Below are 275000 nucleotides of genomic sequence, written 5' to 3' on the forward strand. Positions count from 1 at the left end.
AATAAAACTTAACAAGGCAGCCTGTAAAGGAAGTTCAGAGGTTAGCCCTAAGTAATAACTCCCTGACAAAAAAATAAAAACAACTAAGATGCTCAGTTGATAAAACATTAAGGCAGAATTTCACCTTCTCCCACCAAACCTTGCACGAAACTTACACGAAGTTCACGAAACTCCACTTAGGATCTTTGCTCCCTGAGACAATCGTTAAGGACGGCTCTGTTTACACATGCAACATAGTCCCTTTTGGACTCCAAGGGGCGGTTATTTCACGCGTAAGAAGGCAAAGGACTCGGCAACATTTACTCGATGCAGAGAAACATCAGAGAGGAGATCTTATTTCATCCTTTGTATTATTAGTTTACTTTCTCGACTATCACGAAAATTATTGCATGAAGTCTAAGGTTTTATGTATTCCGCGGAGTTAATCGGCGAACATTAGCCACAATTAAAAGAAGCGAGCGCTAGCTATGAAGCCTTTGGGCTTCAGACCTTACGCAGTACTCAAAGACGACAAATTATTTACCTTGCCATAGGGCACCCAGGTCACTCCATCGTTACTGCAGCTGAGGGTGAATTTGCTAACGGCATTCGGGTAATAATACTGTCCCTGAGTTTCCACCATTCCGATCGTAGTTGTTGCGTAGAGATCCAACTGGAGGTATTGGTTTTTGTCTTTAGCAACTGCTTTATCATGATCAGCACACCAAGCACCTGGTAATTAAAGAGGTAATATAGTAATAATTTATTCATAGTCCTTCACGGTATTCTTCTATGCGGAGGAGTGGGTGTTCCTTATGAATGATGTTCAACGCTGTCTAAGCCAAGGTTTTTTAAACTGATTAAAATGAAAGAAAAATGGCAAAATATTAACATGATGATGATGGACTTTCTTTTATTGTTGCTTATGTTGTTGATTTGAGACTTGCGTTCGGTTTTACGATACAATATATTCACTTATAAAGATGAGTAAATGTTCAAAGTTGTAAGACCGTTCTCCTAAGTTTATTTTAAAAGCAAAAAGCACAGTCCAATGAGCGTGTGAATCGTTTATTATATGCACTCCCAATGGTGCCAAAGTAACTTGTACCTCCTAATTTCAGTTACCATGGTTAACCTTACGCTGGGTCAACGTTGTCAAGAGAACATGAGAGCATGAAGTGCGCTAATCGTCCTTGGGTAACGAGGTCTTTGCAGCATCGGCTATTTATTCCATATGATCCTGCCCTCTTAAAAGGGACCGAGTCTTAACTTTCTCTGGGCGCAGTGGTTTGAACATAAATTAATTAGAAGATTGAACGCACAGCGGTTTAATATGTACCTCGTCCAGCGGTGTTGTTGACTTTGCCCATAGAAGGCATGTGATCAATCCTGGACTGTTGTATCACTTGTTCATTTGGCCCATGAGCGTAAGACGAAGAGGCATCGTACTGGGCATCATTAAGGGATAAGAGTTCATATCCATTACCGCAGTCTATCAAAAACAAGAGGCAAAATAATACTTTGAACGTGATGCGAGAGTCCAGTGCTACGTGCAGTCAGATTGTCGGAACTCACTCCAACACATGCCATTACGTTGAGCTAGATGTATGTCAAACAAAACACTTGCGTCTGCGCCCACTCCCTTTGACACTAAAAACAGTTCAGATTCTAATCTCCCAACTGTATTATACCCATGTTATATAATGTTGGGAAAAAAGAGTTTTATTATTTGTCTTCTATTATATATCTTAAAAGTATATTAAAAAAAACACTTACCCTTTGGGTCAGGGGTGCCATGTACGACAAGTCCGCTCTGTTGTGGTGGTACTTGCGGTTGTACAGGTTTCGGTTGTGGTTGTGGTTGAGGTTGGGGTTCGGGTTTCGGTTGTGGTTGTGGTTGTGGTTGGGGTTGGGGTTGGGGTTGGGGTTGGGGTTGGGGTTGAGGTTGAGGTTTGGGTGGGATTGGATTTGCGGTGGATGCCGGTTTTGGTGTTGATTGTGGTTGGGGTGGAGGTTTAGTTGTGGCAGGTTTTGGTTGTGGTTGTGGTTGTGGTTGTGGTTTAAGTTGTTGTTGAGGAGCGGGAGTTGTACCGGGTTTTCCTACAGGAATTAATGTGTCTTAGCATCAGTATAGAATTGACGCAAAAAATATTCAATAATGAGGATTTCCCCACGATTGAAATAAAATTTAGTAGGATCATGAAACATTATTTCTACCTAAAAATAAGGGTTTGGTGAGACCCTTACAAAAACCAGAATATCTAAAATGATAAATACATGGAGAACCTTCTTGACTGAAAAATCCGAAGCCCGTTAGTGAGCATCGCGTGTGTTAGTACGATATTTAAAGTGTGAAACAATAGAAAGCTACTTTAGTTTTTTTTTCTTTTTGCAGCTAAAGGAAGAAAAAGATAAAATCTCGTATTAACAAAAAAATGCCCTTTGTGTGTAATTGTTTATGTCTGCGAAATCAATGACTTAAAGTAAATACTTTTGCGACAAGGACTTATGATAGCCACCCTCAAGCTCTCAGCTAAGGATACCTGAGATATGACACTCATCTTCCTACCCCACCCTTAGAAGGCACGTTATCCACATTATTAATAAACAGAGAAAGGATAGTTTAGAATCGAGTTGCTGGGTATCTTAAATAATTGGACATTTTTGCAGTTTCACATTTATGGGCTTCGTAGTCATTTGAGTCCAACAAACATTTTTTAATGTATTTCTGACTGACTTCCATTTCAAGTGACCAATTAAGGGAGAAAAGGGGAGCGGAGGTCTAAACGCCCACGCTTGAGTTCATAACGCCTTTACGTCTGGTTCAAGTTGCCTGATCAGTTAATAAGAACAACGTCCAAATCTTAATCTCACTTTTATGTCAAGTGGTCTCATATCTAACAAAAGAGAAAGAAGCGGTAAGGAATTCATAAATTAAAAAGAGCTGTTCTTCTTTCAGGAACCTAATGTCAAGACGTACTCACACGGTCAAATGCAGTTGAACCTCGCTACTAAGGCCACCCCGGGGACAGAGTATATTGGAGGTTGTAGAGAGGCGGCAGTTATGGGCAGGCAGGCGCGAAGTATGTTACCATTCGAATTAAGGGTTTCTTTTGACTAACCAAAGGCAATTCGCGAAGTTACTAAGGGTACGACTGCATTACTAGTTTTAGTCTTAGCTTATAGGCTCAGGGCAAATAAAATGTTGGTATTCAGTGGGTAAGTAACAATTGCAGGCATGTCATCCTAAAAGCTTTTTTTTCCCTTTTATTACATTTTATTGAACTCTTGAATAAAATAAAATAAAATAAAATAAATAAATACACCAAACAATCAGTCTTTACTTATCAAAATGAGTTCAACGCGTTTTTCGTACTTATACGTAAAATCAGTGTAAATTCTTTGAACGAGTTCACGAATTCCGTTGGCTTCATTTAACATTTAGTTAATCAACATGTTGGAGATGACATATTATCGGCAATTTGCACATTCTTTCAAGCATGTCAACACTGCGGTCTTTTGGATTACGTGCTACATTTCGAAGCAATGTGTTTTCTTCTAAACTAAACGCCTTGCAATGAGAACAGTTTGTTAACGATTGGAACGGTTATGGTGTTTAATTATGAGGAATAAATGATCGTAGGACTTACCGTGAGAAGATGACATGTTCCAGAGGAAGGGAAAAAAAGTTCGTTAGTTTGTTAGCGAGGCATTGAGATCCTTAAAACTAGTATAAACATTATATCCCACAATTATTTTAATATATAGTTATTTAATAGCTGTTTATCCTTGTTAGCTGTGTTAAAGCCAGAAAAGGCTGCATGCAATATTACATTAGTTAATTAAACTTACTTAATTTAATACTTGTGTTTTACATTATTACGAGTTAATTGCAATTTAATTTAATTTAATTAGAAGTTATTGGATTAATAGAATATAAATGATGGGTTTTGACTAGCGACCCCGCACAATGGCAAGGAAACTTGTAAGCGCGAGAGTCCTTATGGGATCTTTGAAACTTAAGCTCATTCACAAGAAGGGAAACATCTTGTTTCTTCTGCTTGTGTCGTTCTGTTTTTGCAAGGAAACTTGGGCTTGGCTAATGCTTGCGCTTGTTCTTATAACTTAAGGGGGCTGCAAGGAATTTTTACGGATGGCATTTCGTTGTACGCTATTTTACAGGGTTCTTTGCTGCTAGATTTGTAAAATATATGACGTTGAACATTTGAATTTTAAGATTTTGGAATTGAGGTAACGTTGAACATTTGAATTTTAAGATTTGGAATTGAGGTAACGTGGGTAGTGCCAGTCAAAACTCGGGGTAAGGAAATGGGGCTAAAAGTTGCAAAAAGTGAAAAGTGGAGATAACTGACCTAGCCTTCGATTGACCCTAGGCAATTCTCATGTATACACAAAAATATAATAATAAAATGTTACTGAAGAAAATTTTGAAATAAATGTGTTTATGATTTCATAACTGTTATGATGAATTCGAAAGATCCCATAAATAACGTTTTCCTTCCTGGTTTTGTTATAATCACTACTATTTTGAAGAGTACGTTTTTTTGTCAAACCTATCCCAAATTCATTCCAGAGGGTACGTTTAAAATATTGCAGACAGAAAACAGCAACATGAAAATTAGATTTTAAATTGAAATGACCTGTCAGAAAAGCTTTTTTTTTTTAAGTCGTGATAAGGAGCTTTACATAAAGTTAAATTTAAGTTAAGTGCTTCTTTCCCCACTTTGATTTCAGTTGTTGAGGTTTAAAGGCAACATAAACTCTTGTATTGTAATGACAATACACATTAGATTCATGAAAAAATCTATTTAAACGACTACCCAAACCTGATTGACAAACATGTTAAAAACTTACCTGGCTGTGGAGTTGCTGTTAAGGTTTGCAAAATTGGGACAAGGAGAAAGAAAGAAAGAAAATACGAATTAGAGAATATCACAATAGAAATTATCCTGACATCATTAAAGAACGAATTAAATTGATAATTTCTGCCTTGAGCTGATTCTTTTTTCTGTTTCCAATCTCGATAAAATCATTTCAACTGGCTACCTGGCTCCAGCAAGGCAGGAATTTTATATTAATTAATTAATAGATTTTATTTAGGATTGCCCGAAATTAGGACTGTACAAAATAATGAAGGTTGCATGACTTTCAGTGAGCGTTTTATGTTAACTCCAAGCTTTTAACAAGGTATTTCAACACTTTTTCGCGCAAGTAAACGTTTCCACGGTTTTCGAATTTTGTGGTCTGCGTTTTATCTTTATTAGAAGATACTATGATTTCAAAGCAGTTTCTCATAGTGCAGGTTTGCCTATAAGCCGTTCTCATTTTCGAACTTTAAAATTAGTCCGCAAAATCAACAGTGACCTATCGTACTTGTACTTATGCATGCATTTACCACGAAGTTTGCGAAAACTTTTGGTAGCGTGACCTTTGAAGACTTGATCGAATTTCGACCAAAGCCGTCTACCCAAAATGGTGATGACATCATGGTTTTCTGGCACATGCAACATAAGGTCAGTCGTTACGAAGAAAACTTAAGAAAAAAAGCTGGCATTCTTACTGTTGCCCCGTCCTGTTTTTCGAGGTTCTTTGAATAATTAAAAGCAACAGAAATCATTCTTACATTGGCATTCCGCTGCTGATCCGCACGGGTATTGCTCGACCTTCGCACCGGTGCAGTTGAGACCTCCGCTCTCTGGTGCTGGATTGTTGCATTCCCTTGTTCGCATCTTCACCATACAGGGATGCCTACATTCGGACCAAGCTGACCATGCACTCCAGCCTCCGTTCACTGCAAGACACAAGCTGAGCTTCATTTAATATGCCCCATTAATTTGGCTCCTTTCGGTAAATGGTACCCTCATCCAAGCTATGGAGAATTGGTCATGATAGACTATAAAAGATCCATTTATAGGTAATCGAGCTGACAAGATGAAAACTGGAAAGAGCGAAGGAGAAAAACAATCTAAGCGAGACTGATGCCTTGAAAAAGCAATCTCAGTTCTTTTCTTCGCTGGTTCACTTATATATCATTCCCGAGTTGCTTTGAACCTCGTGATCAAAGCGAGGCTTGAATCCCGTATAGTTTTTATTATGGAAATTAGACTTCATTCATTTCGTAGCAAAACTAATTTTCACATGAAACACCTCGCTTACGTAATGAGATTCAAATAAACTCGAAAATGGCAAATTATATCCTTGTAAGTCGAGCTTTATCGAGTTCTCACTCGACCACATCGCTAGCTAGCTTGCAGGACGTTCCAGAGCATGGTGGAAGCAACTCTGGTTGCGATATGTTTGTTTCTGAATCCACCGTTTCCCACGAAGAGTATTATGCACTGTACATTGTCCCTTAAGTCTCAAATCTTACCATCCGAAATTCTAAAGAGTTTTTTACAAGATAAATGCAAATCCATTAACTAAGTAAGATATTAATTAGGAAATTGTTTTTTTCCTATGGTAGAGCTGTGCACATTTTTTTTATCGTTGTCCTGCGTGTGAGCATTTTCTGCTAAAAAACGTACCCACGCACGATTTGTTGGCTATTTTAGAAGCCGTATCCCCCAGTTTGGCATAATCAGCCACTTCAAATACGTGATCTGCTGCAGGTTCACTGGCGATGAGCTTCAACTGATCCGAGAAAGTTGTCTTTTCTTCTGCAGAAAGACCATCCTGGACGCCTACAGCGTACACAGCTACCTCCGCGTTGTGTAGATTATCAGTCGGCAATTGCAGAAGGTCGGCTCCTGTTATAGGTGGTTTTGCAGCATCTATGTACACATCCGCCGAAGGACCTCCGGTTATAAGGATTACCACCTTGAAAAATGAAAAGAATACAGTTACTTAGTTGTTTCCCAAATAAATTTCATGGAATAATCGGCATCTCATTTAAATGATTATACTTTCAGTAACATGTCATCCACTAACTCTGAAGTGGCGACTACCTCATCACAGAAATACGATTTTTAACTCCGAGAGAGAAACCGTTAGTAACAAATATTGGCTTCTATCTTAGCAATATTGGCTTCTATCTTAGACAGGTTCTATAAATAGATTCGTTCATGATTCTGATAGACAACTCATCCTATGAGAAATTATGACCGCCCAACGGCAGATATATATATTTTGTGATGATACTTGGGGGACATCCAGATTAGAGGCCGAGTAGATCAATTGCGATATACCCAATGTTTTAATTAACATTGCCCTTCCAAATATCGTCAAAACCCGTGAACTCCACATATCCAACTTAGTTTGCATCCTTTGGATCTTTTTGTCGAAGTTAAGCTCGTTATTCTCCTTAACATTATATGAAAAATATATCCCAAGTATCTTAACAGGGCTATGGAACCATTTTAAATCTAGAGGTTCATTTCCATTGCTTTCCCATCTTCCCAACCAAAGCGCATTCGTTTTCTTTACATTAAGAGATAGACTAGAAATTTTTCCGAAATCCCCAACAATTTTCAAAGCCAGTTCTAGAGATTCTAAGTCAGCATTAAACAGAGTAGTATCATCAGCGAATTGAGACAACTTGATTTCCCTACCAAAGATTTTGATTCCTCTCACGTTGGCGTCTTGACGAATCTTAATTAAGAGAACCTCCGCAGACAGAATAAACAAATAAGGGGAGAGGGGGCAATCTTGTCGCGCTCCTTTTGACGGTTTAAACCAATTGGTTATAAAACCAAACCGCACTCTCTATGTTCGTGCAGAATATCTTGACCCAGCACTTTCTAAGGTTACATTAAGGACAGTGCCTACTAATACAGATGTTTTTACACAGTTTGTTAATATGCGGGGAAAGTAGATCTTTACACAAGTGCTATTGAAATCCAAAAAAAAAAAATTGGGGGTAACCACGCATTTTTTAGAGATAATTAAGAAACAATAATTCTAAAAAGTGCTAAACTGCAAAGTAATGTATGGCATTTTTTATCAAATTAAAGCTTTATTTTCTCTGAAAAATGCATGGTTACGCCCAATTTTCTTTCCAAATACCAGGAGTACTTGCTAAGTTCTGCTTTCTCTGCATAGTTTTAAACCGCGCAAAAATATCCCTGTGTTAGTAGGCACCGCCCATAAGAAACCCGAGTATCTCGAGATGTGCAGAACGTATGCGCAGTAACACTAAAGTGGGCACCGTCCTTAAAAGAAAGAACATTGTTATACTAATACTAAAAACGCACCTTACTCCCACTGCGTACTGATGCAGCCTTGAACACATCCAATGTTGAGTTAAGGGCAAGATCCGTTCTTTTGCCACCAGCTTTGAAAAATATTTTCTTCAAGGTGGTCGCCAAACTTTTGTCGTCATTGAATTTCATGAGTTTTATGGTGGTTTCTGGGTAGGACTGGTACTGGATCACTCCAAATCGTGTATACTTAACATCAAATTCGGAAGCAATGTCAATTGTGGCGTTCAGGATTTTCTCCCAGTTTTCTTTGCCAACCTTCTCAGAGCTGTCGAGGACGAAGACAACGTCCAATGATTTTTCACACTTTTTCTCTGGAATGATATATGCATGGAGTTATAATTGGTTACGTTTCCGATATAGCGTGATTTTCTGGAAATAATTACCGGTTATTCTGCTACTGACATTCTTTTGAAGCTAGGTAAACTTATACACCTAGATCTTTTATTTTTCTTTGATGCTATTTCGACCGTCTTCGCGAAAATATGGTACGAATTATAGAGTTGTGAGCCTGCAAATTTCAATAAAAGGACATGGCATAATTCGCTTCGTTTTAGGTAAAGCGGTAAAGCATTAAAATAGTCGCATAAAATACAGGCAATGACTTGTGTGTTCTCGTATGGTGTTAAGTAAGCTGTATTTTGTTTGCGTGTAATATGGCAGTACCAGCTGATAACATACCTTCTTTTTTCGCCGGTGCTGCTGCGGGAGATGCCGCTGGTGCGGCTGCCTGCCTTTTAAATATTTTTGGTGCTTCATAACCTGCATCACAAGCAATGATTGAGCCATATGGGGACGTTTGCAAATGTTTGCCCTAATACTTAAAACTTTGCTACCGTTAGCCAATCACGGCCCTCTGGCACAATTTGAATCGGAAAGTCCAATACGTGCGGTCAGTAAATGGCCACCCTATGAAAGTTTACCCAAAGGAACAATCATTTGTTGTTTCACAACCTTCATGGAAAGGAATAATTAACTGACACAGAGAGGTTTAAATACTTTGCCCTAATAATAACTAAGACGTTATTACCCCTAGCAAATCACGGCACTTACAACTTGAACCCGAAAGTGCAACATTGAGATGCGGTCGGTAAATATGGTCATCCTTATGAAAGTTTAACAAAAGGAGCAAAGTTACAAGATTACAGCCAAAGCAGGAACCCACAAAAAAATAGCCTCATTTACTTCTCACCTTTAAGGTTGTTCTGCACACACTCATACAAGCAATAATAATAATAATAATAATAATAATAATAATAATAATAATAATAGCACCACTGCCAGGTTGCAGGCAACAGAAATTTTGGAGATACGTTGCATGACTGAACAGCTTACTAAATAGATTTAGACATATAGTATTCGATTCGGATTATTATTCGAGGACAAAAAAGCACATTGTAGACATGGTCCCACACCATAAAAGGAACCTTGGCGTAGTCAAATCGCAAGTCAGTCATTTGGTTATAGACGTTCGACAACGAGTTTTCAACATCGTTGTTCCTTTATGCGCCAAGATTAAGTAAAATACCGACACAGTAAATTTGATTTTGAATCGATACAAAAAGCTGGAGATTTACTAAAAAATAAAGCAGGCGTTGTTCCGGTAGAATTGCAAAATTTTTCGTCAAAATCTTCTTTTAACCTTAAATGCTTTTGAAAGACATGTTTGTCTTTATTCTTGAAATCATCCATATCGTCCACATCCCTCTTTCTCACTTCGTCCGCCATCGCTAATGAGGCGTTAAAGTAGTAATTTTGTGGGAAGAAGATATCCTTTGCTTCATGTTGCGTGTCCTTGTTTAAAATTGCAGACCTAGACGTTTCGCTAAAGGCTGAATACAATAAATACGAAAAAGTTCCCTGATACTTGGGTATTGCGAGGTGTTAGCCTAACTCTGGAATACTTTTTTGTGTGTTTAGTTGTTAACTTTTGATTGTCTCCTAAATTGGAGGCTCCAAAAAAAAAAAGGCGGTTCATTTGTGTTACGGATATTGAATTTTATGAATGGCCACTGAACAAAATCACAACAAGTACCTGTTGTCCGATTAAAGTAGACGTAGAATTCTGGCAGAAACGTGTGATCTTTAAACACAACTGACAGTTGCTTGTTTTTCTGCTGCAAAATTTCTCCTCACCCAAATAGAGGCCTAGAAAAATTTCGTTCAAGATCTACTTCTAAGGTCTAACATGTATAACACAGGTTCTGGTTTCTCGAGGTAGCTTTTTAACGCTTGGCTATGTCTTGAATTTATGATAACAACATTAAAATATTTGCCTTGAAGGTCCATGATTTAAAGACTGCACAATATCAGTGAAATAACTTAATATTTTCCCTACGTAACGTCGAAGCATAAATCCTTTAAAATGTTTTCTTTTCTTTTAAATCAAGCGCAGGTTGCGAAAGTCAATTGATGCAGTTTCAGTTCATCCGCTGTCCAATTGCTTTCTTAGAGCGTAAGGAGCTCCTCTGTGATTTCCGCATTTCGCTACAGTTTTCACTTCCTTTCTTTTTGTTTTCTTTTTAACACTGTGTTGACAGGGCAGAGTCTGAGCTGTTCTTGAGCTGTTGTATTATTGAAACTAGCTCCGAACGTCTGATATTTACCGAGTTCTCAGATTGTGATTGAAGTCTGCTAAATGGTAATCAAGAGACAACTTCAAATCATTCCAGCATCACTTCAAGCCATACTGTGAAAACACGTTCACTTATTTTAACACTACTGGCTAGTAACGCAAATTGATCCCGTTCTTACCACCAGAATAAATGAATAACAACAATAATAAAACCTCATAAAGCCAAGCTTATGGCTTGCTCCCCACAAACTATGGCGATTTACCCGATCCCTGGAAATTTGATTTATAACATTTCCCATTCGAAAGTGCAATTTTACACTGAATTATTCCACGGCATTCATTTGGGCTGAACTTTACCGTAAGCAAAGTTAAGGTGAAGCACCCTAGACATGTTTTCCCTCCTCAAGGTTACGTCTCGAAGTAGTTCGGAAGTGTTCCCCCTGCTATAATAATCTATCACTGGCTATTTAACTTACCAAACTTTTGTGCCCCATGACATAATGTCAAGCTCACTGCGACAACCGATAACCAGGTTAATATAATCCTTCTAATCGCCATTTTTTCCGTCTCCTTTAACGAGAAAGTGCTTAACACAAAGTATGTAACCCTTGACTCATCGAGTCTAAAAACAATGACATATTTCATACATAATTTAGAAGCCCCTAATCGTATTTCACGCTTGCTATCAGCAAACAGCGAATAATGGAGCGGGACACAGGCACCACCTGTAGATGTTGTCAGGAAAACCAAATCGCACGGAACGCACTCTATAGCCTTCGTTGAAACTAATTTCAACTTCAGCTCCTACAGGCCATATATAGCTATTTCGTTCAGTAAGGTGGTAAAATTTCCTATTCACGCGCAGAGATCTAAGGCCTTAATTTTTTTTAAGCTGTGCGATTTAGTTCTATTTTATCAGCAACCTTGCCTTAACTATTTACGGCTTCACGGACACTGAAGTCATTGTTTTGATATTTACTGTGTTAATAAATGGAGTAAATAAGTATCACTTTTAAACTGACGAAGTCAATTGTTCATTAACACTAGTAATTTTAAGGCTTAACTTTAACTATATAACACAGAGCGATGCACTGCACGAATTTCACCATACTATCCGCAAAACTGATGTCACGTTCGTTAAGAAATTGTACACAGAGTTGCTACTGTTACAAAATATAAGTATAATTTAACTAACGTCTAAGGTTTAGCTGTTTATTCGGAGGTTTTATTCACTGGTACACTATCGATTTTCTTACTTCATCGGTCAAGGCAAACTAAAGACATGAACTTTGTCAACAACCCAACCCACTGAACAATGAAGTGACCGACGGCAAATTTTCTTTCATGTATTTTGACTTTATCATGACCATTTTGCAGCATTCCCTTTCGGACACATGTCACTGTTTCAGAAAGGCAAGCTCGCTTGTCGTCCACTACGTTTCTCGATTCCTCTCGCCCCATCAGAGGTGTCTGGAGATTACAAACAATTCTCTAGAAAAAAAAGCAACAAACTTCATACCATGCACGACTCTTCAATAATCGTAGCGGGCTCAGTTGATTTAATATTTACAAGCAACATGCAGTTCCTTATTTTCTTTTTTCTTTTTTCTTTTTTTTTTTTTACAAAACAGCATTCTAATTAACAATTTACTTTCTTGCATTAGCTTACACGATTTTACTGATGATGCCAGATAACGAGATTCCACCTAATGTTAAAACGTTTGCTGTCGCGAATTAAGGCAGTCGACGCCTAGTTGCTCAACCGCCAACCTAACTACGACTTTTTGATCGTATCTTATTTAACTTTCCAATTATCGCCAAATTGGATAATATCTGGACTAGTTGCATAGAGACGTAAGGCACTAACTTGAATAAGCGCCCCAGGACGTTCATCTTTAAAGCTGGGTTTACTGATTAAGACCTGTGTATGTTTACAAACATAAACTCACTAATCCTTTCGGGCATTATTTTTTTACTATTTTTTAATAATTATTTTTTTTTTTTGTTTTGAGGAAGTCAAATTAGAGATAAGGACTTGAAGAGGATGTTCGGGCCTTAAGTCTAGGCGTTTATAGAGTAAAAACGGTATGCTTAAATAGCCTTTAAGATGAATATGGGTGATCTTGAAATCCAAGATAAAGTTGCCAAATCACTTCATGGGGCACTGGTTGGTTGACTTCCTGTAAACAAAATAGGTTCCAACATTAGTACGCACAACGTACGGTTGATGTCCAAACAGTGACACTTCAACGTTTATGTGATCCGACATTCAACATACAAGATACAAGTAAAGAAATGAAATCGAGTTTTGACCAAATATACAACGATCACAATTTTGCAGGACAAAACGAACTGCGATACTATAGATCTGACATGCCAACATTTTTTTTTTCATTTAACAGTGGATGCAAAGTGTTAAAATTAGGATGCATTGGGTTGGTAGCCGTCTGATTGAAGGACTTTTAATCTGTTTTCAAAGAGTTTAGTCATACACTATTCAAGAACAAGCCCGAATCAAGTTCGGTTCCAGTTCAAATATTTATTTGCCACATTAGTAAAGGTGTTGATAATACTTAAATACAATTCATCACTTTACCATTTGGCTTCAATGTAGTTCTCGTGACTGTCACACGCGCAAAAACCTTCGGGTGACAGGAACTCGCTGGGGCCAAAGCAGATCGAAAACTTGGCCAAGGATAAACGTGAATGGAGAAAGTTTATGGCCGCCTGTACTAACACGTAACCGGATTGATTTTGATTGTCAATGTTTTTGTAAAGATAAATTCCCCGACTAGAGTCTTTATAACGATCAGCGGTTTCTCCTGACAATGCATGAATATTTTTAAGGAGTTCTACGTTTGTTTTCGCAAAATCGTGAGAGTCATCATGTCACATTGACAGGATAACCAAAATAATTGTTCAGCGAGATAGTTAGTGAAAGGTAGATTTCATTCCCTTATGTAATTTCCTGTTGCCTGCATTCTTTTGGTGGAAACATATGTTAATAGCTTTCCGTCGTCTGTCTCATTTTCTTCTTGTGATGGTGGTTCCATTCAACTCCAACCATCAGCAACGGCGAACTGTACGGACACTGAATCACTGAATCAGTGACTCATCACTGACATGTTTTTTGAAGACAAAAATCACAAACCATGAAAACAATAATAAAAAAAAGAGATTACGAACAGCAATAGTTTTCTTTGACTTGAACTTGGCTCCTGACCTCAAATTTGTCTCGGGCTTGGGATGTGTAAAATCTTACTCCTTTTTGCAAATTGATGCTTAATTTTTCACTCTACTTGGCATTGTCCACATAAAAAACGACATTTACTTGGTTCGTAAATAATCCAGGTCACGTACAACCTTTAGGTACTGGTATTAACACAGTACTTTAATCAGATTCGTAACCCGTTCCCTTTCCTAAAGTAAAACTGATATTGGTTTTGCCCTCTGCTTACCCTATCTAAGCGCGGGTGTGTTAGATACCGCTGGAAGAGTGGCTGAAGGTGAAGGTTGTTGGCAATTGTTTGATGGACTTGTGGGAGCAACAGCACCTGGATCAAAAAAGGAAGAAGATAGGTTAGGCCATTTGTTTTGCTGCCCTGTGTCAAGAATTAAGTGTCTGGGAATGAGGGCTTCAGAGAAAAAAAGATGCATTTCTGAAGATTTCATGAAGTTTTATGCCTTTTGCTCCAATACAAAAACGTTATTCAGGCTCAAAGTCACCACGGGTAGCATCCGCTCTAACCTCTCCCCACCAGCCTAGGTAGGGTTAAAGCAAGTCCAATTTCTACCACTTTGAGGAAAATTAATTCATCTGAAGGACATCACCGAAGTGATTCAACTGGTGCTGCCTTTAAACTAACTTGGCACTAAAATCACTTATTGGTGCTAATTGTTTACCTGGAATGCTAGCCGGTATGTTGGGTGGTATGCAAGGAGCAGTTGAAGACGAAACTTGCTGGATTGACGAGCTTGCGGCGGCGGTGGCTGATCCATGAACTAAAGTACCGAATAAATAAAACATATGAAACACTTTCCTCAAGAGTATATTCCATTCCCAGATTCATTGCCCAGCCGTGTATACACATCCAGAGTGACTAATAGTCTACATTTTCATGTTTTCTTATTGGACTTTTTGGCTTGAGTACCCTATGCGTCCGTGCATTTGATGCTTGGTACTAGCTCCACACCACCCTTCCTCTTTCAAAAACAAGTTGATCCCCTCATTTCGTTTACATAATGAGTGCACCTGTGGCCGTAGGACTGGCTGAGTTGGTAATCTGGAGTACGATGGAGGAACATGTTCAGGATGTTAAAACAGTTGGAGTAGCCGTAGTAGCCTCACCGGCCTAGATAGGGTAAAAGTAAGTCCAATTTCTATCACCTTGAGGAGAATTAATTCATCTGAAGGACATTACCGAAGTGTTTCAACTGGTGCTGCCTTTAAACTAGCTAGGCAATAAAATTACTTATTTGCGCCTTGTTTACCTGGAATGCTAGACGGTATGTTGGGTGGTATGCAAGGAGCAGTTGAAGACGAAACTTGCTGGATTGACGAGCTTGCGGCGGCGGTGGCTGATCCAGAAACTAAAGTACCGGATAAATTCATCATATGAAACACTTTCCTCAAGAATATATTCCATTCCCGGATTTACTGCCCAGCTGATACACATCCAGAGTGACTTATAGTCTACATTTTCATGTTTTTTGATTGGACAATTCGGCTTGAGTTCCCTACGCGTTCGTGCATTTGATTCTTGGTACTTGCCCCACACCACCCTTACTCCTTCAAAAACAAAGTGATCCCCTCATTTCTTTTACATAATGAGTGTACCTGTGGTCGTAGGACTGACTGAGTTGGTAATCTGGGGTACGATGGAGGAACATGTTGAGGATGTTAAAACAGTTGGAGTAGCCGTAGCAGAGCAGTGACTACAGGAGGGTGGTGTCCCTACTGACTGGGTCGATGACGTGGCATAACTAGGCCCTGGAACAGAACCGGTTTGCGAAGGTTTGGTTGTTGATACCAGAGGAACAGTCGCGTTTCCATTTGGGGTTGGGGGTTGCACAGCTGTGGAAGGTTTAAATTGGGGTGGTAACGGGCTAACGCAAAGGCATATACAAAGAGAAGGACACTGCTGCGGGTTGTTACCACTGTTGGGAAGCGGACGCAAAGTGGAAGGCTGCCCAGCTGAGGAAGGTTGCGGGCATGGACACGGACATGGGGAAGGTGAAGGACATGGCGCTAAAAGAGATTTTAAAAAAATGCCGAAATTGAGATCGGGTGTATTCCGTTTACACTTCCAAACCTAAGATTAGCAACTGTAGAATTTATCAAGACCGGGGTGGGTGCATATCATCTAACAGACGAAATGAGTCTTGTTTACAACTGTGTTAATTACGTGACATTTTGCATTGAATAAAATGAAGCCGAAGTATAATCCCACTGAGACGGGAAATCTGGTTTGCCTGCTATTCATATTTTAGATCCTCTATGTACTGCAGGAAAGTTACGTTAGTCTTAACTCAAGGTGAATTATAATTATCACAGGCTGAAGTTTTCATAATAGTTCAATTCAATAGGCCATTTCCGAGTTGCTGTGAACCTTATTATGAAAGCAAGGCTAAGTGCAAAGTTTTTATTATGAAAATTAGTGTACATTCATATGCAAACAAAGCTAATTTTCACATGAAAAGCTTTTGCACTTAGCCTCGCCTTTATAATGAGGTTCACAGCAACTCGGAAATGGCCTATTACGCAATTACCTGGCTTTGGTGAATGTACAGTTGAGGCTGTTTGGATTGAAACACCTGTCGGAGTTATTGGGCCTTGTACTGGAGTTTTCCCATTGTTCTTGTCGATTTGGTCAATTACTGAGGAAGGTAGAGGCGTCTCCGAGATCTCATATTGACCTAAAACACAAACTCCTCATTGCATGAACACTGCGCAACAATCAGTTCAAAAATGTCAATTAGTTTCCATATCAACTCTGCGGAGGCTATTCTTAGAAGTTTGACTCAGAAAAACGATATACCACAGTGCAAGATAGGCACATGCGGTACCTTGATGGCAAAGGAATGGATAATTTTTGCAAATTTAAAGTATCCAAATTTGAACTCATTGAAAATTATTCTAAGCGTCTCATAAGGAGGAAGGACTGAAATTTAAGTGACTCATCGTGGCAACTATGCCGTTAATCCAAGCGCTAATAATGTGTTTCTTGCAGATTTAATACATTCAAGTTATGTCAAGCTCACTACTCAAAAAAAAAAAAAATGCCAAATAGCACATTTTGATTAGCTCCTTTATATCTAACCAAGGTTACTTTCTTTCTTTTGGGATCATCCAAGCGTAAACTTAAACAGAAAGCTGAGAAGCAGCCGTATGACCGCTAAATGCAACCAACTATAGATAACGCTGTCGTAACTACAGTTAGTAGCCCTCATGCCGTGACCACAACCAATCCATGGTTTATAAATGTCACCCATTTTTAAGAGACTTCCATTCGAACTTATCACTTCATTTCACGCAAAATATGAGCCAATTATCCTTAATAAGTAGTTTTACTTTGAGTGTTTGACCTGTTCGAACTCTTTTTATCATTATTCTTTTTTTTTAAATTCGGAACATTTCTTTGTGTACTACTCGAAGATCGCCTTGCAACACTGTTAGTTATTCCCGGATTCACAGTGTAATATAAATATTTAGAAACCCGAATACGTTGCAATTTACCCGCGAAACAGAATACGTCCTCTAGTGTGAATGAAGCACGAAGGTGGGGTGACTTTTTTCCTTTGAGCCACGCCCGAGTGAATCAGTAAGTTTTCAATCGAGGCTTCCGTGCCTTGCCAATCACGTCACTCTGCGCGTCAGGGTAAATTCCAGCCGACGTCTTTAAGGCTTGAGTTTCGAAGCGTTTAACTGCTCTTCAGAATCCTGGTAGTTCAGTGAATGAAGAATATGATTTTTTTGTCAAAAATTCACTATAATTTGTGGCAAAGAAAAAACGCTGGATTTATTAAAATTCAAGCGATTAATTGAACTTCAATTGATGAAATCCTTAACAAAGTAATTTAGAAAATCTACGTGATCTTGGCCACTGTTGGAGTTACAGGGTTAAATTTGCTGTTGCACTTGTCACGTAAGTCAACATCAACGGTTAATTAATTGAGGCCTGGTACATGAAGAGGTCTCTGCAGGATGTATAACAAATACAGCTCATCGACTTGTCTTAAAAGACCTAAACAGTTACTTTCTTGTTTGTCGTCCTTACAAAATATATACTAAGGACCGTAGCTTTCTTCTTAACTGAACTGCTCCTATTTGAAAGTAACGTAAGAGGAAACTATTTATTTCTCTCTCCGTTCAGCAGGTTGTTTATCCAAGTTCACGCCTTGACGATCGTAGTTTTCTGTTCTTTGCTTGTAGTTCTGATCTGTCACAGAAATTAAATTAACGCTTACCTGATGGATCCACATAATATGTTCCCTTTACGAGCCAAAGAGCAGAGTGTAGGACACAAAAATGGCAGATCAACTGAAAATTGTATTGCATTTAGTCAATAAATCTTGGGAGAAGACGCTAAAAGGTTGATAAAACGGACAAATCTGTTGCAGGTTACTCTCTGTGAATTAACTCACCAGACAGACCGTTAACGCTTTAAATGGTAGTCTTTTCTACGCTTATTACATTAGGTTACGTCAGACGTTGTGCATCCAGAACTAGATCATTCTGTGGTTTAGCTTAAGACTCTTAAATGAAATAAAAGTCATGCGGCCTAACTGAATCAAATATATTGTGAAGTATCTTTAATATTAAGCTTTTTCTTAAGAAAATATTTGTGTTTACTGGTAAAGCTGGTTTGTTTACATATATTTTCAGCAGGTGTTAAGCTATGTTAATGATAAACCCAGCCGTAGCCCCTAGCCAAAACAAGCGGCCCGCCCACAAAATTTCCGGATCATTCTATAGTTAGCTAAATATATACTCTCAAGTGTAATAAAAGTCACAAGGTCTAACTGAGTGAAATATATTGAATAGTTGCTTTAAAATTAAACTTTTGCTTAAGAAAATACTTACGTTTACTGGTTTTGTTTACTTTTTTCTCAGCAGGTGTTAAGTCTGTTAAGCTTTGCTATTGATGCAGCCAGCCGTAGCCCCTAGCCAAAACAACCTCTCCGCCCACAACATTTCCAACAATAGGACCACTTGCTTCGACCACCCACTTAGTATGTGGCCTGAGTATTCTGGCAGAATTAGGTAACGTAGATCACATCTATCTAATTTCTAGCAAATAATGACTCTTAGCATTCGAATGCAGTTTCGAAAACCAAGCTATTAATACTAAAGGTGTTCGTTACATCGTGCAGCAATAGATTACAGCTAGTGTTTCTAAAATTTACTGGATGCTGGTGACGCGATGATTAGCTGACCCTTGTGTCCTGTGAAAGTCAAAAAAGCGGATCTAATACTTGTCAACCAATTACAAGTTACCATTGATAGACTTCAAAATTCTGAAAGCTCATGCAGTCACCCTGCTCAGTGTCAGTAGTTCGCTTTAGAGCCGAGAGGCTAAAGCCCCGTTTAAACGGTTTCAACATTTGCCTCAACATGCGTTCAGCACGCTGATTGAACCAAATGTCGGGGGCGTTTGAACAGGTTGTTCAACATTGTTGAAAGCGTAAAACAATGTTGAAAGCGTGCTGAAAGTGTGTTGAATCAAATTTAAATTGGTGTAAACTTTCATTTAACATCGATTCAACATTTTCTTTGTTCTTAAAAAATGTTGAATGAAGTTGAGACCGTTTGAATATTCCGTCATTGATTCTTTTATGTTATATTTCCGCGCGCTATGTTCTATCTTTCTCTTCCTTGTGTGGCGTCTGCAGTGGTGATTTTCGCTCAATTTGTTGTCGGCGTTCTCTGCCAAATTTTCGAGATGAACAGAAGTGTTTCCTGTGTGTTTTATTTCCGGTTCGAGCAATAATACGCCACATTTCCACTCCGGCGTACTGCGCACGTGACTTTTGCTAGAAATAAAACGCTGATTCATTTAGCTGACGCTTGTACTTTACCTATGGCGTGGGTGGTTTACGTACGCAGGCGGAGATAAAAACCATTAGTGCTGAACGTTATGTATCTCTTGGGGAAAATCAATTTTATGTTTACATGTGGCTTTCGTTTACAGCTGAGTAGTGTCAAACAAATTAAACTGCTCAATCTATTTTCCGTTCTTTTCTTTTCAATCTAATTTGTCGATTTTTTTCTTTTTTTTTTAATATGAAATGCTGTAATCCACTGAATGCCACAAGTTAAAAACTGAGAAAGGCAAGCCATATGATTCTCACTATACCGACTAAAACTCGTGATGTTATTTTTTTCCTAACGTAACTGCAATATTAACTTTTCTCCGAAATAACCTCTTTATCGTGAGTGCAGATTGTTTCAACTACGTTTGAGAGGAAATTGTGTTTTAAACAAATCATTTATCATTGGATTTTGCAAGTCTTACGCGCGGGGATACATTTTGTAAAAGAGGAGATAAAAATGTATTAGCACTAAGTTTATCTTTTACAAGACAGGCAGTTTATTTTTCTTCTACGCCGACAAAGTTACAACATTTTATAATAAAGGAAAACGACAGGAATATGAACCCCAAACACGTCATTATCTGAGTACATGTATTCTTTCTAAATGCTAAATTATCTTCAACCCTTTGGTTACCAAGAGCTAGGGTGGTATCTATTTTAAACAAAAATGAACATATTTACAAAGATGCTTCTCGTTCTTATTCTTTACGACATAATCTCACAAACCCATAAATAATTAAATAGTGCAGAAAATGTACTTCGATATACCATATCAGGAATTTATGGGCTATGTCCAAATTTTCACGTCGTGAACCGTAAAAATCTTAGGAAAACAGAAGAACCTCTTCATGTGAAATACAGCAGAAGGAAACAGCGTCCGGGCTCTAGGTGTAATTAGATGACTCATATATGGTCACGGCTTGGTTAACAGATGTAATACTTTTGGGTTGAGGAACAAGTAATAATTTGATAACTTTCTACACAAATATACGTTCCTTTACTGTGCATGTGGTAAAGTCTGTAAAATGTATGTGCATGTGTATATATCTTTAACTTGCATGTATCTTTAACTAGCGACTAATTTAATAGGATCTATTGAGCAGTACTTTCCTGCGTTACCGTCTATTGTGTTGCAGAAGGTGGCTCTAGCTCCCCGTTCACGCATGTCGTGCTATCTATAGCGTGAAAATTAAAATACCAATGTCGTTTTGTTGTACCGCATGTACAAGGTGGCTCTAACTCATTATCTGTATATCACGCTACTCGTATGCAGTTAACTGAAAACTTTCAAATAGTTCCTTCTTGTAATAACCTATACTTTCGTAAACGATAGTTTTAACTCGCTGTCTATGGACATAACAGTCCCACAAGTTTTCAGATTTTTGTCATTCACGGAATTGCTCTAATCTGTAGTGGAGTTGTTACTTTGCCCTGTTCGCTCTTCATCTCTCTTGGGCAGTCCTCGTGTTTTCTTCAAACGGAAAAGATCCATCAGCCCACGACGATAACTTTGAACAAAAACGAAGCAAATTATTGGGTTGGTTATCAAGGAAAGGGCCATCAAGACGTAGCACCAAAAGTAAAGCTCTCTGTAAAGCGAGCAAGACAGTGGAATGCCAAGTTCCCATAAAAGAAGTAGCAATGGCATCGGAAGGTTACAGATGTAAAAGGCAGCCATGATACTGAAGCTCATTTTAACGGCTTGTTGCTTTCTTTGATTCTGATGCCCTGTGGAAGGGGAAAGAGCTTTGTCTTGTCGACGTAGAGTCACTGCTATTAAACTATATGAAACCGTGATCAAAATTAATGGTACAGCGACAAGAACGGCAACGCGCACTCCATCGAAAAGTTCAGTTGCAAGCGTTGTATTAAGTGCACTTGTGCAAATTATCTCATCATCGATTTTGACCAAATCATTCGCAACAAGATTGTTTGCGTTTATTATCACCGCCACTATCCAAGTAGACGCGATAGCGAAGGCGCGAATCTTTGAGGAAATAAGGTTTACTCTCAATGGCAAGACCACGGCGACAAACCGATCCAGTCCAATCCAAACAAGGCTTTGTGAAGAGACAGCAAACGAAACAGTCTGGATATACCATTTCAGTTTGCATATTATTAATCCTGGAGTTTCACTGATGGGCCATTGACGAGAACTTGAAACTATCGCAATCAAGGAAAATGGAATGCTTGTCAAGGATGAGACGAAATCTGAAATCGCCATGTTGACGATGAAGAAATTCACCGTCTTCTTCAACTCTTTATCCTTGTAAACAATAGTAACTATAAGAGCGTTTCCAGTCAAGCCAGCTAACATTATTATGGCCAACACTACAAATTTGCAGATTTGAACTGCAAGGGTGTTCTCAACAAAGTCGCATCCCGAAGATGAGGCATTGCTGAAGTTTGCCGAAGAACTAAGGGAATCGATTTCCTCTTTGGTCAGAAAATACATTGAGACTGATGGAAACCTGTCTTCTGTATTTGTTTTTTGTTTTTTTTTTTTGTTTTGAAATATGTTTAGCGATTGAAGAGTTCAAGGTTACTAAAGTGGTTTTACGTTCGTGAGAGTGTTGTTTTGGTGAATTTGCCGACTCATTTTCACAGGCAAGCAATACTGTCATGTTTCTTCAGCTGGAGAATATTGTAAATAGAATATTCCAGAATATTAGAAGGTTTAAAGGGAAGTTTACTTTACGTAAAATTGACCATGACGATTGCAATCTGTGATGGAGCTTTCACAACAAAAAATAATATGTTTTCTGTAAGTTGTGCTTGGCGGAATTGGAATCTCCTATTAGCATACATGTGCAAACTAAAAAATTGAGAACACGGTTATGCGATGTGTTTTATTACCCCTGTAGCTCAAAGTTTACATTTTGAAATGAAAATAATTAATATATACGGAGTGCCCTAACAAAGTGTCATTTATGTCTAGCATTTGATTTGTCCTCACAGAATCTGATCAAGCATACATAAATGATTAGATTTCCTTGATATTTTATTTATTTATTTATTTTTTTAATTTTTAGATTTTAGATTGTTAGCTAATTTTTATCTTTCTTCAGTTTTGTTTTTGTAATTTTATGTGTTTATTAGTGGGCCTCCTGTAAAGTAGCTTTTGGCTAAGTGGAGTGCCACGTAAAATAAAGTTCCAAGCATATACGCTATGAGAATAAAGAAACCGATCACCAAAGATTAATGCAAGATCATCACGTTTCAAGACAACAACATTGCATTGCGCAGTGTCATTATTATAAACAACATTGCATTGCGCAGTGTCATTATTATAAGGTATTCGGCGGAAACCTCGCCAATTTCCAAAAATCTTCGTTCGCGTCATTTTGAAGTTACGAACAAATCGACAGCCCAGAAACATTTCCACACTTGGTAATCGGTGAGAATTTCAGGGTATATGTTGAATACAGTCTCGAAGAAATGAGGTTTCAAGAGCTGTGCAAAGAATTTATGGATGGATGGCAAGAATTGCCGCACAGCCATAATTCTTTGTAAAATATTGAAACTTTTAAAGTTCATTACTCAAAAATTAAACTATTGAACTCACCACCACCTCAATTTCAGAGAGCACTGAGTTTGCCGAGTCTTTTCAATTTGTAGAGTGCATTTTTTTGTAGCTAGTTTTGTTATTCATGTTAATACGGCTTAAGATGTAAACAAAGATCCACCTGTCCACAATATTCGCTTAACATTTATAATGCTATTTTACAAGGCTAAAAAAAATCAGTTCCTTTTTCTTTTAACTTTTTTAGCTTCTTAAAATAGTATTTTAAAGATCCTCGTATTACTCTGTTTTGCAACACCTTTCTAACGTTTCCGTCTGTAAACGGAATCCTAAAATATCAACCCAACTGATTTCATGGAGTTTCTGTGATTTTCGGTCCGCTTTTCTCAGTTTTCCCGACAGTAAACATTCTAAATACGTTCCACTGAGCAATCTTATAATAAACAAAGAATATTAGCCACTATCATTTTTTATCAGTGAAGGTTTCCTTAGACGCACTTTACTAGGATAGGTTCTTCTTGTTGCTTGCTCTTGCTTTATACCAACTATTTGGTAAACGTAGTTCGAGCCTTCCATGCCAACGCAATCTTGCTGGTTCCCATTGTGTCCGTGCCTGATGGTAGGACATTCCTTGAAGTCTCTTGTAACGCACTGATTTGATGGTCCATCTTTGTTATAGGCTATGTGAGCATCTGGGCCCGAGTAACACTCGCCTGTGGAACGAAAATAAATAACGGGATCGATAAGAAAAAATTCCAATACAGTGCGTAAACTAGATATTATAGTGATATAGCTTTCTTATACCGGAAACTGGGGTATGAATTAACTAAATTACAAGAGAAAATTATCAAGAATACAAACAGCTGCTTTAATCGATCGGTCAACTCCCCCCGCCCCTCCTCCGACCCCTCCAACGGGAAACCCTGGTCGTTTGACTTCTAGAACTACTTCTGAAAAGCTCCACATAGTGGGGACCGGACAGGCATCTATGCGCGTCAATGACTTGACAATTAGTATTATTATTTTAAAAGTTTTATTAATTAAGGCAAGAAAAAAATCTTCAGATTGATGATGAGGTTGGTGCATTGGTCAGATTAGTAGTACTAACTCGGTTTTCGCTGTTTGATTTTCCCAATTTACAAAAAAAAATATCGTACGTGTTACTGAGCGGCTTATTTTCTGAGGCCCCGAATACATGTATACGCTTTAAACTGAGAAAGTGTCGTGAATTAATATAGAATATCAATGTAGAGCCGGTCCAAGAGCTTCATGTAATGTCACGCGACGTCACGTCACGTCAAATCACGCCATGTCATGCCTTGTCACGTTACGTTACGCTAGGTTTTTATGTTATGCATGTTATGGCTTAAAGCCTTACCGTGATTTTGCACTGCAAAGTGCTGGTAACCAAGCTCCTGGGCTTGCTCGGCGCATCTGCATAGCACATCACCGAGGTATGTGTCCAGTTCCCCGAGATTTGCTTCATTACCGCTGTATTTTGGAGAATCCTTATCCATGTCGGTAAATATAAGGTCTGGTATCGGACGAGGGGAAAGCTGTTTATCTGCATAGCATCCCACATTCTCGAATTGGGTGAAGCAAGGCACCCCTGTCGACCAGAAACCAGAAAGATTTCAAGGCTCAGAATATATTTCACTTCTAGTAACATTACGGTTATTGAAAATCTTTTTTTGTTTAATAGGGTAGTAATAACGCAGTAAATCCAAAATTCTTTGTAAATTACGTTTAGTCGTTATTTTATTGACGGTAAAATAATAAGACAATTACATTTATTTTTAATCAAACTGTTGCATGTGTGAAAAAAAGCTTTTGGTCTTATGTTCCAGAGATAAAACTAGACCTCGTATAAATACCGATCTGGTCCTCAAACTTCTTATGAATGTTGTAGACAAAGGTGGTTGTTGTGTTTCCGCAGCAAGCATTCCTGTCATTTATAATGCACTGAGCAAATTCTTTAGTGATGCAAAAATCGGAGGAGCCGTCTCTATTGTATGTTTTGCCTGCATCCTTTCCTGACCAACACTCACCTGTGAATTGAAGATATTTGTCAATGATACGATCAGATTTTTAGCCAATTTGAAGAGGTTTCAAAGAATTGATGGTAATTAAAAGACTTCAAAAGGCTGGAAATGAAGAATGTTACATCTTACATTTTGGGAAAGGAAAGAAAAATTGTATCATAAAGCCCTAAATAATAAGAAATCAGAAAAAAAGCATAGCTGATTAAGGTCAAGCAACAAAATAACAAATTTGGAAAAATTATTAGCGACCTTTGGCTTTTACAACTCCTAGTGAAGATACTTATAGAAATTTTTGACCAGTAGAGGTTCAAAGCAATATAGTTGTTTTCAAATCCATTTCTTATTTCAGAAGTAATCAGAAAAACCATAAGCAACAGCTATCAATTACGTTGACACCTGTAAGGTGTCTGTCCTTGAGAATAAAAGAGTTCTTACGACATTATGGTAAGTTTCTGGCGTTAGAGGAAAATTCTATTTCCTAAGAGCAAGGAGCAAACAACGGTAGTTCAACTGAGTATCTAGAGCGCTCACGTATTACACTCTCTTTTGGTAAGCTTCTAATACTACCACCTACAACCAGTGAGACTGTTCTCTGTACTTACCAAAGTTTTCTATCCCAAAATGAGTAAATCCCTTGGCCTTTGAGACCTGTGCACAACGACATGCCACATTCTCTAAGTAACCGTCAAAGTTTCCCCAGTCAACAGGGAAACCACTGAACTTGGAAGCCTTCTTATCGAGGTCCGTAAACATCAGTTGTGTTAAAGGTCTTGGATTTCGTAAATCATTGAAACAGCCTTTCTTAATGAAATGAATTGGACAGCTACCTGAAAACATAGAGAAAATGGCATACCCTAACTCTAAGTGCTTCTCCTAGTTTTACCCATTCCGACATCAACTCAATATAAAACCATGAGCATAGAACATCTCAACAAAAAATCGTACAAATACGCTTCACTTAAAATGCCAAATTGTTCAAGAGTGTTTGAATGCATTTGACTGCCATCATGATCCATCATACTGTGCATAATATGTGGCCACATTATATCGACAAAATAAGTGATTCATGCAAAGACTCCTTGTTTTTAAGGTAAAATGCAAATCAATGCTTACCATACAACTCGTCCTGTGATGATCCTGCTCCTGTTGGCAGCAAAGAGCAGTGCCATTTTACTTATAAAATAACAATGATTCGTTGATTGGAAATTATAAGCCAATTTATAAATAAATAAGAATCTAAGTTAATTTGATGACCAATTAGACTCGCTTTATCATATTGGCGGAGAGATAATAATTATCCAATTCACTTCCGGCCACGGGCCACTTCCTCGTCGAACAATTTGGCTCAGCTTATTACTGAGGTACACGCTCCCACATGCACTACTGATCCTCAAAATCACATGCTCAGCCTGGCTGAACGACATTTCAAGCATTTGCCGATGGCGGAAAGAAATATTTTGTGCTTTTATATAACGATGTTTATAAAAACATGGCATGCAACATCAGACTCTGGAAAGTTCCATTTGAAGACTCTAGATAGAGAGATATTGAAGCTGATTGAAAATTTATTTTAAAATGCCTGTCACTGCTATTTAGCGAAAAAGTGCTTCAAAAGGGAAACTTATGGGAAATTGTAGCTTCTCTCCTCTGTTTTAACAGAATAACCACTCTTTTTCAGCTTAGATTTGTTTTTGGTTCTTTTTTGTTAATTATCAGTTTAATTGATCCTTGGCTTATTTATTGTTCGTTACTTCGTTGAATTATTATTATTATTATTATTATTATTATTATTATTATTATTAAGAAAGGTTAAAGAAGCCATAACCTCGTCCTCCTGGTGTTGATGTGGATGAACCTGCGGGCGTGCTAGAAGGAATTGGTGTAGCTTCTGAAAATAACAATAACCGCAACAAAATAAAGCTACAACTTTTTAAAAAGTTAAAAGTATTCTGTCCACCCGGATTTGAGCCTTCATATGTAGTAAATCATTCACGGAGATTTGCTTTCATTTCAAAAGTCATTTCACAATCAACAGAAACCTAAATATAATAGACCGGTTTGGTTATTAAATTAATAGAAATTACTTAATTCGCTTTGGAGGAACGGCTAGAAGACGGTATTTAATATCCCATGGCAGAACTGTGTTATTCAATGAATCAGTTTCTAATGATATGCGTCGCAATGTTGGGCAGAAGAATTACTGATGTAAACAAATGAATATATTAGGGGCTTGTACGCAGTATACATAACATGTCGCATAATGCTGTACCATAAATGAGGAATTTAACAAATTAAATGTACGACGCTACATTATCTATCTAGGGAAAGCTGGCGTGAAAGAGTTGGCGTCCAACCTGCCCTTAATTTCGATACTCCAAACTCGATTAAATCATAGGAAATCCTAAACGTACCTATCTTGATGCTAGTAGACGTTGCTGTAACGATTTCAGTTTGGGTCAAGGTTTGGCTGAGAGTGTTAGTCACAGTTTCAGTCTGAACTGCAGTACTGGTGGCAGTTACAGTCTCGGTAGCCTCTGCAGTACTTGTTGCTGTTAAAACAGCAGTGCTTGTGGCTGTGGCCGTAGCTGTCTCTGTGACAGTTGTTTTGTTGGTAGCTGTGGTAGTTAAAGTCTCAGTGGCCAACTTACTGTTAGTCGTGCTAATAATGTTTGCTTGCGTTACTGTAGCAACTGGGGTGCTCGTTACTACTACTGCTTCTGCACTCGTAACTAATAACGTCGACGTTGCATTTTGCGTGGCAATAGTGGTTGACAATGCTGTCGCAGTACTAGTCTCGGCAGCTGTGTTTGTCGTCGTATCACAATGCGTGGTGGTTACAGCTTCAGAGCTTGTGGTGGTCGTGACACCTGTTTGGGTTTGATTAGAACACGCTGTTGAGATTTCGTAGGAATATTGACTTTTCATTGTAATAAATATTTATTGTAACATGAATATTTATTGTAATGTTTATAAAACGAGCAGCAGTGCTTTTATCGGGTTTAAAAACACGAAGCGTAGCCGAGTGTTTTTAGACCCGATAAAACACGTGCTGCAAGCTTTTTGAACAGCTACAAAAATCCATCCCTCTCGAGGAATTTAGATAAAAGAGATATCAATGCATTAAATGTTAATTATATTCAGATGAAAAAGTACTCTTTGTTTAATTGCTGTCAAAGGTTTGCTTGAAATGCCGCCCAAACGTGTGTTTCGAGAACCAAAAAAATGCTAAGGAAGAAGAAAGATTACTTGGATAGTTGTATTCCGAAAACTACGCGGTAAGTCTCGACGTGGGCTTACAAAATATTTGGCAAGTGGAAAAGTTCAAGAAGAAATAAAGACGCCAACTTTGAGGAAAGAGGATTCGAAGTCGAAGTGGACAGTATTCAAAGTTTAGAAACGAACATGGTAGACATGAGCGCTGAATCCTTGAATTTTTGGCCGACAAAGTTTGTCACGGAGGTGTGTAAAGAAAATGGAGAGCGGTATCCGCTAAGAAGTTTGTACAGTATCTGCTGTGGATTGCAGCGTCATTTGGAAAACAGCAATGGAAGCGACGCCATTAAATTTTTTGAGCAAGGGTGAGCCAAGGTAAGGAGAAAGAACTTTGGGATTAAATATGGTGTAGGGAACGTGTTAACTGCACTATTAATTTTGTAAACAATGCGTGAGAAATTGCAAGTCGACGAAGTTTTAGTGTAACAGGAAATATGATCTTCTTTGTTTACCCCAGTTAATGTTATTTATATACTGTCTTTCTTTTTCGGGGGAGGGGGCGGGGAATAATTTTGCAATATGATTACCGTGATCTTTATGCAATATATCAAACACGAGACGCAGTGTTTCATTACCGTCAAACACCGAGAAGAGAGTTGGAAATACGACGCGTAGCGGAGTATTTTTGACGAACTTCGGTCGAGGTTTTTGATATTGTGATGAAGCACTGCGACGAATGTTCGATATAACTTCTCAAACAAACTGAATTTGAATGCAAAAACAAGGAATTGTTCATCAGATATCCAAGCATGATTTCCTTTGTCTTTTGAATTATTAATGAGTTTGAGAAATAAAGTTCTCAAACTCATTAATAATTCATGCAGTCAAAAGCCAATAAATGACCTCCATTCGGTCAGGTGGATGAATCTTGATACCCCAATGAAACACCAGATGAAACACCACCAGGTTTTCATCTGAGATGAAACATGTTTTTCATCTGAGATCAAACATTTGCATTTTAATGAGATTAATTTCTTATTGTTTCATTTGAGAAGACATGTCAAAAACTCGGGCTTCGTGCTTTATCACGGGTTCCAAATACCTCGAAACAGATGAAAGCACTCGGCCTGCGGCCTCGTGCTTTCATCTGTTTCTCGGTATTTGGAACCCGTGATAAAGCACTCGCCCTCGTTTTTGACATATTACGTCACTGGTGTCATTTATATAAAGATCGCGGTAATCATATTTTCATTAATAGTTCGATGATATTTTAATTGTTTCCGTGTTTAACCTCGATTTCCCGCGATACCGAAATCAAAACCTTCTCCGGGCTTTACAGGATGATCATTCTATACCGGCTGTAAAGATGCATGCACCTGGCTGATTTTTGTTTTCTGATAGGGTAATAGGGGCATTAGAGTAAAATGTAAAAGCCGAACCAAAACATTTAAATTCACAAAAACAGCGTGGACAATAACTTGTGGCGCAAACATTTCCTCGACGTTTAAGAAGTTGTAAATGATTAAATCTGCAATGGTTGGCATTGAACCTTTAAGACCATGAAAATCTCGGTTGAGGCCGGTCACAAAGTTCAGTGCCTCTTATAAGGCATTCATGATCGAATCGTTTTGCAGTCACATTCGTTTAAACTGACCACACCTACTCACCAGATTGATCGGCAAGAGTAGAAATGGGTACCATTGCATGACATGGAGGTTTAACGCTGAGCGGCTGTACAGGAGGACCTAGAGGTTGGACAGGTGCAGTCGAAGCATTCAGCGATGGGTTAATTGGTGCTACACCGCCAGTAATGACAATTTGAAGATGTACTGGAAGTGGTTTTTTGGACACATAGGATTTGTTCACAATTGGCTGGTATTCGATGTCTGAATAAAAGAAAGAGTGAATAAATATCAATGTATTCAACAATGGATATCTTGGCTTTTTGTAGGGCCAAGCCTGTACTGAAAGAAAAAAGCCGTCACTAAACCAACATCAGCTCCTTCTAGTTGCTACTATTTGAATTTAAAAAATTAATGGCATGGGTTGTTAATGGTTAACAACTACAGCTAAAATGGAAGCACTTGATGGCGTGTAGACAAAAGTGCACATAGGCAATAAATATAGACACAGTCAAGTAAGAGAGATTAAAATCAACGTCCATTCTTCCAGTTTATGTCGTCTGTCGATACAGTGTTCTCTTTCTACGAGGTAATTTTTTCGTGATAAAACATTTCTGAACCTTTAGCCAATCCCTTTATAAAAAAAGGGCCGGATGTTTTCAGAGTTATGCTTAGTGATTTTTCAAGGACAGTTCAATGCTAAAAGAGAGGTTTTGGCTGTCTCACATTAATGAAACGGATCAACTAACCTTAACACAAAAAAAGATCTAGAAAACTATTGTGGCTCCACGAAATCAGCTGTGGAGTCACTGGGGTGAATATGTCCGCAGCTTTTCCCATTCGACTTCTCACTTGTACGCATTTGAGGCTTTAACTTATCTGAAGTGACAGAGGACTTCCTTTATATATTGTAAAGCGATTTGACATTATATGGTTTGTTTTGACAAGATTCTTCCTACCACGACAATGGACCACCATACAACCGGTGTGTTAGCTCAAACAGCTTTGACCGTACAATGTCGTATTCATATATAATCGACGTTAATCATGACTTGGTCAGACACGGTTTAAGTTCAGAGGAGAGCTCGAAAAACACAGACGTATTAGTATACGAAATTTAATAACGAAAAGGTAAATTCTCTCAGTCAGGTAACAACTAAGGTAGTCTGAAGGAATGCAATGCTTGGCCAAGCTAATAATTTTCCACGTCTTATTTATTTATTTATGATTTTTTTTAAATTCAATTTGCCATCTTAACCAAAACCTGCCAAGTAGTTTTGTATCGTTATTTCTATTGATCTTGATAAAGAGCGTCATCGTTCTAGCTTTTTATGAGATACACTTACGGTCAATGTGAGAAATTATAGTAAATGTCTAAGAAATTAATCCTTAAAAAAATGGAATTACTCATAATTAATTGAGCGTGATCGTCTGGCGCGCGTTTTTTAAATGTTTGAGTGATGAAGGAGGAAAGTCACATGACACTTGGGAAAACTTTTCATGGCGGTGTCATGAATCTTGTATTGCCGTGTATGTTATCTTATCACTCGAGAATTGAAAGCCTTTGAAATATTTGTTGTGTTTTCTAGAGGATAGATAGGCAAGCCTTTAACCTCTTGAGGTTTATATTCACTATCAGTACTTATCAATAACCAGTGTCTGTGTTAAATTTAGTGATAACAAACTGTATTAAAATAAGTCAATAAAAAAGTCACCATAACATTGTCGGGAAAGGAGATTATTTTCCGTAAGAAATCAGAGAGGCAATCGCGATAGTAAATTTATCCTTCCTTTCGTGGAGATGCGGAAACCATGACTCCAACTCGACGGTTACGGTCAACAGCGTGAAGAGTGGTCATTTAAGGAGAAGTTTAAATCCTCTCTAGCCGTTACTAAATCGTAATCTTTTTACCAGTGTTATTTATGGTGCGATTTGTCGTTCTGAAAGTAACAAAAAAGAGCAATTGACCCTCGAACCTAAATCGGAGATATCTTCGAGGGCGAAATATGGGAGCTTTCCAGTCAAGATGAATTATCTTTTGTTTAAGTAGTTAAACCTCCCTTACTCTCGGCAGGTTTTGGGCATCTGCGGCTACTACTCATCTAAGAATTTCCAGGATTTTGCCTTGGCTTCGAAGGGCACACTTTACGCTCTGGCCCTTTCAAATAAACCGTAAGGACAATCGAAAGCGAACTCATTCCCAGGAAAACTATGCAGCCCGCAAAGAATTCCAAAAAACAGCTGGGATGAAGCAGCGCATTAAAGACGAACTTGTACTTTAGTCAAAAGTATTAATCAAAATTTCAATCAAACGCGACAGATCTTGTCAACAGAAAATTAGTAATAATTACATAAAGAAATATTTCCAACATAATAGCACTTTCTTCCTAATTTAAATATATATTTTCTCTTAAGGGGAACATCTAAAAATCTCAAATTATGCGAAATGGTCAATGCTTTAATGGCTGATACCATATCAACTTCATTTTCAGGTTAAATCAATTTCTCATCCACTCGATGCGCGCGAAATGTTTTTCAATCTTTTGGGACTATGTAATATGCGACAATGCAAACGCTGAATTACTCTAATTTCTCGTGTATTTAAGTTATGTAGTGATTCCAGGTTTAATGTAAATGGATTCAAAGGTTCTTAAGTTTCAAGGTTAACTGAGAAATGTTTTTGTTAAACCGTATATAATTGAGAATTTATCTGACTACTGATTCAAAACCAACGAAGCCAACGAGGTCAAGGGGATTTTTGGTCTTCTATTTATTCCTGGCTAAACCTAGCATATGCTTTTAACTAATCACATATCTAAGATCTTACCTTCAGTGAATTGCATGTCAGTGTTTACAGGACCTAAGGAAAGGATCACAAATACCGCTTGGAAGTAAACGAGCATTTCCATGACTGCTGGCTGTAGTTGTGTCTACAGAAACATAAATATGTTAAGTGAGTGGTTATCGACCATTTCCTTCTGTGTAAGCAGCTAAGGTTAAAAAAATTACTGTCGTATGAAGTAAACTTTGTTTATCATGCAACGCAAACAAAGGCCGAAATAATTTGCCTCAGACAACCTTAAATGAATCACGTCACAACGTCGGTTACCATGCTATTTTTTTCCAGTAGAAAATAAACTCAAAAAGCTTTTCAGTACCGATGATTTGAAAAATATATATATATCGAAAGCTGATCAAGATGAACTCTTAACACCTTTTTTCTCAACGATTTTCTGTTAATTGTATATTTAAGTTGATCGACAGATAAATGGAGCGTAGCCGCCTAACATGGTCTCCGAATTTAGAGGGGTATGTTTTTACAGGGTACGGTAAGACATAACAATGGAGCACCAGTTTACCACCTAATGTCAAGAGAACAAACCGCTGTGTCTTGCAATAACCTGGTATCCGCTCTCACCGCTCCCAACTAGGTTGAAATTGTAAATTAATCTTAAAATTTATTTTGTTCGGCTAATACTGTTGGCAGGACTAACAGTACTTACTTATACAAAAAGGTACTGATCGAAATTTTCATTTGATTGGACAACACAGTTGAGATGTAAGTCCATAGAATAAAAGTCTGAAACAATCAAATTGTCCACTTGAGGTTTGATTTGAGGCAGAAAAGTTAAATGAGTAGCTTTTTTCACAGAATACACATTAGGATATTTTCAGTTGATGATGTCATACAGTGACATTCTTACACATTGAGTTGTTTAACTGAATATGAAGACATTTCCCAAGCGTTCGCAGGTATTTTCAATCGATGGTGTGATAACTTTCTCCTCCTAACCAGTTAGCATGAATTTTGAGTCGATGATGTCATACCTTTACCTTCTTTCACCGTTATTTGCATTTGAAGAGTTTGCAGGTATTTTCAGTTGATGACGTCATAACCTCATCTCCCTGTTCAGTATTTAATGATTTATGCTACATGCTGACAAATTTCTGTTTTGTGATTGGCTGAGAGAAGCTGATTTCAATTTACCTGAAATATTTTCAAGTAGAAATGACAGTTTCCACAGTAACTTACAAGGTGGCCAAACTTCAAACAATGGAGGAAAGATGTCCTGAAACTCAACAGCTTAACTGAAAACAGGACACAAAGATGAACAGCTAGCTTCACTTTGGACAGGTAGGCCCGAAAATAGGAAGAATGAACGCGATTTGTTTTAGAAGCTAAGAGTTGTTTTGGTTCTTTTTTTGCCTCGCCGCAACGGAACAAGTAAACGAAGACAAATGTAGGAAAATTATGGTTACAAGAAACAGTGTATGCATGTTAGAAATGTTAATTTTTTCACCTAAACCATGATTCGCCAGGAGAACATTCAAAGACTACATGAGGTATCCTTGACAAGAAACAAATTTTGTTCAACTTACATTTGTCTAGCAAGCATGTGGTGGAATTAAAAAAATATGCGGAAAGCTAAATAATAATCTTTTATTTGTGCTTTTTTTCAATGTACATGGTTGATTCTTACAATCTTGTAGTGGTGATATATAGAATTAAATTAATTATTAGTTAAAATAATGTGCAAGCAAGGAAGCTAAATGAACCATTTGGTTATCTTGTTAGCTCCCTGGCTAATTTATGAAAAAGCAAAAGGAAGGAAGAACTTATTAATTGTAAACTGTTAACGTATGTTACGAGGTCAGCATAGAAGAAAATTAGTTCATTCGTTGTTCTGACAGTAAATAACGTATAATTTATTTCGGAAAAGCAAACATACTTTGTATGAGTTTTTTTTTAAAGGAGGAAGGTCTTTCCAAATATCGGTTGCCATGAAGGAGATTAATTGTTTACCTACATTAGTTCGTACGTTCGACTTTTAAAGATTATGCTTAGCTGCACATCTTGTGTCTTAGCCATATATATTACTAGCATATTGAAACATGTTGTCGAACACTTCAGGCAGGAGGCCTTTATGCCATGAATGCAAGAATGTCAACACTTGTAGGGGATAAATATTATTAACTGTTAAAAGGCCTAGTAGATTTAGCAAAGGTTTGGCTTTCTCTGTTTCGCTGCCAAATGATTTAGCAAAAAATATTAATCTTACAATGTGATTTTGTTTCACTTGAATTTTTCTTATATGTGTTTTGTATACACTTCCCCAAGGTAATATGCCATAAGAAATACAAGGAGAGATTAGATTATAGCATATTTGTCTTAGTTGTTTAATTGAGAGGTAATACCTTAATTTCGATATTATTCCAGTGTTTCGAAATATACGGGAACAGACAAAAGAGATGTGGTGTTTCCAGCTTAAAGACTCGTCAATCTTAACACCTAGGTATTTTATACATTGCATTTGTACTAACGAATAAGAAGAGCCGTCGGTATTTATTGTGTTAAGATTTATTGGGGTATACTTTTTTGTGGATTTGTAAATACTTTTAAGTACTTGTATGGCTGACATATCAGAATAAGGTGCAGATATAAAACAGAAATTTGCTCGAGCAACCTTTGATGGATTTCCTATAATTTAGAAGATTCGAACAAAAATCTTATTTGAAGATTTGTTGTAAATACTCAACCAATATAAATAGACCGCGAGGTGTTCCAGCAATCTCAGCTATGTAGCACAGACAGCTGGTTCGATGAATCCTGCGGGTCATTTGAGATAAATACCTCTCGTTATATTTCAAAATTGGTTACCCATAACAAGAATAAACCTCATGCCGGATAATATCAAAGACAAATTCAACATGTTGACATTGATATTAAGTAATATATTTTAGAATGGAAAAACAAGAAAGAATATTATTTGAACGTGGTTAAAATTTGTTAATATTTGGTGTTATCGACAGAGTTGATAAGATAGTTAGGCAACCGTAAAGATATTCGAGCTTTAGACCCTTTTCTTCTTCTTCTTCTTCTTCTTCTTCTTCTTCTTCTTCTTCTTCTTCTTCTTCTTCTTCTTCTTCTTCTTCTTCTTCTTCTTCTTCTTCTTCTTCTTCTTCTTCTTCTTTCCACTGTCACTAACCTGTTTTGGATCCGCTCTGGAGAAGGGCTAACGATGGTAATGTCATCACTCGAGGCTTTTAGGGTGGCCAGAATACCTCATCAATTCCGCTGATAACACCAAACATTCATTTCCACACCACCAGAGATGCAGCAACACAGTTTCTTTAGAAGCCAACCCCCTTGTCAAATTTTATTAACCCTTTATAGATCGGGAGAGGGCATTCTTCCCGTACCGACTTTACACCTAACCTTATATTTTAGCAAGCGACATGAAACTTCGTGGCTTATTCCGAAAACCATTTAGCAATATTTTAGTTTTGTAGTTTATTGTTCATTGAATTTTCTGTTACCATGGTAATCAGTTTGACGTACATGGTACGCTTTTTTTTTTTTTTTTCAGAAAATAATTTTTTCCCTTTTAATAATAATAACTTTACTTCCAGTGATTTTTACGTTTTCAGTTCATTTTATGTTTTTCTACTAGTTTTCATTACTTTTCGGCCAATTTTGGTTAATTATTGAAGTTTTGGGAGGAAATCCATAAATCCAAGATGGACGCTGATGTGACACGACGGCATCACTTCCCGTTGTAGACATCAAAGGAAACATCTTTGCAGTTACTGTGTACCGTCCCAGTGTATTAGCTTTAATAATGTCCGCGTACAGGAACGGGTGGGGATTATCCCGGCCACAGAAAGTGAAAAAGGGCCAGTCCTAGATAGGGATAAACGATAAGTATGACCTCCTAGTTTGATCTACACACACCATTGAAAAGTATTGTTGGAAAGAATGCTACTCGAGTTAAATATAATTATATATAAGTTTGTATTTTCGCTGAGAAATACGTCCAAAACATTTTGATTGTTTACCATTTAAAAAAATTCCGGAAATTTTGGTTGGAATGTAAATGGCACACGACTTCTTAGTTGTCCCAATGGAGAATTTCCAAGAGCAATGGAACTTTTGAAAAGTCAGTCCTGTTTATCTGGTTGGGACGTTCTGAATGGAAATTCGTGTTCCATTTACATGTCTCGCATCTTTGATACCAGTTTCAGGTCTTTGAGTTTCAAAGGCGTCACAAATTTGTCTCAACTGAAATTACAGTTAAAAGTTTTTTGACTTGTAAAATGGAACATGTTCTATCCGGAGGAGAATTCTCAACAGAAATTTCCGGATTTCTGTAGCAAATGGTAAACAACCCGTACCTCTACAGTTATCACACAGGCAAGTTTTCTTTTTCTATCACCTGCCACATCACAAGCACAGGAGTATGCAAACTCAAACCACGAACTCTTTAAATAACATACAATGGCTCTGTTCCAAAATGTCAATTTTATTGATATTCAGTTTATTTTATTAGTGTAGTATCAACCGGTTGCTTTGATTAGTGCAATCCACCCGGAATTTTGAGCTAACGGTTTTCGTCTGTGCGAAATTGTCTATCTCTAACAGTATCTTAAGCCTGTAGATTTGAAATTCAAAAACTTTAGTTTCAATAAGGAACACATTGACAATCGCATTGATGAGGTGGAGTAAGTCATAAATTATCTCCACCCACTCAAGATTTACAGCAATGACGTTATCTCTGAAATTCTAGATAATAAAAAGGCGGTACTTTATCGCTATGCTGTCCAACGCCTTTCTAACTTGTGAGTATACACATGGATTTCCTAAAATATCAACCATCAAACGTATTTTACGGAGTTTCTGTAGTAGTTGGTCCGCCTTTCTCAATATATCCAAAAGAAACTATTCTAAAGGCTTTCCACTGAGCAATCTTGAAAGTTAAAGCATATTAGCTCGAATTTTTGCTTGCCAGAGGAGGCTTTCTCATGCGTAATTTACCAGGATCGTTTCTTCTTATGTTGCGCTCTTGTTCAACACCAATTATTCGATAAACGTAGTTAGAGCCTTCCATCCCAACACAATCTCCCTGATTCTCATTGTTCCATTGACTGATAGCAGGGCACTCCTTGAAGTCTCTGGTAACGCACTTGTTTGATTCACCATCTTTGCTATAGGCTATGCGAGCAGCTGGCCCCGAATAACATTCGCCTTGAAAACAAATGTAGAATTAAAAATTACAGGAAGATTGTTAAGAACGAACTCCTCGTGTATTTAATTATGATACCTTGTAGTAATATACTAAAAAATGAGACAGGAATGAACTAAATTACAAGAGAACATTCTCCAGAATACCAGCAAGTAATGTATGAAGCAAACAGTAAAACTGGTCTTGCATCAACTAAACGACACTGAAAGTTTAAGGGTACATGGTTATGTCCTTATTGTCGAAAATCCCCCATGAGCTTAGCATAAAGTTACTGTAGTTAATTATTTGTCCTTTCCTACATGACTTCACAAGACGGATAATTATTTGATTATATGAAGGCAGAAGAAGATCTCCAGATTGATTGAAATTGATGGATTCCTCACTTAAGGACTCAAAAAATAATTTATATCCATTCGTATCGCATTACGTCGGCTCACAAACATTGTACTACTATTTTACATATACATTATATTATGTCGTGTGTCGTATGTTATTTTATGTTATGTTATGTTACGCGACTGTTCTTTGTCAGACCTTAGTTTAAGTCTTACCGTGATTTTGCACTCCAAAGTACTGGTACCCAAACTCCTGGGCTTGCTCGGCGCATCTACATAACACATCACCGAGATATGTGTCTAGTTCCCCAAGCATTGCTTCTTTACCGCTGTATTTTGGGGAATCCTTATTCATGTCGGTAAATAAAAGGTCTGGTATTGGGCGAGGGAAAAGCTGTCTATCTGCATAGCACCCCACATTCTCGAACTGAGTGAAGCAAGCCACCTCTGTCGAACACAAACCAGAAACATTACAAGGTTCAGATTTCAGTTCATTTATACAAAGTAACTTTACAGTTATTGAAAATCTTTGTTGTTTGATTTAAAGGCAATAACGCGATTTAAAAAAACGAAAAATGTCCAAAAATGACATTTAGTTTAATTTGTTACCATGGTTAAGCTACTCATAATTGAACTTTCTTGTGTCCTGTTTTGGGTATTATTGTTCATTGTGAGCCACAGATAGAAACAAGAATCAATAAAAGTACCTTGCTGCTCCTCAAAATTCTCTTGAATGTTGTAGACAAAAGCGGTTGTTTTATTTCCACTGCAAGCATTGGCGTCATTTACATTGCACTGAGCAAATTCTTTAGTAACGCAAAAATCAGATGAGCCGTCTTTATAGTAGGTGCTGCCTGCGTCCTGTCCTGACCAACATTCACCTGTGAATTGAAGATATTTGTCAAAGATTATATCCGAGTTTCAATCTGATAAGTACAGATTGCGAAAGAAAAATGTTAATGCTTTCAGCTTTCAGCTTTTAATTTCAAAGAAGAAAAGAACCAAATACAAGCAACTGACTTTGTAAAAAAGAACCCCCCCCCCCCCCCCCCCCGCTGTGTAAAAACCTCACAGGTTTTTCTTCGAGTTGTCGGTTATTACTTTCCTTTCCTGTATTGTTGTTGTTGTTTTTTTTTTTGTTTTGTTTTTGTTTTTGTTTTTTGTTTCCATTGCTTTATGCCAGCGGTGAGTTTTACAGGTTTTTACACCTAGGTAAGGCTTAATAACAGTACTAGAGTTAAGCAGCTAATTATGGTAAACTTTTTTTAACAATTTATCGATTCCTAATGTAACTGTTGCTTCGTCCTCTATGTACTGAAATTATGAATGCATTTTGTTTTATTTCATAGATAATATATAAAATTGCAAGCCGCAAACATCAACTATCCAATTATTAAGGTAAGCGTTGTTCAGATGCTTGTTCTTTGTCTACACATAAGAATAAAATACATTTTGTGACACGTTGCTGGAGTTTAAGGTATCGTTCATTTGTTTTGATTATTACCAAGACGGACATAGTAACGAGAAAAAGACTCCTTTGACGACGAAACGGCTCAAGTCTTGTAAAAAAAGAAAAAGAAAAAAGAAAGTCATTCTCGCTTACGTTTGATTTACAAGACTTACCTGCTATAACGCCCGACTGTAGGTAGTTCCTCTTTTCTTAACCACTAAAAAACATATTGATCTGGCTATTGTTAACTTTAACTTTAGAACGTATTTATTTATTAATTTTTTTCCTTATTTAGTTATTTCTTCATGCAGCCATTATTTATACTCACCAAAGTTTTCTATTCCAAAATAAGTAAAACCCTTGGCCTTTGAGACCTTCGCACAACGACATGCCACATCTTTTAGATAATCGTCAAAGTTTCCCCAGTCTATAGGGAAATCACTGTATTCGGCAACGTTCTCATCGAGGTCTGTAAACATCAATTTTCCTAAAGTTCTTGGATTTCGTAAATCATTGAAGCAGCCTTTCTTAATGAAGTCAACAGGACAGCTACCTGAATGAAAATAAAACTACCATTACGGAAATGACATACACCTAATTTCGTGCTTCTCCAAATTTCAATTATTCCGATGTGAACTAGAAATAAAAACTGGGAAAAGAAGGTTTGAAAAACTTCATAAAACTTCTTTCCAAGTAATGTTCGCCGAGTAATAGCAATAGACATAGGCCTAGAATCCTTTTGTTTGAGTAATGTGCCAGACGTTGAATATCTCGAGTCAAACCATATAGGCCATGTCAGGCAAACTTTTCAATAAAGTTTTAAATAATGTTGAATAAGTGAGGTGTTTTGTCAGTCCGGACTGTGCAAGGCGTTGTCAGTTAAGAAATCATTTCTCGGCCTCCGGCTGAGGCATGGTCCGTGGTACCTGCTACCGGCGCTCACCGAAATTGGAATTGACTCCAAGTTGGGTAGGTTGTGTTCGATTGGCTGTATTCCAGCACAAGGATAACCGAAATAGCCGGCTAGAGTTCTTTTTTTACGCACATTTTAATTTAGCGGACATACCGGCAAGCTTATGTTCGCACACAGTACTCAAGATCCACCATGTATTCCTGTAACTCTAAACACCTGTTTTGATGGATTTGTGGGAATCACTTCATGCATTCTTATTTCGGAATACAAATGATAAAAGAAACTCGTAGAGCTGACTTAAAAGTCAGCTTGAAAATGATCAGAAACACTAGAAATGACTCGAATGATTATACCAAGAACTGATTCCAGTTGTTAACTTGACGTCACATAACGTCGTAATTACGTCATGGTTGCCAAATGCGAAATGTTGGATTAATGGATTTCCCCAAAACTTCTGGAAAGCGTCAAAATTGAACGAACAGTAATAAAAACAAAGAAGGGAAAACTAATATAAGCTCAAATGTAATCGTTACAGTAAGAAAAGTAATTTTTTCTTCATTTTAATAAAAGATTTTCCTTTACGTACATGCGGTATAAAATATAGTTTCCTTATTGAAATGAAAGTTGAAATGCCAGATTGTCTAATAAGCTAGCGTGGTTGAATGCAGTTGATTGTCATCATGATCTCATGTTGTACATGGTGCGTAATTTCAGGGACTTCCACCAAGAATTGGTTGACCTTCAATATGATTTGAAGAACAATCGCTCCAACGAACCCTTCTATTCCAGTTCTAGAGTAAAATATCATTTTAGGCCTACCGTGCTCCTCAACCTGTGATTGGAATTGTTGACCAGGCCTGGATGAAAATTGTGGTTGTTTTGCTTGTGCTCCTATTGGCAGTTGTAGAGGAACAATTAAATTCTAATGATAGATTCTCATATATTTAACTACAAGCAGTCTTAAATGCCAATAAAAAGTAATCTTGAAAAAATAGGAATATTTGAATCAAAAAGAGAGAAAGAAAAGTAATTCGAATAGGCTGCAAATTTTGCGAGTACCAAGAAACATTTACATGAAGGCTTCCTTTCAGAGTTTGCTTCCAGATTCGTTCTGTTTTATCCCTTCATCAGTTAGTTTTGTTTTTCCGAGAATCTCGAGATCAGCCCCGAGACGCAAGTCGACGGAAAACAAAACTAACTGTTTCCCGAGGACCAGTAACTAGAGTTTTGTAAACAAATCTATCTGAATTCAACATGGATGACTTTCCTAAAATCGCCTGTTTTCTGTCATATCCAACGCGCGCTCATGATAAAAACTGTTAAATAAAACATCAAGGCGAACATACCTTTTTTGCAGGATTCTACGAGTACGTCCTTGAGAATTTTAACAAGATCCTCATATTCGCTGACCTTAAACACACTTTTTGGGTCATTCATGGCTATAGCAGTTAGCTCTGTCGTGTTGACGTCCGACCCTACGCCAACAGCCAATATATGCACATTCTTCTCCTAAAAGAAAAAGAGGATACAATACCATGAATTCATCTACAAGTTTTAGTTGATTGGTCTGACTCATTAAACCTTCAGACTCGATCGGAAGAGCCACCCTTTATCGAACTAACAACTCTCTGGTTGTAACACAATGGGATTTTCTTACTAAGAGTCATATTGTGCAACCATATAAGCAGAACCAAAGGAAAGCGCTGGCAATAGGCTTTTATAGATTCGCGTGTTTTGCTTGGTATTCAAGTCACACTCGACAGCGTAACTTACGAGACAGTTAGGAGCTAAAAAGGACGTGATTTTGCAAGACCTTGGTAAGCGATGTTGGGTCATCCCTTGAGCCTAAACATTTGGGACGCTTATCCTTTTTCCCTAAAATACCTCAATCACCCAGATCGTAATTATTCCTAAAATTGTGGTTTTTGAAAACTTATGTATATAACATTTTACGAGAGTTTTTGTCCCCCATCCCCTAACAAGGCTTTAATATTAAAATGGTTACAATAATTACCTGAAGTGGTTTTAAGACTTCTGCGTAAGGTTTGCTTGATGGGTTTGTCCTACCATCAGTTATAACAAAAAGAACATTGGGCTTGCTGGGTCGGTCTCCGCCTTTTGAGGAAAATAAGTCCCTGTTTGCGAGTTCGAGAGCCAAGTCAGTCCTTGTTCCCGCTCCCAACCAATGAAAGTTCGTGATAGCTTCTTGCAGCCGCTCATTATTGTAATAATTGGCGTTCGCAAAGTTGAATTGAAGCTTTGCCGTACTGCTGTATACTATAGCGCCAAAATGGGTGCCCTGTTTCGACACTTTGAAGGACTTTGTTATATTAGCTACGAAATCCAGGCACATTCCGTATTCTGTGCGATAATCGACACTATCTGATGCGTCAATGATTACACCCACATCTAGGGCGTCGTGGCATTCTACAAAACAAAATACCATATCGCTGATTAATAGACCATATTTTAAAGGTTACGTTACTGTATTATTTACTCTATTCAATCTTCTGTCATTCATTGTCATCCATCTCAACGCAACTCAACAAAATTCTAGTTATTTCATCTCAAGTCATTTTTTCTCAAGTCATCTCTTTTCTTGACTGCAAGCCGTTCCTTTCTAAAAAGTCGAGCAGTTGGGGCGAAAAATCTAATACAAGGACTGAACAAGCTGATGTCATCCCATTAAATTGGGAGCTAGTCATTTGAGTGGTTTCACCGAGCAAGCTGCCCTTAGTAATGTATTAAAGAAAGGGATTTTTCGGAAAGCAGAGGGAAGAAAAGATTATAGTTATGATGCCGTTCAAAAGAACGTGAATGGCTAACATAACTCTCTAGAGCTATATTGAAGACTGTATATAGGAGAGGTACTGAGCCTAATCTATACTGTAACGTCTGTCAGCGCTATATTTCAAACGGGAAGATATGCTGCCTTAAAATTACCTGTTTTGCTCTAACAGCTTGACCACACTACATTGATTTTGTTTTTATTTCTTGTTCTTGTTGTTTGTTTTACCATTTTTTGTTTATTTATTTATTCATTTTTTATTACGTTTGTCTGTTTTCTTTTTGTGAAAATAGCGAAGTATCCCTTACCTGGTGGTAGTGGTGTAGTTGGAGGAATTGGTGTAGGTTCTGCAGAAGACAGTAACGACAAAGCTATATCTAGATCTCATTCATTAAAATGAAAATTCCAGTGGGACTTGAGTTAAAAGGGGAACTAAAGAATTCTACAAGTACTACAATTTTAAAACGTCCCTTATACAAAAACATTAAAACAATGCAAAACCTTGCACTTATTTCTTTTAACAATTTATTCTAATTTCTTTCTTTCGTTTTGCTCGTTCTTCTTTTTTATTTTCTATCGTTTTTCTTTTTATTTATATCCTTCTTTTTATTTTCGAGGTGCAATAGCAAAGAAAAGAATAGTGAGCAACGCAGAATGTACATTTTACCTTAATTCTGACTGGATTGAATATGTATATTAAACCTTTTGGGGGTTACAACATCCTAAGCCTTTTATTCTGAAACATTAAAGGGGCACTGTCGTGGTGAGTTAACTGTATTTTGGTCGAAACTGCTCATATGTTTGACAACCAATCTTTTTGCTACGGCTTTTCTTTTGTTAGGAAAATAATAAGGGATTTCTCCGAGGCAAAAAAAAACCATGATCAGGTTTTTAAGCGAATTCCCTATAATACGCAAGAAGAACGTGAAAAAATTGGCGATTTTTTTCAAGCTACAATTCATTTCCATCCAAGCCATGAGCAGCCAAACATAATTAAACTATTTTCTGTGCACCAGTAGGGTTATTATTAACAAAAGTGAACCATTATTTTGACGATTCCATCGACTTAAATACGTTTCTTCGGCTGTTCAGAGGGACACAAAAAATACCGCCCCTTTAACTTGCATTTTAAAACACCGACGTTTATCTCTCTAATAAACAAATTATCCTGAATAATGTTATTCCCGCAAAGACATGCTTTTCATACTACTTGCGTGAAAACCCAACTTGACACCAAAGAGTTGGGGGCTCTTTTGGGGGATCGATTTACAATTAGGGCTACAATTTTTTCAAATTACGTTGCCAAGTATCAACCTATGACAGCGCGCGTAAAAATCAAAGAAACTCTACTGTTGTGACAAGAGCCATTATGCCATGCACGTGTAATAATGACCATTCATCGTTGATTCATCATTCATTCTTCATATGAATTCAGTGATATACAGCAATATCTTTTGGTTGTTTTTAATAACACAGGTATTTTACTAGCGCTTGCCTATCTATGGAATAATTTTTAAAGGGAGGGGTTCACGGTTCTGCGCATGTCCATGAAAACATTTTCGCCTTTGCTCGCTATGACCCATGCCTGTTTAATTTAATTCGTTGTTAGTGACCCATGCATTCGGAAGGGAATAGGTAACTCGGGTGGTAATTTTTTCATATGATTGTGTTATTTCGCAGGCAAATAACTGTAAACACACCAAGCGTGAAATAAATCCTACGTCGAGTCAACGCCAAATTCAGTATCGACAAAATTAGTACAATGCACTAGCATTTCTGTGAATTTTGGGCATCAGTCATTTTGCTTGGACTAATTATAGAATGTGATTACTGAAGTACATGTGAGTGGGATTTTTAAGGCCAATAATATGATAAGAAAGAGAAAAAAAGCATTTAGATTCACGTACATGCGCTGAAATGTGAACCCCTCAGTCCCTTTAAATAAAACATTAAGACAAACCTACTTTCGCTGCACGATTCTACAAGTACACCACTGAGAATTTTCACAAGGTCTTTGTATCCTCTGACCGCAAACACGCTTTTTGTGTCATTCATGGCAATAGTTGTTAGCTCTTTCTGGTTGATGTCGGCCCCTACACCAACAGCCATTATATGCACATTCTTCTCCTGAAAGCGATAGTAGATACAGTTGCATGAAAAATTCATTTTCAAATTTTAGTTGATTGGCCCGGCTCTTTAAGCCTTCAGACTCAATCGGTAGAGGCACCATGTATGGGACCAACAAATTTCCTTTTAGTTGCAACACAATGTTTTATTATTAATATTATTATTATTATCTTTTTTTTCTGTCGCCATATAAGCAGAATCAAAGGAAAGCTCTGCCAATTAGCTTTTATAGATTCGCGTGTTTTGTTTGGAATTCAAGTCCACTCGACAACGTAAGGATTCTAGAGAGGCAGCGGTAAAAATACTGTAATTTGTAAGACTTTGGTAAGCAATGTTGAGTCACCCCTTGACTGTAAACATTTACGCGGCTATCCTTTTTCCCTGCAAAACCTGAACTCAGCAATACCGAAGTAAACGTTCTCTAAAACGTTAGTTTTTGAAAGCTTGGTTACATAATTTTTTCATACTAAATCCTTTAACACAAAAATTTTTTTTCCCCCAACCTCTGAAAGGGCCTTAACCCTCTCTAGACCGTACTATCTAGATAGTATATCCAACGATGTTCCCTTTGAGGTCCAAAACACGAAGTGATGACGTCATATGTCATTGTAATGATATGATATTAAAATGGCGGTTATCTTGGATCCGCCATGTTGGATTCCTGGATCATTCTCCAAACCATCAGGGAAGCACCGAAATTGAACGAAGAGTAATCTCAACCAAAAAAAATTGTTTACATAACATTTCACGAAAAATTTTCTCCCCCAACCACTAGCAAGGCCTTAATTTTAAAATAGTTACAATTTTTACCTGAAGTGGTTTTAAGACTTCTGCGTAAGGTTTGCTCGATGTGGGGTTTGTTCTACCATCAGTTATAACAATAAGAAGATTGGGCTTGTTGCGCCGGTCTCCGCCTTCTGGGGAAAATAAGTCCGTATTTGCGAGCTGGAGAGCCAAGTCGGTCCTTGTTCCCGCTCCCAACCAATGAAAGTTCATGATAGCTTCTTGCAGCCGCTCATTATTGTAATAATAGGCGTTCGCAAAGTTGAATTGAAGCTTTGCCGTACTGCTGTAGACTATAGCGCCAAAATGGGTGCCCTGTTCGGACACTTTGAAGAACTTTGTTATATTAACTACGAAGTCTAGGCACATTCCGAATTCTGTACGATAATCGACGCTATCTGATGCGTCAATGATTACACCGACATCTAGGGCGTCGTGGCATTCTACAAAACAAAATATAATATCGCTGATTAACAGACCATTATTTAAAGTTTACTTTATTGTTTACAGACGGTACCTCTTAATACAGAAGTAGTTTTGAACAGTTTATGACTACGCGCGAAAAGCAGAATTTAGTTTGGGATACAGGAATCCAAAACGAAAATTGGCGGTAACGAGGCATTTGTAGAGATAATTAAGCAATGATTATCAAAAAAAAAAACAGTAAAATACCAGCCACTGTATGGCCTTTTTTAATTGAAGCTTCATTATCTCTGAAAAATACATGGTTGCAACTTCTCCTTAGAACTCTGTTAAAAATGGCATTTTACGCCAGCAGAAGAAAATATAAGTTTTTAGCTATGCTACCGTTGAAAAGAACGTGGGTAGTTATCATAATTCTCAACAGCTACATTTGAGGACTGTATATAGAAGAAGTACTAAGCCTGTTCCATGTTATAACGCCTTCTAGTGCTGTTTTTAAAACAGGAAGATATACTGCACTAAAATTGTCTGCTTTGTTTTAACAATATGACCATTCTACATTGATTATATTTTTTATTTCTTTTTCTTGTTTAATCATTTTTTTTTGGAGTTTTTGTTGTTGTTGTTGTTGTTGTTGTTGTTGTTGTTGTTGTTGTTGTTGTTGCTTTTGTTTCTTTTTATTTGTTTATTGATCTGTTCGTATCCATGTTTGCTTCTTGTGAAGATAGCGAATTCCCTTACCCGGTGGTGGTGGTGTAGTTGGCACTACAGACGAGGTAGTAGGAGGGATTGGTGTAGGTTCTGTAGAAGACAGTAATGACAACAAAACAAAACTATATCTTACAAGTCTTATGTCCAGTGGGACTTTGGTTAAAATGTAAAATGTTCCGCAAGCAATATAGTTCACGTATACACAGGCATAAAACCATTAACTTAAACCATATCCAAAACTCGCATTGTTGTCTTCTAACAATTTACTCTGTTTTCTTTCGACTTGCTTTGCTTCGTTTTTGTTTTTGTTTTTTATTTGCTTTTATTTCTCTTTTAATTTATTTTATTTTTCTCTTATGGAATTCCAGGGAAGGAAAGGTCAACTATACTCTTTTAGTTTGAATAGTCAAACGCATTGTCCCTTTATGTCCGTAATACGTTGTTGGTTTGACATGGTCCTGTATAAAACCAAGAAAACTCAGCTATTGTGGCCACCATGTATAGGTAATAATTCTTTCTCTTAGGAGAAAGCTTGGAATAAGCTCCTAGGAACTTACTCCAAGTTATGAAAACTGAATTTATTGCCATGATTGGCAGCCAATCCGCAGACTAAAGAACGCCAATTTTTGTTTTACTCGACATTTCCGTTGCTCGAGCATCTTTCGTGATGTTACGCAGAAATATTTTGGAGGTGAACAGATGATAAACTTTAGGAGTCGCACGTATCTCAAGCATTTTAAGGTATGAATTATTATTGTCTTTGGCTACCTGACCAGCTGTTCGGATACTGGGTAGAGTAACTGCTTTTCAATGAAGGAAATTTTACCAGGGTTTTTAAAAGTTAAAAGTTAATATTTAGTTCATCATATCTGTGAGTTAAATGAATTTGCTTAATCTAAAATTTCAGGGCGCCCCTGTCAGCGACAACGAGAGCCTGTAGTTGTTACAAAGTTAAGTGGTCGGATACTGGGCAACATAGTATTAGTATATAAAAGAACCCTATACTTACCTATCCGTGAGCATTCAGCACTACACGTCGTCACGACGCTAGTTGATGTTGCTGTAAGGGTTGTAGTTAGGCTTAAGGTTTGGTTGAGAGTGTTGGTCAAAGTTTGCGTTTGAGTTGCAGTACTAGTAGCAGTTAGCGTCTCCATTGTTTTTGCAGTACTTGTTAATGTTACAACAGCGGTACTCGTGGCTGCGGCCGTGGAGGTTGTAGTAGCTGTGATTAGATTTGTAGTGTCATGAGTGACAGTCGTTTTGTCGGTAGCTGTGGTAGTTAAAGTCTTAGTTAGAGTCTCCGTAGCAAACTGAGTCGCATTGACAGTGTTTGTTTGCGTTGCTGTAGTAACCAGAGTACTCGTTGCAACTCCAGTACTGGTTGCAGTTAACGTAGTAGTAGATGTTTCAGTTTGCGTGGAGGTGGCAACGTCTGTACTAGTCACGGTGTCTGTACTCGTAGCTACATGCGTCGATGTAGCCGTTTGCGTCAAAACAGCGGTACTCGTTGCTGTCGCAGTACTAGTATCGACAGCTGTACTTGTCTTAGTTTCATGAAGTGTGCTTGTTACCAAAGCGGTGTTAGTGGTGTTTATAGTGGCAGTGCTTGTCTCAGTTGCGGTTGTGGTTTCGGTTGCAATCTCTGTGCTTCTTATAGTTGCTACTGCTCTACTTGTATGAGTCTGTGTGTTTGTCAAGGTTGTCGTGTCCGTTGCAGTCGTAGTGAGTGTCGTCAGACACGGACCGGATGTCGAGCACGTGCTGTTAGAAGGAGTTGACGAAGTGGAGGGAACGCATGTTTGGTAGTTTGCAACAAAGATGCAAACTGAAGGGGAAGTACACTGGGGAATCTGACACGCGCCTGCAGGAATAACTGCAGGATATGGCCCAGGCGGCTTCTGGGGTGGTGGTGCCGGAAATTGTGAAGATGTTCGTAGACGGCTAGTCACTGGTGATGGTGGATAAGAGTTTCCTGGCAAAGATTTAGGGTACTCTGCTTCATCCTCTGAAGTAAAATACAACAGAAAATTTATGATAACTGTTCATTCAAAATAGTAGTAAATTTCTAGCTCTTTTTGAACCGCGTTATTTAAACAAGGCACGGTGCACAATGATAAATACCTGATAGTAAGTTATAACTCTCTTGCAAATATAACTTCTTTTCTGACGATTGGGTGTAAAGGAGGCCTTCCTTTGAAGCCTCCGAGTGATTTTTCCTGAGCATATCGGATACGTTTAGAAAATGGAGATGCGTTTAAGAATAAGAAAAAATATTTGTTGCACGCTCGCGCCCTATTTCTGCAATGTCACGCCAACGATTTTTTAATCTTTTATCCCATTTTTTTTTTTTTTACGATTAGTAGTAGTAGTTTTTTTGTAGACGTATGTTTCATGATGAAGGAAAGAGTGTTGACTTTCGAGATCAATTAGCATTGAATCGCTTCTTTTAAACGTTAATTATTGTGAACAATCAATGGTCTTTAGTCCCAGAAGGTTATGAGGGTAAATGGTACGTCCAAAGATGTTTCCTTTTAGGTCAACAACAGAAAGTTATGACATCATTTGGCGTGGTAATGACGTTATAATTCAAAACCGGCGTCCGTCTTGGGCCAGGAGTCTTGTATTCTCCCCTTCCCGGTCTACATAGGGTAAAATTAGTGATAATAACCCGTTCCAACTTAAGACAAAAAAATAATACCGATCTAAGCTAAGGATATCGCTTTCCATTCTTCGTGAAGGGTACACAACGTTGTCAATATTATTCGGCTATTTCAAGAAACAACCAAGTAATACTTTCACCGCTCTATCATAGAGAATCCGTTGTATATGTACGCATAGAATGTACATTTTCAACACAAACAGTTACCGAAGATAGTGTTTCACTCGGCACTCAGGAATCCAAAATGTGGTCCCGTAATGGACGTTAAATTGTTAAAAAATAGTGTCTAAATTTCAAAGCTTATTTTAAAAAGTGGAGAAAGCATTGATTATCGCTTATTTTCGCTTTTAAATTTTGTGAGCGCCACCATCTTCGATTCCCTAATGTCAGACGGTTGCTCAGTTATTCTACACAAAAGCACTTCTATCTTCTGACAATAACCGGCAACCGTATGACTTCATGAATCCAAAATGGGGGAAATTTGTTATTTCCAACAATTTTACGTCATTTTGAGGTAAGAGTTGAGGTTCCCTTTAAGTTTCTTCGAGAAGAACAGGACAACCCAATCCAGACCATGTTTAAGTATTTAAGGATTGTTCAAGGAGTACAAGCATTGAGAAAGGGCAATTATGGAAACTTGTCTACTGGATACGGATGACCTGTCCTTGAATTTGTAGTTGTCAACATTTGTTCGAGACGTTGCGAAAACTGATGGTGATTGTTATCCAACGAAAACCTTGTACGGCATTGTTTGTGATATCTTCCACTTTATGGTTGAGAAGAAGCCTCATGAGAAAGTCGTGGTATTTCTGGTATTGTTATTTAAATTACGAAATAAAATTCACTAGACAAGTTTTGAAAAATTATCAAAGACTAGAGTTTCACGAATGATCAAACACTAGCGATTCGCACCAGTGTTCACTGCAGTATCAAGGTCATTTCACTTGAAAAAATTCAGCTCCGTGATTGGACAAAAAATACACGAATTGTTTATACAAGTGAGAATGGGAATTTAATGGGAAATAACTTCTAGATGAAACAATTTCTGAAATATTCAACCACTTGAAGACATCGGGGCTAAAGACTCACTTTAACAAACTTGAGGCCTTCAGATGCGGCATCTCTAGATGTCCCAGTGGACTTGGCAGACTATTGTAACGATTTTCTAAGTTTTCTTGCATTTATTTTGTGTCCTTCCGTTAACTGCTGATACATACTTGTATCTGTTTTGTACTTTTTCTACAATTTGTAAGGCAAATACTAATTTCCATATTGATAAGAGTTCGCTCAAGATTATTACTGATCTTTTTTTTATCTCGTTGGTATGCACCAGCATTATTTTATTATCTTTTTTATGTCTGATGGTTTTTTAAGTATTTATCAAATATAACCAGCATCCTAACAACCTTAGCTTGAAGCTACATCAACTTGTGGTCCACTCGATCCGCGCAATGTTTTACAACTATGTATAATGCACCAACATGAACGCTAGCTCTCTCAAATTTCCCGTTAACCCAAATGGTGTTATGTTTCCTTCGAATGTTTCATTTTGACTGGATTCAAAGGTTCTTATGTTTCAACAGCATAAACAGAATGTGATAACTCTTATAAAAGAAAAAACCTCGGAACTAGACCTTTTCATTCGAACTTGACCTGGTAAATTTTATACATTGCCATGTAGAGAGCAATTTCGTTCTTAATACATCACGGTATCCAGAATTAAAATTTACTCGGCTACTAATTGAAATCAAACAAAGCCTTAATTTTTGGTCAAAATAGATATTCGTGTCTATCAGTCCCCCCTGGCTAAACCTTGCGTCTACTTTTAACTAATAGGGACCTTAAGCAGAGACGACGACCACGACCACGACGCTAACGAAAACGAAACTTAAAAATTACATTCGCGTTTTCTGAATAAATTCGCGATAATTTCTACTCATTTAGTTTGTGTAATGTGGCCGAACTATCCAGAAGCTTACGCCGTAGGGGCGACCTCAACGTTCAGAAAGAGAAATGAAAATTAATCACCATGCGTTCATGTTCTCAATAAAACCTTGAATGTGGTCATTTCACGTTGTGTAGTAAAGTGTAAAACGCACGTGCAGAGCCAGTGTTTTGCTTATTAAAACTATTGCTTTCTGACGTTCTTGTTACCGTCGTCGTCGTCGCTGCTTAAGGTCCCTGATCTCATATCGCAGACTCTTACCTGCAGTAAATTCGGAGTCGGTTTTTACAGATCCTATGAGTAAGAAAATGATCATGAATACCGCATGGAGGTGAATGTTCGTTTCCATGACTGCCAAGTGTAGTTGTATCTAGACAGTCATAAATATATATGTATGGCCGAGCTTATAGACTGTTTCCTTCTGTAAAAGCAGCTAAAAGAAAAAAATACTCTTGCATAACGGTATAACGGTTGCCTATATTCTGACAAGGTACACTGAGTCACGAGAGTCCGCGAATGTAGCACCAGTGAGCCACCTAACATCATATGTCAGCATATAACAGCATATGTCGTAATGGTTTTCGGCCACGTTTTTTAGGTCTCCGCTAATTTTGACGCTGCCGACTTCATTTCTACTAAAGAGGAGTTACAGAACCCAAAAAGGCTTTAGAACCGTTGGAGAGAAAACTCGAGAGTTTAGCTGCAAACGTTACTGAAGTGAAATCCTCGGTTGGATTTTTGGAAATAGGTACGAAAATGTGCTTTGATAGCTTCAAGTAACCAACGAAAGAGTAACTAACCATACCACGAAGATAAAACAACTACAATCCGATCTCGCCAACGTTAAAAAAGACTGTCGTCGTGCAAACATTGGCGTCGGGGACCTCGCTCAGTACACCTTAGAAGAGATTGCCTTGAAATTTCCGGAATTCCGCCAAACGTAAACTACTCAAGTAACGACATAGTCGTATCGATTGGGAAAGTAACCGAAAGTTTCAATTAAAGACAGGGACATGACCACTGCGCATCCCGTGCCATCGTACAATCCAGAAGCCCCACCGAAGATCATAGTGAAGTTCACTCGGCGCTAACAGTAAAAAGCTGATCAAGATGAAGACCCACGAGCTACCGTACCTTTGGATTGACAGATGAAGTGAATATCTAAATTTCAGAGTCATTGACCCGGCCCCTATAAGAAAACGCTTTTCGGGGAAGTAAACAAAGTGAAGAAGCGACTGAAGTAGAAGCAAATTCGGTCCCAAAATGGGCGTATATTTATGAAAGAAACAACAATCAAACCTTGGCCTTCGTCACTAGCACCCTTGGCAGAATTTATGCATTCTTGGTTGGCATGAAAGTCAGTACACGGAAAATTAAAGATAAGTAAACTCCAAAATTTCATTAAGCTAAATTGTGTGATTTAGTAAAGATGTTTAGGAATTACACTGTATGTTGTTGTAATGCCTGTCGATAATAATTCTAATGTAAGTAGCTTGCTTTCAAATCTATCCTTTCAAGATCTGGACTCAAATGATTTTCTTAAAACTGCAGGCACCTGGGTTAACCAAGCAGTCGATCAACTCACCGAAAAATTAGATCTGTATGGTGATATTATTGAATCCCCAGACAAAGATAATCCTTTGAAATGCTCGCATAAGAACTATATTGAGTCTAATTCCTGTACGATAAAAATATCTGGTAGAATATTTTATGACCCTGCAAAACAAAATGGATTTTCATTACTTCACTATAACACTGGAAGTCTGTGGAAAATATATATCTTTATTGCATGATATTCTACAAACAGTTAAAGCTTTGCCGAATATTATCGGAATATTCGAATCTAGTCAGAGTAAAGAAAACGGTTGTACATATATTATTGTTATATACCTAGACTTTTACTCAACAAAACGAGCACTGTGATTCGTTGATTCTTGGTCACGTGCCCCTGATCAAATAGCCCGACCGGGATACAATTTCGCAGGTGTGGCCCTCTCAGTTGTTTGTTGGTTTGTTTTGCTGAGCTGTGATTGTTGAAGGGAAAGTCTAAATATATAACAAAGCTCTTAATGTATAGTCCCTCAGGAAACTAGTTAGTTTTGTTTTCCCTCGAGTCCTGATGTTTCCTCGATTTCGTCTCGGGAGATATCAGGACTCTTGGGAAAACAAAACTAACTGTTTCCCTCGGGACTACATTAAGGGCACAAGCAGGAGGCGTTGGCCTACATCTTTTTAATGAGCTAGAATTTACTAGGAGGTGTGATCTTGACACTTGGTCCGAGGGAATTGTTTCATGTTGAGCTGAAATGACAAGCACTAAACAAAAGAACATTATGATTGGCTGTGTCTACAGACATCCTAACGGAGACAAGATAATTTTTCATGAATTCTTGTTCGGTTTGAGCCGCGTTATTAACGCAAAGACCGGTGCACAGTGATTAATACCGGACAATAAGTTATAACTCACTTGCAAATGTAACCTCTTTTCTCTTTTTGGGTGTAAAGTAGGCCTCCCTTTCAAGCCTCTGAGTGATTTTTCTTGAACATACTGGACAAAAATACACATATTCCATTGCGCGTATCCCGCACATTGGCATTCAAATCCTTGCAGTATTTAGGATGTTTGTCCCATGAACCAAATTTAATGGCCTTAGCTCCCACGAGTCTCCTGTAGCTCAGTGGTAGAGCATCCGAACTAGTAATCGGAAGGTCTTAGGGTCGACTTCTGATAGGAGCAGTTGGGTTTCCTTTTCCGGATAGTATGCCTGTGTCACTCACTGAATAATACATTATTCTCATATCGGACATATTAAGGAAATGGAGATGCGTTTAAACCAATGCAAAAATTAGTTTGCATTGCCCTATTTCTGAAATGCCACGATACCTTTTTTTTTTTTTTTACATTTTTTCCCCTTTTTAATGATTGGTGGTAGTTTTTGTTGGGTGTAAGTTCCAATAGTCAATAATAATTGAATCGCTGCTTTGAAACATCATTGTGAACAATCGATGATCTTTTTGACTAGTAGGTTATGAGGGTAAATGGTGCGTTCAAAGACGTTTCCTTTCAGGTCCACAACGAGATGTTGTGACGTCATGTGACGTGGTAATTACGTCAAGATTGATTGAGGGCGTCCGTCTTGTATCAGCCATCTTGGATTGTCCCCTTACCGGTCTTCATAGGGTTAAAATAAGTGATAATAACCCGTTCCAACTTAAGATAACAAAAATAATAATAATATCGATCTAAGCTAAGGATATCGCTTTCCTTTGGAAACTAAAAAGAAAATCATCGCTCTAAATTTATACTTCTTTCGTGGAGGATAAATAAAGATCACCTTTCTATTATTGCGAATCTGTTATTACGCACAGAATTTACGTCGTCTAACCATAATAGTTGTGGCTGTTGCTACTCGGTACTAAGGACTCCAAAATGTGTTTCCGTAAGTGTCCGTTATATATATATATATAATATATATATAATATAAATATATATAAAGAGGGTCGACTTTAAACTGTCATTGTGTAAGAACCTCCACTCTTAGAACAAATTGACGTTACATTGTTGAGAATAGTGTATAAGTTTTAAAGCTTAGCTTTAATGGTGGAGAAAGCATTTTAGTGTTCTTAAGGTAAGATTTCATTATCGCTTGCCGTTCGCTTTTAAATGTTCCGCTCGCCACTATCTTCGATTCTCCAATGTCATACGGTTGCTCAATTATTCTAGACAAAAGCACTTCTATCTCCTAGCAACAACTGCAACCAAATGACGTCATAATATTCAAAATGGAGGAAATGTACTATTTCCAACAATTTTACGTCAACTTGTTGTAAGAGTAGAGGTTCCTTTTAGCTTGCGTCATGAGGAACAAGATAACCCATCCAATACCGTGAGATGGTGTGCAGCGGACTCGTTATGAAGCAGAAGCAACGTGAAATTAAAAGCTCAGTAATTTTAATTAGCAAATGATTGAAGATGATATGTATTGGTCTGGAATTGGTCTCCCTTTTGGTGTGAATTACATTGTTTATAGTAATGTTTCACAAAAGAACACGAATGTTTTATCGGGATTCTTTAGACCTGTACCATTGAAAAGTCCTATTTTCACTGAACCCTCATACCCTACAGCTGCAATGCTTTTGAGGGCTGTTAAGTAAACATTGTTCTGTTCTGTTGTTCGCTCTTTTGTCCTCTCGACCAACCATGCAAGACGTTGTAAACGATGCAGGTCGCCCTTCTGGACTTCAAAACACGAGAAAACAGATGAATGCTTTTATTGTTTTCTAGGTTTGGGAATCTCGATGAAAACACGAGCCACGAGTTTTTGAAATAGCTTTTCATACGGAGTGAAGCCAACAAAACTGAAAGTATATTGGGTATTGGTCAAGGGTTTCTGTAATTAATTAGTCATTATTGTTCTCGCCGCTCGTAACGTAACTTCGTGCTTTTGCCACCTTTTTCCCTGCAGAATATTTATCTTGGGTAAAGCAAGAAGGTTTAATTTGCTTTCACTTGGAGAAATCACGTTTTCGAGAAGAGATCGGAAACTGCAAAGAAAGTGGCAAGTTTAGTAGCAAATGCAATCCCAAAGTCTACTATTACAAGAGCAAGTGGATGTGTGGTATGTTTGAGGGATGGCAAGCAAGTCGGCTGGCTAAATGTCCAGTTTTTGAGCATTGTTCAAGGAGTATGAGAATAGAGAAAGTGCAACTTTGAAAACTCGTATACTGGATATGGACGACCTTTCCTTGAATTTCTTCTTGTCAACGTTTTTTCAGGAAGCTACGAAACCTGGTGAAGATCTTTATCCAACGAAAATGTTGTACGGGATCCTTTGTGGCATCTGCCAATTCATGGTTGAGAAGAAGCTTGATGAGAAAGTCATGGTATTTCTGGTATTTTTATTGTAATTACAAAGTAAACTTCACTTGCTTTGACGAATTATCAAACGATAGTATTTTAAGAATGATCAAATACTAGTTATTTGGACTAGTGTTTCATTGCAGTATCAATGTCCTTTAACGTGACAAAATAGGCCATTTCCGAGTTGCTGTTAACCTCATTATGAAAGCGAGGCTTAGTGCAAAGTTTTTATTATAAAAATTAGTTTTCATTCATATGCAAACAAAACTAATTTTCCTGAGAAAAGCTTTTGCACTTAGCTTCGTTTTCATAGTAAGATTCACAGTAACTCGGAAATGGCCTATAAAAGGGACACAGTCACCTGGTGCACATGCGCATTAGATACCATTTCATAGCTGATTTGCATATCACACTTCATCCGCAAGTCTCGTGCTGAGAAGCACATCCTTTGAAAAATCTAAACAAACCTTGTCGAGTCGAAGTGTTTGCCAGTCAAAATTATTATAGTGGTTATAGACCTAATGTCATATTAAAACACTCATTTTCCTGATACCATGGAGAATTTACTGATCAATGGACTTGTCCAGGGAAAGCCAAACGTCAACGAATCATTTAATTGTTTATTTCGGTATCCGGTCGTGTGAAAAATTATCTTAGCTGTTTCTACGTTTCACAGTGTTTGCATAAGAAGCAAATTGAGTTCAAATATTAGCGAGTCGCCTGAACTGCAGTGTAGCGAAACGACTTTGTAGCGAAACTACCTGTAAGCTTTATTTATTTCTGCTTTCAATTTTGCGTTTATTATAATTTCGTTTCTACAACTTCTCCGGTATCTAAATTTAGGAACCAAGCCCATGTCACTACAAGAACGCTTGCTCGACCCGTAGAAAACAAGGTTCTAATATAATAGAGGTTTTCCTTGTCGAGGAGATAATCGACTGTGTACCGAAGCTTGTCTTCGTCTGAGCTCCAAACCAAGCAGCTAATAATGACGCGAAGTTCGAATCGTGTTCGAAGATTCCCTCCGCGGACGAAGCTTTCCCCAGGTAGAGAAAATGCGATTTTCCAAATATATATAATGGAGATTTGTTCTCCAGTGTTTTTGATTGATTTCTCTCGTTTGGTCAACGCAGGCGATTTCTTCCGCCCGGCGCCTTCACGTTTCCCACCTCTTCTTTTCATGTTCCGTTGGAGACGCGATCCACACTGTTTTTAACCAAATATGATAAAATAATACCATAGGATAAGCAAAAGCATACTCAGAAACAGGTTTCCAGTAAAAGATTGAAAATCCAATAAAACACTGGGAAGATTGAAGCGGATTTAGATGTATTCGACGCGTACTTTTGATTTCGGGTTGAGGTGGACGTGACAAAACTAGTGTCCAGGTCAGCGCGGTCACAAAGGTGACTGTGTCCCTTTAAGGTCCGTGATGGGACAAAAAGGCATGAATTATTTTACAATTATTTCATGAATTATTTTAAAATTAAACAATTTCAATTGAAGCTATCGGGCTAAATATTCAACTCAACAAACATGAGGCCTCCAGATCAACTTCACCATGTGATCCATTCAATTCGCGCCGAAATCTTTTTCAGTGTTTAATAAGTATGCATAATGCACCAACATAAACGCTAGTTCTCTCAAATTTCTCGTCAACTCAAACAGTGTTATGTTTCCTTCGAATGGTTCGTTTTAACTGGTTTCAAAGGTTCTTATGTTTCAACAGAATAAATAGAATGTGATAACACTTACAGAAACCCCGGAGTTAGACCTCTTCATTTGAACTTGACCCGGTAAATTTTATACATTTCCATGTAGAGGGCATTTTAGTTCTTAACCCGTATCCAAAATTAGAATTTATTCCGCTACTAATTGAAATTAAACAATGCTTTCATTGTTGGTCAAAAAAGATATTTGTGTCGATCAGCTAGTCCTCCCTAGCTAAACCTGCGTCTGCTTTTAACCACAATCTTTTCTTTTTATAAGAATATTGTTTATCCTGCCCAGGCTGAATATTCTTATTTTTCTGTCGATGTTAGGCTGAAAATATATTCTTGTAAATATTCTTAGATTATAGCCATCCGGCGAACTGTCATTGGCATCGACCATTTGGCTAATGCAGGTTTTTATCGTTTTCTTGCCTAGTTTGCTGTTTAGAGAAAGGAAGAATTTTATACGGTTTAGTTAAAAACATATAATTGTAGGGTGTTTACAAATTTTTAACACAAAATTACCTCCTTTTCAAAATCTCAGCCTCGGGTTTATTCTTAAAATTTTGCAAATTGCAGCCTCGATATTCTTACAAAATAAATTCTTATAAAAAGAAAAGATTGTAATCTTATATCGCAGACTCTTACCTTCAGTGAATTCTGAGTCGGTTTTTACAGATCCTCAGGAGAAAATGATCATGAATACCGCAAGGAAGTAAACAACCATTTCCATGACTGCTGAGCTAGTGAAGTTGTCGCTAGAGAATCATAAATATAATAGGTTAGAGGTTATGGTCGTTTCCTTATTTAAAAGCACCTTAGGTAAAAAATAACTGTTGTTTGACGGCTGACCGGTTCTGCCTATTTTCTGACAGGGTACGGTAAGTTACGAAAATCCTCGAATGGAGCACCAGTGAACCACCTAACATCAAGAGGACAAATTCTGCCTTCATCGCATAATCAATTTTGCCTGCCTGAGGTTTTTCTTGAGGCAAAGAAGTTAAGCAATTTAGCTTTTTGTAACAGAACAATTGTATTAGGGTAAGGTTGACATGGGGTGAGCTTTTGATTCTTAATAAGAAACGCGAGAATGCCAATGAAATGAGTTCACCCTCTATACACTAGTACTGAGTTATCAGGCGATCATTTAAAAGTTATGAGTCAGTTTATTACACAGGGCCTAACTCGTTTAGGAGCTGAACTCATTTAGGAGCTGAATTCATGGAGATGGAAAGCGAAAGTCGGTAATTTACGTGTTTCATATGAGGCTCTCTCACTTAAAACTTTAAAAATCATATAAGATCATCTCAGTCACTTAGAACGTTTAAAATGAACGTTAGCGATAACGAATTCATTTTCCTCTTGAAGTCTTTGTCAAGTTCACCGACTAGATTTTGAAGCTTTTAATTAAGTAATCCACTCGCATTTTGTTCCAGATTCTTCTTTTTATTTTTCTACCTTTACATTATGTGTTTTATGACCATTCCAGGACCACGACTCGAGTCCATTGTATATGGCCGGAACCCTGCATTTTAAACTGTCTGAAACACGACACCATCGAATTCAGCGCTCAACAATGACCGCAAAATCCCCATGATCTTTACAACTCCATGATAACACTTTTAATCATGTGCTTGATATTATTTCTCAATAGTACATCTTTCGCTGGCAAGTAGCAAGCAGCTTGATCATGATCGCCGAACCGTATAATTTTTCGACGCAGACGACAAAATTCCCAATTTCTTATCGTTTCTGATAATTTCATTCAAACGATTTCCACTGTCGATACGTCAACCCAAGATGACCTTTAATCAATCGAAAATTATCCTTACCGAATTTTAACAATGTATTCAGTCTCTCTTTTTCAAAGTTTCCATCTCTACCTCGAGTTACTATTCATGGAACACGCTTAAATAAGCTTGCTGAAAAACTTGTTATGAATGAGTTCCTTTAAAATTTATTCGCACTGAAAATCGCCTTCTCTTCGAAAATTACGAATTCAAAACAAAACTTGGATAGCTGAGAGATATTTCAAGCATGCGCAGACAATTATCTCCCGTTTATCGAGTGATCTCTAATTCGTCGAGTCTTCGTTTAACGTCGTCGGCTCTAGTTCTCCGGTATGGTATGGCGTTGGTGTCCTGGGGCATAATGTGTGCACAGTAAATTCAAAAATACGCAGAGCATATCTCGCAGTACGCGTCCGAAAAGAATAGTCTTTAGCTGCAGTGCTTGATCCGGTTCGGTTAAAGTTCATTGATTTTTGATGTTACCATGGCAACCAATGTAATACAGTCAACTCTCTCATAGCGACCACTTCTCGTAAGCGACCACTTCGTAAACAACCGTTTCTCAGTTAAATACTGTTTCAAGAGCTCTCTCGTAAGCGACCACCACTCAAATTTCTTTAGGGACCGCAACCACTTTTTAAGCCAGAAATTACACATATCCTTTTGTTTTCTGTTTCCGGTAAGCGACCACCCAACATAACACGTATGATCGTTAGTAAGTCATTACTCAGAAGTGACAAAAGTTCCATTTTTAATGACGCTACCCCGGACTGCTGACAGATAATAACAGTTTACAGACAGAAAAGATGGCTTTCATTAGATCTGGAGGTAAACGGGAATTGTTACAGTGATCTGTTCCAAAATGGTATACAAATTTTCATCAGAAGAATGAATAGATGAGAAAAAATCAAATAAATTAGTTTCTATTTGCCTAATTTTAGCTGCTAAGGTAATATTTTTATGTAATTAATCAATCAATCCAGTATAAGGCTTATTTTCCCTCAACGTGTCCAAAAAGAATAATCTTTTACTGCAGTGCTGGATACGGCTCGGTTAATTAGTGTTCATTGATTTAAATGTTACCATGGCAACTAATGTAATATCTGAGATATGGGATTAGTTTAAAGTTGACCCCAGGTTTAGCCAGGAAACACAAAATTAAAACTTCTTGCCCAAAAGTTAGGGCTTTTTTTATTGACGATATACACGATTACGGTTATAATTTTTCTCATCGGAATCTAAGTAGTTTGTTTAGCATTCGGTCTGCTTTTCTAATTTTTGTCAAAAAGTAACGATTTTAAAAGCGGTCCACTGAGCAATCTTGAAAGTTAAAGAATATTAGCGCCCATGTTTGTTTCTTAGTGAGCGTGTCCGCAGACGTCCTTTACTTGGGTCTTTTCTTCTTATTCCTTGATCTTGTTGATGACCAATTATTCTATAAACGTAGTTAGAGCCTTCTATCCCAACACAATCTTCCATACTGCCATTGTTTCCCTTAAAGCTGGCAGAACACTCCTTGAAATCTCTGGTGATGCAATGATTTGATGGTCCATCTCTGCTATAGGTTATGTTAGCAGCTGGGCCCGAGTAACACTCGCCTGAAAATCAGGTTTGGAAGATCGATAAGAGAGAATTCCATACATATAGATTAAATTACGAAATAATATGACTTTTTACTACCGAGGAAAATGAGGAATGAATGAACTTAATTACATAGTAACATTTTCCGAAAAAATAAGCTGATGACGTATAATTATGACACCATTGCCTTTGTCTAAGTAGTTTGTTTAGCATTCGGTCTACTTTTCTAATTTTTGTCCAAAAGTAACAATTGTAAGAGCGGTCCACTGATGACGTATTTGTCTTTGGTTTATTTATTTATTGTTTATTTATCGGCATTTGACTAATATCCTTCTTCCTTAGTTAAAAGTTTAAAGCTGTTGTGGTTACTGGTTTATAATTTTTGCGGTGTGCTCCGGTGTAAGCTTCAAACCGCTGCACGAGATAGCAAAATGTTTAATGTATGCGTCGCTAAATGATCTATAGCTTGCCATATTCAAAAGTCTTTCTCAAATCGGGAGTGTCCAAAACTGAGGAATCTTCGCTTTAAAATGTAAACTGGTTAAAGGAGATACAGCCTGTGTGTTTAATTTGACAAGCATCCGAATATTTCTTTTTCTGTTCAAAATTACATCATAGAAGCCTTACCGTGATTTTGCACTGCAAAGTGCTGATAGCCAAGCTCCTGGGCTTGCTCGGCGCATCTGCATAGCACATCACCAAGATAGGTGTCCAGCTCCCCGAGCCTTGCTTCATTACCGCTGTATTTTGGAGAGTCCTTATCTATGTCGGTAAATATCAGGTCCGGTACCGGGCGAGGGGATACCTGTTTATCTCCATAGCACCCCACATTCTCAAATTGGGTGAAGCAAGCCACCCCTGTCGGCCAAACAAATTTAAGGTTCAGAATATCAGTTTCACCTCTATAAAGAAGCATCAAAGTCATTAAATTTTTTTTGTTTGATATGGTGATTTTAACGTAATGAAAACAAAAATTAGCGAGAATTAAATTCAGTTGTATTTTTTTAGCCGTAGCATAAAATATGGAACAATGACAATTACTTATAATTAGAGTCTCCTGGGAACAAAGTTATGGCCTCTACTATTTTGGTTTCATTGTTCATTGTGAGCCACAGATAAAAACCAGTTTACTTATAAATACCTTGCTGGTCCTCCAAATTCTCTTGAATGTTGTAGACGAAAGTGGTTGCTTTGTTTCCACTGCAAGCATTGCGGTCATTTACATTACACTGAGCAAATTCTTTAGTGACGCAGGAATTCGATGAGCCATCTTTATTGTAAGTTTTGTCAGCATCGTTTCCTGACCAACATTCACCTGTGAATTGGAGATAATTTGGCCAATGTAGAGCGTTTCAAAAGAATTAAATCTCATAACCTTCAAGTAATAGATGTCAGATTGATAACAGTAAAGGAAAAGAATGCTTGTTGTTGTTTTTGTTGTTATTGTTGCTGAGATTTGGGAAGATAAATGCAGAATGGCTGTTGCTTTCAATTTGGAAAAGACGGAAAGGTCAAGAAAGAAAGAACTTACCTACAATCGTTTACAGTATAGTGTAACCAGTAGAGTAAATTTTTAGAGTAAACATAATTGAAGGCAATTTTTACGAAACCTGACAAACTTCTTTGTTATCTGTTTTTGTTTTCCTTTTTTGCCTTGACCCTGCACAAACAACACTAGAATTTGGAATGTGTTGGAGCAACTGACCAATCCAAGCGTTTTTGTTAAGATATTTAACTGTGGTGTGAACGTTGAAACAAAGGATTGTGCAGGGTCGAGGCCCTCCCAACATAAATTGCAGCACCATCATTTTGATGGCAAGGTTTCCCCAGTCCCTCAATTAACTATGGAGTAAAACGGAATCTTTTATCAAGAAAATTATCAGTTGATAATGTAATTGTTGTTCTGTCTTCTTTGCACTGGAATTATCAGGGAGGCTCTGGGTGTTACATCTTCCAGTGTATATACTTTCTAGAAATTAGAAAGAAAAGAGCTAAAAATTGTCTTCACTTAGAAGGAGACAAAGTGAAAGAGCTACTTTTCAATTTATTTCTCATTTCAGAGGTAATCTGTAAATCCGCAAGCAGCTGGTATTAATTACCCAACCGTTAAGGTAAGCATTGTTGATCCATGTATTGTGAATGCCCTTGAGAGTACAACTCATTTTGTGATACTTTGCTGGAGGTTAAAGATAAAGATAGATAAGCCTAGCTACTAAGGCTGAATTGTGTAAGATGCAAAATGTATAAATAAGTATATTACAGTGCACAGTCGAACCTCTTTTTTACGGACACAAAGGGGACAGGGATAAGTGTCCGTACTATAGAGGTGTCCGTTTTAGAGAAATAGGCTTTATATGGATTTCGGTCTCACAGGGACCAAGTGAACTGTCCGTAATAGAGAGGTGTCCGTAATGAGAGGTTCCACTGTAAATAGGAATGGTAATACTAAATTATGGAATAATAATAAAAAAATGCATGCCTGAAGTTGCTAATGTATACAGCTATTTCAATTAACGTTGTCGGATTAAAATCAAACTAAAAGACAAGACCGCAATGTTTTGTGGGATTATTTTTTATGAATAATTTCATCAAAATCATCCCTGCACGTGCAGGTCATTGTACTGCTAATTACAACCTATTGTTTACTCCAGGCATGACTGATTTTGATGAATTTATCCATAAATATCCCACGTAAACTTTCGGTCTTGTCTTTTAGCTTCATGCTTTGAACCGACAACGTTAACTGAAATAGCTGTATATGTATATAGTAGAAGCGTCAATGATGATGACCAGGTTAAGGTAACGTCGATGTTTTAAATTTACATCGTATTACCATGAAGTAAATAGTGGTGAGACTGAACAATACACCTTAAACGATGAAACACTCCAAATGTTTTAAAGCTTTTACAGCTTCGTTCGATCTAAAAGCCTTACATGGGATAGTGTCTGATTATAGTGTGTTCAGTCACTATGTGACATCTTAATCAGCTTATTTGCAAACTTAGAAAGATTTTTTTTCACTCAGCCAGTGAAACAATTCAATGTACTCACCAAAGTTCTCTATTCCAAAATGAGTAAATCCCTTGGCCTTTGAGACTTGCGCACAACGGCATGCCACATCTTCTAGGTAATCGTCAAAGCTTCCCCAATTTATAGGGAAACCACTGTATTCGGCAGCGTTGTTATCGAGGTCCGTAAACATCAGTTGTGTTAAAGGTCTTGGATTTTTTAAATCATTGAAGCAGCCTTTCTTAATGAAGTCAGCAGGACAGTTTTCTAAAATAAAATAAAAAACACCATAGCGAAAATGATGTACACTTCCTCGAATGCTTCTCCTAGTTTTATCTATTCCGTGATGAACTCGAAATAAAACCTGGTAATTGGAGATGTTTAAAATCTTCTTATCCTTCAGAAAATATCTATCGAAAACTTTATCGCATTCTTTTCTGCACCTAGATCTCCGTCCGTCTTTCGTTCTCTTCAGTTGACCGCCATATCGGATTTCTGGCTGTCAGTATCACTATGATATGATGCTATTATGTTTTATACAAAGAACAGTGTAAAACGTAGCGTTTTGATTGGTATAGAGGAGTTTGTGATTAGAGTACACTACACATGCACGAATGGCGTTATTGAGTGGTGTGACCGGCCGAGCCTGGAGTCCAGTGTAGAGACCGGTCAGCAAAGTGTTGTAAACTGCTTTGGTGAACAGCAAAAAAAAAAAACACAGGCAAATTAAATTGTTCGTATAGTATGACTGAAGGAGTGAAGGAAGAAGGGTAAAACACGCATTAAAGCTTACCGTACAAGTCAGAATGTGATTGGACTTGTTGAAGTGCCCTGGGTGGGCCCAGGAGTTGTGATGGTTCTATTTCTGCCCCTGTTGGCAGAAAGGAGCAATTAAATTTTAATCATCAAACTACAAGTACTCGTCGATTGAAAGTTACATATCTTTAAAGAAAATACGTCAATTAAAAAAAAAAACAGAATTCGAAAGTGTACGAATTTTGCTGTCACCGATCGAAATTAATAGTTTCCTATCGCCATATTTACATAATCAGGCTTCCTTGCATCTCTGAAGGTTCCCAACAGTCAACTCGTTTGATTTTTCATGGATGAATAGCGTTAACAAACGTCGGGTAATCGGCAGGACGGTCAGAGTATAACCGATTGATTTGGCTCGATTGTATTCGATCAACCTCTTCTTCAGATGCATTGACTTTACTTGCCTGGCTTACCTTGAGTAATAACAATGCGATAGACGTAATTAGCATTCTGGTCACCAGCACACTCTCCAACACTGTTGGCGTCACACGGCTGTTGGAACAAGTTCATGCACGTTTCGGATGCGCCGTAGGCATTGTAGGTATTAGCAGCATTCACTCCTGACCAACACTCGCCTGCGTATATATACAGATAGATATGTTTTGTTTGTATCATTTGCACAAACCGTATTGATGTGTACGTCTACTTAAACGCTGAGTGAGAGTTTGGGCCATGATTATATATATCTAAGAACTTGTTTTTTCTAAAAACTTTGACGCTGAGATTGACCAACATTTTAAGAAGATGCTATGAAAGTGCCCCATAGTGAGTTAATTAAGGACAGTATTATTTTGAACATTGGTTTTTAAACTGAGTAGTATGAATACGGGTGAAGTGAAATGTAAAAAATTATACAGTCCGTTCAACCAATCCGAGTAACCACGAATCTTCGATCTCATAAACAAAATCGAAAACTAAACAACACTGATCAAAACAAACAACAAAACTTTATTACAACACACTTGATAAATTTATGCAAAAATTCTTCCAGCTGCATGTGGCTGGATAAACGAGGCGGGAGAAGAAAGAAGAGAAATTACAAATAGATAAAATTGTAACTAATTTTTAACCCTAGCTGAAAAGTAACAAGTTGAAGATAAATTAATATTAAGGATATATGGAAGGATTTTAAAAATGAGCTATAACTGACATTGTAAAGACAAAGTACAATTTAAAGAGAAAGAGAAAGAAAAAATACAGAACTATAGTTATTACATCACAGTGATATTTTGAGTAGAAACAAAAAGAAAAAAATGCAAACCGTAGTTGTGAACGCCAAAAACTTGGTAATTCTTTCCGGAGGCCACATTAGCACATTGGCAAACAAAGTTTGGAAGCCAAGTTTTCCACGAATCCCAGACGATCGCGTCCGTTTGGCTGACTAACTTTTCGGGAAGTGCAGGAACTGCATTGTTAGCTTGCTTGTCCAGAAAACATCCAACCTTTAGGTACTCAATATTGCACTTCGCTGGTGAACAAACAACAAAGATAAATTTCTGAAAAAGTCATTACAATAGAATTGCCTAAAAGTACAAAGTCGAGTACGCAACGGAAATTTAACTGTACTCCAGCCAATACAGTTTTATCCGCTCGGGGGCTATTTATCCACTGGATAAACGTCATCCGCTCTTTGAACAACTGGGTCCGCCAGGTACGGAAACAGGTATGTAAACATTCGAGTCTGAAATGCACTTCAAGGTCAAAGTTTGGATCGGAGAACGGTTTGGCATATTCTAGCCGAAAGTTCAGAGATCGGTACTCCAGTGGACTCTAACTAGGCTAGAGACACCGACATCTAGGTCGGAAGACCGGATATTTTCAAAATTGTTAAAGAAATATAATCCAGGGTTTTAGTTTGGTTACCGGCCATAGGATGATCTCCCATTATACCGTGACTGAGTGATAGCAGCCATTAAATCGTCTTCTGTTCTTTCTTGCACAACTAAATCAGCAAGATCCCTTGGTTGTTTTTAATTGAAAAATAATTACACGCCTGTTCGTTAAATGATCATTATAGCCAACACGGCGCTATTTGGTCGCCGTTGGATACCTATAATATCGTATTCAACGCATGCTCGTGTGATAATTGTTAACAAAACACCAAGAAAAAACCTACCTCCGTGGCACGACTCTAAAAGTAGACCATTGAGAATGTCAACAAGATTTTTGTATTTCCGCACCCTAAACACGTGACCTGGGTCACCCATGGCTATAGTTTGTAGCTCTTTCTTGTTGACGTCCTTTCCTACGCCAACAGCCATTATTCGCACATTCTTTGCCTGTCATAATTGGGTAACAAAGAAGACAGAATTTCATGCATTTATCTTCAAATATAAGTTTATTCGTCCGGGTTGTTAGCCTTTCAGACTTGATCGGTAGAGCCAAAAGTGTATTGAACCTTGTACAGCATAATACACAGCCCGGTTACATATGAGATTCCCAACAACATTCATTGATAATACATTGGCATTTTTGACTAAGAGCCATCTTGCGCAGCCAAATAAACGGTAGTAACAGAAAGTACTGCTCATAAGCTTTTATAGATTCGGTTGTTTTGCTTGGAATTCAAGCCACTGCTACCATTCCCGGCAACGCAAATCAGTAGAAAGTCAATAATTAATTTGAAACTGCACTAGTGAGGCCATGATAAGGTATATTGGGTCACTCCTTACCCCTAAACGTTAAGCACGGTTATTCTTTCTCCCTAAAATACCTCAAATTATCAAAAACTGTTCTTTTTGTAAATTTGGTTATACCTTATCCCTGTAAAATGTTGAAGTCCTCTAAGAATAGAACTATTTTTAAGTTACCCCTTCCAACTCAATCCCTAAGAAGGCCTCAATGTTAAAATCGTTACAACAATTACCTGAAGTGGTTTTAAGACTTCTGCGTACGGTTTACTCAATGTAGGGTTTGTTCTACCATCCGTTATAACAATAAGAACATTTGGCTTGTCGGGTCGGTCTCCGCCCTCTTTGGAAAATAAGTCAGTGTTTGCGCGCTCGAGACCCAAGTCAGTCCTTGTTCCCGTCGCCAGGTAAGGGAATTGTCTGATGGCCTTTTGCAGGCGTTTAGTGTTGTAATATTTAGCGTATGCAAAGTTGAATTCAAGCTCTGCCGTGCTGCTGTAGATTATTGCGCCAAAATGGGTGCCATGTTCGGACACTTTGAAGAGCTTTGCCAGCTTAGCTACGAAATCTAAGCACAATGTGTAATCTCCAGGATTGATGCTATCTGATGAATCAATAACAAAACCAACATCCAGGACTTGGTCGCATTCTGCAAAAGAGAAGAAGATGTACGTGTTTGAATTCACAGTTCTGTTGCCATAGTTCGTGCCTTGCGTGGTGTGTTTCAGTTACAAAGATTCCGCTCATACAACGCAAGGCCTGTCGATGGGCCATTTTAACCAGTAATCTGGAAGATCATAAACTCGATTCTCGTTGGTTTTTGGAACTTCCTTTTACTGAGTAACACCGTGACACTTAGTTTTGGCATTATCAAACTAGGCACGCAACATTATTTCTGACCTTGCAGTGGATCTGTTCAAATTGCATAAAAGGCATGCTTCGATTTTCTCCATACTACCCCGCCTGTCGCCATAACAATGGCAACAAAATTCCCCCCCCCCCCTCCCCATTTTAGTTAACGTCGGTTTTTGCGAAATCTAGGCAGACACTTACCAATATAACTTTCAAAAATTTGAATTACTAAGGCTAGAAAACTTGTGAGCAAAATTAGGAAAAAAAACTGAAAGAGCGATTTTAAGTAAACAGAATCAACGTTTAAAGTTTGATTTAAGTTATGACTGCAATTTTCGTTTAAAAGAGGCGTGCTTTTCATGAGAAGTTTTAATTTGATAAGATGCAATCCAAGGTGAGAAAAACCGTTTGCGAACATCGTTAAAGCTCACTTTATTGTTTACACCGTCTATTTTGTCATTTCTTATTTCATCTCACCTCACCAAATCTCATCTCACTTTAATCTAACTCAACTCATTTCATGCCATTTTATCTCAACTCACACCATCTCAAGTATTCTCCATCTTTCTCTTCTCTTCTCTTCTTTTCTCGTCTCTACCCTCCTCTTCTGACCTGAATTCATCCCGTCCCATTTCCTGCGCTCATATCTTTTTTCATTTCATCTCATCTTATTTCGTTTCACCCTACTTCTGTTGTCTTGTTACATTCTTAAGTTATCTTACCCGGAGTTGGTGTTGGAGGAGGGGGCTGGGTTGGAGTGACTGGGGTTGGAGTTGTGACTGGTATTGCCGTTGGTGGAGGCTGGGTTGGAGTGACACTGACGGTCCGTCCTGTAAACAGAAAAAAACCAGCAAACGTAAATATTTTGAATGCGAAGGAAGGAAGGAAGGAAGGAAGGAAGGAAGGAAGGAAGGAAGGAAGGAAGGAAGGAAGGAAGGAAGGAAGGAAGGAAGGAAGGAAGGAAGGAAGGAAGGAAGGAAGAACACGGTCATCTGAAGAACAAGCAGGAAAATAAATGATTTAGATTACACCCAATTGCAGCAGAGTCATATTGATGCAAATATCAATCTACTTTGCCGAATGAAGTAGTCCACCGTTAGACGGCACTATGTGAAGACAATATAAGATAGGAAGCATAAAACAGTCACCTCCTTCGCCGATTCCATAAACAAAGTTGATGTTTTTCTCGCCGACGCACTCCACATCATTGGTAGGGTCACATTTGGCGTTGCCCTTTGTGACACACTTATCACTCTTTCCGGCGCGAGCGTATGTTTCACCGGCTTCTGATCCAGACCAACATTCACCTTAACATGAAAAAATATATATGATTTCATTGAGTCATACTATCTTCCGCTGTACCTGTATTTATTGGGCGCTAAGCTCAATAACGTATGAGGTTGGATTTAGTGTCATTACCCTACACGACCTACCCTGCCTTGGACAATTTTCCTTTAAAATGTTCGCACACATGTTGTACGAAAAGAATGATTTGCATGCACCATACCGTAAAACTGAATGCTGAAGTACGAGTATTTCTTCGCCTTTGCAGCCTCGGCGCATCGGCAGACCAAGTCAACTATGTATGTGTCCCAATTCTTCCAATCTATGCCATTTGACACGCGATCGCTGAACAACAACTCGGGTAATGGGCGAGGGGTCTTTTGGTCATCGACGAAGCAACCGAGCTTGGTATAGGGGATGGCACAACCTGATTTCCGTGATCATGGCACATGTGAGAAATAGAAAACAAAAGACGTTAATTTGTGCAATTTTGATCCTGAAGGCCTCAATAAGAATACCTGCAACAAGAATACTGCTCAACTAAATTGTCGAATATTGCTTTCGGTTTAGTGAAAATTGCTCTAAAATTGTTTAACAGTTTAGTGTTTGGTTTATCAGGTTAGTGGTTAGTTGGCTGAACTGAAGCGATCAGAATTTTCCTCCCATAAAATTGGGAGCTGGTCCATCTAGTGACTGTTGTTGGTAGTTTATTAAAGAATGGCCTTTTGGGACGTACAAGAAAACATTTGATTTCTTAATAATTATGACAGCCCTAAATTAAACCCTGAAGAGTTGATTTGAAGAGTATATTTAAAGGATACATGTTTAGCGTGAGCAAACATTCGTATTATCATGCTGTTTTTCGAGGAAGAAAAGAAAAGGAGCGTGGAGAGTGTCTATGTTGTTCTAACAATATGACTAATATCTACTTAAGTTTTGTTTTTATCGCTCGGCCGGTTTTTTTTTTTTTTTTTGATTCCGTTTATTTGGTTGGTTATTCATTTGTTAGGTTTGTATTTTTCATTTCTTTTGAAAATAGTGAAGTGTTCTTTACCCGCTCCTTCTGGTATTGGTTGGACTGGCACTATCGGCGAGCTAGTAGGACCTGGAGTAGGTGTAGGTTCTTCAAAGACAATATTTAATCACAGCATTAGTACAATACATTTATTTTAAGTCTTTCGACCAATGGCACTTGAGCTAACATATGTACAAAACAATTCTATAGGCTCTACTATTACAAAACGTCTCTTGTTTAAAAACATTAAACGTGACCATTGTCAAGTCTTACAAAAGGTTCCTTCCAACAACTTGTGCTGTTTTTTCGGTTGTTTTATTTATTTTGTTTTGTTTTCTTTTTGGTCCAGTTTTGGTTTTCACTTCTGTTTTCTTTCTTGTTGAGGAGCATTGCAAAGAAGCAAAGGCTCACTACACTCTGTTCGTACAAATAGCCAAGTACAATGCGTATATGCGTTGTACTTTTGGTAAACTTACTGCACGATCCTCTGCAGAACCAACAACGTAAAATGTCAAGTAGACAACGTGAATGCTCAAAGATACTATTTCTTCTCTTCGGGACTTAAAGGCTGCCATTGCCAACTGAGCTCCTTGGAGGTTACCCCAAGTTATGCTAATTGAAAAGTTCTAATGATCGTTAGCTAGTCAGCACTATAAAGAACGCCAATTTATGTTTTAAGTTGCATTTTGGTTACTGAAGGTGTTTTGCGCCATGTTGCAGAAGACAGATTCTGACGTGAAAAAATGAAACACTTAGTAGTTGAATACAGTAAATTAGGTTTCGTGTCGTGTAATGTTCCACAATAAGTACGGAACTTAAGAAAGAGTAGGAAACCACAGTATCTATCGAGTATAAGGTGACATTAAAAGTCAAAGTGCATACCAGCTTAAGTTGGGATAATCTATGTCCTGTCAGACAAAAACGATAATTTCAATGAAAATGTAGTTAACCTTAACTTACCTTTCGGGGTGCAGTTAGCGCTACATGTCGTCACGACGCTAGTTGACGTCGCAATAAGGGTTGTAGTATGCGTAAGGGTTTGGTTGAGAGTGTTTGTCAAAGTTTGCGTTTGAACTGCAGTACTAGTTGCAGTTAGTGTCTCCATAGTTTTTGCAGTAGTTGTTACTGTTAAAACAGCGGTACTCGTGGCTGCGGCCATGGAGGTTGTAGTAGCTGTGATTAGATTGGTAGTGTTATGAGTGACAGTCGTTTTGTCGGTAGCTGTAGTAGTTAAAGTCTTAGTTAAAGTCTCCGTGGCAAACTGAGTCGCATTGACAGTGTTTGTTTGCGTTGCTGTAGTAACCAGAGTACTCGTTGCCACTCCAGTACTGGTTGTAATTAATGTAGTAGTAGCTGTTTCAGTTTGCGTGGAGGTGGCAACGTTTGTACTAGTCACGGTGTCTGTACTCGTAGCTACATGCGTCGATGTAGCCGTTTGCGCCACAATAGCAGTAGACGTTGCTGTCGCAGTACTAGTTTCGACAGCTGTATTCGTCTTAGTTTCATGAAGTGTGCTTGTTACCAAAGCGGTGTTAGTGGTGTTTATAGTGGCAGTGCTAGTCTCAGTTGCGGTTGTGGTTTCGGTTGCAATCTCTGTGCTTCTTATAGTTGCTACTTCTGTACTTGTATGAGTCTGTGTGTTTGTCAAGGTTGTCGTGTCCGTTGCAGTCGTAGTGAGTGTCGTCAGACACGGACCGGGTGTTGAGCACGTGCTGTTGGCTGATGTTGACGAAGTGGGTGGAACGCACGTGTGGTAGATTGCGGCTGAGATGCAAACCGAGGGATATGTGCACTGAGGAATCTGGCATGCGCCTGGGGGAGCTGCTGCTGGAACAGGATATGGTGCAGGCTGTTGCACAGGTGGAACTGCGGGTGGAGGTGATGGATAGGGTGCTGGTGCAGGCAGCTGAGTGTTTCCCGGCGAAGGTTTAGGTTGCTCTGCTTTTCCCTCTGAAGTAAAATATAAGAAAAGGTTTATATCCGTGAGACTAATATAGCTCCAAAACAATTTAAGCTAGGAAAATTGAACCTAGAGAGTAAATAGTATGTCCAAACTATTTCGTTTTGCGTCTGCAATTGAGATGATGACGTCATATAGCGTGGCAATTACGTACATGTAATTGATTCTTCACGACCGCCATTTTGGATTTCTCGAGTCCTCCAAACCTCAGAAATTGATTCACATTGGCCCAAAAATAAATGTCATAGCTGTTGATGAACGAGCCTTAATTTTTTTTCTGAAATTATTGTTCAACGAATATATAAAAATGTGGAAAGATGAGATAAATTTAGTTAGAAATTCAAATTCTTACCAGTGGCACTAACAGTTGTCGGAGGTGAAGTCGGAGCCGGCAGCAAAATATGAGGTGGTTCTGTAGAATATGGTTGAAAATGTTCTGGTTAACCCATTGAAATTATAGTGTGAAACAGAAAAGCGTCCATTTTTTTTCATTTCATTGAGTTGGGTGGCTGTTAAATTATACGGGCAATCAACCAAAATAATTGCAAGTAAGAGTGAGGATCAAAACTTCAGTGGATGGGAGACCATCGCGGCTATGAACTTGAAATACTTACATGCTACTTTGACTTTTCACTTATTACTCTGTACGTCATCCGCTGTTGAGAAATATGATTATTCTTGTATTTCGCTCTCATTTGTTCATCTTCTATGAGAATATTACGTACTCACGCAAACACCAGCTCCCAGTTGCCTTGATAACTTAGTTGGTAAAGCACTGCAGCGGCATCGAAGAGGTCATCGATTCGAATGCAGTTCAAGCAAGGAAGTTTTTCAGGCCTTGTTCGACCTTGCTCCTGTTCTTCACACAACTACTTAAGTTTCGTTCAGTAACTTTCACGTTCAAATATGCAATAATTCATGTTTCACTCTCACTGAAGTTGAAAACTGGAGATACGGCGATTCGTACATCAATACTCAAGGTTCTTTGGAACAAAAAGTTCAATTCCAACTGGAATTGAAATCAAGTCAGGCTTGTTTTAAGAAAAACAATCTTCTCCGAATTGAAGGCTAATTAACAACATTCATTTCGGGGATTTTACGTCTTGCGAGACTCTCAGATATGACTCACGTAGCGGGAAGAGCACAATCGGCCTTCAATTCCAATAATCAGTTTTCGGACGAAACGAAACTTGCATCAGGTGTTGTGATCTACTTTATAGTGTAGATGAACAACTCAACATAGCAAATCCATGATGGGAAACTTTTTGAAGAAACCGCTAGATTACAATTAACTATGCGAATGACATGGAAACAAATGTTTAACTGATTTGTGAAATATGAAACTGCATGACCTTTATTGTGTCAGGAAGCATGGAAGTGAATATCTGACATAACAGATCCAAGATGGCGGACTATTTTAAAATTTATTTTTGGATACACCACCATCTTGGATCTGCTATTGTGGGCTTCACTGATATCTTTTCTAATGGCATTGACTGAAATGATCTGTGAAAATGCAAAGGCCGCCCCCAAACATGTAAATATTTCTCGAAAACGACGTGACCAATAACATGTGGCACAAACATTTTCCTTGCAGTCACAATTTTGCCAGCGGTTGACTAATGGTAGAATTGAATTTGCCATTGAAACGTCAAGCTTAATGATAAAATGTAAACTAATAGTTCCAAATAAAGTCCGAGTAAAGCTAAAAAACTTCAGGGTTCCTTAGGCTTGGTCGAGTCGTTTTGAAGTTACAGTCCTTTAAACTGTACTGCACAGGCGTTCTCACCAGGTTGCACAGCGGGAGGTTTAAGGGGTTTCGTTCCTGGAGGTTTTCCGCTGACCGGTTGCACAGGGGGAAGTAGAGGAGGAACTGGTGAAGATGAAGCATTCTGTGATGGGTTCATTGGTGCCTCACTTCCGGCAGTAACAACTTGGGGGTGGACTGGTTCAGCCGGAAGGGGTCTTGTAGACACTTCTTGCTGGGATGATTCATTCAGTGGTTTGAGTTCAATTGGCTGGTATTCGATTTCTGTGTGTGGTTCTGTGAATGAATGAATGAATGAATGAATGAATGAATGAATGAATGAATGAATGAATGAATGAATGAATGAATGAATGAGTGAGTGAGTGAGTGAGTGAGTGAGTGAGTGAGTGATTGAGTGAGTGAGTGAATAAATAAATAAATAAATTAATTAATTAATTAATTAATTAGCACTTGAGTTAGGTTTAGCATTAACTTGCTTCTTCTTCTTCTTGACGCTAAGTACCTCCTGTCCACATCAATTGGTACTATTTAGCACCCCCTCCGCCCGCCTCGGGTTTCAGTGACGTAGCTTAAATTCTAATAGAGCTGTTTGCTTTTTTTGTTTGTTTGTTTTTTTAGGAGAAAGGGGGGTGGTGGATTCGTTCTTCCTCGGCCCAGATGATGATAAAAGAAATAAAAAAGTTTTCATGGCCTAGCATTTCGTCTAGCGGATGAATTTTTTGTATTTGTATCAGTGAACTGAGGTAAACGTTCAAGCCGACCTTGAGCAGAGAAATAGGTGTTTTGCAATTAAGGCAAAGTGATTTCCGTCCGACACGTAAGAGTTTCTGGTTGTCTTACACGAAAGAAACGTCAGTTAGCAGTTAACGTAATGAATATCTGTTGACATAAACCAGAAAGTACTTCGCTTTAAAACCAGGAAGTTTTTATGGACAATTTTCTCGTTTCCATAAATTGAGACACCACCTCTGAAAATTTGAGAGTGCTCGAAGCGCCCGTTGTGTTACTAGGGTGAGTGTGTCCGCAGCCTTTACCGTTAAACTTCCACCCATGTGATGCTATGACTTCACTTAAAAGTCAAGAGAGACTTCTTGACATTTTAAGAGTCGTTTTGACAAGATCCATCGAGCCACGACAATTGAACACCATGCAACAGGTGTGTTGTGTATTATAATTCACATAATCAAGTTTAACACGTACAAAGTTAAACTCGAGAGAAACCTTCACTCATCTGTGATTCGAAAAATGCTAGCAAATACAGTCAACTTCCTTTATTATGGACACCCTTGGGACCGCGAGTTAGTGTCCTTGATAGCGAGAGTCCATAATAGCAGGAATTTATTTCAGTCAAATGTCTGTAATTTATTCAGTTTTGCCGGGGATTTAGTTGCTGCCCGTATTATCGGGATGTTCGTAATAGGTGTCCGCAAGGCGAAAGTTGACTGTAATTTCTGTTCAAGGCAGTCTCAAGGAATGCAAAGACTAGACCTGGCTGCTAATTTCCCGTTCTTTTTTTTTCTTTCAGTGGAAAACGTGTTTCCAGTTTAGCTAAAACTTGGCGAGTAGTTTTAGTATCGGTATCTTATTTTATTTCAAAGAGCATCATCATTTCACCCTCTAATAATATCTGTTAACGGTTAATTTAATTTAAGAATATATGAAAGTAATATAGTAAATATCAAATATGTTAAGCAATAAATGACGGGAACTATCTTAGAGGCAAAATTATAGTTATCAGCGAGGTCGCACTGTCGCACAGTCAAGTTGGAGTGATTGATATGATGATATTTTGTAACTATGGGTCTTTCAACAAAAACTAAGCCAAGCCTTACGCTATGACCAAGCTTCAATTATATTCTCATCAACCATCTTATAGTCCGTATCAACCATCTTATAATCCTTACCAACCATCTTTTAATCCGTATCAATGATCAGTGAGTTAAAGTTAGCCTCAATACCTTTAGCGTGTAGTGTTAATATTATTCGCATGTTAAAGAAATCATTGTACGTCTGCACGTGGTATGTTCACCTCTCCAACAAGAAAATCTATTATCTCAGACGGGGACATTTTTCGTTTATTTTCGACGTCCAGCTCACTGAAGACAGTGTATCTGAATTCTTGCTACTAAAGACTATTTCTCTTTTACTCAGGTGAAAACAGCAAAATAGGGTCCCAGAGGGGTCCATTATATCGGGTGCATTGCTTACTAAACAAAGTGGATTTCTATTTATATCAGTCTACCCAATTATAACAACAAAGTTGTTTTACTTTTACCACGGTATGCTTTGCTCCATTGGACAGACGTTTGCTCTAACAACACAGAGTCTGGTAACATTTCATAAGTTCAGTGATGCATTTTTACTTCGTCTAACGTTAACCTCTTCAACTTTCTTACAATGTATCATTGTGGCCTTTTTCGAAGTTTTGTTGCATCTATTTTGAGTCAATTCGTTAGCTGCTGATACATACGTGTATCAGTTGGTACCACGGTTTATAAAATTTATAAACTGACTCCTTTCAATTAATACCTGCCGCTAGAACCGAAAGCCAATGTGTACCCGCTCCCCAGGTTAAACCTGGCGTCTGCTTTCAACTCATCGATTATGTTAGATCTTACCTTCAGTGAATTCCTGGTCGGTGTTTACAGATCCCAAGAAAATGATCACGAATACCGCATGGAAGTAAACGATCAATTCCATAACTACCGAGTGTAGTTGTGTCTACAGAATAAGAGATTAACGACCGTTTCCTTCGGTCAGGGCAGCTAACATGAAACATTGCTGTTGTATGACGTAAACTTTGTTTATCAGTAGGAGGCAAACAAAGCCCAGCATAATTTGTTCCAGGCAACCTAATATAAATTAGATCACAACATCGGTTATGAGGTTTTTTTTTATTTCGAGTAGAAAGTAAAGGAACAAATATTTTTACTCGCTGGTGATTCGAATCAGAACGCCAAAAATACTGAAAGTTTATTGAAATAGATTTCGAGTGCCTTTTTTAATTAACGTTTTAGTTAATTGTTCTCTTAAGTTGAGCAATCACTGAACTGATTAAAGTTGAAATCTAAGTCGAACAGATCAATGGAGCGAAGCCTAACATGGTTCTCTAATTTATTGTGGCATGTTTCACTCTTTGAGCTATGAGAATGGAACACCAGTGAACCACCTAACATCGAGAGGACAAATCGTTTTCTCTTGCGTGACATGGCACATGCTTTCATCTCATAAAACTATCACCTGGGGGAATCCTAAATTCTATTTTATTTGGTTATTTTTTTTAATACTGAGAGAATTGTAATACAGTTCCAAAGGAAAGTGCTGATTACACAGAATAAGATGTTTGGAACAATCAATTTTGTCCGCTTGAAGTTTGTCTAGACAAAGGAGTTAGGTGTTTAGCTTTTTTCACAGAATAATTAATTATTAGAGCAAGGTCGATATTGTGTGTCTTCGAACTAACGTGAAAATGCCATGGAAAATTAGTTCCCTTTTTTTTTTATTATTATTATTAAGCTACGGCGATTATTTTAAATAGTCTCGTTCGATTTATTACACAGGGCCCACCTAACTCATTCATACTTCATTTTAGAGCTTAATTGATGGGGTCAGTAATATAAACCGGTGAATTTCGTCATTTCATAGTTCGGTTGCCATGGTTGTCATAAACGGCTTGAAAAAGCCTTGGTCGCTTGGTTGAGAGGGGCTGGCAGCCCGCAATCCCACGCCCCCGTCACTTTTGAATACAGTAATGACAATAGCGATCTCTCGCCAGCAAAAGTAAGACAACTACGCAGCTAGTTTTTGGCCAAGAGATAAGTTTATTTCTACAAAACTTAAGAAAAGAGCATGTAGCATAGAAGAGAAATAAACCTCTCTGCAACCGTCCCTGATTAGATAATATCCTGAAACAGGGCAGATGGGTGGGTTAAAATCGGTTAGTCGAAAACAATGTAACTATTGCAAGAGCGTTTGTGAAACTGAAATCTAATACAATACGTTTAGTCTAGAAACCCTTGACCAGGAGGCCAGAGTGCGCCAGAGTGCCAAAAGGAGAACGATTGAATAGCTTGCTAGAAATGTCAGCCGTCTCCTTCCTCTAACCCACAAGGAGAAGGAAGACGGCAGACATTTCAGAGTAATAGCTTCCTAGAAACTTCACTAAAACTTGTGCAATGTGGGTATGAAACTTCCGTACATTGTAGATTGCATGGACTCCTCTCAGGTTATCAGCTCCGAACGAATGTACGAGCAGACTAGCATGCACCATCAACATATCGTGTATGGGCTTCCATCAAAATAAAAATTTGAGGAAACTGTAATGCAAGACACCTTAAATTATCTTTCGTATAGTAACGCCTGTATGTATTGTCTATAAATATTATAATAACTGATCAGTCAAATAAGCCAGTTTAATACACAACTCAGTCATTTATTTAATACTCAATTCAGTTTCTGTATTTTATTGTTAAGAATTGTCATTGACAATTTATTTACTCAATTATATGTATATCATTAGGTAATTTATTCAAGAGAACGATAATATCACGGTTTTCTTTAGTTTACTATACAACAAATACACGTCGGTTTTTACCTTAAATATTGTTCCCTTTCCCTCGCTGTTATAGTTCAACATCTAAAGTTTGTCCGATTGCAAAGTTGAATGACATTGATTTAGATTTGGTTTTCTCTGCTTAATTGTAGAAAACTTACATGTACTAGCCGATAGTGCCTTAACCAATACACTCTATGGTTATAGTAGCATCATTTCTTAAATGGAGTAAACGGCATTAGTTTTTGCTTTTCCAACACAACTATGATGAACTGCGGGATCGCACACATCCCAGTCCTTTGCTTTGCATTCGTTGGAGGGTCCGTCTGCCCCATATGTGCCGCCAGCTTCAGGCCCGGACCAGCATTCACCTTTAAAGATAAAAAGCAAAATTATAAAAAGGTCCATGGCTTAAATTTACGTAGCTTAGAGTGACGAGAATGTCTTTCCAATTGAGCGAATACATCTGCGCATGCGTGTAAGATTGACTGATTGAGTTGCGCGTCATAATAAACGAACCAAATAAACATAATTCACAAAAGCCCGCTGAACCAGAAACACTTGAAAAACCCGCACAAATAAATCACAGCTGGTTTGTTTTTTTGTTGAGAAGGTGGCGAAATTTTTTCATTGGCTAATTACAGAGCGAAGTAAATCTCTATAGTAGACATGTAATATTTTTGACGCTTGATTGAAAACTATTCTTAAACTACAGACCCTTGAACCTAGAGTAGTAATAATCAAAAACCAAGAGACCATCATTTTTCCTGGTCTAACCTATAATCAAGTGGTTTTTTTTTCTTTCTTTAGTTGCTGTTTTTTTTCCTAACTAGATTGGTGACTGCTTGGACCTAAACTAAATATATTAGGAATAAAGGAGTTCTAGTTCTAAACAGCAATTAAAAAACCTAGTATTTTGCTATGGTCTAGGGCTCTGTTGCATAAAGCACCTTTGATAAGTTTTCTACAAGTCGTTCTTTGCCTTACAAAGGATTTTCTCACGCTTTCTTTGTGTTGCCCGTCTTCAGTAAACCACCTTTAGTAGACTGATATATTTTTTTTCTATTTAATTCAATATTTATCCAGGGGCATCCAATATAAAAAAAAAGTTCTCGAAAAAATCCTCCAGAATGCAGAAAATGGTTGCAGTAAACTTTCACTTATCTTTTTTTTAAAGATGGCAGATCCAAGATGGCTGTCATTCGGCAATCATGACGTATTTACTACGTCATATATCGTCATCACTTCCTGCTGTGGACCTCAAATAAAACATTTTTGGACGTACTATCTATCCTCCAAGTCTCATTTTCATAGCTGTGATACTTGGGGCGTTGTGACGGGGGATAATCCGCCCTCCCTTCTAGTCCCAGAGGACAAAAAAAGCTCGATCGGTCTAGATAGTCTGTTCATGTTGTCCTTCAGCAGCATGGTTAAAATATATAAAACTGTTCGATTGAGGCCTTACACTGCTGTTAAAAGTAAAAACTAAAAACTAATATCCAAGCTTTCGCCGATCAACGGCATCATCAGGGATGAGAAAATATTCCGCGCGCGCTATATATATATACAAAGAGAGTGTAGGGTGAAGGGTGAAATGTGTAAAAAATGTGACGTATGTGTGAAAGCTATAGAAATAAACTGCGAGCGTTATACACACATCTACAGACCCCAGTCTGAAGACGAACTTGAGAACAAGTTGCAGAGGATACATCATAAACTCCAAGTCACTCTCAAAGCACTACAGCCCCAACGGAAATGGTCAAATATTGACAAAACAGACAAGAAAACTATAAAAGAACTTAAAGAGAAGAACTACGTATGCCTTCCGAGCGATAAAGGTACTGAATTCTGCGTCATACAACAGGACACATACACACGGGTCGCCCTTGACCATCTTAATGACGCCAACACCTACCAAAAAGTGTCCCGCAAGTCAGCCAAGACAGTCGAAAATAAAGTAAACACAGCCTGGAAGAAAATCTGCCGACAAAATGAATTCCCTCCCTTTGTCTAAAAGAGCTTCCTTGCGTCAAACACAGACCTGCCCAAATTCTACCATCTCATCAAGACCCACAAAGCAGGTCCCGATATCAAAATACGACCTATCGTATCCAATGTCAACGGACCCACCCAACGGATCTCATGGCTTCTCGCCAACGCCCTCAAACCTATGCTAAAAAATGTCCCAGCCCATTTAGAAAACAGTCTCGAACTTATTAGATGCATCCAAGCTGGCGATCTCACCACAAACAAAGCGCTACCTTATCCATGTAGCCTCGATGTGGTGTCCTTATACACCACAATACCTATACAAGAAGCCATCACCAACGCTACAGACAGAATCCAAAACCCAGTACTCCACCTCTCCAAACAAGACATCTCAGACCTCCTCCAAGTCACGCTAAACAACATGTACTTCTCCTTCAGAGATCAAGTTTTTCGCCAAAGAGAAGGCCTACCTATGGGTTCTAACATTTCAAGCATATTGGCCATCCTATTTATGGATAAACTTGAATCCATCGCCCTCTCCTCGCACCTAATGATAAACCCTTACAAGAGATATGTAGACGACATCTATCTCTAAACGACTAATGAAGAAACAGCTGACCACTTCCACAAGATGATAAACAATGTGCACCCTAACTTGTAATTTGAAATCGAAAAACCACAAACAACACCCAATGGCCTGTCGCTGTCGTTTCTGGACTTCAAAGTCACCATATCACAGGATGGCAACAGCTCTTTTGAATTCTACAAAAAGCCAGCCAAGAAACCACTATTTGTCCACTATCAGTCAGCCATGCCAACCAAATCCAAACTCAACTTAATTCACAACGAGAGAAAACGCATTGAAGACAGATGCTCCTCAAATACATCCACAAAACAACAGCTGGGCGCATTCGATGACATCCTTCGCCTTAACGGTTACCCAGAGAATAGTATACAGCAGGCAAAATGCCCACAAAATCTTCAACGCAACTCTCAGCCTACCGGCACGGAGTGGTCGTACCTTAAGATCCCTTACATTTCTGAACGACTCAATCACAAGATCACTAACATTTTTAGAAAGGAAAACATCCCAGTACGCGTTGCCCACAAGTCCTACACGCTTAGACAAGCCCTATCCCACACCTCCACGGAGCGCAAATGCACCAGAGACAAATGCCCCATCGCTAACACCGGATTGTGTTTACGAAGAAATGCAGTGTACCAGCTCACGTGCAACAGCTGCGATCAACATTACATTGGTAGCACAACACGCTTCATCCATGACCGCCTAAGAGAACATATCCATAACGATAGCTCCTCCGTTCAAAAACACATCTCTTCCTGCCAGAACAACGACCATAAAGGCATTAACATCAAAATTATTATGAGCGAAAACGATCCCGCTAATCTACGTCTCTACGAAGCATTTTACATCAGAAAATACAAGCCGACACTCAATTCCCGAGAGGAATGTACTGAATTGGCGGAACTGCTATTTTAATATTTAATTTTAGAGACTACAATCCATCATTAGAACCTTGTATAACGCTCGCAGTTTATTTCTATAGCTTTCACACATACGTCACATTTTTTACACATTTCACCCTTCACCCTACACTCTCTTTGTATATATATATAGCGCGCGCGGAATATTTTCTCATCCCTGATGATGCCGTTGATCGGCGAAAGCTTGGATATTAGTTTTTAGTTTTTACTTTTAACAGCAGTGTAAGGCCTCAATCGAACAGTTTTATATATTTTGGTCTAGATAGTGTTTAGATGCTTTATCAACCCGGCCCAGGCTAGTATTTCACTCTACAATTTGCTGCCAGGGGTAAGAAATATCAGATTAATGGAATCAAAACAATGCAATTCTCTTACCATAATACTGAATACCGAAGTGGGAATACTTCTTTTCCTTGGCTTTCTTCGAACAGCGACAGACCAAATCTTCCAAGTAATTATTCCAGTCACCCCAATCTATTGGAATACCGCTGTACAGACGGCTCTTCTTGTCGCGATCTGTGAAGAGCATTTCTGGAAGGCGCCGATTATACTGAAGATCTTTAAAGCAGCCAACAAGTCTGAACGACACCGGACAAGGTGCATCTGGAAAACAGTCAGTGCAGTTGAGTTTTGCAGTGCTATTTTACAAAGTGAGTTTGTTCCCTCCATTAGTTCTGGGCCCAGTTGTTCGAAAGTCGAAGGAGGGGTTCACATTTCAGCGCATGTGCATGAATCTAAATTCTTTTTTCTCTTTCTTATCAACTTTATAGCCATACAAATCCCACTCACATGTACTTCAGTAATCACGTTTTATAATTAATTAGTCGAAGGAAAATGGCTGATGACCAAAATTCACAGTAAGTGCTAGTGGATTGTACTCATATTGTTGATATTGAATTTAGCGTCGACCCGTAGGATTTATTCCACGGTTGATGTGTTTACAGTTATTTGCATGCGAAATAGCGTAATCGTATGAAAAAAAATACCACCCGAGTTACCTATGCCCTTTCGAATGGTTCATAAACAACGAATCAAATTAAACAGGCTTGGTTCACAGCGAGCAAAGGCGGAAAAGTATTTTGATTCATGGACATGCGCAGAACCATGAACCCCTCCCAAAAAAACTGAGCCCATTACAAATTAACCAAAGTTTTCAGCTGGCTCATTGAGAATGTTTTTAAGAGCTTATTTTAAACTAATGGTAAAAACAATGTATACGTGAAAACTAGGTGAAGGGGCAAAACTCTTTTGAGAAAATCTTTCCTGGTAAGTAATCAAACTGGAAATTCGAAGTTCACGCTAACGAAGGATTAGCTTTATCGGTTTTTGAACAGCTGAGCCCTGATATCCAAGACCTCAGTTTAGCCCATCTCTCATCCAGCAAAAAAGAGTTTATGATTTACAGGTTTTATTGTCAGTTACCTCTCATCATCCGAATGCCATATATGTAGTTAGCTCGTTGTATACCAACACATTCTTTGTCTGTGGTTTTAGGATCCGCTGGGCACTTCTTATAGTCACTAGTGACACATCTATCATCGGCACGCCCTGTCCTGTCGTATTTGATAACGTCGTTTGGACCGGACCAGCATTCTCCTAAATGAATTATTTCTGGGGGTAAATATTTTTCCATGAAACAAATATACTTGTTTGAATTACCTCATAATACTCTCAAAACATGCTCTCAATCGATCAGAAATTCTTATGAGGACAAAACAGTGGCATTTGATTATAAAACTATTCAGTCCACATAATTTACCGTTGTTCAACCTTGCACATGTGCGCAACGTGTATTTTCTTGTGAACATTTGTTCGGATACAGATAAGACGCTGCTTAGTTCGAAACCTGTGTAAAGAAATTTAATTGAATCGAGAAACCGGGTAAAGTGGCTCAGAAAAGGACTGCTCAGTAGGTCTGATTTAAAATTGTTTAGAATTTGATTATCATTATTCAGAATCTTATGCATACTGACAGGGTAGACTCACCTTGTACAACATAATAAGCAGTGCCACAGTGGTATAACTACCTAGCTGCTCTCGTTGAAATAGCCACTCTCAATATTCCCTCCAGGTTTTACAAGTTTGAGCCTAATTCCAAACGACTTACCGTAAAACTGCAGACCAAAGAAATTATAGCCGTTGTCCGCCGCCTTCTCGGCACACCTGCAGGCCAAGTCGGAAATATAAGAATCCCAGTTGCCCCAATCAATCTTTCTATTGCTAAATACTGGGGATGTAGGATCGCGATCGGTTAGGATTAGGCTTGGTAATGGTCGTGGGACTTTCTGGTCGTCGCTGTAGCATCCTAGTTTTTGATATGTCACTCTGCATGCGGGCTCAGCAGCGACTGTGGAGTAGAAATACGGAAGCAATTAATGATGTTATATAATGAGCGCTTTGCTTTGAAAATGGCAAATCATTTTGACAGTATAGGTCTACAGCACACAAGAAGACAACTGTTCTCCCATATCTTCTCCTCTCTGGACATTGCAGCGAATTTCTCTTTCTTCGACCTGTTTTCTGCGACCTGGATACTTTTTTAACATCACATCAGTATCAGTTAGCAATATACCTGGTAACTCCACACCGTACACGAAGTTTGTACTTTGTTCCCCAACACATTCTGTAGAATCAGAGGGATCACACTTCTGATAACCACGTGTCACGCACGATTCCACCACCCCAGCTCTTTGGTATGTTCCTTCCACATTTGGTCCAGACCAGCACTCTCCTGAAAGATAAGGTGTCCAATTAGAAAGTGCGCTTTCACCAACAGAAAAAGGCTTGCACCATCATTTTCCGTGTTATTATCTGCCTACAGTCTGTTGTCAGTGGAAAGTGCGTACTGGGATAGATGTATTCCAATTCTTAGATCATTATATCTTTCTTCGACTTCTGTTTCTCTCCGGAATCAGGATCAATTTATTGTTAAACTTTTAAGGAAGAGTTTCCTTCTATGTAATTTTAGTCATTCCCATAAGGCAACCGAAAACGAAAAGGTTAATTGAATCTCAAAACGTATCACCCAACTAGTTTAATTATATTAGACCATGTCAATCAATTTCTTTTATACCACTGAATAATCTTATGACGAATAGCACGGCCGGTTATAGCATTACATACAATGGACGATTTCATTCAATTTGCAATATTAGTGAGCGACTCAAAAAGTAAACTAGAATCAGAATCAGTTATTATTGTTCATCAAAACAGCACTTTCTTAAAATTCAATAACCTTTTATTAAATTTTACAGGTTTTCTCTTTGAAGCAAGTCCTGGATGGTACACAATTCACTCGCTAAGTTACCCCATACTCCAAAATTTGGGCCTATATCGCAGAAGAAACGGTCTTATTTCTTTCGAGTCACGTCAAGTTTATTTCATGCTGTTTAGACTATTTACTACCAAAGAAGTAAGGAAGTATTGCAAGTATTAAATGTAAGGGCATCAATATAAAAAATATCAATTTGTTAATTTGTGCATGGTGGCCAAAATAGCACAGGCTTTCAAGATATAAAAAAAAAAACAGTTGTTAAGAGACTGGTTCTGGAGAGTTCAATATTATATAATTATACTAAACTTAATATTAGGCAAAGGGAAATAAGTAACTGGGTGACTGCTAGTTCTATCTATGATCTGATTTTTTTTTTTTTTTTGGTTTCCTTTTATCACAACTGGCTTAGCTGCGGGAAATGTTCATGTTGAAGAGCGACCGAGCTGTAAGTGTGCCCTATTTTGAAATGGCAATACATATTTATCAGAATTATTTTACACCAGACTAAGTCAGGATAGTAATTTAAAAAGTGATTTAAATAAACATTTTTGCTCGTTAAGAGATCTCTGGTTGAAGGATCACAGTAAAATGTAAGAGGCAAAAAACTTGGTCAGAAGAAATCCAAACATAAAAGAGAGCATGCATGTTCGAACCACCAACATTTCATGCAAATCTGACAGTACCCCGTTTCCAGTTTAGATATCAGAACTGCATAGTACACAATTACCTACCATAGTACTGGATACTGAAGAAGGCGTAATTTCGAACTTTAGCTTCTTTAGCGCAGCGGCATACGAGGCCTGTCATGTAAGCGTCCCAGTTATGCCAATCGATCGGGATGTTGCTATATTTCGCCTTTATGGCTGGATCTTTATCTGTAAAGAGCAACTCGGGAAGAGGCCGTGGAGAACTCATGTCATCCCTAAAGCAGCCAATCTTGGTGTAAACCGCTGGGCAAGCTGTTACAGTGACGAAACAAGTGTAAAGATATAGCAAAACTGATATCCTCATGACAAACCCCTTTAGTTTCATAAATGGTTTTGAAGTTGTCGTTAAATATAAAACTCGGCTGTTAAGGTGTCTAGTTTTAAGAAAACTAAATAAAGAAGTTATACTCTACGGTTCCGATTTACCTTTTAGCCGGTAAATGTCAAGGAAGTTAAAGATACAATACATGTACGTTCAAAATTGCATGTTTAATCACTGCAAAAATGTAATATAAAATTCGCCTAATTTCGTAAAAATGTAATAAAGTAGCTATAGCAAGATTAAATAACTTTTTAAAACGAAATGTAACAGTTTTCGAGTAATAAATTTATACCTTTGTGTAACCTCTATTCCATGCAAGTGATAATTTACAATTTTAAAAAAAAATTCTTATGAATTAGATTATCCCAACAGGTTATTATAAATAGGTGCGAAACGTGATTTTAAACTTATTTGGTCCTTGAATACTGTACTTTTTTTGTACTCATCATTCTTAATTAAAATGCTGTTATTATTTTTACGTCAAAACGCCTTATGAAAAGGAAGTTTTTCAATTTGCCGGGTTATCTTACTTGCAGATCTTTGGTTAATGGCAAAATCCATACGAATAGAAACATAAACGGGCATGTCCCTAAAACAAAACTTAATGAAATGCATGACGGCCGGGACCAAGGCAAATAAAACAACGACAAAAGGAAGAAAAATTTAAGAGCCTCAATAGTCAGATTTTATAGGGTTACCACTTGTGCATCCTGTAACAAATTGCCTTTCAGCACACGTATAGAAAGTGGAAAATACGAGCGCACGCTCAAAAAAATAACTTTAGGACGTTTTACCCAATGCTCTAATCCCATGATTATCAAAGATGGACTTTGAATCTTTCGGCGGAATAAAGTGATTTTGTAAAAGTCTCTACCAAGCGCTTATTTGTCCTCATGCACAATATACGAAACTCCAAACAAGTTTTTTTTAGCGTATTTGTTAATATCTTACTTGATGACAATGGAGGTTCCGGAGGAGGAGGAACTACAAAGATCAAAATTCATGGTTATTGCATTAGTCAATAAATACTTTTTAAGAATGTTATCGTCTTGTGGGTCACCCTGCTGAAGAAAACCACATTTCCAATAAACGTTAAAAATACGTAAGAATAGTTTCGTAAGCTTTGAAGAGGTGAAGAATGTTTCACTGAAAAAACTGTAGACAATGGAAATGAAATGCTCTCTCTCGTATAAAGAGATTGGTGCAAGGCATGTAAAAGGAGAATTGATGTCGTCTTAGTCTCCTATGAGCTGTTGTGTCTGCCCTCCACTCAAACTTTTGTGCATAATAATTAACTGGACGTATCGTAAGAGACGGGTGTTTATCATTATCATCATGATCATCGTCATCATCATTTGTAGTAGCAGCAGCAGCAGCAGCAGCAGCAGCAGTAGTAGTAGTAGTAGTAGTAGTAGTAGTAGTAGTAGTAGTAGTAGTAGTAGTAGTAGTAGTAGTAGTAGTAGTAGTAGTAGTAGTCTAGCTCCCTCACTCTTTACCACTCTTTACAAGGAAGATTAGGCAAGTGTTCCCAGTAAGCACACAAGGACGAGAATCGAATCATAGACCACAGGTTTTCCGAAAAGTACTCTTCAATAGGTCCTCCCCAATGCACACATTAACATAATTTTTATCATTAAAAGGACATAGCCCTCGTGATGATCTTAGTCGGTGTTTTGTACAGGACAATGGAAGCATACGTGGAAGAAGCTTGTCCTAATGGAGCTCAAAAGTGAGGTGAATTACGAGATTGATCTTCGTGCACGCTCCTCCAACTGATTATACAGTGGATCCCAACCAAATCTTTGAGACCATCATGACACAAAATTGGGGTGCTTTTTCCCAGCAACTGTGCCAAAAAGCCATTAGAAGTTTTCAGTCGGCCAACCCATCGAATTTTTGTTCCCAAACATCTTCATTCTTCCCTATCCTATTAGATGTTATGGTTTTCCATATCATGGATTCTCTGCAAAATATTTTTGACAGAACGTTTTTTTAAACCTTCCCTGAAAAAGAAAAGTTGATCACTTTTCATGCACACAACAAATGCAAAGAAACCAAGACAAAACCAGTGTTTCATACCATTGGTGATACTAGCCGGACAGATAGCCTGACTTACTGTATCCACCATGTTAAGCAGTTCATCGTAGTTACCGAAATGTAAAACGTTCTCGTTATCTGGATCAGTAGCCATGAAATTCAATTCTTCTTCATTGACCATGGTTCCCACTCCGACAGCTGTGACGTGTACACCTGCTGCTTTAAGGTCTTCTGTAGGCCCCCTCAACAGTTCCAAACCTGTAAAATTGTTCTGTGGCGTCGTTTGACCATCGGTGACCACGATGAGAAGTTTGTTTGTACCATCTCGGCTGAGTCTTTTAAATATCTCTGATGCTTTCTTCAATGCCTTTTCTGTCCTTGTAATGGCGTTCTGGTACCGATTTTTAAGGTTCTGCAACCCTTGGAGAATAACCGTTTGATTACTGGACAACTGATTATCTTCATTAGCTTCTTGACTGAAGTCAATGATCTCCATGCGGTTTTCTCTGTTCAGAGCAAGCAATCGTTCAGCCAGTTTTCCAGCGAAATCAAGAACTTTTTGCCAGTTTTCTGTACCAACGCTGCCCGATGCGTCCAAAGCCACGATGATATCCAGTCGTGAGCTGCAAAAAGCTCCTTAAAAACAAGTGCAAACAGAAGAGATGTTGTTGAAAGGTTCGTCGTCTTCACCATGGGGAATTGACCTGAAACAGTTCCACTGAAAGAGACGCTTGTACGAAGATTTCGACTGCTAATGACTTCTAAAGAACTGCGGGTGAGGAAATTCGGCTATTATCTAATTTTTCCTACAAAGTTTGCCGCAATTACTTGGACAAATACTTAGCATTTCGTTAAGATAACTTAACAACTGCAAAGACAAAGCTAGAGCTTGACTATAGACAATGCTAAGGCAGAACATGTTCTATTACCTTCTTGGCCGGGTTGTGCGACTTCCGTCATTGCAGTTACTTCCTCAGGAACAGCTGAGGATCAAGAACAAAAAATTGCTTTGTGATATATCACTTCCACACTGAGTGAGTCTACGTCAATACCTTTTTCATCTATAAAAATTTTCACCCTCTCCCCAACATTCTGCATGTAAATCCAAGCTTCTAGACTGGATCTGTCACTACATTGATAAAGAGATTCAAATTTTGATTCCAGTTGGAAATATAAAGTTCATTCAGTATCGAGGTTGGTACATATTCCTCTTGACTAATGTAAATTAATAAATCCACAAAAAGAAAGAAATATTACTACCCTCTCAGATACTAGGGAGCTTGTGTTTCTCAAAAATGTGGGATATGACACGAATATAAGATCACATTTGCCGTTTGACCCAAGCCAGCTGAATGAAATTTTCTAATCCCCCGTGTGTCCCGCATGCAAGCCGGAAGAGAAATTCCAGGGGCCCGTATATTATTCAAACTGTTCTGTTGTCGATTAGCAGCAATTTGTAAGCTCCAAATGTCTATAAAACTAGAAGGATTTTGAATGTGACCTCTAAATTATTCAAACTCAACTCTTTTAGCAACCCCGACATTAAACGTTTTTTTCATGCTTGATAATGATGTTTGATACATCGAATGTTGAACAACGTTACTTTTAATTTTTCTTCACTAAAGTTCAACACAAATTTGAACCTCTATCAAGGAACAACGAGTACAATAGGCTGTTTTGGTCCCGTAGTTAAGTTATCAGGACTAAGGTTTGTTTCTCAAAACTCCCGAAAAGTTTTCTAGCCGAGACGTTTTTCTTGAAATCCTTTTTCTTTCCATATGTGGTAGTTAAGGTACCCCAGTCTTATGACTTGACTATGATATTCTTGGAATTCTGGCAGAAAAAAGGTATGTCCGGTTTTTGTTTTTGTTTTTTGGAAGCTATCTGATATATGATTTATCGTGATTCCTTTACTCGGTCGCCTTCCTGAAAAAAGAACACAATGGTTTGAGGAAGTTAACGCAAAGATAATTCTTAGAAGTATTTATCGTATTAATATCACTTCATTCGCTCCACTTGGCTCAGTGGAGGGAGCTAGACATTTCCATGAACGTTTATCGCTGAAATTAACAATCTGGTAAAAGTCCTTATTCAAATAATTTTATATGTCAGCAAACAAAACCAGCTGGTTTAAGCAGGTGGTGGCACCTTGTGAGATTTAAATTGACAAAACCATTTAAACCGTTTTTTAATGGCGTTAAAAGAGCAGGTTAAAAGTTAAGAAATCTCAAATCTCAAATCGCAGAACCGCTCGAAAGTTTGAACGTGAAAGGTAAAATTCACTCGTTTCACTGACTCACGTTACCCTGGATATAAAAGCGCTAACAAGGAATATCAAAACGAGTTCAGTACATCTTTTTTGTGCAATGACTCCCTTCTCTATTTTTCAAGTCGCACCAGTTAGATTAGCTACTTTAACCACAAGATTAAACTAATTAAACCTGCAAGAAAAGCATGAAGTTCATATTGTATTTAACGTAACAATTATCACCACTGGAAGTTAGACCTTGATAAAAATAGGTCTCATTTTAACTGTCATACTTTAGGATTCATTCAAAAGCACCACTGGAAATTACACCTTGATAAAATTAGGTCTCATTTAAACATTATTTTATACTTAAGGATTTATTCAAAAGATTTTCAGAATCTCGGACTGGAGTTGAAATAGGTTAACTGTGAGATGAAGCTGTATTGAACTGTGATTTTGTGTTTAGCAAATTAAAAATAATGACGGCCATTTGAAAACCACTTAATGAGAGATAGTGGATTCACCGTGCCTCTTACTGAACTAAATAGCAAAGAAGTGCTAAATATTTCGATTCACATGTTAACCAGCCACTCGAGTGAAACCTTATCAGTTATGTCAATTTGATCATATCAGTTATGTCAGTTGATGTAACTTACTTGATTCCAAAACAGGCAGTTGTGGGAAACTCACAACAAGTAAAAACAGATAAAACTTATCCAGTTTCGAAAATGCCATTGAAAATGGCCCCCTCATGCCTAAGCAAACCTCCGTCACAGAACTCTGATAGAAATCAGAAATGTGATAGCAATTTCTAAATACAAGCCTTTAGAGCGTAAATAGATCACACCATTTTAATTCCTCGTTATTATTTCAATCTCCGTTATTGGCTTATATCAGACAAAAGTCAACACTTTGAAACAGGTTGCGACAAAATTACATGTACTTAATTAAAAAAATGTTCCAAATTGATAGGCGATTTGGTAATTTCCTTGTATAAAGGGTTTTAAACCTTCATATTCAACCTCAATTGAATGAAAGGTAATACTTCTTGATCGTCAAGTCAGAACAGCCTCATTTCTTTGTGAAACTGTTATACTCATGTCGCTTGTTCCCGATGCTGTTATACTACTACTATAAGTTATTTAGCAAGTGGTACTAGCCGCAGTGACGACCAATACAAATTTCAAGGTTGACCGAAAATAGAACAGCACCTGGGTGTCAGGGGCTATTGTTATTATTTTCATAATGATACCAGCCTGCGAGCGACGAAGCCGTTCATCCAATCTTGGTGTATTTAGGGGACAGAGTTTTGAATTAATTGGAGCCAGGGAATTGCTCAAACAATTGTTTCTCTTAAGGTGCTTTCCATTTTATTTGTCAGAACTGGCTACCCAGACTAGTTATTCCGCAAAATATTGACGGCAGACTGATCTTAACGGCGGAGGTGACGAGCTTGATAGACTAAAAAACAAAGGCTAGAATAACTGAAATTTGTATTTGTAGTTATTCCGCAGACTAGCGACACCATTTTCAAAAACTGGCTCCGATGCTAGTCTTTCAAGTTTCTTCAAAATGGCGCAAACTATTTTCCAAAATGTACATTTTTGAAGAACCTTTAGAGCTAACTCTTCAAAATTTCTAGTTCCATTTTCAAACTTTTTGGCCGGGTTGGTCAGTTCTGACAAATGGAAGCACCCTTAGTCGAAGAAGTCCACAAACATACCACGGGCCTTTTTGAAGCTGGTTGTATGGGCAGTTACTGATTCCTTGGAAAGTGTCTTCCTAGAAACCTACAAATTGATAGCCCATCATGTAGTGTACTTTTATCAAAGGATTTCAATCTTCAAAAAGAAAAAGAAAATGAATTAAAGTAAATGGTTTTTGATCCGTCCCTCTAGTCAGAATAACCTTACTTCCGTCTCTCATTTTTTCTGTCATAGTTAAAAAATGGTCAAACAATGGTCAGAAGAAATGATTTCCTCGATCGCTCTGCCCAAGATAACTTTACTTAAATGTGGAATATTCTTTTGTATATGTGCAGTTGCTGATTCCGTGAAAAGTGTCCTTCTAGAAGCGTAGAAATTGTAGAATAGGAGGATCATACTATGCACAGCCCCTTTTATATTTGTAATTTGGCAGAACTAGGACATTTTGTTAAATGGGGGTCTGCGGGAAACGCTTCAACTGCACGTGCCGGCTTTGGCAAATCAGATACGTCCCCTCCTCTACATCAGTGGATTTCACACAGTCGATTTCATTGTTGTCTTAAGCTCTCGAGGAATTCAAACATACCGTTTGCCAACTAAGATTCACGGTCCTGATTCAGCCAAGAATTTTCTAATTACTACTGACAACAAGCGATGGAAATCAGAGTGCTTTGTTTTATGAATACATGAATTTCTATTAATTTACTTACTGTACTGCATTTCTAATTACAGGCAATTTCATTGCTATACTTCTTCGAATTGCTCTCGCGAGGCTAATAGCCGCTTCACACAACTGAGGCACCTAACGGTTAGAACTTTCTTTGGAAAAAATGTCATTTCAGATCGACTTCCGTATGGCCTTCGTGTAGACGTGTCCCTTATAGGAAGGCGTCTGTATGATGGCTAACATTCCTAACGTGATGAAATATTCTCTATTGTTTTTGAAGGTGTAAAGGTGCCATTAAGAAAGCAAAATAAGGCCAACTAATATTCTCAGAAAGCTATAAATAGCAACGTAGGGAGTCATAAAGTTCTGCTCCCTTATAGTCAGTCCACGCCACGCATGACCGGTATTCTCGAGAATTGAATAAAATGAACACTCGAATTCCTCTTTATAATGTCTGGCATTTGAATGGAATCTTGAACATTTCTCTGGAAATCGCTCCGATAAACACGTATTAACTGAAAAAAGAAATTCAAAATACTTGGGAAACAATTGTTATTTTTGAAATACTTAATACTGTAATGTAAAGAAAAATTCATTCCTTTGTACCGTCAATAAACAAGGGAAATTTCTGCTGGCCGGTAACCCTGAAATCTCGCTGGTGCTGTTCAAATCTGAAATGAAAATTTCAAAACTCCGTTCAAATTTCAAAAATTATGGCAACGCGTGATTTAGATTCACTGTGATAGTATCTGGGACAGAAAAAAATTCTCGTAAGGAATCTCCCAATTAATCGACTTATCAAACTGTATCAGCCTAGTATACAAACATCCCTTTCAAAGCCCTGAAAACGATCTTGAAAAACACGAAAAAAACTTTTTAAGTATTTTCTTAAATATTCTTGTTATATGCCTGAGCTTGAAACCTTCCACGACTCCCGATTTGCGCCGTAACAACTTGTGTTAGGGTATGTAGTGCAATGAAGGTCCGTAGAAATTCGTTAGCATCTGTTCAAGCCCTAATGCACCGAGGAGTTTTGATTCTTGCAAGTTTTCAAGAACTACCGGTACAGTTTCTGATCATTAAAAGGTTTCAGTCGAGTGTGTCCAGTGTCTTTCATTCCAGTGTGTACTAAGTTTTTTTTTTTGTTAGTTCCCTGGCTTCTATTTGGTGGCGTTGGCCGCTTTTTCGGTTTCTTCTTAAGTAGACAATTCAGTTGCAGAATTTATAAAAGGGTAATGTGTTTATCATTGAGACTAATGATATGATTTATTGTTAAATAATGCAAGGATTTTATGTTCTGCATGATCACTGAAGCAGAAGTAATTGTGGTCCTGTTTCGTGATCTTATTGAACAAAAACACAACAACGTTGATCTGTTTCGACACGTTCATGCTTTCGCTGCCAAGAAATACCTCTGATGCTCTCAACCTTGGTCCATCAATCTGTAGCTCTAGTGAAATCGTTGTCTTAGTGTAAGGTAAGACAGGGGTAAGTGTTTTTCTTCTCTCGTTTACTTTGTAGTCGGCCAAAAGTACGGAGTGTATGCAAATTCAAACCAGCAACTTTAAAATGACATTTGAATTCGAAGATACCGAAGTTTGTTGGTGAACCTTTACAGTTCCGTTGTCATAGTATCTGCCTTTGTAGACTTTGTAAAGAACCCAGAAAAAAATCATTGGTATTCTGTTCATTTTATGAGTGTCTTATATGCTGATCGCTTTAATGAATGTTTTAAGTTGCATTGCTTTTGCAATGTTACAAGCTCCTAGTTCAAAGGCTAAAGAGTTTGCTATGTGCCGCGTAGATGGTTACCTCAAACGGTACCTTAAGCCTGCGGATTCTAAATGAGTTTACCAGTAATTCCACCAAGAAACAAGTAGCATTTCATAGGGAGTACCCACTAGCTTATAATTTGGGTGGTCACACTTAAGGGTTTCATGCGTGAAACTCAAAACATTAGTGTGTCACATTCAGCAGGAAAAGGTTCGCTGTTTCAAGTGAAATTGTCTTATTACTGTTGCAACTTTAGATCGCAACTTTTAGTCTAACGAACCAGCAACGAAGACTCTTCAGACCAGGAGACACCATGGAACTTGAAACAAGGGTAAGACATCATCTGCGGATTTTGCTTAACATATTTCAGTGAAACCACATCATTGTTATGATTGACTGATTTCAACTCATACCAATCATGGAAGAAAAATTAAAACGGTTTGTAATTACTATTTTCAACAAGTACGAATCTCATTACATACAAACTGCAATTGCTGTACCTGGAGAAGATTTTCAAACTTCATGCAAGGCTTTTAATGGAATAAAATGTCGACAAAGGGATCAGGGGGAACTAGGTTCTAAAGCAACTATGGCGCTGTGCCATTGAGGCAGTATTGAAAACAATTATTTGGTTTTCTCAACTGAGTTTCGAACTTCACTTTCACAGAGAACGCAAGTTCTTGACTGAAATGTCAGCTTTATAATCTCTTTAAGGTTGCCAATTTATTATTTGTGGATTTAACAAGAGCGCTCGTTTAGCATACATGACAAATTTGTGACCACATCTTTGTTATGATTGACTGATTTCAACTTATACTAATAAAGGAAAAATTAGAACGATTTGTACACTTAGCTTAAACTGAGAAATATCGTATATAAGTAGTTAGTTTGATTATATAGTATTGACCTAAGTCATTATTAACGTTACGATCATTGTTGTTTCAAAACAAACAGCCACTGAACAGTCGAATTATGTCAACAATTTATAGCTCCCGGGTGTATATTCTTCGAGTCTCTTCTAAGCAACCATATCTCACTCATTTTGCAGCGATCAAGTTAAGGTATTAGGCGAAAAGTGGGGTAATAAAGTACTCGAAAACCGCAGCAGTATATAAATGTCATAAGGTCACCCGAGGGCCTTTTCCACGATCTAAGGGAAAACGAATACGAGAAAAACTACATAAAAGAAATACTGAAATTAACAAATATGCCCTTTAATATTTTTTCCGTATTGTTGTTTCCAGCAATTCTGAATGTTTCTTTGTTTTTTCATTTTTTTATAGCGGAGCATCGCAGAGCCCGATGACCTGTCCCAGTTTGATTTCCTCAGCTTTGCCCAAGATAATTTCCAAAATGGACAAGTCTTCAGATTTACGAGAGCCCCACTTTTAAAACCATTACTAAACAGTGAAAATAAAGAGGATCACATGGTGAGAATACCTACTATATATCTACTCGCTGGATAGAAAGTAAAAGTGCTTGTAGTTTTTGCCTTAATAGGCTTAAATGCGCTATAGTTTGGGGTGTTGAGAGTTATAAATATACACAGACATGGAACTGCTCAGCTTTTATTGAAGAAGAATTTAAAGCCCCCCATGTACATATCGCTTACCGAATGTACCTGTTTTAAACAACCACAACCATCTTCGTTTACAATTTTGTGTGATTAAAAACGAAGAATGATCTGACACTGTATTTTGTCTTGTTTTCATGTAGGCCTCCTGTGCAATTTCCGTCGCCATCTTACGATTTATGAGGGACATGCCGGAACCAAAGGTCAACGAGGACGAACTTGTGGTAAATATTAGTTACTGGTTTTGATCACAAGGACAAAAACGGCGGCGATAGCGATTTAAAATATGGACGTTGATGAAGATATAAATAACAACGATAACGAGCTTATGATGACTGGCAATCATGACGATGAAGACAGTGACTTTACGATGGTGACGGTGCTAATTATGATGGTGCTGATAATGATGGTGGTGGTGGTGGTGGTGATGGTGGTGGCCGTGGTGGCGATGGCGATGGCGATGGTGATGGTGATGGTGAAGGTGATGATGGTGATAGTGGTGATGGTGATGGTGGTGATGGTAATGCCGATGATGATGGTGGTGGTGATGGTGGTAGCCGTGGTGGTGATAGTGGTGATGATGGTGATGCTGATGGTGGTGGTGGTGGTGATTGTGGTGTTGATGGTGATGGTGATGGTGGTGGTGGTAGTGGTGGTGATGGTGGTGGAGGTGGGGATGGTGGTGGCGGTGGTGGTGGTAGTGGTGGTGATGGTGGTAGTGGTGGTGATGGTGATGCTGGTGGTAGTGGTGATGATGGTGGTGTTGATGGTGATGGTGATGGTGATGGTGGTGGTGGTGGAGGTGGGGATGTTGGTGGCGGTGGTGATGGTGATAGTGGTGGTGGTGGTGTTGATGGTGATGGTGGTGGTGGTGGTGTTGATGATGGTGATGGTGGTGGTGGTGGAGGCGGGGATGGTGGAGGCGGTGGTGATGGTGGTGGTGGTGGTGTTGATGGTGATGGTGATGGTGTTGGTGATGGTGATGGTGGTGGTGGTGGAGGTGGGGATGGTGGTGGTAGTGGTGGTAATGGAGGCTGTTGTGGTGGTTTTAACGATGGTGGTAGTGATGCTCATGGTTAAACCTCACCATCTAAAGTTACTTTGTAGCTCTTCAGAGTTCTTCAAAACTCGATGAGCATTTGAAACAAGTATTCACATTCAGTGAGCAATCATAATCAGACACGCTGTTCCGCAAATAATGATTGTGAAAAACTTCTTGTCGACCTCATCGAATGATGATGATGACCCATAGTGACCGTTTGAAATTTTGGCACGTACTACAGTAACCATGATACGGAATAGAAGCTTCATCGGCTTCTAAACATGTTTAATTTGTTAAATGCTGCTGCAGTTGAAACTTAACATGTTAACTTCTGTTGGTTTGTAGAATTCAGAGGAAAGAGAAATGAAGAAAGTGAACCGAAAGGCATATTCTTTTGGTTCCACGTTCAAAAGAAAAATTGCTTCCTTCAAGGTATGAAGTACAAAACATGCAATTTATATATAATATCTTGGAAATTCACTGGTGGGGGGAATTAATAAGGGAATCTGTTTCAAAATATGCTATATAACCAATAGATGCATGAAGTAGGGATAACAGAAGAGATTTGTAACCGCTTCTAGAGGCACATTCGAGAAAGCCATTGATTTATTCCTCATTCCTTCTGCTAGAATTTATTGTTACCGCGGTTTTCTTGTTGTTCGTTCTTTTGACAGGCTTTTGACCAACTATATAAGACATTGCAAACGGTGCAGGTCGCCCTCTCAGTAGCAGCATTAGTGACTTGTTTAATTGTATGATTGTTAATCATATTCATATTTTTATCTGAGAAAGCCATGATGGCAATTCAATTGCAGTTAAACAAGGTCGCAGTGCGTGACTGAATGGTCCAAAGTTTCTATTCTTTAATTTTACTGAGACAAATCGTTCCCTTCGATTTCAAACCTGATTGCAACTACAATGCATAACAAGTAAATTGTTACTAAGATCTCCAGTTCCTTGGGGTGTTTTGTGGAATTTTTGGGTATTTTTTGAATAGTGTTATAAAATTGACAAAATAACATTTCATTAATTATATTTTCATGCAGTATATTTTTACCACTTACCTGGTTGTCTGTTTTAGGCCAACAGGGGAATTTTAAGATCACACGACGTGCCGCCACTGACCACGATGAATCGTCCCACAACAAACATCGATAAAATAAAGTTTATTACCACCTTTGGAATCCGTAATCTACGTTTGAGGTGAGTATAGTTTTCTTTTTACTCATTTTTTTTTGTCTTGTGTTTGTCTTGAGCTTGCTTTCACTTTCGCCTCAATGGAAGGTGATCCGTGCCTTCTTTTTACTAATAGTTTACTAGCCGCTGCTTTTCAGAGATGAAATCTACTGCCAAATTTGCCGTCAGCTCACTGATAATGTTTCCAAAACGAGCTGCTCACGAGGATGGATCCTATTGGCTCTCTGCCTCAGTGTATTCTCGCCATCAGATGAAGTAAGTGTCACGAAAAATAATAGAAATAATCAAACTGACGCATTGCTTATAACAGCTATCCCAAATAATAAAGGATTTTCTGTGGCTTGAGTTCTCATCTCAGTAGACTTGAATGTATAATTCAAGCCCGGCCCGCAAAAACTGGTAAAAATCGCAGTAAATCTGCCCAAAATCTTCAGAATCTTGACAGTCAACAAGTAATACACTTTCTCTGAGAGACGAATTAATGGTCGAACAAAGATACATTTGATTCTAATCGCTAACTTCAGAATAATACTCAACGCGATACAAACTAGGACCATATAGTCACTTCGGCGTTTTGTACAGTGGCTTTAGGTCAAGTCGCACGTGAGCCACAGACAGCTCCCAATCTACCGTACCGAAAAAGATGGCCGATGTATATTTACCCATAATTTTTAGCGTAACGAAATCCGTTAACACGCTCATAAAAACGCAGAAAAAATTTAAAAACTACAAACCTAGCGTACACAATGTTATTAGTACAGTAACGAATTTCGCAAAAATATGGCTTTTTTGTGCCTATTGGTTGTGTTAGGTTCGCAAGGTATTATGGTAAAATGTGCATCCGCCATTTTTTTTTCCTTACGGCGGATTACTGTAACGTGAAGCAAACTAAGACTACCCCCTACCCCCTCCTCCCGTCCCTACTCCCCCTCTTCTACTAGCATAATCAATGTAGTTAGTCAGGAATCCATGGGCTTCCACTTTAGTACAAGGACGAATTTCTTCATGAAAAAGGACAATGGAGGCTGGAAGCCAACACGGCACTATCCAAAAACCAGCAATGTCTATGGTTTTCCTGAGTCTCAATCGGAAGCCTAGCAGCTGGAGCACCGAATGTGTTCCGTTGCCTTTCTACATTTTTTCCGACTACCTACAAAGGTACTATAAGGTCGTCGTGCGAAGCCCATAAGTACGCCTTTAGTTCAATATGCCTTAGCTCTTGCTTGATTGAAGGAAAGTTGGGCGTGATGTTTCTTACAACACGGCACGCGTTGACAATGTTCAACACTGCGCGAAAGAAGTTCAACATTGATGATGATGATGATGATGATGATGATGATGATGATGATGTGAGCCCAGGTACGACGCTAAGTTCTCTATCCAGCCAGTGACAAATTAGTTTCTACTGGAAGGCATCTCACCACTCCGCCGGACCTGATCTTAAACAACATGAACAATTGCACTGATTCCATTTATTTCCTCTGCAGCTGCTGAATTATCTCAGGAACTTTCTGAAGCGGGGTCCCAATGGCTTTGGTGAATACTGCTACAAGATTCTTCAGCGAACTCTTGAAGTGGATTGCAGGCGACAGCCCCCTTCAACTGTAGAACTGGAAGTAAGAGCGCAATTATGTCTGCTATTACAGATTCAGGTGGATCTGAAATTTCCACAAGAGCACAGAGAGAGGAGGGGGGGTGGTAGTAAGTCCGTTTAAAGCTCCATGATGAGGATTTATAGGGAGGCTGAATAAAAAGGAGTTAAACCTGAGGAAGTTTTCCGCCGAAAATGGAGATTAAGTCTGTGGAACGTGAAATCGTTAATATTTTCCTTTGGCACCATTTGTTATGCTGATCACTGAGCTTCTACTTTACACGTAACCCTAAAATGTGGGCCATTCAAATGAAAGCAAGGTGGTTCTAGCAGCTTTGAGTGTGTGAATAAAACGATACATGGTAGTTTTAGTCGTCTTAGGTTTGCGCCAAATCCTAACGTTTGACCTCTTTGAAGAATGCCTCTGAGTTTGTAGCTTTGTTCAGTGTTCTTTTCGTTAGTTTTTTAAATTTTTAACTTATCCTGTTTATTTAATTCACAGGCTGTCAAAAATCGATTATCTCCCGCCATACCAGTCACCTTCATGGACGGGTCTACAAATTCGTTTGAAGTCGACCCTGCCACAACTTGTGGAGAACTTTGTCAAATGATCAAAGAAAAGTTGGGATTGAAAAACGTCTTCGGATTTTCCATTTATGTTGCTTCCTTGGAACAGGTGAGCTCTAGTTCATGTTTTGAGGAATATTTTTCTATTTTTTTTTTGATCGAGTTTATTCCTATCTAAATCCTGATCCTATTTAAGACACAAACACGCAATCTTCTTCTTTCTTCACCACAATAAAGGACGCTTTGGATGTTGCTGATTTTAGCAGTAATGCAGAACGCGTCTCACATAGGAACCTTGTAAATGACCCGGCTTGGTGAATGTCTCCCAGTGGCTCAAAGGTTCATAGAGCATCCGACCCGCGTACGGTCATGGGTTCAATTCCCTTTAGCTTTGGAAAGTCAGAAATTTCGTTTGTGCTGCGCTGTTGACATGACGACATCACATTTTTCTTTTTTATTTCACAAAAAGAATACCCTGTTAGTTGAATAATGACCAACAGTCCAACAGAGTGCGAAATTCAATTTTACATTTACTTAAATCGTATTTGAAACGTTGCGTCCATCGGTGCTAGCGTCCCAAGGAGTCGATTCAAGAAAACTCAGGCATTATTAGTTTTCAAATAGAAGTGTGGCACCGATGCTGATCATTCTCCCAACAGGTGGCCAACTGGGGCTGTGGTCCTGAAAGCATCTTCGATGCTGTGTCTATAGCCGAGCAGTACGCATGCACCAAAAACATAGACGATTCTGACGCTTGGAACATGTACTTCCGCAAAGACTTGTTCGAGCCCGTGGTGGTTCCCGCCGGAGATAAGGTGGCCACAGATTTGATTTACCATCAAATTATTGGGGGGATTAGAAGTGGAGAATACTTCTGTCGTCAGGTCAGTAGATATTGGCTACGAGTTATTGCTAACATGGCGATCATTTACGATGCCTCATTCAACTGTTAAAAGCTGTAAGGTGTCAGCAGACTCACTCTCTGCAAAGAGGAACCAGAAGAATGATATCATTCGCGCGGTATTAGGCGAGATTTGCACTGAGAAGTCTACTGTAGTATCTATTAAAGTTTAGTAGTTAAAAGACTTTGAAGGACATGAAGGACTCAACTTAGAATCTTCCAAATACTTTGATAGATTAACCAACACCTTATGACAGCCAGAGCTGAATATTATACGAGTAACGCCATATTGAAACTCTTCCATAGTGATATTAAATCTCACATTGAAAATACTCCGGCAACTTTACCAAAAAACACAACTCGTTCATTCAAAGGCTGTTTCTCTTTACATGTAAAAGCTTACTTTCCAACCCCTTACTCGGCAATGAAACTCAAGAAGTGTGTACGTACAGCGAAGATTTCCCGTACTAGTTCCTTTGTAACACTAGCCGAGATTACAAGGACACATTGCCTCTGGTAAGAAACTATTAGTTTTTTCCTTCTCTCGTTTGTAGCAAGAAGATTTGGCTGGCGTCATTTCTAAACGATACTACATCGAGCATGGCCCCGAAATGGAGGAAGGAATCCTCCGTAAACTCATCAAGGAATCTGTACCTCCACCACTCGATAAAACAGCCGAGGACGAACTTTTTAACAAATCGACGGCGGCCTTCTATGTGGTAAGTTTCAGTGCTGAAAAAGCAGATGCTGTTCATTCCAACTTAGGGACCAGCTCTTTAAGGGACCATCTGTCTTCAGCGACTATAAAATCCTATTCTAACTGTTAGAATATGTACCAACTGAAGGACGGTGCCTACTAACACAGAAGTATTTTTGCATAGTTTATGACTATGTGGGAAAAGCAGATCTTAGTATGGGGTACTTGAATCAAGAAGACAATTTGGGGTAGCGGGGCATTTTTTTTTAGAAATAATTAAGCCATAATTATTCCAAAAAGAAGTAAAATACAAAGCAATGTATGGCGTTTTTTCTTTTTGTCCAAATCGAAGCTTTATAATCTCTGAAAAATGCATGGTTAACCCCAATTTCCTTTTTGGATACCAAAAGCACTTGCTAAGTTCTGATTTCTTCGCATAGTTTTTAACCCTGTAAAAATATCCTTTATTAGTAGGCACCACCCATAGGAAACCCGAGTATCTCAAAGATGCGCAGAGCGTTTGCGCAGTAACAAAAGTAAGCACCGTTTTTTTTACTAACCCGGCGGTTTAAAGGTTAATTACGGGGAATAATGTAACAGGGATTTTATTGTTTTTAAGGTACCTTTGCTTAAATATGAAATTGTTCTTGGAAAACTAAGAAGAAAATATCGAGAGAGTTTTCAAAAGACTAACAAATTATAGTCAGTTTTTAATGATTCTTCTATTTCATGCTTATATGGGAAGAGCAAAAAAGAGACTGGCCAATTTTATCATATCAAGTTGCGCCGCAGGATTCATTTCTTCCCTGACCATCCACAGTCGAGAAACGTAATTAATACTTCCTAGTTGTTTGAAATGGCAAAATAATTGTTACCAGAGCTGAACCAAAATCTAAAGCCTAAACAAGAAACGTAAACATTACCAGGGTCTATGTCAAAAATGTCAACAACGCAATGACCAATCAGAACTCAACGCAGAGATATTCCCTGTGCCAAACTCTGGGAAACGCATGCTAGACAAAAAGACTATAGAGAACCATAGATTTATTTCTATTTCCAATTGGTTGATAACACTTGCGCAGGTTTGCTCTCAGCCAAAAGTGAAGCAAAGTAGGAATAGTTACGCGAACTGCCTTTCATTGTCATTATAAACTATAATGGCTAAGATTCAACAACTTTTGTACGGCATTTTAGTCGTTTGTTTGTAAGAGTTTTAAGCTCCAGACAAAACGTTGTTAAATTATTAATTATTAAATAAAAGTTAATAATTTTTATTTTACTTTTGCAGGCCAACTCCACTCCGCAGTAATATAACCTCTTTATGGAATTTCCTTAATTCCAAATGAACTGATAACTCCACCATAATGAGCTACCATATATCACCATTTCAGAAATTGTTTTAATCATATCCTTGGAAAATAACTGTATCAATTACGTTTCTTAATTCTGATTTTCTTTTCCTCTCTTTGTTGTTCTTGCACTTCTGCCTAGAATGACCGCATTCAGGACAGAGCTGACAGCCACTACGTGAAGGAGGACATTGTCCTTTATGCAGGAGCCACCTGGTTCACCGAATTTTCCAGAACGTTCGACGGTTTTGTGTCGTCGGGACCGAAGCTTCCAAAGGTCGCCATCAACCTGGCAATCAATTCGCGTGGGATTTTGGTTTTCCAAAAGGAAAATGCTCAAGCACTCCCTCTGCTTGGTCTGGATTTTTCTCAAATGAAAAAAGTTGAGAGTATAAGGTTTGTATTTCAGAGATGCATGAATACCGAAACGGGTACAGTCAACTCTCGCCATTGCGGACACCTCGACCCCGATAATACTGACAGCAACTAAATCTTCGGCAGAAATAAATTACAGACGTTAAACTGAGATAAATTCCTGCTATTTCGGACTCTCGCTATTAATAGGGAGCTTAAGCAACGACGACGGCAACGGCAACGAAAACGTCACCCGAAAATATACCTTTTTTAATTTGTGCTACTTTGCGATTATTTCAACTCGCACAACTTTTACAAAAATGGCGAACTATCCCGGAACCAAATTGGTAGGAGTGGCGTACAAGTTAAGAAAGAAAATGAAAAATTCACCGTCGTGCATTCATGTTCTCCCGGCAAAACCTTAATTGTGGTCATTTCACGTTGTTGTTTTGCAGAGGACGGTAAAGAAATGCACCAAAATGTAAGACGCACGTGCAGAGCGATTGTTTTTGCTCATTAGACCTATTGTTTTGCGGCGTTGTCGTTGCCGTTGCCGTCGTCGTTGCTTATTAAGGGGGCATTCTGGTCTAAAACAAGGACGATTGTGACCAAAACTTTAAAAATTCATTAAAAATTCAATATTAAGCCAAAATGGCTGACATTTTCACCAAGGAGGTACCTGATCATACTTTCTTCAATATTGATCTTAAATTGCTGACTATGCATTTCTGAAGTTAATTATTAACCCTATAAAATAAAATATTATTGTTAGACTAAATACACTGCCCCCTTTTGTTTCCAATGAAAATGCAGTCAAAAAAACTTATGTTTGGCACATGAACTCTACATAAAAGGGGCTACAACTTAATGGGGCAAAATTTGGTTACGGCTAAAATTGTTGTCATGGCAACCAAATGCCCATTTAATTTACTTTTTTGCCTGTAAATATGCTTCTATTTTATATTGTCTAATTTTGTCCCATTAAGTTGTAGTAGTCGTCATGTCAAACACTTGAGCCAAGTTTGACTAACATACCTTAAATCTAAGTGACAAAAAAGTAGGGGGCAGGCCCGGCAGAAGGCAAAATGGCCATTTTTCGGAAACTGCCCTTAAACATTTGTAAAAGAGAAGAAACAATGAAAATGACTTCCAATCTCTCAATTACCTAATTTGCTTTGATATTTCACCATAATAGTATATCAAAAAGCAGTAATTGTCACCACGGAATGGTTTTTTATGTCTGTTCAATTCTTTTTTCCCTTTCTTGGTGGTCCTCTGTCCAGTCCAAGATCATTGAAGCCTCCCACCTCATATGTCACACCTAGTCACCTGGCCTAGACCAGGTGCCATCAAAGCCCACTGGTACTTCAGCTATTGCGTTCTCATTGTTATCTTACTCGCCCATCTCTATTAATGCAAGTTTTCTAGCTTCAGCTCTATTCTTGGCCAGTTTTTCTCGGATGACATCAGTGTGGGCTCACCTGAAGAGCATGTAGAGTGTGAATGAATCCTGTTTCAAAATTTCCTTAAACTATCCATGCCAACAAGGCGATAACCATTTGCTGACTCGAAAGCGTCATAGGAATACTCAACTGAAAGGCTTTCGGTCTCAGAAACTTGAATCTTTCGGGAAGATGCAGGCACATGCATGCAGCGGGTGGTGGAATTAGCTCGCCGACCACATCGTCTTCATCGACAAAAGCAACTCCTGTTGTTGACCGTTTCTCTCTATTCTGGCGTTTTAAATCATGGATTGAAGTGCCTCTGAAACCACTTTTTTGCTTTTTTGAAACATTTTCCATTAAAACAGCTTGTTTGCGTCCTTCTTTTGGCATTGTAATTCGAAAATATTATGGAGCAATGTGGAGTTTTGGCCGAGAAACAAATTGGCTTAGTAACCTAGCTTAGAAGCGAAAAGATGTACTTGTGGAACGGACTCTTATCACACCAGACTGTAGGAATGTGTTTTAACAAGTTATGACGCATTGATCGCAAAAATAACGCAAAAATTTGAAACCGTTGCCATGGAAACGGAAAAACAACAAAAAGCCAAGGCTAAGAAAACCTCGTTTTTACTGACACGCAAACTGGAAGTGGAAAGACTGACATCGAAACTTTAAACTAGACAGATTTGCTCAACTGAAGAGGCCATCAAAACATTTTCGAAAAAAATTAAGTTTTTTTATTTTTTTTGACCAGAATGGTCCCAAGGGGGTCCGCAGTAAAGGGAGTTGACTATAGTTTATATTGCATAAGAAGGCCGGGCTGGAGATTATAATCAAGCACTCTAATGAACTCATTGATGACATACTTTCAGGCCGCATACTTTTTAAAAGGACTGTAGGCCAAGGAATTTGCTGGTGTTTTATCAAAATCGATCGGCATTCTCAATAACCCTGGGAGGTAGCTCTCTGATAAATTCTTGAAGAAAGAGCATCTGACTCCTAATTGGTTTGGTTGTTATTTCACCGATGAAGGGACAGCAACCCGAAAGGAATGCGCTTCCTAAGGAAATATCAGCGCCCCCTCCCCACCCCCCTCCCCCCCCAAAAAAACTTTAATAAACAAAACAAAGTAAGGGAGCCCGTGTTTTGCGGCGACGAGTTTTGCACAACACCACGGTTGACCTTGAAAATGTTTGCCCACTTTTTCAAGTTGCGATCCTTTTTCTTCCTTACTATTCGTAGCCACCGGCCGACACTATTATAAAAAAATATATTGTCTTACTGCACTATTACAGTAACTTTAAACAAAACGGGACTACAGTCCGGCAACTCCTTTCATTGAGGACACCCTCGGGACCGCGAATTAGCGAGAGTCCATAATGAGGAATTTATTTCACTCAAGCGTCTTTTTTGCCAGGGATTTAGTTGCCGTCCGTTCTATCGGGGCGTCCGTTATAGGGAGGTGTCCGCAAGGCGAGAGTTGATTGTACTATTCAGTGGGTTTCCATTGAATTGGTGATAGAGTTTTCGCGCATTGGGGTTGGCTATTGAAACTTCGGACAGTATTTCGTATCTGAAGTTTGAGAAGTCAATCGTCTGAGTACACGACGATAAAAAGCCCTTCCATGCCGCCTTACATGTAAAACCTCCTCGAAGAAGCCAAGTGGGACCGCAGTTGTATAATGCCGCACGCATCCCGGATGTAGCCGAACTCATGCTGAATCCAGCATTCGGATCTCGCAGTCGATGGCTGAATAATTATTGATTATTTCCCTTGTTTTTCCCGATAGGAAAGGAATGTACCTGGATCCCGTCTTGGTGCTAACCACAAATCATTCCACCTACTCCTTCAGATGTGCTTATGCTGATGATATATGCGATCTTCTTAACAACTTGATTGAGCTTGATGGCAATGGGAATGCGTAGGAGAGTAAAGCGCATTTTTCAGCTGCTTCTGATGAGAATTTTTTCAAGGCTGTGTATATTGAAGGGGAGTTCTTATCCGTAGAAAATATAGATGTGACGGGATTTCAAGATATTGCTTCTTGGAGAGAATTGGGGTTATGGTAGTACACGGATCTTCCGATTCGGTACTGACCAAACACCAAAGTAGTTCGGATTTTTTGAATCAGTTGATAATTTTTTTCGATTAGTGGATCACTAAAATGTAGCGAATTACTTGATTTAAGAATATTTTCGAACAGATGTGACTTTGGTACGTTTTCACCAAGGGGCTCTTGGAATATTTTTAACTTTCATTCGTAAAGTGTTTAAAAAAAAACTTTGTTATCTGTAGGCTACAGATACTCAAACATGGAATCCAATTAGCATAACGAGGGGATTTTAAAGATAGCACCCTTAAGCGAAATGCATGATATATATAAAGTTTTTTAAAGGTCGTGGATTCGTATTTCTAGAAGAAAAAATATTCGACGGTCTACGCCAATTTAAATCTAGTACATGTGTTGAGTGAATTCAGTACCACTCAGTACGCTCAAGGCAACACTCGGTCGTGGAGCTCTGATTAAACTGAAAACTCAGTGCACTGTGGATAAGCTGATTATAGGTGCTGTATATTGTAATGTAATCAAATAAGTATCGGATGCCATTGTGTCATAAGCGATATGAGATTCCAAATACTTTACGCATTACTTGATCGTAGAAGAGAGGTATCTGGAGGTTAATATCCGCAATTTTGTTATTTGTGGTCGAGTTATAATCAAATGCAAGGAATCGAACACACTTGCCATATTTTCTTATAGTCATTGAAACACATGTAGACTTAGAGATATAGTGCGTCCTTTGTAACTGATTATTATTGAACTTGATTGCATTTTTTCTATTACTTAAAATGGTTTTATCAGTGCCACACGATTTCTGGCCACACGGGTTCTAAAAGTGGTGTAGTTTAACTAATCAAAGTATTGCTAGCAGGGATAACTAGAAATTGCCAGTGCGGAATACAAGTCCTTTTGGTAAAATAACTATTAGAAATGCCTAAGTTAGCACAGACATCTGTTAGGATAACCGCCATTTGTTTTTTTATAAACAAAGCGCTTAAAAAATTACTTGTTTGACAAGAACGAAATAAAAGACACATTTATGAATAAATAAAAATTATTGTAACTTGAGGGGCATTGAATAAACATATATGTAGTTCCCTGAAAGTTTTGTTCACAGTGCTGAATAAATTTGTCCTTATTTTATTTTGGACTTTGCAATTATTTTATTTTCGACTCTCTAGAGATGGAATGGCGTGGTTGATGAAAGGTACAAGTGAAGGGTAGTATTGAAGAGATTCTCGTTGAATAAAGAGCTGCAGAAAGAACAGTCGTATTGTAGAATACCTATGGTGTTCTCCATATAACAAGGCTATACAGGGAGGCTTCGTTGAAAAGGAATGTCTTTTTTGCTGAATCCTAGTATACTAAAGGGTAGTGAAATTTAAAATTTTAATGTATTTTATAGGGACTATGTCAGCAGGGACTCACACATGCGCAGTAGGGTCCGGATGAGACTGATTTGAATACAACTCGTCGCTGGATTTTTCCTATTTTGCCTCCACTGCTCAACCGGGCACACAAAGTGATAAGTATGGGCGCGTTGGCCAGCCAAGCCACCGTGCCATTTTTTTAGCTTTGATATACTCACAAACGTCGATAACAATAAAGGAAAACAAAGTGCACCAAAGCCGGACACGAAAACCCCTAAAAGCCAGCAGGTGGAAAATACGGGGAACTTGCAGCCCAGACCAAGGCAGTGGTGCCACCCTCGGGGTTTCAGGGTATCCTGTGTAATACATGGTATGCATGCTGATAAGTAACAGGATATGACTGATATGGCTAGCTACATATAAAAGTAAAAGCTGGCTTCAACATGACAATATTCAAAAATTAAACGAAAACAAAACCTTAGAACTAAACGCGGCAAGGCTGACCGTAGAATTTCTCACCCTACCAACGGCCACAAATTACAAACTACAATCCCATAACTCTCCCAGCGCCTAGCACCCATCCCAGCCCTCCGATCCGTGCCGGTAAAATATTAATTTATGCTATTTATCCTTCATTGCAATAGCTTTCAAAAATATCGCAACAAACAGCTTTTTTATTACCAAAGAACGTTTGTAAAAACAAATTCAGCCAACTTTCCGAAGACGAACGCGGTTCGAAAAGATGAAAGCAGCTTCCTGAACTGCTTTATGACGGTATTTAGTGAAGTATTTTATGGTGCTTCTCATCCACACGAACATGCGTCTGGGGCTACATAGTCCCAGTTTAGTTTTTCCGCAAACAGACTGTGATGAATTACTGGAGCAGTACATTTCTCGGTATTCAGGTGTATAGGAAATACTCTTTTACAGTGAAAAATATTTAACAAGCGCTACCCGGAGCAAATGCCGAAAAATGCACCAGGGCGCAGAAATGCACTTATATATTCAGGTGACATGATATTTCAGTTCTTTTGTTCATTGTTCGTAGTCACGCGATATGACGTGAACGGATGTCTGAATTTGGGCCTATCCGAAATCACTACCACGTGCATTTCATAGAACACTCGACTCGCGTTGGTTGTTTTACCTTTTGCTCTGCTACACCGTGCTGACGAGAGCCAACCAGCTCGAAACAGCTGTCCACGGTTGCCGCATTCTGTTGATTCTCGGTTTGGTCTCTATCATGTCGCTGTCGTGTTAGTTTTCTACGCAGTCCGATCAGCCTTGCAGAAATTTGAGTCACCCATTCAGGGCCTGAATGCACCTATTCGTCGGTCCGTTAACCCAGGCGATCCCATAATCCCTTGCTGGCCCAGTCTTTGCACAGTTCCTAGAGTGGCGAATTGCCGCACGCCTTACATTTCATCAAGAGAGATGATTTCATACAGATCGCATTTTTTTTTAATTTATTTAGTTTTTTTATTAATATTAATTGACATTTTTATTTATTTACCTCCACATTTTAAAATCCCTTACGAAACTTTACATCTTAACGGCTAATCTGGAACAAGCTCCTGCGAAAATTATATATCTGCTCATCAGTTTGCTGTTTTCTTAAAAGATATCTGTAGCCTCGACTCTCCCTCTCCTCCCCTTTCACCTATCCCTTCCCCTCCCCCGACCCCTCGGGCTAATTTTGAAAAACATATATTTCCCGCTTACTGTCTCTTGAGGATCTTGGAAGGAAATTACAAGCCTCGGTTGCATGTAGCTTAGCGGTGTTGATGTGCTCGGTTCCAAGCGATCGATCGTTCCAAAATCGCTGGACTATAATGTCTCTCGCTCAAAAGGTGTCCCCTGTAACTCCCCAGAACTGCGAGGAGAAAGCAAAGCATTAAGATGTTTGTATGATTTTGCCGTTTGTGACTTGCTTTCATGTAGGTTGACAACACTAACCGGCCGATTACATCGCTGGAACCTGAACCGGTATGTATCTAAATATTCGTGTCACCAACAAAAATTGCGATAAGTTAATAACACCGATTACTTGCAATAGCAAATGACATCTAATTTGTTAACGTTCAAGAAAATCTAAGTATTTGCGTTATGAACCAAGCAAGGTTAGTTTAGTTTTCGTTGCACATAAACTCATATAAATCGCATATGTGTTTGTATTCAAATAAAATTTATAACTTGGACGTGTTTGCAGATCATCCACATTGACTGTATGAAAACTCTTAACATCAGCTAAAGACTGCTTGTTTGTGCTGCGATGGTGATCGTCTCGAAGGTAAGGGAATAAAATTTAAAGACATCAGTAAGCGTGAGACTATTTTGCCGTCTGGTTGAATATTTGAGACGTGGTCGGAAGTGAATCTATCAGGTGCGGCGTTCTAACCTGCGGTTTATCGAAATCGACGCGTGGAATTTTAAAAACATTTGATACAAGTGTTATGAGATAAATATCGAGAATAACAACAAACTCATCTTTAAAAAATTCGAACGGTAACAGACCTGGAATTTATATGCAATCTCTAACATTTGTTGGATATTAAAGAAAGAATTGTGGTCAGTTTATTGATTTAGTGATGGGAAATATTCAGCCTATATTAGGCTTCAGTGCTTTTAAAGAAAATTAAAAGTTGGAAAAAAACTTTCTGGAATTCATAACGGTACAGCGATTATTTTTCTCCTTTGACAAGGAAGAGAAGTTTGTGCAAACAAATACTTTTGTCTGTAGCGATCTGAGCTTATACAAAACGAATTACTAACAAACTAAACACGTATTGAAAATCTTCATTTTTTCACATAGAATGTGTACATATTGGCCCTGTAAGACCTCAATTCGATATTCTATCAGCGAAGTTCCATCGTGGTACAAAAATGTGACAAATAAAACACGCTTGAACGTCACAGTAGCAAGATAAATATTTATTCTCATATTTCTCTACACTAATGTGTTGATATTCTCGTAATTGGAGCGGATCACTCTTCTTGTGTTACAATTTTATAAACGGGAATACTTTTCATTCGAGTGGAGTGTTCTCGATTGACCCTCCACTGTAGCGACAATGACCGGCTCAGTTGCAGATTGTTCCACAAGAATAACTTGATTGTTCGTCACAGAAGACTAGGGGAATGAAATTGTAACTTTATATTGCCTCATCGGACCTGTTTCCACCTTACATTTGAATTTAGCCGCTTTGTAATAACATAACAGAGTAAAATTCCCTTCCCAGTGTAAACAACTCAAGGGATTGATAGCTTGGTACGGCTGAAGGCTTGGGTCATCAATCATTCATAATTTTGACAGTACAATTTTAGTACACTTTGTCTAATTAACCTACAGCGTTAACTTCGTGAGAATCTTACCTACACTGTATTTCTATAGGCTCAGCCAATTAGTTCTGTTTTATGATTTTTAGGAGACCATGCATTATTTTTTCCTTTACTTAGATTTGTGATTTCATCCAATAGTTATGTTTTTCTTTGTTGTCAATCAGTGCAAAGTTGTTCTGAGCTCGGCACGATCTACATGTACATTGTGAAGGTCACATTCAAACACTGTGATTGGCAACTTTTTATATTTTTTTTTCATTTCCGTATTTTTTTGAACAGTCGGTTGCCATGGCAATTATGATTGTTGCAGTAAAATGCAAAATTAGTTCCATGGGTTTTGAAGTTCAGAGTTAGCATGATTGTTATAATTGGAAGGCACGGTAAAGGTTGCAGAACATGTTTTGACAGAAAGTTGGCCCATGGTATTATAAGTGCCAAAAGCGTATGTCTTGCAATCTTTAAAATGTTGTGCTTTTTACTGCACCTTTCAATAACCTGCGGACTATGAAGTTCAAGATTCAACCAACCGTTATGCCGCCAATCACTGCTGCAGATCTCTAAGAAAACAAAAACATTTGGCTCAGCAGAGTCAAAAAGTCATGTTAGGGCTCTGTGATTGGCAGATTTCGACCCACTTTGTTGGTTTCTGTATTTTTTGCAGTCTCCAGGTTGTCGCTTTAATTATATATGATTGACAGCAGTAATACACAATATTTATTGTGAGTTGGGGTTGAAGCTCAGAGTCTGTATAATGTCGTTGAACGGCACAGTGCGTAAAGTCAAAAAAGGTTTTGGCTTTTATAAAAAAGTACACAAATGAACCAGCTTTGTTTGATGCTCTTAGGGAGAACATGTGTGGCTTGACAACACCAATGGAGGAGAGTTTGATGTGCCCATTGGAGCACTTGTCAAACTCTCAGACTCAGGCCAGATTCAAGTTGTTGATGATGAGGGAAAGGTAAATGTTAGATGATTACTAAGTAAACATAATCCCCCCACTCCCCTCAAGTTTTCTTTCTTGTACGAATAAAGACCTGAATGAGAGGCATTAAAATATCATCGTTTTGTTTTTTTGGAAAATTAAAAATGCGAGATACGTCCCACAGACTTTTCAACCCAGATTAACTTCTCTCTAATTTGACTTGTGTATAATACACAGCAATTGCCATTAATGTACATATACATAATTAGTTGCATACGTATACGTGTAACTGATTGCACATAGCTACATAAGTGTACAAAATTACAATGACATAAGTACCATTTACCTTAACACCTGATATTTTCTGATTTTAGATTTTATGTTCAGTTATTGAGTCAGACAAGCAATTTGTTATTTTCTTCACATAATGGAACCTTGCTATCACACCTGTCTTGTTAAGTTTTGAGTCATCATGATCATATTTTGGTCTAATCTGAATACACAGCCATGAAAATAAATAACTAAATAAATAAATAAATCACTTGTCAGTGATTGATATATGTACAGGTGTATGTATGTACTCAATTGTTATTGTAACAGATCTTATACCTTTACGGCTCTTAATCACAGCCCTGCATAATGTACATATACCTGTATACACGTACTGTACACGTATATATATTACTGGTTTTGATATAAATGGCTTTCTTCTGTTTGTAGGAACATTGGATACAGACTTCATTGGCAAACAAGCTTCGAATTATGCACCCAACCAGTGTTAAAGGGGTTGATGATATGGTATTTAATAATATTATATATGTAATATTATTAATTTAAATCATTTGATTGCTTAGTGTGAATAAGAAAACTGTCAGGGTTTTGATTTACATACAGTAGGCCAATTTTTGTCGCTAAGAGCTCTAGCCACAGGAAAATAATTGTAGCTTTAAAAACAGACTATGATCAGCCACTGATCAGCTTGTTAAATTAAAGGGGAAGTATCACGCACATTTGCTCTCATTTCAAAACCCAAAAATGTTTGTCTGTCAGCAGAAACAACAAAATAATTGTCAAGTTTGTTAAAAATTATCACCCCAGTGCAATAAAACTGTCGATTAGAGCCTCTGGCCAGAGACAGAGTAGGTTAGAATGGATGGAAACTTGAAAAAATTAATGTTAGGCTAATGTTTTTCAAGTTCTCGCATTTTTGTTTCCAAAATGCACTAGAACAGATCACAAGTTGTTACCTTCAGGAATTAAGTTGATTTCTTTACTCCTGTCATTCTAGAATTATTTGGCAGCTGATTGAAGGTCTTATATTTCATCATTTTTAACAAAAGATATAAAATAAAACCCAGGATACTTCCCCTTTAATGTTATTTTTGTCGTTACAGTAGTGCTCTCATTGTCTTTCGCAAAGTTTAATTGTAAATAAGAGTTTGCTGCTATTGGATTTAAACACCAAAAGTAAACTGCGATAGTGAAAAGTGTGATGCTGCAAAAAGTCAATCAAACATGCATGTCAAAGTAATGGGATGTGATAAGCTAGGCATTTTAAAAGAACAGGAACAAACTACAGTGTACAGCTGTATACAAAACATTTAATGTTGACTTGCCAGCAATATCCCGGCATGAAAGTTGTGTGTCTAGTGACCTGGTCTTTTTGTGAAAGCGAGGCTGGAGATAGAGTTGACAGTCTGTTTTGATACAAACCCCACTGCTTTTTGTATGGAAAAGATGTTGTTTTTATGCTAACTAGTTTGTATTTATGGACTGAGGTTTGCACCAATGAAAACAAAGTCAACTCCAGCCAAAATCAAACCTAATCAAAGGCCAGGTCTATAGGCACACAGCTGTAAAATGGGTTAAATTAGGTCCTTAATTGACGTGATTCACGGCTAAGACATGTAAATTGCAGTTGGTCAAATTATTTGCAGCAGTGCCAAAGTTACTGTTATTAAATAAATTATATACTTTAAGTTTGGTAGTAGGATAATTCTCCAGATCATTAATTAATGTGCAATGAATGGCAAAATGCATTTTCCTGTTGTATTTTCTATTTTTCATCAATTATAGATTCAACTTGGAGATTTGAATGAAGCAGGAATTCTACACAACCTGTTTATCAGATACTACAATCATCAGATTTATGTAAGTGCCAGCAGAGTCAGCTTTTAAATTCATAGTAAAAAAAATGCTTACTACGTGTAGGAAAGGAATATACCAAACATCTTGTAAGTGGTGACCCAAGGCTGATCTTTCTTGATTTCAATAGTCTCTGATATCTGCATATTTATATAAAAAAAATGTCATCAAGTTTGCCAAACCAAAAACTACTGAAACTATCAAAATTGAAAGTCACTGTGACAGTCGCATTCATACAAATAATTATCAGCAGAAAAATAAATAAATGTTGAAAATGAGGGAGAATATAATCTGTTTTAATAAGACTGACAATTTTACAGGTACATGTACATTTTGTGGTTTTGATACCAAAGGAAGTCTAAGCTTAGGTTGCGTTCGATTGACCTTATTCTGGAATAAGAATAAGTGGAATAGCTGTTAGATTTCTCTTTTTAAGTAATTTGTGAAGACATTTGAATCTGCAAATGTTCCCTGACACGTGATAATTTAAGATCTGTCTCCAGTAACCTCAGAAACCTCTTACGAGGGACTTCTTGTCATCGCAGTATATATTCCTATTCCGTAATAGGGTCAATCAAACACACCCTAAGTTTACAAGCTTACAGACTGTGACCCACTCTGGTACAAGTGTATTCCCCATAACTAACAATAACAGCGATGCAATGAAGTTAAAGAGTAAACTTGGAAATTAATCTTTCTTGCAAATTGCAGACATATACTGGCTCAATTTTAGTGGCAGTCAATCCTTATCAACTCTTCCCCATCTACGACGCGGATCATGTCAAGAAATACAAGAACAAAAAGCTAGGTGACCTCCCTCCTCACATATTTGCTGTGGCAGACAATGCGTACACGCACATGAAAAGAGAGGCGCATGACCAGTGTGTTATCATCAGGTAATGGGATTCTGAGCCATGCTGCAGAAACAGGTGGAAGCATTTTTTGGAGGGGGTTGCTCTTTGTGACTGATTGATTGATTGATTTTTTCTGTCAACCCATTTCAACATGAAGTCCACTTTATGTGTTGGCATGGAGTTCCCAGATTACTGAGTGAGCCCCTGAAATGGGCAACCCTCAAAACAAGCTGTAATGTTCAATACAATTTGGTGATTAATTTTGATGACAAATCCCAAATTAAAGTACATATAACTACGCCTTAGAAGTAACAGTTTCAAACATACAGAATCTCTCCTTGGTGAATCTGTGTAATGTCAGACAGTATTGGATTTGATGCTCAGGAACTGCTTTCAGGGGCACCCAACAGATCGTTTCGGTAAATTATCTGTTTGGAAGACCCTTGATCCCCTACAATTTTCTTAAGGGAATTTTCACCTCAAACTTTCGTGATATGAGAAATTTAAGGCCTGGTGTTTTCAGATTGATAAAAATGTCGTTTCGGGTGCCGATAAAAGGTCAGCTAAGATTTTCGGAAAGGAAATAAGACCTAAGGTTTTCGGGAAATGGACAAAGATGCCCTTGTAATTTCGAAAAGACTCAAGTTCCCCTACAATGACTGAACAGATAAAAATATTATAGCACGGCCTAAAATGAACCCACAGAGCTTTAAAGGCACTCCAGATAGCCTAAAATAGCGTTTCAAAGGGTCTGAGAGAAAACTATCGTTGGGTGCCCCTGTGCTTTGTGAAGGTCCCATGTCTTAGTGAGGTACATGTACAGTAACTGAACCATGATCTTACATGTACATTAAAATAGTATAATTATTTCTATATCTGGACCTAACGCTTGCCAATCAAATTAACTTGACTGTGTTACTATATCAGCTCTAAGCTGTGGCATAGTACTCAGTACACATCTATTAATTTTTTTTTTATGTCTGAAATGTTGTTGTAGCGGCGAGAGTGGGGCTGGCAAGACAGAGTCAACTAAACTCATTCTTCAGTACCTTGCTTCTGTCAGTGGACAACATTCCTGGATTGAACAACAGATTCTGGAAGCTAATCCTGTTTTGGAAGGTAACATGGCTTCTGTATGCTTAACAGAATGTTTGTTTGTGCAAATGGACTCACTGAAACTGAATATTAATAATCTTGGCATGAAGAATGAAAGTACAGTGTACAACAAAATACATGTAAAAGGGTAACAAAACCATGGTCTCTTTAAAAAACCCAGTGTGTCTCGCAAACTTAAGTTAAGTCAAATTTCCTGGTCTTGGGTTATGCATAGTTTATTTGTCACTAGCCTTCTTGGAGGTTAGTTTTCTTCTGCAAGGTAAGAAAGTCTAATTGGGCTTGCAGAAGAAAAGTTATCTTCAGTTGCTGTATTGCAAAGTCGCAAATTTACATGTACCATTTGACACACCAGCTAATTAAGGTACCGTCAAAGGATTTGGTATGTGAGACATGAAGTAGTTACTACTTTTTGATTATTATCCATTTCTAATGCCCATTTTGGCATAACAATGATCAAATGTGCCACTTTTAATTATTTTATTGATTTTTCACCATTAAGAACTTCAATAGGCCTTATCACGGTTTTCGACGCCATTTTGACGAGAAGGCAAAGAGGCTTGAAATTACAGTGTTTGTATGGAAATCCAATGTCAAATCACTTTCATAACACATCGCTTCTGAAAAATTAATGAATTGGAAATTTTTAGCACTAGGAGAAGGATGTTAGGGAAAAAAATTGGAGGGATGTAGCTGTGCCAGAGAGCGTCCAGTCGTGTTTTGAACTTTCCATACATTTGTCTGTAAAGCGAACCAGCCGTGAACTGCTACTAAAAATAGTTCGCGGGAAAAAAATACAGGGAAATGTATGGAAAGTTCAAAACACGACTGGACGCTTTCTGGCACAGTTACATCCCTCCATTTTTTCCCCTTAAATCCTTTTCCCAATGCCAAAAGTTTACCCAATTCATGAATTTTTCAGAAGCGATGATTTATGAAAATTATTTGATTGGATTTCCATACAAACACTGTTATTTGAAGCCTGTTTGCCTGCTCGTCAAAATGGCGTCGAAAACCGTGATAAGACCCATTATCTTTATTACAGTGTAGACCCTCTTGTGTAAAAGACTACTGTGCACAACTGCTAATGAGAGCCAGTTCTCCAAGTCCTAGTGGCTGGCCCCAAAACCTCTTCAGCTGAGCTCTTCAATTATGTATAATGACACACTTCAAGTAACTTTTCTGAAATTTACATTTGACATCAATTGTTGTTATTTTTCAGCCTTTGGCAATGCCAAAACAGTTCGAAACGATAACTCCAGTAGGTTTGGTAAATACATTGACGTTCATTTCAACAAGACTGGCTCCATTGAGGGTGCCAAGATCGACCAATACTTATTAGAGAAATCCAGGCTGGTCTATCAAGTGAGTACTGTAAAATATTAATAACAGCGCAAACTTACTCAGTTATCCTGGATTATTGTAGGGGGTGGGGGTGTGAGGAGGGGGGTGGGTGCTTTTGGAAAGAGGGTTGTGCGCTGTCTACTTCCCTTACATCCAAATTCCCACCCCTCGGTTCTTTATTCCATAATACTGAATTATTGGGAAATTTTATTCTACAACATGTTTCTCCCATTTTCGGCCAGTTTTTTGGCGTTTGACGTAGAAAGAACGCACTCCTAATGCAGATTGGACTCGAGATTGTATGGGACAGTCGATCGACTCAAGGTATGAATGGATCTTGGGATCCGGACCTGGCATTCCCCCGCAGATTTTAAAGGGGCGGATGACATCATTACCAACTTGGCAAAGAGCCTGGGATTGAGATCATGGAACGCTTATTACTAGTTTAATACTATTTTAAACATGTCAAACAAACAAAGAATTAATCACTTGTTTGTTTCAAAATATTATTGAACTGGACAACTGATTCATCTACTCTTTAAATACAAAGTCTAATTTCCTTGCGAAACTGTAGGATTTTCAAATAGGTTTCATTCACGGAACATCACCCACAAATTAGACATCAAAACAGTCCGTATTTGTTTTATTGTTGTTGTTTTCGTTGGTCTATGGATGAAAGTCTAGAGCGGGCGAGAAAATGGCAAGTGAGACGGGGGAAAGTCACGCTACGGCCTACGAGCGTGTGGGGCTCGCGCGCGAAAATGTATGATTTCGACGCTTTGTGTTTCACAAGTTCAAGCTTTCGGCCTGTCGCGTAGCCTGCGAACGCAGACGTATTCCCGGCTGTCGCTTCTCTACCTGTAGCGTTGCCTTCCGTGAATTTCAACAGATTTATGACAGAATTTCACAACGGGTCATTAGTAGGAGCGGCGTGTTGAGAGTGTACGTCATACGAGTTCAAGATACTGATTGGCTTGATTATTGATTGCGGGACCGCTAGTTTCCTGGATGAATTCGTTCTGACGAAGGGCTTACGTCGAAACGCAAACTCTCGAATGTCTTTACGGTAGTTAAATTACCTTATTAACTCAGTTGATAAAGGCAAATATATTGGATTGCTGATTCGATTGATTTTCATTTGCTGACTTTACAGATGGAATAATTGCTCTTTATTTATAAAAAAAAAAAACTTCTTCCTCGTATAATGCAATTCTTGGGATTTGATTGGCTTAGCGGCCATGATATATGAGCCATTATACCATACTCGAGAAATAGCGACCATTAAATTGTGTTCTGGTTGTTCTTGCAAAGCGAAATCTGCAAGATCTAGCAATGTTCCTTGATTGTTTTTAACAAAAGCAATTATTCCACTCGTAGCGCCAAGTTGTCTATCTATTATCTCATATCCAACGCGCGCTCGTGGAATAATTGTTAAATATACATAGCAAAACCATTAAATACCGTCCTGTATTTCATAGAAATGTTGAGTTCTGATTGGTTAGAACAGAATGTTTGTAGGATAGTGACAAATACTTAATTCTTGTTATTTTTCAATGCGTGGCAAAGGAAACTATCAAATAGTAATACTGTATTATAATCAGTCCATCTCTTACTTTTAGATGCCCGATGAAAGAAACTATCATATATTCTACCGTATGTTAGCTGGTATGTCACCGAGTGATAGGGAAAGGCTTTACTTAACAGACGCTTCAGATTATTACTACTTGACCCAGGGAAACTGTATTTCCTGTGGTGGAATGGATGACAAAGAAGAGTTTGCAATCATCAGAGGATCGATGAAGGTATAATGTGCAATGAAACATCGTTTTGTAACACACAGTAAACCTTTTTCAGACATAAAAAATAAGACCGACTTAATTATAAGTAGGTTAAGAAAAACAGTAGTGCAAGGCTGCAGGGGCCTTTAGCGCTTACAAAAGTCGCTCAGACCATAAACCTTACATGAATTCCAAATTGGCCACCATTTTAAAATTCTTTTGTTGGCATTCAAATTAGCTCTTCTTGCCTCGTTCAAGGTAAAATATTCTTTCGATTTTTGAGCGTAAGAACGAGGAAAGAAGGGCTTATTTGAATACCAATAAAAGAATATTAAAAATGGTAGCCATTTTGGAATAAGGTTTACGGACAACATTCAAGAAACATTGGACTTCACTTACTTTCCCAAATACCAGCTACATCCGTGCGTCCGAAGCTACATTGTACATTTATTTTGCGAACATACTGTAACATAAATATAATCGTAAAATTACAGATCTGAAATAGATTTCATTTACGAAATGATAAGGCCATCATCTCCCTTTTTGTCGTCGAAAATCCAACTTCTTTTCTCCATAGGTACATTCACTAAAAATTCCTCTTCTTTAGCTAAGGGTCTGACTACTTACAGTGTAAGTCAACGTTGTTGTCTACATAATACGTTTTAATGTATACTTTCAGTTGGGTCTTCCTATCCTCACATAAATTGTTCATACATGGGACTAATTTAAAAACTCTGTGAGTGAATAGCTTTCTTTTCTTGACTCTTAATTTGAAACTCTGCGTGCAAATTTACTCATGAATTGGCGTGCAAAATATCAAGTAACTCACACCAATCCGGGGGGGGGGGGGGTGGGGGAATTCCCAAAAAATTGGATAGGAGTGTGCGGCCCGCTTCCCAAAATCCTTACCCTATTTATGACCAAAATCTGCGATTTTCCGTACCCTATTTATGACCTAACCAAAAATTTGATACCCTATTTACGACCTGATAGTGTCTGGCCAACTTCAGTTGAAAAACCCCTGGAGCACAGCGCTTGACCGGAGCGCGTGACAAGCCGTTGCCGCTCGTACACAGTTGCTGTAAACATCATGACGGAGAAGTAGCTTCTTCTAAAAGAAAAAATAAATTCAAGACTAGAGTGCCAAAATCTATACCCTATTTATTACCAAAATGGCGGCAAAATGGCTAAAATCGATATGCTATTTATGACCAAAGCGACTGAAAAACCATACCCTTTGGGGCCGCACATACCTATATAGCCTATATAAGGGAATAACCCCCTCCCCTCCCGGACACAAATGCATGTATGGTTGATTAACACGCCTGGTACGCCTTTGAAATGCGTCCAAATTCTTGCGAAACAGCACCCACTCTTCCTTAGCTAAGGGCCTCGCTACAAAAGTCAATATTGTTGTTGTTGTTGTTGTTGTTGATGATGATGATAGTGATGATGATGATGATGATGATGATGATGATGATGATGATGATGATGATGATGATGATGATGATGATGATAATGATGATGCTTTAAATCCCGTCAAAAGATATTTGTTATAGGTACATTAACAACGTGCTAACGATGCATCAGTAGTGGTCCTCCTTCATTAGCTTGACTTGTCGAACATGTACCTATATTTAGTACGCTACTTTAATTAGTAGCGTATATCATGAATTTGTGAGTCAGTGGGTGGTTGGTCTCCGTACTGTACATTCTATCTTTTACACTACGCAGCCTGTTCAAGTAGCATCTTTTTGGCTCTTTCATATATTGATTAACCGAATTCCTTTATCATCAGGTTTTGTTGTTTTCTGAAGACGATAGCTGGAGCATTTTCAAGATGCTGGCCGCTATTTTGCACCTTGGGAACCTTGAATTTGAAGGTACATGTACACATTAACAGCTCGTTTTTTCTTACACGTGTAACTGTTTCTTTCCTCGCCTCACGTCCGAGGGAGTGTTTACATAATACCTGCGCAACTTTAATTCCTGTACGAGTTCAATCCGGTTCCGTCTTGTGGCTCTGTGCGTTCGTTTATATGATTGCGAATTCATCCCGGTCACTGTACTGCAGCGAGATTTTCATTCCAGTACGAAAACTCATTCCAGTGTTATGTAAAGGCCGTACAATTATTCGTCCCGGCGTAAAATCACTCTCTCGGGAGTCTGGAACGGGTAGCGTATGCGCAGTCTTCGACATCCAATCCAAGATGGCGTCACAATCACAAATTTTTGTAAAACACACTTGTCGGCCGGCATTAAGTGTCCCTTCATGTAAACGCAGAATGAAATCTCAGCCCTTCATGTAAACACGATATCACACCGATATGAAACTCGCACCGGTGCGTGTTTTCACGTGTAAACACCCCCTAAGAACCGTGCCGAACCGAACCAGGAAGCTTGGTCTTTAGTAACTTCAAGATCAAACATTACTAACAGTTTCAGAAACTAATAAAGGGAAATACAGCTATAACCACAGGCCCCAAAATATGTGGTTCTATAGGGCATACAAAATCACCCCGTCCGCTCTCGGAAAAAAAAAAAAAAGAAACTAATAAAAAAGACTGGCGAACAACTCCAACTTATTGGAACGGTGGGTGAAATTGGGTGGGAGGAAACAAACAAACTCGGAAAAAACCAAGAAGCCTCGTGGCTCAATCCGCCACATGACCGCACTCAGCCTTCCAGCTGTGTTCGAGGAAACCGCACTTCTCTTATTTCTTACCTCAGCCAACGGAAACCAAAAATGGGACATTGGTTACTGCTGGTTTAACCGGTGCTTCAAGCTCGAGCAAGGCGACTGTCCATAACACTTGCTCCAAGTCATACCGCCGTTAACTTTACGCTCCCTAACTGTTTTCTTTCTCCCACCCTCCCCCCCCCTCCCCACCCACTTCTTCCTTTAAAAATCCGTTGCGGGTTGAGCAAACCAAAAGCTTGGGCGCGGTTTGTTTATTAACTTCATGCGCTTATGGGCATTCATCTTCTTGTAGCCACTATAAAGAGCACTGTAGATGCTTGTGATGTAACAGACCACGACCTGGCGAAACTAGTGGCTAATCTCTTAGAGGTAAGTAAAAAATGATGCTTTGCAGGCTATCATATTTGTTTTGTATTAGAAGATTCGTTTTCTCGGAGGTTCTTGACTCTTTACCTTACCTTTAAGGGAGCAGGGATGGCACAAATGTTGAGAGCACTCGCCTCCCACCAATGTGGCCTGGGTTCAATTCCCGGACTCACCGTCATACGTGGGTTGAGTTTGTTGTTGGTTCTCGTCTCTGCTGCGAGGGTTTTTCTCCGGGTACTCCGGTTTTCCTCTCTCCACAAAAACCAACATTCCAAATTCTAATTCGACCTGGAAACAGTGGACGAATAGCCACTCTGTGGGTGTGCCACTGAGATTCTCATTTATTATTTATTTATTTATTTATTTACTTATTTATTTTATTTTATTTAATGAAAATAGCGGTGTTGCTTATTATTTGACGTACCAGAAAATTTCTTTAAATTTTAACTTCTTCCAGCAGCTACCATGAAATTCCGAATAATCTGGTTTACTTATGATTAAAAGGAAAACAACCTAGCTATTGATTCATTGATATAAAGTGCAATATTTTGCATTTCATTGTTTACTATAAACTTCTTTCTCAGGTTAATTACGACAATTTAATCGAAGCGTTCACTAGCCGCTCCACCTTTGCCCGCGGTGAAATGATCTTCTCACCTGTAAGTGCTGTCAAGGCTGTTGACATCAGAGACGCCTTTGTCAAGGGAATCTATGGAAGGATATTCGTCTGGATTGTTAACAAAATCAATTCTGCTATTTTCACAGCTAAGGTTAGTATTCAAACAAAAAGTGAACATAATTTGAAAAATTGATTCGACGTAAAGAGAATGTTATTTTACGCATCAACATGATGAAGAAATTTGGAATACGACTTGGATCATAGTGTTTTTGTGACAACAACACCGTTTCTCTGGTTCGAATGTTTAAGGATTCTCATTCTGAATTCTTCGGAAGAGATCCTTCCTTCCTTCCTTCCGTCCCTTTTTTCCTCCCTCCTTTCCTCCTTGATTTGTTTGGAATCTGAAGTTATGTTTCTCTCTGATTTTCAGGAAAATGTTTCAGCATTCAGGTCATCCATAGGTGTTCTTGACATCTTTGGATTTGAAAACTTCGATTCCAACAGGTAAAATTAGGTGAAGGAAGATAAGGCTCAATGGAATTGTAACATTTAATAGTGACTGGTTTAACAGTTTGCTTTAAGCACAAGACATTCCAGTTCCTTTATTCTATTTTGACGATTTTACACAAACTATCCGTTATATTTCATATCAGTGGGGCATATCATGCAATTTAGACATCTTTCACTACTATCCATAATCTTTCAATACAAAGTACTTGATAACGATACCATCGACATTGGGGTTTTACCTGAAAGATAACGATACTCTCGAGTGGTATCGGTTGTTCCGATAGTATTTAGTGCTCCTCGCGTGACTGCACGCAATAACGATTACAACACAACGCGAGACGGAGCCTTAATCACTGACGTCACAAATTGGTTATCGATACCGAGGTATTGTATCGGCTACTTGTATTGGTGGAACCCTTAGTAATGTGACACATTATGCCCCATCTGAACAAAGAGTACGAAACATAAATTACCGCCAACTTTTTAGCCTGCCAGCAAGCTCTCTATTTAGTCTCACCTTCCCAATCCTCTCATGGCTTTCACCTGGCTCGCGCCCCTCGAAAATCTCGCATGACACCCCAATTATCTCAAACCTTTTCAGAGTAATGCCAGTGATTATCCAAGTGAACGCACTCACATTGTTGTTTCTTTCCTTTAAGTTTTGAACAACTTTGTATCAACTACGCCAATGAGAATCTTCAGCAGTTCTTTGTACAACACATCTTTAAACTGGAACAGGCAAGTATATAACTAGGCCAGTTGGTGAAGTCGCGTAAAGGGCAAGTTTGATCGTAAACTGATTCACTGTTAAAAAATATTGAGAGACAAACATTACTAGTACCTTCAGATCCGCGAACTCCACCTGGGAGAGCATAGTAAAAATCACACAAGGAAAGAACTGCTCACACGTTAGGATTTTATCCACAGAATGGCAATTAGACAATTCCACAAGGAAGCACCCCGGCCCAATGGTTTTGACTTAATTTTCACTCACGAATTTTGCTAGGAGACAAGAATATAGTAGGACCACTTCGTATAGACCGATCAAAATCAACACTAACGCTTTTAAACCAGATAAAGCTTGTTTAACTGTTAAGTTAGACCTCATCTGTTTTCGGACGGCAGGGCCCGGGAGGAAATCACAAGAAGATACCCTCTAATATCCTCCATTTCATTTGGGTCACGTGACATGTTTCGACCAATAGAGCGCGAGCAGATAGTTTATCGATAAAAATGGTGCTGATAGCTACAACTGATGCATTTGCCATTGAAAAAAATGTCATTAATTGTTATCTCCTGTGACTTCTTAGGAGGAATACGACAAAGAAGATATAAAGTGGCAGCATATAGCATTCGTGGACAATCAACATATTCTCGATATACTGGCTCAGAAGCCCATGAATATCATCGCTTTGGTGGACGAAGAAAGTAGATTTCCAAAGGTATTTTTTAAGCCAACAGAACCACAGAAAAGTGTGCGGCTTCATAATTTTCCCTTAGAATGGCATTTCAGCAAATGAAGTTTTGACATTCATTGGCATTCAAATCCTCTCAGTACACGCGGGATGTTTAATGGCCTAGCGAGTCTCGTACGAGTCTCGTACAACTTAGTGGTAGAGTATCCGAACTAGTAATCGGAAGGTCATAGGTTCGACTCCTGATCGGCGCACTCGGATTTTCTTTATTTGGAGTATAGTCCAGTGTTACTGACTAAAAAAAAAAAATAATACGTCTATCAGCAAAACAGAAACAACAAAACTGTAAGCGTCTGGTTAGACAGAATTCTCTCTGACGAAGCGCTAACGCTCGAAACGTCAGCACTCGAATCTCTTTACGGTGGCCAATTTACCTTTAGTTATCAACTCTGTTGATAAACCAAACATTTGTTTCTACTCCCCACCGACGCAGCACCACAGTGTCTTTACAAACTACCCCCCTTGTTCGGTTACATAACGTTAATTTAGTCCACCCCCTTCCTCTCAGAACAAACCTCTAGATACTCCGACGGATTTTAAGTTCTTTTGTGTTGTATGTATTTTAGGGAACGGATTCTACAATGTTACAGAAAATCAACACGCATCACAAGCGATCCAAACTGTTCATTCCCCCGGTAAACACTGCTTCATCCGTCTTTGGAATCCGTCACTTTGCAGGCACTGTCTTCTACAGTTCCAGAGGTATTTTAATTAACATTTATTCCGCGAGCGCGTTGGATGTGAGATGATTGACAGTCAAGGATACGCGCAGAAAAAAACAAGGGGTGTACCTGGGCACTTTCTGGAGATTAATACAGAACAATGCATGCCATTTTTTTCCCAAAGAAATTGCAGCTTTTATCTCGGAAAAATGCGTGATTACCGTCAATTCTCTTTTTGGATTCCAGTAGCCCCAGTTGTTCAAAGGCCGGATAAATTTATCCTGTGGATAAGTCATTATCTGACAGTTTCAATCTGTGCAAAAATTTCAGTATTTCCTCTTGTACAGGCAAATATACTCTTTCTAACCACAGTTAAGTTTGGGAGTGTACGAAAACCTTGGACAATGTTTAACGTGAAGTATATTTTAGACCCTGAATAGTGCCTTATCCAGCGGATAAAGTTATCCGGCCTTTGAACAACTGGGTCCTGGCTAAGATCTTTTTGTCCAGCAAGGTCGTAAAATCTGTATTATTGGACACCGCCCTGAACAAATGATCGTTTCACAGACTTTCCTGAGGTGCGCAGAACGTATACACAATAGTAAAAGGAGGAGCTGTCCTTGAAATGCCCTTTACGTGCTCCGAAATTGCTGGCTTGAGTCTGGACCGCTGTTATTGTTTTTGTGGGTATGGGACACAGTATCGGTGACTTTCGCCAGTTTTTCCCTAAGCTTGAAGTAATATATCAAACCCAAGGAAGAGTGGGTTGAACCAACTTCGAGATGTTTGGCTTCTCAAACCATAAATAATTCTTGGAGAAATTCAAGGCAAAGTTTACCAATTTTATGATAATAAGATCACTTTTCCAAACCAACTTCACAGTAGTGACATATGACTTATAGAAATAGAATTAGCCTTAACTGCATGGCCTTATGAGTTCGTGTTTTATTTATTTGGCAGGTTTCCTGGACAAGAATCGCGATACCTTCAGTGCCGATCTTGTGGACTTGGTTGCAGAGAGCAAGTCAAAGTTCTTACTGGAACTTTTTTCCAAAGAGAGAGCCATGGTTTGTGTCTTTTCTGGTTTCTCTTCCACTTTTAGAGAGTTTTTTTTTTTTGTTAACCGTGGAACAAAAGAAGGCGCTTAAAAGAAGTTTTTCATTTGTTTAATTTTTCGTTTGCTATAAAGCTCTGTGCGTGTTAAAAAGCCTCGTGAAAATTGGAAGCTCGAGTTGAATTTTTATTATTTAGTTATTTACAAATAAATAAATAAATATATTTTTTTATTATTATTTTAAGTTTGCCTCCTTTCCGTTCCTGGTTGTCGTATCGTGAATGTTTTTTTTTATTTGAGTTCTGATTCGTTCATTGCGACATTTATGTTTACTGACAGTGATTGTCCAAATGTTGATTGAAGGAACAGAAGAAGATTTTTTTGGGTGATGATGCAACTGGCTTTTACGATGTGTCTCTTTTAGGGCGACGATACGAGGAAACGTTCACCAACGCTCGGAACCCAGTTTAAGAAGTCGCTTGATTTACTGATGAGAACTTTAAACGCTTGCCATCCTTTCTTTGTGCGATGCATTAAACCCAATGACTACAAGAAACCAATGGTAAGAAACTTATCAACAGTGCTTGCCCCCCTTACATATCAAAACACTAGAACATAACATTAAATGTTACTTTTTACATAGTAAAAGATTCCCTAGGAGCACAACAGGAAAGTACTGCTCAGTAGCTTTCATTTGAATGGTCACACTTCAGGATTTCATTCACAGATTCAAACGTTAGAACCACCTTGTACAACATAACATACAGCACCACAGGAAAGTACTGCTCAGTAGCTTTTATTTGAATGGTCACACTTCAATTCAAGCGTTAGAACCACCTTGTACAGCATAACATACAGCACCACGGGAAAGTTCTCCTCAGTAGCTTTCATCCGAGTGGTCACACTTAAGGATTTTATCCACAGCCTTAAGAAAGATAGCGCCGCATTGTACTAACTAATAAAGATTATCGCTGGAAACACTGTTCAGTAACTTTAATTTGAATGGTCGGACTGAGAGTTTCATCCACAGAACCATATTGCACAGCATGATAAAAATTACTTCTGGAAACAGTTGCTTAGTAGCTTTAAATTAATTGAACTTCAGGATTTGATATACACACTAAGAAAACAAGAACGAAAAACTCACAGCAGTAGCTATACCACAAGAAAGTACTGCTCCTTGTTTCCGTTTGAATTACTTATCTTGATATTCTCAAGAAACGTTTAGGTAGACTGTTTACCCAATTTCATTTCATTGATTTCCTTCTCCACCCTTATTTCAAGATCTTACTATTTCCCTTTACTTTCAGAGATTTGATCGAGGCTTATGCTGTCGACAGCTACGATATTCAGGGATGATGGAGACGATAAGGTCCGTTACTTGATGTTACTGATTAGCGCCTCGTACGTTATTTTCACTCATCGTTTCGGAGCTCTTAACATTATTTTTGAGAAAATTGTGAAATATCATATTGTGAAATATCAGTAAGATTGTAGTCGGCTAAAATCCCATTCATTTACTGTAACTTTTGACGTGTTTCCCCCCCCCCCCCCCCCCTCCCGCCGTTGGGTTACCTTCAATCCAACCAAGATGGCGTCAGAAATCGTTGAAAAAAAAGAATTTTGCATGGCTAAATAAAGAAGAACCATTCAGCCAACTCGGAACTACTTTGGACGCTCAATTGAAAACCTCCCTAACACTGTTTTTTGTAATTACAATGATCTTCTTCCCCACAGAATACGGAAAGCTGGTTACCCAATGCGCCACACATTTAAAGAATTCATTGACCGTTACTACATGTTGAGCGAGGGCCTAGCACGAGGTCAGTTGGACGGTCAGGGTCTGAAGAGTGCGGCGGTTAAAATCGCCAAGGGCCTTCTGGGAAATTCTGATTGGCAGATTGGAAAAACAAAGATTTTTCTCAAGGTAAGTAATAAAAGACATTTGTTTGTTTGTTTGTTTAATACGTTGGATTTCAGATAACTCAGACTGCTGTATCGGCTTCCAGGCCCCTTAGAAAATTGGAAGCTTCACTTCCAAGTTCGCAATCACAAATGCCAAATTTAGGAATCAAATTGTGAATGCAAAATTAGCTGCAGCGAATTTCATAAATTTGAAAGTTGGTGCTCGGCAGGCTGTTTGCTATTTGCGATTGAAACAGTAATTTCTCAGCTCAAAATCACTTCTCCAAAATATTTGTCTGGAAAATCGGTTTATCCTCAAGTTTCATGAACAGCAATCATATCAAGCAAGAAGAACAACTGAAAAGACATCGTTAACGTAAGTGTAAACATAAGTTCTGCAACATCGGTCAAATGATCGCTTTTTCAACTAAGTTTAATTTGAAGGAAAAAGGAAATTGCTACCCATAAGTTATTTGTGACGTAATCAATGTTTATTTCTGTAGCCTGTGGAAAATTTTGTTCCCAGGGTCCTCTCTCTTCCTCTCGGAGGAGGCAGACGCGAAGGGCCTGGGAATGAGGTGTCCAGTGGCACAGGCTACATAAACTGTACCTGTCTAATGCAATTTCTTTGCCGAAAATCGAATCTAAACGTCGCTTTAGAGGTGTAGAAATTTGGGTGAAAACCTTATTGTTATCAAACCTTAAGTTCCAAATAGCGACCAGCATCAAAATTCTCCCAACAATATCCCCATTTAATCAGGCATCCAGTTCATGAGAATAAAGGAATTGGTCATTAAACGTGAAATGCCTTGAAGTTTACCAAGTTCTCCTAACTAGGACATGAGAAACAGAACATGCTTGTGCTGAATATGGACGTCATTTTGGAGCTAAAAAGGTTAAATATCTTGGTGTTATTGATCAAGATTTTTCTCTTTCTTCACTATATCTATATCTGAGCCGAACGAGCTTGAAACACGAGAAGCCTAATATATGCGAGAGAGAGCTGAATGAAGAGCCAAAAAAGAAGGAGACGGACAGGTTCCGAAATGCATTTGATCAGTGACTCAATTATTGTTTTTTCTTTTTTTTTTTTAATGATTATATTTTTCAGAACAGATGCGTTTATATTGATCTATAAATACGTCCGGATGGAATAACATTTTTATAATAACGAAAACTGTCAAATTTCTTGAGCCCTCGTCGCCGTATTTTTTTCCCGCAATAAGACGAGAAAAACAGCTGTTACATTGATCGGAAATTTCGCGAACGCGCTGGTTCTCGATGAGACAAAAAGTAAACAAGCTGGAAGTTTTCAAAACGGAACGCAATCTTTAAATAGTTCTAGATAAAATTTATGTCGGTGGAAGAAGTTTAAATTCAACTTTGAACGAAGAGAAGAAATAATTTGCTCAATTTTATGATGTGGAAATCGCCGCGAGTAGAGGCAATGATTAGTCGCGCAGAAAGAATTCAAAATAAACAGAGCTTTACTCAGCTCATCGTTTTAAAGTGTGAAAACTTGTCCAGTGGACATTTGGAGGTAAGTCTCGCTATTGACATTAAGAAAGTTGTAGTTAAGCGTGTGTGGGCCTTTTCTTTAGCGAACTGTGGTTTTAAATTCAAATGAAAGTCAGGTTTTCTTGTATTTCTTTCACTTTATATATGAATTCTACACCTGTTCGTAATTTGGCTCTCTGTTGTTGCAAAAACAGTTTGACGTCAGTGCTAATGTCTATTCCCGCATGGGCAGTAAATTTTGCATGTTATAACGTGGTCAAAGGTGTCAGCAATTTTGGCGACAATGTGTTAACTGTTGTTCTGGAGTATTGAATTTTTGTGTACGTTGTGTAATTAAGCTAAGTAGTTTAGTTGTAAAAACGTTCAATTTTTTGGACAGAATTAAGCGTACGGAGAAATGAGGCATCAAAATTAAAAGCGATTGTAACAGACGCTTTTTGAAATAGCGCTTTTATGAATTTGAATATTGCATAAATGAAACAAGGAAAATATAGGTCCATATTTTCTACGCGATTATATATGTCACGAAAAAGATCAACTCATAACTAGCTCACCAAAAACAAAAACGTCTTCGGGTCCGTTTACAAGACGGATCCCGAGATGAACCAAATCCCGAGACGATTGTCATCTCGGGACGAAGTCATCTCGGTATCTGCTCATTTTCTTGTTCTGTTACTATGGTTTCGTGCCGGGAAAATTTCATCCCTGTCCCGTCGACCAGGGATTCTTCCGTGTCAACGTACTGTTTGGTTTCCAGATCCTTGGATTATATGTAGAAGGAAGCATACGTTTAGCCCAACCAACCACAAAACAACATTCAACCTGCTCAAAACTGAGTTATTCTCAATTTTATCAGACAGTAGTTAGCCGTGTCCTTTTGATGGATGAAGATCGTCTCGGGATCCCATGACGAAACAATACTCTTGTTTCCTTTTCATCCCGCGGGACGTGATTGGTTAACAACAGTCCATTGGAAACCGCTCTATAATGACTGGCTTACTTTTTACGAATTGGTTCGTGTTTAGCGTGCGTTGATCGAGTTATGGATGCACGCGGGAAGTTTGGAGAGCACGAGAGAAGCTTAAGAGTTGCTCAAGGCGTAGCCTATAGCGAGTCTAGTTTCTTGAGTGCTCTCCATACTTTTCAAGTGCATCCATAACTCGATGTACGCACAGCTAAAAGTATGAACCAATTCTTTTTTAACATAGTGACAACAAAGTAGTGCGCAGAAAACAGGTGTTATTTGTAATTGATTACAAAATTCTCTTAATGTGCTTACAGAAAAAACTAATGTTCGTATTGGCAGGTTACAAACACGCCACAATGGTATGGTCTGAACGAGAACGGTTCATCTGAAATTGTCAATGAAAATTTGCTTCCTTGTATTAGTTTGCTTCCTTGTATTAGACAAACGAGTTTCCAAGCCCACAGAATGTTTAAGTACTCAAATGTTCAAGTCAAAGTTAAAGTTCAGAAGTAAGATTTCGATTCATTGCGATATTTACTCAATTCCAAGAGAAAAGTCGGGTAGTTCTTCACTATTTTCTTATATTTCTGGGGAAACTTTGCAAAAACTAAGCGATAGCAACCCGAGTTTGTCTGATTTGCACAGGCCATCTTATGAAAGCACGGCCTTGTGTATGTCGAGAAACGTACCATGATGACGCTCTGTGAAGTACTGAATATATCACGATTCTTTAATGCGGAAGGGAAATTGCAATCCTGGTTTGTCCGTTATAATTGAAGTTGACCGTTTTTTTTTTTTCATCCTCTGTTTTATGATTGACAGTGTGCTCTCTGATTGACAGTCTGTTGTGATTGGACGTTTGTTTTCTGTGATTGACAGCTTGTTGGTTTTGATTGACAGGATCAGCAAGACATTCAGCTGGAAGAAGAACGAGACAAGCTTCTCACCAAACGCGCCATCTTGATTCAGAAAGTTGTTCGCGGTTTTCTGATTCGCAAGCAGTACATGAAGATGAAGAGCGGTTCTGTTGTTATTCAAAAGACTTGGAGAGGCCATAACGAACGAAAAAAGTACGAGAAGGTGAGTTACAACGGACATGTATAGCCTGTGCATCACCAAGAGTAATATTTTTTTGAGCATATTTTGTTCCCTTGGCGACACTTTTGGCGCAACCACAGCAACGTTTTATTTATTGTCCTCATTACTTTTCTTAGAAATCTTCCCAAATTAGTCCCCAAAGTTTAGAGGCTGACCCAAGACATGCTCTCCCAAACGGTCCGGTCCGTGAAATGTACTTCTCGGTCTGTGTACTTAAATCTTGTACTCGCTCCGAATAGCGGAGATAAGAGCTCTTCAATTGGATCTCACTATAGGAACATTTGGTTCTCTTTCGTTGGAGGATAAATCGTTTTGACAGTCACTGTGAGGGAAAATGACTGTCCATGAATTGCATCTAATAAAAGGGACTTCTTTTCGGAGGGGTGAATCACTTTGCAGAGCTGAACAAGGACCGTAGAGGGGAAATGATAGTTCAAGGAGCGGGGGAGGGGGAAATTCCACCGGCTTCTTTTCAGAGGGATGAACCGTGTTCACTTGTTCCGTTCGCCAATCCATTCACCCTTACTGAAAGTACTCATCAGTGGCTTTTCTGTGAACAGAATTTCTTGTGGTAAATAAACCTTGGTTAGTTCAAAAGCTGCTGCAAATGTGCTGATTATTCAAAACAGTTTTGTTGTTGTTGTTGCTTGTAACGAACGAATCCTAATTGTTCCATTGCGTTTCAGATTCGCAGTGGTATGGCTCGGCTCCAGGCCACTTACAGAGCTCGAGTATTACACTCTAAATACATCACACTGCGCGAAAGAATGAAACTTTTCCAAGCATTCTGTCGTGGATTCCTGGCGCGGCAGGAATACAAAAACCGCCTGCAAAGCATCGTCAAGATACAGTCGGGAATAAGAATGGTACTGGCGAAAAGAAAGACGGAAGAACTGAGAGCTGAGGTATGAGTGTACACTGAAACCCTTTCACCAGAAAATTACAACAAAATAAAAAGAATAAAAAAGAACCTTCGATTCTGAGCTGCGTTTTGCAAACCCCTAAGTGTTGGGGTTTAGTTGAACTGATGGATTTCAGTGACCACACTTTAATAGGTAATCGCTAGTTTCAATACTCTCACTTCGAGGTTTCATCCACAGTTTGACAAGCTACATGTAGACTAACGTTGTACTGTATTACAGACATGCAGCACCACAGGAAAGTGCTGTTCAAATGGTCATGCTAGAAGAGACTCAAAAGTTCGTACAACCTGTACTACTTAATAGCTTTTGTTAGAATGATAACTCTTAAGAAGGTTTTTAACTTCAGAATTAAAACTTAGCATACCACTTGAAAGGACTGCTCAGTAGCTTTCATTTGAATGGTCACACTTTAGGATTTCATCCACAGACTCAAAAGTACAAATCATAAGCATTTTGAAAAGACTTTTTGAGCGATTATACAGAAACCTGAACCGCCTTTGTTTTCTTTTGAACAGAAAAGGAAACGTGAAGAAGCGGAAAAACTAAGGAAGCTAGAGGAAGAACGTTTAAGAAAAGCAATGGCGGCTGATGCTGCAAGAAAAGAAGCGGAAAGACTTCACAAGGTGGGTGAGCCTTTAGAGTGAGTGCTGATCATATAGCACTAGTAGCACTAGTCTTTTTCAGGGTAAGAGCAACTCTGGCCCTGAAAAAGACTAGTGGTTCGAGTTGAAATATTGGCCCAAAGAAGTAAGCTCTTTGCGGTATTGTCAACCCTGCAATCAGTTGGTTTATTTACACGTAAAGTGACGTCTGGCACGTATATTTCTACTAGAAAGAGTAGGGCGTGGAGTTCCCGGTGTGCTGGTCTGGTCTTTGTGCTAAAAAGGGCCACTGGGTTATCAGTTTCCTTACTGTCATGTGCTACCCTCTTAAAATAAATCATCAGTTCAGCTCAGTTCACAAGAGATGCGGTAACGAAACGTATTCAGAACAGTTTTGTGCGTCAGGTGGTCCCCTGCATCCAAAAGTTTCGAAGTTTCTCCTTTTAGCTCAGTAGTACCGTATAGAAACCGACCTTTGTGTGTAATATGGCTTCGATACTTGTCAGGAACTCTTGTTTCAGAGTATGTGTTTTATTGTTGTAAAAATGTTTGCACTTGATTTTGTTGTTGGGCGTAGCTCAGGGGTTTTGAAGGGCGATGTAGCAGCTATCCATAAGCCAGCCACGTGATTGGCTCTAGAAAACAATAGAACAAACAACAGAACGATACCTCCAACCCTAAAAACAATTGCAGCTGCTACACAATTGAGACAATCTAAATCTCAAAATCTCAATCTCAAATCTTTATTTTAACATGGTAAAAATCCATCAGGTTTTGGTACAGTATAAAATACAACTACATAACAATATTTTCTAAAAAGTCTTGCTCGTAATTACACTAAACTACACCTGTTTTCCATGAATGCCGTGTATCTACGAGAGCTGCTACACTACTGGTTCCTAAACTGGAACAGTGGATGCAACGTTGAAGTATTTGAGTGCTTTAACAGGATCACGACAGCTTTGTCTTAGGTTCCTGCTGGGGAGGCGGTGTGACCCAGCGGTTAGGGCGCCGGACTTGAAATCCGGAGTTCCGGGGTTCAAGCCCCGTCCTCGGCCACTCTTGTAAATAGCTAGCTGGTTTGCCTCCTGCCAGTTGGGATATTTAACCTGTTATGATTATTTGTTTCCCGTTATTTTTGAGTGGAATGCCTGATAACTGGCTTTGGGTAGCTAAGTGCACTTCCACTATAATAGAAAACATTTGACATTTTTTTTTGTTTTGTTTTGTTTTGTTTTGTTTTTGTTTTTGACATTTTGCTTATTTGGCTATTTGTTCATTTGCTCGTTTATTTATTTATTTATTTATTTATTTATTTATTTATTTATTTATTTATTTATTTATTTATTGACGTTGACCTGTGGTTACGAATTTTTTTCTATATTGTTTTACTTATTTGTATATATTATGTCTTCAGTTTTATACAATTTAATTATTTGTACACGCAATTCAGTCTTCGGACTGCGAAGTGTATGTTAATAAACGGTCGGTCTTATTATTATTTCGCTTCCATTTTAGGAGCGCATGGCTAGAATTGAGGAGGAAGAAAGACAAGAACAGGAGCGAAAGAGACGCGAGGCTGAGAAAAAGAAGCACGAGATAGAAGTCGCCGAAGCCAATGCTAAGAAACGGAGAGAAGAGGATGTAGATGATTCCAAAATGGTGAGTATTTATTGATTGCCATAAGACTGCAGCGAAGTCGGGTTATAAATGGTAGAAGACAGCAAAAACAGAGGGTTTATTCTAGAAATTTGTTTACGAGGCCGGATTCAGTGAAATCCCCTTGGAGATTTTAGTGGGCCTCTTGTTATAAAAGGGGATCCAAGAACGTGAGTGGACTTGGAATGAGCCTTTGGAAAAACATTTAATTTTTGCCATAGTTTTAGCAACCTAACCAAGTCTTAGACGTTTTAATTTTATTCAGAAATCCAATGGTGTTGAAATAGTGTACTTTAGAAAAGGACAGAAGTTCGCTAAATCCTTAAACTTAGGCGCATCTAATAGCATAAATCCATAAAACGGTAACTGAACCCTCTATCACCATCATCATCATTATCATCTTCATTTCTGGTCATTTTTACTTTCAGTAATATTTTAAGTACAATGGCTACCAATATAGTTAAGTTATCTTTGATTTGAATCGCTTTTGTTTTTCAAATAAACGGAAAATAACAGTATTCGTCTACAGGCCTGCGACGTTATTTTGGTGGGCTATTCCCATATCTGATCCCGTTGGCTTTAGCTTTTAAAAATACCATTGTTTTGTATCACGTTGTATAGTAAAAACAGATCATGTCTGAGCATGCAGCAATTTTCTGCAGAAAATATTTTGACACGCGTTTAAAAATGTGCACAGCTTGCTAGGGGTGCGTTTTTTTTGGGAGAATCTGAAAACCGATTTCTGATCTCAGATCACTCGGATCATGCCGCATCAAAGGAACCGATGAATCCACTCTGGACAAGGATTCGTCGGTTCCTTTGATGCGGCATGATCCGAATGATCTGAGATCACAAATCCGTTTTCGGATTCTCCCAAAAAAACAACGCATCCTAGATTCAGTAACGAAAAAACAGCACCATAGATGGAGACCGTCTCCTTCGTGGGTATGAGGTTACTAGATCAACGCTTGTAGAATGTCATCCACAAACTAAAACGTGTAACCCCCCCCCCCCCCCCTCAATCTTTTCTTACTTTTTTTATTTTTTATTTTATTTGCCAATGCTAACATTTACAACAATATAAAACTCAAATCAAGAAAGTAAGTACTAGCAGTAGGTGTTTTATAGTAATTGGTATCAGTATGGAAAAACTAGCCACACTTATCAGTAATGTTAATCGCAAAGTGAAATGTTCAAATCATCGTAGCAATGTATTTGGGAATAACAAACGGCTCAGTTTGCAAGGCCTTAATCGCCCCATAAATTTTGACGTAAAAGAAAACTACAGTTTTCTTTGGCGAAATGCCATCTCAAACTTTCGCAACACCGGAAAACAAAAATTTCTTTTGTTTTCTGAGGGGCAAATGTTAAGTCCGAAAAAAAGGCTAGCTAGCCTTTTTAGAAAGCCAGGAGAATAAGGCCATGTTCACACTTGGTTCTCAAGCACGGTGCCCGAGTACGATTCTCGCTTGGCACTTATGTGAACGCACCCTTTGAAGAAGTCAAGACATTGTATTCCGGTTCCCTGTGCGCACGCGTTTGGAGTTTGTGTCCGGGGCCCAGGCACAAGTGCTAAGGCACCAAGTGTGAACGTAATATGACATTCGTTTCTCTAAAAGCGTTTCTGCGATTTTTTGTTAGGTAAATAATCCAAATTGACCAAATTGTGTTAGCTTACACAATTTTACAAGCAAAAAATCCATAAAACGATCTGGGAATAAGTATTTTGCCTCAATGTTTCTCGCTGGGCGTGCCTGTGTAATCATCAGCAGCTTTCGCTAAACGGTCACGATTCAAGATTTCATCCAAACAAAAGGGGTGCTGATTAGTCGCTGATTCTCTTTTCATGTGAATGGTCACGATCGAGCCTTATCTCTATCAAATCGGCGGTGATGCGCCTCGCTTCACTTGCCTCGACCTTCTCTTTGCCTTGTTGCTAAACAAAGAGAGTTACTTCCAAAGCTTTCAAAATTCATAACCGCATTACGTGACTAGCGTTTAACTTCAGAGGAACAGATAGGAAAATGGTGCCCAGATTGTACTGCTGTAGGAATGTTAAGCCGACACTTCTACTGTCATGTTTTACTGTAGAAACAATGAGTGAAATATGATAGTCTGAACTTGCGCCGGATGGAGCATTTCTACTCGAGGCCGGTCGCATTTACCCAGACGCAGTTATTTTGACCACATCAACGCAAGGATGTATTTTCCAAGCCCACCATCGAGTCCCGAGCAACAAATTGAATCCCCCGAGTACATGGATATCGAGGGATTTGAGGGGTTCTTTCACGAAACAACAGAACGACGAATGGTTGAATTCGCGGAGTTTATTCTCGACTCGGATGATTTTGATACGATTAACGGAAAACTGGATAGCGTCTCAGAAGATGGCGACAGCGAAATGCAAGACGATAGCGAAGATGAGGAATTGTTGTTACTCCAAGAAATTTTAAGTTTTAAGGTAGGGACGAACGGCTTTTGCAGATATAACAAGGGTTTTGCAGTTCTTCAGTGTGTGAATTGAAGTGAAGCGAACACTACCGCAGCTGTTTCACACAAAGTGAATTTCAGAAATAGGTATTATTAGTTTTTGTTTTCTAGCACAAATGATTTTCTTTCACATTTAATCGAGCATATGTTATTTTACTGAAACAACACTTATAGCCGTGTTACATCGTTCCATTCCTCGAATTTCCGCCAGCGCGCAATTTCACTTTTTGGTTATTTAGAGATCTTTGTTTACGCAAGTTAATACTCTCGCGTGACCCCTGAGTCCTCTACATTACAGACGGAACAAACGTACTGTGTTCATCTATTCTAAAATTCTGTCATGTTTCTTGAGATGACTCGATAAGTAACACGTTCGACGTCGTTATTGGGTTATTTCAATGTTTTGTGAAGTTTATTTGTGTGCGTCTTGAATGGAAAGTCTCGCGTGACTTGTCCCGTATGGGCCGTAACATTCATTGTTGTTAATTGATAATCGATTGAATCTTGTGTATGTTTTTAAAATGAGTACATTGCTACTTCATTTTATTCCCGCTTGTAGAGCATGTAGTCCTCTGGCTGCATTATAATGTTTTGTAGCTTTTACTTTCAGTCATAAAATTTAATATAATTCAGTGTGAGAATGTTTGTTTCTCGTGGCATTTTAAACACACTTTTCAGACAATAACAAACCTTGATTGATATTGTTACAAACAACGGAAACAAAAGCTCTAGCGACTGTTTAACAATGTTTACACACTTTTTATCTGTTGGTAACATGTATGTAATTTATGTTGTTTGTATTTGTCTTCGAGCTTCATATTCGATTGCATTGAAAATTGTCTTTGTATTCGCTATTTTTGCGAGTGCTAATAGCTTTAGTTAGCAGATGACAACTTTTTACTGACGTCGATTGAACACGCAAATTATGTGTGTTTGATCCGGCGATCAATATCACGAATTCATTTGACGTGCGATAAATACACTTGAAAATGTATTTATTTTTTCAGGCTCGTTTTCTTTTAAAGCTGCGTCGTTGCAGAATTACTGCAAATAAAAGTAGCTAGTGTATAAAATGTGCACCGCAGCTTGTCAATCGTTGCCGCAGAAATTTCGCCATGAAAGTCTATTTTCCCATATAACAAAACATATCATCGGTTGATTACCTTTAACGAACGTGGTCTTATTTGAAATCACTTAGCAGCTGTTTCTCCTGTTGTTGTACTACAACACGGTATGGTCTAAGATAGGAGGTGGGCGGCAGGAAGACTTCACCTCAAAACTTTTAATACTTAATCATCATCATCATCATCATCATCATCATCATCATCATCATCCAAACTTTATTTCAATGTCGAATGTGTTTAGTTAGTGACAAGCCAATTGTGGACACTAAACTTAATTAGTAAAATTAAAATTACTAAAACTGTCAAAATAATATTAAAATCAGAAGGCTACGTAACAACAACAACAACATTTTATTGAAAATTAGAAATATAACTAGTTATATTACTTTCCCCCCTGCAAATAGCTTATGAACTAATCGAGACGGGAAGATCTGAGGACATATTACAAGTACAAACTTTATCTATATATAGATTGACTAAATAACAGTGAAGACACCGCTATACTGTGAATATGATAAACTAACATAAAACCAAGCAAATACATTAAAATTACGAAGAGAAGCTGACCTAAAGTCTTAAATAACTTAGTAAGACGATAGACTTCGACTTAATCATCTTCTGACCGCAAGCAATTTAGTAATAATTCCTTTATCTTTTTGCGAAAGGACGAACGTTTGAGTAGTTTAATCGAATGAGGAATAGAGTTTCAAATTTGGGCACCGATTCTCGAGAAAAAGGCATACATTTTATCGGTTGTAGAAAACTTAACATAGAACCAGTCGCTAGAGACAGATCTTGTTCTATAGTTATGAATCTGCCCTTTTTTTAACAAACTTATTGAGTATACCAACTCGTGCTGACTGTCTGTTGATATCATCTAAAAAATAGGCTAGGTAGGGAAAGGCAATTCGATTTGAGAAAGAAGGGGACGGTATGTTTGTTAGACTTCCTGAAGTAAATAAGACGTAAGGCCCGTTTTTGTAGAGTTACGAGCTTTCTTTGAAATGTCAAGGCACAGTTTCCCCAACCACAAATACCATAAGTTAAGTGAAACTGCAATAGTAAAACTGTATAAAATCAGATATAAATCTACATAAATTGGTAGGATGGTAAACTAAAATTTGCCCGGCTAATGTCACAATAGTTGCTACATACTACATGCATACTGCTCGACTTCGTTGACCAATCAGGTCAATAACCAGAGACATTTATGCCGTCTACTGACGTTCCATAATGTACTTGAATCTTATGATGACTTCCACTCAGGTTGTCGAAACGTCAGTCAATGTCGCCTCAAACAGTCCTTATCAGGATTACATTTACCTGGATATTCATAGCTTACATACTACATATGTACCAAAGTTGTTTAGTTTCCTTATAGCTTTTTTAAAATGTCTTTAGACCAGGTAAGGTCTTGGTGTTCTTGTTCAGTCTTGTCCAGTCACTCAACTTTGGTTTGACAGCAACTGCAACTGGAAGCTTCCCCCAATTCGTATTATTGACTTAAGTATTGACTAAAGCTTGGCAGGTTGGACTGCAATTTGATTTGAAGTATTAGTTTGACAGTAAAGAGCTGTCAACCTCTTGTCAAAATTAACAAAGTTCAGAAAACCGTGTTCAGAGCTTACGAAAATCAGGTATTCCTATGGTTTAGCATCCCCCAAACCAGGAGAAAAAAGTTCAATTTCTTTAATTTTTACACCGTCAATGTATTGTCCATTGTAAAGTCTTAAATGAAAAGCTGGAATATCTTGAGATCCCTTTTGTTACCAAAACCCTTAAAATCTGCCAGGGGGTCTCGATAGGTGCTCATAAGCTAATTTCTATAATAAAACCTGACAGCTACGCACACAGAAAACACAACGAAGACTGTAATGAAAACAAACAGCGTTTTGTTTTGATCTGAAACTAAGTATCTTTATTTCCTCAGGTTGACGAAATGTTTGGTTTTCTACCGGAAGAGAAGACACCAGCTTCTGCCATCTCCGCCCCGACTGCATTTAAGGTAAGTATACTGGGACATCCTTTACCCTCCCCCCCCCCCCCCCTCCCCTCTTCCATGAACCTTACGACCACTTTATGACCCTGATGCCGTCATTTTCATGCGTAATATCAGATTTATTTAAATGTTTAAATGTCCTTTGGTCTTTCAGGACTTGGAACCTGCCCCAGACGTTGAGTTCAATGTAGAGGAGACGTCTGTAGTGTCCAGGGCTCCAGAGGTGAGTGCCGAGTGCTCATCAAGGCAATTTTGCGCACGTGCAGAAAAATTTTGTTGTACTCATTAACCCCTTTGGCTTTTGACGTTCTCGTTGCCCTCGCCCTCGTGTTTGCGTAAGGTCCTTTGTTACAGACATTGAGAAAGAGCAAGAAAATCCTCTTCTTTTCCTTGGATACAATTTTTTTTGTAAAGGTTGCAGAGAGAGACGCGAATTTCGATAGTCAAGGCTAATTGAAGGGGAAGTATCATGGGGTTTTTGTTAAAAATGATGAAATAAAACCTTCAATCAGCTGCCAAATAATTCTAGAATAACGAGAGGAAAGAAATCAACTCAATTCTTCAAAAAGCAACTCGTGATCTGTTCTAGCGCATTTTGGAAACAAAAGTGCGAAAACTTGAAAAACATTAGCCTATCATTTTTCAAGTTTTAATCCATACCTACCTTCTCTGTCTCTGGCCAGAGGCACTAATCGACAGTTTTATTGCACGGGGGTAATAGTTTTTAACAAACTTGACAATTATTTCGTTGTTTCTGCTGACAGACAAAACATTTTTGGGTTTTGAAATGACAGTAAATTTGCGTGATACTTCCCCTTTAAAGGCGGCCAATTTTTTTTTTCTGTTGAAGTAGTGCAGGGTGAAATTTGGCCTGATTCAAAAAGCTGTAGCACTTCCACGGATTTTTTAAGTAAATCGGACCGACTTTCGTCTGTTCACTCATTTCCTTTGTCAAACTAGGCCAAATCGGCCGGTTAATCGATTCGTGTAAATTAGCCCAGTTTACTTTACAAGCTACAGTTTCTAAATATATTATTCTTTGTCTGCAGCCCGAGGAGGATGTTTCGCAGTTCAAGTTCTCCAAGTTCGCAGCCACGTATTTTCAGGGCGGTGCCACACCCTTGTACATCAGACGACCACTCAAACAGTCGCTACTACCGCTGGCCAGTGAAGCCGACAGCATGGTAAGCTAAAAAGGGCGGTGTGAGCTCATTTTCCGAAATAGTCAAATATTTTATTTATTATAATGCTTGTAATGAGATGCATGAACTGTATGATAGGCATCACGAAGTGTCCCCTGACCTTAATTCTTACTAAAACACTCAAACACGAATAATTCTGTCAAACATGAAATCATACGAAAATGACAAGAAGGTCTGTCTTATATGAGGAACTCAAATTCAGGGTTCGGTGCATTTGTGGACGTAAGTAGAGAGAAAAGTGAACAAAATTGCTGGCTGACAGTTACTTCTGTACAGATACTCGACAAAGCAAAAGGGGAAGTTTTCGAAAAGGGTTTACGTCTTGAGAGTTTTAGGAAGATCCACATTTCTTTGGATTTTGTTTGACAAACTTTTGACAGGTACTGCACAAGTTTTGCGCGTTTGAACGTTGTGAAAGTAAGCTCATGAATCGGAGTGTTATGAGTTTAACAGCTGATTGTTTATAAACTAAAGAAAAAGATTGCCACTGAAACGTAATTTTTCTGAGCTTCCCTGAGACTATAACATTTCTTATAGCAGTTTATTCAAGTCTTCGCTTGCAGCCTATATACGGAGACTGATTTCCCCTGATTAGGATTTCGAACTGCTAGGCCACTTGGTCACACGTTAACGTCAGGGAAGATAACTTCCTCACATGCTATTCTTAGCTTTGCTCATGAAAATTTCTTTGCAGGCTGCACTGGCTGTGTGGATAACGATTCTGAGATTCATGGGAGACTTGCCAGAACCTAAGTACATCACGTCACAACCGGACGTCAAGGTAAGATATTAACGATTCTATAAGGGAGTTAGTTTCTAAAGCAATTTGGCCACCGTAACATTTATTAACGATTGTAGTCTTCAATGTGGACACATTTCTGTTGGCCAATCCTCATTTTGCGTTGGATTAAAAAAACATTTTCAGGTCACACTCCTAAAATAACTCCTCGAAAATTTTCCGTGATGAAACCGTTCTAATGTAACAGTATTGTATCATCATCATCATCATCATCATTTATTTGCTTTACTAAAAAAAAGAAGTCATTCAATTTACAAGTCAAGGTAATGGCGAGGAGACCTCAAGACACCACCAGGCTTATAAGAGAGGCCACCTCGGCTGTCATTAGCTCTTCTTGTAAATATTGCCCTTGCTACCCTGTCTTTGTCATATGCTAAGCTAGGGGGAGCCGGGACCTTATAAGCCCCCGGCCTCAAATTCAGGCTTCTCCGTCACCAAACCTACTTTGTATGCGTAGGCTGTAACATTTAGTTATGTGTGAAACAAATGAAATGTTTCGAAATCTTTTGATTATTTATGTTTAACAGGATAGTTCCGTGATGAGCAAGATATATGACACGATTGGAAGGAAAAACAAGGAAAAAGGAAATGACTCAATGCAGGATTTTGGGGTGCGTCTAACTTATTAATGCTTTAATAATTATAACATATGCACTTGCAAAAAAAGATAACAACATACAGCACGAATGGTCAGACTTTAGAATTTCATTTGCAGACTCAAAAACTTAGAACCACCTTACATCTGAGTAGAATAAACGGTCTATTTGAATGTTCATCCGCAGACCCAAAAGTGAGAACGACCTTTTACAAAACACTCGGCTGTACAACACCGCAAGAAAGTCCTGCTCAATCGCTCACTTTTATTTCATTTCACTTTAGGATTACTTTTTATCTATGGGCTTAGACGTTACAACCTCCCTGTACAGCGTATCAAACACCACCACGAGGATGTATCCTCAGCAGTTTCCATCTGAATAGTCGCACTTGAGGATTTCATCCACAGACCTAAATATCAACAAACTTGTACTAAAGAAATAAAAAACGCGCCGAGTACATTGTTTAGTTATATTAGCACGCGGGAATTTTTAAGAACACGAGAGCACTTCTCGAGTGTTCTTAAAAATTCCCAAGTGCTTATATAACTCAACAATGTACGAGGAACAAGTTTTTTATTTCTTTTCTAAAATATAACAATCGCAACTCCTCAGACAAGTGCGAATTTTAATAAATCAGCATCAAGTTTCTCCTTACACGAGATAACGCGTAATTCAATAGCGCGCGCTCTTGCCGATCACGACACGATCACGACAGGGCACGCGACAGCGCGCGCAATCAAGTAAAAAGTAAAATTGTTTTAGTTTTTCGTCACATCGAAAGCAAGTTCAAGAAGTTAACTCCAAGTCAAGTTTAAGTTTTAAGGTGTTGAGAGACAAGTTGAAGTTAATTAAAAGTCTGGAAACCTCAGTAGAAGAGACTGTTTTTTGCGAATCGCTGGAGTGACAGCGCATTCTGTCTCTGAATTTCTCAGATTTTTCAGAGGCTAAAAATTTGACGTGTGCTCCGTGCATATGTACAATTATAATGCACGCACCATGCGTATGCTTCGTGCATTGCGGAGTTATAAACAACTCAGTTTGACCAATCACAGTGCTGGCTTGACCCTGGCTATTTTATAAAGCATAATAAACAGCACCACAGGAACGTACTGCTCAGTAGCTTTCACTTGAATGGTCACACTTTAGGATTTCATCCACAGACCTGCATATGAACCACCGTGTACAGCATAATAAACAGTACCACCGAACATTCTGCTTAAGAGGTTTCACGTTTGTGATCGTTTCCTCCTTGTCTCACGTTTCAGGGCTCCAGCAATGCGATGAGTAAAGAAAGAAGAGAAACTTTACGAAAAAAAATTGTCTCATTAACACTGAAGAAGAAGTCAAAGATTACTAAGGTGGGTCGCGTTGTTGTCTCAAACAAGTCGGAATTCTAAGTAATTGTTACAATTTTCAGTTTACTATGACGCGAGCGAAGTTACTTGAATAGATTTCCAAGAGAACTTCATGTGAGAGCTAGGACGTATGACTTTTATTAAGACTTATGTTATCATTTCAGCCAACCACTGCTATGACGGACACGTAGCACTTGTCGAAAATTCTAAAGTGAAATTCTCACGTTGACTTGAAAGAACAAGTCGATTCATTTTATCATTTACTCTCAAGTTCAAATTTCTCCTTGTAATATCAATGCTTATTCGATCCCTGAGGTCGTGAGAGTTAAGGATATGATCACCCAAGATGTTCTGTTCTTCCCAGTACATTAATTAGAAACGTATGACAATGGCGTCATGACGACTCCGAAACGTTGTTCAGTTTTATCGTTTGTTTTCACTTGTTTATGTATGGGGACAAGATATGAGAATTTGTTATTTGATATTAGGGGTAATAGTGAAGGTTATGGGCCATTTCTGATCCAACATTGCAACGAACAACGTAAAACAACAACAACAACTGAAGTCACTTTTTTCTGTCTTTTAGGATGTCACAGCCAAATTAAAGGAAGCAGAAGAGTGCGGGGCCTTTTCTGAAGGATACGGGCCTCTCTCCGCTCAAGATCGACCCACCAACAACTTAGAAAAACTCCACTTCATCATCGGTCATGGCATATTAAGACCTGACCTTAGAGATGAGATATATTGTCAGATATGCAAGCAGTTGACTCAAAATGCCTCCAAGACAAGCCATGCTCGCGGATGGATCCTCATGTCGCTTTGTCTTGGTTGTTTTGCACCATCTGAGAAGGTTAGCTTTTGCTATTTTCTTTCATAAAGAGAGAAGAGAGAAAAGGTAAAAGCTATGAAAGGACATAAAGATATAATATAATTATAACAGGGATATATTGCCCAGAAGGACAAGGAGCAGTGATAAACTTAGACTCCCGTCTGTCAAATTAGAATGTACGAAAGAGCCTTTTTTACCATGGCTGCGTAATTTTTAATCAGAATTTTTAATCAGATTTAGATTTTTAGTTTTTTACTTTATATGACATTTTATAGCTATTTTTATTTGTACTATCAATTTCCTCCTTTCACGAAAATAAGGTAGCCTCAAACTGACAGAAACTTTGGTCTCATCACCAACGATTTTAACTGGAGCGACAACAATCTCCACTATTAGTTTGGGAGGCAGTGAAAAGTCATTTGACTACAGAAACCTATTCCACGCCATTTTCAAATTGTAGACAAGGACACTGATCCTCTCTCCACCCACCCATCCCCGTCTCCTGTCGATGCCGGAGCTTTACAAAACAACTTGTGTGGGTAAAAATCGTAGCAAACTCAACACTGAAATCAGGAGGGGAGGGAGACCGGATGAGAGGGGAAAATAAGTAACCTCCCAGGGGCTTATGTGGGACAGTGGGGTAAAAGAACCATTAAGGATGTAGCATCCTCTGGCTGTGACTAGCCATTGGACAATAGCTTCCGCTAGTGGTACCTTGTCAAGCTTAAATTCAGGATTGTCTGCTGTCTGTCTGTCTGTTTTAATCTTGTTTCTTTTCTTGTCGTGTTATCGCTCCTTAGTTTGTCAAGTATCTCAAGTGTTTCATTGGTGACGGTCCCCCCGGATATGCACCATACTGTGAGGAGAGGCTGAGGCGAACCCAGCAGAATGGATGTCGGCACCAGCCTCCCAGCTGGCTCGAGTTACAGGTACGCTGACTGAATGGTTTAAAGGTTTTCTTACCCGAATTAGATCCCAGTGAGAATAAACGCCGGCCTCATGGGTTGGTAGGGCTGTAAAAGCCGTTACTTGTGTTTTTCGTTTCGTCGCATGTTGACTGACGTGATTATTTCAGGCTACGAAGTCCAAGAAGCCTCTAACGTTGCCAATAACATTCATGGATGGAACAACGAAGACTCTCTTGGCCGACTCTGCTACAACAGCTAAAGAACTGTGCAGTCAGCTGGCGGACAAGATCTCATTAACAGACCAATTTGGGTTCTCGCTTTATATCGCTCTCTTTGACAAGGTACGTAACAGGTTTTTACGTCGAATTTATAGTTTGTCACCTAATCTTTCAATTTCGTATTGCGTGACGTGCCGAAAAAACGTCCATTTAGCTATAGGAGGCTGCGTGACGAGCAATCTGCACTACTTCTACTTCCTCTAATGAGCGTTCATGCTGAGGACATGTCATCTTGTTATGACTCGAAAGTTCCAAGAGTTGTTTGTTGAAAGGTCAAAATCAAAAAGCTGCAGTAAATTGACACGCTATTTCTGATAGCAGTTATGAAGACCTTACCTCCGGGATTGTAGGGGAGTAGCAAATACCTAGGGAGATGGGTGTTCGCGAAACTGAGTTACCTAAGGAGTTAAATGATTTGCCTGTAGGAAAACAGAAGGAAGAGGGAGCAAGATTTCCTGTGATCCTGCTTTATCCCCTGTAATCTGCCATGAAATTCTATTTTCGTCGAGCATCTACCGTCCTGTGCTTTCCAACTGGTCATCTTTTATTGGTTTCTCTAGGTTTCCAGTCTCGGTAGTGGAAGTGATCACGTGATGGACGCCATCTCCCAGTGTGAACAATACGCCAAAGAAAAAGGGGCCACAGAGATGAATGCACCATGGAGGTTGTTCTTCAGGAAAGAGATATTCTCTCCATGGCACGATCCCACTATAGATCAAATAGGTACCAACCTCATCTACCAACAGGTTGTCAGGGGAGTCAAGTTTGGGGAATATCGCTGTGATAAGGTAAGATAAAGGCACTTTCTACTGGCAAAGAGCGTATGCAGTTTTCAAATTATTGTTGGCAAAGTCTGGCCTAAAGACAGGCAAACTCATGGTTGCACACAACAAATAACATAGAATTTATAAATCCCAGTTCGAACCTTCCCTTGATGGCGTTTTTGTGTTGAAGAATTTTTGTGAACTTTTCACAATTTTTCACGATAAACGTTCCTAAACCTTGGAACTCTGCAATTGACTTAAATATCCCGCAATGGTGGATGAGATTTACCACACTAAGTGAAAATTTGCGCATCACCGATTCGACTAACTTTGACAAGTGGGTGTTTGCCAGCATAAAATAAGTTTTCAAGAGAGTTAGCGAAAATAGGGACTTGTTGTTACTTTTCCGTCGTATTCTGTCCTTAAAATTTCCTCATTTTGTGTTGGACCCCCCCCCCCCCCCCCTGACTAATTTCTGTATTGGACTTCCACAAGACAAATACGTTAATCAGTTAATAAAGTTTAACATTCGTTATTGCGAATAGTAATATTGTACCGTGTATAAATAGAGTTTTGTTGTTGTTGTTGGTTGTGTTAGGCTGTACAATAACCCTTTTGTTTTGTCATTTTTCTTCAAGGAGGAGGACTTATCAGAGGTGGCGGCTAAACAATACTATGTAGAATACGGAAAGGAAATGGTACCAGACCGCCTCATGAACCTACTTCCTTCTTACCTCCCTGAGAGTCAACTTCAGGGGGGTAGGCCGGGCCAGGAGAAATGGGCACATCTGATCATAAACAGCCACAAGAAGGTTTGAAATTTCAAAATAAAGAAAAAAATAATAATTTTTGAATCCTAGAGTGGACGTTGAGTTGACTTTAATCTCCGAGGTTTTAAGTAGCGTTTCTGATTCAAGCTTTTGGATTCCTAAACATCCTTGGTCATTCAAATGAAGCCTATTGGTTGTTTGTCTCCTCATAGGGCTATTACACAGTCGAGAAAATCAGTCCTCAGAAAGTCAAAGAAGACGTTGTTAACTACGCCCGCTACAAGTGGCCGCTGTTGTTCTCCAGGTTCTACGAAGCGTATCAATTCTCAGGACCCTCTCTGCCAAAGAACGACGTGATAGTGGCGGTGAACTGGACCGGGGTTTATGTCGTCGATGACCAAGAACACGTGCTGCTGGACCTTCAGTTCCCTGAGATAACTACTGTTACAAGCATCAGGTAAATATCTTCAGCAACACCGCTAAGGTCCGGTTATTTAAGGACGGTGCCTACTAAGGTAGTTTATGACTATGCGGGAAAAGAAGATCTCAGCGAGAGCTATTAGAGTTCAAAAAGAAATTTGGGTAACTACGCATTTTTTAGAGATAATTAAGCAACAATAATTCTAAAAAGCGCTAAAATACAAAGCAATGTATGGCATGTTTTCCCAAATTGAAGCTTAATTATCTCTGCGTGGTCACCCCTAATTTTCTTTTCAGATTCCAATAACCTGCTTTTCACGCGAAGTTATAAACTGTGCAAAAATATCTCTGTTTTAGTAGGGACCGCCGTTAAGAAACCCGACTTTCTCGGACCATCTGGAGATGCGCAGAATGTATGCGTAGTAGCAGAAGAAGGCTTTTGACGCAACTATTGTTGCTCTTTATTGGAAATTTTCTCGCGCGTGGCTGGGACTTCAGATCCCACGTGTAAACTGGCTTCAATTTTAGCGCCAAGTTGTTGTAATTCTTTTTTTCTGAGAAGTCCCGCCAATATATATCAGGTTTCAAACATGTTCAAACCTCCTGTGACATCGCGGTGATAAAACGCGTTGAAACTGCTGCTAGTTTACACACTTGAGCGCAAAAAAAAAAATCGAAAATCGCTCGTGTAATCAGGCCTCAGGGTTGCCTTTGATTGACCAGTGTAGACTCTGGTTTCGTTGAACCCTGTCTAACCCTTTGTCTCAATACCCCACCCACACCCCCAATGTCTTTCTATTTTTTATGTCTCGTCTCTCCTCTATGTTTTCACGCATATTGTTTCTCAGACCGTTTCTGATTTTGTCAGTTTATCTGCGACGATTGGTAAATGGAAACACATGCTTTAGAGTGGCATGGTGAAACCAGCTGTTATGAACAAACGCAGAACCAAAGAAACCTCACTTTCGACCTCCAAACACCAACTAGGTTATGAGTAGTCCGTACTTTCGTTCAGCAACAGAAGCGAGCTAGCGAGTTCTCATATATAAAAAACGCTATAGACCTTTTTCATAAAGTCGATAAAATATTCTTTTATTTTTATGAAAATAAGCCTAACTAGCCTCAAAATGGGCCATTTCCGAGTTGCTTCGAACCTCATTGTAAAAGCGAGGCTAAGTGCAAAGTTTTTATTATGAAGATTAGTTTTCGTTCATATGCAAACAAAACATGAAAAGCTTTGCACTTAGCCTCGCTTTCTTAATGAGGTTCACAGCAACTCGGAAATGGTCTATTCAATAGAAATTGAACCCTAAAATGAGGTTCGTAGGGCTAATTAACGTATACTGAAAAGAATAATAAATCGCCGCCATTTTTGAAAAAGGTATATTACTAATATGACAGTAATTAAGGACGGTGCCTACTAATACCGAAGTTTTTTTTGTCCAGTTTATGACTATGCGGTAAAAGCAGAACTTAGCAAGGCCTATTGGAATCCAAAAAGAAAATTGGGGGTAACCATGCATTTTTCAGAGATAACTAAGCAGTAATATCTCTAAAAACCGCCAAAATGTAAAGCAATGTATGGGATTTTTTCCTAAATTGAAGCTTAATTGTCTCTGAAAAATGCATGGTTACCCCCAATTTTCTTATGATATACCAAAACCATTTGCTAAGTAAACTGGGCAAAAATATTCCTGTATTAGTTGGCACCACCCATAGGAAACCCGAGTATCTCGAGATGCGCAGAACTTATGCGCAGTAGCAATAGTAGCCACCGTAAATTGTATATATGGTATATTGTTTTTTGTCAGAACCACCAAAACGGACAGCTCCAGTTTTACACTGACTACCGTGAAAGGAGATGAATATACTTTCACATCGGCGAATTCTGATGACATCCAGGAACTAGTGCAGTTCTTCCTTGAAGGATTAAGGAAAAGGTCCAAATACGTCGTGGCAATGGTGGACTATCAAAGTCCAGGTAAATATTTTGTAGGTGTCAATGTATATATCCATTCCCCTAAAGGACCATGCCTCCTATTATGGTATTATTGCTATGATTATTACTAATTGGTAATAGGACTTCGTGTCGTACAATTCAGGGGTAATCAGGCGCGTAACTTCAAAATTTGAAATAACTCGCCCGATTACTCCCTGAATTTTACTCCACTCAGTCCTATTACCATTACTAATTCCGAAGTATTTTTGCAGCGTTTATGACTGTGCGGGAAAAGCCGATCTAAGCAAGGGCTATTGAAATCCAATAAGAGAAAATTGGGGGTAACCACGCATTTTTCAGAGATAATTAATTCTAAAAAGCATTAAAATGAAATAGGTACGCATTGCGTGCGTGTTTGTTTACGGACACTCACTCACTCTTTCATGCCTGTCGAAATTGAGGCTTAATTATCTCTGAAAAATGCACTGTTACCCCCAATTTTTTTTGGATATCAGTAGCCCATACTAAGATCCGCTTTTTCCCGCATAGCTATAAACTTAGGAGGCACTGCCCTTAAAGCTGTGCTAGTTGCTTTCAGCTGAAGAGTGTGTGGCTAAAAGTTTTACATGTGAACGTTCAAATGAAAGTTATTGAACTGTTGTTCCCCATTGTACTGTCTGTAATACTGTACAAGGTCGTTTCTCACCTCCAAGTCTTCAGTGTGAACATTCAAATGAGAGCTAACCTGATTTGAGTGTGCCATCAACTCACAATTACAAAGGTATAAATAGAACAGCGGTTAATGTTAAGTTTTATTTTCAGCTGAGAGTTCATCCTTCCTGAGTTTCAAGAAAGGTGACCTGATAATCCTTGAGAATGACACTGGAGAAACAGTACAAAACTCGGGGTGGTGTTTTGGCACCTGTGAGAGGACTGACAAGAAAGGAGACTTCCCTGCAGAATGTGTCTATGTATTACCCACAATCAATAAACCAACAGCGGACACTTTGGTATGTTAACTACTAGCTACACATCATGAAGGTTGCTATGAGGATTCTGTCAGCTTAAGGGAACGCAGTGTTTGAACATCTTAGAAATGAATCATAAATTTCCCAATCCAGAAACTGGGATTGTTGAATCGGTTGGGAAGACGGATAGACATCGTGCCGACGAATAAGTGCATTTTTGGCATTTTCTTGGGGTTTTTAGTAGCTCTTGTTAAATAGTTTTCACCTAAAATACCAATACAACTGACTGCCGGGAAATGCACATTCATCGGCGCAATTTTCATCTATCTACACAAACGATTCCTTAATCCCTCACTCGCAGCTGTCTCTCCTTAGTTTTTGTAGAAGGGAAGTTTAGTTTCTGTTTACAAATTGTCTCGAGGTGTCTCGCTCTTGGCCTCCCTGTTCTTTTCTAGATTACTAATTATTACTTCTTTAGGGCGTTTTTCTTTCTTCCTTTTGGCGAAATTTCACAGTTTTGGTAGTCTTTCTTCAGTTCCCTGGAGAAATTAATTCTGTAGTTGTCTTCCCTTCGAGAAATGTTGACCCTCCAGCTCAAGGATCGAAGTTGATCTCTACAATCTTAACCTGGCATCTTTGAATCACTTATGTTTTATTATTAAAGTGCCCCTAATCCTTCAATTTGTTTTCTTTTGGTAGATTTCCATATCTTTCAAGAACTCATTTTCGAAAAATATTTTTGAGAAATATTGAATCCTTTTTTTTCTACGAGCGCTAGAAGTGAAGGCTGTCTTGTCGATATTTTCACCCATCGTTCGCATTAGTCCCCCACTCGGCCAAATATGAAGCGTGACGTAAGAAAAGGACATCGTGCAAAAATATCCGAAGATTCGCGGTAATGCTTTAATTGTAAACAGAGAAAATGGTTGAAAAATGTGTGGTTTTTGGATGCAGCAACTCTCGAAATGTAGAGAAAGGAATCAGCATGCATAAGATTCCTTCTGAATCCTTCTGGTGTCCTTTTCTTACGTCACAGCTAAGAAAGTGTCAAATATCGAACGCTTCTCATTGGCTCGTTCTTAATGAGCCCACGAGACAAAAATTTGTCCAGCGGGGCTTAAAGCGCGCAAAAATTTAAAAATTTCAGTAACTTTTAGCGCTCGTAAACTAAAAAGGATTCAATATTTCTAAAAAATTCTTTCGAAAATGAGATCTTCACAGATATGGAAATCTACCAAAAGAAAACAAATTGAAGGGTTAGGGGCACTTTAAGTTGGTGTTTTTCTACCTGAAATCTCAATGAACTACATGTAGTCTTTTGATGTGTTTGTTTCCTAAAGGTCAAGTAATATGGGCAACATTTTCTTGCAATTTGTCGCGCAACAATGTTGCATTGCAAGTTGCACTTGTTTGTTGCCCGTATCACACACCACCGCGCGCAACAAATTTTCAGGTGGCAAAAAATAGAAACAGCGTCTACTTTCTGCGACATGAAAAATTTGTTTCGCGTGGAGGTGGTAATACGGGCACCAAACTATCCCAACTTGCTATGCAGCATTGTTTCGCGACAAGTTGCAAGAAAATTACTTGGCCTTAAAGGGGAAGTATCATGGGTTTTTTTATATCTTTTGTTAAAAATGATGAAATAAGGCCTTCAATCAGCTGCTAAATAATTATAGAATGACGAGAGGAAAGAAATCAACTCAATTCTTGAAAGGAACAACTCGTGATCTGTTCTAGCGCATTTTGGAAACAAAAATGCGAGAACTTGAAAAACATTAGCGTAACATTTTTCAAGTTTCAATCCATACCGGTTTGCTCTGTCTCTGGCCAGAGGCACTAATCGACAGTTTTATTGCACTGGGGGGATAATTTATAACAAACTTGACTATTATTTCGTTGTTTCTGCTGACAGACAAACATTTTCAGGTTTTCAAATGACAGCAAATTTGTGTGATACTTCCGCTTTAAGTAAACTAAGGCTGGATCAAAAGCTCAAAATTCGTGCCAATCGTGGCCGCTCTTAACGACCCTCGCTGTTTTTCTAAGACGTCTGTTATTTATTATTTACAAGAATTGTTCCAAAAACAAGTAGACTTTTTCAATTCCAAGCTCTGTCATTTAGCAGCGGTAGACCTTGTTATTTTTGCAAACTGCCAATTAAAACTATTTGTAAAGGCAACTGTTTTCTTGTGTTTGCCTATTTATAACTTCATTCGTGCAAACACTACTGTGTTTTTGAAGTCAACTTCTGCACCTTACACTTGTTTTAGCGTTTTGTTTTGTTTTCATTATTGTAATTATTATTTTTATTTCTCGAATTCCGTAAATCAAATTTCGTGACACTTGGAATGTGGACTGTTACGTACATTTCTGCTTCAGACTTAACAAATTGGGAAAATTATCTGTAAAAGTTTTAATTATGTTAAATGCAACTCAACGAAAAGCAATTTCAGTAATACGTCACTGCTATTACAAGGTCTTTTGGAGTTTACCAATTCAAAGGCAAAATCGTACAAGAAAACTGAAGTATTATCACCAAAATGAAGGTTAACAAAACATTTCAGTGTTGCTCAGAATAATTGCCTTGCAAAGCTAAAGGGCGTTCCAATATAGACAGCTGCGTTTCTAAATTTAGCGACGTTCACAATTTTCGCCATAAATGATTCATTACGTCGCCTCACAAGTGGGAAAAAACAGAACCTCCCGTTGTGCGAGATATGTTTCGGACAAGAAATTGAAATGGTGATAGATTTCGAAATGTTGTTCTTGCAAGTATGAAGACGATTGGTTTCCGAAGTGAAAATCTGTTAACGCAATCTGAACAAATTAAGACAAGGATGTTTTATAGATATCCTTTTTCACGTCGAAAGTACACACTACACTATAAGTCTCGCGTAAGTTAAATTCTTATACAATATATTATTTTTATTCATAGCATATTTATATTTGACAGCTTCTGGTTCGTCATCAAAGTTACTTTCACAATTAATGTTACAAATAGTTACTGTTTCGAAAGTCAATTGTTTTTACGCCTATAAATATGTTAAGGGAAACCCGTTTTTGCAATATTGTGACCCATTCCTCTTTTAATGCCAGACTTAGATAGATTTAATATTGTTTTGAGTTTGATATTTGATTTGATGGGTAGACTCCTAAATTGTAATTATCCTTGTGAAAGCTATAGTGATAAGTACAGTCTTCTGGTGCTATTTATTATTCTGTATAAGCCGGTTCGAGTCTGTGAGTGAAATTCTTAATTATGACCGTTCAAATAAAAGCTTTTCTTGTGCTGTAAAAGGTGGTTCTGACTTTGAAGTCTGTAGGGGCATCCTGAAGTAGGATCATTCAAATCATAGTTCGAGTTGCAATTCTGTTTTGCTGTTTTTATCCTTAGTATTTCAGACGTGTTCATCTTTTTGTTTCGCTTAATTTGGCAGGCGTTGTTCAATGACCAATCTTCGGTGAGCTCAGAGAAGATAATCGCGACAACTCAAACAGCTATTTACCAAGAGGAAGTTGAAGACTTTGAGAAGCCTCATACTTTGATGGAATATTCGATCGACCACTTCCTACCGCCTCCGAAGCGAACTCTTAGCAAAGCGCTTCAATCTCAAGTTAAGAGACGGGATAAATACGTGCTGTGGTCTTTCACCAAGGTAAACAGTTTGCAATAGTTGTTGTGTTGTCTTTATCCTTGTTGGTGTTGTTAGTGTTCTTGTTCCCTGTTGTCATTGTTAAAGGTGAAAGATAAGAACTTACTGCGTTTTTAAGCCTTCGGTAACCAGCTTGCACACTTTGCTTTGTTATAAGGGACATTCAGATTTGAATATGCCTACTAGTAAGACTTTTTTAAAGCTTTTCAAATCTAGTTTGCGTGGTCTGGGTAACCGCTTGTCACAGCAATCTTGTTTCTAGGGTCTCCTTGTCTGCTGGTAAACAACGGAAAGGAGCGAGAGGTCCGGGGATGTCACTGATTTGAAATTTGAAAGTGATGTTCGAGCTCAATCTCGTACTCATACTCTGGTCTGATCTGTCGTTGCTGTTCCCGTTATCCAATTGTTATTATTTACCTTGTTGTTTCTCTGTTGCTGCTGTTATTGTTGTTGTTTATTTTGCTGTCACTGCTTTCGTGGCTTTTGTTGTCTCTGTTGTTGTTGTTGTCTTTATTCTTTTGTTGTGGTTGTTGTGCCGTGGCTGTTATGTTGTTATTGTTTTTGTAGTTGTTTGTGTTTTCTTCATGCTGTTGTTGTCGCTGCCGTTATATTTGCTCCCGTTTTTCTTGTTGTTCCTTCACTCTGCTTATAGTTTATTGAGTACTGACTGAAGCGACTGTTTAAATAAATGCAAGCAAATTGAAAGACGGTGAATTTGATCAATCAAAGTAATATGTAAACCTAGAGCTCTCTCTGCCTTTCATCTTGAACCATCCGTTTCGAAAAAGGTTACGTCACCGAAACAAATTGATTGTGAGGGCCTGGGAGAAAGCCGTACAGAGATTAAGTAAGACCTTGCTCATACATGTTTGATTTCAAGCGGTGCGGACCTTATTTTTGATATTGTTCTCTTACAGGATCCAATCAAACAACCTTTGCTTAAGCGACTTGCAGGACAAGAGGAGCTCGCTCAGATGGCCACACAAACTTTCCTAGATATCCTTTTTCATCACAAGTACCTCAATGCCATTTTTATTATGTAATGTCTGTGTTCCGTTCTTGCGAAGGGATCTTTGTGATCTTTATTTACTTCATACTCTTTTAAGCTGCCTCCCCCATTAAGGCGCCTCCAGCCCCCAGCCCTAAGTTAAGACGTCTTACAACTATATTTTTTTCAATGTATTTTACCTTGACTTCTTTTACCTATCATGAAATACATGGGCGATTATCCATCCAAGCGATTTCGCCAGACAACCGACCTCACAGACGCCATTTTTGAACCAGCGCTTCTTTATGTAAGTTCTCTTTCCTTGTCTTGCACTGACTGACTGACTGACTGACTGACTGACTGACTGACTGACTGACTGACTGACTGACTGACTGACTGACTGACTGATGGCTGGTTGGTTCCTCACTGACTGGCTGACTGACTGTATTTGTTTTTTTGTTGTTGTTTTTTTATCAACTGAGTTAATAAGGTAATTTGACTGTCGTAAAAAGATTCAAGAGCTGACGTCTGTCGAAGGGTTAACGCTCGAACCGTCCCCTCTTGGATCTCTTTGCAGGAGTCAAATTACCTTGTCAACAATATATTCGTCTTCCCCCTTCCACAGACGCAACACCACAGTTCCTATAGAAACTAACCCCCTTATCTGGCTGGTTAACTAACAAACTGACTGTCTGTCTGTCTGTCTGTCTGTCTGTCTGTCGAACTTGGCGTGAGGGTATTAGGCTGTTGAACGGAATCTGGAGTTACTTATCATTTTCTATTGAAAACTTCCTTTGCAATCCTTTAGGAACCTTTGCGAGACGAGGTGTACTGCCAACTAATCAAACAGATCACCGAAAACCGTCTACCGTAAGTAATTATGTGCTTATTTATATTACTTGGCTTAACTCTATTTTGCCCATGTACTTTACTCTTTTGCACTGCTATTGCTTTACAGTTCGAGTGAAGAGAAAGGATGGGAATTACTCTGGCTTTGTACCGGAATCTTTGCATGCAGGTCAGTTTTAACTATCGCGATATGTCGTTTTATTTTTCAACACAATGTCAATATGTAACAGTGTTCAACATGGTCATGGCGCGCTTAATATTCGTCTTCTATACACAAAAGAAATTTAGCAGTTATTCCACGAGCGTGCGTTGGATATGAGATGATAGATAGCCAATGAGGCGATATCCCCGCTATTCCGCACGATAATTGTTAAACATAAACAGTAATCTTTTTTTCCCGCGAAAATACGGAGGCACATTTTCACGGGGTTTTAATCAGTTCCGAAAAGCGAACAGTTTTTCTCGAGCCTCGCGCTCGGAAAACTGTTCGCTCTTCGGGACTGATAGCGTCCAAGGAAACTGAATTTTCGTGATAACTCTTAAGGACGTTGCCTCCTTACACAGAAGTATTTTAGTACAGTTTATGACTATGCGGAAAAAGCAGATCTTGGTATGGGCAACTGGAATCCAGAATGAAACTTAGGGGTAGCGGGGCATCTTTTAGAGATAATTAAAAAGCAGTGAAATACAAAGCAATGTATGGCTTTTTTCCCCGAAATTTAAGCTTAATTATCTCTGAAAAATACATAGTCACGCCCAATTTTCGTTTTGGATACCGAGAGCACTTGCTGAGTTCTGCTTTCTCCGCATAGTTTTAAACCGCGCAAAAATATCCCTGTAGTAGTACGCACCACTCAGCCCGAGTATCTCGAGATGCGCAGAATGTATGCGCAGTAATAAAAGTAGGCGCCATCCTTAAAGCCAATTAAAGGTTAAGTAATATATCAAACACGAGGAAGAGTGTTTCATCCGATTTACAAACAGTTTCCTTCTTTTCTTCCATACTGCAATAATTGACTTCTGTATCGTTGCTTACATAGTTCTTTGCTGATGAGAGACGTGAATCAAGTGTTCCGCTCGTGCACCGGTAAACAGCCACTTGCGCATGACTGTCTCTCCAGACTGCAGAAAACCATACGAGTTGGTCAGCGGAAATACCCACCGCACATAGTCGAGGTTGAGGCGATACAGGTATTCTGTCTCATTGGTTACGTACCTCATATGAGCTCACATTGAGTAGTCCAGCTACTTATACAACCGCTCCTTCACCGGCTGTAGGCCACTCCATTGGCTTCACCGGTGAACAACACCTGAACTACATACATACATATATACTTTATTCGTTCCAAGAGGGCTTTTCAGAATAAAGGTACAAATAACGTTACGAAAGGGGATTACGGTTATCAGACGACATGCCTCATCTGACTCGATGCCCCTTCCCTCATTTTGTCGTCGGAAGCGCAACTTTTTTACGTGTCCTTAACATGTAGTTAACAAAGTTGACAAAAGTAGTAAACTAATTGGGGACGCCCATCTAAAAGTCTATTTGAAAACGATGACATTAAAAAGCAAAGTAACCTTTTTAGATCTACCCGCTTTACATCCAGTGAAACTGGTGGATAAATCAATCAAATTTCATGTGCTTTGTCATCCAAGACTGCATCCAAGTGAATTAAGAACCACTAGGGCCGAGTTGTTCAAAGCCCGATTAAGGTTATCCTGGGTTAACGTGAACTTTGGTTTTAGTTTAATTAATAAGCAATAAGGATGCTTCCAAAAGATTTTTGCCCCTTAGACTTAGAATTTCCTTTACCATTATCATTATCTTTTAATCGGAGATTATTAAGTTAGCACTATTCGACTTTCCAACAACTGGGCCCAGAATACGAGAATGCTAACATTCTCTGTGATAGTAAGACTTATTAAATGCCGTAGTTCCTATGGATCTTATTTCTTGCATCCGTGTTATGGCTATTCAACCGCTCTCTTACAATTTTTCTATGTATTTTTTTTTTCCCGACATAATCTTACTGTGAGCCATAACTGAGCGATTTCTTTTTCAGCACAAAACGACGCAGATATACCACAAAGTGTACTTTCCAGATGACAGTGATCAGGTAATTCTACGTTCAATATCTTACCGTGTTTGATAACTCCGCGGATTAAGAATTTTCATTAGTTTATGTGATACGAATAATTCCAATTTTCTGTTCTTTCCAGGCTTTCGAAGTAGATTCCAGTACCCGCGCCAAGGAATTCTGTGCTGTGGTTGCGCAGCGCCTGGGACTGAAGTCTTCTGAGGGATTCAGTTTGTTCGTTAAAATTACTGATAAAGGTACTCTCAACTGAACAGTACTGTCGTGTTTGTTGTTGTTGTTTTTATGCTTTGCTTTCATTTGGTGCTGTTTATTTTGCAGAATAAACTAACCGACCTGATCTTTTTCTTCCAGTTATCAGCGTTCCTGAAGGCGACTTCTTCTTTGATTTTGTCAGACATTTAACGGAATGGCTCAAGAAGGCCAGGCCCACTCGTGATGGTAAGCTTTCTGGTCTCACGGGCTTTAAGAAAAGGCAGTGGTTGCTTTCATATGCTTTGTGGTTTTAATCGCAAGTGGTTTGTTTCTTTCTTTTTTCTTTGTTCGTTCTTATGGTTTGTCTTTGTTTTGTTTGTTTGTTTGTTTGCTTGTTGGTTAGTTGGTTGGTTGGCAAGTTTTAGCTAGCGCCGGCGATTAAATCCATCTGTGGCGCAGGCTAGTACGTTTTTGCTCTTTATTCGTTTGTTAAATGTTCCTTCCGCCTGTGCTTCATTTGTTCATTTGGTTGGTGTTTATGTCCGTTTGTTTGTTTGTGTATTTCAAGTTTTCCTTTCGTTTGTTTGTTTATTTCATTATTTATTTGTTTGTGTTCCTTCGTTCGTTCGTTCATTTGTGTCCCTTCCTTCCTTCCTTCGTTTGTCTTCTCGCAGTGATGGCGCTGATACTGTAAAAGGCCAAAAGCGGAGACATCCAGCCTGCTGTTGATCTTCCCAAGGTTAATCTCTTTCTTCTTTACTTTAAAGGTCAGCTGCCGAATTTGACGTACCAGGTTTTCTTTATGAAGAAATTGTGGTCAACCACAGTAGTTGGAAAAGATGTAGCTGCAGACACAATATTTCACTTTCATCAGGTACGTTGTTGTCCTAAAAAAAAAGTTTCAGGTGAATTGGTTCCGGATGTCACAAATTCAAACACAAAACAAAGACCGCACTCAGCAGTCTCCACATTCCTCACTTGAAAGACTTGAAACTTTTTTAGTAAATCGTAAAATGATTAAGTAAACCATGAGACTATGAGGTAAGAGAGCGAATCCCTATGCCCCATGGTAATTATTTTCAATCTTTTTTTAGTTCGCGCCATGCTATTTAGGGAAATTTTAATCCGCCATTGAGTTTGAAACTAAATGACGTCACTCTAACTGGGCAATAAGATGTCGACATTAAAATAGCAACGCAAACAAAAATAGATTGAAAAAAATTTTCATAGGAAGAGGGGCATGTATGGGGGATTCGCTCTCTTACCTCAGAGTCTCTTGAGTAAACTCATAGACTCGCAAGAATCTCAGCATTTTTTAGCTCCGCTCAAACCTCATCTTAAAGGGGCGGTGTCATTTATTTTTAGTGGCACTTTGAATACCCAAAAACTTTGTATCTGTTGAAAAATCAAAATAATAGTCCAGTTTTCTCAATAGTAGCCCTTGCTAGTGCACAGAAAGTGATATCAATCATATTTGGCTGCGGATGGCTAGGATGGAAGTTGAAGCTCTTCCTTGTATTTTGGTGAAATCACTAAAAGCTGATTGCAATTTATTCTTTTTCGGAGAAATCATTTCACATTTTTCTCCCGATACTCTAAGAGTAGTTTCATGGTAGAGAAGAGAGAATAGGTTCTTTGTCGAATATTTGAGCAGTTTTGAGCAACACACAGCAAATTATCCGTGACAGTGCCCGTTCAAAACGAACTTTTCTCATTTTTAATTTTTTTTTTTCCTTTAACCGCAGATAAGTTCATTCTGCTGTGAGAACCTATAGGTTGAAGTTTTTCAGACCCAGTCAATCAAGTGAAGCTTGTACTAAAAGAGTGCAAGTCCAGTTTGATCGGTACATCAGGTTTTGTGTTGTAATGCTGAATCTCTTGTGTTTTCAGGAATTACCAAAGTATCTGCGAGGATATCACAAGTGCACAAAGGAGGAAGGCAGCCAGCTAGCGGCCTTGATTTACAGAGTGCGATTCGGCGAGGACAAAAAAGAATTCCCGAGTATACCGTAAGAATTGCATCCGCTGTCTGTAACTAGGATCTTGATGGCCATAAGTGCGTGGGAGGGGAAGGAAGGGGAGGAGGTGTTTGTGTGGGTTTAGGGGGGGGGGGGGGGAAACGTGGTTTACAAACCAACAATTAGTCAAAGAAACCTTAGAACAAACCAAACCCAAAGCATTGTGTTGGACAATCAAACGAGCAAAATTCTGCTTTAACTATTATTTCTTAATCCTATGCAGCTTGAGGACCTTCCGTAGAAAACTCTGTAGGAGCTTGGCCATTAAACTAGGTTCATGCGTTATTCTCTTTTTCCGAGTAGGCTTGTGTCACTTACTGAATAAGTTCCTCATTTATTCACCGGGTTTGAAACCTAACATCACATTTCCTTAACAAATAATGTGCTGTCACGTGATATGACATACTGTGCCCACTTTGCGGACTTTACACCCCCCTCTTCTCGTTGCCGTAGCCTCAGTGGTCTTGAAGTCAAGATTTGCCCCCCACCAGCACACAACAAAAAGCCCAGGCTGAATAGGGTTGACGCCTTTTTGTTGAGAAAAATATCGCTGGGTTTGTCAAGATTTCCCTTTCGATTGGTTGACGTGATTTATTTGTAAATCTGTTTGATTGACAGCAAAATGTTGCGCGACCTGATTCCGGCTGACCTAATAAAGGAACAGTCTCCTGATGACTGGAAGAGGGTAAGCTATGCTTGTTCAATGTATCTGCGTTTACTAGAGAAAAGGTTCTCTGTCTTTTTATTTATATATAGTTTTCTTTTCTTTTCAGGCCATAGTTGCAGCCTTCAATAAACATGCTGGCAAATCAAAGAACGACGCGAAGATTTCTTTCCTTAAGATCATTTACAGATGGCCGACATTCGGTTCAGCTTTCTTTGAAGTCAAGGTAACAGATACTCCGTCATTTCTACCTATTTACAAAGGAGGCCTATAACCGACACTGAAAATCATTGCTGCTTAGGAAGCTTTTTCTTTTTCAAGCTAGGCGTGCGTTTCTCAACTGGAATTCTCTGGCCCGAAAAAATCTTTTAGTACGCGCACAATGTTCGTTGCCTCAAATTTGATTTTTACATAATTTTGAAAATAAAACGTTCAAACATTTTACAAGAATAAGAAACACATCGGGATAGTTTGCACGAAAAGCCGCTATTAATCGACTGGAAAGGGGTTTGAAAAATTCTTCTGGAGCCCGAAAACTCTTCGGACGTTTTAAGAAACTTTCGTCTGAATAGATCGACAGTTCCTTCTATTTTTGGACACTTCTCAAGGTTGCGATAATGGGAAAACAATCTTTCAGTGTTAGAGAAAAGTCAGGAATTTCGTTACTTTAAATCAATGGAATTCGTATTCTAGAAGTATGTAAACAGCATGCGACATATGATCCAAGGTGAGTGGAGTTGAACGCTTATTCTAACTAGGGAGGAGTTCCAATATTTTTAGTCATGAATTCCGTACATTCAGTGCAATAGCCACAGAAATCGACATTTCCCAATGGGCGTTGCACCCGCTTGTTCCGTTCCTTATGTGGATGAATCATTTTGTCTTTCAGCAAACTACAGAACCTAATTTCCCAGAAAATCTCTTGATCGCTATCAACAAAAACGGTGTCAACCTCATAAATCCACGAACTAAGGTAAGTCTCCAAGCTGTATACCTGTCCACTGCTTTTTTTCTTGTTGTTGATGCGTTCTTTGTTCAACGCATTGAATTCAAGCGCACCATCAAAAATCCTGGAAAACTGAACAGAACGGATGGCGGTATAGTAGATAGCTGCGCACCTCTTCCCGTCATTTATAAGTCAGCTTAATACAACAGAACGCCGGCAGAAGAAATAGGACGGCAATATGAGCTTGTCTGACCTGAGCAATGTTGTAGCTTATTGTTTCTGCATTTTCACGCAAACTTCTGTTTATATCCATTGTTTGGTTTATCAACAGAGTTGACAACTAAAGGTAAATTGGCCACCGTAAAGAGATTGGAGTGCTGACGTTTCGAGCGTTAGCCCTTCGTCAGAGCTGACCCTCGAAACGACCAATTTATCTTTAATTATCAACTTTGTTAATAAACCAAGCATTCGTTTCTACTCCGTTCCAAAGCAGCAGCAAATTTTCTTTAGAAATTAACCCCCTATCTTTCGGTTTAAATCGCCGCCCTCTAGTTGGGTATGACAACGACAAAACGCGAGGAGGGCAATTTAAACTGTCGCACTGGTCACAGCGGCATTTTAATGTAAGTCAGTGGGTTTATTTGTGTGTTTCAGGATATTCTTGCCACCTACCCGTTCACCAAGATCTCCAACTGGAGCAGTGGTAACACGTATTTCCATATGACGATTGGAAGTCTCGTGAAAGGGAGCAGACTTCTGTGTGAAACATCGTTGGTACGATTTACTTAACTTAACTTAACTTTACGTTTCGTTTTGAAACCAACTGTAATAGACCTTTTCCGAGTTGCTTTGAAGCTCATTACGAAAGCGAGACTTCGTGTATAATTTTTAGTATGAAAATTACTTCTATTCATATGCAAGCAGAACTTATACAACAACAACAATTTATTATTTTCACATGAAAAGCTTTGCACTTAGCCTCAATTTCTTAATCAACTCGGACGGTTTCTTTCGCAAATTAATTCTTCGTCCCATCTCAGAAGGCCTGGAACAGACTACAGTGTTAAATCTGCATACCATATATTGAACAGTCACCATTGTTGAACGACTTGCCGAGCGCTTGTAACGGGTTGACCGTTTAAAACAGGTTTTAGTTGTTTTAAAGTGATGAACGGGAGCGAATTTGACGCAGTAGAAAACCCACACAAGACTAATTGGCAAGTGTTTTATAGTTCTCTTTAGCGTTTGTTTGCCCACCAATATGGCCATCTTTAACGTATGTTAATGTTCCTATGGTCTTCTTTATGGCCACCTAACACAAGTAAAGGCAATGAAAATACATCCCTAGGCACTTCCTGAAAGGTGACTGCAGCCGCTAAGGCTTGTTAAAACATGGCGAGCATTTCAGTGCAAGTTGCCACTCATGTATAATTTTTTTTCTTCATTCATACAATTGTAAACTACCCGACAGTCTCTTCAAGGTACATTGCACTGCATTCAACTCGTGGCACTCACCTACTGCTGAATAACACACGTTGCATCCTCGAAGACCCACGGGCAGACAATTGGGTCAGGAGAAGTCAAAATTGGTAAGTTTACAAGAACGAGCGAACGAGTTCTTGTAAAACTTACCCGTTGCGTCTTCCTTCTGACCCAATTATCTGCCCCTCGGTCTCTAAGGATGCACACGTTGTTGACTAACTTACAAAACAGCCAGATCCAGTGTATCTTGTACCCACATTTAACCACGTGCTTTTTACTTTGTCTCTTGCGTAACAGGGTTACAAAATGGACGACTTGCTGACGTCATACATCTCCCTTATGCTGACCTCAATGAACAAACAGAAGAAACCAGCCACGCTAAGAGCTGTAAAAAAATAGAATCACTAAGGACACAGTTGAAGCCCTTTATGGCCTTGTGATAAGCTATTTACTCCTAAAAGGCCCTTAGTTTACAGCATAATAAATAGTACCATAGAACAGTGCTTTGATATGATTGATTACACAGTTAAAATCACTTTATACAGCGTAGTAATCAGCACCGCTGGAAAGTGCAATTCACTAGCTTTAATGAGAATGCGGGTCACATGTTAGGGTTTCATTCATAACCGTGCATTTTGCGGCCGCATTCACTTATTAGTGACGCTGATCTGGGAGTAATATGCTTAAGGTTTAGTTTTGTAGGTAGTTATTTGAAAATTGCATTAGCTGAATAATATGTTGAGAAATACATGTGCGTGTTACATTTAGTGCATATGCATTCAATATATCAGAGACATAGTTGTTTCAATTTAATTCTGTTTCAAAGTATTTTTAATGTGTCAAAATTCCAATATTAATTTATGAAGATAAGGAATCTTCCCCACGTGTAAAACGTTTTTTCCCTTGCTATTAATAATTTTCTCCGGGGGAATTCTTCCCTTGAGGAAATTTGCCGGATTTCTTGTAATTTGTGTAATACAATTAAGAATAGATGTTACAATTTCTTTTTAATTTGTGTAATAGATGCTACAATTTCCAGCCTTTATGCTTCTGGTGCTCGGTAAAAGTTTACCACCTTTTGGTAGCGTCCTGAAATGTTCGTATTTTTTGGGGCTTTCTGGGATCTTTTAAGGGTCCACAAGATGTTCAGGCCTAAGGTTGTAGAGTGTTTGCTTAAAAATTACGAAGAATTTTGAGCCACGCTACTGTTCTAGAATTTTAGCTTTTTAAAATTTTCTTCTTGGTGTGTTGTAAGATATTTCAGTATATTTAAGACTCTAGGGCCCAGTTGTTCAAAAGCCGGATTAAGCTAATCCTGGGTTAACGTGAACTTTGATTCAAGTATATTTACTAATCCGTAAGGATTTGTCCAAAAGATTTTTGTCCCTCAGTTTTGCCTTAGACCTTTCTTTACCATTAGATTAAAATGAGCCTCTAAAATAATGTTTAATGAGCAAGATGAAAACCTCGGTTAAGTTTTAGTCGTGGATTAGGGTTAATCGGCTTTCGAACAACCCGGCCCAGTATTTAAAATGTGTTGTTATCGTCTAAACCAAATGTACATGTCCGAGACTTGCTAAGTAGAGTGGGTAGATTAATCTGTTTAACAACGAAGTTTGTAAATTGTTAAACGTTTCTCTATATAGGGCATGTGTAGTTGCAACACGTCATTAGAAATTCTGTTTGGAAATGTCCTATAGGTTGATTGCATGTGACGTCATGGCGACCATGTTGGTGGTATGGAACAATAAGATTTTTCTCCTCTGGGAGTTAACTTCCATTTTTATACAAACTATGTGAGCAAATTTTCTTTTGCTTTTTGCCACTAACATGGCGGCAATGCAATCCACCTGTAATTTAATTACAAATCTCAGTAAAACAAGGGCCTGCTTGCCATCACTTTGATGTCGCATGTTACCTTTCTCGCTCAAAAGTTGCTGTATATCTAGTTATAGAATCTTTTAAATTTAATTAAAATTTCTCAAGACCGCTAATTCTCAAAGACAGTTTATGCAGTTGTTTGATTTTATTCGACTTTCTTTTGGAGGCGCTGTGGTGCAGAGTTTAGCGCTTTGGACGTCACATCTGAAGATTGGTTGTTCGAAGCCTACGATAATTGACAGAACTGTTTGGTACCACTTGGTTAAAGACTAAGAATGTACGTATGTAAGTGCATGACCCTCCCCTCCCCTCGTTTTTATTAATGTTGCGTGTCATTGTCATCAGCATTTAAGGAAGACGTAAGGGAAAATGTAGCCTCTAACATGTCGTAATGTTTTAGACAAGAAACTTTGCGCCACATTGTCTCTCTTCAGCCAGGTGTATTCGTAGTTTCATGCTACTGAAATCCATTGTACTAAGAAAGATGGCGGGTGGTACATTTACCCATAATTTCACTAGCAATATTTTCAAAACTATCCTTTATTCCAGAAGGAATTTCTGACCCCAAAATATTACAGCTCGTCAGTCGCTTCACTGTTATTTGTGTACATTTGCCCATAATTTCAGGAGCAATATTTTCAAAACTAACCTTTATTCAAGAAGGAATACCTGACCCCAAAATATTACAGCTCATCAGCTGTTTCACTGTGATTTGTGATCGATTACTCGCCATTACCGGATTTCTATCGACGACATATTTGGACAAATTTTTCCTTCCCTTTCACATCACAACAAAGTTCTAGCTTTTCATACTGGTTGAGGCCACATGCAACAGTCTTTGTCCAATTTTTAACGTTAACGCTCGAAACGTCAGCATTCCAATCTCTTTACGGTGGCCAATTTACCTTTAGTTATCAACTCTGTTGGTAAATCAAACATTCGTTTCAACTCCTCACCGACGCAGCACCGCAGTTTATTTAGAAACTAACCCCCTTTTCCATGAAAGCCAATTTGTAAATTGATGGGATTCCGAGGATAAATATATTTTCACTTAAGTTCTCTTCCCCACGCATTCGTGACCTCAAACCTGAAAACATCTTCCACAACTCTTAATGCCAGGAAAAAAAATAACAACAAACCAAATGTTTAGCTGTATAGTTTTATTACATATTGTGAGAGGCTATCAATAGTACACAATCTCCTGTGAGAAAATTTACTTTCATATTAGTTTAGAAAACCTACTATCACTTGTTACATTCTATCGATATTTTTGCTTGCCTGTAGCTGTGAGTGGTCCAAATATGTTGCGTTACTCAATATGATCACCCAACTTATAGCTAAGTCGTATTCCTTGATTTTCAAAAATTTTCCTAGCTTCAATACGATGAAAGCAGGGATGTCGCACAATATCCTTTGTCCCCTTTCAATTGACGTCCTACGCTCTCGACGTTTTCCAAAAACATTTTAAGGGTGATAAACATACTAACCTTTATTTGGTTTCAAAGCTGTGTACAGACATTTGTTCTTCAACACTATATGCTGTTCGAAGCTCGTACCTTTCCTCGAACTTCGCTCTCGGATTAAATAGTCGCTTCGCGGAACAGATAAAATGAAATATATTGTCTATTGCCTGTTTGCCGCTATGGCTAATCCCCTGCATGGGAATCTATGTCGGTGTTAGCTACTAAGAAAAGATATTTTCAGTAATATTTATACATAACATGTCAATATGTAATAAAACAGTTGTGTTGGTAAAATAAATATTCGAAAGGAGATATGGTAAAATATCAGTATATATAAGCGAAATAAGAAACACGTATTTTACACCTGTTCTGTATATTAATTTTGTTGTTCTGAAGCTGTAAAAGTTCGGCAAATTAATGAGTTTGTCAGCTTAACTAGAACGGAAGTACGTATTATTCAAAAACCTGTCTGTATTCTTTAGACTTTTGCCGAAAATTTATCGATTTTAGCTAACAGAATGCTATTTATGAAAAATAACATTTTTTTCTTTTAACGCAATGTATTTGTGACTTTTTCCACAGGGTTACACAAACTCTTTGTGTTATTCCCTGTGTGTGGGTGTCCCGTGGTAATTCTTTGAAAGAATATTTTTACCAGAACAAGAACTTTCAATTGATTTTAAATCATTTCAATCGTATTGTATTTATAAGTGATATTAGAAAATGCATTTTCAGTATTTCAATATTAATCGATAAATACACATGTTACCAAATTAGCTTGTAGTGCATCGTGTCGGGAGATTTAATACTATCCCAACAATTTCAATGGGCTTCTTCAATTGATATTTTTTTATAAGCAATCACATTTGCACATTTGCAAGTGTATCCACTAGAGGAAAAACGTATTAACTTTTTTTCTATTTTTAAAGCATCCTTAAATTCCAAAGTCTGGTAATTTTACATTGCGTGGGACAGCTCAATTTTTGGATGCACTAAGATGTTTGACACACGCAAAATCATGATACTATTTTTAGCGAAAGTGTGACGTCTTTTAGACTTGTAATTCTATCAATATAGAACATCTGCATACTTTCGTGAGATCGTTTCACTAATCACAACTCGAGGACAGCTTCCAATAAGCCACACGTGACCTTAAATTGAATTGGTTTTCTGGCATGCAGCTATACTCAATTCTGATTGGATAAACAATTCTTCTTTAACTTACGCACATTTCCTCAATCTCGCTTTTCATAATGTGGCACACTTTGCAATTTCACCGTACGTTGCCACAAGAAACTCTTGTATTTAAAATGTCTTCTAGCCAATAAAAAAAAATGGCATTGGCATCGATCAATTAAATCACTGAATACAATAATTAACGTAGTTAATCTTGTTTCGGGATTGAGTGATGTTCCACTTTTAACATTTCGATAACTGTATGTTCCCAGCTGTTTGTAGGATTATATTTTTTGTCCATTATCCGTGAAACTTGACCATTCACCCATTAAACTCCGGGCTTGTTCGTCCCGTGGCATTTTCTCATACTCCCTGTCAAGGAAGAACAAAAAAGAATTCAGTGAATACCAAACTAGTGGATGGTGTTTTTCACGTCCTCTAATTGGCTACTGAAACGTGAGATAGTATTTGCTATACGGATGACGGGCCGGATGACGTGTCCTAGCGTTGGGATTTACGTCATGGTTGGATTTCTTTCGCATTTTTAAGGACGCATTTTGTCAAAGAAAGCTGCACGTCTTCCTTACAACTATAATCAACTCCCTTTATTGGAGACACCCTTTGGACTGCGGGTTAGTGTCCCTTATAGCGAATAAGCAGGAATTTATTCCAGTCAAATGTCTAATTTATTTTGCGGGGGATTTAGTAGCTATCCGCATTATCGGTGTGTCCGTAATAGCAAGGTGTTCGTAAGGCGAGTGTTAACTGTAAATCCTAATTTCTGAGGCGAGATAAGGCTATCCGAAGACATTCACCGAAACAAACCGTTGGGTACCCCTTACATTCAAAACACGCAACTACCTAAGAACAGTTTGTCAATCCTTGCCAGACCCTTGACCTACCTGGAATTCTTGCTCTTTGCCCCTGCATATCGAAAAAAGAAATATGCTCCAAAGATGGCGAATAAAACAAAGGCGACAACCAGAGTAGGGGCTAGGGTGGTGTGAGGGTGGAACGCCAGAGCGTCTGCGCTGTAAGATTCTCCTTAGAGGGAAAATGATACATTGAGTTAACTTGACATGGAAGTCCATTTTGTATGTTCAAATTTTGTGACCAAACCAAACGTCAGAAAAGTGAAACGTCCCAAGGAAAAAGAAATTCAAGAAGTCAATTAACGAATAAAACATTTTCAATGAAGGCCTTTCAATAGAAAAAAAAAATAAAATAATAATAATAACAATAATAATTTTTATATAGACTATGACTTTTATATATTTTTATATATTTTATATTTTAGACTATGACTTTTAGATATTTTTATATATTTTGTATTTTTTATATATGTATATATATTTTATTGATTTATTCACGAGCTGTTTTAAGTTTCGCTTGGCTCACAGGTTACGCTACGCGCTCTGTGATGCTTTCTTATACTGTGCGTACAGATAGTCTTACTGCACATAATAATATATAATAATAATAATAATAATAATAATAATAACAATAATAATAATACTAATAATAGTAATAGTCATAGTAATAGTAATAGTAATAGTAATAGTAATAGTAATAATAATAATAATAATAATAATAATAACAATAATAATAATAATAACAACAACAACAACAGCAACAACATGGCCTAACATTATACCTGATGACTGTTTGAACGGATAGCTAGTTTTAGGGGCTGTCTATTTGCCATATTTTGACCAACTTCCAGTAGGCTTGATAGCACCGGTATGGCAGAGGTCATGAGTTCAAATCCGGCCGTTCAATGTTTGGCAATGGAAATAAGACAAATGGTTCTATCACTATGCGCGCTTGGTTTGGATAATTGTCATAATTCAGTGCCCATGAACCTTATCTCTCACCTTGCATGCGGTACGCTACTCCACTAGATTGATGGTGACATGACGTCACCAGCAATAATACGTCATATTTATCAATTCCGGCCTTATTCTCTGCCACACAAGTGTAAATCCCTGTCATTTGTTCGTCAGCAGAGTATATGGTCAAGGCGCCGTCTTGAGTACTGTTTTGCACTATGTTACCATCCCGAGTCCAGGAGATCCTCGGTCTTGGATTTCCAGTAACATCACATGGAATAACAACCGATTGACCTTCGGTGACCTTTACTTTCGCCAATCCCTGACCTTCATTTTTCTTAATCCACGGTGAGGCTAGAAAAGGGTCAATAAAATCAATTTCAGGTTACCCTAATAATATGAATCTTTTATTGTCATAAAAGATCTTTGTGCGATTTTGATTGTGTTGCAATCAGAAGACCTGCACCTTTTAAAGCTCTATTTTCACTGGACCCTGATAGCCTGCAGCTGCATTGTGTTTTTTTTAGGGTTGGGAACATTGTTCTTTTGTTCGTTGTTTTGTCCTCTCGACCAACTATGTAAGACTTTGCAAACGGTGCAGGTCGCTCCATTCATTAGTAGCCAATGAATGAATGAATGAATGAATGAATGAATGATTATCTTTTTTTGTGGTTGTTGCTTTTTTTTTGGGGGGGGGGGGGGGAGGAGTTTCTTTGTTCGTTTGTTTTTAGTAATCTTTAATGAGGATGCCAACGTAATGATTTACAGAAGGTAAACCATTGGAGTTATGTGCTAAGTGACTGGGTCTTTCAGTAAAAGTGAGGCCGGAGTTGACTTTGGTTTGATCCAAACCTAAGTGTTTTTCATAGTAACATCATATCGTTCTTATGCTGAGTAGTTTGCATTTACATTTGAAACGCAGCCTCGATTCCACTCAAAGACCAGGTCACTAAGCTCGCAACTGTAGAATTGTTTGTTGATTTCATCAGATAAGACATCTGCAGTTGATAATCAAGTGGCTTAATATTCGGTAAGTGAGTCTCAATTTTATTATAATAGGAAAAAGAAACGCACTGGTTGTTGATATTTAGTAGAAAAAGATTACAGGGCATATTTTCCACTGAAAAATGTACTACGACATGACTGGTATTGCTGACAAGGTAGTTATATTATTTTGGTCGGTATGTCCCGAATGTGAATTCTTGTTCCATTCATGTTCCTCGTGTCCCACACCTGTTTCAGGTCTTTCACGTCCTTCATGCCTTTTTTCTCAGGCGAAATATCGGGCTCTCTGAATGTCAACTTCAGAACACAGAGACAAGGCGGCCGAGTAGTTAGGACTTATGCAAGTACTTGAAACCCGTTGGTTCGGGATTCAAGTCCCGCTTGATCTGACCGCTAGCGGTTTTGTTTGCGCTTTCGGTGTAATCAATAGATTTGCCTCCTGCCAGTTGGCGTTTTTAACCATGTTGTATCATGTTTTCAGTTTGAGTTATTTGTTTATAAACTTTGAATTCTCGGTCACGTCTAGAACCTAGTGTTATAACTTCCTACCGATGGCAAACAACGTAAATTCATTTTTTATTTATCGTGCCGATCGAAAACTTCCGGTCTTTTTTTTTTTTTTTTTTTTTTTTTCAATTCAATTTTGGTGAATGGTAAACAGTGAGTGTCAACCCTTACCAATTACAATGAGCCTGAATGAATCTCGTACGGTGAAGGCGTCAAAATCCAGTTTACAGCCGTACAAGTGATCGTCTTTTATGGACACGCTGAGCAGTTTAAATGAAGCGGCGGTTCGATTGCCAAGCCACACAACACGATTTGAAGAAGAAACCAAGCTGCCGTTCTTGAAAACTGTCATAAGAGGAGTTGAAATATCTCCATTATTCCATACACCGAACACCAGCCTCCTGAAGTGTGATCTGTCAGCGTGGCTTAAGCGGTATCTCCATGTAAATGTCACATTGTCTCCACTGTGTGAGGTAGTCGGCTTGGAAGGAATGCTGATGAATCTTGATTGAAAACCTGTATAAGATTTGCGATATTGATGCTATTAGTAATGGCAAATGCTGTGTTAAGAGTCTTTTTCTTTTCCATAGCTGACAGTGTCTCCTATCTGGAATTAATTTTACTTAAAGCACTATAGGATGCGGCGAAATCAAAGAAAACCCATGGCTATCCCCCGCGGAACAGTTGCATCTATCATTACAAAAAGCACCACAGTAAATTAATGCTCACTAGCTTTCATCTGAACGGCCAAACTTTAGGATTCCACTGACAGACCTGACAAAAAGTTTATCACATATGGCTGATCATACAAGATTTGCCCTTTTCAATGCTTAAATTAAGTACAATACCACACAATACAGAGGAATTTTTGCACAGATTGCGATTATGCAGGAAAACCCGATCTTTAGCAAGTGTTATTGAAATCTAAAAAGAAAATCTGGGCTTAACCAGACCGCATATTTCAAATATAATTTTAAAGCAACAATAATTCTAAAACAGCTTCAAAATACATAACAATGTTTGGCATTGCAACTAGTAATCGGAAAGTCTTAGGTTCGACTCCTGATAGGAGCACTCGGATTTCCTCTTTCCGAGTATGCCTGTGTAGCTTTGAATAATACATTATACCTCGGATCTTCCTGAGATGCGCAGAACTTATGCGCAGTAGCAAAAGGAGATACCATCCTTAATTGGGTTTTAAAAATGTAGTGGACAAGGTGTCCTTAGAAACGGCTGGCTATGCGAGGCTTTTTACGCCTCTTCGTGAAAAGTAAATAAATACCGTTTAGTGACTTGAATTCTATAAGGGAGCTTTCAGTTTGTTGAGTTTCGAGAATGATAAGTTACTACACATGGTTAAACTTATCAACGCCTGTGAGTAAATTTTCGGGAAAAGCGTAGCGATTCGCATTGTGTTTACTGTCTATGATATAAAACTATCTCTGACATGGAAATTTTGTACTTTTTGCAGCTTTTACTTATATAGATCGCGAAAACATTATTGGCAGTCGGCAGAGAAAATTTCACGTTCAATTTTGCAAGATTTATTTTCACCCATCCCAAATGAGGGCAGGCATGAACTTCCGTGCAAAAGTGAAGCAAGTGTCCTTAAAAGAGGTTATTTTGACAAACATTCCTTATTGTTGTATCATTCTGGTTTGCGGTTTTGCAAGTCGTTCAGTATGGGATTCTTTCTATAAATATTCAGTTCAACGTGAGCTTAATTTGTTTCTTGTACGCGTTGTATAGAGACCTAGCCTTGTAGCCCACATACACGAAATTATTCAATCATATCTGTACAGAAATGACCGATTCTACAAAGCTTATTTTGCGGCAGTTTTATTTTATTATTATGTGGCAGTTCTAACGCAAACGTTGCCTGTCCGTCGTTGCGTTTCCTAGTTGAATCTACAATCACTTCATTTTTACACCATTTTATGTGTTTTCGATTTACTCCAATTTTGATCTTTTCTGAAGATAGTCCTTTGGCAGTAATGAACGGTCACCTTTCTACACATTATCTTGCAAAATAACAGCTTCCATGAAATTTCAATCATTGTTTGTATTTGTGAGTGTTTGTAACAACCTAAGTATACATTGTAGTTAAAATTGAAAAAAACTAATGTGACCTGAGCTTGCTTGCAATTAAGAATTACATAGAACAGGTTTTTATTTTCGCCTTAACAAATCTCCTTCCATTGAAAAGGCTTTCTATGATAGAGTTGAATGGAATGAATAATTTAGGGAAATTGAAGAAACGAAATAATCGAAAATTTCAAACAGGCTTAGCTTTCCAATTCCACCTGACAATAAAGAAAATGTATTTATTTAATACAGATTCCGCCTTGTCGGGGCAAAGTCAACTTTACTTGCTTTTAATTATAGTGGCAAACTTCCTGTCGGCTAATAGAGACCAAAAATCTTTAAGCGAATTAAAGAAAGAAAAAAGATAGACACATGTAATATAAACCACAAGAACTGAATACAAACAAAAAAGGAAAAATTATTTTGAAAAACAAGCTTTGGCGTTAGAATTACAGTGGAGATTTCTTCGACAAAAAAAGAGCTCTGCCTGTCCCTTATAACGTTATTACCTTCCCTACGATTAGTTTGTCAACGTATGAAATTTTATCCTATTTCAAATGTGGAACTGAATCATAGATTTAAATTTTATACAAGCTGTCGTGCCGAGCGAGAGTCAAGAGCGTTGCTAATTTACATTTTGGCATATTTCTCCAATCCATAATTTATTTGCTTTTTCAAAGCGCCATTAAAATAATTTTTTTCGCCTTCTATAATTCTTTCACCGAAAGGATGTTTCTTTTTAAAAGAAAAAAAAACTTATTGTCCCATCAAAATTTGATGTTTTTTTTTTCCGCGTATTCGTTTGGTTGTCATGTTGTGATTTTAATTCTTCGCTGCAAACATATAGCTTTAATACGTCCTCGTCTTTCGTACATTTTCCAAGCTCATTAATATTTTGTTTTCAAAGCAGCTTATCCCTTTGCTGCTTTCAATAATTTCGTAGCTCATCGCAATATTACACTTCGCTTTGACTCCTTTCATAGCGAAAATAAAATGGCATTTCGACTAAAATTTCTAAATTTACATTGCAGTAAAATATAAACCGTTCTTAGCGGTTCCCTGGGATGCTGATAGTAAGTTTTCTTTCACTATTCCACCCATTTTGCTTTATAAACTCAATAATTCCTTGAAATTGGCGCATTACGTTACAAACGCAAACGAGATCTTGTTATCTCCATCCCTGCCCTCCTTAAAATTAGAGACAGCTTCCCTTTTGACAAAAAGAAAGGGTAAAAAGACAAGGATATATCATTTTTTTCAAGATGGTGTTAAAAAAAGCCGATACGAAAACAAAGATGTAAATTCATTGTACCCAAATGTATTTTCAATTAAACGTAGCTAAGGCCAGCGACGAAATTAAAAATCCGGTCTAAAACCTTACCTTCGGATCCAAGAAACCGCAGAAAACTATAAAATAACCAAATTAAAAGCATTGCAAACGACCAGCGAGGGAAACTGTAATAACAGCTCAATTTCCAAACTCTTCACCGCAGTTGAAAATCAGTTTTAGAGCGGCGCTCTTCGAAAGACGAAAACATCGTGCGTTGGTTGTAAACACTGCTATGTAGTCATGCGCGAGAAATCCTCGATGAAAGTCTAAACCGAAGTGGATTTGTTCCTGTGGCAAATTATAGTGTTATATTCGACCAAACAGAGTTGTTTTGATTTCTGTTTGGGCTTGTAGTAAGAGTATGCTTTTTGAACGTCAAACAAAGCCTCCCACCAGGCCGTCTTCAGGTGGCACGCGGTAAGCAGGTGCCATGCCGCGTTGGCAAGACGCAAAAAATTACAAAATGTAACGCCTTTCAAAGCGGTTCTAACAAATGCAAACTACGAGGTTTGTCAAAGCCGCTTCCATTTGCACTCTTTATTCAGCTTAATTTGGCGATTTCTTTGACAAAATAATCTATATTAAACCGTCATAATTATGTTTATGACTTCATTCAAGTCAAATCGTAAGTGATGGCAGTAAAACATTCATGAATAAGCAAATTACAATTTTAAACATATGATGAAAGAGCTCGCGTAGGAAAGGAAGCTAAGGAACAAAAAACTGAATATGTAGCTGAAAATATTGATACATACGTTTTTTGAACTGCTATACATGATCTCATTTTAATTTTGTTAAAAATCGGTCAATGATTGCGTTGATAAATATGAAAATATTGAGTACTGTATTATAAGTAGGTGTAAATGGGTGTTCCCAAACCGAAATTATCTCCTCTTTCTCGACATTTTTCGCCATTAAATCATCATACGTGGTCAAAGTTCCTGGCTAAATTATGTTTTAATGGATTTTATGCGAAGAGCGAATAATGCTGACCGCTATTACCTTATTCCTATTTGAATGGTGATACGTCATTTTGGCTTCCGTTATGCTCGTATGCTCGCAAGATGATTAAAGGGGGAATGCCGCCGAAATTTTGCTGTAGTTTGATCAAAGCTACTCAAATATTTAACATAGAACCTTTACCGTTGTTCGTTCTGTAGAGCACCGGCAGGGAAATAATCACTGATTTCTTCAATGAAAAACAAACTATAAATCAGTTTTCAGTAATTTCTCCAAAATGTGCATGAATTTACTTGTAAAAATTGGCCAATGTTTTCAAATTGTAATCCATTTCCATCCAAGCCATGCTCAGCAACAGAAAACAAATTCCAGCTTTTGTATACTTGTAGGTTAATTTTTGAACATTATTTAAACATTATTTTAACATTTGCATCAATATAGTTGTATTTTTTTTCGCTATTCAAAGGAACACTAAAAATCGGTGACACTGCCCCTTTAATAATTATAACTCAGGATTCATCATTAAACTTAGTTTCTAGTTTCCCTTATTCAAAAGGATTTTGACTGCTAATTTTAAGGTGGGTGTCATCGGTTTCCAGCATTTTACAGCACTTCTATTTTGACGGATCGTTGCCACCTTTTTTTATCAGTTGATACAATAAATATTGGTATTAAACCGAATGCCCAGTCACTGGTAAACAAGTAATGGTCATTTTCGTAATAGGTTACCATAGCAACAGTATAACCTGGCAAAACCCGCCCTAAGGTTAGTTTCAGAAGTAGTTATAACTCAAAAACAAGCTCGATGACCCTCATTTTTAATATTATGGAACTGTGATCATCATGTTCAGACACAACTTTTTGCAAAGTTTAAAAAATAGGGTTCAGAGCCACCTTAACGTAACGAAAATTTTATGTGGCTCAATCTATACCGTGGGGAGGGGTGGGGGAATCACGCCTACTCTGAACGTTTTAAACGTTTTTAGTAATTGAACAAACGCCGCCTTTGTGCATGTTTTTTTTTTTTTAGAAATTTATCTGCGAACAATTTGATGCGGCAGCTCAGTGTTCACTACGTAAGTTTTACCATGGCAAACAATTTATAACACGTAGGTTTTGCAGAACAAGTAATATTTTTGTTTTCAATGAAGAAAACCTGCCCTTCTTACAGTTTATCGTTTTTAAACGATAAAAGTGAAAAAAACTTATACTTAATCCAATGGTTTTTAGTTTTCAAAGACGAATACAGGAAAAATACAGGAAATGTCCAAATCTCTAATTCGTTTTCGTTTTGAAAACGTATACTTTTTGATACGTTTTCGCCTATCGTCCACATAAAACGCCGATGATAACGAAGACATTTGAAAATGCTTTCAAAAATGGAGACGTTTTGAAAACGTTCCGTTTCTAATGTGGACAGGTGAAAACGGAGACTTTTGAAAACGGTGACGTAACAAGCGTCACATGCCATCCAAATAGGAGCATATATCCAAGATGGAGCATGGTTAACACATGCGCAATCGCAAGTCATAGCCGTTTTCATCGATTTCAAGCGTTATAGTGTGGACGTTGACAGGTGAAAACGATACAAAAACGCTGAGGATGAAAATATTTTGCTTCGTTTTCAACGCGATGAAAACGGATGCTTTTGAAAACGTATTAGTGTGGATAGGGACTTAGTTTCAATGTGGAAAGGGAGGGTCGGAATCCGGAAGAAGAAGAAGAAGAAGAAGAAGAAGAAGAAGAAGAAGAAGAAGAAGAATAGGAAAAGAAGCCCCAGTCTAGATAGGGGTAGGGATAGGGTCTAGTTTGAGAGTGGAACTAAATCGGTCCCGGATTGAGTTTAACGCTATTGAATCCTGTTGTTTGTGAGCTTAGAGCGTTTTTTAAGTGCTTCTTGTAAAACCAAAACTATGGTAGTTAGTGTGGGAAATCATTAAAGACGTAAACAGCGTTATGAACCAATCAAAACTCAGATCTATCACACGTAACCGGTGCCAAGCGCTGGAAAACGCGTGCTAGTAAGGCTTGATTAATTTGGCGGGAAAACGCGTGCGAACTTGATACTATTTGTTTTGGTGTTGTCTCTCATTGATTGAGGCCGATTTGCTAATTCGCACTACACAGTTTCATGGTACGCTTGCGCTAAGCGCAAATTCTGCCAAATTTCTCCTTGAAGACTCCCTTTCAGTGTTTGAAAAATAATGATCTATTTTTTGAAGACGTTCGCCGAAAACTTTCTTATCCTTTTCACAAGAACAAGTAAAATTACAAGGAAAACAACCCGGTTAAGCATCAAAGTTACTCAGCATATGATACTGGTCCAAAAGGATGATTTTGATTAATCCCTAGTTACCCCTGCGTTTCATAGGACACATTTTCTTATTACCCCTTCCCCTCTCCCAACGTTTTTCCTCCCCTTTCTGGCATCTTCAAATTTACATCCGAAAGGAAAGGAACTGAAGGATTTAAATTCGCTTCAAATTTACATCTGAAAGGAAAAGAACTAAGGAATTTAAAGTCAACGGCGACACATTTGAATTGTAGATTAATGTTGAATTATTCGTCTTTTTCTCTCACCTATTACCACGAGGAACGTTACAGCAGGACGAACAACGGTGAAAACTAAATACGCTCTTTTAGTTATTTCCAGGAGAAAATATTCGCCAAGTTTAAACCATGGAATGGTCCGTCTATAACAACATGGAGGGACATTATGGCGTTATGGCAGATTTCCGTTTTGTACACACAATTACCAAGCTTGACTTGGACCGACGGATGAAAGCACGTTGTGGCTTGACATTCGACGTGGAAAAGTTCAACATTTGTTACAGTGAACTTGAAAGGTATTTAGTCAACATTATTACCCGCAATTTTGTCTTGTTTTCTTCGAGTAGTTCTCAATTTCCAATTAAGTACAAACAGTAACGAAAGAGTTTCTCCTGGATAGCTATCCTAAGAGAAGGTCAAAACACTTTAGGATTACATCAAGAGACAGAAAAGGTACAACCACTTTGTTGAGTATAATAAACAGCACCACAGAAAAGTACTGCTCAGTAGCTTTGGTTTGAACGCTTTTAATCTACTGATTCAAAAAGTTAGGACAGCTTTTTACAACAAAACAAACAGTACCACGGTAAAATACTGCTCGGTAGCTTTCATTTGAATGATCACACTTTGGGATTTCATGCACACGCTCCAAAAATTGAAACAACTTTGAACTATATAATGAACTGTACATGCGATATAGGAAAGTACTGGTTAATACTGTAGCTTTCATTTTAGTTGTCACACTTATGGATTTCATTCATAGACTCAAAAATTAGAACCACCTTGCACAACGTAATAAACAGCATCACAGAAAGTACTGCTTAGTAGCTTTCATTTGAATGGCCACACTTTAGGACTTCATCCACAGACTCAAAAGTTAGAACTATCTATCTTGTACAGCAATAGCATATAAACTGCACCACAGAACGTACTACTTAGTAGCCAAGAGAAGAGGCAAATTACATGGTTAAACGTGATTTTATTTGACAGATATGAAAGCTAGGATCACTATTAACAAGACATAAACTGTACCACAACAAACTACTGCCCCAATATCTTTCATTCGAGTATATAAGAATACTATAGAATTTTAAATCTATCTAAGCCCTAATTAAAGTTGGAATAATATTAACAAACGTTGCCCATTTAACCTATTACGTACCCAATGGTTTCAACAGCATAGATCCTAGAACCTTCGAGCAAGATAACAGAAGTGCCAGACACATCTTAACACCATTGTATTTTAGTTTTACGGGGAGAATTCTGCTCCGGCTGGCTTGAGAAGAGGAAGAAACACTGTCTGAGGATGAACAATGGATGTTACAGGTAAGATCGTTAACTTCCTAAAGCATCTAATTTGTTTTTAGAATCTCCACAAATAAAATAAAAGATACAAATATTGAGAGCTTTTATCTTGGGGTTTAGGGATACGCTACTTTAAGATGTCCCTGTTGCATATAAACTAATCTACGAATGTGTTATCCCTAGGGGTACTGCCCAACATGCCCGTTACCTGTTACCTATATCCCTCGTACCTAGGGGCACATAAGGCCTTCATAAGCTAATGTCTCTGTTGTATATAAGGCCTACTAGCTCTGTAGCCATTTTGGATTGAAACAGCGTACAATTTATTGCTGGATGTGAATGTTTATTTTAACTTCGCTTCCCCCCCCCCCCCCCCCCCCACCCTCCTCCTCCGATTTTATACTTCATACACACTACAGCCAGTTCACTAGTTCAGTTGTACAATTCCAAGCAAACAGGGGCCACCCAACATTGATCAACCAATCACAGGTGACGTTTACAACAAAGGAGTGTGGCTTTGATAATTTGTAAACCAATCAAAAACGAGAACATTTCTTTAAATTTCCAAGTGTCTGTTTTATCGGTGGCCCCGGTTGAGTTCGTTGCACTGTTACAGCAAGTGCAAATTTTATTTTCCTAATTTTATATTTCTTTTCTCGTTGGTTTTAGAAGGACCAGCAGAGAATTCTTGAAAGTGTCAAAGGAGAGCAGAAGTGTATAGGATGGATTGGACTGCAGAATGCGAACAGAGGTCTGCTCACGGTTCATGGGATCAAGGTTAATCGTTGACTTAATGGACTTAACATTTAGTGAAGAATTACAATAAATTTATTGCCGGCGTAGCGATCATGAACGATAAAAGTTGTACTGGGATTTTGGCTTAGGTTTAAGGTTTGGCGAAAATGGTTACTTCGGGCGATAAATTTGTGTAACTCGCTACAGGTGCAGTTGATCGATTGATGCCAATCTAGGATAATCCCTCATGCTGTTTGTTTGATTTTGTTCTTGTTTTTTTTTTCTTTTGCGTGTGTGTGTAAATCGCTTGCCCAAAAGTCAGCTTAATGATTCTGGACACTGCTTTTCTGCCCTTCGGATCTTCGATTTCCCTTACACTACACCAACTTTGATCCATCATTAGATTACCTCAAGGAGGCTCGCAAGAGTTTTTCTGACCGTAGGTTGGATCTTTTCAAAACGGAATTTCACATAGAATGCATAGTTTGATTTTCTTCATACTGCACTTCCTTTTTTAAAGATGGTTTAAGGACGGTGCCTACTATTGTTACTGCGCATACGTTCTGCGCATCTCGAGATACGCGGGTTTCCTATGGGTGGTGCCTACTAATACAAGGATAATTTTGCGCGGTTTAAAACTATACGGAGAAAGCAGAACTTAGCAAGTGATTTTGGTATCTCAAAAGAAAATTGGGGGTAGCCATGCATTTTTCAGAGATAATTAAGCTTCAATTTAGGAAAAAAATCCCATACATTCCTTTATATTTTGGCGCTTTTTAGAGATATTATGGCTTAATTATCTCTGAAAAATGCGTGGTTACCCCCAATTTTCTTTTTGGATTCCAATAGGCCTTGCTAAGATCTGCTTTTCCCGCACAGTCATAAACCGCACAAAAATATTTCGGTATTAGTAGGCACCGTCCTTAATATAGTCTAATATGGTTTAATTTTTGGTTTCTAAGTAACAACTGTTACCATAGCAACGGTAACCGTTACCCGTTCATTTTAGTCACCTTTGAAGCTCATCGATGTACGATTATAATTCTGTGGTACAATTAAAGACCTTTGGAGAGAAATGAGAAAATGATAAGTCTTTTTTCTTGAGATTTTAACGAAAAATGAGAGAATAACCACTACAGCTTCTAAAAAATAATTCTCTATTTACTTGAAAACGCCCACACAGATTTTTTCTCTATGTTCACCCAAAAGTTGTCTAGGGGGAGTAGTTCAAATCTTGAAAGTTTCATTGTAAGGTTTCTGACTAGATTTAGAGACAATCGACGTTTACTAAAGTCGTGTTCGATTGACCGTATTTCGGGGATTTGACTAGATGTGGGAAGACGTATCTACAAACTTTCGATACACGATAATTTAGACATTTTGTATTCCCAGTAAACTCCAAAAAACTCTCAAATGAAATCGTTGAATATATTCCTATTCCGGAATGCAGTCAATTGAACGGCTTACCATTACCGTGGCTATGATAACAGCTGTTGCTTAAAAGCCAACGAAAAAGTAATTATTTTAAAACGGTGGTGCAGCATAATTTGACAGAAAGAAAGAAAAATGAGAGAAAAACAAGAGAAAATAATATTTTGGATTGTACAGAAATGATAATACAAAAAAGCAATAGAACTGACAGGAAGCCAAAGGAATACAATGAAGAAACAATTACGAAAAACATCAACAAGAAAGCAGGAGTTGATCCATTGATAAACAGGAACAAAATTAAAATGGAAAAACGAGAATAAAATTAGCTGAAAGGGAAGTAGTTAATTATGACACAAAACATAATAACAAAAGAACGAGACATTTAGGTAGCGTGCTTTGATGGAAATCGAATCATGCCTTCTGTACGAAATTCCATTTTGAAAAGGTCCACTCCAAGGCCTGAAAAACTGTTGCAAGCCGCCTTAAGGCAATCTAAAGTTAAATAACATGCATCCTGCATTTCAAATTAAGTTTTAGGTCAACCCAGCAGATGAAGTAGACAGTTTGCAGTCCGTTTTCTTTTGTGGCATTGAAAAAATTAACACTCATTCGAACCCAGATTTTGCCATCGCTTGGCTGGTTTAATGGTATTACTCGACTAAACCTAGAAGTAGTACGCGGGAATTTAACTTGAGAATTCCAATTTCATGCTAATGTCCTAGATTAGTGTAATCACGCTTCGAATAACTGCACCTTATCATCATGGCTTCGTTTATAAGAAGGTCTGATTGGTGATACTTAGTTTTGAGCAAGCACAGAACATTCGGTGTATAGTTGACTAGCTTTCTCCTGGTCTGAAAGAGTCAAATTTCTGAACTCGTATGATATTTTAATACTGATCTTACGAGCTCTTAAAAGAACAGATAAATTTTGAGAAGTATTCATAAAACAAACACAATCAGTGGAAAGCACAGCTCAGTACTTTCTATCTAATGGGATTCAGTCACGCTTTAGGATTTCAGTTCACAGACTGAAACGTTTCATAGCTCGAACAACATCATAAAGACCTAAAGACGGTATTGCAAGACAACATCGCTTAGAAGCTTTCATTTAATTGGTAATACTTTAGGATTTCATTCCCATACAAAAAAGGTAGAACCACCTTTTTCAGCATAATAAACAGCACCAGAGGAAAGTACTGCTCAGTAGCTCTCGTTTGAATGGTCACACCATTAGCATTTCATTCAGACTCAAAAGTTAGAACCACCTTGTACAGCATAAACAAACAGCACCACAGGAAAGTGCTGCTCAGCATGCGCAGCTTTCATTTGAATCGCTACACTATTAACATTTTCTTCACAGACTCAAAAGTTATGGTCATACTTTAAGAATTCACCCACGGACTGAAACGTTAAACCTGCCTTGTAGAGAATAATTCAAACAGAATCACACTGGGATGATTGTCACTAATCTTTCATATCATTGGCCAAACTTTAGGATTCTATTCACAGACTTTTTGAATTGTATTCCACAACCATCAACACCACAGGAAAGCAATTGGCAGCTCTCGTTTGAATGGTCACACCATTAATATTTAATTCACAGACTCTAAATTGTTAAAGAACCACCTTGTATACCATAATGAACAATAACCCAGGAAAGTACCTGCTCAATTGTTTTCATTTGCATGGCCACACTCTAATATTTAATGCAAAGATTCATGTTGTACAACGACATAAACATCCTCGGTGGAAAGTACTCCTTAATATCCTCCTCGTTTAAATGGTAGTAGTTAAGGATTTCGTCCACAGACTCAAAAGGTAGAACCACGCTGTGCAGCACGAGAACAGACAGCAGCATAGAAAACTACTGCTAAGAAGACTTCATCCACGGACTGAAAAATAAGAGTCACTTTGTACATCATAATAAACAGCACCACAGGAAAGTATTGCTCAGTAGTAGCCTTCAATTGAATGGTCACACTTGAGGATTCCATACCCAGAACCGCGTTGTACAGCATCACAAACATCGCTGGCGGAAAGTACTTCTTAGAAGCTGGTAGGATTTCCTCCACAGACTCAAAATTTAGAGCCACGTAGTACAGCACGGCAAAGAGCAGCACAGAAACTACTGCTAAGTAGACTTCATCCACGGGCCGAAAAGTTTGAGCCACTTTGTACAACATAATAAACAACACCACAGGAAAGTACTGCTGAGTAGATTTCATTTGTATGGTCACACTTACGAGATTTCATCCACGCACTTAAAAGTCAGAACCACCTTGTACAGCAACATAAACAGTTCCACAAAAAAATACTGTTTGGTGGCTTTCAGTTCATCCACAGACTCAAAAGTTAGAACCACCTTGTACAGCATTTTAAACAGCACCACAGGAAAGTGCTGCTCAGTAGCTTTGATTCCAGTGTGACAGATAACAGAGCCACCTTGTACAGCAACATAAACAGTACCACAAAAAAAGTACTGCTTAGTGGCTTTCAGTTCATCCACAGACTCAAAGGTTAGAACCACCTTGTTCAGCATATTGAACAGCACCACAGGAAAGTGCTGCTCAGTAGCTTTGATTTGGTGGCAGATAACATTTCCGTCCACAGATTTGAAACATAGAGCCACCGTTACAGCATACTAAACAGACCCACAGAGAATGTTCAGCAACTTCCATCTACAAACTGGTCACACTCTTCTTACAAGAGTTAAGGGCTCGCTGTTTTAGAGAAAGGCTTGACGCGTTCTGCCAAAAGTTAGTGACTTGTTCTTTCGTTCCTACGTTCTTTTTTATCTTCTTGTGTTTACGGACTTCTTGTTAAAACTCAATCAGACCTTCTTATAAAATTAAGTAGGTATAATTGTGTTTACACATGGTCGCCCTAATGCCTTTCATTTCCGCGATGATTTATTTTTCACAAATTTACGAGAGTTTTCTCATTTGCTTTGACTTTGATCATTGATACTACGCTCTGTGATTCGTTAGAAAAATTAGTGACTTGCTCGCACGCATTTTCCCGCGCTTGGTACCGGCTACAGTATTCGTTTTGATTTCTGATTGGTTCTTTTCGCTGTTTGCATCTGTTGTGATTGGTCAGAGTAATCACTTTGGCTTTGGTTTTACGACACTCAATTGAAAACCGTTCTATGATAGTAAAAGGACAAAAACAATTCAATTACATGTTAGAAAAACTATAAAGAAAAAAACAGCAACAGATTGATCACTGAAAAAAATACAAAGAAAAACAATTCAGAAAGTTGACAGAGCAACACGGAAAGATTGAGTTTTAACAAAAAAGCCAAGCATGAAAGAAAAAGGAAAAAAACACAACAGCAAAAGAACGAAGAAATGCCTAACGAGAAACAAAGAGGTAAAAATAATAAAAGAGATAATAAAAAATAAAATCATCTTTGAATGCCAGAGAAAAACAAACAGAAAGAAAAGGGAAAAAATTGCAAGAAAACAGAGGAAAGTTCTGAGGTGACTAAAAACAAATTGTGACACGAAAACCAGAGCAAAACTATCGAGAAGCGCAAGAAAATGTCATTATATATAAAAAGGACGAAGACTGTGGAAAAAGAAGACAAAAGCATCCAGAGAAATTAAAGCGAAATATGGCAAACAGCGAAAAGGAAGACAAAAATGAAAAACCTCATTAAGAAAAAAGACGACAAATTAAACCATCGATCGGACACGACAAGGGATTCAAAAATTAAGACATTTTATAAAAACAAATTAAAGGGACAATAATAAAGGAAAAATAACCAGGGAATGTACGAAAAGAAGACCAAAACCGTTGAAAACCGTTGAAAACAACAGGACAAAACAACGGAAACGGACCGAAAAATTAGCGATATAAACAGTACCTGCTAAGAGAACATGGCAAATGAGCTCAAAACTATAGACTGATTAAGTAGCAAAATCAAATGACTAAAGTATAATTATTCAAAAAATGGCAAATTGTAGAGGGAAAAAACAAAACGAGATTGAGAAACAGACACAAACTGATGGCAGAAAGAAACTATGCTTCAGATGAGACTGTGCGCTGGGATTTCGTTAAAACAGAAACGAAGATTTCCCAGAATCTATCTCGATTAACACGAATTGTTATACATTCTTTCACTTTGCCTACGCGAAATGGCGTTAAGACGACTTTTTTCCCTTTAATCGTTGGGATGAAAGGCATTATGGTATGTAACTAAAGGGCCCGGTTAGTTAAACCACAGGGTTATCAGCCTCTGCTTGTGTGGGAGACTGTGCTTTTAAATGGTTGTATCGGTTATGAAGTTAGTCTTTGGAAAGGCGTTACTTATGGCTTTGAAACATATTTTAAAAAGTAAAACGCTCAAAAATATAACCACGATGTCGAGCTTTGTTCTTCTGTTTGGTTTTGAAAAACAAATTGTAAAACTGCCTTCGCAAGCTTCCAATCATCAAACCAAACTCATATTAACAAAGTTCGACATCGTGTTCATATTCTGAGCGTTTTTGTTTTATTCCAAATTTTTATGAAAGTAAAATTAGACTTTGCCAAGAGCGTCTTGTTCTGAAGTTTTAATGAAAAATTCTAAGTATTGAAGTCTTTTCGTCGGAAATAGGTTATAGAAAAAGAAAGAAAAACGCGCTTTTAAAGGGGGCTTGAAAACTAGTAATTTGTAGACTATTTCTTTTACATTCTTTATGTTTGTTTGCCTTTACTGAGAAAAAAAGTGCTGTGCTTTTGATGTGGGTATTCTGGTATTGAGTCAAAAAAATTCTAAGTCTTTTGGCGGGAAAAATTCGTACGGTTAAAACGGATTTAGCCTCTCAAAAGGCAAGGTATTTTTTGATTTTGTGCTCTTCTAGTACTGAGTCAAAAAAATTCTAAGTCTTTTGGCGGGTTAAATCCGTACAGGTTTTAGACGGATTTGGCTCTTCAAAAGTCAAGATATTTTTTTTATTTTGTGCTAGACCCGTGTTAAAAGCGCAGGACTTTTTTTCTTTTCGGCAACCTCTCCTAGGCAAAAAAAAGTAAAAGAGATAGCCTACAAAATGACTAGTTACCAGGCCCCTTTTAAAAGCGCGAGTTTTTTTTTTTTTTTTCATTTATTATTGTAATGATACAAGACAAATAAAGTTGAACAATTAAGTCTAAATTCTTTATTGACTAATTGATAAACATTACAAGTTATTTGCAACTACTTAACTAATAATATTACAAAACAAAGTAGTGATAATAATGAAAGTAAATAAACTACTTTTGGTTGACAAAGTTGTGAAAGAAATTACTGAAGTCAAAAACGAAAAATATTAACTGCAGCTAAGTAATGAAGTACAATACTGGTTGAGGTCCTAAAGTTTTTTTAAACTAAGTTTTTCTTCGAAACATTTACGAAATTTGTTTGACAAATCGAAGCAATCGATCAGTTGTTTTCAAGAGTAGAAGTATGGTGTGAATTGAGTTTGTGTGAAAATCAAATGAAATATTTCAAGTTTTAAACTGAACGGACTGGTATAAGAATTTACTATACATTTTTTTCTAGAGTGTTTTGTTGGAAAAATGTTTACAAAGACTTTGACTTCCACACAAACGCAACATTCGAGTCATGTTTGAACTCTTTGAAAATGATTGACTAGAAAAAGGTCTACGAATTGCCGGAACCGAAGAAAATGATAAGTGCACGATACAAGCTCAGAATTTTCTACTGGCAATATTTTGGTGCGCCTTCAAAACTATACTTTTTGTTATATGAAGTATTTAAACTGTTAAGAAAGGTTAGATTCGAAAAATTCCTAGAATTTCAATCTTGTTCTTGAGATTTTCTACTTAAAATAATCTATCAGAAATTCCGTGTTTTCGAGTAAAATTTTGCATCTCGGATTTACAAGCAATCATTTTGAGAGGATTTGAGTAAGATATGAGAAATGTTCACCAATGTTAAGTTCTTTTGAAAGAAACAATGAATCCTCTGCTGTACTAGTGTGAGATTTTGTATCGTGCACTTATGAGTGACTCCCCGCGAATACCTATTTGATCGAGTACTGAGCCGAAATTGTAAATTAGAGGTTCCAGTCTAAAAATGTTGGCGCTTTTAAAACTTGTTACTTTGCCCCAAGTTTAACCATCTTCAAGCCAAATGTGTGTTCATCCAATTTCTATACGATCAAAACGTGTTGGCAGCCAGGCAACTAAAATCTAAAATATCAGGCGGTATTTTGAGCGCAAATTTAGTTAAGAAAAAAATTCAACTTTGGTTTTATTTTTTTAAAAGTTTGGTATTAAAATTAACGTCCATTTCACAGATTGGGATTTTTTTCCTTGCATTTTTAAACTGGAAGTTCATATTTAGCGCCGATCGGACGAAATTATAAATTTACATTTTCTACCTTAAACGCGTCCAAAAAATTCCGACGTTCATTCTCTCTTGTGTCCAATTGTAACCTTGAATTCCTCCCATGCTTGCTAGCGCTTTCTTCTTGCTCCTCGTCTTGCGTTTAATCCAACTTCAGATTAACAACTGAAAGACATCAGACTCTATATTAATTATACAGAAGTTAAAGCATATACAGGGAAATTTAATGGTAAATCAAGACAACGTTCGATTTATCAATAACAAATTTTTCGCTTAATGTTTGCGAACGCACCTTTACACATTCAAATATTTCAGAAAAACAACAATCATTATGAGACAAAAACGTATGACAGCTTGAATTATTTGTTTTTCACGCTGTGAAAGTCATCAGTTACAAGATTTTTTAAATAAAATAAACACTGGCAATCAATTTTTTCATATATTGTCGTATTTCCAACCAATTTTGCTTCAGTAAAATTGTAACGAAACAGCGATCCTTGAACTCTATGAAAGTAATTCGAAAGATAACCATCGCAAAACTGTTATTTTTTTTCTAATTGCTTGATATTTTGCACATTTGCACGCATTTCACACAGCACGGACTAATTAATAATGCATGAGCGATTAACGATACATTCATTCAAAATAATAGGACCCACAACCTACTTCTAGCGAATTTTGACCATCATTTTTCATGCATAGCCCTGGTGGTCTTGTGGTTAAGCACACGCCCGGAACCTGAGAACGACGGCCTTATCTCTGCCGTCGTTTAATTTAAGTTGCCTCGAGGGGCTTGGAGATCAAGCCCCGGTGCTGACAGCCAATTTTACTATATTTTTTTCTCAACCATAAATTGTTTTATTTCTCTAAAAATAATTTTCTTGTTGGTTTTTTTTTTCTTTTTTTTTTTTTAACGATTTATTCTTGTGCTATTTCGGCATATTTGTAACAAAAAGTTACTTCAAGGCTCAACATTAAAATTTTCAGACACTTGTAAGAGACCAATCGCAGTAAAATTTAACTCGGCTGAAACCAATTTTTTTGTGTGTCTACTGGCCTGAGCGTAAAAAAAAACTGATCAAAAGTTCAATATACGAAAAGTTTCGCCATATTCGTGTGACAAAGGTCAGAAATGTTTCTTGTTTATGAGAGCAATTTAACTGTATCATCTCTAGCTGTGGGCGAACAAGGGTTGCTGAAAATTGTTTTGAAATTTCTGCCTATTTTAATTCTATTATTCCTGGGAAACTTCATAATAATTTTTTTTGTTCTAAGAAACCATTATATTGTTGTTATATTCTCTCGCTTTTGGTACACGCTCAATGACAAAAAAGTCTATAACAAAAAGTAAATTGACAGCAAGTTAAAGTTAAGCAAGTTAAATTGTCATAATCTGGAATAATTTGTTTTATTCCTCAACGTGACACTGCTATCTCGCCCTTTGTCAAAAGCTTGCCAAATTAATTAGTCATAATATTGTGACCATTAATCTCGTAATTCTGGGAAAATTCTCAGACACATCATTTGTAAAGATAAATTTATTAAAATGTCTGACGCGAACTAATCCTCCCTTTGCCGTCTATTAATCCTAAACAACAATACTTTATTAAAAAAATATAGACAGTTACAAGGTGTTTATATACCTACCCGCAAATAGCTGAAGCTAGTCGAGGCGGATAGGTATGTTTATACTAAACTAAATACAAATACATTTGGTGTTTACAACTGAATTGACTAAAATAAAAGTTAAATAAGTGTAGTAAACAAACAAGTGACGCCAAAAAAAGGGATTCGCTAGCTGATAGAAATTAAAGGATTGTTACATATTCACAAGCTTTTCATTAATGTTGATTAGTATTTCATGTATTTGTTTTTTGAACAGTTTTCTGTTGTCAGACGTTCTAATATTATCCGGTAAAGAATTCCATAGCCGTGCGCCAAATCGAGAAAATGAATTCTTGAGTTGATCAAGACGTGAAGACATGAGGGGTGGGGGTAGTGGAAAAATTGCCCGCACTGACTTGAAATGTCCATAACCTTTTAAATATGAAAGGAAACACCACCAAACTTTGTGACTTTTTCCAAACTTTATTCGGCAACAATTTGATATAATAACTGATTGATCAAGAGACTTGATTTTTCCTAGATGACAGGATTTTGACATTCCTTATTTTTTCCTAATTTGAATTTCTTTTTTTTACCTTTTATGAGAAATTTTAAGTTTGTTCTTGGAACGTTTACGTTGTTAAATCAATGGTTTGTTTTTTATTGATTTTGGTAAACTTTGAACCAATTTGGATTTTTGGAGATAATGAGAAATGCAAGATGGCGGATACAAGATGGCGCTTATGACGAACAAATGATTTGATTCTCATGGGATTTGACGTCATTGGACCGCTTTGTGAGCCTCAAAGGGAGAAAATATTTTTATATTATCTACACAGTTGATAAGGTAATTTGTCCACCGTAAAGAAGGAAAAAGATCAGGCCATATTATAGACCTCTAAGTCTCATTGCGGTAGTCTTAATTAATGGTCCGGCGGTTGCGACGAGGGGTGAGACTCCTCTATGCTTGTTATTTTGTAAAAGACTATATTTATCAAAAAAAAAGGTAATAAAACCATCACGTTTTAGATGCTAGACTGTTTCTTCAGCTAGTTTTGGTACAAATAAACTACATGTTGTCGTCAAATGCTGTTACGAAACGGTGGTTTTTTTATTTGAAACCATGCGTGCTCTTTCGATACGTGCACTGAGCGATCAGTTACCCTATAAACAGACTCAGATAATCGGAAAGTTAAACTTTGCTTCAACTTTCGCCGTAATATTTGGATAACGACCAGTTTGGAAGAAGAGTACTGCAAAAATATTTCGGCTGCTTTTTTTTGTGAAATAAATCGATATAAATTGAGTGGCGATAAATGATCAAATTTCAATTTTGTGCAGTTGCAAGCTAACCTGGGTAGCAAAAGATTCTGAGCCTTTTGCTCCGATATTTTTCAAAACATAGCGACCGACATCATTTATGATCAGTCTGTTTCATTAATCGAATCAAATCGTTATCAGTTCAACTCAAATTGGGGTCAAATGCAGTGCAACCCACCATTTTAAAAACTGATTTATTTTAGCTTAGTTCTTACCTTGTTTGTGGTGTTTCCTCTTTATCCGGTGATTCCAGCTTGTTCTCTTCCCTTTCCAGTCTTTCGTTTCACTTCCAACCTTCAATACAGAATATCAAATGAACATCAAATGAATCTACAATGGGGTGAATTATTTATTTATTTATTTATCAAGAGTTATTTATTGTTTGGTTACGATTTCGAAATGGCAAAATTTGAAACTTATCTACCTATGTGTCATTTGGTAACGGAAGCCTTCAAAAATAACCTTCATTTCTTTAGGGGACTGTCTCTCCTCTTTCCCGTTTTAAGCCAACCACATCACATTTTTTTACTCAAAGTCCACAACCCCCCCCCCCCCCCCCCCAACCGAAACTGAATGAAAATGAAAGGTCCCTTAGGTAGTCTTGGCTTTCTGCGAGCATTTCGCGTAAACAGTTTTAATATCAGTAACGTTAAGAACCAAAAAGGTTAAAAAACAGCAGTTCCCATGACAAGCCCCTTTAAAAGTAAATTATTGAACAGTTTCAAAGATTTTACCTTTGCCTCAGTGTTTCTTTCTTGTTCAACAATACCAGCTTGTTCTCTTGGATTCTTTTCTCTTACTTCCTCTTTCGATTCCCTTCTGATTAGCGCTCCTGAAAATACAAATGATCATCTTGATGATTCTGCAGCAAATGCTATACACTGTATCTTTATGAGTGATCTCGATAAAAGAAGGCCCAACTAAAGAGGTCCTATTTTAGTCAGAGTCTTCAGAGAAAAACGTGAAACAAATGGTATTGAATCAACCCAATAACCACAAAATCAACAACAAGAAACAGTTACTTTGAGAGATAAACAGCATAAAATCGAACCGAGTGTGGCCTAGATTTGACTCTTGTTTGAGACTTAAAGTATTAAAAGCTCTTTTTATAGCTTCCCTTTTGAGGTCAGATATTTTGAGAAGCCCACTTCTCACCCATCAGTTAACAGGTGAAAATAACATGAAATGAATGCTTCAAAACTATAGCATTTTAATCATTTATTGCGCTTATTCGTAAACTTGGTCTTCAATGTGCAGACTTATTATTGTGCTAACTAAAGGTAAAAATGGCATTTGTGATACACAACCAATTAGTGCTTTGTTTCAGTTAGTTGGGTGGTTAAAGTTGGAAAAGCGAATTTAGGTTTTGTTCGAAAATCTCCATTGGAATGAAGATTCTACCATCTCCATAACTTCAATACAATGAAAGCTATCTCACTGAAGCTTAAATCAAATGTAGAGTGTTCAAGATAGTTTCCTTCGAGGAGAATTAACTTCATAGCTCACGAAGTGCGTCATAGTTTATGGAGAGAAGTTAGATTGGATCTGCACGCCACCCTGACCCTTTTTGATTTCTTCAAAACCTCAGCAAATCGTCACAAAACCAAGAAAAAATACTAAAATGGCAAAGAGAGATGACGATATGATGACAAAATAAGCTAATTTCAATTTGAAAAACACTTCCAAGAACATACTTGTTAAACGATTGTTGCCACGGAAAGTCAAATTCCATTTGACGTGTCGGCATCAGAAAATATTCAGTGGCTTCTTCTTGGATAATTAAAAAAAAAAAGATAAACTTTTTTTGTCATTCAGCCCCCACCCCAACTTCCCAAATTAAACGGGGTATAAACAAGCCATTTATCGTTCTTTATTTATTATCAGTTATGGAAATACGAGTTAGGGGCGGATCCAGAAAATACAGAAAAAGGGGGCTGAAGAAATTGTTACCAGAACGTAACTCCCCCCCCCCCCCCCCCCGATTAAAACTGATTGTACCATTTCAAAGTTCTCACCTTTGCAGTTTCGTCTTTATTCAATGAGTCCAGACTGCCTTCTATATGATTCCGTCGTCTCATTTCCACTTTGATTATTTTGAATTTACTGACTAAGTTTCTAAGCTTCTCTGAAATAAAAATATTCAATTTCAACAAAGTTGCAATAAAGCAAGATCGAAAACAGGCAACAATTGATAGCTATATCCATTAGAACCACTTTTACGAAATGTTATCGCTGCAGATTGCTGCTAATTCCTATTTCTATTCCTCTCCATTTTAGAACTTACATTAACGAATTAACCAATTTTGAGACGAGTGTCCAATGTATGTAAACGATATGCAAATTTTGGGCGCGTCCATGGCTTCATATATAAATTAACATTGCTCAGCCACAACTTTGAGTGAGTATAACAGTCCCAACATTCTTTCAAATGGTAAAATAATAAGCATACACAGAAGTCGTACTATATTTTAGGGCAGGAGTGCATTTTACAGGGTAGAAGTGAGGCTAAAATATCTGCTTTATAACAAGTTTCCAAGTAACCTGCTTTGAGCGAACAGCAAGCTAGCGCACGTGTTTTTAAAAATCAGCCAAACAAGTGCAAACTTAAACTCGTAACATTTTCAAAGCAGGGCTTACCATCCTTGTTTGTACGGACATCTTTTCCATCATTTTCTGCCTTCATATTTCACCATTTTGCGCTTTTCCAGACGACGGTTCAACCGGTGTTTCGAAAGGATGGTTCAGAAATCCGCGAGATGCTTGCCAAATTAGTCGTGAATATTAATCAGAAACTGAAGCCAATTGCTGCTGAGAATGCAAAATATTTCGCACAATCTCTATTTCTCGTGCAAAGAGAAAAATACTGCACGTGCTGGTTAGGTTTCCATGCGAAATGAGCGTGCAATATTTTAGCGAAAAGATTGCCGTTATTTCCAAATTAAAAACAGGAAAACAACGATTCAATTTGATTGATATCGATTGCGTCGATTGATTTCCGATATAATTTTCTATCGATTTCCCACCCCTGGATTATTCAGGAAGATTTTTTTTTGTTTAATGCCTATCACTCGTTTAAAAGTCGTCGCTGATTTTTCGCTTGAAAATAATTTATATATATTATTATATTGAGAATTTGTCGATGCTCATATAACATTATTTAATTTTTGAACACGAATGACTTGCTCCTGAAATACTAAAACGTTTCCTTTTACCTTGGGAATCAATTTTCCTAACTTTAGCACAAAACTGCTGTCTTTGAATGGGAGCAGTAATGGTTAATTGTCATCCTAAAGACAAGAACTGTTTGCCCGAATTTATTTCAACCTCATTTTGAGACATCTTTATCTCAAATCATACAATTGTAAAAAACGAGAGCGAGACACCAGCTGTAGCCATACCAAAAATTCTCTTAGTTGACAAAAAAGAGCTCCCAACGGCATCTTCCTTCTAAATCTTGAACTGGTCTGTAATGAAACATTTTAAAGATTACATCCTGCAAATTTTGAGATGCATTCTTGTGCTTTCTGTACGAAAAGAATTGGTGAACTATAATAAGAGAAATGTCTATCGATTTCCCACCCCTGGATTATTCAGAAAGATTTTTTTTTTTGTTTAAAAGCCTTTCAATCGTTCAAATTTTCGCTTGAAATGATTTATATATTGTTATGTTGAAAATATGTCGATGTTCATATAACATTATTTAATATTTGAACGCGAATGACTTGCTTCTGAAATACTAAAACGTTTCCTTGGGAATCAATTTTCCTAACTTTAGAACAAATCTGCTGTCGTTGAATGAGAGCAGTAATGGCTAATCAATAGCGAAAAGACAAGAACTGTTTGCCCGAATTTATTTTAATCTAACATTGAGACATTTTTATCTCAACCCATACAATTGTAAAAAGCAAGACCGAGACACCAGCTGGGACCATATCAAAAATTCTCTTAGTTGACAGAAAAAAAGGAGCTCGCAACGACGTCTTCCTTCTACGTCTTGAACTGGTCTGTAATGAAACATTTTAAAGATTACATCCTGCAAATTTTGAGATGCATTCTTCTGCTTTCTGTACGAAAAGAACTGGTGAACTATAATAAGAGAAATGTCTATCGATTTCCCACCCCTGGATTATTCAGAAAGATTTTTTTTGTTTAAATGTCTATCACCCGTTTAAAAGTCGTCACTGAATTTTGGCTTGAAATGATTTATATATTATTATGTTGAAAGTTTGTCGATGTTCATGTAACATTATTTAATTTTTGAACACGAATGACTTGCTTCTGAAATACTAAAACGTTTCCTTTTACCTTGGGAATCAATTTTCCTAACTATAGTACATAACTGCTGTCTTTGAATGGGAGCAGTAATGGTTAATTGTCATCCTAAAGACAAGAACTGTTTGCCCGAATTTATTTCAACCTCATTTTGAGACATCTTTATCTCAAATCATACAATTGTAAAAAACGAGAGCGAGACACCAGCTGTAGCCATACCAAAAATTCTCTTAGTTGACAAAAAAGAGCTCCCAACGGCATCTTCCTTCTACATCTTGAACTGGTCTGTAATGAAACATTTTAAAGATTACATCCTGCAAATTTTGAGATGCATTCTTGTGCTTTCTGTACGAAAAGAATTGGTGAACTATAATAAGAGAAATGTCTATCGATTTCCCACCCCTGGATTATTCAGAAAGATTTTTTTTGTTTAAATGCCTATAACCCGTTTAAATTTTCGCTTGAAATGATTTATATATTGTTATGTTGAAAATATGTCGATGTTCATATAACATTATTTAATTTTTGAACACGAATGACTTGCTTCTAAAATACTAAAACGCTTCCTTGGGAATCAATTTTCCTAACTTTAGAACAAATCTGCTGTCGTTGAATGGGAGCAGTAATGGCTAATCAATAGCGAAAAGAAAAGAACTGTTTGCCCGAATTTATTTCAACCCCATTTGGAGACACTTTTATCTCAACCCACAAAATTGTAAAAAAAAAACAAGAGCGAGACACCAGCTGTGACCATATCAAAAATTCTCTTAGTTGACAAAAAAGGAGCTCTCAATGGCGTCTTCCTTCTAAATCTTGAACTGATCTGTAATGAAACATTTTAAAGATTACATCCTGCAAATTTTGCGATGCATTCTTCTGCTTTCTGTACGAAAAGAATCGGTGAACTATAATGAGAGAAATGTCAGCTGGTGTGCTTTCCAGATTATGTAATGTTTAAAACACGAGCAGCAGTGTTTTACCGGGATTTGAAACCACGAGGCGCAGCCGAGTGGTTTTAGACCCGATAAAACACGTGCTGCGAATAAAAAAAATTCCTGGAAATGCGTGTGTCAAGAGAGTTCATAACAATTATGCTTTTGTGAACGTTGGAAATTAGCATACGAGAAAAACATTAAACACCGCATACTAATAAGGAGGAAGTTTTATCCCGGGGGGGGGGGGGGGGGGGTATGTGCCGCTGGTCTCTCAGAGCCCCTGCCCCATTATAGTCTATTTTGTGGCCAGTTATAGACCCCATCTTAGTCACTTTTTGGGAAAATGTATATTTCGCGATCCCAACTAAGTCACTTTCTATTTATGCATTTACTTTCAAGAACGGAATGTAATGCGAGGTGATTGTTACATTTAATAAACAACAACTTTCGGAACTCTTTAACCGGGACCATTTTGAATCCCTACTTAATAGAATTTTCTTACCCCAAAAATCCGAAAATCTGCGACCCCATTCTAGTAACTCTCTTGAAAATGCAACCCCATTCTAGTCAATCCAGTCGTGAAAATGCGACCCCATCCAGTGGCACATCCCCATTAACCTCTTATAAGGAAGTATCCCCCCCCCCCCCCATCGGGGGGTTTTATCGGGTTTTAAAACTACTACACGTGATGTTTTATCGACCATTTGATAGGTCAATAGGCTTTTGAATTATTAATGAGTTTTTGAATAACAATCTATTTAGCAGTCTTTGCTGACTTTCATTTTCAAATTTTTTTAAATGTTCCTAATGATTATACAACAAGAAAGACTAATTCGCCAATTATCTCTTTTCTGTTAAGAAGAGTTTCTTTTCGTAGCTTTAGAGCACACCTTGAATGTTCTTTCTGCTTTCTTTAGGTTATAAGACAGTGGACAAGAATATGGTTTGCCACCAAATTTTTTTCAATCTTATGTAACAAATTTGTTCAATTCCAACTCACGTTCTTTTCAGAAAGAAAAAAGGACGCCAGCTGTAACGATATCAAAAATTCTCTTACTTCACAAAAAGAAAGAAAAAGAAAACAAAACAAAACAAAATATGAAAGCGGTTCTTTGCTCTTAAGGCTTAAAATCTTCATAATTCTTTTCAAACGCAACCAATGAGAAATTTTCTTTTTCATACATATGTGTTTCTCGACAGATTTCTTCACATCTGAGTGTGATCTTCCCTTCGCGATCCACTGTTTAGTGACGACAAGTCAACGTAAAATGAAGAATACTTCTTCTCCTTCGCACACGAGGTTTTACAATCCAGAGGAATGCCCTCATTTAGAAACGAGCAAATCTCTCTGGCAAGCACAATACCTGACAGAAGGTACGTTTAAGCATCTAGTTGCTGTTACTGCAATCAATTCGATCGCGGTCATTCCTACCATCGTGCTAAACGCACTGGTCATCTTTGTCGTGGCATCAACGCAACGACTGCGATCCGAGTCGAACATATTGTTGGCGTGTCTAGCTGGGACAGACTTGTTAACTGGTCTTGTTTGTCAGCCTACAAGGATAGCGATGGAGATGAAGCGAATCCTTGGCGTGGGGCAGTTTTGTACCTCACTGGAGACAATGAACTCGGTAACAACTGTGGCACTTCGTTTCGCTTCCTTAGGTCACCTCGTTTTGATCAGTATCGATCGGTATATCGCCATCAAAAAACCCTTAAGGTACCCGGCCATTATCACAAAACAGCGCATTAAAGTTGGTGTAATTTTGGTCTGGGCGACAGGATTGTTTGTGACAACTACAAGACAAGTGCTAATTTCGATCAAAAGCCAAACAAACATTGTCGATGTTTGTCGGAAAGCGTTTGTCACCTTAGCGTCCATTGTTATGTTGGGATCTGTTGCTACTATCTTATACACGTATTGCTATATTTTTACCGCAACACGGCGCCAGAAACGACTCCTAACCGAGCAGTTAACTGACGAAGAAGCCAAAAGAATAAAAAAGGACAAAAGGGACGTGAACACTCTCGGGTTTATTCTCTTTGTCTTGGTGTTAACTTACTTCCCTGGAACTGTGGCCGCTACGGTTGCCATTTCACTAAAGAATGTAGAACTGTGGATTACGAACATCATATGGAGCTGGTCCTCAACTCTTGCTGGACTGGGGTCATTTTTTAACCCGATCATTTACTGTTGGCGGATGAAAAAGATGCGCCAAGCTTCCCTACAGATCTTGCATCTAACACAGCCAGACAACAGACCACCAGCCATAGAAATGCAAGTTATACAACGCCATCGAGTTGAAATTCAGCCGACCACCTCGGAAGCGTTTTCGATGCCAGTGATAAAGCCAGAACCGGTTTTGCTGTCAGTTTCTCATCTTCGGGTCGAAAATATCATTCCTGACTAGGACTGAAACCGATCACCAAATGTCGCCTGAGTATAAAAAAAAGTCAGGTAACAGACGTCAAAATCTTTGTAGGTTTCTCCTAAGAAAATACAAACTGGACAGAATTGGTGTTTCGTATGAGCATATCACAACCGTAGCGTGTCTATTTTTCTGTGGCGGCGTTTGTACTCTTAATAAGGGGGCTAGCTAGTTTCTTAAGAAACTTTGGTGCTTCTTCGATGAGGGAGTGGGAACGAACGTAACCTTAAATCAAGTTCATTGCAACGTAGGCGAGTAGGGTTAACTGAAAACGATTCGCTGTTTTAAAGATTGGGAAGGGGCAAGCGATAGAAAACCGTCCGGAAAAATTTATAAAATTTGTAAGTCCCCCAGACCTCGCAATCTCTCTACTCCAGACCTTCTAATTCCATTAGCTGGTTGGGGACAGGTCATTCAAAATGGCCATTGCTTCGATAAAATTTAGGCCACGTCTGAAATAAATATTCCAAAATTCGATTTCCCTGGGCGCCTGTATAGCTTTTATGCCGCTTTAAGCTTGTTGTGACTGGTGTTTTCTAGAGTGTAGGCGTCTGATTACTTGCAGAGAAAGTCTGAAAACGTTCCATGTACCAGATTAACACACAGCAGTTAAAAGACTCCAGTTCAAATATCTCCATGACTGTGGAAACGCTAGCGGTATCTGTCTTCGTTGCTCGAGATCGAGAAAAAAAAACACTGCACAAGTACATTTTACATAAACCAGAAGACGCTGACGAGGCTGGCGATGAAATCAAAAGATATTCCATAAAATCATATTGAGTTCTGAATATCTTTATTTACTGATTGGATAGTTACATCTTCATTTATAAAATGTATATTCTACCTTTAGTTGTATTAGCAAAGTATTAACCCTTTTTTCTCAATAGTTTGGATATGAATAATTATACCTAAGGACCACTTTAAAGATGACTTAGTCTCCTAGAAACAAGTTTTCATGTATAGAGACAGTTGAATCTTTGCGATTAATCTCGTTTCTAACTAAACCCACCTCTACAGCTCATTATTTCATGTTTCGAGGATTTGCAAATTACTCACCCATTCTCAAAAATGACCGTCAGTTATTTACAACTTTCCATTAACAAAAACTCTGTTACAAACAGTCTTATAATATAAACTATGATTTGGCGATTTATAAAACCCAAGCATGAGTATGTGAATATATAAATAATTTCTTGTTTTGACACGACTTGAAATGAAATCCTGCATTGAAAAACTTACTAAGCTTACATCTGCCAGATTGTTTTCGAGACAATAGCACACAAACTTGGTGAAGTCACAAAATAAGTTATTTACATGAATAAAGTACGCCCAAAAGGAGCGGTTTTCAATCAAGTGTCGTAAGGTAACCACCCTAACAAATCACAACCAACGTAATAACGCAATAAGCCAATAAGAGTTCAAGAAATGACGTGGAAAAAGCGTGCGAGCAAAACACGACTGGTTTGGCTTACACGCAGTTCAACGCGTCTTCTCATTGGCTCGTAACTCAATTCAAAAGTGGACCAATTAGAGCACCTCTTTTATGGCAATAATTTGAGCGCAGACCATACGCACCATACGCGAATAGTTGTTACATCTGTTAGTGCAGAAAGCGTAATTGTTCATCTTAAAATATATTAAAACAGAAAGAAAACAGAAAAAAATAGCGCTCCGTGTGCTATTCACGTGTGCAAAGTGGGACAGCTTTAAAACAAGTTTCCAAGTAACCTGCTTTGAGCGAACAGCAAGCTAGCGCACGTGTTTTAAAAATCAGCCAAACAAGTGCAAACTTAAACTCGTAACATTTTCAAAGCGGGGCTTACCGTCCTTGTTTGTACGGACATCTTTTCCATCATTTTCTGCCTTCATATTTTACCATTTTTCGCTTTCCCAGATGACAGTTCAACCGGTGTTTCGAAAGGATGGTTCTGAAATCCGCGAGATGCTTGCCAAATTAGTCATGAATATTAATCAGAAACTGAAGCCAATTGCTGCTGAGAACGCAAAATATTTCGCGCGCTCTTTTTTTCTCGTGCAAAAAGAAAAATACTGCACGTGCTGGTTAGGTTTCCATTCGAAATGAGCGTGCAATATTTTAGCGAAAAGATTGCCGTTATTTCCAAATTAAAAACAGGAAAACAACGATTCAATTTGATTGATATCGATTGCGTCGATTGATCTCCGATATAATTTTCTATCGATTTCCCACCCCTGGATTATTCAATAAGATTTTTTTTGTTTAACGCCTATCACTCGTTTAAAAGTCGTCGCTGATTTTTTGCTTGAAAATAATTTATGTATATTATTATATTGAGAATTTGTCCATGCTCATATAACATTATTTAATTTTTGAACACGAATGACTTGCTTCTTAAATACTAAAACGTTTCGTTGGGAATCAATTTTCCTAACTTTAGAACAAATCTGCTGTCTTTGAATGGGAGCAGTAATGGCTAATCAATAGCGAAAAGACAAGACCTGTTTACCCGAATTTATTTCAACCTCATTTTGAGACACTTTGATCTCAACCCACACAATTGTAAAAAAACAAGAGCGAGACACCAGCTGTGGCCATGTCAAAAACTCTCTTAGTTAACAAAAAAAGGACCTCTCAACGGCGTTTTCCTTCTACATCTTGAACTGATCTGTAAAGAAACATTTCAAAGATTACATCCTGCAAATTTTGTGATGCATTCTTGTGCTTTCTGTACGAAAAGAATCGGTGAACTATAATAAGAGAAATGTCTATCGATTTTTTTTGTTTAAATGCCTATCACCCGTTTAAATTTTCGCTTGAAATGATTTATATATTGTTATGTTGAAAATTTGTCCATGTTCATATAACATTATTTAATTTTTGAACACGAATGACTTGCTTCTGAAATACTAAAACGTTTCCTTGGGAATCAATTTTCCTAACTTTAGAACAAATCTGCTGTCGTTGAATGGGAGCAGTAATGGCTAATCAATAGCGAAAAGACAAGAACTGTTTTCCCGAATTTATTTCAACCCCATTTGGAGACACTTTTATCTCAACCCACACAATTGTAAAAAAAAACAAGAGCGAGACACCAGCTGTGACCATATCAAAAATTCTCTTAGTTGACAAAAAAGGAGCTCTCAACGGCGTCTTCCTTCTACATCTTGAACTGATCTGTAATGAAACATTTTAAAGATTACATCCTGCAAATTTTGCGATGCATTCTTCTGCTTTCTGTACGAAAAGAATCGGTGAACTATAATGAGAGAAATGTCAGCTGGTGTGCTTTCCAGATTATGTAATGTTTAAAATACGAGCAGCAGTGTTTTACCGGGATTTGAAACCACGAGGCGCAGCCGACTGGTTTTAGACCCGATAAAACACGTGCTGCGAATAAAAAAAATTCCTGGAAAATCGTGTGTCAAGAGAGTTCATAACAATTATGCTTTTGTGAACGTTGGAAATTAGCATACGAGAAAAACATTAAACACCGCATACTAATAAGGAGGAAGTTTTATCCCCGGGGGGGGGGGGGGGGGGTATGTGCCGCTGGTCTCTCAGAGCCCCTTCCCCATTATAGTCTATTTTGTGGCCAGTTATAGACCCCATCTTAGTCACTTTTTGGGAAAATGTATATTTCGCGATCCCAACTAAGTCACTTTCTATTTATGCATCTACTTTCAAGAACGGAATGTAATGCGAGGTGATTGTTACATTTAATAAACAACAACTTTCGGAACTTTTTAAACGAGACCATTTTGAATCCCTACTTAATAGAATTTTCTTACCCCAAAAATCCGAAAATCTGCGACCCCATTCTAGTAACTCTCTTGAAAATGCAACCCCATTCTAGTCAATCCAGTCGTGAAAATGCGACCCCATCCAGCGGCACATCCCCATTAACCTCTTATAAGGAAGTATCCCCCCCCCCCCCCCCATCGGGGGGTTTTATCGGGTTTTAAAACTACTACACGTGATGTTTTATCGACCATTTGATAAGTCAATAGAATTTTGAATTATTAATGAGTTTTTGAATAACAATCTATTTAGCAGTCTTTGCTGACTTTCATTTTCAAATTTTTTTAAATGTTCCTAATGATTATACAACAAGGAAGAATAATTAGCCGATTATCTCTTTTCTGTCAGGAACAGTTTCTTTTCGTAACTTTAGAGCACACGTTGAATGTTGTTTCTGCTTTCTTTAGGTTATAAGACAGTGGACAAGAATATGGTTTGCCACCAAATTTTTTTCAATGTTATGTAACAAATTTGTTCAATTCCAACTCACGTTCTTTTCAGAAAGAAAAAAGGACGCCACCTGTGACGATATCAAAAATTCTCTTACTTCACAAAAAGAAAGAAAAACAAAACCAAACAAAACAAAATATTAAAGTGGTTCTTTGCTTTTGAGGCTTAAAATCTTCATAATTCTTTTCAAACGCAACCAATGAGAAATTTTCTTTTTCATACATATGTGTCTCTCGTGAGATTTCTTCACATCTGAATGTGATCTTCCCTTCGCGATCCACTGTTTAGTGACGACAAGTCAACGTAAAATGAAGAATACTTCTTCTCCTTCACATACGAGGTTTTACAATCCAGAGGAATGCCCTCATTTAGAAACGAGCAAATCTCTCTGGCAAGCACAATACCTGACAGAAGGTACGTTTAAGCATCTAGTTGCTGTTACTGCAATCAATTCGATCGCGGTCATTCCTACCATCGTGCTAAACGCACTGGTCATCTTTGTCGTGGCATCAACGCAACGACTTCGATCCAAGTCGAACATATTGTTGGCGTGTCTAGCTGGGACAGACTTGTTAACCGGTCTGGTTTGTCAGCCTACAAGGATAGCGATGGAGATGAAGCGAATCCTTGGCGTGGGGCAGTTTTGTACGTCACTGGAGAAAATGAACTCGGTAACAACTGTGGCACTTAATTTTGCTTCCTTAGGTCACCTCGTTTTGATCAGTATCGATCGGTATATCGCCATCAAAAAACCCTTAAGGTACCCGGTCATCATCACAAAACAGCGCATTAAAGTTGGTGTAATTTTGGTCTGGGCTACAGTATTGATTGTGACAACTACAACACAAGTGTTAACTTCGATCAAAAGCCAAACAAACATTGTCGATGTCTGTCGGAAAGCGTTTGTCACCTTAGCGTCCATTCTTGTGTTGGGATCTGTTGCTACTATCTTATACACGTATTGCTATATTTTTACCGCAACACGGCGCCAGAAACGACTCCTAACCGAGCAATTAACTGACGAAGAAGCCAAAAGAATAAAAAAGGACAAAAGAGACGTGAACACTCTCGGATTTATTCTCTTTGTCTTGGTGTTAACTTACTTCCCTGGAACTGTGGCCGCTACGGTTGCCATTTCACTAAAGAATGTAGAACTGTGGATTACGAACATCATATGGAGCTGGTCTTCAACTCTTGCTGGACTGGGGTCATTTTTTAACCCGATCATTTACTGTTGGCGGATGAAAAAGATGCGCCAAGCTTCCCTACAGATCTTGCATCTAACACAGCCAGACAACAGACCACCAGCCATAGAAATGCAAGTTATACAACGCCATCGAGTTGAAATTCAGCCGACCACCTCGGAAGCGTTTTCGATGCCAGTGATAAAGCCAGAACCGGTTTTGCTGTCAGTTTCTCATGTTCGGGTCGAAAATATCGTTCCTGACTAGGACTGAAACCGATCACCAAATGTCGCCCGAGTATAAAAAAAAAAATTCGCGTAACAGACGTCAAAATCTTTGTACTTTTCTCCTAAGAAAATACAAACTGGACAGAATTGGTGTTTCGTATGAGCATATCACGACCGCAGCGTGTTTATTTCTCTGTGGCGGCGTTTGTACTCTTAATAGGGGAGCTAGCTAGTTTCTAAAAAACCTGTGGTGCTTCTTCGATTAGGGAGTAGAAACGAACGTAACCTTAAGGTGGCCGAACACAGTTTGCGCGCGCTTTACAGATTCTGTTAGCGATGCTATTAAGCGCGCGCTAGGGTTGTGGTAAGCAAATACTATCGATCCCTCGATTTTATACCAAATGGATCACAAAGGTGAGTTTTGTTCTTAAAATAACATAGTTTCTCGTTTGTAAATCCTTCTTCATTTATCGCCGAACAAAGAAAGTGAGTTCACAATGAGCTAAGCCTTTTTGTACGCTTTTCATCTTTGCTGAGAACACCTAATTAAATGCCACGCATGCGCATTTGAGCAAAAAATTGTGACTGGTTGTTTTAATGGAAATGAACTGTTTTCTAAGGAACCGTTCGTTAGAATTTCGTGAAATTTGACAAAACAGTAGTTTTCAAAAAGCGTAACTCGCCTACAAACCAAAAACAAAATCTAACAGAGGGTTTCTTAAAAAAACATTAAAGTGCAAAACCAACATTTACAGGAGATCTCTCTGTAAAAATTACATGAAAGCAGCGTCACTATGTCAGTATTTTGTGAGTTTTTCTGGATACAAAAAATGGAAAAAATCTAATGAGTACATTTTCTAAAAATCAAGGAAAACCACTATTTGTAGACGGTGAATAGCTTGCTGCGTTGCCATGGCAACGGCACCTTGCTCAACGAGAAGTATCAAAATTTATACCTTCTTAGTTAATCTTGCACCATGCTAATTTCGGGTACTCAGAAGTACGTAGTTTTCAAATAATGTCTACCAACACCTGTATACTGGAAAACTGTGTTCGGCCACCTTAAATCAAGTTCATTGCATCGCGAGGTCGTCATTTTTAAACGTAGCGCGAGCAGGGTTAACTGAAAACGATTCGCTATTTTAAAAATCGGGAAGGGGCAAACGATAGAAAACCGTCCGGAAAAATTTATAAAATTTGTAAGTTCCCCAGACTTCGCAATCTCTCTACTCCAGACCTTCTAATTTTGTTAGCTAGTTTGGAATAGGCCATTCAAAATGACTATTGCTTCGATAAAATTTAGGCCATGTTTGAAATAAATATTCCAAACTTTGATTTCCCTGGGCGCCTGTATTTGTGAGACATAAGAGCTTTTATGCCGCTTTAAGCTTGTTGTGACTGGTGTTTTCTAGAGTGTAGGCGTCTGATTACTTGCAGAGAAAGTCTGAAAACGTTCCATGTACCACATTAACACAGGGCAGTTAAAAGACTCCAGTTCAAATATCTCCATGACTGTGGAAACGCTAGCGGTATCTGTCTTCGTTGCTCGAGATCGAGAAAAAAAATTGCACAAGTACATTTTTATTTACATAAATCAGAAGACGCTCACGAGGATGACGATGAAATCAGAAGATATTCCATGAAATCATATTGGGTTCTGAATACCTTTATTTAGTGATTGGATAGTTACACCTTCATTTATAAAATGTATATTCTTTCTTAAGTTGTATTGGTATTAACCTTTTTTTCTCAATAGTCTGGATATGAATAATTATACCTAAGGATAAAAAGATAGTACCACTTTAAAGATGACTTAGTGTCTTAGAAACAAGTTTTCATGTATAGAGACAGTTGCGTCTTTGGGATCAATCTCATTTCTTCATTATTTCATGTTTCGAGGATTTGCCAATTTCTCACCCATTCTCACAAATGACCGTCAGTTATTTACAACTTTCCATTAACAAAAACTCTGTTACAAACAGTCATATAATATAAACTATGATTTGGCGATTTATAAAACCCAAGCATGAGTATGTGAATATATAAATAATTTCTTGTTTTGACACGACTTGAAATGAAATCCTGCATTGAAAAACTTACTAAGCTTACATCTGCCAGATTGTTTTCGAGACAATAGCACACAAACTTGGTGAAGTCACAAAATAGGTTATTTACATGAACAAAGTACGCCCAAAAGGAGCGGTTTTCAATCAAGTGTCGTAAGGTAACCACCCTAACAAATTACAGCCAACGTAATAACGCAATAAGCCAATTAGAGTTCAAGAAATTACATGGAAAAAGCGTGCGAGCAAAACACAACTGGTTTGGCTTACACGCAGTTCAACGCGCCTTCTCATTGGCTCGTAACTCAATTCAAAAGTGGACCAATTAGAGCACCTCTTTTATGGCAATAATTTGAGCGCAGACTATATGCAGCATACGCAAATAATTGATACATCTGTTAGTCCGAAAAGCGTAATTTTTCATCTTAAAATATATTAAAACAGAAAGAAAACAGAACAAAATAGCGCTCCGTGCGCTATTCCCGTGTGCAAAGTGGGACAGCTTTATAACAAGTTTCCAAGTAACCTGCTTTGAGCGAACAGCTAGCTAGCGCACGTGTGTTTAAAAATCAGCCAAACAAGTGCAAACTTAAACTCGTAACATTTTCAAAGCGGGGATTACTGTCCTTGTTTGTACGGACATCTTTTCCACCATTTTCTGCCTTCATATTTCACCATTTTGCACTTTTCCAGATGACAGTTCAACCGGTGTTTCGAAATGATGGTTCTGAAATCCGCGAGATGCTTACCAAATAAGTCATGAATATTAACCAGAAACTGAAGCCAATTGTTGCTGAGAACGTAAAATATTTCGCGCAATCTTTATTTCTCGTGCAAAGAGAAAAATACTGCACGTGCTGGTTAGGTTTCCATGCGAAATGAGCGTGCAATATTTTAGCAAAAAGATTGCCGTTATTTCCATATTAAAAACAGGAAAAACAACGATTCAATTTGATTGATATCGATTGCGTCGATTGATTTCCGAAATAATTTTCTATTGATTTCCCACCCCTGGATTATTCAGGAAGATTTATTTTTTGTTTAATGCCTATCACTCGTTTAAAAGTCGTCGCTGATTTTTCGCTTGAAATAATTTATGTATATTATTATATTTAGAATTTGTCGATGCTCATATAACATTATTTAATTTTTGAAAACGAATGACTTGCTTCTGAAATACTAAAACGTTTCCTTTTACCTTGGGAATCAATTTTCCTAACTTTAGTACAAAACTGCTGTCTTTGAATGGGAGCAGTAATGGTTAATTGTCATCCTAAAGACAAGAACTGTTTGCCCGAATTTATTTCAACCTCATTTTGAGACATCTTTATCTCAAATCATACAATTGTAAAAAACGAAGCGAGACACCAGCTGTAGCCATACCAAAAATTCTCTTAGTTGACAAAAAAGAGCTCCCAACGGCATCTTCCTTCTACATCTTGAACTGGTCTGTAATGAAACATTTTAAAGATTACATCCTGCAAATTTTGAGATGCATTCTTGTGCTTTCTGTACGAAAAGAATTGGTGAACTATAATAAGAGAAATGTCTATCGATTTCCCACCCCTGGATTATTCAGAAAGATTTTTTTTGTTGAAATGCCTTTCACCCGTTTAAATTTTCGCTTGAAATGATTTATATATTGTTATGTTGAAAATATGTCGATGTTCATATAACATTATTTAATATTTGAACACGAATGACTTGCTTCTGAAATACTAAAACGTTTCCTTGGGAATCAATTTTCCTAACTTTAGAACAAATCTGCTGTCGTTGAATGAGAGCAGTAATGGCTAATCAATAGCGAAAAGACAAGAACTGTTTGCCCGAATTTATTTTAATCTAACATTGAGACATTTTTATCTCAACCCATACAATTGTAAAAAGCAAGACCGAGACACCAGCTGGGACCATATCAAAAATTCTCTTAGTTGACAGAAAAAAAGGAGCTCGCAACGACGTCTTCCTTCTACGTCTTGAACTGGTCTGTAATGAAACATTTTAAAGATTACATCCTGCAAATTTTGAGATGCATTCTTCTGCTTTCTGTACGAAAAGAACTGGTGAACTATAATAAGAGAAATGTCTATCGATTTCCCACCCCTGGATTATTCAGAAAATTTTTTTTGTTTAAATGTCCATCACCCGTTTAAAAGTCGTCACTGATTTTTCGCTTGAAATGATTTATATATTATTATGTTAAAAGTTTGTCGATGTTCATGTAACATTATTTAATTTTTGAACACGAATGACTTGCTTCTGAAATACTAAAACGTTTCCTTTTACCTTGGGAATCAATTTTCCTAACTATAGTACAAAACTGCTGTCTTTGAATGGGAGCAGTAATGGTTAATTGTCATCCTAAAGACAAGAACTGTTTGCCCGAATTTATTTCAACCTCATTTTGAGACATCTTTATCTCAAATCATACAATTGTAAAAAACGAGAGCGAGACACCAGCTGTAGCCATACCAAAAATTCTCTTAGTTGACAAAAAAGAGCTCCCAACGGCATCTTCCTTCTACATCTTGAACTGGTCTGTAATGAAACATTTTAAAGATTACATCCTGCAAATTTTGAGATGCATTCTTGTGCTTTCTGTACGAAAAGAATTGGTGAACTATAATAAGAGAAATGTCTATCGATTTCCCACCCCTGGATTATTCAGAAAGATTTTTTTTGTTGAAATGCCTTTCACCCGTTTAAATTTTCGCTTGAAATGATTTATATATTGTTATGTTGAAAATATGTCGATGTTCATATAACATTATTTAATATTTGAACACGAATGACTTGCTTCTGAAATACTAAAACGTTTCCTTGGGAATCAATTTTCCTAACTTTAGAACAAATCTGCTGTCGTTGAATGAGAGCAGTAATGGCTAATCAATAGCGAAAAGACAAGAACTGTTTGCCCGAATTTATTTTAATCTAACATTGAGACATTTTTATCTCAACCCATACAATTGTAAAAAGCAAGACCGAGACACCAGCTGGGACCATATCAAAAATTCTCTTAGTTGACAGAAAAAAAGGAGCTCGCAACGACGTCTTCCTTCTACGTCTTGAACTGGTCTGTAATGAAACATTTTAAAGATTACATCCTGCAAATTTTGAGATGCATTCTTCTGCTTTCTGTACGAAAAGAACTGGTGAACTATAATAAGAGAAATGTCTATCGATTTCCCACCCCTGGATTATTCAGAAAATTTTTTTTGTTTAAATGTCCATCACCCGTTTAAAAGTCGTCACTGATTTTTCGCTTGAAATGATTTATATATTATTATGTTAAAAGTTTGTCGATGTTCATGTAACATTATTTAATTTTTGAACACGACTGACTTGCTTCTGAAATACTAAAACGTTTCCTTTTACCTTGGGAATCAATTTTCCTAACTATAGTACAAAACTGCTGTCTTTGAATGGGAGCAGTAATGGTTAATTGTCATCCTAAAGACAAGAACTGTTTGCCCGAATTTATTTCAATCTCATTTTGAGACATCTTTATCTCAAATCATACAATTGTAAAAAACGAGAGCGAGACACCAGCTGTAGCCATACCAAAAATTCTCTTAGTTGACAAAAAAGAGCTCCCAACGGCATCTTCCTTCTACATCTTGAACTGGTCTGTAATGAAACATTTTAAAGATTACATCCTGCAAATTTTGAGATGCATTCTTCTGCTTTCTGTACGAAAAGAACTGGTGAACTATAATAAGAGAAATGTCTATCGATTTCCCACCCCTGGATTATTCAGAAAATTTTTTTTGTTTAAATGTCCATCACCCGTTTAAAAGTCGTCACTGATTTTTCGCTTGAAATGATTTATATATTATTATGTTAAAAGTTTGTCGATGTTCATGTAACATTATTTAATTTTTGAACACGACTGACTTGCTTCTGAAATACTAAAACGTTTCCTTTTACCTTGGGAATCAATTTTCCTAACTATAGTACAAAACTGCTGTCTTTGAATGGGAGCAGTAATGGTTAATTGTCATCCTAAAGACAAGAACTGTTTGCCCGAATTTATTTCAACCTCATTTTGAGACATCTTTATCTCAAATCATACAATTGTAAAAAACGAGAGCGAGACACCAGCTGTAGCCATACCAAAAATTCTCTTAGTTGACAAAAAAGAGCTCCCAACGGCATCTTCCTTCTACATCTTGAACTGGTCTGTAATGAAACATTTTAAAGATTACATCCTGCAAATTTTGAGATGCATTCTTGTGCTTTCTGTACGAAAAGAATTGGTGAACTATAATAAGAGAAATGTCTATCGATTTCCCACCCCTGGATTATTCAGAAAGATTTTTTTTGTTTAAATGCCTATAACCCGTTTAAATTTTCGCTTGAAATGATTTATATATTGTTATGTTGAAAATATGTCGATGTTCATATAACATTATTTAATTTTTGAACACGAATGACTTGCTTCTAAAACACTAAAACGCTTCCTTGGGAATCAATTTTCCTAACTTTAGAACAAATCTGCTGTCGTTGAATGGGAGCAGTAATGGCTAATCAATAGCGAAAAGAAAAGAACTGTTTGCCCGAATTTATTTCAACCCCATTTTGAGACACTTTTATCTCAACCCACACAATTGTAAAAAAAAAAACAAGAGCGAGACACCAGCTGTGACCATATCAAAAATTCTCTTAGTTGACAAAAAAGGAGCACTCAACGGCGTCTTCCTTCTACATCTTGAACTGATCTGTAATGAAACATTTTAAAGATTACATCCTGCAAATTTTGCGATGCATTCTTCTGCTTTCTGTACGAAAAGAATCGGTGAACTATAATGAGAGAAATGTCAGCTGGTGTGCTTTCCAGATTATGTAATGTTTAAAACACGAGCAGCAGTGTTTTACCGGGATTTGAAACCACGAGGCGCAGCCGAGTGGTTTTAGACCCGATAAAACACGTGCTGCGAATAAAAAAAATTCCTGGAAAAGCGTGTGTCAAGAAAGTTCATAACAATTATGCTTTTGTGAACGTTGGAAATTAGCATACGAGAAAAACATTAAACACCGCATACTAATAAGGAGGAAGTTTTATCCCGGGGAGGGGGGGGGGGGGTATGTGCCGCTGGTCTCTCAGAGCCCCTGCCCCATTATAGTCTATTTTGTGGCCAGTTATAGACCCCATCTTAGTCACTTTTTGGGAAAATGTATATTTCGCGATCCCAACTAAGTCACTTTCTATTTATGCATCTACTTTCAAGAACGGAATGTAATGCGAGGTGATTGTTACATTTAATAAACAACAACTTTCGGAACTCTTTAACCGAGACCATTTTGAATCCCTACTTAATAGAATTTTCTTACCCCAAAAATCCGAAAATCTGCGACCCCATTCTAGTAACTCTCTTGAAAATGCAACCCTATTCTAGTCAATCCAGTCGTGAAAATGCGACCCCATCCAGTGGCACATCCCCATTAACCTCTTATAAGGAAGTATCCCCCCCCACCGGGGGGTTTTATCGGGTTTTAAAACTACTACACGTGATGTTTTATCGACCATTTGATAGGTCAATAGGCTTTTGAATTATTATTGAGTTTTTGAATAACAATCTATTTAGCAGTCTTTGCTGACTTTCATTTTCAAATTTTTTTAAATGTTCCTAATGATTATACAACAAGAAAGACTAATTCGCCAATTATCTCTTTTCTGTTAACAAGAGTTTCTTTTCGTGACTTTAGAGCACACCTTGAATGTTGTTTCTGCTTTCTTTAGGTTATAAGACAGTGGACAAGAATAAGGTTTGCCGCCCAATTTTTTTCAATGTTATGTAACAAATTTGTTCAATTCCAACTCACGTTCTTTTCAGAAAGAAAAAAGGACGCCAGCTGTAACGATATCAAAAATTCTCTTACTTCACAAAAAGAAAGAAAAACAAAACAAAATATGAAAGCGGTTCTTTGCTCTTAAGGCTTAAAATCTTCATAATTCTTTTCAAACGCAACCAATGAGAAATTTTCTTTTTCATACATATGTGTTTCTCGAGAGATTTCTTCACATCTGAATGTGATCTTCCCTTCGCGATCCACTGTTTAGTGACGACAAGTCAACGTAAAATGAAGAATACTTCTTCTCCTTTGCACACGAGGTTTTACAATCCAGAGGAGTGCCCTCATTTAGAAACGAGCAAATCTCTCTGGCAAGCACAATACCTGACAGAAGGTACGTTTAAGCATCTAGTTGCTGTTACTGCAATCAATTCGATCGCGGTCATTCCTACCATCGTGCTAAACGCACTGGTCATCTTTGTCGTGGCATCAACGCAACGACTGCGATCCGAGTCGAACATATTGTTGGCGTGTCTAGCTGGGACAGACTTGTTAACTGGTCTGGTTTGTCAGCCTACAAGGATAGCGATGGAGATGAAGCGAATCCTTGGCGTGGGGCAGTTTTGTACCTCACTGGAGACAATGAACTCGGTAACAACTGTGGCACTTCGTTTCGCTTCCTTAGGTCACCTCGTTTTGATCAGTATCGATCGGTATATCGCCATCAAAAAACCCTTAAGGTACCCGGCCATTATCACAAAACAGCGCATTAAAGTTAGTGTAATTTTGGTCTGGGCGACAGGATTGTTTGTGACAACTACAAGACAAGTGCTAATTTCGATCAAAAGCCAAGCAAACATTGTCGATGTTTGTCGGAAAGCGTTTGTCACCTTAGCGTCCATTGTTATGTTGGGATCTGTTGCTACTATCTTATACACGTATTGCTATATTTTTACCGCAACACGGCGCCAGAAACGACTCCTAACCGAGCAGTTAACTGACGAAGAAGCCAAAAGAATAAAAAAGGACAAAAGGGACGTGAACACTCTCGGGTTTATTCTCTTTGTCTTGGTGTTAACTTACTTCCCTGGAACTGTGGCCGCTACGGTTGCCATTTCACTAAAGAATGTAGAACTGTGGATTACGAACATCATATGGAGCTGGTCCTCAACTCTTGCTGGACTGGGGTCATTTTTTAACCCGATCATTTACTGTTGGCGGATGAAAAAGATGCGCCAAGCTTCCCTACAGATCTTGCATCTAACACAGCCAGACAACAGACCACCAGCCATAGAAATGCAAGTTATACAACGCCATCGAGTTGAAATTCAGCCCACCACCTCGGAACCGTTTTCGATGCCAGTGATAAAGCCAGAACCGGTTTTGCTGTCAGTTTCTCATCTTCGGGTCGAAAATATCATTCCTGACTAGGACTGAAACCGATCACCAAATGTCGCCTGAGTATAAAAAAAAGTCAGGTAACAGACGTCAAAATCTTTGTACGTTTCTCCTAAGAAAATACAAACTGGACAGAATTGGTGTTTCGTATGAGCATATCACAACCGTAGCGTGTCTATTTTTCTGTGGCGGCGTTTGTACTCTTAATAAGGGGGCTAGCTAGTTTCTTAAGAAACTTTGGTGCTTCTTCGATGAGGGAGTGGGAACGAACGTAACCTTAAATCAAGTTCATTGCAACGTAGGCGAGTAGGGTTAACTGAAAACGATTCGCTGTTTTAAAGATTGGGAAGGGGCAAGCGGTAGAAAACCGTCCGGAAAAATTTATAAAATTTGTAAGTCCCCCAGACCTCGCAATCTCTCTACTCCAGACCTTCTAATTCCATTAGCTGGTTGGGAACAGGTCATTCAAAATGGACATTGCTTCGATAAAATTTAGGCCATGTCTGAAATAAATATTCCAAAATTCGATTTCCCTGGGCGCCTGTATAGCTTTTATGCCGCTTTAAGCTTGTTGCGACTGGTGTTTTCTAGAGTGTAGGCGTCTGATTACTTGCAGAGAAAGTCTGAAAACGTTCCATGTACCACATTAACACAGAGCAGTTAAAAGACTCCAGTTCAAATATCTCCATGACTGTGGAAACGCTAGCGGTATCTGTCTTCGTTGCTCGAGATCGAGAAAAAAAAACACTGCACAAGTACATTTTACATAAACCAGAAGACTCTGACGAGGCTGGCGATGAAATCAAAAGATATTCCATAAAATCATATTGAGTTCTGAATATCTTTATTTACTGATTGGATAGTTACATCTTCATTTATAAAATGTATATAATCTACCTTTAGTTGTATTAGCAAAGTATTAACCCTTTATTCTCAATAGTTTGGATATGAATAATTATACCTAAGGACCACTTTAAAGATGACTTAGTCTCCTAGAAACAAGTTTTCATGTATAGAGACAGTTGAATCTTTGCGATTAATCTCGTTTCTAACTAAACCCACCTCTACAGCTCATTATTTCATGTTTCGAGGATTTGCAAATTTCTCACCCATTCTCACAAATGACCGTCAGTTATTTACAACTTTCCATTAACAAAAACTCTGTTACAAACAGTCTGATAATATAAACTATGATTTGGCGATTTATAAAACCCAAGCATGAGTATGTGAATATATAAATAATTTCTTGTTTTGACACGACTTGAAATGAAATCCTGCATTGAAAAACTTACTAAGCTTACATCTGCCAGATTGTTTTCGAGACAATAGCACACAAACTTGGTGAAGTCACAAAATAGGTTATTTACATGAATAAAGTACGCCCAAAAGGAGCGGTTTTCAATCAAGTGTCGTAAGGTAACCACCCTAACAAATTACAACCAACGTAACAACGCAATAAGCCAATCAGAGTTCAAGAAATTACATGGAAAAAGCGTGCGAGCAAAACACGACTGGTTTGGCTTACACGCAGTTCAACGCGTCTTCTCATTGGCTCGTAACTTAATTCAAAAGTGGACCAATTAGAGCACCTCTTTTATGGCAATAATTTGAGCGCAGACTATATGCAGCATACGCAAATAATTGTTACATCTGTTAGTCCGAAAAGCGTAATTTTTCATCTTAAAATATATTAAAACAGAAAGAAAACAGAACAAAATAGCGCTCCGTGCGCTATTCCCGTGTGCAAAGTGGGACAGCTTTATAACAAGTTTCCAAGTAACCTGCTTTGAGCGAACAGCAAGCTAGCGCACGTGTGTTTAAAGATCAGCCAAACAAGTGCAAACTTAAACTCGTAACATTTTCAAAGCGGGGATTACTGTCCTTGTTTGTACGGACATCTTTTCCATCATTTTCTGCCTTCATATTTCACCATTTTGCGTTTTTCCAGATGACAGTTCAACTGGTGTTTCGAAATGATGGTTCTGAAATCCGCGAGATGCTTACCAAATTAGTCATGAATATTAACCAGAAACTGAAGCCAATTATTGCTGAGAACGTAAAATATTTCGCGCAATCTTTATTTCTCGTGCAAAGAGAAAAATACTGCACGTGCTGGTTAGGTTTCCATGCGAAATGAGCGTGCAATATTTAAGCAAAAAGATTACCGTTATTTCCATATTAAAAACAGGAAAAACAACGATTCAATTTGATTGGTATCGATTGCGTCGATTGATTTCCGAAATAATTTTCTATTGATTTCCCACCCCTGGATTATTCAGGAAGATTTATTTTTTGTTTAATGCCTATCACTCGTTTAAAAGTCGTCGCTGATCTTTCGCTTGAAATAATTTATGTATATTATTATATTGAGAATTTGTCGATGCTCATATAACATTATTTAATTTTTGAAAACGAATGACTTGCTTCTGAAATACTAAAACGTTTCCTTGGGAATCAATTTTTTCTAACTTTAGAACAAATCTGCTGTCTTTGAATGGGAGCAGTAATGGCTAATCAATAGCCAAAAGACAAGAACTGTTTGCCTCAATTTATTTCAACTTAACAGTGAGACATTTTTATCGCAACTCATACAATTGTAAAAACAAGAGCGAGACACCAGCTGTGACCATATCAAAAATTCTCTTAGTTGACAAACTAAAAGAGCTCGCAACGGCGCCTTCCTTCCACGTCTTAAACTGATCTGTAAAGAAACATTTTAAAGATTACATCCTGCAAATTTTGCGATGCATTCTTGTGCTTTCTGTACGAAAAGAACCGGTGAACTATAATAAGAGAAATGTCTATCGATTTCCCACCCCTGGATTATTCAGGAAGATTTTTTTTTTGTTTAAATGCCTCTCACCCGTTAAAAAGTCGTCGCGGATTTGTCGCTTGAAATGATTTATATATTATTATGTTGAAAATATGTCGATGTTCATATAACATTATTTAATTTTTGAACACGAATGACTTGCCTCTAAAATACTAAAACGTTTCCTTGGGAATCAATTTTCCTAACTTTAGTACAAAACCGCTGTCGTTGAATGGGAGTAATAATGGCTAATCATTAGCCAATGACAAGAACTGTTTGGCCGAATTTATTTTAACCTCATTTTGAGACATTATTATCTCAACCCACACAATTGTAAAAAACGACAGCGAAAAACCAGCTGTGGCCATATCAAAAATTCTCTTAGTTGACAAAAAAGAGCTCTCAAAGGCGTCTCCTTTGTGCATCTTAAACTGATGTGTAAAGAAACATTTTAGAGATTACATCCTGCAAATTTTGAGATGCCTGGAAAAGCGTGTGTCAAACAATGATGCTTTTGTGAACGTTGGTAAATAGCATACGAGAAAAATATCAATACTAATAATGAGGAGGTTTTATCGGGTATTAAAACCACTGCACGTGAAGTTTTTATCGACCATTTAATAGGTCAATGGGCTTATGAATTATTAATTAGTTTCTGAATAACAATCTATTTAACAGTTTTCGCTTACTTTCATTTTCAAAATTTTTTGATGATCATATATAATGATCATATATCACGAAAGACTAATTAGCCAATCATGTCTTCGCTGTTAGGAACAGTTTGTTTTCGTAACTTTAGAACGTACCTTGAATGTTGTTTCTGCTTTCTTTGGGCAAGAATATTATGGTTGCCCGCCGAATGTTTTTTCAATCTTATGTAACAAATTTGTTTCAACTCACGTTCTTTGCAGATAGAAAAAAGGACACCAGCTGTGGCCATATCAAAAATTCTCTTACTTCACAAAAAGGAAGAGAAAGAAAACAAAACAAAACAAAATATGAAAGCGGTTCTTTGCTTTTGAGGCTTAAAATCTTCATAATTCTTTTCAAACGCAACCAATGAGAAATTTTCTTTCTCATACATATGTATTTCCTGAGAGTTTTTTCCACATCTAAATGTGATCTTCCCTTCGCGATCCACTGTTTAGTGACGACAAGTCAGCGTAAAATGAAGAATACTTCTTCTCCTTCACATACGAGGTTTTACAATCCAGAGGAATGCCCTCATTTGGAAGCGAGCAAATCTCTCTGGAAAGCTCAATACCTGACAGAAGGTACGTTTAAGCATCTAGTCGCTATTACCGTAATAAATTCAATCGCAATCATTCCTACCATCGTGCTAAACGCACTGGTCATCTATGTCGTGGCATCAACGCAACGACTGCGATCCAAGTCGAACATATTGTTGGCGTGCCTAGCTGGGACAGACTTGTTAACTGGTCTGGTTTGTCAGCCTACAAGGATAGCGATGGAGATGAAGCGAATCTTTGGCGTGGGGCAGTTTTGTACCGCACTGGAGGAAATGAACTCGGTAACAACTGTGGCACTTCATTTCGCTTCCTTAGGTCACCTCGTTTTGATCAGTATCGATCGGTATATCGCCATCAAAAAACCCTTAAGGTACCCGGCCATTATCACAAAACAGCGCATTAAAGTTGGTGTAATTTTAGTCTGGGCTACAGCATTGTTTGTGACAACTGTAAGACAAGTCTTAACTTCGATCGAAAACCAAACAAACATGGTCGATGTCTGCCGGAAAGTGTCTTTCATCTTGGCGTCCATTCTTGTGTTGGGATCTGTCGCTACTATCTTATACACGTATTGCTATATTTTTACCGCAACACGGCGCCAGAAACGACAGCAAACCGAGCAGTTAACTGACGAAGAAGCCAAAAGAATGAAAAAAGACAAAAGGGACGTGAACACTCTCGGATTTATTCTCTTTGTCTTGGTGTTAACTTACTTCCCTGGAACTGTGGCCGCTACGGTTACCATTTCACTAAAGAATGTAGAACTGCGGATTACGAACATCATGTGGAGCTGGTCCTCAACTCTTGCTGGACTGGGATCATTTTTTAACCCAATCATTTACTGCTGGAGGATGACAAAGATGCGCCAAGCATTCCTGGAGATTTTGCATCTAACACAGCCAGAGAACAGACCACCAGCCATAGAGATGCAAGTTATACAACGCCATCGACCTCAAATTCAACCCACCACCTCCGCTGAAGCCTTTTCGATGCCAGTGATAAAGCCAGAACCGGTTTCGCTTCGGGTCGAAAATATCATTTCTGACTAGGACTGAGACCGATCACCAAATGTCGCCCGAGTATGAAAAAAAAGTCGCGAAACAGACGTCAAAATCTTTGTACTTTCTCCTAAGAGAATACAAACTGAACAGAATTTGTGTTTCGTATGAGCATATCACGACCGTAGCGTGTTTATTTTGCTGAGGCGTCATTTGTACTCTTAAGAAGGGAGCTAGCTAGTTTCTTAAGAAACTTTGGTGCTTCTTCGATGAGGGAGTGGGAACGAACGTAACCTTAAATCAAGTTCATTGCATCGCGAGGTCGCCATTTTGAAACTTAGCGCGAACAGGGTTAACTGAAAACGATTCGCTGTTTTAAAGATCGAGAAGGGGCAAACGATAGAAAACGCGTCCGGAAAAAATTATAAAATTTGCAAGTCCCCTAGACCTCGCAATCTCTCTACTCCAGACCTTCCAATTCCATTAGCTGGTTGGGAACAGGTCATTCAAAATGGCCATTGCTTCGATAAAATTTAGGCCATGTCTGGAATAAATATTCCAAAATTTGATTTCCCTGGGCACCTGTATTTGTGAGACATCAGAGCTTTTATGCCGCTTTAAGCTTGTTGTGACTGGTGTTTGCTAGAGCGTAGGCGTCTGATTACTTGCAGAGAAAGTCTGAAAACGTTCCATGTACCACATTAACACAGGGCAGTTAAAAGACTCCAGTTCAAATATCTCCATGACTGTGGAAACGCTAGCGGTATCTGTCTTCGTTGCTCGAGATCGAGAAAAAAAATTGCACAAGTACATTTTTAGTTACATAAATCAGAAGATGCTCACGAGGATGACGATGAAATCAGAAGATATTCCATGAAATCATACTGGGTTCTGAATATCTTTATTTACTGATTGGATAGTTACACCTTCATTTATAAAATGTATATTCTACCTTTAGTTGTATTAGCAAAGTATTAACCCTTTTTTCTCAATAGTTTGGATATGAATAATTATACCTAAGGACCACTTTAAAGATGACTTAGTCTCCTAGAAACAAGTTTTCATGTATAGAGACAGTTGTGTCTTTGGGATTAATCTCGTTTCTAACTAAATCCATTTGTTTCTCTACAGCTCATTATTTCATGTTTCGAGGATTTGCAAATTTCTCACCCATTCTCACATATGACCGTCAGTTATTTACAACTTTTTATTAACAAAAACTCTGTTACAAACAGTCTTATAATATAAACTATGATTTGGCGATTTATAAAACCCAAGCATAAGTACGTGAATATATAAATTATTTCTTGTTATGACACGTATGAAAATGAAATCTTGCATTGAAAAACTTACTTAGCTTACATCTGCCAGATTGATTCCAAACAATGGCACACAAACTTGGTGAAGTCACAAAAATAGGTTATTTACACGAACAAAGTACGCCCAAAAGGAGCGATTTTCAATCAAGTGTCGTAAGGTAACCACCCTAACAAATTACAACCAACGTAACAACGCAATAAGCCAATCAGAGTTCAAGAAATTACATGGAAAAAGCGTGCGAGCAAAACACAACTGGTTTGGCTTACACGTTGTACAACGCGCCTTTTCATTGGCTCGTAACTTAATTCAAAAGTGGACCAATTAGAGCACCTCTTTTATGGCAATAATTTGAGCGCAGACTATATGCAGCATACGCGAATAGTTGTTACATCTGTTAGTGCGAAAAAAGATTTTTTTTTTCATCTTAAAATATATTAAAACAGAAAGAAAACAGAAAAAAAATGGCGCTTCGTGTGTGCAAAATGGGACAGCTGAACGTATGTGCTAAATATAGAGGATTTGAATACTTATTTCATACAAAAAAATACAAAGTTGAGACACTTAAAACAGCTTTGGAAACGCGGTTATTGTCTCGTTTTCCTGAAATATAACTAGTATTAGAATTTCTTGTTTCTTAATGAACAAACCTGAAGTTGAAATGTTCACATGAGCATTTGATCGTGACAAGAATTAGAGATGTCAAATCTGTATAAAGAGTCCTCTGAATTTTTACATAAAATTATTTAAGTTATAACATTTGTTATTAGAATTTGTAACCATTCTGATATATTAGCGACAGAGGACGTATTACTTTTTGTTTGTTGCAAACATTGGTGCAAAATAAATACATATAATAACACGTGAGAGCCTTAGTTGAAGAATGACGATTAAAAATGTTGAAAAACTCTTAAAGTCCGTCCAGTTACTCGTCTCCAAGACGACGTCTTGGTCCGAACTCCCCGTTTAAACAATAAGAAGATGGGAAACTTGTTCTTCGCCGAATACGTGATATACAGTGAATGTTTCGTCCTGACAGGAGTTACCCTTTTAATTAGTATTCCGTCTCAAACATGAATCGAGCAAACATTGTGATTTCTGTAAAAATCATGTTCAAATTGAGAAGGGGAAGGATAGTTTTCTAGGAATCAATCTATATTGAGTTGTTAGAAATAACGAAATTGTTACCAGGAACGAAATTTCGTTACCCTGATAAGACTTTTTCTCGGAATATCGTTTTTGTTAATGTTGTTTTTTGTTTCGTTTTGTTTGTCTGGTTTTTTTTTTTGCTTGTTATTGTTCTTGTTATTTTTTGGTATTACCTTTTTATGTAAAATATTTCTAAATCTCACACCCTTTGGAAGTTTCTTCCTTAAGGCGGCCTTAACACAGGCGATTTTTTAAATGATTTTTTTTTTTTTGGATAAACGAAGATCTTTGCTGCGATTTTATGGCGATTTCGTGAAGATTCTGACAAGGTACAGCGCATGCGATGTTAGCTAAACTTGTTAAAAACGGCAGACCGTTTCTATGCTCACTTTACATTAGACATAGGGCTCTTTCCATGTAGCTAAACTTCTTGGATCAACCGGTTGAAACTCAAATACAACACCCGGATAAGACGAACATTTCCTAGAACAAACGGACGATCTTCGTAGGCATGCCGACTGACCAACTTTTCCGTTCCAATCGGTCAAAACGGAACTGCCGTTCAATTTGCACAAAATTTCCATTTCCTCTTTGTTGTCTTCTTGCACCATCAGGTAATTTTTTTTTATCTACCAATGAGATTGCAAGTTTGGAACGAATGGAAAAAAGCCCCTCCATTGGACACGGAAAGTGCCCGGATTGTCCAACTGAAAATTTTGGCCAAATGGAGAGCTCCTATGCTCTCATGGAAGGAGGGCCGATGCAAAAAACACCATAAAAGTTGGTCGACGTGGAAAGTGTCCGGATTATCTAACCGAAATATTTTGGCCAAGTGGAAACCTCCAATGCTATCATAGAAGGAGGGCCCCCTGCAAAAACCACTACAAAATTTGGTCATGTCAAAGACCCTCAACGATTCACAACCTACTGTTATACATTAGACACAAGTTGTAGATCGGTGAAGCCAGAAGCTGGTATGTAAGAGGACAGATGACTTCTGACCGACTCTGGAATGGCGTCAAGCATATCTTCCGGTTCGTGTCGACGTTCATAAGCTTTCCTAGCGGCTTTGACTAACTGTGCAACAGATATAAAACCCGCTTGTTCGACGAGGCGGGAGAAGCAACTCAACTTGTTCTGGAGCAACAAGTGCGGTTCGTCAAATTCTTTCAGCCGTCCATTGTCAAGAACCTAACAAACATAAAATTTAAAAAAATAATAATAATAAATTTATCAGATTTTCAGATTTTTCAGATTTTTTATTAATGCACTATTTCAATAGTTTACTACAAAAGGAAATTACGATACATCACAAAAGAAACATATAGACAACAGTAAATTACATAAATCATCAAAGGTAAAATGTGCGCAGTGACCAAAGGGGCTTAGGCTTTCGAGTTGGTCACTGCCACGTGCAGCTAACTGGCGTATAACGTGCAACTAACTACTAAGTAGCACAAAACAAAAGACAAGAAAATTAAGAGTGCATAAAATCATACTACAATTTTTACATAAAAAAATAAAAATGATAAATAATAGCGAGGGCAGATAAATTAATTAAAGGAATCTATCACGGGCATTGCGCTGGTGTTTTGTAAAAATCATTCTAATAGGCTAGGTCACTTTTGGACTTATTTTATTCAAATTTTCACGCAAATACTATAAACTCGCAAATACTATGCTTCCTGTTGATGCTGAAATATCACAAAGACTAAAATTGCTTGTAATTTCTTGAAAGAAGAACAGCCTGAACTAGGTTTCAAACATTTTTGCATGGCACAACGCCAGAACCTGACTAAAAATACGCGGAGAGAGGATTCAGTTACTGTGGTCTTAACAGCGCTGTCTACAAGGTGGGTCACGATTTCATAAACTCGTACCATACGTGTATCTTACCATAACACGGTCACACTCAATGATGGTTTTTAATCTTTGAGTCACAATAAGAACAGTGCAGTTCTTGAACTTTCTCCTGATTGCGTCTTGAATCAGAGCATCAGTTCTGCAAAGAACTCTGGTCATTAGAAGATCTCGCAACAGCAGTATGGATGTAGAAGTCAATGAGGGATGTAATGCATTTTACAATAACTGTCAAAATTCCCGCGCGCTGATTGGCTCGTAGCTAAGACTTATTGACAATTAAAATGACGTCAGATCTAACGAATGCGCTTTCCAACGGGAAATCGCTCGTAAGTTTTCCATGTTATTGTAAAAAACAAATCGACGGCAGTTTTGTATGGTGTATACTGTTATAAATCATAAAATGACGACGCCATAAAATGTTCAAAACTCGGTAGTGACCACTGCCTGCGGCTCGTGAGTTTCGGTCTTTAAAATTATAGACCGTAGAAAACTGCTGTCGATTTGTTAATTGTGAAATAGCAATGTATCAGTCAATTCCAGCATTGCCCATGCCCCCTCCACCTGGTCCAACCCCTTCCCCACGGGCCCCCGGGCATTGGCGGGGCATTTTTCAACATTGTTTGTCACGGGAGTCGGGCACTAGTCTACCCCAGGGCATTAGACGGCCACGACACTGTCACGTGCTTTCATTTACAACTTTGGGTACGTTCGATTGAACCTATTCTGGAATAGGAATACATACAATGATGACAAGAAATCTGTCATAAGGCGTTTTTGAAATTCCCAGAGTACAAAATGGCTCTTAAATTACCATGTGTCAGCCAAAGTTTTCAGAAATTTCTTTCCAAATTTACTTAACTTAAAAAGAGAAATCTAACAGCTATTCTGCTTATTCTTATTCCGGAATACGGTCAATCGAACGCAACCTCAATCAGCAAGGACGATTTTGTGATTAACGTTGTCAAAAGAGGACACAAATGAGACAGTTGATCCACAGAAGGAAAGGTGACTGCTACAATACTGAGTAATAATAATACTTGTCAGATACTTAGTTTGGCATGAATTAGCTTTTATTTGAACGAAGGTAAGCTCAGAAGAGAAGAAATCAACGCATCCCCCCCTTTTTCGGGCGAACGGGGTTTGCCGTGGGGGAGGAGGGATGGGCACTGCTGCAATTGACCTATGCATGAGCTTTAAAAAAGAAGCACATACTTTTTATCCACGTCCGCTATTTCTATGACAAGAATCTTGTTGTCTTTTAGAATAGCGCGTGCTAGATACAATAGTTGCCGCTGACCAACGCTTAAACTGCATCCTGAGTCTGTCAATGGATTGTCCAAATTGCCATTTAAACTGCATAAGGTGTCCCTCAACTGCACCTGTGCTCAAAGATTGGTAAATCAAAATCAGTCATTATTGACAATGAATTTCAGTCATCAAACGATATGCTTAAATCTTAACTCCTGTCATACCAACGTTTACAAAGGGAGCTTCTTCCCGGACACAATAATAATAAGGAAATATTTACCGCATTTAGTCCTGGGGCCAATCTCACGCAAAACTCCTAAGGTTTTTTTTTCCTCTTAAGTTAAGATATATCTTAAGTTTTGTTTCTGAAGAAGTGTCTATTGTTAAGAAATTAAATGAATGTAAATATATGAGACATATATTTTGAACTGCGAATGAAAGATCAAATAGAAGAAAGATCCTTGCAGTTAGTACGCAACTTTAGCTGTTGCGAAAAGAAAGCCTGAAAAAAAAAATCCAGGCTTGAACGTTCAAGCCTGAATTTTTTTTAATTGAGATACATGTTAACTTTGAAGGCTTCGTGAGATTTGGCTCCTGGACCAAACTTCTTTGAATAGATTTCAGAACGTGCTGTACAAGGTGGTTCTAACTTTCGAGTCTGTAGGCATTATCTTCAAGTGTCACTATAAAACCTACTGAGCAGAAGTCATCCAATGTGATCTTCGTTTGTGTTGTTTTCTGAGTGGGACATTCTAGAAAAAACTCATCAAATTACCTCGTGAAGAGCCAGCCATAAATCAGCATCGCAATACTCGTTGTTTGGGTCCAGGTTTTTTCTCAACGTTCCACTGAAAACTACTGGATCCTAGAGAAAAATCAAACACCTCAATCTCAATATTGAAAAATGACCTCTGTAAGTGCATGATAAATAGGTTATCGTGCAAATGACATTTAAAACGTTGCTTTGACTTAAAAAGCGCCCGCCAAACTTTTCCGACCGTGGTGCTGTCTATCTTCGTGTACATGTGCAAGAATGAAATCTAAAGCGTGGCCATTGAGTGGCATCACCATGTAATGCTGTTTATTATGTTGTAAAAGGTGGCTCAAACTTTCGAGTCTATGGATGAAATCCTAAAGTATGACCATTCAAATGATACGTTCCTGTGGTGCTGTTTTATTGTGCTGTACAAAGTGGTTCTAACTTTTGAGTCTATGGATGAAATCGTAAAGTGTGGCCATTCAAATGATACGTTCCCGTGGTGCTGTTTTATTGTGCTGTACAAAGTGGTTCTAACTTTTGAGTCTGTGGATGAAATCCTAAAGTATGACCATTCAAATGATACGTTCCCGTGGTGCTGTTTTTTGTGCTGTACAAAGTGGTTCTAACGTTTAAGTTTGCGGATCAAATCCTAGTACATGCATGATCATTCAAATGAAAGCTATTGATCATTATTTTACGGCGTATTTAGCTTTACTAGGAGCGCCGCTTCCAACTTAACCCAGATTAGTGTAGAGGGGAAAAACGACACGAAACAATGGTATGGACGCAAAACATTTTATGCGTTTTCGGGGCGAAAACGCTCATTCCAAAATATAACCGGATTGATTCGGACAGGGCCTTTTAAAAAACTTCACCAAGAGCCCATTTACTGACCACTAGGTCGAAGTGTTTGTATGGTAATTGTGTAATAGTTAGTAAAGGTTTTTGTTGTCTCGTCGTCGTACCTGTGGAATATAGGAGATCCTGGACCTCAAATCATGCAGTCCGATCTCTGTGATATCAACACCATCAATTCTGATGGTCCCATTTGGCACCGCCATTCTCAGTAAAGCTACTAACAAAGAAGACTTTCCAGCTCCAGTGCGTCCAACAATACCAACCTGTACAACAATACAACGGCCAAGAAACGTAAAGCATCGTTTAAGTAAATCTCAAAGAGCGCCATCTTGTGGCCTACCGGCAACGATATTAAATGGGCACTGAGACGGGGGTTTTGCTGTTTGTTATGCAAAACTGCTCAAATATTTGACAAAGAACCTTTTCTCTAACTTGAGATTATCTTTAGAAAAACCGGGAGGAAAATATTAAGGGATTTTTACGAGGAAGAACAAACTATAAACAGTTTTAAGCGATTTCTCTTGTAATACAAAGGAAGAACTTCAAAAAATCGCCAATTTTTTCAAGTTGCAATCCATTTCCATCCTAGCCATCCGCCGTCAAAGACAATTAAGAGCCGATTTCTGAAATTATCAAAAATTGGGCGTCAGTCGTGAAATTTCGAATTCCTTCATATTTTGCCCATATAATCTCTATAGTGGAGTATTTTCAAAAATAATGTTAAAAGTTTCATCAGCGTGTTATTTTTTTTGAAATCGGGCAAAGTTTGAAATACGGCAAATTTGCGTCCTTTCGGTCACGAAACTTACTAAAAATTACCCATTTTCATCTCGCTCGTAGAAAGAAACGCGATGTCCTCCATTAATGAAATGTTCACAAAATATAAACACATCTCTCTTCTTCATAATGCACTAGTTAAATTTAGATAAGCTTGAAAATTGGAAGTGCTTTGACCGTTAGAAGAAACCCCATTTCGGCAGTTTAAAAATTTAGCAAATTTCATTCAATTTCAACACAAAAGAAACCCAATTGGTACGTCAAGTTTGAATTTAAAATGAAGACATTGTTGAAGCACAACCTTTGTAGTTTACTGTGTTAAAATATTTCTGGCGGCAATGCAATAGTACCCCGTCGAGAGACCAAAATGTGAAGGGTACTTTGACACGAGGAGGGCCTGTGAAACGAACAACGGCCGTCACGCTACAAATCAAGTCCTTCGTTCAATTATCACCTGCGACAAAGAATATGTTTCCTATAAGCTGCAGAGAAATTGCTAATAGTAGCTTATTCTCTGTTGAACTTAGTAGGATAACATTTTGTATGATTTTGTCAACTCATGTATTTTTACACATGTAGAAGTCAGGATTAGGCACATTTTGCTGTTAATTGTGTAATTGAAAACTGTTTACATTATTCTGCTTCCTCTACTTTCAAAAATTACAACAGTCAGGAAATACCAAAAGTCAGAGTATTTCTAAGCTTTAATTCATCTACTGATTGAGTTTTTAAGACAGGAAAGGCAATTACTTTAGAATTATCAAGCCAAGATGGTATAAATTCACTTAGAAGAGGTCAAAGTTAACAGCAGAGATCCGGCTGTGATTGTCGCATCGGAACATAAATATTTATGAAATTGCTATAAACTGGCAGTTTATTCTAGCCCTGAATTCGACAAAACTCGCTAAGGAGGACTTACCACAGTGATCTGATCTGCAGCGCCAGTAACTCTTTTTAAACGGAAAAAGTTGAAATCCTTGTAACTGCGTGACTCTGACAAACTAAGGAGTGATCAAAACCGCGTGGGACCTGGTAACCGAACTATCTTCCCACGCGCTACGAAGGCGAACAAGTAACAAACGACAAACAATTCCGTATTTTACCTCTGTAAATATGTAGTTCTTCAAGTTCCTAAACCAGCCGTCTAGCCAAATATACACTCCCCGTGCTTAAAAACGCTCCTTTTTTTTTCTTGGCGGGGAGGGGTGGGGGGGGGGGGAGGGAGGTTCCTTGCGCGTGAGAACTAGCGGACGTTTAGAACACAGTTTAGTGCCCTTTTTTCAACAGTCATTCTATAAATTCTACTGTATGGCACTTATCTTTGCAAATATCAAGAACGAAGTGGACAGTTACTATAGTGTTTCCTAACTGCAGCAAAGGCTAACATTATTGGGTGGAGGTTCCATCTATGATACAGTAGCAAGATGAGAGTAGACATTTTCCTACAAGAAACGACCGCACATGATCCTACGACGGACCAGCGCACAAAAATACTGTTTTGCAGCCTAGCCTGTTCCAAGCTCCAGATTAGTGAGAACCGCGAAAACATGAACCCGAATTTAAAAGCACCCTCTCTCTGCACAATTCCATTCATTTTGTTTCCTCGGGTTTTGGTTTGAAATTTGGGCGTTCTCACTAACTGAGAGCTTTGAACTGGCTAATGTTCAACAAGCTAGTGTCTATGCATAATTTTAATTATGCCACATGAACATTAGCCAGTAGGAAAAGAGAACTCCAATGACATTCCATGCTTTTTGTGTTTCTCCGAGTTCCGTATCTGCACTTGAAAGACAAAAATTTTGACTATTTAGCAGTCAAGGAAGATGCTACGTGTAGACATAAAATGCAGGTGTGGCCCCATAAAGCTTGCAATGTCTACTCTACTTGCTACTGTATCATAGATGGAACCTCCAACCATTATTGTTAGCCTTTTGCTGTAGTTAGGAAACACTATAGTAACTGTCCACTTCGTTCTTGATATTTGCAAAGATAAGTGCCATACAGTAGGAAATATAAAGTGACTGTTGAAAAGAGGGCACTAAGCTGTGTTCTAAACGTCCGCTAGTTCTCACGCGCAAGCCTGCAACCCACACCCCCGCCAAAAAAAAAAAAAAACAAACACGTTTTTCAAGCACAGGGAGAGTATATTTGGCTAGACGGCTGGTTTAGGAACTTGAAGAACTACATATTTACAGAGGTAAAATACGGAATTGTTTGTCGTTTGTTACTTGTTCGCCTTCGTAGCGCGTGGGAAGATAGTTCGGTTACCAGGTCCCACGCGGTTTTGATCACTCCTTAGTTTGTCAGAGTCACGCAGTTACAAGGATTTCAACTTTTTCCGTTTAAAAAGAGTTACTGGCGCTGCAGAACAGATCACTGTGGTAAGTCCTCCTTAGCGAGTTTTGTCGAATTCAGGGCTAGAATAAACTGCCAGTTTATAGCAATTTCATAAATATTTATGTTGCGATGCGACAATCACAGCCGGATCTCTGCTGTTAACTTTGACTCTTCTAAGTGAATTTATACCATCTTGGCTTGATAATTCTAAAGTAATTCCCTTTCCTGTCTTAAAAACTCGATCAATAGATGAATTAAAGCTTAGAAATACTCTGACTTTAATTGGTATTTCCTGACTGTTGTATTTTTGAAAGTAGCCGAAGCAGAATAATGTAAACAGTTTCCTATTACACGTTACTAACAGCAAAATGTGCCCAATCCTGACTTCTACATGTGTAAAAATACACGAGTTGACAAAATCATACAAAATGTTATCCTACTAAGTTCAACAGAGAATAAGCTACTATTAGCAATTTCTGTACAGCTTATAGAAAACATATTCTTTGTTGCAAGTAATAATTTAACAAAGGACTCGATTTCGGCGTGACGGCCGTTGTTCGTTTCACAGGCCCTCCTCGTGTCAAAGTACCCTTCACATTTTGGTCTCTCGACGGGGTACTTTTGCATTGCCGCCAGAAATATTTTAACACGGTAAACTACAAAGGTTGTGCTTCAACAATGTCTTCATTTTAAATTCAAACTTGACGTACCAATTGGGTTTCTTTTGGGTTTAAATTGAATGAAATTTGCTAAATTTTCAAACTGCCAAAATGGGGTTTCTTCTGACGGCCGAAGCATTTCCAATTTTATAGCTTATCTAAATTTAACTAGTGCATTATGAAGAAGAGAGATGTGTTTATATTTTGTAAACATTTCATTAATGGAGGACATCGCGTTTCTTTCTACGAGCGAGATGAAAATGGGTAATTTTTAGTAAGTTTCGTGACCGAAAGGACGCAAATTTGCCGTATTTCAAACTTTGCCCGATTTCGAAAAAAATAACACGCTACCGAAACTTTTAACGTTATTTTTGAAAATACCTCACTATAGAGATTATATGGGCAAAATATGAAGGAATTCGAAATTTCACGACTGACGCCCGATTTTTGATAATTTCAGAAATCGGCTCTTAATACTCGTTTCTGTGCACTAGTAGGATTATTGTTAACAAAACTGAAACATTATGTCAACGTTTCCATCAATACAGAGGTTTTATAGCTATTCAAAGTGACACTAAAAATAGATTACACTACCCCTTTACATGTATTTACGACGATTTATGGAGCGCAAAAATCCGTACAGAAACAGTCGGCCCACAGTTCTCCTAAGCAGATACTCAAGAGTGGTAACAAAGTTGTCCACTTTGAGGAGTAGGGATGGCACAGTGGTGAGAGCACTAGCTTCCCACTAATGTGGCCCGGTTCGATTCCTGAACTTGACGCAAATTTGTGGGTCGAGTTTATTGTTGGTTCATGTCCTTGCTCTGAGAGGTTTAATTTCCAAATTGCAGTTTCGTCTGGGATTCAAGGGCCACAGGATTTTAGTCGTGAAGATATTAAGTGTCACCCTTGTCAAACAAAGTCAGTTCATTTTTCAAGCTTAGATAAACTAACTTAAACCAAACCAACCAAAGAGGCAACGTTAACGGTTTCGTTGGCTCGAGCAGCGTATTGTTTCTTGTATCAAAATGATGACATCCGCAGGAGCAGTTTGCTTCCTATCGTTGTTTGTTTGTTTGTTTGTTTACTTGTTTTTTCGCCATACCTTTTCTTGCGGTCTGATACAGAAGTTCAAGTTTCTCAGCACCCGTGGGAGGGTGGGGTGATGCTTGAAGGACACTCCTTCAGCGGTTATAAGGCCAAGCTCTGGCCAGTTTCCTGGAAGAGTTCCTTCGCCACACCACTCCCCCTCAGGCTCTAAATGACATAACTCCACTATTCTTTCCACCGACATCATCTGTAAAGTGTAAGAAACAAAAGAAAATAAGAAGATGTACTACCTTGCACCCCAGTGATTGAGGGGTCCTTTTCGACAATTTCCAGAATTTTCACGAACCAGTCCCAGTTTTTCGATCGAATTTTCGACCGGAAGATCGGAGGGTTGCTGGTTCTAGAATTGTCCCTATATTGCAATATTGTTCCCTTCTCTCTATTTGTCCAAGTCTATAAACGTGCTGGCGAACCAGATGGAGGAGGAAAAGGGGGGGGGGGGGGGGGGGGAGAAGAAATATTACTTGCGTCATGCTACAGAAACCGGCTTTCATTCCCGGGGTTATAACTTCACCTGATTTTCAACCTCCGCACTCTGTCTAACACACCACTGAAACATCCCCGTCAAAAGGAGCGCATACGTCACACCAAGGCCAACGATACCAGCATCCATTTCTGAAGGCGAAAAATTAAAAGAATATGATGAGAAAATGAAACGGTGAATTGAGTGAATGAATAAATGAGATATCTGCTATTCTAATTAAATTGCTCTCAGTGTTAAAGTTACCGTATACCTTTAGAGGTGTCTCGCGTCCAAGCGATGTAGCGCGTCCGGTTTAAACTGTACTTTTGGTAGATACCTAAACCACTATATCAAATTAAAGCTTATAGAGCTGACTATCAAACTATTTTTTTTATGCTATTTCGAAAATGTTCTGTAACTTTTCACTGCAATTGAATATGGTAAAACGTAGACATTTTTTTTTTAGCGCTTTGGATCCGGAAACTGAGTGGCAAATTAAATCAGCGAAAAACTTAATTCGCTTTGACCTGTAGCTTTCAAAAGGTGATTCAGACGCTCGCATTTAGAGGTCGTGAAAAATTCGACAATTCATTTTATATGAACAATCTTGGTATAGTTTGATAGCCAGCTCTATAAGCTTTAATTTGATATAGGGGTTTAGGTATTTACAGCTTAAACCGGACGCGCTACATTGCTTGGACGCGAGACACCTGTAAAGGTATACAGTAACCTTAAACAGGAGTCCAACCCATGAACTTCCGCACACCGTCGGATGCTCTAACGACTACTGAAGTTGCTGGGGGACTAGTGAGGGGATGGGTCACTTTCGTACCAGGCTCGCATTTGGCATACGCTCTCTAAAAGGTAGGAAGGCATCACTCCTGACAACAACTCATCAAAATGAGGATATGACAATCTACACAATTATCCGACATCTATGTCATATCCTTTCCACAATCTGCGTCCTCGGAGACCCAGGGCCAAATAGATTATATTATAGCCCAACCTTACAAGTATATTACCTCCTTTTTCTGCTTTGAAGAGAGGTGTGAACGAAGCCATGAACACAAACAACGTACACAGGAAATCCAAACGGTAGGCGAACCACCTTGAAGCGGCGATAAACAGAAACCAAGTCTTTGTGTGATGGTCTTGACAGATGTGAAACTCAGTCGTCATCAGTTGCTGTAAGTTATGCGAGCGAATTGAGGACAGGCCTTGTAGGGATGTTGTTAAGTGGGATGTCACTGGAGTGCGAGCTGACAAGATAATCAAGCACGAATTTCGTTAGTGTTTTCAAAGCATGTGAGCCGCGTAGCAAACTGTACACTATAAACAGAGTAATGGAGTGTATCTCTAGTGTACATGCGAGAGTGCTAACGTGAGGTAGCCTTTGTAAGGGAAATCTTTGGCTCCGGCTGGATATGAATCCAACAACATTCAGATCAAATCATCATCGCCCTTACCAACTTAAAATTTTGAAACCACACGCGAGTGGACAGCCAGAAAACACAAACTTTTGAAAACGAATGCTGAAGACGAAACTTTTCTTTGTGAAGCTTAAAAACGCACAATTTTCAAAACGCATCAATGTTAATGGTTCTTTAGACCGATCGTCAGGGGAAACCAATCAGTTCGAGTAAACGAACGTTCGAGTTATTAAAAAAGGGAGGAAAAAAGACTTACCCGTGGCTTCAAGTCGTTTAATTTCGCCGGCAGTCTTCAGATAGTAGTTTCTCAGCCAGTAGAATATAAGTAGCAGAGGAACCACACCTACGAGCATGTACGGTATGGCTACCACATTCACAATCACTGCTGCTGATGCTAACATTGCAAGCTAATAACAAGAGAAGGAAGCTCCGGTTAATGAACTGGTTTTGTTTAGCTAAAAGTAACCTTAAATTACAATTTGATTCATTGATTCATTCATTGATTCAGTCAGTCAGTCAGTCAGTCAGTCAGTCAGTCAGTCAGTCAGTCAGTCAGTCAGTCAGCCAGCCAGTCAGTCAGTCAGCCAGTCAGTCAGTCAGTCAGTCAGTCAGTCAGTCAGCCAGTCACTTATTGATTCGTTCATTCATTCGTTCGTTCGTTCGTTCGTTCACACTCTTAATCTTAATCTCTCTTAATCTAAACCTAACATGCAAACGTACCCACCAACCAGGAGAAAAAAAGGATGGGAGGGAACCTCTACGAAATTGTGGTACCCTTCCCTCCTGTTTTTTGTTAGGGAGGGGGTGGGGGTGTGGGTGGATGCGACTGTCCACACGTTGGTTAATAATAGTGTTCTTTCCATTTGGTGGTTGATCACCCTGTTGGTTATAATTTCACTAGTGCTTTCCTCGTTCGTTCAATTGTACGTACGTTCTTTCCTTGATCAATTATTTCCTTAGTTTTCCTTTATTTCTTCATTCTTCTGTCCGTTCCCCTCCGCCCTTTTTTCTTTGGCGATTTTTAGTTCGTGGGGTTTGCACGAACTAGAGTAATTACGCGAAAAATGACAAGCAAAACTCGAAACAAAAACAAGCAAGCGTTGCACATGCTAAGGACAAAAGACAAGCCAAAAAAGTTACGATTGGCCGGTGTGCTGGTTTACTCCTGATTGGATAAGGGGGTTAGTTCTAGAGAATCTGCGGTGCTGCGTCGGTGGGCGGTAGAAACGAATGTTTGGTTTATCAACAAAGTTGAGTTGACAGCTAAACGTAAATTGGCCACCGTGAAGAGATTCGAGTGCTGAGTCGTTTCGAGCGTTGCCTCTTCGTCAGAGAGAATCCATTGGATTCGCTCTGATCAAGGACATCAGGAGTGTATCATTCACTACACCTCCATAGATGATAACGTTAGCGAATGGATTCGCTCTGATGAAGGGCTAACGCTCAAAACGTCAGCACTTGAATCTCTTTACGGTGGCCAAATTACCTTTAAGTTATAAACTCTGTTGATAAATATAACATTTGCTCCTGATTGGGTTGGACAGTCAATCCAAACCATTTAGAGTACATTTTGTTAGCAAGTAAGTAACTAACCTTTATTTAAACACGATAAGTATTTAAGCTTTGCAGTTTGTGGGGTCGTGTGTAAATAAATAAATAAAGAATAATTACAAAACAAGACTTAAAAATTTACAATGTAAGGTCTAATCTAGTTTAGCAAGCCTAAATAGTAATTCATTGGTTTAGCAAACGTTTGAATTATACCTGGAGGAAATCGAAAAATGTCTCAGGGATGAGACTATCCATGTACGAAATGTCGGATGAGAACCGGCTGAGAATTCGATCTAAAAAAAAAAACGAGAGAGATGAAAATTAACACTGAATAAGTTGATCCTCACAATGTAGTCACCAGAGGGGACCAGAGGGACAGGGTTGAGTGCTTGCATACTGAGGAATAGTTTACATGAAGTTAAGTTTCTCTTAAGTGAGTTTTATACTCGAATGCGTCAATTGTCACCCACCCACTTGCCGGAAATAGTAGCTATAATTTAGACACGAGCTTTGGTAAGAACCGTTTAAACGAGATTCGAGATAAAGGACAAGGAGAGTCAGGGTTGGTTATTAATTTAAAGAATGGTTTAATTTTGTAAGAGACTCACAAAAAGAAAACCCAACAACGTATACGCCCAGCAGCTATAATGAGCAGTTCTGGGTCAGATACAAGAAAAATAGCGACACTGTTATGAAAAAAAAAAGTGAAAATGGCGACTTAGAAAACCGCCATGATGGGTGAGGTCACAGGTACGCAGTCGGCCAAGTTACCAATGGATCATAAATACGTGGCAATGTGGCGCTCGGGGATAGCAAGGTTTTCAACGAAATAAAAAGAAAACAGACATTATTCCTCTGATAATTAGTTTAAGTATTTATCTTGACGAATAATGAGTGTAACAAGTGTTAAGCGTTTGAGAGAATTCATGGTAGGCTAATACTCGGGGTTTTTCTCGTTGCCCCTCGAAAGAGAGGAAGAGAAAGGATCCTGAGAATGATTTTGGAATCATACGACTTCTACGATACATACGACCAGTGGTTGCCAAAATAAAATCAATATCACACCTGCTGGATTTGTGTCAAAGAAGTAAATTGGCGCTCGCATTACAGCGTCGAACATCTGACGGTGAAGCGCCTTAGATGATCTCGCAGTAACACAAAAGAACGTGAAGGCGCGAATCAAGGACAGCAGGAGTGTAACAATCACGAGACCTCCATAGATGATAGGGGTAGCCTTGCTCTGCAGTTCTGTGTTTGGCGAGAGAGCGGAGTATATGCTTTTGTAAAGAAACGTGTCTTCGCCTCTTGAGTTTGACCTTGAAAAATACAATTAAATTAGCGTATACTTTTTTTTTCAATTAGACTGATGTAGATATAGAAGCATAGAAAATTGTTTTCCGTAATTGTAAAGTTCAATGATTCTGTAATGCTGTATGAAGCACCCACTACCAAAGACGGTTTTTTTTTTCTGGAGCCCTTGCACTCTGACTATGGAAAGCAACGCATTCAACGAGAGGAAAACTTACCTCCGAGCGTACACGTCATTGTTTCAAATTTCATAGCCAAAAATCGCGACACGCGAACAAACCAATCTTTAACTGAGCTACTGTTGGTAGAGCACTGCACCGGCATCACAGAGGTCATGGGTTCGAATCCCGTTCAAGCCTGAATTTTTTTCAGGCTTTCTTTTCGCAACTGCTTAAGTTGCGTAGTAACTGCGAGGATCTTTCTTCTATTTGATCTTTCATCCGCAGTTCAAAATATATGTTTCATATATTTACATTCATTTAAACCAATCTTTGAAAGTCAAACAATTTTGAAGGTGACGGACAGTTGCTAACGACAATTGAGCCAACAAATTTAATGGACAGGTTAAACACCTTGCAAGTTATAATGGCATTAACAGATCGCAATCTGACTAGCCGTAGCATTTTCAGCTCAGTCTGTACAAATTTTTGCTATATGCGCATAAAATTATTTAGTACTCTTACCAAGGTTTATATGTTTTCTTACAATCTAAACATTGCCAGATTAAATGCAGTAAAGACTTATGTAAATATCTAGGTATCATACCACTGTGATAGCCACCAGTCGCTGAATGTCAAAGCTCCCTGTAAGAAAATCACAACAGAATGCTGAAGTGAAACATCGATACAGCGAGGTAGGATTTTGTTACGAGCAAAGCAATTTTAAGCCCCTCCCACAAGAACACACACAACTAACCTTTCGTTCACATAGATCATCAAGGTCTATATATTTAAGAGTTTAGTTTTTTGTAAGAAATGATTTGTTCCGCAAGGTTTGTACGTTACATACGACTGAAAATCACTAAACAAAATAGGTCTGATACTGTGGCAATTTCACTTACGTCTTACGTCAGTGACTAGCAGTCAACATAACCCGATTCATTTAAGCTTGACAATTTTGAAAGACTGACTTAAAAGAAAAACCGAACTTTCACAAAAGAGATCTGCCATATTGAATTTAGCAACAAGTGTAAAAATTTGTTCGCAAAGCTCCGATTCAAAATAATAGAAATTGAGAACAAAATTAAAGAAAAACTTCGATTTTTACAAAGAAATGGTACCGTGCGGGTACTCACACCCACACACGTCTTCGTATAGACCACGAATTGAAACTTTCATAGTTTTTTTTGCCTTTGAATCGGATCTCTAAGAAACTTCAAATTCAACATGGTAAATCTACTCATCAAGCCATTTTCTTGTTATTATGTAATCCAATATTTAAAAAAAATGTCACGTTAAACGCTAGCTATTTCAACAGCCCAAAACATGCGATCCAGGTATTAAAAAGTTTAAAAAAGAGAAATTTTTACCTGAGCACTAAGGCCAAAGAGTAAAAAGAGAAGCAATGTCACAAAGCTCCCTCCTGCTCGTAAATAATTCAGGTATAGACTGTAAGGAATGTTTCTTCGAGGCCGCTTTTCAGGTTCTGCTTGGGGCTTTTCTTTAGCCTTAAAGGAGATACAATTAAAAAAAAATCATATTATAGTTATGATGTATTGAACAATTATAATGCAACTCCAGGGATTTGATTGGCTTAACGGCCTTGCTTTATGAGCCAGTATAACATACCCGAGGAATAGCGACCATTAAATTGTCTTCTGGTTGTTCTTGCAAAGCGACATCAGCAAGATCTAGCAATATTTCTTGATGTTTTTTATAAAACAGTTATTCCACTCACACTTGGATATGAGATGATGGAAAGCCAACTCGGCGCCACCCATCATCTCATATCTAACGCGCGCTCGTGGAATAATTGTTATTATTAAAAACTGCATCATTGTATAATGCAATTCGAGGGATTTGATTGGCTTAGCGGCCATGGTATATGAGCAATTATACCATGGCCGAGAAGTGGCGACCATTAAATTGCCTTCTGGTCGTTCTTGCACAGCGAAATCAGTAAGATCTAGCAATATTTCTCGGTTGTTTTTAATAAAACAATTATTCCACTTGCGCTTGTTGGATATGAGATGATTATAGCCAACTCGGCGCTACGCGCCTCGTTGGCTATCTATCATCTCATATCCAACGCGCGCTCGTGGAATAATTGTTAAATCAAACAGCTGATTTTAAAACAGTTACAGTGTTAGCTCTAACTCAGACTAGCGAGGTCGTGCTTTTTATCGCTGAGGTATTCATTGAGAAAAGCAACCATTGTCAAGGCAACACTTCTAGCATAAAGTTGTTCACCATCACATAGCCGGTTACAATCTCGTCTGGGAGACCTTACAGGTGAATACCGTCAGATTTTTTTGACATGAAGCCACTACAAGTAGCACTACTCCCCCTTGAAGGAATTCATATTCACTGCATGGTTACCCTTAGAGTTATCGTAAGTTAGTCTTGTGCAATTGAGTTGACCATAATCAACGCAAAAACGCTTTAAGCAAGTAGTTGTGCGACATTGAGGTAGGTGAGTCTATTGACACCCCGCGAACTGACACAGCGTCATGAAGCAACCTTTGCGTCAAACGTCGTGATGCATTAGATAAGAAATACGTTTACGGCAAACGACAGACGGCAGAAACGACCAGGTGACCATGCTTCGCTGCTAGCTGTTTTCAGTTTCTCGATAAATTCGAGTAGTTTTGCGTTAGCATCAAAGGTCAGAATTAGTTTGCACTGTTCTCATCTGTTGTCATAAATTTTCCAAGGAACCATAAACGCGAATATCACGTTTGCCGTAAACGTGATTCTATAGAGAGATTAAGCACCACGTTTGCGGCATGCAAACGGTAAACGGTAGAAATGACCACGTGACCATGTTAACACAACATTTAGCACTCGCTGTTTTCGGTTTCTCAGAAAAATTGAGTAGTTTTGCGTTAGCATCAGAGACCAGAATTATCTTCCACTTTTTTCATCTATGTACTCATTTTTTCAAGGAAACATAAACGCGAATCTCACGTTTCCCGTTTGCTGTAAACGTGGTGATTAATAGAGAGATTTAGCATCGCAAACGGCAAACGACAAACGCCAGGCTGAAATTTTCTCTTTGATGAAAAACAATGAAGCTTTTTTGGTTTAAGCTTATCTCCACCCAGTCGGCGACAGCTATCGAGCAAACACGAAAAAGAGAGAAGTGAGTACGAGAAACACAAGTTTATGCATTTTAAAACAAACAGCGGCTTGACGTTTCCCGTTTGGCGTTAACCGTAAACGAGAAGCTAAATCTCTCTAATCTCTCTATTAACAACTACACCTTCGCGCCTCAAACGTAAACGTGCATATTGACAGCCCTATTTGCTTTCATACCCTGTTGGCCATGGAGTCAAAATCCGCCTCGATATCAATGGATGATGCCGTGCTCCATCGGTTTGCAGCTTTTAGACCTTTAGCCCCAGTCCCTCTCCTCAGAATGACCTCAGGGAAATTAAAGGACTGGGACGGCTCCGAATCCTCGTCAATGGCACTATCATTGTCATCATCGTCATCGTTATTGCTGTCTCTTGAGCTCAGAAGCGAAACGAGGTCTATACCGGCGTTGGCCAGGTCTGTGTAGCGTCCGCGACTATGTATTTTCCCCTGAAAATGAATGAATTCGTAGAAGAGTAATGTTGACCGCGGTCAAGGCGTAAGAATGAAGAAAATGTCATTAAAGATAAACTTTTACTTTCAATTGAGAGTTTTTTGTGAGACTTTGAGTTTACTAAATCATTTATTTTTACGATCCATTAAAAGAGTTTTAGGAACCATCAGGCGAATTTGTTTTCCAAATATCCCACTTTCAAACAGAAAGCAAAGAAACAGCGCCGACTTAAGAGAGAACTGAAACGTTTTAGCTTATCGCGGAATGATTCATTAAACTCACAGAATCACACACAAAAAAACTTACCAACTTTTAGATCTCAAAGTAAAAAGTTATCTTTAACGAACTTTTCTTCTTCTTGCTTACTTATTTATTTATTTATTTATTTATTTATTTTTTACGTCTGGCCGCCGTTAACAAGCAATAATATGCCGCGCTGATTGTGAGTCCGTTTGGTCATCCAACGCAAGTCTACATGCAGGTTGGTATACCAGAAAGTGATTAGCCTTGTATCTCCGTTTGATCAAGCCTTAGCAGTTCAACACAAACGTTACACTAAATTTCCTCAAATCCACCGTCAGTTTAGAGCTCACGGGAGATTTTGAACAATATTAAACTAAATAGACCAAGAAATTATGGAACAAAGTCCATCTCACGGTTTCACGTGAAACAAGTCTACACAGGTGTAAGCTATACATCGAGAACTCGGGCGGATTCACGAGGCCGTTCTAGTTTTAAAATGTATCCTACACAGTGTTTCTTGACAGTAGACCGTTTTAAGACCTTCAAAAACCATTAATAATACATTAATTATTAATATTAAGCCCATTGACCTATCAAATGGTCGATAAAATATCACGTGCAGTGGTTTTAAAACCCGATAAAACCTCCAACTTATTGGTATGCGGTGTTTAATGTTTTTCTCGTATGCTAATTTCCAACGTTCACAAAAGCATCATTGTTATGAACTCTCTTGACACACGCTTTTCCAGGAATGTTTGTGAAACCATTCAAACAACTCGCAGAATGTATTTTATCGGGTCTAAAACCACTCGGCTGCGCCTCGTGGTTTTAAATCCCGATAAAGCACTGCTGCTCGTGTTTTAAACATTACAACAATAGTCTTTTGTGAAGGAACAATACATAGCATACATCTTAACGTAACAGAGCTTCGTGCATCCGGGCCCTGATTAACAAAGAGCTTAAGGTGAACTCGGTGAAAAATAGACGATGGCCTCGAACTACGCATTCAACGTACCCACCTGATCTAGGTACAAAATTTCAGTGGCATTGCGAAGATATTGAAGCTGATGCGTCACAAGAATTCTTGGACAATCCCGAATGATTCCATTGATACACCTGTAGAGAATTCGTATCTCATTCAGTACAAAACACTTGTGCAACGTTTACAGTGCGAAAAAAAGAAGTCAAAGATTTCGCTTTGAATGAGACCTTAAACAGAGGAACATATACTCAGCCAAGGAATGGCGAAAACAATTAGCTAGTAAATGATTCAGCTGCTATTTTCTATTTCCAAAGGTTAAGTAGTTTTTGGATTCGCACTACAATAAAATAATAACATTCGTTTTGCTTTATTTTTGTTTATTTGTTGTTGTTGTTGTTGTTGTTGTTGTTGTTGTTGTTGTATTTCTTTTTTTTTGGGGGGGGGGGGGGGGAAGGAGATGGACTTCCTTTTCAGTGGCATTTAGGAAGAATAGTTTTTACCTGTTGACTTTAGTTAGTTACAACACTGTCTGTACTTACTCGTCAAAGAGTTTCCTTCCAACTCGCACGTCTACAGCACTAAGGGGATCATCTAGAAGATAGATATCTGCTTTATAATAAACCGCCCTATAATGCAATAAAATGAAAGATAAAACATCAGGCTAACCTTTCAAATGTAGCAACAAGTATTAACAGCCATTGTACTTTTTGCTCAAGATCCACTGTTTGTTAGTAATCCATTAAGCTTCTTTTACAGGCTTTATGCATTTCAAACTATCATTTTAGGAGAATTTATGCATGGCGCTAAACGCGAAATACCATGAACAGTATGAATGTCAAAAGAAATGTGACGTTTTCCAGTATTATGAAAGTCTGAAAGCTTTTCATCACAATTTAGCTGCATTTTAGAGATGATTGAGGCCTTTGGAACAGATATAATGGGCTCCTCTTTCATTGGGTGTACGCTCAAAAGGAACTTATGGCCATTTTTGTCAACGTCAAATTCTCTTTGTCGCAATACTTTTGTTGCATTAAAAGTTTAAGAAAAAAGACGACAGTATTGATTTTTGAAAATGCAAAACTGTTATCGTTTTTCTTGAACTTTTAACCTTGCTACTGCCATCCAGACCTTTTGTTGCATGGTTTTAATAGGAGCTTTACACGAGTTACTAAACGTCGGTGCCGATACAAGTATCGTTCGACCGCTGAGAAACTGAGACACAAATTAACTAACTTACCTTGCTAAACAGAGCTTTGCTTTTTGACCATCATTGAGGGCAACGCCTGTTTCACCCACTAGTGTCCAGTCTCCTTCAGGAAGCAACTCTATATCCTGAATGGATAAAAGAGAAAAAACAAGACAGCTAGTGATGGAAATTCCTCATAGTACAAGTGCGAAACTCATTTCAAGAAGAGAAGCTCCTGCCACACGAGTCACGGGCAAATGGTTTCAATGCCAAGTTTTGAACATGGTCTATTTGACAATTATTCCACGACCGCGCGTTGTATATGAGATGATAGATAGCCAACAAGCGCCGAGTTGGCTATCTATGCATCTCATACCCAACAACCGCGAGTGGAATAATTGTTGTTGTTGTTGTTGTTGTTGTTTTTAAAGAACAATCAACAATTATTCCACTCGCACTTGTTGTATATGCTGATTTCGTTATGCGAGAACAACCAGCAGACAATTTACTGGTCGCTATTTCTTGGGCATGGCTCATATACCATGGCTGCTAAGCCAATCAAATCCCTGGAATTGCGTTATACAATGATCCAGTTTTTAATAAAAGAGTATAGACCATAGAAAACTGACTTCGATTTGTCTTTTATAATAACATGTAAAAAGTATGAGCGGAATTGGTTTTATTTTCCGTTGAGTATGTCCGCTCTTTTATACAAAAAAGCTACGAGCCAATCAGCGCGCGGGAATTTTGACAGTTGTTGTGAAAATGTCAATTGAATGACCTTTTGACCACCAGTTCTAAGCTAAGACCAATCAGAATGTAGAATATACTAGTGTAAAGATTTCTTCTCTTTAAACAGACTAGACTTTCAATACGCTCGTTGCGTAGGGAATACGAGAGAAGTGATTGAACCTTTAGTTAAACTCGGCGGACTCTACTAACCAAGGCTAGTTTGTTTAAGTTTTAATCCCAGATGGTTAAGGAATGCCTGTCTTACCGATGCGCGAAAGATCACGGGTTTGATTGCAGATTTTCATTATAAATTTTTCTTTTATTTTATTTCTGACAATATGAACAAAGCCAATCTCGTCCCCAGAGCTTGCACGCGTCTTAGGCTAGCAGAGGCCACACTTCCTTGGTGCTGACCAGGGAACGAGCTTGGAACAAAATCAATCTCGTACCCAGAGTCGTCAGGCTCTTTGACCAGTGGTTGGTCTCCTGGCAACCAAGCGCTGGCTAAAGATCCTGAGGACTCTGGGTACGAGATTGGAACAAAGTCTACTTTACCTGTTCTAGCGCGCATGCCTTGATAACCTTGTTGTATCTGTCCTCTTCAAATGTCTGCCCAAACACGATATTCTGTCGAACAGAGCCAGAGAAGATCCAGGCCTGTTGTGGCACGTAACCAATCTGTCCTCTGATGCGTAGATGGCCTTTTGTGATGCGCAATTCAGCCAGCAGCAGCATCAACAATGACGACTACGAAAGAAAAATCTCAGTGTATTACATGGAAAGGCAAGGGGCGCGTTTTTTTATTCACAATTCTGGAATGAGAATGGACAGAATGTAAAATGCGCGCGTTTTTCTATTCCGCATTCTTATTCCGGAATGGACAGAATGCCATTCCATCCATTCTGCTCCCAGGGGCAGAATGAACAGAATGTTGCGAATAAAATCCAAGATGGCGGACGGCGAGGTGAGCTCTGCGGATTCAAATACGTCTCTACAAGCGAAAAAATCAGGTTACACTTTTGGACAAAATGAAACATTGCTTCTTATTTCATTGTACCAAAAGTACAAGGAAAATTGCTGCGATAACGGCTGCAATGGCAGCCTCTTCGTCGGCCGCCATATTTGTTACGCAATGTTTACTCGGCCAGAACCGACGGTGGTTTTTTTTATGCAAACAATCCGAATTATTCCTGGCATTCCGTACCAACCATTCTTATTCCAGAATTGTGGATAAAAAAACGCGCCCAAGATGTTCTGGTTGGATGGAGAGCCAGACTTGTGATAGGAACGCTCGTGTGTCAAATATGGCCACTTCATCATGCTATTTTCGTCTTAAACAAAGTACTGTAAAGGCCTGTTTACACATGTATGCAATTTTTGCCCCACTTGTAAATTAAACATATTTATTTTACGCTCTAGTTGCAGTTTTATATCGTGTGTGTAAACTACTGGAGAAGTGGTCGAAACTACTATACTCGAACAGGACCCACCAAACCACAACATAGATTGTCTCTACCTGTACCCCCTTCCTCAACCTCAAAAGATGGTGTCTTAATTGCATAGCCACCCCTCCACCCAGTAGTAAAAAAATTACAGTGAGATCCAAAACGTCACTTTTCTTGTTTATCTAGCAATGCTGACTCTTGCTAGATGAATATTTCTGTGGCAGGCAAGCAATGTTTTGTGAACAAGCAAACTATCCCTATGGACTCGTGAACGACATTGAAAAATGAATGCTATTCTTTACCTTTCCAGAGCCAACCGGTCCAACAACCATGCAAAGATCTCCCTAACACAAGAGAACAGAATTCGGTATTAAAAGACCTTAAATTAACGTGGTACACTGCCTTGAAACTTTGTACACGGACAAAATGCAAGAAAACTAGATGACACCACTGTTTAAAAGTAAACGGAGATTCGCTATACCTGTTTTACTTCAAAGCTGATGTCTTGTAAGGTAGCTTGATCCGCGATGTTGTCCTAGAAGAATCCATGAGAGATATCGCGGGTAATGTTAAATAGTAATAATAAATGAATCAACCCAGTTCACCAAAAATGACTGCGTTACTTATGAGCGTTAATATTTTAACCATTTTATACTATTTTGATATTGGTACACACCCCATAAATTCAAATAGGTATTATTTACATTACTTGCAAAACATTTCGGACGATTTTAATTTCGGACAAAAATAGTGGTCCGAAAATAAAACCGTCCGAATTTTTTAAAGTATAGTATAAAACTTTGAAAGTACTTTCTGGGCGACGGCATCACATATTCAAAGCCAATATACATGGCATGGCTAGAATTCGGATTAGGCGGCTTTGCTCAGTCGTTCTTTTTATCACTGAAAAGGAAAATATTTGAGACACTGCTTGAGGCATAAGCTTGATTGAGTTTGTGTTATTTTCTCGTTGGTGTATCCGGCTGTAAAACCTTGAAGGTACAGTAAAACTATCATTTTCAAAGATTTTATTTCAGTCTAATTCATGCTTTTTAGTCGTAAATTTACTTTAGGCATGTTTCAGTGCAGTGTCCGAAATTTTTGTCCGAAAATTGTCCGAAATGAGGGAAAACGTGTCCGAAAATTAAACGTCCGAAATTTTTTGCAAGTAATGTAGATTGACGGTATTGACACGATCATAATTTACAATTATTCCACTCGCGCTTGTTGGTCTTGAGATGATAGATAGCCAACGAGGAACAAAGCGCCGAGATGACTATAATCATCTCATATCAAACAAGTGCGAGTGGAATAACTGTTTTATTAAAAAAAATCAAGAAATATTGCTAGATCTTGATGATTTCGCTTTGCAAGAACAACCAGAATTCAATTTAATGGTCGCTATTTCTCGGGTAATATAATGGCTCATATACCATGGCCGCTAAGCCAATCAAATCTCTGGAGTTGTATTATACAATGATCCAGTTTGTAATAATACGTATCCAACGAGCACCCGTGGAATAATTGCTATTTAGTTTGTTATCTTTCTCAGGGTAGTAGAGCGAGCTAAACACGTCAGCTCACACGATAAATGCCTTAACGACGAGATGTGACTATTTCTGAAAATAAGAGACAAATTGTAGTCTAAAGAAAATAGAGGAACTTTAAAAAGGCGCTAATTGTAAAGGCTGGGTTCGGCGTCAGTAGCAAAGATTCAAATACAAGCAAAAAACATTTCACCGCAGATTATTTACAGATAAAATATTAACACACCTGACTCCAAGTGCATGTAACATTTTGCACCACAACGTTTGCCTGTCCAGCCTTGAGACTTGATTTGTGTTTTATGTTGTCAAAGTTCAACTCATCCAGCTTTAGAAATGCCTACAGATAACATAGGTCACTTAGCCTTGGATTAAAAAGACAGTAGACCTGCACCTTTCAAAAGCTCTATTTTTACTGGACCCTGATAACCTGCAGCTGCATTGTTTTTTTTTATGGCTAGGGGCATTATTCTGTGGTTCGTGGTTTTGTTCTCTCGACCAGCCATGGAAGACGTTCCAAACGGTGAAGGTCGCCCCTAAGAAGATGTTGGCTGCGTCGCATACTAGTTTCACTAACAGTGCTGTAAGTATACAATTAAGAACCAGTTCAAACTTTTACAAATTCCCGCTTAATATCTTACCGCACTGTGAAAATTACAGCTTTCTCAAACTTAACGTGACCTAACCTAATAACAAACGATCAAATTTCTCATCTGCGGGCCCAAATCGGCCATCTGCGGCAATTTTCCTTAGCGACGGAAGTCGAATTATACGTTGAACTTCCGGTAAAACTTGCAACTTTCAAGGCCATTTCTGCTTCAGGGTGACGGTGATTTCTTTTTTAAATCATTGGTTTTGGATATTACAATAGCTAAATATTTCACACTCATTTTTTGAAGGGGAAAAGAAAACTCAAAAATCTTCCGGTGCAAATACCTGAAACACAGGAGACAACATTTTGAGTGTTATGGTTAAATTACATTCTCGTTGGGTCAGCCCCAATATGAGTTCACCAAGGGACCTGCAGACCTGCAATTTCACTTTTGAATCATAACCCCTCATTAAGAATACAGTTTATCAGTGGCCAATTCAGACCTTCAGATAAGTGGGGTGGGGGTGGGGGCCATTCGCGAACAGTCAACCAGTCAACTTGCTTCCCTTCGTGAGACAAAATACCCCGACACTTCGACCCTACAGGCTTCGGGTGCCAGGGGCAGCCCTGCTCTTAGAACTACCAATGTTTGTTACCACAGTTAAAACTACAAACTGGAATAAAATTCTCGTCCATCATCTTGTTTATCAACAGTTAAATGACAATAAGAAAGTTTTTAAACTTTCCAAAAATTTGGTGGTACATCTAACAAAATCTATGGTCAGACCTGCACACCTCTACAGCCATCAATTACGACTTCGGAATAGAAAAACAGCCCCCAGTTAACATTAGCTCAATTGGTAGAGCACTGCAACGGTATCGCACAGGCCCCTGAATTTCTTCAGGCTTTCTTTTCACAACTGCTTTACTAAAAGTAGCGTATATAACTGCGATGATCATTCCCTTATTCATTCTTTCTTCCACAATTCAAATGTATGAATTCTTATATATTTACTTTTATAACATCACTGTGTATTACACTACCTGAATTTTCCTCACTGTTTTCTTGGCTTCACTTAATTTCTGCACAGCAGGTGGGAAATGTCTTGCCACTGACCTCTGAAGCACAGTTAACAAGGCAATGGAACTGAACACTTTAGCAGCAGTAAGGTTGTTGCCCAGTATTACATAAGTGATGAACATTGCACATGCTATGACACTCTGAGAAACAAACCCAATGGTCATGCTCAGTGCTCTTAAAAGCTGCGTCTTGCAAATCCCTGATATTTCAAGTCTGAAAAAAAAGTGTTATAAAGTTAACCTGGGATGAGAAAACATCCCACATTAGTCAAATAAACTTTTTTCTCTCAAAATGTTTGTGGAAGTAAAGAATGGCCTAACTGGAGTAGTATAGTTGGTAAAAAGAGCTAAGTCCTTTGGGGTCTTAGGGGAAAGTAGTGTAAATTAAGGGTGTCATGATATTCAGCGGTATTATTATAATTCTTTGTCGCCTAGTAACACTTGGTACATGCGCAGTGGTGTAAAACAGGAAACCCTGTGCTTTCACATATACCTGCCAACTCTCACTTCTTAGGCGTGAGTGTCACGCCTGCGAGCTCACGCCAGCACACGTTCACGGACCAATTTCTCACCGACCTGGTTAAAAAATGTGAGTTATTACAGTACTTAACTGACACCCTTTCAAAAAATATGTAAACTCAAACCAGTGCGAGAAACAAAAAGTCCATGTAAAATGAGTACATGACGATACTTTCCCTGAAATCTCTGAGAACTTCAGAATTATTCGGAACGTCTTCGGAAATTTTCGGATATAGTCGTGTCGTCTTCGAAAATCCTGGCACTCTCAAGCCTTTGAGCTTGAAAAAGTTGGCAGGTATCTAATGGCGGACTTTATAAGCTTTTGTTGTGTTTTCTAAATAAACCTAGTGACATTTCAAGACAAGGGTGCGTTCGATTGACGTCATTCCAGAAAAGGAATACGTACAATGATAACTAGAAATCCCTCATGAGAGATTTTTGGAGTTACTGGAATACAAAATGGCTCTTAAATTATCATTTATCATCAAACATTTGTAGATACATCTTCCCAAATTTACCTAAAAAGAGAAATTCCAGTAACAGCTTTTCCACTTATCCTTACTCCGGAATACAGTCCATCGAACGCAACCTAAGGGGCAAATCACCGTTGAAAGTTGTAAGCTGGTAATCAGCTTTGTGAAATACAGGAACTGCTACAGAAAAATCTCAAGGGCTTGGCCCAAAGTCAACCACATAAATTATACCTTAGGTCCAATGCTTCAACCAGAGAATCACAGGAATACCCATTGTGTTCATAATTGCAACTGTGACCACACCCAAAGTTCAATACAACAAGAGTGGATGTACGGTACTAATGATGATGATTTGAGACAAAGGGTTATTAAAAAGTGCTTTTATATTATGACCACAATGTAAAAATTGGACATTTGGGTAGCACTGCACACACCAGGATTTGAAAACAGCTGGTGTGCTGTATTGCCTCTTCACTAATTTTCACTGTGCCTATTAATGCAACATCTACCTATTTTTATACACAACATGAAATCCTATATTATTCATCAGACTCTTGGCAAGATTAAGATCTTAATACAAACTTGTCATTCCATGCATATGGCTCCATAATTATTAACTTTGGGTGCCATTTAAATACTAACTAAGTCTTAATCAGCATAGATCCTGCTAGGTTCCTTTCACAAGTGGGCTCTAACTCACCTTCTTAAACTGTTCATCAGTTTACTAAATGACAGTTCCCAGGTGGAAATCTTAATAATCCTAATTCCTGAAATGACCTCACTCATATTCTTGCACCTTTCTTCTGTTAGTCTTGCTGTCTTTTGTCTTAAGAGAAAATCATTACAAAAACTGAGTTATTTAGAATAAATTAAAAGATGTTTAATTATCGGAGAAGTAATAAGTTTAATTTTTATGAGAAAGGACGTTCAAGGAAAGTTCAAGGGGAGAGGAAATTAAAAGTTATTTTAACAGTACAGAAAAAGATACCCACCTTAGCACTGTGGTACACATGGCAAAAATGTATCAATAGTGAAGTCCTGTACTATGCCTAAGGGGTGGGGGGACTCTCATAATTATGAAAGGGGCGTAGATGCTCATCGTCTCGCTTAGGCTGGGGGTGTAAATTTCGGATTTTGGTGTCACTTGGGGTGTTCTGGGCAAAACACCATGATTATATTTAGCCATGAAGGTCTCATTTAGGGTTGCACCCAAAGAAATGCAAATATATAATTTCTATGTAATTAATTTGTTTGTGTTTTAGGGGTAAAAAAAAAACTTGGGTCAAGCCCAGATTGATCTCCTTTAGTGATTTAATTCAAAATTTCTGACGAGCATCCCCGTCACTTTTATATCATAGTATTATGATAAAGTGGGTCTATTAAGGGGACAGTCACTTCCACAGAAGTGCAACCAGTCATAGAAAAGGGCAGAAATGTTATTATAGTACCCCGACAAAGAGAAACACTAATAATCCCACTCCACCCTCTCACAGTTCTCATTTATGATGGAATAGAACATTACTACCGTCTTGTTCCAATATTATTGACCTCAAGCCACATGACTTACCTTAATGAAGAATAGACCTTTTCAAATCTTGCCTGAAGGATTATCATTAGTAACATGAATACCAGGCTCACTACACAGGAATATCCCAGCTGTAACCACAGGAGGTACATTATAACTATCACTTGGATGGGAGTGATCCACACGAAGTGTAAATGAGTAACAAACTGAAACAAGATCAGAAAATATATTTCAGCTGTGTCCTTTGGTTCGTGATGTCATGCATCCATGAGTGCGTAACAAGACAACAACATATAGGAGGCTACAATTTAACTTAAGGATTCCTACATGTATACCAACATAGATACAGTCGAACTCTTGAGTATATAAGTACAACCCGCAATGCTGAGAAAGGTACAAAAATTAACATATATTGACATTTTAAATATCATATTTTTATCATGTACTCAGTACATGTAAATTAAATTCACTATGTGGATCATACCCGATCAAAGATCTGTGTATCAGTTGATATGAGGTTCACTACATGTCTTGTTTCAACTGAGCTGTAAACTCCTTGACTAAGTCTCAGAGCCTATGGAGTGAAAGAAATTAATATTAAATTGATCATCATGTATATTAACTTGGCACGTTAATACCTAGTAACCTCAGATTTGAAGGTTAATCAAGGTGATTCTTAAAAGGCCTTGCTTCTGTTTTCATATTGTTTTCTTACACATTCTTTTAATTTTCCATTATGTAGATCCCAACCCAAGCGTATAATAAGTTCTGATATTTACAGTATACCCTGTAATGGCTAGCTTTCCATCCAAGATGGGGGTACTGGGATGCAGGGGGAGTAACAATACTCTTAGTTGTTTTATTGCTACAGAAACCTGGTTGAGCACCGTCAGGGCTAACGTACAGGTCACAGGTCAGGTTACAGGTCACAGGTTAGACTAAAACATAAAGAAAAATAAAAACAAATAAAATATAATTTTTTTAAATTTTTTATTTCTTTTTTAATCAGACCTGTGACCTGACCTGACAGTGACCTGTACTTTAGCCCTAATGGCCAAGACTAGACTGCAAGCAGGCTTAATTTTCTCCTCAGATCACATGTACACCTGCACAAAGTTTTGGTTAGTAAAATTATGGCTTGTGGTTTTGCTGCTCTCTGCTTCCTAAATCCATTGCGCGCTACAGAGCTTAGAAGTAAGAAAGAGACTGCTCAGTCCAAGACAAGACACTTTCTTGAAACACTTTAAATACTTAAAAAACCCAACTCCTATGGAGTTCTGTTTCAGACAACAGTGTTTTTTCATTCATTAATCATCAATTTAATATTAATTGTAATCAATGAGTCATGGATGCCGCAAATCACAAATTCATCTAATTTATATAACTTCTATATATAGTTGTAACACATCACACTTACCTTTCTATAAACACAGCCAATTGTTGCAATTCTAATGTGCATGCCAGTCCTATGCCCATGAAAGAAATACAGCTGATGAAGAATGACTGACAGTATGGCGGCCAATGTGATGCCCATTGCATTCAGGTATGCTTCCAATTTTGTGAAGGAGGAACCAGGCGTAAAATATGACAACAGATAAAACAGAAAAATTGGTTGAGCAGTTCTGACAGCTTCCTGTGATGAGGTGAATGGAGGAAATAAGGAAGGTAATTTTAATTATTTAAAAATAACATTAATCAATACATAGAACATTAATCAAATAACATAACATAAAAAAATAACATTAATCAAGAATTTGGGCAAAATGACCAAGGCAACTGAACTGAGGGGTGCAGGAAAGGGAAGGAGGTCACAGAGTTTTTACCCCCCCCCCCCCCACCCCCAAATCCAGAGGCAAACAGAAATTCCTGCACAGCACAAAATTTGAAAACTTCTGGGTTTAGAAGAGGAGATATTACCTAGTAACAAAATTGTCTAGACTGTGAGCAGTCTCTCTTTTGCTCGAAAATCTGTGGGGAACACAAAAAAAAACTGAGCAAGTACGATATTCAGGGAATGAGTTGCACACGTGGGCAGCTACTCACGGATTTGCTGCTCACTCGCCCAACTCATTCTTCAAATATCTTGCTTTCTTTACCACGGATTCTCAAGCAAAGAGAGACTGCTCACAGTCTAATAAACAATTTCTTCATGGCTGTGCAAATGAAAAGTTAGTCACTGTGGTACCTCTTAAGGGAGCATTTATGAGCCACACCCACAAAATAGGGGCAGCTATTAGTTTCTAACAAACATCCTTATTAAAAATTTAGCACTCAACTTACATTAAGAAATCCAAAGACCCCAACAATAAACAGCTCTATCTGAGCAAATCTTGCAATCGCCTTCCCAAAGCTTGGTTTCCTAGATGAAAAGGATGCTGCTGCCAGTTCTTTGTACCACTCACTGCAGACAAATACAGCATATGGTTATTTTTTATGTACTCTTGAAAGTTATTTAGTATACCATTATGTTCACACTCAATGTTGACCTTATGCCCTAATAGTAAGATTGTTCACACTATAATAATGCCGTATAGACAGCTATATACATGTTTGATTGAAAAATGTTGTCTTGAGCAAAGTGTGAATCATAAACAATATGACCTGATAAAATTATGGGGTGATCTAATAATTAGCATGTGCATGACATTGCCTCTCTCTGTCCACAAAAAGTATATATTAATTTGAAGCCCTATAATTTAAAAACACAGATGGTAAATTTTACTGATTGAAATTATGTGGCATTGTACTATATTTTCTCCATACAAAATAATACTGTATTGCTTGCTATGTTCTTTTTGCCCCATTTTCCAAAATGGCGCACTTTAGCTAAAACAATCTTTTATAAAACATGCCAGCTTGCAAGTAGGATTTTCCTGACCTCTCTAAATCTGCTACCAGCATTTCAGCAGAGTCATCCTGTAGCACTTCATACATGTCTCCAGGTTCAAGGCGCCTGTCATATCCTTTGCTAAAAAGGCCATTTAGCCACCTGAAAGAGAAAGGAAACAAAATTGCAAATTTACCACAGACTCCAAGTTTGTGTAACTTAATATATTGAGTGGTCTCCCATTCAATTACCAACATTTTAATTTCTAACTATTTATGCAGACTGGGCCAGGAGGGATGGTTCTGAGAAAGCTGGGACAGATTGAGAATTATCGGTAAGTGAACCCAAGATCACACACTAGATGACAAGATAGGTAGAAAAGTATCTGCATTGAAAATGTTCCCATAGGTTTTCCTGTAGGTTAAAAGGCCTGTTTCGCTCTATAGCCCTCTTTGAAAATGAGTGATTGCCTGGGTCGAGAGTAACTGCCCAAGCAATAGTGGGATTCAGTTTGGGGGGACGCTGAATGCGATGATAATAGCCAACGTCCCCCTAAACCTTCCCACAATCGCTTGGGCAGCTACTCTCGACCCAGGCTATCACTCTTTTTCAAAGTGGCTATTATAGCTGACTTAACACAGAAGACTGGGGTTGGTCATTCCTCCCCCACAAATGGCATAGGAGGCTAGGTTGGGATGTGACTAAAATAACTGGGAATCTGAGAGGGAAGGGAAGGAAAGGGAAGAAAATACTCCTTCTTCCATCTTCCCCTCCCTCTCATCTCCCAGCTTCACTTGGCCAAATATATACACAGAAATGCTACTAAAACCAAATGGCTCTTGACTAGTTCTCCCACCACAAGCAGCACAAAAGGAAACATTGACAAGACAATTTCCTTCTAAGAAATGTATTGGGCTAAGTGCCAAATCTAACACCTGTTTTGTAAGCACACTTTTGTCCCCAAAACACTCAACTGATGACTGAAACATTCAATCTTCCCTCCAACTGTTATTGAGCAAGAAACTGTTGGAGTTCAAACTGTCACAGATCACCTTGCCTTAGCCCTGTCATTTTTATATAATTTTTTAATTTAATCTTTTTTTTTTTACCTAAATGTACCTTTCCCCTGCAACCACTGGTTTTATACTTCTAGCACCTATACACATTTGCAGTGTTGGACCTTGTCTAATGCAAAGTGGGAAAATTCAGAAAAAGCAAAATTTTATGTTGCACCCCTCCATCAGGTATGTATAATTTATTTCTACACTGCAAGAACAAAATTACGTTTTCTTCGATATTAAATTTAATTGAAAAACAAAACCGTAATTTTATCTGCAGTCAATATATATTAATAAACCAAATCATATCTTGATGCTATTTTTAATTTTGTTATATATTTTAAGGAACCTAACAACCAGGAATAATCAGTATTGTCATTAGAGTTTTTTTAAGACCACGTAATTCAAGTTATATTATTGCATGAAACGTGTGACCAAAATATGCAAATTTAACAGCAGGTAGTTAATGGCTTCAAAAATAAAGCAAATGACCACATATACAATTTATTTTATTAACACATTGCTAGGTTTCCGTGATTACTATATTAAGTGAAACCGCCATCATTTCGTTTCGCTGACTTCTTTCTGATTTCTGAAAGGTTATAATTAGGCGTTGAAATGAAAACCGATCGGCTTCAGTGCAATATATTTGACCTGATTATTTTTTTTCTTTTTGATGCGATACCAAAATGTCAAATTAAAAATAGCCAATTGTTTAGAACTAAGACTTAATTATTTAATACTTACCATTAATATTACTATAACGAACAAAACTTTTGAGTGCACGCAACCTAAGCGAACTTTTCGCCAAATAAACGATCTCGAATTAAGCTTACCTTGTAAGTCTTAAGCTAGGATATAAGCTTCAGCTTAATAATCGATTGAAAAAGATTAAAAACATGTTAACCTATAAACTTTCAATTCAATTCTACTAATTACCAACACTTTCAACGGTCTGATGAAGCTTTAATTGTAACATTTACGTTAATAAGGCACAGAAAAAACACGTAGCAGCCATTTATTTACTGCGTCGATCGTAGGAAGCGCGAGTTTGAACCCAAAGTGCAAAGTAAATATTTAGCTGGAGCTTTACACACACTCGAAATGGATAACGAATGTTTATCTTCGCTGACAAGCGACAGAACTACTAATTACGGTTACAATTACAATCAAGCTTCGGTAATCTGTTAGCGAATATCTAAACGTAAAATTACATAAATTACCAGAACGTCAGACGAGAGAAGAATGAAGCTTTCTCCATGGGGCTCCGTAACCTTGCACTCTCCTTTTGTGAAACTGCCATTGTCCATTTCACTCACGCGATCAGACTGCGATCGAGGAAGATTATCGACACTGGCGGGAAAAAGTTGAAGGTTTCCTTGCTTTCACTCCTTCCTTCCGTCTCTAAAATTATTGCGGTTATATTTCCAGACCTCGTTTGAATGCTAATCTTGTTAACTTGTGCGCTCAACTCTCCTAAGCTAGTATTAATTCATTGATCTTCATCTATTCCACGGAGTCGCATTCACCTTCGAGAATGGTACTGATTAGATAACAGAAAAGGACTGGGCACCAAGCGCGGGAAATTATTTTCCCAGATTTTCCCACAATATTCTTCAGTTCTGAGTTCTCCTGATCCTAAGTAGCGCAGATGGTAGTGGTAATGAGACAATTACTAAAGAGTAGTTATTCTGTGAACATTACTAGCTCTTATTAACAAAAGTCTCACTTCCAATTACATCCACCCCTGCTACCCCCTCCTCCCTACTTTTTTTCTTTCGCTTTTTGAACAAGCGGAAGTTGCGGAAGTTTAGGATGAGGGGGGAAATGGGAAGTCCGAAGTAGTACCGCCAGTTCAGGAGGGCAGTGAGGAATCCAAAGAATTGAAGGTATTTCCGAGAGAACTATCGCAAAACTGCCTCATTCATCGCCTCACTGATAATTGCCGCCAAAATATTGTATGCTTAGCAAGGGATATCCGATCGATATTGGATCAGATATATATCTTACGTATTTTCCATTGTTCGGCTATATATATACCTAGAGAGGAAGGCATACGGTGTAAGGCTTAGTTCCCTCTATGGTAAAAGCCAAGTCTTACAATGACTTTGCTGCGACGGAAAATTCTGGGTGTTTTTGAGGACGCTCTGCGGTGTATCGCTCTGGCAAGGATGTGAAGCAAATTTTTGGATCTGCTTGACAACAGTTATACAAAGACCAAAAAAACAAAGCTTCAATCCTTGACAGAACAAAATAATAGAGCAAATTTAAAAAACCTACCCTGCCCTCAACATCAATGATTAACCAAAAATCTTCCATTGTTAAATTGGGGTGGGAGTGGTGTTTCTTTTCTTTTCTTTTTTTTTTTTTTTTTATATTGTCCCCTAGGTCGACATACATACACCACATAAATACATACTTTATTTATTTATCCACGGTGAATCTTCAGTATTACATTATAAAAAGAAAGTATTTAAATAAAAATACTGTTTTACAAGATTGCCGTGTGGGACCCTGACTGACAATTGTTGTAGAGCCGATCAATTTCCCTTTTAAGGCGGGGGTCTACATGAAAGCCGTTTTCACGCCGCTTAAAATCGGTTCAACCGAAATATCTCGCTCGCGTTTCAAGCAATACAAAAACCCTATGCTCATAACACAAATCAATGTTTTGGGGTGTTTTGTAAGTTTTTGGGTGATTTTTAGGTATATTTGGGAGGAGATAGTATTTCTCAAAAGAGTAGTAAAATTAAGAGAAATAAGAAATATTGAAGATTTAGTGAAGTTTTAAAATTAGAATTTGTAGTTAATAATTAATAGACGGATACCAAGTTAGTCCACTAGCAACCTGGGGTGCTCTTGTGTGGGTATCAACTGTCTGTTAATGTCCCAAAATCATTTTTTTTCTTCTATCCCTTCCTTAAACCTCTGAAAATTCCATCGAAATCCATGTGTACCCCCACCTTAAGGCGACCAAGAGAGTCTATTTGTTCCATGTTCCACCAGTAATGATTGACTATTTCAGTTCCCGGTATATAAGAGACCTAATAATCTAAAATAAAGAGCAAGGCTGATTTCACAGTCAGGGAAGTATATTTTCCAATGTTTCGAAAAGCACGGCCTTTCTTCTTCAGGGTATGTTTGAGAGTGCTCTTTTTTTTAGATTATTTGCTTTACAATTTTTTTGCTGATTAGATCCTTCACTTTAGGATCCGGTACTTTTATTTCGTCACGGTGGTCCTTGACAAAAACAGTTTATCACTGGTTTTTACTGAATATGAGAGACCTCCCGGTTTGACGGGTCATTCTGATGATATGCGAGCATGGGTCGAGCATGGCGGACGGCCGATATTCTCCTGGCTTCGATGAGTCAATGCACACCAGCTTGAACCTGACGGTTCGGAATGGCAATACCTTCAGCTGAACGGAGAACGGTTAAAATGGACAAGCAACTTTCCATCCTCCAAGAATTTTTATCGAAAACTGTCTACAAAAATACAGGAAAAGTGGTCGTCGCCCGGCGGCAATACTAAGCAATTTAAAAATTGCACCGACAAGCTTATTATAACCTGGTACCACAAGAAGCTGTATTATTTTATCCCAGATAATTAACATTATGAAAAGCTGCGCGCTACTTTTGACAAGGTTCGAAATAATTTATTCATGTTAATTATCACTGGGATAAAATAATACAGCTTCTTGTTGTACCAATAATAAGCTTGTCGATGTATGTTAATTATTACTGGGATAATTATCACCCAACTGTCTTGGGTCTTAATCGACCCATATTATTAGCTAAAATGCAAGGCCGATATTTCTGGCCGGATTTGATCTTTCATTGTCCATTTATCCACGTAAACATTTTTCATTTTGTGGGTACCCCACCCCTACATTGCATCGTCACTAAAATTACGTCACTACAGCAACAACCGCTGGAGCTTGGACTCTATAAAACGACACCTCGAGAGGATTGTGGGTAGAAGCACTTTTCAATATGGCGGAAGATCAAGTCTTCGAGTGAAAAAGAAAACAACGCTAAAAGTATGGCGCTGGATGGCGAAGAAAGCACACCAGTGCCCAATCTGGCGCTGGAAACGATTGTGAAACCAGCACTCCGTGAGGTAAGCTTAATCCAGCAAACAGTTTGGCCAGGAAAATTCATTTTCCGGTTTCTCAATCGATTACTCTGTTTGGCTATTCTGGGTGTTGTCATGATTGATTGTTTGATTGATTTATAGTTCATCGAAAGCCGATTATTGTTTTTATAAAGAATTCATGTTCGAGTTATACCACTGGATTTTATAGAGTATAGTACAACGTTGTTCCTAGGTGTAACGCTTAAAACTAAGCTTTAATAAGTTTAATTATGTTTTTAAAAATGTAAATTTATTTGTTTTGAACATACATGTACTCTCACTTCTTCCATCTTGCTTTTGTGTTTAGTTGGAACCATCCTTTGATACAGAAGCTGTTGAAAAGCTACGTGCTGCTTTTGCCAAGGTTCGAAATAATTTATTCATGTTAACTAACACTGGGATAAAATAATACAGTGGACACTTAACTATTTTCTCAACTGTGATAGAGATACTGTATATTTACAATCAAATGTTTGATTGTTTTTGTCAGGCTGAAAAAGAGGTACCAGGGGTTACACAGCAAATTGTTGGAGAAATTTTAAAGTCAGGTACAAACTCAATGTCTATGTATATGCCAGGGTGCATTTCTTGCTGTGAAAAATTTTAAAACAAAAAGAAACTTCAGCCACAAGACATGACTGCATTTTATGTGGGCTTATACGCTGAAGATCTTCAGCATGGTTTCCAAATTGCTCAGCGTGCTGGTGCACGATCATTGTCTTTGGTGTAAAGAGGCTCAATACTGAGGCCTAAGACAGAGATAATGCCGAACAATTACCTAGGTTTTTTGAAAACATCCACCGTTCAAATTAACTGTTTTTCTCCAAAAATATCTTGGATTTCTCTCCTGGTGTAGGAATTAGAGTTTAACAGATGGCCGGTATAACATTTTCCTGGCATAGGCACTTCGGCGGCTACTTGACGTGGACGTTCAGAACTCTTGGCATGTGACATACACGGAATGACCCTGACCCCAAGATTGTACATTCATGTACATGTACTTGTATTATAGAGTGTATATTTGCAAGTCACATGCCATAATGTTCAGCTGTGATTTTAACTGTCTTAGTTGTTTATTGCTTGCAGCTTCATTATCAGTGAACATGAATGAAATCCTCCTTCTGTGTGCAGCAAGTAACAGTCAAGGTCAGTTTGTTTTTCTTCATACTACAACAGTGGTTCTAATCCCATTGCATCCTAACTAGACCTGTAGACAAATTGAAGACAACAGCCACCTTAGTGCAGCCAATGGGAAACCTTCACTAGTTAATGACTGGCTACTTGAAATCCTTGTGTAGGTTAAGCTTCTTTGACACCATTCAGTTTAATTTTACCTCAAACCCTAGTATCAGATTGGACTAAGCAAATATAAGCCATTTATGGAGAAATTCACCAGCTACAGCATAGTATCTGTATGCAATCATCACATGAGGAGATTCAACTGGCTAAAAGTTAGAATTGTATCATGTTTGACTCAAGATTTGTGCGGGGAAAAGGTGCTATGATCGACAGAGTGGAAGGTCTAATCAACTGTGGTTTGGTTATCCACAGATTATAACTTCACTGTAAAAGAACCCGAGTTTGCTTCTTTATCCAAGAAAGCTAAAGGTAACAATCCACTACAGTTCTGTATTGACCGCTTGCCACTTATCACAGCTGTGCTATACCACCAAAAAAATAACAATAAATCAAAATAACTAAATAAATGTACTGTAAATTTAGGCTTGTAGTTCAGGCTTCCCTGTCACTATAATAATTTTTGCATTCGTATCATTTAGTCATAATATTTGGAAATGACTTGTGGCACCACAACAAAGGATAATGACGATGATAAGTAATGATGATGGTACAGCTGTAATGATAATAAATTATTAATAATTATTATTTTTTAAAGCATTGCATTACTACAAATTGGAAACCACCTACTGAGTTGCTGTGATTTCAATTTAACTTGATATTTAAAATTATTCTTTTAAATATTGCTGTAGTTTGATGTTTATATTCTTGAATGGAAAATAATTATTTTACAGTCAGTGAATTGGAAACTTGATACTTTTTCATCTCATGTGAAATGGCCCTTATTGTAATTAATTTAATAATTAGTTAGTCAGTTAGTTAGTTAGTTAGTTAGTTAGTTAGTTAGTTAGTTAGTTAGTTAGTTAGTTAGTTAGTTAGTTAGTTAGTTAGTTAGTTAGTTAGTTAGTTAGTTAGTTAGTTAGTTAGTTAGTTAGTTAGTTGGAAATTCCATTTTGAACTATATTACAGCCATTACATCCAACTTACCTTCCTTGTTATTGTTTAAATTGCAGACCTAAAGTCCATCTTAGCAAAAATTCCAGCTGAAATCAGCAACAGACAAAAGTTCCTCCAAACTATAAAGTAAGTGTGATAACACATGCTGCCTGGTAAAAGTGGCAACAAGTTGTGAGCATGCACGTAAATGAAGTAAGATCATTCTCTGGAATGCCCAGGAGCTGGCGGGAATAGTCCATCTTCTTTGTTGAACTGTGGCTGTTAATTGCACAGGTGCTAGTTTTGTTTGGAAAAATCTTGTTTTGAATTTGTTGTCTTGATAATGGTATATATTCTCGGCCTCAGTGGTTGGACAAGCCAATACAAGAGTGGCAGTCCTTCCCCCCACTGAGCCAGAGTCCTGTAGGCAGCTCAAGGCTATACACAGCAATGACAAATATAAAGTTTTTTTTTCATTTGTCATTAATTGTCATTCTGTTGTTGTCACTGTTGGTGATAATAAATGCTTGATGAGCTGAAAGGATCTGACGCAAATGTAGTTGAAATGGCATCTCAAGCGTTACATTCAGTAGGTCGAACAAGAAAGTGGCAGGAATTCACTCTTTCTTGCAAAGTGCGAAGCAGTTTTGTAGTTCACGTTACCATACGGTAGTGCCCCAGAAGTCCCAATATTCCTGAAAATTTCCATCTCTAGTGAAGCAATGATGACAAATAACTACATAGTCATTGGTTTGGGAAAATGGTCGTCAGCTTTGCATAGAAATTTTTACTGTTTGGCTGAGGTTACTGTAGTTAACGATACAGAAGAGTTACACTTGGTCCAGACTTTTGAGTTCTCCAAGACTGATTTTGTCTCCATCATGTTGTGTGAGACAAACTGATGTTATGTTGCAAAGATTGTGCACTATGGACGGGCTGGATTCTTGTAGCACACTCTTGATATTTAAGTGTGGTGATGGTTAAGTACAAAGGTTTTTTACAAAGTTGCTCTCCGTGATCAAAGGTCACCCTGGCTGTGAAAGAAAAGTAACATGCCCCTTTGAGAAGCCCATAACTCAATTACAGTCGAACCTCCACTAACGGCCACCTCTCCACAACGGCCACCTCTCTACAACGGCCACTTTTTTTTGTCCCGGCGGACAGTCCATACATTACCTCTTGTTTAAACCTCTCTACAACGGCCACCTCTCTACAACGGCAACGGCCACTAAAGTGCGTCCCCAACTGCCAAAATAACCTCTCGACAACGGCCAGTACAGCTCTTTTTTGTAAAAACCTTTTTTTATAAGTTGATACAGTAATCGACATTTGTCTTCGGAACATTACGTTTCTGTATCCATTTTAATGATATACGCTGCAGTAAGCATAAATTGTCTACAATAATACAGCGAATGTTGCGAACCTTGCTCGTTTCGTCTGGTTAACATTTTGATTCAAAACATTATTTACGTTTTAATGTGTATTTTGTCTGTATTTATTATCTAAGATTGGATTGCCATTATAGGCTACAGTAAGCATGAACTTGGCACAATAAACATGTTGTACTTCCCGAAAAAAAAAGGTGTCATATTACACCCCTACCTCCCCATAACGGCCACCTCTCCACAACGGCCACTTTCTTCTGTCCCCAAGGTGGCCGTTGTGGAGAGGTTCAACTGTAGAATGATTCTGATGGACAGAAATTCAGTAATTATGGATTGTGTACATTTCTACATTGTTAGGGATATCGCAACTGCTATAAAGGATCTACTAGATGCTGTAAATGAGGTTTTTAAGAACTGCCAATCAGTTGGAAAGATGGCGCAGTATAAAGAGGTAAACTACGTGTACATGTAGCAGCATGTTTATTGTAGTGGGGACGGGCCGGGGAAGGAAGGGTCTAAATTGACTGCTTCCCTGAAAGATTGTGTTTCGTTGTACTTGCAGTAAAGAAGATGTTTTAGTCATTTTCCCAAATATACCTTTTAGAAATTATCACACTTTCAGAACAGTACTGCCAATTTGCAAAACTTACCCAATTATGGGGAGAATATTCAATAACGAAAAGGCAACTATTAAGAAAATTTATATAGCTTTTGTGATTCGGGGAGTTTGCTGAAAAATAATTAATGCTTTGCGTTAGAGAAGCGACTTTCTCTCCTTTTTGCCTCGAGAAATTCTCGCGATTTGGGAAAGAATGTTGGAAACATTTTTTCTCTTAATTCAAACACGTATAAGAAGAGATTTTGAATAGCATTTCACAGCAAAATTTAACTATAAGAAACTTTTAAGCTTTTAAAAAACTAACGACTTTTCGACGTTACTTCGCGTCGTTATTAAGTCAAAATTAGGAATAGCAAGTGGAAATATATAGAAAATAAAACAATAGAATTTTTCCATACCCCTATGGGTTCTATCCCCAACCAGAAAGGTGAAATGAACTAAATGAACAAAATATAATTACTAGAGTGTTAGGTAAAAAGTTTGGCGCGAATCGAATCAGTTCGAGTGTTCAGAGAAGGCTTGATGAACAACATTTCGTAAATAAGAGCATTTCTTAAATTTCAATCACACATAATTCTACTATTTTTAACATCAATGCTACGTCCTAAATTGTCGTATTTCTAACTTTTCTTTTCCTTGTGTGCTTTTCAATTATATGTTGTTTTTGTCTCTGCAGGGTCTGGAGCGGAACAAAAAGGAATTTGTAAAATACTCCAAAAATTTCAGCGATACTTTAAAGCAGTACTTTAAGGATCAAAGGTTAGATGGCAACATTTCTTGTACTCTAATTTTGAAGTAGACAGGGACGCCAATATTTCTGTGAACGAATACAAAACGTGGTTCAGAGGAGGTGATCATTGCTCCAGGAAAAACCCGTAAGTTGGAAAGCCCCGAGATCCGTTTAAACGGAGAGAAGAACAGCTGGTCCGGTTCGCCCAACTTTTACCGAGTGTTGATATGAGAAAAAGTTCACTCACTGTGATCACAATTTATATTCTTTTATAGCATTCTTTTGCTGCCCTTAGCTGCAAAATTAAAATGCACCTACAACTCGTACGCTCAAGCCCCCAAATTGGAAGTGTCTTTAAATCAATATTCCTTTTTCCGTGACAACTGATTATTCGTTAAGTATAATTATATTATATCGCAACACCAGTTGTTTGCCATCAGTAACCGATTATAATCGATGATCGGCTGGTACCCTCAGTACTATTTGACACTTGATTTCAATAACAACAACCCTAGTTGCCACTAACCTTGAGATCTCTCAGATTATATGAGTCCTAATATATTTTTTTCTGGTATTTTTTTTTTCAGGGCCGAAGCAGTTTACGTCAGTGCGAACAGACTCATCAATCAGACAAACCATATCTTGTATATGTTTAAACTTGCTGGAAGCTCGTGAAGCTATCACTGAAGTAGCTTTGTAAAATATCTTCACCTTTTGTATTATTTTACCAAATTGTGAAACCGTTCAAAGTAATCGTTTTGTAGGGTTTATAAGCACGTGGACATGAAAATAAAACCTTTATTTACTTAATGCAAGTTCTGTTTTGTCCTTCTTGTTTACGTAGCCTGCGCGAAGAAAGAATTACTTTAGCAACTATTTTAGAATCTTTCTCGTCGTTGTAAAGCTATGGAAGCGAGTTTGTGTGGTGGTTTCCGCGTCCGACTCGAGGCGGTTCTTTCTCTCTCTTCACACAGTACACGCATCATAATTCGGCTGCGTAGAGCGACTATCGCAAACATGAGCTTTTTCCAGGAAACGCGATTTCGTTAGCAGGAGGTTAATCCAGACCAAGTAGGTTATCTTTGGTCAATCTGGCCCCGTTTTGTAATATGCGGGCTCTACCGGGCATCAGTGGCCAGGGTACTCCGCGCGTGTGACCTTACATACACGTATTTGATTAGCCGGCATGTAGACTTGTCATATTTTCTTTGCTTTCTGCCCCACAAAGCAAATTGGAAATGAGACGTTTGTACGGAGGCTAACAGGTAATAACTAACGTAGCCTGTTCCCGGCTTTCAGAACGTTGAGATTGTCGTTTCTTCGGACCTATTGACTAGCCTTAGAATGTCTGCAACATCTCAACGTGCAAAACCTGAGTAGAAACTGGGAGCTACTCTGAGTAAATCCACAATGCTTAGCGATCGTATTTCCGACAACATGGCGGACAACGTGGCCAAAGGGATCTGCGAAGTTTGTGGCAAAAGTAATCCTAAATATCGCTGCCCTGGCTGTGCAAGATGCACGTGCAGGTAAAAGAGTTGCTTTTAAGGTCATGTCGAGTTCTAATGTCGTGAATAAAGTAGAACTGAGTTTTATTTGATGTTCTGTTTTCATCAGCTTAGCATGCGTCAAGTCCCACAAAGCGCAATTTCAGTGCTCTGGAGTTCGCTGCAAGACAAAATTCGTATCAGTAAACAAATACACAGACAGTGATTTGTTATCAGGTAACTATTGTTATATGAGTTAAAATAACATACACTGACAAAGAACTGCGTTCAAGTTTGTGGACTGAACTGGAGTTGTTACATGACTAACAACACCATGCAAAGTCACTTGAATTGTAAACAAAGGCACACTGTTAACACTTGGTAACAAAAGAACACAGGGCTACTTTTGCAAGTACTCTTCCTAACTGGTTCGGTAACTCATCAGTCATCGGCGGGCCAGTCGGCAACTGGGAATTTAATTTTATCTGAATTGGAGCAATTTTGATTCTTGCTAGTTGCCAGGGATAGCAAAACATCCGTTTTGTTGTCTGACCTTGCATCTCATATCATCAACCATAGATCAAGACCAGGAAGAAAAATAATCCTCTGAAAAAAAGTGTTGTCACAAACAGTGCCAAGACAAGTTGAAAAACTTTGTCATACATGTAACAGCCCCACCAAAACTTGGGTTTATCCCCCCCCCCCCCCCCTCTCTTTCTCTTTCTCTCTTGCCCATAAGGCCAATGCAAAGTTGTTAATCCTAAGAAAACTTCATGGATCTGTGAAGGACATAGCTACATGTTCTCCACTTCATACTTCATAATAAAATCGCAGAAAAGAGTACTGTCTCATACCTGACATCTTATCCATTGATGAATAACTATATATTATTTGTCAATTAATATTTTTCAATATGTATAGACTACAGATTCTTAGAGGATGTGGATAGATTGGCATATACAGCAGCACATGATGGTCGAAGATCCTGGAAGCGTTGGGGTGCACAGGTGTATTTCTTTTTCTTTCTTTCTTTCTTTCTTTCTTTCTTTCTTTCTTTCTTTCTTTCTTTCTTTCTTTCCATCATACATATGTCCTTTTTTTTTTTAGTGATTTCAATTGAATTGATCTTTATATGATGGAAACTGTCACTTGATTGATTGCACATGATTGTACTAGGCTCGATTTCCAGCCGTTTTGGGAGTCCAGTATCATCCTCCTCCCAACAATGGTGTGGGGCAAGGAACGCGGGATCCCAAAAGTGGCTGGACATCGAGCCTAATGACTGTACATGATTAAAATAATTTGCTTGGTTTCTGCTTGTATGTAACTTACACATGTACAGACTTTGGGATCTTTCTTGTTATCTTTCATTGGTGTTATACTGTTTTAAATAATAAGTATTAATTTGTTTACAGTAACAGCTGTCTTGTAACATTTTTATAGTACCTAGTCTCTTTTCTTTCTTTAATGTTTAATTACATAAATTTCATGAACCTGTTTTTTTTTTGTTTTTTTTTTTTTTGTTTCAGATTTCACTTCTTCGTCGGAAGGCGAGGCAAAGTGGTGTAAATTTAAAGTTAATGCCTATTGGAATGTCAAAAAGAAAGGAAAATTCATCAAAGTTCAATAAAGAGTAAGTCACAAAATCATACCCCTCTCATCTCAGAAGAACATAAATGTATGTAATAATTTTAAATTTACTTGATTTATTCTCTGTCCCCATATTGGCTGGTAGGGGGCCTATATTTGTTCAAAGCATATAATTTAAATATTTGTAAGTTCACACTTTACATGTTACCCCATCTTACAGCTGTAAGTTTATATGAGTCAAGACATTTTGAGCAATTTGCTTGACCACTTGAAAAATTGCAGTTCTGTTTTAATTTTTAAATGAGATTGTGAGTGAAATTGAAGGTGAATGGTTTTCTTTACTCTTGTAAATTACCGATAATTGAAAAGTAATTTTAAGTAATTGATTTATTATTAACAGTATGCTCCCTGTTGTTTTAGCGCAAAGTGCATAATGTGGAGAATCCGGTGGCTGTTTCCTCAAGCTGGTGTGGAGTATGTTGATAGATGGTAAGAGTTGTCAGTAATAGAATGATATAACATACCAGACCCTGTAATGGACAAACATCCCATCTTCGGGTGGGAGGTAATAAATAAATTCTACTAAGTACTGCTTTTGATCCAAGTGCGATATTTTAACAGACATATCACTGGAGAAGAAGATATGAATACATGTCAGTAGTTCTTTATCAAGTTTTGAAAATTTGCATCAAGTATTCTACTGTACGTTGATATCCAAATGCAGGGTGTCAGAGCTAGCAGTTATCAGAGATGTCCTGAAGAAGTATATTGATCCTGAACAGGCAGATCCTGTTCATAAACAAAGGTTAGGGAACATAAATTATATTTACAATTTTTAAGAATTTATTATTATTGTTATTACTATTATTATTATTATTATTATTATTATTATTATTATTATTATTGTTATTAAAAGTAGTTTCATAGCGTCACATTTTTTTAAAAGATTTTATATGTTGCCATGTGCAGTCAAAATTGCACATGTATGCATGTATTGCCATCCTACATGTAGTAAATGTACGTCAAGTCACAAAATTTCTAAGTAAAGTTGCATACTGAAGGCAGGTACATGTATCCTTTTTCAACAGTTTGAAGAATTACTGTGAAATTGGAGTTGAAGGAGTCTGTGTGTTTTTAAAAGTGGAGCCTCTACCTGCATCCCAACTAAGGTACAGTTACAACTCAAATGTAAGTTGATAGTCCTGCAGGTCTCAATCCTCACATCCTCAAACCTTGAGAATCAAGTCTCTACTAGTCGAGTTTCAAGAATTCCAAGCAGTCTTTTGAGCTTTGAGTCAAGAAGCTAAATGAGCTCCTGGCTTTTAGCTGGAAGATCAGACAATGGTTCAAGGCCTGCACTCTATTAAGGCATTGTTTCCATAGGGAAGAGTCCTTACTAGTGTTTACTCTCTCTACCAAGGGGTATATGTTAAAACGGCTTCTTGCAAACAATATAAACTGAAGAAAACTTAACAAGCACTATGGGGGTAACCCTGTGATCATGGACTATCTTCCCATTCCTGGGGGAGAGGTCCCTTCCCACTACACATATACACGGTACATACATGTGTGGAAATGAAATGATGATGATGATGATGATGATGATGATGATGATGATGATGATGAACAAAGAACTGTATACGAGATTGGTAATCATGTACTCTCAACATGACTGCACTATTTTATTCTCCAGCACAAGTGTAAATTAAAAATTGCTGCCTTACATGTATGTTTTGTAGATATTATCAGTTGGATACTTCACAAACCCTAAAGGAGTGTCTAGCAAACAAGACCGTCACTGAATTCCCTACTTTACACGTGGTGCTTTTAGACAAGATTGCAAGCTACCCCACATCCTGTCAAGATGAAACATCGGTAGCGGATACAAATATCACGGAGAGCTTGAAATCTCAGGAAAACAGTTGTTGTGAACTTTCATATGTTACCTGTTTGTCTTCAGAAGAAGCCTCTATACAAAATACTTAATGCACAAGATGTTACGGTTGTCATTTTGATTCTGTAGAAAAATGACATGATATTGTGCATATTCTGAGTGGCTTTCACAGAGGGAACAGGCCTTTGGACATTGTGGTGGCCAGTTTGCCGCAAATGAATGTTGCTCAATTTTCAGACATTTGCACCAATTCAAGCTGCTAACCTTCTAAACTTTCACAGCAGGACCCCGTTGTTCAAAGAGTGGATAACTTAATCCACTGGATAGGTCGCCATCCAGCAGATAAAATGTGTGCAAGATTTTCCCGATAGCCCTATAATTTGTGAATAGAGTAAAACAAATGTAAGTATGGGATTGAGTGGAGAACTTGCCAAAAGCTGGATAGTGACTTATCCAGTGGATAAAGTTATCTGCTCTTTGAACAACTGGGGCCAGCTCGTTACTCAAAACTTGTGCATAATTTAAGCACTTTGTCCTTAAGGGTTGTACTAAGACAATCTCTGTTTTCCCAGAGAAAAATATTAAAGGGGAAGTATCATGGGGTTTTTGATATCTTTTGTTAAAAATGATGAAATAAGACCTTAAATTAGCTGCCAAATAATTCTAGAATGACGAGAGAAAAGAAATCAAATCAATTCTTGAAAGGAACAACTTGTGACCTGTTCTAGCGCATTTTGGAAACAAAAATGCGAGAACTTGAAAAACATTAGCCTAATATTTTTCAAGTTTCAATCCATACCGGCCTACTCTGTCTCTGGCCAGAGGCAATAATCAACAGTTTTATTGCACTGGGATGATTGTATTTATAACAAACTTGACAATTATTTCGTTGTTTCTGCTGACAGACAAACATTTTTGGGTTTTGAAATGACAGCAAATTCGCGTGATACTTCCCCTTTAAGTGACTTTGAACAAGCCTGCAACTACAGTACCCTCTGTACCCTAACCCATACTGCTGTATGTCAAGAGTCAAACTAAGGTTTAGCTCACATAAGTTAGCCTATACATCTAAAAGGTAGAAGAACAAATGCTTGTGTGGATGTGGCCCTTTGAGTAAGGATGCAAATAAAAGAACAACTTTTGAATAACGCGACATGATAGATTTTATTTGAACACGAACTGAAGTTATGAAGGAATAACCACAACTTGTGATGTCTTTGTCTAATAATGTAGTTGTGTGAAGGTTTATCTCATGAAGACATCCGTATTTCTAAAACTGGAGTTGTCCCTGGAAATACAACAAAATAAGATTAATAAAAATTGTTTCCATAAAAGACAGCAAAATAATAAAATTGTGGAAAAAAAACCAAGCTTGTTTTACTTTTACTGGTACTTTTAATTAAGGAAGGAAATCAGCTTCTAACTGTCAGAAATGCCTAAGGCTTGCAAATACGAGGAAAAAGTAGTTAACCCTCGAAAAACAAAACTTTTTGATCAGAGAGGTACCCACTCGTGGGAGTTTCAACGTAACGAAATTATGTGATGTCTTACTTGAGACTGCTCTGGTGTGCCTTGTACTCCATGATTGTATTCTGTGGTAAATTCAAAACCCTTTTCAGTGTGTCCCTGAAACAAAGGCACAATTTTAATATTAGAGCTCAACTTATGGTTAGCAGCAGCAGTAGAGAGTAGTTCTGACCTTAAACTAGCCTGTTTAGTGGCAGTTTTGGTTTCGACTTTGTCAAGGCTGAAAGCTTGTTCTCATTTTATTTATACGCAGCACTTGGTACTGACCTTATTCGTGTTGTTGTGGCTTGGTCAGCAGCATTTCTGTTCCATATTGAAATAATGTCTTCCTAAAGTTAACCAGGCACACAACAATTCTGTAAGTACATGTTCACAAGAACAACTGAAGGTAATATAATGATACTTTCTTCAGGCCAGGCAGTAGCCAAGTCACAGGCCACCAGTGCCCCAGGGTACCCAATAAACTTATATGCATTCTTCCAGTTACAGTACATTCACAGCCCTCCCCAGGTTTCTTGGCAGGTTGTGATCACCACCCCCACCCCTATGAAAATTCCACTTTTAGTTAGGTTCCTATAGCTGTATCGTATTAATTTTATTTGATTAACTGCCCTGGGAGCTTATTTAATTTTGGCCCATGAGGGTAGGCACTTATTCGAGGGTGGGCGCTTATTATTTTCCCAACATTTACACCAAGCAAGGACAATTTTTAGAGAAATAAGAAAACAAGGAATAACAATATTTTATTTCACTCCACAAGACAATGCTATCATAAAAAATCATAAACATAGTAAAAGTTCATTGACTACCGTATCTAAAACCAATTTTGGAACACAACTTCTTACTTTGTGCTGGGCTAGTACCCTTTTGGGTTTTCAGGGTGGGCGCTTATTCGAGGTGGAGTTGAAGTTGCAGTTGGGGCACCTATATGTACATACATGTATCATGAAAGCATACGGTACAGGTCCAGTGTATTAGATAATTATAGGCTTCCACTACCCTGTCACCTTAAAAGAAAAATTCCCCTGGAGGCCCACATCCCCAAACCACGTGAATCACACCTCTGATTACTGCATTGCCAGCATGGCTATAAGTCCCGGTGGTGTAGTGGTTATCACACCCGACTAGTGTGGGGTGACGTGGGTTCAAATCCCACCCAGGGCAAATTTTCTTTCAAATATCTATTCAAAAAATATTCAAAAAACATTCTTCTACTTCCAGATAAAATATTATTATGAGTGACATGATGTTTGGCATATGACAGTCGAAATAATGTCCATTATTAAAGTATACACCGCATGTATACCCCTTTTCTTTTACCTGGTGATTGCTGTAGTGTACTTTCAAGAGTAACTCAAACTGTACTCAGCAAAGCCACAGAACTACAAGTAAACTACCTGGAATCGCACTGAAATCACAGCACCACAGACCTCACTCCCAACCATAAACTGCTCACCAAGCATTGCCAGGATCTACACAATGCAGCATAAATACATTAGTTTCATCATTTCAAACATACAGTATAACATCTTCCAATCTTAGTGCAAGAACATCACCTTCCAAGCTTATTGCAAGCTTAACCTGTACATGTAGCTTTGTTCTCTGAGATGTCAAAAAGCTGCTATGATGATTGACGGCAGTGAAAATCCTACCAGTTGGTTGAGTCTAGAAGTTGAGAGTTTCCACATTACAAAAAGATGCCAAATGAAATCCTTTTATTTCCACAACCTTTTTTCCCCCACTTAATTTGACCACACTCTGATGGACTCCTTTTACTCCAGCTCCTCTGAGTACAATAATTTTGGCAGGTGGAGTTGTTTAGTATACGTTCATTTCTTTCTTGAGACAAATAATAGTTACCACATTTTCGTTGATCAGTCAGCTAAAACAGCAGCCATCAGAAAGTTTTTGAAAACATGTCTAAAGTTATCAAAAAATTAAATGAATAACTTTGTCAACACAAATAAATTTCCTTGGTATATTTTAGCAGGGAT

General features: G+C 38.2%; 15 protein-coding genes, 1 long non-coding RNA gene and 1 pseudogene across 22 annotated transcripts in view; 8 read left to right on the top strand and 9 right to left on the bottom strand.

Moving 5' to 3' along the window:
- LOC146469749 (coadhesin-like) overlaps window positions 1-12834 on the bottom strand; it is an 18368-nt gene extending 5534 nt beyond the window's left edge. The window contains exons 1-9 of one of the 3 annotated variants that reach the window (XM_085122859.1): window positions 11247-12834; window positions 8877-8957; window positions 8190-8509; window positions 6525-6816; window positions 5624-5791; window positions 4855-4869; window positions 1756-2079; window positions 1319-1471; window positions 524-711 (exon numbers count right to left, since the gene is read on the bottom strand). In XM_085122859.1, coding sequence (XP_084978985.1) covers window positions 524-711; window positions 1319-1471; window positions 1756-2079; window positions 4855-4869; window positions 5624-5791; window positions 6525-6816; window positions 8190-8509; window positions 8877-8957; window positions 11247-11415 — 1710 coding nt within the window. In that variant the 5' untranslated portion in view covers window positions 11416-12834. Of the gene's footprint in view, window positions 1-523; window positions 712-1318; window positions 1472-1755; window positions 2080-4854; window positions 4870-5608; window positions 5792-6524; window positions 6817-8189; window positions 8510-8876; window positions 8958-11246 lie in introns of all 3 variants that reach the window. The other 2 variants (XM_085122860.1, XM_085122861.1) reach the window with 2 other exon arrangements.
- Window positions 12835-16622: 3788 nt separating this feature from the next.
- Window positions 16623-18954, bottom strand: LOC146469750 (uncharacterized). Its single transcript, XR_014867154.1, has 3 exons — window positions 18854-18954; window positions 18238-18310; window positions 16623-16686 (listed from the first exon to the last, which is right to left on the bottom strand). It is a non-coding gene; the product is annotated as an uncharacterized LOC146469750 (long non-coding RNA).
- A 2311-nt stretch (window positions 18955-21265) lies between these two features.
- On the bottom strand, window positions 21266-22318 carry LOC146469751 (QRFP-like peptide receptor). Its single transcript, XM_085122847.1, has one exon. It carries the CDS (start codon window positions 22316-22318, stop codon window positions 21266-21268), a length of 1053 nt encoding a protein of 350 aa, XP_084978973.1.
- A 397-nt stretch (window positions 22319-22715) lies between these two features.
- Window positions 22716-52922, bottom strand: LOC146469752 (uncharacterized). The gene is made up of 22 exons (XM_085122848.1): window positions 52681-52922; window positions 48825-49820; window positions 47846-47905; window positions 46709-47124; window positions 45736-45898; window positions 44080-44118; window positions 42998-43410; window positions 42330-42492; window positions 41803-41874; window positions 40399-40623; window positions 39328-39501; window positions 38837-39067; window positions 38033-38287; window positions 33092-33124; window positions 30309-30527; window positions 27840-28295; window positions 27254-27316; window positions 26542-26571; window positions 26031-26255; window positions 25261-25434; window positions 24765-24995; window positions 22716-24099 (listed from the first exon to the last, which is right to left on the bottom strand). The coding sequence occupies exons 1-22, from the start codon at window positions 52766-52768 to the stop codon at window positions 23840-23842; spliced, it is 4986 nt and encodes a 1661-aa protein (XP_084978974.1). The 5' UTR covers window positions 52769-52922; the 3' UTR covers window positions 22716-23839.
- Window positions 52814-54540, top strand: LOC146469753 (uncharacterized; annotated as a pseudogene).
- Window positions 54541-60930: 6390 nt separating this feature from the next.
- Window positions 60931-78508, bottom strand: LOC146469754 (uncharacterized). 2 transcript variants are annotated; one of them, XM_085122863.1, is made up of 17 exons: window positions 78316-78508; window positions 75719-75973; window positions 74282-74341; window positions 72930-73919; window positions 72009-72077; window positions 71178-71381; window positions 70819-70977; window positions 70393-70500; window positions 69055-69467; window positions 68305-68467; window positions 67450-67656; window positions 66602-66763; window positions 66166-66243; window positions 65415-65639; window positions 63505-63678; window positions 62991-63221; window positions 60931-62380 (listed from the first exon to the last, which is right to left on the bottom strand). In XM_085122863.1, the coding sequence occupies exons 1-17, from the start codon at window positions 78395-78397 to the stop codon at window positions 62121-62123; spliced, it is 3840 nt and encodes a 1279-aa protein (XP_084978989.1). In that variant the 5' UTR covers window positions 78398-78508; the 3' UTR covers window positions 60931-62120. The 2 variants fall into 2 exon arrangements, with proteins under 2 accessions (XP_084978989.1, XP_084978990.1); XM_085122864.1 differs by lacking the exon at window positions 75719-75973 and having other exon boundaries at window positions 60932-62380; window positions 78316-78507.
- Window positions 78509-79278: 770 nt separating this feature from the next.
- Window positions 79279-90310, bottom strand: LOC146469755 (uncharacterized). Its single transcript, XM_085122840.1, has 8 exons — window positions 90127-90310; window positions 88999-89031; window positions 87750-87977; window positions 86317-86475; window positions 85852-86091; window positions 85167-85340; window positions 84120-84347; window positions 79279-80620 (listed from the first exon to the last, which is right to left on the bottom strand). Exons 1-8 carry the CDS (start codon window positions 90263-90265, stop codon window positions 80469-80471), a joined length of 1353 nt encoding a protein of 450 aa, XP_084978966.1. The 5' UTR covers window positions 90266-90310; the 3' UTR covers window positions 79279-80468.
- Window positions 90311-96031: 5721 nt separating this feature from the next.
- On the top strand, window positions 96032-110400 carry LOC146469756 (myosin-VIIa-like). 3 transcript variants are annotated; one of them, XR_014867155.1, is made up of 14 exons: window positions 96032-96193; window positions 96735-96809; window positions 97762-97908; window positions 98195-98275; window positions 99439-99525; window positions 100175-100296; window positions 100428-100545; window positions 101778-101906; window positions 102384-102557; window positions 103108-103332; window positions 103904-104068; window positions 105538-105791; window positions 108985-109173; window positions 109265-110400. XR_014867155.1 is itself a non-coding variant. In XM_085122895.1 (13 exons), exons 2-13 carry the CDS (start codon window positions 96792-96794, stop codon window positions 109118-109120), a joined length of 1656 nt encoding a protein of 551 aa, XP_084979021.1. In that variant the 5' UTR covers window positions 96032-96193; window positions 96735-96791; the 3' UTR covers window positions 109121-110400. The 3 variants fall into 3 exon arrangements, 2 of the variants coding, with proteins under 2 accessions (XP_084979021.1, XP_084979022.1); XM_085122895.1 differs by having other exon boundaries at window positions 108985-110400; XM_085122896.1 differs by having other exon boundaries at window positions 96046-96182; window positions 108985-110400.
- Window positions 110401-112400: 2000 nt separating this feature from the next.
- On the top strand, window positions 112401-169518 carry LOC146469757 (unconventional myosin-VIIa-like). Its single transcript, XM_085122910.1, has 54 exons — window positions 112401-112613; window positions 112837-112917; window positions 114811-114924; window positions 115609-115686; window positions 116965-117039; window positions 117745-117929; window positions 118885-119006; window positions 120223-120365; window positions 121964-122146; window positions 123921-124005; window positions 125116-125192; window positions 125774-125959; window positions 126239-126312; window positions 126978-127056; window positions 127629-127760; window positions 128360-128495; window positions 129416-129522; window positions 129934-130071; window positions 130820-130881; window positions 131247-131436; window positions 134800-134979; window positions 135684-135902; window positions 136436-136543; window positions 138041-138184; window positions 143726-143800; window positions 143949-144017; window positions 144844-144978; window positions 145691-145777; window positions 146323-146406; window positions 147657-147749; window positions 148333-148596; window positions 149376-149504; window positions 149651-149824; window positions 150322-150549; window positions 151164-151337; window positions 151508-151752; window positions 153527-153696; window positions 154477-154664; window positions 158063-158281; window positions 159196-159274; window positions 159482-159573; window positions 160075-160136; window positions 160225-160284; window positions 161156-161306; window positions 162179-162232; window positions 162336-162450; window positions 162566-162652; window positions 163174-163280; window positions 164297-164415; window positions 165043-165109; window positions 165198-165314; window positions 165978-166061; window positions 166689-166808; window positions 167814-169518. Exons 2-54 carry the CDS (start codon window positions 112900-112902, stop codon window positions 167913-167915), a joined length of 6585 nt encoding a protein of 2194 aa, XP_084979036.1. The 5' UTR covers window positions 112401-112613; window positions 112837-112899; the 3' UTR covers window positions 167916-169518.
- A 1024-nt stretch (window positions 169519-170542) lies between these two features.
- Window positions 170543-179357, bottom strand: LOC146469758 (contactin-2-like). 2 transcript variants are annotated; one of them, XM_085122911.1, is made up of 5 exons: window positions 178844-179357; window positions 175549-175893; window positions 173911-174219; window positions 172939-173080; window positions 170543-172408 (listed from the first exon to the last, which is right to left on the bottom strand). In XM_085122911.1, the coding sequence occupies exons 1-5, from the start codon at window positions 178893-178895 to the stop codon at window positions 172321-172323; spliced, it is 936 nt and encodes a 311-aa protein (XP_084979037.1). In that variant the 5' UTR covers window positions 178896-179357; the 3' UTR covers window positions 170543-172320. The 2 variants fall into 2 exon arrangements, with proteins under 2 accessions (XP_084979037.1, XP_084979038.1); XM_085122912.1 differs by having other exon boundaries at window positions 170543-172404; window positions 172935-173080; window positions 178844-179356.
- A 22152-nt stretch (window positions 179358-201509) lies between these two features.
- Window positions 201510-202652, top strand: LOC146469759 (beta-2 adrenergic receptor-like). The gene has a single exon (XM_085122849.1). It carries the CDS (start codon window positions 201510-201512, stop codon window positions 202650-202652), a length of 1143 nt encoding a protein of 380 aa, XP_084978975.1.
- Window positions 202653-216453: 13801 nt separating this feature from the next.
- On the top strand, window positions 216454-217596 carry LOC146469760 (histamine H2 receptor-like). Its single transcript, XM_085122850.1, has one exon. It carries the CDS (start codon window positions 216454-216456, stop codon window positions 217594-217596), a length of 1143 nt encoding a protein of 380 aa, XP_084978976.1.
- A 3947-nt stretch (window positions 217597-221543) lies between these two features.
- LOC146469761 (beta-2 adrenergic receptor-like) lies at window positions 221544-222674 on the top strand. The gene has a single exon (XM_085122851.1). The coding sequence runs from the start codon at window positions 221544-221546 to the stop codon at window positions 222672-222674; it is 1131 nt and encodes a 376-aa protein (XP_084978977.1).
- A 2578-nt stretch (window positions 222675-225252) lies between these two features.
- On the bottom strand, window positions 225253-258936 carry LOC146469762 (ATP-binding cassette sub-family C member 4-like). Its single transcript, XM_085122913.1, has 29 exons — window positions 258630-258936; window positions 256400-256510; window positions 255802-255922; window positions 254939-255154; window positions 254006-254095; window positions 253564-253727; window positions 252697-252822; window positions 250969-251218; window positions 249562-249672; window positions 248270-248323; window positions 248091-248132; window positions 246899-247090; window positions 245663-245757; window positions 244965-245051; window positions 244463-244559; window positions 242927-243196; window positions 240982-241119; window positions 240219-240256; window positions 239211-239461; window positions 238359-238438; window positions 236851-237001; window positions 236187-236423; window positions 235216-235316; window positions 234697-234888; window positions 229926-230081; window positions 228976-229065; window positions 228165-228331; window positions 226986-227091; window positions 225253-226280 (listed from the first exon to the last, which is right to left on the bottom strand). Exons 1-29 carry the CDS (start codon window positions 258707-258709, stop codon window positions 226020-226022), a joined length of 4074 nt encoding a protein of 1357 aa, XP_084979039.1. The 5' UTR covers window positions 258710-258936; the 3' UTR covers window positions 225253-226019.
- Window positions 258937-261367: 2431 nt separating this feature from the next.
- LOC146469763 (programmed cell death protein 10-like) lies at window positions 261368-267318 on the top strand. Its single transcript, XM_085122914.1, has 9 exons — window positions 261368-261527; window positions 261850-261906; window positions 262033-262090; window positions 262629-262688; window positions 263094-263150; window positions 263852-263921; window positions 265517-265610; window positions 266455-266537; window positions 267096-267318. The coding sequence occupies exons 1-9, from the start codon at window positions 261450-261452 to the stop codon at window positions 267181-267183; spliced, it is 645 nt and encodes a 214-aa protein (XP_084979040.1). The 5' UTR covers window positions 261368-261449; the 3' UTR covers window positions 267184-267318.
- A 590-nt stretch (window positions 267319-267908) lies between these two features.
- On the top strand, window positions 267909-271759 carry LOC146469764 (box C/D snoRNA protein 1-like). The gene is made up of 8 exons (XM_085122916.1): window positions 267909-268037; window positions 268126-268232; window positions 268917-269002; window positions 269525-269628; window positions 270006-270074; window positions 270310-270390; window positions 270674-270754; window positions 271325-271759. Exons 1-8 carry the CDS (start codon window positions 267919-267921, stop codon window positions 271569-271571), a joined length of 894 nt encoding a protein of 297 aa, XP_084979042.1. The 5' UTR covers window positions 267909-267918; the 3' UTR covers window positions 271572-271759.
- Window positions 271760-272617: 858 nt separating this feature from the next.
- LOC146469765 (eukaryotic translation initiation factor 4E type 2-like) overlaps window positions 272618-275000 on the bottom strand; it is a 13652-nt gene continuing 11269 nt past the window's right edge. Inside the window, exons 7-10 of the mRNA XM_085122917.1 lie at window positions 274404-274478; window positions 273274-273335; window positions 273031-273105; window positions 272618-272767 (exon numbers count right to left, since the gene is read on the bottom strand). Of these exons, the coding sequence (XP_084979043.1) occupies window positions 272725-272767; window positions 273031-273105; window positions 273274-273335; window positions 274404-274478 (255 nt within the window). The 3' untranslated portion in view covers window positions 272618-272724. The remainder of the gene's footprint in view (window positions 272768-273030; window positions 273106-273273; window positions 273336-274403; window positions 274479-275000) is intronic.

The sequence above is a fragment of the Pavona decussata genome, unplaced genomic scaffold (genome assembly GCF_977016875.1).
Source record: "Pavona decussata unplaced genomic scaffold, jaPavDecu1.1 SCAFFOLD_119, whole genome shotgun sequence".
Classification (NCBI taxonomy): Eukaryota; Metazoa; Cnidaria; class Anthozoa; order Scleractinia; family Agariciidae; genus Pavona; species Pavona decussata.

Bases quoted from the DNA above. Each gene is read 5' to 3' on its own strand.
- LOC146469751 (XM_085122847.1), bottom strand. From the start codon at position 22,318: ATGTATTTTCTGACCAAAGAGGAAATCGATTCCCTTAGTTCTTCGGCA.
- LOC146469752 (XM_085122848.1), bottom strand. From the start codon at position 52,768: ATGGAAACGAACATTCACCTCCATGCGGTATTCATGATCATTTTCTTA. The intron at 45,899-46,708 runs GTAAAAATTGTA...TATCGCTTTCAG, and splicing joins AAGTCTTAAAACCACTTCAG to GAGAAGAATGTGCATATAAT. The intron at 42,493-42,997 runs GTAATTATTGTA...TTTTTCTTTTAG, and splicing joins AAGTCTTAAAACCACTTCAG to GAGAAGAATGTGCATATATT.
- LOC146469754 (XM_085122863.1), bottom strand. From the start codon at position 78,397: ATGGAATTGATCGTTTACTTCCATGCGGTATTCGTGATCATTTTCTTG. The intron at 72,078-72,929 runs GTAAGTTAAGGT...TTGTCTTTGAAG, and splicing joins CGCTAACTGCACCCCGAAAG to AACCTACACCTACTCCAGGT. The intron at 69,468-70,392 runs GTAAGATAACTT...TCTCTTTTGCAG, and splicing joins TCCTCCAACACCAACTCCGG to AATGCGACCAAGTCCTGGAT.
- LOC146469755 (XM_085122840.1), bottom strand. From the start codon at position 90,265: ATGGTCAATGAAGAAGAATTGAATTTCATGGCTACTGATCCAGATAAC. The intron at 86,092-86,316 runs GTATATTGCTAA...TCTACTCCACAG, and splicing joins GTACGGTGTGGAGTTACCAG to TCGCTGCTGAGCCCGCATGC. The intron at 84,348-85,166 runs GTAACTGACAAT...ACTGTTTTCCAG, and splicing joins TGGCATTCGGATGATGAGAG to ATGCACCTTGTCCGGTGTCG.
- LOC146469756 (XM_085122895.1), top strand. The intron at 99,526-100,174 runs GTATGAAGTACA...TGTCTGTTTTAG, and splicing joins GAAAAATTGCTTCCTTCAAG to GCCAACAGGGGAATTTTAAG. The intron at 100,546-101,777 runs GTAAGTGTCACG...TTTCCTCTGCAG, and splicing joins TATTCTCGCCATCAGATGAA to CTGCTGAATTATCTCAGGAA.
- LOC146469757 (XM_085122910.1), top strand. The intron at 135,903-136,435 runs GTATGAGTGTAC...TCTTTTGAACAG, and splicing joins CGGAAGAACTGAGAGCTGAG to AAAAGGAAACGTGAAGAAGC. The intron at 162,653-163,173 runs GTAAGCTTTCTG...TTTACTTTAAAG, and splicing joins GGCCAGGCCCACTCGTGATG to GTCAGCTGCCGAATTTGACG.
- LOC146469758 (XM_085122911.1), bottom strand. From the start codon at position 178,895: ATGCTTTTAATTTGGTTATTTTATAGTTTTCTGCGGTTTCTTGGATCC. The intron at 175,894-178,843 runs GTAAGGTTTTAG...AATCTTATACAG, and splicing joins GCGGTTTCTTGGATCCGAAG to GTTTTCAATCAAGATTCATC. The intron at 172,409-172,938 runs GTAGGTCAAGGG...CTTCCTTGACAG, and splicing joins GCAAAGAGCAAGAATTCCAG to GGAGTATGAGAAAATGCCAC.
- LOC146469759 (XM_085122849.1), top strand. From the start codon at position 201,510: ATGAAGAATACTTCTTCTCCTTCGCACACGAGGTTTTACAATCCAGAG.
- LOC146469760 (XM_085122850.1), top strand. From the start codon at position 216,454: ATGAAGAATACTTCTTCTCCTTTGCACACGAGGTTTTACAATCCAGAG.
- LOC146469761 (XM_085122851.1), top strand. From the start codon at position 221,544: ATGAAGAATACTTCTTCTCCTTCACATACGAGGTTTTACAATCCAGAG.
- LOC146469762 (XM_085122913.1), bottom strand. From the start codon at position 258,709: ATGGCAGTTTCACAAAAGGAGAGTGCAAGGTTACGGAGCCCCATGGAG. The intron at 251,219-252,696 runs GTGAGTTAGAGC...CTTTTTTTTCAG, and splicing joins CTGATGAACAGTTTAAGAAG to ACTTGAAATATCAGGGATTT. The intron at 230,082-234,696 runs GTATGGCGAAAA...ATTGTTGTACAG, and splicing joins GTATCAGACCGCAAGAAAAG to GTTGGTATTGTTGGACGCAC.
- LOC146469763 (XM_085122914.1), top strand. From the start codon at position 261,450: ATGGCGCTGGATGGCGAAGAAAGCACACCAGTGCCCAATCTGGCGCTG. The intron at 262,091-262,628 runs GTACAAACTCAA...TATTGCTTGCAG, and splicing joins TGGAGAAATTTTAAAGTCAG to CTTCATTATCAGTGAACATG. The intron at 262,689-263,093 runs GTCAGTTTGTTT...GGTTATCCACAG, and splicing joins TGCAGCAAGTAACAGTCAAG to ATTATAACTTCACTGTAAAA.
- LOC146469764 (XM_085122916.1), top strand. From the start codon at position 267,919: ATGCTTAGCGATCGTATTTCCGACAACATGGCGGACAACGTGGCCAAA. The intron at 269,629-270,005 runs GTAAGTCACAAA...CTGTTGTTTTAG, and splicing joins TCATCAAAGTTCAATAAAGA to CGCAAAGTGCATAATGTGGA. The intron at 270,391-270,673 runs GTTAGGGAACAT...CTTTTTCAACAG, and splicing joins GATCCTGTTCATAAACAAAG to TTTGAAGAATTACTGTGAAA.